At 38.0% G+C, this 288358-nt stretch overlaps 6 protein-coding genes across 11 annotated transcripts in view; 3 read left to right on the top strand and 3 right to left on the bottom strand.

Moving 5' to 3' along the window:
- MYOZ2 (myozenin 2) overlaps positions 1-13900 on the top strand; it is a 22446-nt gene extending 8546 nt beyond the window's left edge. For both annotated transcript variants that reach the window (XM_074154502.1, XM_074154501.1), the window contains 3 exons: positions 483-612; positions 1973-2156; positions 9457-13900. In XM_074154502.1, coding sequence (XP_074010603.1) covers positions 483-612; positions 1973-2156; positions 9457-9688 — 546 coding nt within the window. In that variant the 3' untranslated portion in view covers positions 9689-13900. The remainder of the gene's footprint in view (positions 1-482; positions 613-1972; positions 2157-9456) is intronic.
- A 20537-nt stretch (positions 13901-34437) lies between these two features.
- USP53 (ubiquitin specific peptidase 53) lies at positions 34438-65313 on the top strand. Of its 2 annotated transcripts, none has more exons than XM_074154608.1 (15): positions 34438-35137; positions 37512-37604; positions 41683-41817; positions 43470-43583; positions 43669-43751; positions 44068-44173; positions 44871-45017; positions 45501-45650; positions 46135-46306; positions 47264-47413; positions 48612-48755; positions 49017-49749; positions 53117-53190; positions 60639-60738; positions 61561-65313. In XM_074154608.1, exons 1-15 carry the CDS (start codon positions 34994-34996, stop codon positions 62543-62545), a joined length of 3330 nt encoding a protein of 1109 aa, XP_074010709.1. In that variant the 5' UTR covers positions 34438-34993; the 3' UTR covers positions 62546-65313. The 2 variants fall into 2 exon arrangements, with proteins under 2 accessions (XP_074010709.1, XP_074010708.1); XM_074154607.1 differs by having other exon boundaries at positions 60633-60738.
- A 6204-nt stretch (positions 65314-71517) lies between these two features.
- Positions 71518-74127, bottom strand: FABP2 (fatty acid binding protein 2). The gene is made up of 4 exons (XM_074155054.1): positions 74061-74127; positions 73220-73392; positions 72510-72617; positions 71518-71568 (listed from the first exon to the last, which is right to left on the bottom strand). Exons 1-4 carry the CDS (start codon positions 74125-74127, stop codon positions 71518-71520), a joined length of 399 nt encoding a protein of 132 aa, XP_074011155.1.
- Positions 74128-87329: 13202 nt separating this feature from the next.
- Positions 87330-217868, bottom strand: PDE5A (phosphodiesterase 5A). Of its 4 annotated transcripts, XM_074154392.1 has the most exons (24): positions 217776-217868; positions 216196-216223; positions 215600-215648; positions 196961-196981; positions 134982-135564; positions 133047-133136; positions 123273-123344; positions 122087-122176; positions 119552-119689; positions 118426-118493; positions 116369-116477; positions 112402-112486; positions 108068-108243; positions 106553-106612; positions 100916-101062; positions 100200-100325; positions 98022-98116; positions 94504-94591; positions 93268-93368; positions 93097-93174; positions 92154-92217; positions 91512-91586; positions 90916-90999; positions 87330-87467 (listed from the first exon to the last, which is right to left on the bottom strand). In XM_074154392.1, exons 5-24 carry the CDS (start codon positions 135558-135560, stop codon positions 87330-87332), a joined length of 2463 nt encoding a protein of 820 aa, XP_074010493.1. In that variant the 5' UTR covers positions 135561-135564; positions 196961-196981; positions 215600-215648; positions 216196-216223; positions 217776-217868. The 4 variants fall into 4 exon arrangements, with proteins under 4 accessions (XP_074010493.1, XP_074010496.1, XP_074010494.1 ...); XM_074154395.1 differs by lacking the exons at positions 196961-196981; positions 215600-215648; positions 216196-216223; positions 217776-217868 and adding exons at positions 149161-149234; positions 149267-149299; XM_074154393.1 differs by lacking the exons at positions 196961-196981; positions 215600-215648; positions 216196-216223; positions 217776-217868 and adding an exon at positions 149161-149264.
- A 34706-nt stretch (positions 217869-252574) lies between these two features.
- On the top strand, positions 252575-257222 carry RPL7L1 (ribosomal protein L7 like 1). Its single transcript, XM_074154597.1, has 7 exons — positions 252575-252619; positions 252776-252884; positions 254202-254365; positions 254547-254684; positions 254949-255058; positions 255294-255506; positions 255757-257222. The coding sequence occupies exons 1-6, from the start codon at positions 252585-252587 to the stop codon at positions 255500-255502; spliced, it is 765 nt and encodes a 254-aa protein (XP_074010698.1). The 5' UTR covers positions 252575-252584; the 3' UTR covers positions 255503-255506; positions 255757-257222.
- Positions 256826-259911, bottom strand: MAD2L1 (mitotic arrest deficient 2 like 1). Its single transcript, XM_074154596.1, has 5 exons — positions 259758-259911; positions 259472-259618; positions 259248-259368; positions 258555-258658; positions 256826-257781 (listed from the first exon to the last, which is right to left on the bottom strand). The coding sequence occupies exons 1-5, from the start codon at positions 259831-259833 to the stop codon at positions 257609-257611; spliced, it is 621 nt and encodes a 206-aa protein (XP_074010697.1). The 5' UTR covers positions 259834-259911; the 3' UTR covers positions 256826-257608.
- Between the last annotated feature and the right edge of the window lie 28447 nt (positions 259912-288358).

Raw genomic sequence — 288358 nt, 5'->3', positions numbered from 1 at the left:
GTTTTGGGGATTGCTGTAAGCAGTAGATGGGATGAAATCTCTATGTAGAACTGCATATCGATATTTAAATAACCCAAACTTAGGAAAAGGTCAGACAACTCAGCTGGACGGTTATAAGCCTTCAGGAAGCTTGTTGACTTAGCTCACAACACCTCCAATCCTTTCAATGAAGCATTCACACACTTGTAATACAGACATTTAAAATTGTGCTGGGATATCATTCTTAACACTGAAAAAATATTCTTTTTTGCTTAGATAGCCAACGCGAGAGAGTTGTGAAACTGTTTTGCCTTCTGGCTAACAGCCAGAAAATCCTGTAGAGTGCCATCTAGCAAACAGGGTACCAAACAGCAGGACAGTATGCCTTCAGGTAGCATACCCTGGGTCTCAGATCTGGGCTGCAAACTGGAGTATCACTCCAACCCTCGACAGAGAATCACAGAGGTGTGCTGTCAATCATATTGATTTGTATCCAAATGCAGCGTGGAGAGCCCATACAGAGTGTTAAAATGGACGGCCTCAGTGTGGAAGGAATTCCCCAGCACGCCCCAATGACACCTCCTAATACACCTGATCCCCGGAGCCCACCACATCCTGACAACATCGCCCCAGGTAATATATGAGTTTACAAACATTAAATATATTTAGTTCTCATTTCACAGCAGAGAAGGATCTCTTTATAAAACAGTATCTTCAAAAAGAATTTCTTAATGGACTTACTATTAGAAATTGATAAATCTGACTCAAATAACTAATCAGAATCTCCTGCAGAAATGCAAAATGGTGCTCTTCAGTCACTTATGTTCATTTTTAAAGATTTGATATGCCTCTTCTATTACTTGTCCCTAAACTGAAAACATAAATTAATATCAAGAGAAACTGCTCCTATATTTACTGGTCTTATTAACATTGAGAAACAGATCCTCAGATTTAAAACCAGACTAATACAGTGATTTTTCTTTGCCAAACCTTTGTTTCTAGTATGCAACACACTGCTCAACAGTTTGAAAATTATCCATTGTAGTTTAATTACCTATAAATGTAAATCCGAAATCACTGCAAGTTTTGCTAGAAACCTTTACAGAGGAGTAACTTTAAAAGGGATTTGCCTCTGGCTGTATAAACTCTTCTTTTTTAAGTGCTTAACTGAGAGGGTACTGTTGCCTTTATTTAAAGCAGTGAGGTACAAGGCGGCATTATTTTGTACTCTTTAAAAACTAGAGAATGCTAATTTGTTTTAATTAATTTATTCAGTGATATAGCCCTTCTTCCTGTTTATGAATTATCCATGAGCAGACTGTGGTTTTTACAAATTCATTCTTTGTTCAGAATTACTCAATGCATGTTTTGTGCAGACCTTTTCCAGTCTATGTAAACTAGGTCAATGCTACTCTGTTAGTGACTGCTAAAACTCTGTGCATCAATTGGTCAAATACAATGCCAACAGAGATAATTTCCATTGCTAAGACATGATACAAATCTTCAAGCTTTTCTTTAAGCAAAAAAGGTCTGGCAAAAGTTTTCTTAAGCTTATAGAAGGAAACAACATTAAGTTAAAGAGCAAGATATAGTCAGAGGGTAAAAGGGTAGAATAGATTTTCTTGTTGAATTATCTTAGTTTTGACCAAAAGTCTGTTTTTAAAATCTTTTTGTTAAGTCAGCCCAAGGGCTGTGTAGCTATAGTCTAATTTCAAACAAATGCTTATAAAGACAAAAACAAATTCACATAAAACTAAAATAATCTTAGCCTCAAGAGAGGGTGGAATTCTTTGCAACAGTTATCTAAAAGGCTACAGATTCTCCCTGCCACCTTTCTGTTTCTGTGTAGCTTTGGCCAGGTGACTTGATCCAATTGTTCATTTTACCTAATTGTGAAATGATGGTATGTTACTGCCTAGTTACATAGGATGGCAGTAAGGAAGCAGAAAAGGCAAAGTAGTGTTACAATGGTTTTGCTTTGATTGCCTTGTAGGATATTCTGGACCACTGAAAGAAATTCCTCCTGAAAAGTTCAACACTACTTCTGTACCAAAGTATTATCAGTCTCCCTGGATAGAGGCCATTAGGGATGATCCAGAGCTGCTGGAAGCCTTATATCCTAAACTTTTTAAACCTGAAGCAAAGCCAGAACTGCCTGACTACAGGAGCTTTAACAGGTAATTCTGAATGGACATTGAATTTTACAGCACAGAGAAAAAATACTATGAAATGAAACATTTCCACCAGCTGTAAAAAACCCTGCTGCCTGTGTTTGCAAGTATATGCATATACATGAACACAGATTACAAGTGGCAAACAAAAGCATTAAGGAGGAAACTAGTCCCTCTCTAAAGTATGGACCCCAAATTAAATTGTAGAACCAGGAATGTAAGATGAATTGTTGAAAATACTGAAAGAGAGAAAGAAAGTATCAGATCCAGTGCACTTAATAAATGGAAACACAGGCTGTAGCAATGCTTCCAACTCCTTTCAGTATTTCTGTTGTTGACTTCAGTAGGTAAGGATCCCAAGACCCACCAGGAAGACTCTCAGTCAAAAGTTTGTTTGTAAGCTGTATAAAGCAAAGCACTCTTTTTTTTTAATACAACTCACATGGCTTGTTTCTTAGGCAATGATAGTATAATGAACTTTATCCTTCAACCAATCCCTCACACCAAATAGTTAGCAGACTGCATATTTTATTGCATTTTAAATTTTTTATATCTTTGACAACCTTCAGTAACAAATTAACAGATAAAACATTACAGGCAGACTTAAAAAACATTCAAAGTAGAATGGGATCTAAGAGTGAAGTTATTTATGTAGTAACTAGTATACTGAGGCTATCGGTAGAACTTCTAGATATATGGACAACATTGGCTTTCAAACTATTTCGAAAGTTTTAAAACACATTCTTACTTAAGTCTTTTGCCGTCATTCATACCATTCACATTATCTTTGTTTATTGAAGTTATGGACAATTTTTCTCTAAATAACCCCTGCTGAGTTCCACACAGCTGAGCCAAACCAAAACCCTTCCTCAAAACTCCAGACAGCAATCTATTGAAAAAGAAAATAGCTCATGGCAGTATAAACTTAGAGAAAAATACCACAAACGTCACTTATGTTCCTGCTGTTGAAGTGGGCCTCAACTATGAGTGCAAGGACTAAAAAATTACACAATTCAACATCAAAACTGGCACTGCAGACACTACACTAATTCTGATTTCCTAAGAGCAATATACATTATGTTAATAATTAAGTCTGTGTAGCACACTCTTCTCAGCAGACAAAATCGCAAATAGAGTCAGAGAGATGTGCCACAGCTGCTAACACTGGAACAGTAGCACCACAGTTTACATACTATGGTTATTGTAACTGAAAAAACCCCACCCCAAACAACAAAAAAATGCCAAAGATACATACATAGAACAGAGACAGAATCAGTTCTCCGTCTCATAAGAGAGATTCTGAGTCCAGCACGCCAGTTATTACTGTGAAAGACAGGATCAGACAGGGCACAGAGGCCCCATTAATAGGGATATGTGTGTCTTGAGATGGTATCTGATGGCTTCTTTGTGGATTTTTAGCTGTTCTGTGGTCCCATATTCTGTTAGTTGTCCTCTTTACAACACTAACTGTTTGAATTTCTTTCTATGGGGGTTTTCTCTATGTATGACATGGCAAAACTGTGGATCACCACAGTCCAAATTTCTTGAACACATGTGCATTCATACAAGGGAAAGGTCAATATTCTCCCTTGTAACTGCCATAAAAACCTAAAATCTGTCACGTAAATCCAGATCTAGAGTGTGAAATTAGTAAATTCAAAACACAAGGCATACAAATATAATCCACCAGAACTCTCCTTGTCATGGAAAAAAATCCGCATGCAGAAGAAAATGAAAGGATGTCTGGTGGACCTATAAAAGCCGTTACATACAGTACACTCAGATTAATGTTTTCTAGCAAGAAGGTGTAGATCCAAAAAGAAATTGAGAATTTGTGAAATTGAAATTCAAGATAATAGCCTCTTGGAGAAGATTATACAGCCATGACTTAGGTGTGTACACTCCTGAAAATGCACAGGGGAGTAGGGTGTCTGATTATGGGATACAAAACAGCCAGCACACCGCATGCCAAGCTAACCAACAGAAAACAATACAGAGAAGCTAAATGTGACTTAAATTTCTCTTTGCTAAAGCCATCAGCAGCTAATTCTATCTTCAGGTCAGAGCTAGATTAAGGTCTTCCTTTCCAAAACCAGAGCAGGGGTCATAAATATTCTTTTAAAACTTGTATAGACAATAAGGTTCATTTCTTTGGAAAGAGCAATTTCCTAGAATGTGGCCAGCCTGGATTTATTTCTACAAGAATGTCAAACCCTGAGAAGAGGTATAACAACATGGTTTTGGGCGGAAGAGGTGGGAACACACTTCACTTCCCTGTTTAAGACCTGTGCAGAAAATAATAAATCTCTTTGCGCTAGAGGAAGTAAACATCTTTCTCTAGCTGAATAAGAAACTCACTTGGGGAAAGAGAAACTTGGGCCTACATCTCAGTTCCCAGATCTTTCAATGCACTTTTTAAATTACTACTTACAGTAAATTAAGCAAGCAGATTCAGGAGCAGAAAACAGGTCCTACATTTCTCTGGTATTAGTTGTGTGGCTTGTGTCTAGGCCTACCCTGTGTCTAGAGTCCTACTCTGTCCAATTCAAGTAAGTTTTTATTTCTGGGTAGTATTTTTGCTGGAATACTGCATGTGAGCAGTGAGGTCCACTTTACAAAACGATACTCTCAGACTAAAGAGAAACCAAATCTCTTGGAGAAGAGATCTGGTCACAGACATACTATTATTTGACGCAGAGGTTCAACACTAACAGCCATGATTTTGAGTGAAAGTGCCTTGATGTGCTATTTTGCTCAAAGCTTGCTGCTGTGGTATATTATCTGTGTTTTCAAGCATGAAAGTTCAGGCAAAAGATTATTAATTAGAGAATCACAGATAAGCTTTGGTGTAAGCTAGCTGTAGCTGCCAGTATAGCTAAGATAAAGGCACATCTGAGCATTTGTATAAGGAAAACATTAGGCATCTCAGGAATTAGTAGCCTATCAGCTTTGCACAGAAGGTGAGGTATCTCTGGACTTCTGTGGGTCCCACTAAGTCATTCTGTGCATCTAGGTCACAGTATCCTTGACTTCTTTAATTGCCGTCTTGGAGAGAAAGCAAATGATACTGTATTAAACAATTAAAGTGCAATATAATGGCACCACTTTGTTATCAGTGAGGGTATCAGCAAGGCTTTCTGTCATGCTTCATCATTCAATAAAGTGTCATTATGTTTGTTCTCCTGCAAAACACTGGTACAGTCATCAGTAGTCAGGAGGGGATGTGGGTAACATTAAGTGCAATGCATAGGACTCCCAAAGGAAACGGGCCTGAGATTCTCCCCAGTTCATTCAGTGGTATCTGTTAAAATGGCACTTAGACTTTACAGGCTACTCTCAGCTTTCCTTGTTACACAACAAACTGTGAAACCAGCACAACTTTAGCAGCTAGGGATGTCTGATGTGTTGGAATAGATGCACACACGCATAGTTTACAAGTATATTCAGCACTAAACAGCATTCAGAATTTTGTTTTCCACTGACAGCAATGAAGAGGCAACTCTGGACCCTGTAGCAGTGCAATTTTTATAACAGTAGCAGAATCAGAACTAAGGAATTCATAGATGTATTACCTGGGGTCTAGTATGCATTTTGTACTGCAGGGGTCTTGCAATGCTGGCAGGTCAATGAAGGAAGAAGCGGTGGCAGCCAATGTCAAGCACATTTACCTTCTGAGGTAGAGCTCTCTGTAAGACAGCCAGTAATGCTTTAACAGAACATAGCACTGGACAAAATGCATGATCAGAGAAATTTGTTTCTGAGGATCTCTGAATAGATTGTTCAGACCAGGCTACTCTTCCTTCTCCTAGATGAAAATGAGTCTGTGCTAGCAGAGAAATGCTGCAGAACAGAGCCATCCCATCTGATTTCTCTTGGAGATTAACTCCTATTAGGACTTGTATTAGGACAAGTCCTAATTGTAACTAGTATAGTATAATATACTAATAGTATTAGGACTATCCTATTAGGACACAAGTAAAAGAAGTACTTACTTGTGAAAAATTTTCTTGCCTCTTTTACCAGTGTGGAAGCACCCAGTAACCATCTGTGGTAAAGACAGCATGAATCTACATTCGTTGAGGAGTTTGTAATATCAGTTAAATTAGTATCTTTATTCTATCTGCTTCTTGGAGCTGGATAAAATGTCAAAGGTAGGATTATGAGTAACATACAAAGCACCACATCTTACTCACATAGGACAAGCAAGTCTGACTAGTTCTGCCTCTCCTACCAGACAAATTCTTGCTCAGCTTTCTCAATTCCCAAAGACTACTGTTTCAAAAACAGTACAGGAATCCAGTCCATCTGGACTGGGCTCTGATTTTATTAATTAATGGATTCTGAGTTCTATTGTAAAAATGCTGAGATCCAGAGCATCAAAGGAATTTTAGGTGCTAACTTGAAGTGATGTGAGATTAGTGAAAGCTGAGTGTTTAGCCAGTTCCTTAGCACCTGAATACCTCCGTGAAATTGGCATTAGTTCTTGCACTCAGCTACACCGAAGATCTGAGCATTTGGCAGGGTCAAGTTCTTTGCTCCTATGTCTCCTTTTTGCACAGAATTAACAAGAAGCAGAACGCTCTAAGGATGACAGTCCCATTTTAAAATGTGAAACTCACTTTTTTTGTACTTATGTAATTGAAGGTGCTAATCCAATACAGTTAAAACATTTATTCAGACTTTCCCAAATAATCAACTACAAGCAGTCTCCTATGTTGAGACAATGTAATGTTCAATAAGCAAGATTGCAGGTAAAAAAAAAAGCCCTGCTAAAACAACAACTAAAAATAAACATGGTTGTGCCTGCTATTGTTGAAGCATGCACCTACTTTTTAGGAATATGCAAAGCGAATATTAAAACAATCTCGTACACTTCCTGAAGCCACTTCCTATGGCTCTGAATCAGCATTTCCACCCCTATTATGAGCAATGACTACTGGAATTTTTTACACATGAGTTTTAGGCTTCTATACAATGAATCAGAGCTCAAGTGACACAGTTGATGTGCACACAACACAGGTCATTACACCACCACGTTGTCAGAAAAGTTACTAGTCACAAAAATATACTGGTTCTGTAAAGGAAAATTAACACCTATTACCCAATTACTGTACTCTCTTTTATGTTGATCATTGTGCTTCTGCCTAGAATGCAGGAATGCTTAATTCTCAGAGGCCAGACTTTGTATAGGAACTACATGGTGGGGTTTTTTTCCCCACAAAAGATATTTGAATTTCCATAAAATGTCCTTCCGTTACCTACAGAAACATGATGTATTTAAAATCCAAAAATACTACAAAGAGGAAGTTCTACACTATAGAATAGTTTTGCATTTTATATAGCTATTATTGTTCTGTTCATATTGATTATCCCCTTAATTTACATATTGATGAGAATTAAATATTACAACAATGTGAGAATGTGTATCTTAATTAGAGCAGCAGTTAAAACAATCTTTATTATCCTGTAAGATCTAGATCACTACATTCACTCTGTGCCAATTACCAAGCAATTATTTTTAATCAGTATCATACAGTATCCAAATTGACATTGTGACCTAGAAGACAGTTTCACAAGAAAAGCTTGATACCACAGGCACTTTGCATAAAGAATTTCCTTTGACCTCAAGAGAATTTAATGCCTGAACTGGCTGCTGCTGCTGCAAAATCTTGTCTTATCTTCATCTGAGAAACAGTTTTAGAGCTTAATCCAAAGCAGTGTTCTTCTCTCAGTAAGTGTGCGTGCCCAGCACTTTCATGATTTTTTATATCTTACTGACCCTTTAGCATTAACACCATCCCCTTCAACAAATGCTACTTATACTGAAATTCAGTGAATTCTCTGTGTAATGACACAGCAGTGCCATTTCTTTTAGGTCATGGATTCATTTGTCTGAATGAATCTTTTTTTTTTTTTTTTTTTTTGAGTACTTAATGCTCCCTAGGTTTTTTTTCATCTATAGTTATCTTGCTGAAAATTCTAGTCAGACCTTCAAATCATCTCTTTTCATTCCTGTTGGTATTAATTTCTCTGGGCTTCTGCTATAGTACCTGGAGCCACTGGAAATACATACCTACAGTTCTGTTGTTTTGTAGCAAACACACAAAACCTACCAAGGCTGGTGAAATGCCATTGCAACAATAATTAACTTTCACATGCCAGTATGTATCTAGCTTTGCAGAAATCAGGTGCTCAAGTATAGCTTAAAAATCTGACACTCTTAACTGGACAGAATATATTCCAGCAAAGTTATGCAACTGATCAAAATGCAGAGCACATATAATAGTCTGTTTGGTCGCATTTACTTATACAATGGAGTCTGGAAAAAGTGACACAAAAACTCAGGGTGGTTTTTTTTCAGCCTAGAAACCTGCAAATATAGAAGAATCATGGGAGTTATTTAGAAACACTGTTGTTTTATAATATTTGCAAATGAATGTAACAGTCACTTCCTGCTTAGTTTTTCTTATCTTTTAGTTTCTTGGGCTTATCACCTGAGGGAACACTTACATTTAAATAACATGAAAAATACTGGCTTAAGACTAGGGGTCAATTTTAGCCAGTGTTTCAAGCTTTTAGTTACATAAACGTTTTCTTCAGAAACAAAGCTGGTGTCCTCACCCATTCCCCTTCTTTCCAGAGCCTGTTGTCTTTGCCTGTTCCTTTCTGCTTCACATTAGGCTTTACTGCCTCCTCATTTGTATTGCTACAATTATTTGAGCATGACGATATAAACTAGATTGCTGAAATAATTTGGATTTTAAAATGCTCCTTTGTTTTGAAAGGTCTTTGTTTAACCCAGATCACTTAAGTGACCCAAGTTTATAGCACAACCCACATACATTCTAACTGGTATAACAATATGGTGCTGAAATACAGTGTAGTGGGAGGAACAACTGGGGATAAGAGAAAATGGGGTGAGAACTTCCTAAACTAATTACCTGCTAGAGAGAATGTGTTGAACTTATGTTTTCAGGCCTATCAACTTATCACCACAAAATAAGTTTAGTAACTGTGACTCACCAATGACAAGGTTTTCTTGCGACATCTTTTTCCCTCAGCTTTTCCATTTAGTTGGATTTTGAAGAAGTCTGAATGTTTTATCTAAGGGAAAATAAACTGGATCTTAAATGAGAATTTTCCAGAAAAACAATGGGAATACTTTTCCCAAAAGCTTGAAAATGTAAACAAGAAATTGTGCAAATCTATATTATTAAAATAGCGTCTGCTCTTTTCAGCTCCTTGGAGGAAAACAAAACAGGTTTTTTAAAATCACATTTTACTTTTATTTCTCCAATACCTACAGAGTTGCCACTCCCTTTGGTGGTTTTGAGAGAGCATCAAAGCTGGTTAAATTCAAGGTACCAGATTTTAATCTACTGATGCTAAATGATCCCAGATTCATGATCCTTGCAAACCCTCTTGCTACCAGAAGATCCTTCAATAGGACTCCTAAAGGATGGACATCCGAGAATATTCCTGTAGTGTTCATTCAGCCTTCGGAGTCTGACACTGTTCCAGAAACAGAGGACCTGTGAGAGAAGCTGCACTCTACATCATACAAAATGCAAAGCTGCACATCCGTCTATTTTTGGTCCAAATATTACTAAAGGCTACTGACAAAATTTTTCCTTGGCAGCTGGAGTATAAGTGATAATGTCTGATGCAGTGTCTCTTTTCTGGCACCTAGTTTCATCTGTAAACATAAATAAAGTAATTTTGCAAATGTAACAAACATTTTCTATTTGTGCTTACATGTTCTTCTTTTACCTTCTAAAATCCTTGCTTGTCGTTTAAGAACAAGTGTATTAAGAAAAAAAGTGACACTATTATTAAGGGGTTTGATTTAATAGGTATACTAAGAAAAAAAGTGACACACTATTAAAGGGTTTGATTTAATAGGTATACTGATTACAGCAAAACAACCGAGCAATACCACAACAGTGCACTCAGTGCACTCTGAGTACTGGCTGCTCAAGACAAGCTCTGACAAATCAACCCTTTTCTCCAACCCTGCTTTCTACCAAAGTTAAGAATCTTGTCATTACTTCAGTGACAGCAAGTTTAGGCCATTTCCTCCTTTCTGACTCTTACTCAGTTTTAATTATAGACGTCAATATCCATGTCACCTGGATTTGTTTACAGAAAATACAGTAAATTTGGCAATGACAAAGATTACACTGTGGTATGAAAAAGTACAGAGGCATTTCCTGGCTAAGTCTAGAATGTTTTTGTTAATCACAACTAAAAAACTCATCGATGACTGGTTATGTTGAACACACCAAATTAGTATAACTGAGCTATGTAACCACTTGCTTACCAGAATGCTTTTGTTACTAGAAAGAAATTTCATAGACCTTTTCCCCTACAGCCATAGTATATACTGGGACTTAAAAGCATGCAAGTTTTCTTGCTCTTGATACGCTGACAAGCTCTGACACTTTAGAAATACAAGTATCAGACTCTTATTAACTACACAGGGGGCAGGCAAAAAATCAGTAAAAGGGTGCTGCTTTTCAGTGTCTTTTTTTCAGGTTACAACTACATTCTAGTAAGAGGCAAGCATCTGTTTAATAATTGCTTGTTTCTATATGCTTTCATGTTTGAGAAGTATCCGACATCTGCAGGTTGGACATTCTAATATACAATTTATTTTGTATGTGTTTTGAAATGGGAAACCTAGTTTCAACCAATAGGCCACTCTCATATATCCTGGGTGCTTCTCCGGGGCATTACGGTCTCTAAGCATGCCTGCAATATCCAATAGGTTTCAGGGTATCTCAGATACTAATTTTTTCTCTAAAACAGAGTATCCATAAAATTTTGCAAGCTCTATGGTAACACGTTAATCAAATTTTATCTCAAAATGAAACCCACAGAAGATGATGATGGTAAGCAAATAAAATAATGCTTTTCCAGATAGTTTCCTAATTAATGGTTTTGGTGGTGCTGAGGTACAAATATAAGTATTTCAGAAAGAATCTCAACATCTGAAGAAAAGAATGATAGAATGAGATTTAAAGTGGAAACAGTGACAATAAGTTTGGCCTATATTTTTTGTGGCTGAAATCTGTGTCCGTAAGAATGATTTCCATGTTTCAAATCTGGTTTCAAGGCAGGTAGTTCGCAAAGGAAATTGTGTCACCTATTATATTTCATTTACTTTGTCACACAAACTGCATAAACAAATGTACAGGCCCTGAACAAATTTATGAAAGAAAAAAAAAATCAGCCTCATAGACTGAGGACACTTCCCTAGCAAGGGGTTTGTTTGGGGACCTTAACTGTGCACATTGTACAAGAATTACATGGACAATGACAAAAAATATGAATTATTCAAGTCTAAAAACGCAGAGGCTTCAGAAAAAAACTACAGTGAGGAGCAACGCAAATAAGTTCTGGAGGAATTCCTTTTCATCAACCAACATAAGCAGTCATAAGCCTATTTGAACAGAAATACAAGAAAATTGGTGCACAGCATATACACAGTGAGAAATGTGAAAATACATCATTTTTATTGTATACTCTGTAAAGATAACCTATACATGCAGAGCATGCCACCTTGTTTCTTGCAGAACACACATAATGGTAACTTTAGTTTCCTATACATCTATGGATCTACCGGCGCAGAATGGGCTCAGGAGGCTTAAGATGTTAGAGAAGTACTGAGCCTGCTATGCATGTGTTCAGTTGATGGTCTAAATAATAGCATCAGATGTGGCTGGAAATTCCTGACACTCCTTATGTCCTCAAATTCTGTCTGAGACTTCTGAAATGAGCTGTGTCACAGCAAAACTAGTGACTCTAATTCAACACTCAGTTACAGTTACCAACTGCAGCAGAAGAATAAGAACTCTGTGCCTCCTGCTTTCCTAGCTCTGCTACTATAGAGCTACATATATAGTAGTAAATCAGATGTGCCCGTATCACTCTTTTTAAAACTGAGGCAAGCTGTCAGAGAAGAGTCTGCAGCTATTTATTTTTCCCATACTGGATGGCTTTTGCCAAATCACCTGTTGGGAACATGCCCTTGACCATGCTAAACTCTTGAACCACGCTTGGAAACTGTTTGGGAGAGCGTTAATTGGCAGAAGCTAGGACTGCGCAATGTGTTAAGTATTCAACAGCACAGAGGATCAACTGCCAGCGTCCAGGAATGTTCCCTGGCTTCATCAGCCTAGATGTAGCCTTATTGTGTAAGTCTCACTGCAATAAACAAATCTCTCTGCCAAAACCCAATTCCTTTGCCACAAAGGAGATTTCTTGTTAAGGTTAGGAATTCAGATATTCTCTGTTAACTTCAATGGGTTTTAGCACCTGCATTGATTTTTGTGAGACACTTATATGGTACTTGAAATGTATCCTATAACTTGAGAAAAGACTCTTTTTGAGTAACTAATGACAAAGAACTTCAGAGGTCAAGATTCGTATTATTTTTTGTAGACAAAGAGATGGCTCTGAAGTGAGAGAATACAAGTCTCTAATTATAGGTCTGCAAAGATCAACAAATACATATTTTTAAATTTTCAGTGCTGTTTCTAAAAGCTCCTTTTAGCTATAAGGAATACAGTTGAAAGGATAGATTAAACGGAAAAACACAAGCAACAGCTTTACACAAACATAAACGATCACAGGTATATAAATATTTCAGAAAATGTCCTTTAACATCACTTATACTTTATCACAAGACACTACTCACATTTGCTTCCAAAAGAGAAAGGGACTAAAGGGTATGATAAAAAGGCAGAAATGTGGTGGGAGTAAAAATATAGTTTAAAATGTCTAGAAGTCTTTATTCCCGAAGTTTTTTGGCCTCATTTTATTTACATTAAGGTACCCATTGCAGTAGTAGAAAGGAACTTAAAAATTAATTTAAATATCTTCTCTAAAATGTGGTTCATTAAGAAAATAGATCTGCTATTTCCCAATCTATACAAAATACTCTGTGATTACAGTATGTAAAAAAGAAATGAGAGATGTACACTTCTGAGCAGCTCCATGAATACAAGGGTTTTTTTTAAGACACAGGCACCTTAAAGCTCTTTTGACATGAAAAGCCAGGGGGTTCATGGCCTGTACTGTCTGCACCATTGAGGATAAATCGATATTAGCAATAATAGTCATCAGGAGTTCATATTTTAACCTTATATAGCTATGGCCTGAAACTATGGTTATTGATGTCACTTATGACTACATTTCTATTTCATATACTTTGGTGAGACTTATAAAAATTATATATTCATATTTCACTTTACTTAACTAAGCTAATAGGCCAAATTACCCTAATATTTAAGTCCTTCACTGGCAGCACTGAAATAATTTCAGACATACAGCAGATGATCTGAAATTTGTTTTCAAATCCAGCAGGCCACAGTCTTTCTGAAGTTGATTTCTGATGACATACTATTTGCTTATGTCTGCTATAAGGTATGTTTGTATGAATGGGGTAATAACCTATATGGTCTCTTTCCCAGTTTCAACAAAGAAACTGCAGCTGATTAGTTTTCTGGTTGTTGTTCAATAGAGATTACATATCAGTACCAGGAAATGAACAATTCATGTTGTTTCTTTATTACTGTCCAGAAACAGTTTGTTTATACCTGATCTTGTTCTTTGGATGTATATTTTTAACTGTTCGCGCCCTTCTTAGATGTCTTGAATAAGTCAGCATGTCTTGACTGCTTTCCCTCCTGCATAATCCATACAACTGACAATTGTGGAAATAAATTATTATCCTATTGTCTCAAAGTATCTCTGTGTTTTAATTAATTTAATACACACTGTCTCAATCAGGAGGAGGAAAACCATATCAGAGAGAGAATTCTGATCCTAGTGAAATCAAACAAGGGTTTTGGCACTGACCTCTCTGCAGATATAATTTCACCATTCATGGCATTTACGTACATTTGTAATTGAAATTTATGCCACTATCAAAGCTACCATGCATTCAGCATCAGAATGGATGTTTCAGATTATAGAGCTGAGCCTAACTACATATGTAGTTCGTTTTGCATTGTACATATGAAGTGCAAACAGCCCTAATAATGCCTCAGAAATACTCTGGGAAACTGCATGGAACTGTAGGAAAAAGCAAATTAGCACATATCTACCAAGATCTTTTAAAAGTTATTTTCAGAACAGCCATGAATAACCTGCACTCTGCTTCAGTCTTAGATGGCCTTACTAATGAGCACAAAACATTCTTGGTTATGCCTAAGAAAACAGGATAAAATATACTTCTTGAAATACAGTAATACTGTGGAGCATAAAATCCTATATATGTTAGATTACAATTTCTCAATGTGAGGTCCATAAATTATTAACAGTCTACACAGAAATACCAGAAGACCCCCATAGGGCTGAAAAGTCATATAGGGCTGGCTCCTTCATTATTCTCAGAGGCTACATGCTGTTCAGAAACAAATAAAGTACTCAATTTTAAATATGTTTGCCACAGAGCTGTTACGTAATTGAGTGTGAGAATATATATGATAAAAATAGTTATAAAATGCAGTCAGCATACTGATATAGTTTAAGAAAATTGCATATAAAATACTCTTATTAAAGGGAAATTAAAAAGCAACTGAAAGGGTAAAATCTTTTCAAGGAAATAATATATTACTTTAAACAGCCTGCAGGCTAAGTGTTCAGAGTAAGTTAAAACCATTACAGAGCTCTAACCCTTCCCTCCAAAAAAGTTAACATGGTTTAAGAGTAGAATAGAGGAGACTCAGAAAACAAAAAGACCAATAAAACTTCTCTGCAAGGAAACGGTAATTAAACTATCTAAACACAAATAAAGGAAGTTATGACAGAACTCTCCATGAATGGTACGGAGAAGATGAGGGAACAATAACACAGGAACAAACTGATTCTTAATAAAATTATAAGGAACCAACTTTAAAATTAACAGAATAAATACTTTTCCAAGAAATGTCTAGTTGTAGAAGCTGGTGCTATAGGATGTTGTGGGTCAAAAGCTATTAATAGCTTCAAAAAAAGATTAAGTCATAGTGGTAACTATGCTTATGGATAATGGCTACTAGTGATCTGAATCTGGAGCTTATCACTCGAAAACAAAGTTGTGTGAGAAAGAACACCCCACACTTAGCTGATTTCTTTGTATAAATATCTTCTACTGGGCACCATCAAAGATGGATAAAAGAAGGATCTAGTATTCCTGTGAAATACTTTGTCTTCCAAAAATCATGTGTTAAAGTACCACAACAATTCTAGCAGGTGCCATTAGTATAGATGTTTATTAACTTACATCAAAATACCCATTATGGGAGCAGTTTTAGGAAAACCAATTTCCACATGTGAATGAGAATATTTAAAATATAAGTCAGAACCAAAGAGCACCAGGGTTAACTTAAAACCTCCCACGCAGAGTACGGGCACTGCAGGGAACACAAAAGCCTGGCCTCAGCTACATCTTTGGCAAGACTCCTGATCCTATGCAGCGAGACCTCACCCTCCCATGTCCACACTCACCATGTTCCACATGTTAAGTATACATCAGCTCACAGTATACCAAAGGAATTTTGCAGTAAGTTATGATTGCTACACAAAGTTTAAGGAAAATAGATAAAAGAGAAAGTTTCACTTCACTGATCAGAACAGAAGAAGAGTCCTGGGGAACAAAAGTCTGAAAAATCCAAACTTTGTACCTGAGTCCATTGCAGACTGGTTTTGGACAAAACACAGAAAATTTGTTCCTCGGTTTTCCCATTAATAAAATAGAAATATTAATGTAGGCTGTATAAGTGCTTTTTTAGAGTTAGTTTGCTTGGTTTTTTTCATTTAAAACAAGAAATTGCATGGAAAAAATACAGAAAGTAAAAAACAGGTTTACATGAGTACATACATAATATGCCAGGCTATGGTGCATAATGAATACAAGAACCATTACTAGTGGAACAACATTCTACTTTCATTTTACTTGAAATAACAGATTTCATTCTACAATGGGCAGATTTTAACTGATAAAAGTATCAACAAATCACTATTTGATGTTTGTAAACAGAAAGATTAACTTTAGTTTTTAAAAAGTCCAAATAACTTCTTTCTTACAGTTATTTTTGGCCAAAAGTATGCACCACATTCAAGATGAATTCACGAATATTTTGTTTTCAGATGGAAACTGCATTTCTTGTGAACAAACTATTCATCCAAAACACCTACCCCACTATTTGCAATACTTTCCTACTTCACAGAGACATTGTGAGACACAGCTAAATAACACTTGCAAGAGGCAGAGGATTTATAATTCACTGGAAGAGTAAAAATAAGCCTGAATATTTTGAGCCAACTATTCTTTCAAAAGCAAATGGAGATTAAAATATTTGATGGAGTTTGTACAAAGAACAGCCTGAACTTTGCCAGTTCAGAGCTGGCTGTACTCATTAACGCAAGAATGCCCTCAGGTTGCTTTGTGAGGAAGGTATAACTGGATTTCTCTGTAGTTCTGAAGGATATCTGGACAGTCATCTTCCAAAAAAAACCCCAAAAGACAAAGTTTCAAATCTTCTCATAACACCACAGGACCCTTCTACAAGAAAATACATCCAGTTCCTCTGATGCAGGAGAGGGAAAAGAACGGAGAAGGATTTAAAAGGCCAATTTAAGGAACGAGGAAATCTTGGGTGGCACATAGAGCAGCAGGCTAAAAATCCCTACGATGGGAAGTCTAGCAGCCATGCAGCAGCATAGAGAGCATCACTCTACTTCCTTTCCCTTTGTAAAGTTTCTCTGCAGAGCCAAGTTGCTCAAGCTAGGCAAAATATTAACTTTAAACAGTAGTTACTGTAGTCATTACACTCAAGATTACTGAAAGATGACTATGCAAGATAACTACAAATGATTATAAACAAACATTTGAGGCATGACAGGCTCTTCCTAGGCTGGCTTACTGTACGTCAAGAGGCCAAGTAAGGCTTAATTCTGGCAGCTGAATTCTAGCAATATGTCATTCCTCAAGTTCTTAATGAGAACATTTCGACTATTTGCTGGCAAGGAAAAAAGTGAGAACATGCTGTTCAAATAGGAAGGAGAAAAGCAAGCATTACTGACCTAAAAAGGAATGTACTTTTTTTCTACCAGGGTTTGCAGTGATACAAATACATTTCATTAATTTCACTGCTGAAAAGAAAGATACTACACACATTTCAAAATAAAACCAAAAAAGTCTCCATATACTTAATGATACTACTTTATCATTCATTCAGATATGGCTTATAAAATAGGCACAAAGAACAGAAAATGTGGAAATCAGAAGCATCAATGGGAAGTGGTAAAGCAGACCTGCAACTTCACAGTTCCATGAGGTGAAGACAGGAGGCATTTGCCCCAACCCTGCCATCTTTCTCTGCTAAGAAACAAGAGAACCCCCTTACAGCACACTCTTTGGCACAACGCTCATATCTGTCACTTGCAGCACAGTGGAGAAACTTAGCAATTCTCTGTATCAGTCCAGTTTAACCTACGGTTGCTTTGAGCTAGTATATGAGAGACAGTTCAGACCTGAGTGTGCTCTAAGTACAGCTTAATGAAGCACAGGACAAATCAAGTTTCATTCTATAATGTGTCCCTTGCACATTATACGTCACTGTATTATACAATGATCACTTTTTCTCTTAGCAATGTTTAGAGGCTTAGATAGTTAATAAGACCTCCTTTAACTTCCAATATAAATTTATTCGTAACCAGCCTAGAGTAATTTCTTAACAAAAGTTTTTGGGTTTTTTTTTGTTTGTTTGTTTGGGTATTTTTAATTAAAAGAAGCTTCTTCTCCTGTTACATTTGGTTCGACTTGTATATTCAAAGACTGTATGGTCTTTTATGCTTCACTTGTCTAAAGTAAACAATCCAAGTTCTTTTAGTCTCTTGTCTATTCCTCTCTTTTAGGGGTGTTTTAAATTATTTTTTTTTTAAACTCTTCTAAGTCCTATTTCTTGCATGTGGATTTCCAGATCTGTTCTCAGTTTTAGAGATAAAGTTTCATAAGCCATGTGTATCACACATGGCATTAGTACTTCCTTATCGGTACAAGGAATATAGGGCTGAATTTACTTAGGACTGAATTTACATTTTCCACAGTAACATCAAATCAGTGGCTCACAGCCACCCTTTCTTTGGCTTATACATGCAGTTCTTTCAAATTCTCTCCTCTTCCATCCAACAAGCTCTGAGCTTGTATCAGAGAGCCTTTCCTATTAGTCGCGAAGCACATGACCTTGTACTTTATATTATTTGATTTTATCCCATTTTATTTCTCTACTCAAGGTCACCCAATTATTCCGGTACAACACCACCCTACAGAGACTGTTTCCCAACTTTATGATGTCAACAAATTTCATTAGCAAGTGGCTGTTTTTGTGCCAAGATTGCTAATGAAAATGTTAAACAATACCAGTTTCAATATAAAGTTTTGGACAGAGCTCTAACAATTTCCCTCTGCCATTCAGCAAGCATAACCTATTGCCACCTTTCCCTCTGAGGTATTTCTTTGCCCATCTGACAATTAAACTGAAGAAGAGGGGAATTGGATTAACAGTTTCATTTGTCTAGAAAAGCAGTTATCACAGAATGGAAAGCAGGCAAGTCTGGTATGTTCTGTCTATTGAAAAAAAGATGGTTTAGTCTATTTACTTCCACGTCCTTATTTTTTTTTCCTCCTCCAGAATTTCTTTTTTTTTAATCTGTATGAGGAGAAATTATAAAGTGCCCATCTTCTACAAAAAGCCAATGTGCCTTTTTTTTTTTTTGTTTGAAATCAACCTAGTTTATAACACAATCTTGTTAAATTTTGCTCATATGTTTTAAATCGAATAAAGTTCAGTTTCTCATACAGGACAAAATCAGTTTTTTAAATACTTGCTAACACTTTTGCATTCTATTATCTGAGGTATTTCATGTCTTTTCAGCATTTAGTGATAGAGAATATATATTATGCATTGTTAACCACTGTAATACTCCTAATTCTGTATTCATTGAATACTATTCTTTTGTCCTAGTTTTACTTCATGTTGGGTTTCACCCAAAAAGCTCAATTTAGCCACAGAAACTGGCTATGTGAATCCAAAGAATGAGCTTTCTAAGGTAACCTCTCTCATTCTTTTTCTGCTGCAGACATCCATTCTTATTGGCTTATATCCTAAGAGAAAGCAATAAACCAGACCTGCAAATTTGAAAGGATTGTGCAAGACTGATGCAACACAAAGGTCATCATTAAAAGTATGTTTTCAAGAGCACCCAGATGAAGGCAGTTTCAAAAAAGTGCCTGATATATACAGCATGCATAAAACTTTCTCATACTTCCACTGTTCCAGGAACTAACTTTAAAAACAGAACAGCCTAAAGTAGGAGAGGATTTCAGTTGCATTGTTGTTCCACAGAAGTGTATTATTGGACTGAAAACTGGATTATCCAAGAGAAAAAGTAGTAATTTGCAAGATTTACGCAACCCCCACCCTTTTCCTTGTTCCTAAAGAATGAACAAAATCATGCACACACAGATCTTGTCCCAGGCCCATTATCATCAAAAAGTCTGGAGAAGAATGAAAACCAATGATTCTTTTTCTCAGGGTGAAATTCTAGATTACTTCAATGAAATTGCCTTTGCTACCCCATTGAACATTTTAGCACTTGAAAAAAAATATACAGTCAGCATAATGTAGAATGAATAAGTAAGAGCAAAATATACTGTGTTTATTCCTGCACCTAAAGGAAGAAAACTTTAAAAACAGTGGTTGTACTCTATGAAAGTGTGTCTACAGCTAACTGAGAGGAGGAGGAAGGAGAAGAAACTTGAACAGAAATGATAGGAAGTTTAGAATCTCAGCCCAGGAGACAGCATGCAGCAGGGTCCTCCCTGTAAGTCTGTAACTCCCTTTTATTTAAACTCTTCTGTGGTCTCCTGTGTTCTGTATTATTTTTTTAAACCCAACTAAAATAAAGCAACACTTCTTAACACTCTCACTGCTTCTGAAGCTTAACTTAGAGCTTTTTAAGATGAAAAAAACTGATGCTTTTCCAGACAGGACCAATTTTTCTCTTTCTTTCATTCATGTCTTCCTGTGACCTCAATTTCTTTTTCCTTCCTTCTCCTCTTCTTACTGCTGATACTAACCCTTGTTTCATTACTGCATTCTTATTTTTCGCCTTTACTTTTGTCATCACTATTCCACATCTTCCTCCTAAATTGTACTTCTCCTCATTCTATTCTCAACTCCCTGTGTTTTGCTCTTGCTTAGCCCTTTCTCCTAGCCCTGTATGCATAGAGCACACCTGCAGCCGGTCCACAAGCTGAAGCATAGCCAGAAAGGCTATGAAGAGGAAAATACCTTTTAAACATAGTGCACCAGATAGGATGAAAAAAGGAGTGGGAAACTAGCTGACTGAACACGTCTGCCTGAATGAGTCTTTAAAGAAATGATCCACTAGCCTATTTTGAAGGAGAAAATGGATGTGTGTATAAATTTTAGACTCTATACAGGATGTGGGAATGAGAGCAATCAGATGACTAAGCTTCATGTGACTGCTTGCTACAGGCTACATAAGGAAATCTTTGCTAGAGTATGTTTAAAAGGAAAGGTTGTGGGAACAGGTACACACAGTAGAGGAGACGTGAGGACTGGAATATAGGTAGGTAAAGTTACCCATGAAATAATGCGACCTCACTTAACTTACTACAAGCTAAAGAGATTTTTTATTTGTTCTGCTCTTGGTTTTGATCTTTTTGTGATAATACAGCTGAGCATACAACCTAGAGAATTTTGACTAAAACATTGTTAGGGCTTCCTTTCAGCCCCTCCCGAAAATGCATACAATTATTATTTTATGTTGCAAATAATAAAAATACTATTTACTTTTTTTCTGGTTCTTTTACTCCATTATGGCTTTCCTTTCTACCAATCTGTTTTCCTTATTATCAGTAACTCTTGCAGTATTAAGGGCACTGAGCTAGGCGCTCAGTGAAAAACAACTGCTCCTGAAGACAACCACAAGAGAGTCTTGGAATTTGAAAGATTTTTTTTTCCTCTCTGGGTAGAAAAGTTTAAATATATGACCTGACAATACCCCAAAGGCTTAGAGACCATGGAAAATCACGTGTTCTTAAGTAGTTTAGCAATACATCTTAAGTAACCCTTATTTTACTCAATCAAACTTCATCCTGCTATTGTCTATGGAGAATGGGGTCCAATTTCCCTGATATCTTTCAAATTGCAGATTCTTCTACAAGAATTATTTTCTTCATTCTTTTTATTCTGAGCAGAGTAGCACAGCTTCTTAGTAGACAGTCTCTTAAGAGCTCAATAATTACTTCACAAAAACACAATGGCAGTTCCCAGACACTGGAATTAAACATACTTTTCAATTATAATAGGAATGTCCCACAAGTGTCTCAATGACAAATGGCACTTGATCCCGTAACATTCTTCATGATAGGCCAGTAAAACAGACTGAACTATAACAAGCAGTATAATGTCTAGTGCTGAATTACATTCAGTTAAAATATTTTAAAAAAAGATTTAACTAATAAACCACACCTTAAGTTCTGCATTAGCTTCTGGAATTTTCTGCCTCAGACCCTACACAGAATTTGCTAATTTATTTTTTGCAAAATCCCTCAGTAAGTAAACAGTTCCTGTAAAGTATATGAAGTTGATTTCACATGATTATCAGCTTATAAGGAGGAAGAAAGATCAGTGCAGAAGAACAAGAGTAACAATGACAAAATCAATTTGCTACTCAATAGAACATTACTTAAATAATTTTTCAAAACCCACAAAATTTAGCCTTCTACCCCTTCAATCTGAGATTTGAAGGAGACATAATTTCTTCATGAAAAATTTGAACATGAAGAGAACAGTAACTTTGAAAAGGAAGGAATCAGAATTTATTTACAGATCAGCCAGTCGCAACAATAGTATAACTGACACTGGAACAGAAAAGTTCTAACACAAAAATAAACCCTTTTGTGTGCAGCTGTGAAACATAGATTTGCAGCTCATTCATAAATGAAAATTATGTATGATGACCTCAGCTTTGAGAAAAAAAATATTTAATGCAATTACTTTTAAACCTTTTGATGTCTCCTAACTATGTTATGATTTTTCTTTTGGTAAATAACTTTCCATAAATGTGTTTTAACCTGGATTGGACATGTGCAAAAACCTAACCCCCTGGCTATGCTGAAGGATCTGGATATGGTCCACCCCCATTCTCTTGCAAGGCAGTGTTTCGTGTCACACCCTGTCCCCCACCCCCACCAACCACTCTGCCACATTGTCCTTTCTTCCTTTTGAAAATCTTAATACTAGCACATTAGCCTGGAGCCAAGCTGAATGGTTGGATTACTGAGTAGAACTGTAAAAGCCTATTTTACTTTATTCTGGATCCCTCTCCTCCAAGTTTAACACCTTTTCAACTCTCCAGTCAACTCTCCACTTTAGCAATCTGTGTTACTAATACTACCAAACTACATAAACATCAGTACTAAAACCACATAAACATTATTCTACATCCCTGCATCGCACATATCCTGTACTGACAATAACTGCAACAGGAAATCATTTGCCCTTGTAGCATTGTTTTGTACTTGCACCATTTATTCTAATTTTAAAATTCTTCTTTTAGCTCATTTAGGGCTTCCTGTGCCACACCTGTGTCATTCTCTGTCTGAACTGTGGAAGACTCTATTAAGATTCACTGGTATAAAATCTTAAAATATACCATAATTACAGCTCACAGACTACACTTACTCTGAGAAAAAAGGAATAGAAGAAACTGATATAAATCCTGAGGGACTTCTAAAACATTAGCAGTGAAAAACAAATCTGTGCTGAAGAAAGGGCAGAGGCAAACAAGCAAGCAGAGTTCATGGAGAAGCAAAAATATCGAAACGAGATCATAATCAGAATGAGGTCATAATCCTACTTTGGGATTCACAGATGCCTTTGCTTGACTGGCTTTGCAAAGAAGTAATGCAAGGATCAAGGACTAAACTGATACTAACCAAAACGATAAGCAGAATGTTTGTTATAAAAATACAATAACAAGAGGCACCAACACAAAACTGGATTTTTAATGGAAATGTTAAAATACTGACTTGGGACAATGAGAGAACCAGATATTAAATTCCTTTCAAAAATCACAAAATCTAAGAAACTTTTCAGAAAAGAAGAGGCAAACAAACAAGATATCTGTTAAAAAAATTAAAAAGTATATACATGTCAATTACTGGCCATAGCATCTGAAAGTCTCAAGAAAAAGCACTTTACACAAACCTTGTATTAAGTAACTCCTATTTGTGAATATGACTATCCAAATGACTGAAAAGTGTGGCCATTTTCCAACAAAAGCCTGGAAAATTTAATGAAAATCCCCAAAGAATTTTGGGGTTTTTTTGAAGTAAAAAGTTGGCTACTTGATGAAAAATGTTGGAGAGTGAAACTGAGAAAACTGCCTTTGCCATTGGGCTTATATACTAGCAATATAATGGAAGAAATACTACCCAAAAATACCTGATCAAGATGTATTGAAATTGATTTTTTAAGGAAAATGGACACAAGAACAACAAAAGTGCAGTATTTAAGTACGGCAGCAAACTTACTTTATGCAGTACCTTGTGTTCCAGAGTTCTGGAAAGGAACGTTACTGCAATCTGTATTACCTAAAGGAGGTGCGGGAAGGGAGCTTTACAGGGAAATCATTTACTACTGCAGAAGATGCTATTGGAAAAGTGAATGTACTTGTATACACATAAGCAATTTTCTAATCCTGAAAGACCTTGAAAAAGGCAACTGGAAGAAAGACTACAAAAAGTTGTATTCAGCAGCATACACGCTAAGGACTGATGTTGGGTGTGGTAAAGTATCACTACTAATCTAGAAGTGAAATGAGTTAATGAAATCTACGTGTTTATCCAGGAAAATGATAATAATAGTTAAATACAGAAGGCACTTGAGCAACTAGAAATATGAGTATTCATCAACATGCAATTCCTTCTGCAAATAACAAAAGGAAGCACCCCTCCCTCCCCAAAATAATAGACCAGATAAAAATCATAGGGAACATGACTTTGGGGCAATGACCCTTGGGCAGGCACTATGTAATACAGGATCCTTCTGGGAAACATGGAACTCAAATGCAATACCACTTTGAGATGTACGTACACTTGTTCATAGTTTGGCTTCAAAGCTGCCCTCGCTCCATCAGCCACCCACATGGCTGTGCCAGGTCATGGGCATCTTAAGTGAAGCCAATGTGCATAGACAGACACCCTGAAGTGAGCACTGGAAAAAAATCGCTAGAAAAACAACCGCTGCCTCGTGCACTTAACGGGTTATTAACTCCAAAACCCAGTGGCTTGGAATAGCCCCAACCGAGGCTTCCTGGGCTGCGACCGGACAACGTTGAGAGATTGCCCCCAGTTACCTCAGACGCAGCCACAGCGGCTTTCACACTTGGGACAACCGCACCCTCCACCAGCAATAAAGCGGCGAGGGAGGAGACGGGGGAAGTTTGTGGCAGTCGCTTACCTTGCCACGGCTCCCCCAGCCCTCCGCCTCCGGCAGGCGGCGGAGAACCCCCGCCTCGCCTCACCCCCCCCCCCCCAGCCCCACCGCCTGAAGGTCGCCAACCCCACGCCTGGACCGTTGGAAGGGACCCCGCCCGCGCCCATCCTGCGCACGCGCAACCCTCACTGCACGCGGCGCCCACCCACTGTGTTTTTCTCCGGCCAGAGCGGGAGGCGGCGGCGCTGCGATTGGCCCGGCCCCACCAATCGCTTCTCCCCTCTCCTTCAGCGCTCCCGCCCTCTTCCTGGCACCGGGCACGCTCGGGAACATCCGGGCTAGTGGCGGCGGCCACGGCTGTCCCGCTGCGCAGGCGCGCCGCCGGCGGGAGAGGGCGGGGGGGGAGAGGGAAGGAGGAGCGCGGCGTCCCGGAGCGCCAGAGTCGGGGAGGAGGAGGAGGAGGAAGAAGAGGAGGAGGAGGAAGAGGAGGAAGAGGAGGAAGAAGACAAGGGGGCGGGAGCAAAAGTTGTCGTGAGGGCGGGGCCGCGGCCGGAGTCGCCGCCGGGAGGGGGCGAGAGAGGAGCCGCGTAAGGGAGGCGCCGGGGACGGGAGGTGAGGCGGGGGTCGCGGTTCCCGGTGGGGCGCGGGGTTGGGGGGGGAGGCGCCCGGTGAGGGGTGTTCGCCGCGCGCTCGGCTGTTGGGGTGCGAATTGTCGTCTCCTGGCGGCGCTGAGGCGGTGAGGGGCCGGTCCCTGCTCGCCGAGCGGCGCCCACCGGCGGACGGGGCTGGCGTGGATGCGGTGCGGGGGTGAAATCCCTCCCGGGGATGGCGTGGGTGGGGGTCTAAAGCAGGCGGCGGGGCGAGCCGCCGGCCCGGTCCCCGTCGGTTGTGTAAGCGGAGGAGCCGGCTGCCCCTGAGACGGGCGCGGGTCTGGTGTGGGGACGGGGCGAGCTCCTGTGTGGGCTCGGAGGGAGCCCGAATGTAAAGTTAATGTTTAACGCGGTAGTCACATGCCCACCAGCGAGTTTTTCTGGAGTGTTTTCAAAGACTGTCTGGAACAGGAAATGCCAGTACAGGTAGTGTAGGACTGTTTGAAATTTAATCAGTTTACAGCATTCAGAGGCTGTGTTATTTGCTGTATTCATACAGCTGGAGTTTCAGAGGCATGTAGGTAGATGTATGCAAATTGTTTGCTTAGCCTCTGCTCTGAGCTTAAATTTATCCCTTACTTTGATTTTCAGTGCAAATATTTTAAAATCAGCCTTTCAGAGGAAATACAGCTTGTTCTCCTGACATATATTTTTCCCTTCCCAAAATAAGTGAGTTTTACATATCTCTTCTTAATGCTTTATTTTGCACATGCAAAAAAATCCCCCTTGCTTAACTTTGAAGCTACTAGGATTATTTTAAGAGTAAAAACTTAATCATGTGAATAATACTGTGTCCGATTCATGATGCAATATCCCCTTTCCCCTCAAGGCAATGGAAATTGCCTTGACTGACTTTATTATTAACTGTCCTGTTCTCGTAGAATGAAAGGGTGATTTTTAGGTATCAAAATAGTGAGAGCTCGCGTTATAATCTGAATATAAATTAGCTTCATCAGATGATACATAATCCTTTATTCCCTTAACAAATTGTTGCAGAGTTAGATGTATTTACTGGTTGTTTTTTTTAAATATCAAATTACCGGTGTAAAAAGTTATTATCCAGTGGGATGTTGACAGTAAAAACACCTAAAATATGCACTTGACTTTCATATCAAAGCTTGATAGTGCAGAATCTTTTTCAGTCACACGGTGTGCCTGATGTACTACTGACAGAATTGTTTGGGTATGAGACCCATAGGACTTCAGGGTCAGGGTATTGGCACTATCACATGTTTCAGTTACATTGCTTTCCCAGATCTTGATAGCAACACTTTGTCATCTTTCCTTGGTTAATGCCTCTTAAAACAGTTTAGTCACTTGAAGGACACCGTGATGGGAATGAGGCCCATTCAAAGAGTTCTTCAAAAACATCCTCGTGGTTTAAGTGGAAGCAAGTTGGAGTTTGTCAGGGCCAGGTTAAATGATGATGGGTTGAGGGTGAAACAGGGAGACGGACTGGATCAGAATTTTAGATGTGCAGACTGAGTGAAATGTTTTTAGATAGATTTTTTTTTGTGAAGGAATGTGTGAAATGTAAAGATTCAGAATATTCTTTTTTTGTCAAGCCTATAAAATATGGGTGGTCTTAAAGATGATGTTCATATTACCAATCCCCGTAACTCAGTTATGTAGTTTTTCCTGGCAACTTAAGAAATCGGAAAGCTTTTTGGGAACATTGGTATTTTGCACTTCTGTTAATGATCAAACATCTACACAGAAAACTTAAAAGCAAGGTTACAGTTTGGACAGGCAGTTAATCTAGAATAAAAAGGCAAGTGTGAGAATTATTCAAAGATACCTTCTATCTTTTTGAGGCTCAGGAAAGAGTGCATGGTAATCTTTGAACAAAGCACTTTGTAAAGGAGTAGGAAGATGGAGAAACAAAAATCTTCTCTGTAATTTCTGTGTGATGATTCACTGTAAACACTGGCCCAAGTCATGGGTTCAGAATTTGTATTCTTTAAGATCTTTACTCAGAGTTGCCATTGTAGCTATTTCTAAAGTTGGTTTCTAGTTGTAACAGCCCAGAGATGCTGAGCTATGAACCTGTTGTTTTGTTTTTGATGCAAACAGGAAATTTTTTTTGGAACCGCTTAAAGAAAAAATTGTATGCTTACACAAAAGCCATCTAGGATAGCATCTATGCTTCTGGTTCCCCCATCTTGAAAGGATACAGAGAAGTATGACGTGCCTAAGCAGTGGTTTGGCATATGAGGGACAGGTAAATACATAAGGGCTGGAGAAAAGACAATAGAGATCTTTAAAATAGAAAAAGACTGTGTTTGAAATCTTCTGAAGATTTTAAAGAAAATTGGTTGGAAGACTTTCTAGAATAGATAACTATCAACCATCCCTTTTTCTCTTGGGACTCCTTGATTTGGTGGCTGAAGGCAGAAAGAATGTGTTGGACTAATACTACTGTCTGGCATACTTGCAGATGGCCCGCAAAATCAAGGCTAATGGGCACTGCTGGGAATGTGATTTTTTTTTTTTTTTTTGGTCTTGTTTTTATAGTGGTGTTCATGTTTCATGTTATGTATGTTGCAAGTAAATGCTATCAATGAAGTGGGTTTTTTTGTCCTCTATCTGATGTTTCAAATAGTGAGAACTTGTATTGTTGTAAACATACTTCTTTGACAGCTTTTGAAGTGAGTGGTATCATTTTCAAAGACAGACTAGTGACTACTAAAAGCATCAGGTGTATCTTAAAGCAAATGAGATCTGTTGACATATACAGTTCAACAGAACGATAAAGGTGGAAGGGGACACGATTTGTGCAGCGACAAAAAAAATTATGAGTCAGCCCCATTGAGATGGATGGTAGGAGTTTATTAGTTTCAAATTTCAGTCTTTCTCTATGTTTTTAAAGCAACTTCACTGTTGTTGGGTGTTTGTTTGTTTTCAAATGTGGGAAAAAAACATCGCAACCTCCAATATTGTCACAGTACAAATCAGATTTTTATTTTGTTGACAAAGCTTGGCAAATTTAAATGACAAGCTTTTGAGGTGTGGAAAACACTCAAATTCTCGCAGTTGGAAGTTGTTGAATTTTTGATGAGTTTCATTCTGTTGAGGAGGAGAAAGTAACCACAGTCCTAATAATGTTGTCTGACTGCAGAAGACTCTAATGGTTTCCCATCATAAGTTTATTCCTTTGCAATACATTTAATCACTCTTCCTTCCAATTTTTGTTGTCTTGTATCTAAATTCCTAAGTTATAACGTGTGTAAGTTCAGAAATCGATTTACTGGAGTTGTCAGACCATTGGATTGGTTGCCAGGCTCAGCACAGAGGTGAGAACTGCCAGCAGAAGCAAAAAGCTGTGTTGCTTAAAAGTAATCTCAGCATTGGGCATGAGAAGGGTTTGTCATTAGTCATTTATGCAACACACTGAGAGTAGTTGAAAAATTAAGCTGAGAAGATGTAAATAATGATTCTTTAGCCAAATTTCAGAGACACACACTGTCAACAACTTTGGCAGGTTTCCACCCAATTTGACAGAAGGGATGGAGGTCTTGAAGGTGACTATATCCTTACAAAGTGCATGAAAACAGGCAGCTGGCTGGAAGAGAGAGACCTTGTAAGAAGACGTAAGGAACAGAGTTGGCATATTCCCCAACTAGGGAGAAAACTGTGAAGAGCTCAACCATGAGACATAAAACTATCAGAAGCCAGGGATTGATGGTTCCAGTATTCACAGAACCAACTGTTTGTCTAAATGGGTATCAAAGATGCCTGAACACAAATATGCTTGTAGAAAGTGATCTGTTTTGGTAAAACAGTAACTGCACTGATTTCTAACCTAATTTAGTTCTTCCATTGAAAAGACTGTACTAGCTGCAGTTACTTATATGCTGGGGTATACCAGCAGAAGAGGTAATAACATGTGTTTTTGCCAATTAGTGTATTTGTTGTTCTGGAAGCTATAAAGGCAAGTGCCAGAAATTTGTGACAGGCGTATATTTTGTCCTGTAAAGCTGCACAATTAAGGATAGCCAGGTGCTTGATGAGATCATTGATGACAGAAGAAGAGTGACTGAAATTAGGTAAGGTAGAAGAACCTAGGGTGATAAAAAGGTGTTGGTTTGAGAGTTCATAGCCCTTGTTTAGTGTCCCTGGTTGAGAACAGTCACCCAAAACTGATCCCATCAGTCTGAAGGGCAAGAATATTTCTTTAACTCTCAGCTGCTAAAAATCTTAGGTAGCATGTCAATAACACTATGTGAAATAGCTGGTTTGCTTAAAGATTGCACCTGTTGAAGACTCTGTATGTTTCAATGACTTACAATCTATCCTCAGTCACCCACACCTTTGTCAAACCAAGAATTTAGAAAGAACTGGTAAATCCCAGTGGCTAATACACGCTACTGTGCTCTTAGCAATGCTGGCTCACCACAGATATGTAAGAACAGTCTTCAGTTCCTAATTACTGTCCAATAAAGTGTTGAATTTAGGTTAAGGGAGTCAGTGGTCTGAGTCCCAGTCGTCTAAAAGCTTAACCAAGCATTATGGGAGGTGGAAGGAACTAAGGTTGATCAGCAGCATCACTTCTCTGATTTAGGGAACAATCTACAATGAGGGTAGGCTTGTCAGCAGAGGAATAATACTCTTGGGGGCCGATCCAAATCCAGAAAAATTTGCTGTGACTAAAGAGCATACGTCCTTGCCAGCATCTTCCACAATAGCTTTCTTTGATCTTGCCTTTTTTCTTTCTTCTTTTTTTTTTTTTTAAACAAAACCAAACTTTGAGATATTTGAACAATGTAAATCTCAAAACAAGATGGTACTATAAACTTTCTCTCCTGTGATGACAAATGGATGACAGAAGCTAATCCCATTGCTTATGGCACCATTGGGTGACTTGTCTACAGTGCCCCTCTTACTAGTGAGTTAGTGAGTAAGAAGCTATGCACCGTAGTATTTGATACAGGGTATTAATGGAGAAAGAAAGGGTAGTGCAACTTCCTATTCCAGGCTAGGACTTACTAGTCAAGTTGGCAAGAGAATTGTATGTCAAGATAGTATTATTTCACAGCTACTCTCTGTTCCTTGGGTTGACTGTGACCGTTTCGGGGGAGAAAGAGTAGTAGATAAAACAAAGGGACTAGAAGGCTCATTTAGTGCAAAGTTCTAGTTGAAAAGTATAAGGACAGAGAGATCTTTTAAATGGAATACCTTTCTGATGTACGAGTCTTGTTTTTTCTTAAATATTTGATACATCTTTGAATTGCTGTGCGGGTTATGTTTAGTTTGACATATGCAGTTTAAAGAATGCATTTATAAAAAGAGTAATTTGTTAAGGTTGCCAGTATAATTTTTAAGTCCTCACTTCTGATCTTTCTAGGTTTGTATCTAAATTTTCAGGAAGAAGTGTACTAATGTTGTGGGTAGTTAACAGGGGCCATATGAATATAATATCACAGTGCTTTGGAAAAATAATATCTGGCCCACATATGAAAACTGTACAATGAATATATTCTGTAATTTATTAGAATAAGATTGTGTATGCTTACCTGGTGTGAGAGTTGAAACTGTATTTACAGCTTTGTGTATGTGAAATTGAACAGCAAGCATCTTAATGTAGTGTAACAGTAACATAGAGCTGATCCAGAACCACTTTTTATTAAATTCTTGCAGTGAATCATTTTACTTTTCTGAAACCCAGCCCAACAGCTAAATGTTTAGTGCACGGGATGTTTGTTCCCCGGCGTCCCTGAAATGCAAGACAAAATTACTTTCTAGAAGTTCTTAGTGAATGGATGTTCTTTGTCTTAAATTGTTCTGGAAAAACTAGTTTCCAAAGCAGCGTGTATTTTTCTTAGCAGTTAAAACACAGACTAGGTAAATTCAGAGATTCTTCTCCCCCATATCCATGCATAAATCTGTTGTTCAGAAACATGGGGAAATTGTGCTTGAAAGTATGATAAGAAAGAGACAAAAAGGAATCTCTTCTACCCTTGTGACTTAATATAAGTAAGTCCCAAGGCTAAAAATAAGAACTACAGGTAAAATTTTTCTGAATGGTTTGTAATTTTTGCCTGTTGGTCTTAGGGGTCAGATGAGTTTCTAGTAGCTGTTTTCCATTTAAAGAAAAAAACGAACACAAATGTTTCCCAAATTTAACTTGACTTTGAGTCTATCATTACACTTTTCTTCAGATGAGAAAATAACTTGCTTATGAAGCAAGGATTCAACTTTTCTTTTTTTTTTTTGGGGGGGGGGGGGAGGCTGGAAATGAATCCTGCCGTTCTTGCCTGTCCTTGGATTTCTTTTAACAACCAACTGTACTCCAGCATCACAGTTGAAGATGTGTGATCTGTTTTCAAATGAAATTTAGATACCAGAAACTTGTCTTTTCCCAGTAACTTCTGTATTTTATCATTGGCATGCAGTCTACCTTACTTTTCCTCTATTTCCTTCCCTTATTTTGTCTGCTATACTCTGAGCAATCTTTCCATTGAAATGCAGACAGCAGGGGACAGGCTAGCTGAATTGCCATTGTTGGTGGGGTACCACTGTATGAGCAGTTTTGGAGATTACAGGTATAGTGTATTCAGTAGGGAATTTATTTTACATTAGGAGACCACAACAGCAAGTCTGGTGTTTCTGGGTCAGAACTGTATAGATCCTGTTGCTCCTGTCTACTCAAAGGTAGGAACACAGTGAGGGACATCTTAAGCATGCATTGGAGTGCAAATACACTTAGCACCTTTAAGGCTACCACAGGCCACCTGGACTGTTCCTGATCCGGTCTCTTTCCTGATTTTTCCCCTTCAGTGTACCCAGTTTGATATTGCTGATTACCAAAAATCATTCATCTTCGCTTCAGTTTTATCTTCTGGGACAGCAGCAGGAGGGTGGAGAAAACCATACATAATTCTCCATATGGGAAATTATATAAAGTGCAATTAAGAATTCTGTATGGCCGGGGAAATTTGCATGCTCAAGAAGGTCTTTTTGTGACAAAAATGTATTACCAGTATGGATCTAGAAATATTAAATCAGAAATCGGTAGAAAGTATTTGATGGTTGAAAGAGTTGAATTTAAGATTCTTCTGGGTTTTTGTTTTTAAATCATAGTTATAATTTTAGGAATTAAAAGTTATGGTTCTACTGTGATAGTAGAAGACTTCGGGCCAAATGATGCTTCATATTACTAAGTGCTTTTAATGTGTGATACTGGCTTCCTGAATATATATATATGTGTGCATATATATGTATCTGATAATAAATAGCTATACACCTTAGATTTTTTTCCTTGGCTCCTCTTTATTTGTCTTTACTGTAGTGATTCATTATTTTCTATTTATGTACTGTACTGAACCTGTCTAATGAAAACACTTGTTAAAAATAGTTTCTTTCCTTTAATTGCTCTGTACAGATCATGTCATCACTTCTGCATAACTGGCTTCAGAGAATCTTTAATCTTTCTGTGTTAATTTTGGTTTTACCTTCACCTCTGTCCCTGTTTCCTTAAGAGTTCGGTCCTTTGTAGAAGAGTAGTTGTTATGCTGTGGAGCACTTTAACTTTTATGTGGAAAAAAACCAAACTTTGAAGTTGATATTCTGTTTAAATAATTTAAGATCTAGTAAAATCTTAAACTGATCTGCATTTCCAGTTACTTGCTACATATTTTTCTTTTTTTTTCCCCTTTTTGTGTTTATTGAAGCGAACATAAAGAAAACAAAGTTATCACATGATATTCTGTCAAGGTCAGTTTCCAGTTAGATTTCAGATTCCTTGCTCAGTGCTGTCACAAATCACACTTACTATTTCCAGTATTATTAAATCAAATTACTTACGGGTGAGATACAGTAACATCAGTAAACAAACAAAAAACATCTGCTTATGCATGGGGCAAAAGGGACTTTTGGTTAGGTTCCAGTTATTGATTTTTTTTGATAATGCATGCAAATACCAGTGTTTCTTTTAAATAAAGCGGAATAGTTTTAGGGGTGCAAGGCTGTCTGCAGGTATTTTTGAAAGTGGTGTGATTTGTTTCCGTGGTATCCCGGCAGAACAGTATTTGAGCTGTAGAACTGTTTGATGTGAATATGTTGTTCGTTGTTCTGAGCTGGGGAAAGTTACCTTCAATTTATACAGTTTTCCAACTACAAAATTTATTTTTGTTTTTTAATGCTGGTCACCAATGAAAGGCTTGAACAGTGGAAAAACTGTAGTGAGAAAGCTGCAAGTTTTGAAGTATACCAGTACCTCTTTAGTATCTCACATACTTGTAAAATATAATATTTTTTTTTTTTTTGTCTTTTCCAAATATGCAGCCTTAATTGCTTTGGTTTATTTAAGTTTATTCTGTTCTGCCATTGCATCAAATGTTGATGTGGATGATGTAGTAATGCCAAACTGATTGAATAATCCACTGTTGTGAGATGATCACATCATGGGCTTTACTTGTGTCTGTGGTGATGTTCTGGATAATGAGTCATTTAACAGTAAATATGTACCTTCAACAATGAGAGAAACAACTTTTATTGTTGGAATTTGAAATCTTGGAATCAGTTACTGGGGCAGCTACCAGAATGTTCTTGCTCTGCTATTAGCTATGTTTTTCTGGATGCTTTAAGAATGCAATTAAGTTAATGGTGTATTTATGCAGCGTATGCTAGGTAGTACAAAATTTTGAAAGCTGAGTTCTACCTGAGTATCTATAACATCTTATTAATCTTAAGGCATAGAAATACATACCAGTTCATGTGACATGCTGGGGTGTTGAAACCAAAACCATCTCAGGCTTTCAAGTGCTGAATAAAAATATTTATTTCTTAGTAATCTTTTTATTAGACTTCAGGATTGAAAGTTAGAATAACTTGTGTTACATGATCTTTTTATAAGCTGTTGCATATTGTTACAGAACCTTTACAATAATTTTATTGTGGTCTTAAGAGGTGTAAGTTAGAAGATAATTGATTATGACATAATTTAATTTTTCTGCCTTAAAGCCAACTTTTAGGTGGCAATCATTTCTTCCTCTTCCCTGATTATTGCATCTGCTGTTAGATCAGGAGGTTTTTTTGGCTGTGATCTCTTTTCTGATTTAGGTCTTTAACATTTTGGAAAACTCTATTTTTATATCTTCTGTTTTTTTCCTATTTCAGATTCACTGGAAAGAGAATGAAATAAACATGGAGTCTTCTAAGCTGGAATATATTTTATGGGTCACAGCTAGAAATAAAAAGAAGATCGAACGAAATGAGAGAACAGGAGTATAACGCCTGTCAAGAACTTTCCATTTTTGTGATATATATAAACTTGAGATATAATACAACTAATGATTTATAGTAATACTTTACTGATACCCCTGGAAGGAGAAGTCAGTTACTGTGTGACTTGCTTAATAAGAACTTTTATTCTAATAGCTTTTAACATGCTCTAACCTTAAGTGGACCTTTTTTTTTTTTATTTTTTTTTTTTTAAGTCTGAGAGTTAAAAGCTTTGTATAGCTCTATTTTAACTGAGAGACTGGTCCTGATAGATGGCTGAGAGCTGCTTATGGAAAAGGGACTTATGGCCATGAATGGTTCCTGTTGAATAGAGTTGAATGGAACGCCATGGCTTTTGAGCAGTTCTCTTAGGACCTTCTTCTTTGCCTTGCACCCATCATATCCTTAAATATTTAAGTGTAAATATTGCAATTATAAAGTCTGAAAAATAATGGCATGGGTGAAATTCTTAAGAAAACCTGGGGGTAACCTTGGAAAAGTTTATCAGCCTGGAAGTATATTGTCCCTGGCCCCTACAAAAGGCTTATTAAATGAACCCGGACAAAACAGCTGCTTTCTTAATAGTGCTGTTCAGGTAAGAAAAAACTTGATTTATTAAACAGTTCTGGTTTTGTAGCAACTTAGATGGTCATAGTAGGGAAAGTGTTCTCTTAGCAATGCTGTTTCTACTGTTTGTGTTGCAGTACGTGTATTTACAGAAAAATACAGCACGTTTTTGAACAGTGTTAAATTCAGTTCTCAGTTAAACTTCTTAATGATTCCAAGTAAGACAGACTAGCAGGTCTTTTTAGAATGGGCTTTCCTAAAAAAGAAAAAAAAGTGGCAATCGTAGAAAAAAGACAACTGTGTGAAAGTAATTTTATTTAGGATTTAATTTTAAGGAATTGATTGAGAGTATTAAATACTTGGTTTTGCAAAAAAATGACAGCATATTATTTTGTTTGCAAGCATTAAGAATATCAGAAAATCTTTCCTTTTGTATTTGGAAACATGACACACAACATTAAAACTTGCTGCTTGAATTTAAAAGTAAGTTTTCTGCCAAATAACAGTTTTATTGCTTGGCAAAATTTACAAAACACTTTTTATGCAGGACAACCAGTATTACTACTTGTATTGAATAGGATGCTATTTTTATTAAAATACCATTTTCTCAGAATTAGCACGAGTCTGTGGTACTGGGGCATATCAGAAGGTGCATGTTTAGTCAAAAGCTTTGATTCTAATCATAGGAAAGATACACTTAATACCAAAGAAATATGACTTATATTTCTTTTTACTGTTTATACACATGCTTATTACAACCAGCTTCTTGCATGTGTTTACCTACACACTGTTCTGTTTTCATATGGGCTGTAATTGGAAAAAATATTGGCTCTTTAGATCTCTCAGGTATAGTTTAATAGTATAGTGACATTAGCATAATGAAAAATTGAGCTTTTAAAAGCCTATTTATGACGGGTAATATGGGGATCTACTTAATTCTGCTAGAGCAGTGCTAGCCTTTCCACATTGTCTGCAATTCAGAATACCAGGTGCAGTTTATACTATAGTCTTTTTAAATCTAGAAATTAACAACAACAACAAATTCCTAGGCTGTACAAATAAAGAGCAGAACAATATATTTTTTAATGCTTATATTTTGGAACTGATCATTTTCAAATTGTACAGAATTGTTCACCAAACTGAGAGAGCTTAATAGATGCATAGACTTCCTAAAAAAACCTGTAAGTCTTAAAAATGATATGGATATAAATATAGGAGATATAGGAGAGTTATCTACGTGGTGTGTATGTCTGTGGTATCGAAATACTTTTAAAATAAAAATGTAGAATAGATTTAGTAGAATGAGTTTGCTGTTTTATATTCAATAGGAACAGCATGACCTATATTCTCTTGCAGTTTTGCTAATTTCCCTGAGGGTACCCTAAAATTAAACCCTAAGTCATTTTTAGTTACAGTTTCAGACAATCCTACTACTTCACAACCTACCACTGTTTATCAAATGGTGGCTGATGATTGGCGACTGCTCTTTTACAAGGAGTGTGTTCCTTTCTTTTCTTTTAACCTCTCTTCAACCTTCAGAACTGAGGTTCAGACACTCATTTTCAAATGCATCCTAATTAATTTTAGCTTCTATATTTATAGATAGGAATTTTTTTTTTTGATTTGCAGCTGTTGTGTTACTGTGCCACTTGAGAACTCATTTTTGTTTCGTTTTTTTAAATTTCTTTTTTAAACAGGCAACTTTTTGAACTACTGCACTGATTGTGTACCTAGGACATTAGATAATGAGTAGCTAAGCTGACATTACCTTTACATAGAGTACTTACATAAGTTAGAAACCTACTGATTAAGCATCAGGATTATTTTGATCTGTGGAAAACCAAATGTATTTCAGCAATCATTTTAGTAAAAGACTGGAAGAATGTAGTATAGACTTAACCTGAAATGATGCTTGCATTTTACATAGCAATTCAGTTTTTATGTTTTCTTCTAGTTTCTTTTTTTTTAAATTATTTTATTTTATTTGAAAGAAGGCATGGAAGGAGGGCGAGGGAAAGAGAGAAATGAAGTAAACCCCATAGCTGCCATCCTCTTATGTAAAGCTGTAAGAAGGCTATTACAGTCTTTTTGCACAGTTTAGCTTGCTGCTTTTTTCCTTAAGAGTACTTCAGCTCTTTTTCCGTACAAAGTAAATTGTTTGCCATTGTTTCCAAAAGCTTAAAAAGGAGATCTAAGTTTTATGAGTGGTGGTGGTGAATGCGAACATTGCACAAGTTATCAAACTAATAGGAAAGGAACATAATTCTTGTAGCAATGTTTGTGCTCAAGTTGTAGATGTTATGTGAAATTAAAAAAAAACGAAAATCTACTCTATGTTGCTGTGTTAAATGTAGAACCTTCAGAACTCATTACTTATTTTCTGTGAAACTTTGTTTTTGTAGGTATTATGGCAACTTGACATATTTCGGCGAAGTTTAAGAGGTTTAACTGGACATGTGTGTCAGGGAGATGCGTGCATATTTTGTGCTTTAAAGGTAAATAATAATTTTTGGAAGAATCATCTTTCAAAATGAGGGAATAATAATTTAACTAATTTTTACTAATTTATATCCCCATCATACATATGTCTGGGTGATTACAAGTCATGCGTGTTTAAAGAAACAATTTAGATTTAAGGACATTTGTAACATGTTTGTTACAGAAATATTTTCTTGTGTTTAAAGAAGAAATATTACTGTACACAAATTTTACAGTCTGCTTAAACATAAGACTTTTGTCTATTAAAAGACAGTGTAACTTACTTGAAAATTTCTAGCTAGCCTCTCAGCAATTTTTTTCTTTTCTTCTATTTGTATGCATATGCTTTTGTTCTTTCCTGTAGTGTTTGAATACGGTTCTTTTACAATAACTATATTACTGTCTGATAAGGTTTTAAGATTCTTTTTTTACTCAGTAGTTGCTGGTAGTGGTGCACAACTTAATTGTTCAATTTGTCAGTAACGACAGACAGGTAGTGGAACTGGAAAGCTAATGAAAGCTGGTAACTTTTTAGTGTTTGAAAATAAGTCAGATCTACATATCTTAACTAGCGCATGAAACTTGTGCTTCAAACAGTTTTGTAATTCGTCTGAAGTCTGGAAACAGATGTCGAATTCTGTTAGGTTCTTATTACTTTTACTGCGCTGGTATTTGGCTGCCTGCAGTTACTAGGGAAAGAGCTGTTAAGCATGATACCCCTGTTTCATTGAGTTAAAAATCCCAATGAAAAATGTATGGGGTATTTTCTGGTTTTTTTGGTAGTGTAGATTCTCTGCTCTTACTGCAATTTACAGTAAAGACACTTTTGACATACTGATACTGGGCCATAGAATGTATAGTCAAATACAGTAGTAGATATCGTGGTATACAGAACTGGGAATCGCTCATCTGGAGGGAGCTGAAAGGAACAACACTATTGGAAAATGTAGTTAGTTGTGGAAGTGGTTTTTGACGATGGTAAATTGTAGGGAAGGAAAAGCCAAGTATTTTAGAGTTTATTCTCAGGAAGTTTCACAGACCAAACCTTGTTACTGAAAAAGCGTTTTAGGCAAGAATTGTTTGCAGTGACATTTATTTAATCTTTCAGGAGGTGTATAATCTGTGTACTGTGTAGTTTTTTTCAGCCGTTCTTAGTGTTTATCATGATTGCAGTATGGTACGGATGGCTTTGAATGTGTCTCTCTCTTTTTTCCAAACATTTTTTTTTTAAAAAGGTGTAATTTTATTTTTTTGGTTAAAATGGTTAATTTTAAGAGGCCAACAAGTTGAAGTGGGTTGAGACTACGCAAATTCAGCCTAACTTCCTGAGACTTTTATTCCAATCTTTTTACAAGCTCTTGACTCTTCAGAACTTGTTGGGCTTTTTCTTTCACTGTTGTTTTGATGCACATTGTGTTCTTTGGTGTGCTGGCCACTTGATCTTGTTAGTACCTAAAGTCCAGACTATAACTCAGGCATACCTATGGTTTCAGATAAAATCTTTTGTCTGTCTTGGGATGACAGCTTTAGTTTCCTGGAGTTTTGTGTGTATAATGATTCATGTTCATATCTGATGCCATAATACAGAGTGAAGTTCCTGGCTTTTCCTTTTGATTTGACCCATATTACATGTGTAATTCTGGTCACATACAGTCTTGTTCAGTGCTGCACTGGAAACACCTTTAAGAAATGAAGAGAAATTGAAGGGTGACAATTGCTGGAATGTGTGTGTTATACTACATACTCTTAAAGACTAATCATATCACTGAAATTGTAGTAAAAAATAATGTAGCAGCTTCATTATGCTCAGAGGCATGAAGAAGGTAGCGCTCGTGGTGTGTTGCAGTTGAGCCTGTAACTATTGCACCATTCTAATGGTGCACTTGAGAAGACCAGGTGCTTCTTTTTTTTCAAGCTAAACATACCACTGGCTGTACCTTAAAACCCTTTCTCTTCCGTTAGTTTTTGGGGCTCCAGTACAAAGTAAGGTAGGTTTTGCATCACTTTAAGTCACCTTCTAAAGTAGTACACAAGCTTCAGCTGCTACATAAGGGTGCTGTAATTTAGGACTTGAAATTTTCTTTATTCTTTCAAGTATCTGTTCTTGAAGGATTGATTACTCCCATGATGCATCTTCTTGTGCGATTTACCTAAATGGCTTACTCTACCTGAATGTTTTGCATGGCCTGGACTGTCATATCTTCCTATTTTGATATATTCCCAAGAATACTGATAAGAAGTGGTTAGAATGGATTTAGTTATTGTTTTAACAGTGTAGTTGTGATCTTTATAACTCTATGGCCAGTAACCTAGGTATTGAAGGCAAAACATTGCGGTTAACTCATTTGGAAGCATGTGTCCTCGGTCATTATGTACACAACTAGGTTTGCTTTCTTGGCTTTTTAGAGATACTGGTTGAGTGATTCTGTTTGTTCTGTGTTCAGAACCTGGGACACTTTGATTTTCATGCACTGTATATGCTGGATGAGGAAGCATTTCAGTGACTTGTTTGTGACTTGGGTTGTTTTTTTGGGGGTGTGGTTTTGGGAACTTCCATTGTTTTGTTTGGTTTTTTTGGTGGTGGTCTTGGGCTATTGTAACCCTTCTTGTTCACCGATAAAGAAGGACATTTTTATCTATATCAGCCTCTCCTATAAACTAAAATCATAGCCAATAAATTCTGGGTTATTTCAGCTCAATCCATTATCTTTTTCTTTTGGTGGTGTTTTGAGAGTTAAATATGCTCTTTTTTCTGGATATCACTGGGGTGGGGCTCTGACTGTGCAGGCCACTAAAATGAGCATACATATCTACATAACTGCTTATCTGTACTTTTTTTTTTAGCTGGATATGTAAGGCTCTGTTGCATACCAAAAATGACCTGGCAGCCAAAATGAGAAATGATAAATCTTTTCGAAGCAGAGTTAACGTGTGTTACCAGATCTGTTAAAAACTTAATTTTGAATGCTTACATTGAGATATTTACTGTAATTTTTATCAGTAGTCCATGCGTTTTGTTATGAGAGGGAAGTTTAAATATTTGACAGACGCTTACCCTGGAATGCGTCATGGTTAAAACACTACATTCTGTTAGCACTGGAAACTTGCTTATCTGTTGTATCTTTTCCTTCTGCCCCAGTAGATTATTTTTTTTTTAACTGTAGGAGACCTATGTGAAGAATGCTTACCCTTATTTATATTTTATGTGGCTTCTCCTCATTTGTTTTGCCTTTATTATCTTCATTTTTTTTCTAAAGTTTGACTTGGAATTCTTGAGCAGTGGAATACACCCTTTAATATCTGCAAATGTTTTCTCATTCATTTAATAGCTTTTAACTGTCAGTTCTTTGAAAATCAGCTTCCCTTACTTGCTAAATGATGAGGTCACTTGCATACACATCTCTGCCAGAAAGAAAAGTAGTAGTCAACTATGTCTTCCGGGAAATAAAGAAAAATCAAGTGCAACTTATTCTCATGTTCTGGAACCGCAGATACTGAGCTGTTCCCTTGTATCGTGTGCACTGGTTCAGTAGAGAGCTGATTTAATAGCAAGGATTTATCAGCATTCTGTCTAATTTATGGGAGTTTCTTGCATATCCATAATTTAACAAAGATATGCTCCAGTCTGAAGTAGTAATGTAAATGTTACGTTATTTAATAAATGATGGGTGTTAGACTAACCCAAGTGGTATTACATTATGCCCTAAGAAATACACACCATCTGTAAAGATGAGATATGTATGCATGAACCACTATTCCAGGGATCAAATTTTAAAAGTTGCATAATTACAGACTAGGGCTTGTGTTGCTTCTGGGAGCTAAAGTCAATCCCCTGCATTTTTATGAACTTCTATGGTGTTTTTCTGCTGGACCAAAGTTCAGTTTGGTAGCATAACTTCTCATAATGGAATGAGTAACAGAACACAGAACCTAAGTAACTTCAAGAGAAAACAGTAATTTCTGAAGCTGTATAGATTTATAAAATTTTTGTATATTTGCTGTTTAGGTATGCTGTGTAAGACCTGATGTAGTTGTGTAGAACCACAGTGTCTATTCAGGTGGCTAAGGAAGCTAAGTAATTGTATTTCTTTCTAGGCAATATTTTCACAATTTCAACACAGTCGAGAAAAAGCACTCCCGTCAGATAATATGAGACATGCTCTGGCAGAAAGTTTTAAGGATGAACAGCGTTTCCAGCTTGGATTAATGGATGATGCAGCAGAATGCTTTGTAAGTATTCTTTTGTGCTAGTTGTGTAGAATTACATTAATTTTGTGGATGCTAAGCTGGTTTGTTGTGATAGCTTCAGGCTCACAGGTGGGATACAAGTGACATAATACTACTGACCTTCTTTATGCCAGTTTAGGGGAACAGACACACAGAGTAAGTGTCCGGTAACGTGGGGTGGCGTAATCTTGCATTTGCTCTGTGCTTTCTTCCCTAACTCTGTAGCTCAGACAGGAGGATATGTGAAACATGGTTATTGCAGGAGGTCAGTGAGGAGGATGAACTCTCAATCACTCCTAAAACTTTTTGGATGGAGAAAAGGGTTTATGTCCACAGGAGAAGAGGCACCTACAGATTTGAATATATAGTCTGTTTCTCTGGGCATTCTCTCATCACCTTTTGAAATATGTTCCATTGCAACTAGCCAGGTCATTACTGAAGTCTTCTGCAGAAGAGATTTCCATTTCCTTATCCAAGAGTGAATGAACACCTGAAGATCTTGACTCTTGCTGCAATTATTTTCTGCTTTTATGAAGTGTCTCACTGAAAAACAGGAGCCATTACTGTGACCGTAAAAGATGACTGAAGATAACATAGAAGACTAATAAAGAAGCCTTTCTAAGAAGTCCTGTATTAGGCAAGGAAAATTGTTCACTGTAAAAAACAAACAAACAAACAAAAAACCCCAAAAAACCCCACCAAAAAAACCAACCAAAAAACCCCTCAAAACACAAAACTGAACAACAAAACTCCCCAGAATAACAAACCAATATTAATCTTCAGACAGATTTGAAGGACAGAAAGTAGGTTGCTACTTTGACTACTTTCAGCTTTGGAAGTATCCACAAACAAATACCCGCCGGATGCATTTTTGCATACATAGGAGTTTTCCACTGGATTTTCCTGAAAGTTGGAGATCTTACTATCAGGTTAATGGACTGCAGTCATGAAAGAGAATTTCTCATTAGTGCTCCATCTAATCAAAATGCATTTGAACCCATGAAGTAATCAGCTGTCTGAATGATCTACCTGAATAGATTCACTTCTTCCCATTACCTCTGGGTTTTTTTGACAAAAGAGGAAAAAAAGGCCATGCTGATTCAGGGGCCAAACTGATGACAATGATAGTACTTTTATTTATTTATTTTAAGGTTAAAAAGTAAGACTCGGGATGGATCAGGCATGTGCTATTTACGAACTTTTTCCACGCTTCTGTCAGTGGTATTTGTGATGGCACATGTGCTAAACATAATCAGATGATCAGATTGATATGCAGAGAAAAACATAAAAGTGTGAAGAACAACTGAGACAGAGGCCTGATCCAAAAAATATTTCACTCATTGCGTGCAATGACATGAATATTGTGTTTTACAATATAATTCTTCTTGAAGATTCAGTTCCTTCAAAGGTGAATGCACTCTGGAAGAACAGTGGGTAACTATTATCTAATGCTGTTTTGTTAATGTTTGGAATCCTTAAGATGATGAGAATTCCCATCCACTGGGTTGTAAATAGGGACAGAATTAAATACATATTAATTTTGTAGGTGGACTGTTTGGAGCCAAGAGTGGTAGTTGGAGTATTAAACTGTAATGTTGCTCATATATTCTGACTTTATCAGTTCCGTTTATATTTACATTATTATTTCTATTTAGGAAAATATCCTTGAACGGATTCATTTTCACCTAGTGCCAAACAGTGAAACAGATATGTGCACTTCAAAATCCTGTATTTCTCATCAGAAGTTTGCTATGACACTGTACGAACAGGTTAGACCTTTATTTGATTGCTTAACAAATACTTTTGTTTTTATGCACTCAGGACTATGGAAACAAATAATTTTTCTTTTTGTAGTGTGTATGTCGCAGTTGTGGGGCATCATCAGACCCATTGCCTTTTACGGAATTTGTGCGTTACATTTCTACCACAGCCCTGTGGTAAGAGCTTTTATTGTATCTCACTTTTCTATATACACCCTTCCAATAATAAACTAAGTATGCCAGAGAAATGCTGTAAGTGTTAAAAATGAATGTGTATTCCTTTGTTAAAACATATTTTTGAGATACTGTCCAAAAGTAACACTTGAATTTCAAAAGCAAGATGTGGGGAGAGCTTGACAGAAAGTATGCATTGCTACTGTTTTACCTCTATATCTTCTTTTTAGTCATAAGATACAGTTAATTGAGAGTTGACTGAAATCTGTTAACCCTTAAGAAGGGAAATCCACAGTTGTTTCCATTTATTTTTTTACAGTAATGAAGTAGAAAAAATGATGGAGAGGCATGAACGTCTCAAGCCAGAAATGTTTGCAGAATTGCTGCAGGCAGCAAATACTGCTGATGACTACAGAAAATGTCCTGTAAGTAAACAAAGATGTTGGATTACTTTAAGATACAAAGGAGAACTTCTTAGAAAGTTGCTTAAAAGCAACATTGCCTGTGGCAACTTCAGCACAGTCTAGCTTAAGAGTAAAAAAGCCCTTAAATTTATATTTTATTGCCCTGGTTATAGATAAACACGGTATTGTAGTTGCAAGTGGCCTGTTTAGAAGGTCAAGGAATTAGGTCTGTGTTTTACTCTTCACTTTATGTTGAACATAGAGGTTTTTTGATTAGTTGGAACAAGTGTATTTTTGGAATGAAGCTGCTTTAGTTCATATTCCTCTCTTCCTTAAATGGTTCTGTATAAATACTGTTAATTTAGGAACCATAGAAAAGTGTACAAGAACATACAGACCTAAGCCTAAATGATGAAATGGAGAGGGGATAAAAGAGAGATTGTGGTGGTGACTTGGATGTTTTCAGAAATTTTCTGTTTTAAGGTGGTGATTAGATGTAGAAGGTTAGCTGTGGTGTTCATCAGAGTGTTTTTATGATGAAGAATTTTATCCTTAAGTTGTTAGAAACAAGCACCATAATTAAAATTGAGAATTGGAAGAAGTTGCTGAGTTGTTTTCTTGCGCTATTTCTTGTCTAGTAACTCAACTTTGGACATCCTTTTTTTTTTTTTAAACGTCTTTGTTTTCCCTCTCATCACATTTTTTTCCCTTTTTCTAGAGTAACTGTGGTCAAAAAATAAAAATTCGTCGTGTTCTTATGAATTGTCCCGAGATTGTGACGATTGGTTTAGTCTGGGATTCAGAACACTCTGACCTGACAGAAGAGGTTATGCGGAATCTGGCAACACAACTTTATCTTCCTGGGGTATCTGACCTGAAACTTACTATTGCTTATTCATTTTACATGTATCTTATCTATATGTAAATATATACAAAATAGAAATATATATATATAAAGTACAATTTAACTTTGAAGTTTATGTCTACTTTTACCATTCTTTATAATGTGCTGCTTGATGTAGCTTCTGTGAGAAGAAGAAGTTTTATTAGAAGTGTTGGTCTTATCCCTAAGTACAAAGAAAAATGTAGAGGAATTCCTAGTTGAAAATCTAGGAATATCATTTCAGTTTGGAATTATTCCAGAGCATTATTGTTTTACTGTTTCAGCTATGCAAAAATAAATGTTAAAATGGACCTAATAAATGCAAAAATCATTTATACTCATGAAAAACTGTATGGTGCAGCAAGATATTTAATACCAGTTGCCTCGGTGACATGCCAGCAGGAAGTCTGGAAATCGAAGCTAAATATTTTACACATATTTTAAAATATGTAACCATTTTTACAGCTGTTCTATAGGGTTACAGATGAAAATGCCAAAAATAGTGAACTTTTTCTTGTGGGAATGATTTGCTACACAAGCCGTCATTACTGTGCCTTTGCCTTTCACACCAAGAGTTGCAAATGGGTGCTGTTTGATGATGCTAATGTAAAAGAGGTAAATATTGTTTTTACTGCTATCAAATATAGTTATCTTTACTTTTCTAGATTGCGTTCTTCTGACACCAAACTTAGAACAAGACAAACAAATGTCTTTATTTTAAGGAACCTTAAGTTTTATAAATAAGTTTTCATAAATTAATTTTAGAATTGACTTCTCTACTTTACAGTTCTGCCTTCCAAATGATGAATGTTTCAGAAAGTTAATGGACTTGTCTACTGTTGAACTTTTTCTTCTTTTAATGAAAAAGACTTAATTACTGGCAGCTGTATTCATAGTGTTCATGTTCTGATTGTTAGCCCATGTAATGCTAGCTCTGGCTTTTTGCATATTTACATAAACTCATGTGACACAATGTTGAATTTTAGTGTACCTCTGGAATTAGGCATTTGATACCTATTTCTTAATAAGTTATTCTTTCCATAATTGAATTCAGTGATATTGATCAAAGTTTTGGGATTGTTCTTTTTTTTTTTCTTAGATTGGAACAAAATGGAAAGATGTGGTCTCCAGGTGCATTCGATGTCACTTTCAGCCATTGCTGCTATTTTATGCTAACCCAGATGGCACAGCCGTATCTCCAGAAGATGCTCCCAAGCAGATTATTCATTGGTCTCAATGCAAAGCAGCAGGAGGAAATGGGGAGGACTTGGGTAATTAAGACTACTTCTTTAATAACAGTATCAACTATATTTCTGAAATGAGAATTAAAAGCAGAAGATAATGGATTAGCTGCTTTGTTCTTACATACTATGATCAATAATTATCTACAGGGCCTCAAAAGAAAAGAGATTATTATATATATTCAGTATTAGAGCTGTTTGGTTTTTGTCTGATATGGGAATACAAATTGAGATTCATGGATAATGGGAAAAAAAGATTTTCAGTTGTAGATTGTTTGGTCATAACTACACATACCATCTGTAAATTTAGAAGAAAAATGTAGTATATTTGTATATCCGAATGTTCTTATGTGTGTATTGATACATTTTAAATGTCTTTAAAAATGTTATAAAAAGATACTTTAAGTAAAACTTCATACGAATACAGAAATGTATTTGGAGTGTGTGTGTTTGTATATATATGTGTACATATATACACACACACAGATCACCAATTCAGGACTTTGAGGAAAATCAGAAGGAGCTGCAGGAAGCTTCTTTTCTCAGAAATTTGTATAGCACAGGCCTCAATATATAAAAATCCAGTCTTTTGATCTTGTAGCTTGTACTGCTGTCTTGGGGTTGGGTTTTTTTGTTTGTTTTAATGTTAAACATAACTTACAAGTAAATTAAATAAAAGGCCAATTGAATTTGACGTGTTCCTCTTTACATAATGATTTAGCAATATGACATAGGCTGCTTCAGGGAAGAAAGGATTGAAGACTGTATTCCACTACAGTCTACCACTATAAATATGGCAGTATATATAGAAAATACTACAGAATCTTATTGCCTAGCATATTGAAATGGGATGTTGTTTTCTCCAAGGTTTTTCGTTTTATTTTTTTAATCTGCAATTAAAAAGCTTTCTTATTTTTTTAATTTAGATATTGGAAACTTTAAATTAGGAAGCCTTTCATTTCTAAAGATAGATATGTTATTTGATAGGATTTGAAAAGCATTCTGCTCCTAAATCAGACCACATGAAAGAGAATGGAATTGGAGACCCTGCTAATCAAAGGAGTAATAAAAAACTTCAGCCGGATAATTCAGCATTCAGTAGAAGCCATATTCAAGCTAGTGGTGGTAGAGGTCCAGGTGTGTATTCCCCACCCCCAAAAAAACCCAAACGTGTCGTATTACGAAATATTAAAGCTGATAGCGTTTCAGGTATGCGCTAACCTCTGAACTAGAACTGCTTCTAAAGGAAGAATTCCATCATTGACTTGAAGGAATACTTGAATAACAACTAATGTTTAAGTAATATCAGCCATGGAATGTTAACTTTTCTGGAGAACTGTAAATGTAAATTTTTTTTTTTTAATACCCTTTATTATTCCTGCACTGAAGTGGCTCTTAAGGGCTCGATCCATCTCAGACATCTTTTATGCCTTCCAATCATGTTGTCAGTTAAAAGGCACATTAGAAAATTGAAGCTGATTTGATCTTTCGGAGCATGTAGTGTGGCTCTATGGATTACTGGCTATTTAAGGAACACTGTTCCCTAACAGTATCGTGATATGCAGCATTATTTGTAGTCCTTTATACTAATGGACTTTATCTTATGTTTGGAAAGAGTAGTAAAAAAGTTGTCTTATCTCTTTAAAAATCCCTTCTGTCTGTACATTAAGCTTCCAAGCACATCAAGCTGTATGAAGCCATGAGGCAGTGACTTCTGCATTACTTCTCAGTGCCTTTGCTCCGAATTCCCTATACTTCTCAGGCAGAGAGATGCTACCTTCTCTTGAGATGTTTCTCCTCTGTCTTTATTGTTGAATTCCTAGGCTTTTTAAAACTGAGAACACTGGGCTTGATTAACTCTGTTTTTTTTTTTCATGGAGTGATGACTCAAAAACGGTCAGTATTTACCTTTTCATAAATAGAAGGATTTGTTTTCGTAAACAGTGACTCCACTGTTTTATTAAAAGTAAATCTTCACATTTAGACAAGATTAAACTTAGATTCATTTTTTCAGTATAATTCACAACATTTGGTGTATCTAGTATATGCTTTCAGAATGGTTTGAGCATTCAGCTTTAAAAAGTAAGAGGTGTAAGACGTGCTTGACATAATGCTTCTTTGGTTACTTTCGTAAGCTCCGTTTAGTGGACTCCTTGGAGACACCCATACATTTGTATCTATACCTCTCACTTTCTTAATCTGTGTTTTGTAATTCATTAGTCTTTTTAAGTAGTACTAATATGAAGAACTAAATGTTGTGGTACATAAATATATATGTGTGTTTTGATGATGAATGACTTTAGTAATGATCTCTGACAAAAAGTATGTTTTGCAGCTAAGTTAGGCTACAGCGATCAAAAGGACAGGCTAAAGGACATATCCAGAGAGTGTGCTCAGAAAGCTGCTGATATGAAAAACTTCTCATCTTTAAGGAAAGATGCAGACAAAGGACCAAGAAGAGAGTCTGGGAGACAAAGAGGTACATCTTAAAAATATGACCAGAGAATCAATGCTTTTAAATACCTTTTAGCATCAATACTATCTGTGCAGATTTTTTCTCCTTTTAACACACTGTAAGATTAGGGGATTGGACTAGATGATCTCCGAAGGTCCCTGTGATTCTGTGATTTCCCATTTTTCAGTATTCTGAAATATGTACTGAATTCGTTGACATAACATAAAAGATCAGTTAAATATTAATGAGAACTTTAATGGAGCTTTTTTATTTTCCTTCTTTCAGATTTGATTGGGGAAGATCGTTCCAGTGTTAAGTCAGGGTCTCCTCCAGTTGGAAACGGACTTAGACACTGTGCTGATCAGCGCATATACAGCAGCCAGGGAAAAGGCTCCTATAAACATGACAATGCACCTCACCAAGCAAAGCTTTCTGCACAGGTGCTTGGATCAAATAAACCAGAAGCTTTTCCTGCTGGGGAGAAACTGACGGTCAGGACCCGGACTGATGGTGTCACTGGCTACGATACAGACACAAGTCAAGATTCTAGGGACAAAGGAAGTATTATCAGCAGCAGAAGCAGAAGTAAAGGTTGGAAGCCTATGCGAGAGACACTAAACGTAGACAGCATTTTCAGTGAGACAGAGAAAAAACAGCATAGCCCAAAGCACAAGGCAAATCCAAACGGTAAATCTAAGCATGAAAAGGAGCGAAGCTTTAACCATTGGCCAAAAGAGAACCAAATCCAGAAAGGTTTAATGACTATATATGAAGATGAAACGAAACAGGATACAGGAAGTCGAAGTTCACTGGATTCGGAGGGGAAAGGGAATGCTGAAAAAAGCAAAGGATTTACAGAGAGAAAAATCCTCGGTGACAACTGGCAAATTCAGAGGACAGAATCTGGGTATGAAAGCAGTGATCATATCAGCAATGGATCTGCTAATCCGGACTCGCCTGTTATTGAAGGAATCAATTCAGCAGATGTCAAGAATGTTAAAGAAAGTGCTTCCTGCAGGTAATGCTCTTAGAACTTGCACAGATTGTATTTCCAGAAAAATAAGTTGTTCTAATGTTCAAGTGTTGTTTAAAAAAAAAAAAGTCAAGGAAACATGTTTTGGAACTTTATACACTTGAGGTCAGGTATGTAGAAAGCTAGCAAGGTATCTAGAAATGAGGGTGCGGGCAATTAAGTGTTAAGGTTACCTTCACTCTGAGGCTGCAACACTAGTTCTGTTTGCAAGGCACTGAACCATATTGTTATGGCTTTGAGCCAGAAATGCTACGCCCTGCCAGGGCGTGTTAATTTCACATAATTGCTACACTGACTTAGTTACAAGTTTTTCAGACTGTGGGTACCTTGCCATCTGTAATGGAATACAAGTGTCTATATAAATCATACCTCCCCAATTGTAGCAATTGTACAGACAAGGAGATGGGAATGGCAGTAGGTAAATCTTGTGCTCTGTTACATTCATTGTTCTGAAATTCAGTTTTCTAGAACAGCTCAGATATATATCGATCACTTGATAAGTGATTGACCTGTTTGAAAGAAATCTTTGCTGAAAAGTGTAGAATTAGTAAAACTGGCCAAAAGTGTCATTAGTAGCAAAATTTTATTAAACTTACTAAGAATTGATGTATGCTAGTTAGTAACAAGAATGTTGCCCAGAGACCTTGTGGAGTCTCTGTCTGTGGAGCTACTGGTAACCCAACTGGAGGCGGTCCTAGGCATCCTGCTGTGGCTCATCCTGCTTGAGTGGGAGGGGTTGGACTACATCATCTGAAGAGGTCCCTTCCAACTTAAATGACTATGTGGTGCTGTGAAATATAAAGTTATCAACCTTCCACATGCGGTTTTCTGTATTGTCTGTCTTAAACTGTATGTGGAACGTAGTTCCTACTAGAACCCATTCTTTCCTCTTTTGAATCTCGTTTATATCCACAGAATGGAAGAGCACACTTGTGAGACCAAGCCTACTCACACGTTTGCTAGATTTGAGCAAATTTTTGGACATAGGAAAATTTATTTTACAGGGGAAGAGAATAGCAAATACAAGGAAATGAAAAGGCTCTGATGTCTCTAAGCAGAGATGCAAAATTTTAAAACTCGTCTTATAAATTATTGTAACAAGTTATTAAAGCAATTTTTTAAAATAAAAACATACAAAATACAGCTTCTGTATGAGTTAAAATTTCTTTGATTATTTTGGAAACTTCAAGAAAGCAAAATCAGTCACTTCTTAGTTCTTAGTTTCCTAGGGAATTATTTTGCATATAGAAGCATAAATAAGGCCATAAAAACAGCCATGTCAGGATAGGGCGAAAGGTTCATCTAACATGCGTTCAGTCTATACCAGTAGCCGGTAGGAGATGCTTATGAAAGATGACAGAAGATACAGTGGTATTTCATAAGTGTATTCTTCTGGCCTGATGTATTTAGCTGCTTTATGGTCTTTCTGAACTGGAGATTATGACTCTGGTGTCCGCTTTCCATTAAAAACACTTCTTACCCCATGCCTTCATCTGTTCCCTTCTTTTCCTCCCCCTCCCTCCCGTCTTTCCCCTCCCAACAATCTGCACAAAACCCCACTATACAAAATCCTTATGGGCTTTCTATTGGATAATGATATAAATATGTGTTAAGCTACTCCAGGCTTTTAAAACATGCCCAAGAGGTAATGGGATGCCTGAATCCTGACTGTATCTTTTTATGAGAGAGGTTATGATAAATTTAGAATAACTTCATTAAGAATCTGCTTTCACTGTTGTTTAAATATTTGTCAAATAAAGAAAAAAACATAGTTTATCTAAATACAGATGTCTTCTTGGGACTTTCAGAAGGATATTTTCTATGACTGGTAATTCGAATTCACAGGCAATACCCACTAGTTCCCTTCTAACCATTCAGACTTTGTCTCATAAAAACAAAGAAACACGAAATAATTACTTGAAAGTTCTTTTAGAAGGTGGAAAAAATTTACTTAGCATTTTGTTTTCTGTTAGGTTCTTTTTCCATTCTTCTTGTTTTTTTCAGTATTTTTCCTGTTTTCCTGTCCTTTCAATAACAGGAGTGTTTTGGTTTTGGTTTGTTTTTTTTTTCAATTGAAATATTGCCACTGTGTATCTTCTTCCCTACCTTACTCTTGGAGGAGGAAGGAGTCGGCAGGGTGTTTGTCAGCTCCCTGTCTGGATTGGTAAGGCATCGTTTTTGCTCAACTAAACCAGCAGTACTTACTAAATCTGCTGATTTTTATTTTAATTATTATTTTCTCCTCTTGGGTTTGCTGCTGTAATCTTCCAGTTTTCTTCTAGTTTGAGAAAAAGTTTTAAAATGAAAATCCGTATGAATGAAAGACCAAGTGGCAATCACAACTTAGAATAATGGTTTGTTGTCACAACAAAGTATTAATGAGTAGCAAAATGTCAAACTAGGGAAACAGGCAGGACAGAATATTAGCTAACAGGTTACATGTACTGATATTAATACTGATGAGATTTTTGCACTTTTAGAAGACTTAAGCTTGTCATAGTCTGCTATGCGTTTATAGTGCTAAGCTGCTATGCGTTTAGCTTCAAAATATTCAGGGTGTAAACACTTTAACACTGAAAAATGTATTTGTTTCAGACATGAGTGATACTGATGATAAACTGGAAACCATATAGTACCACATGAATAGTAGTGTTCTGAAGCACTAAAGTACTGTTTTAGGTAAAACCTACAAATAAATCGAATTAAGTGTCCAGTAGCGTCTTCGATTTGAAAATCACTACAGTAAACGAGTATTCAAAACTGTCATGCTTTCTGGATGATCTCTGTTAATAAGTACTTCTTAAAATTTTTATATTTTTTAGTTTACAATGAGAAGAGTACAGATGGTAGTTCTTTCTTACAGATGACACATTGTTTTGCTATTGTTGATAACTTTGGGAACCAGCTGTCTTTATTAAGCAGGCTGATGTGATATTAGGATCAAGAAAATTTCCTTTTTATGTGCTGCATGTTAGGCATCCTGCTGTTGTACTCTAGAGTCGGGCTGGGATGATTGGGCATCCAGTCTCCAGAACAAACTGGGAACAGCAACCTCGCAAAGTGTATGATTTTTACCTGTCCATATTAAAGGATTCAGGTCATCCTAAATTTCTCTGCATCAGCCCAGCCTTTCACATGGGGGAGCAGTGTTAAAAGTTATTAAAGGCCACCCCTACTATCTTAGGTATCTTCTGTAAAGTGTGTGAGATACTAAAAAATGTGACAGTGATGATAACAAGACTCACTTTCACAAAGGCAAAGTTTTTACGCTTGTATGCACTCAAGGCAATAAAGTTTGTGATCATACGTCAGTAGTTTAAGCCTTCACATTACATGTATGCTTCTTTTACAGCGAACAGAACTTGTCAACCAGAAAAGCTGACAATGTGTTACACTCAGTATCCCCGCAGAACAGAAACTTTTACGGTAAGAACTTCAACTTGTATAAAGAATAAGAACTTTTCTAAAAATAATTTAGATGTACCAAAAGTTTATACTAACTTCTTAATATTACACAAGAGATGGACAGATTTCTGATTAGCCTTTTGTATTTTATAATTTTGCTGTGTAAATTAATGTCATGATATTTCATAAAAATGAAAAATGTGTATACAACTTACAATTGTGTGTTTGGGGGTTTTTTGGGGGTGTAGTTTGGTTTTTTCTTTTTTTTCTTTTTTTACAAACCATTACCAAATATTTCAAAGTTAGACAGTTATTGAGTTGGCTGTTTTGAGGTGGATTAGAAGAAAATTGGTGTGGAATTTGTGGCTGTTCCGCCTGTGATATTAAGGGGGTTTTATATACTTTTTTCAGTAGAGAGCGCTCTTGCTGGCTCATCATAGTCTGTGTCTTTTAAAAAGGCAAAAGAAATCTGTTTTGTGGGTTTTTTTCCCTCCATAGTCAATTCCAAATTTTGTTCTTGTTCACATTTTTAACCTTTTCAGTGAGTTGATGGCTAAGGATGGAAAGTGTTAATATCCCTTCTTGGTACATTTTGATGGAAATGTGATGGAGCAGCAGTTCAGTTACAGTATCACTTTTTTCAGGGGCATTTAAAGCCTTTTATTCCACAAAGCACCTTCATTTATTCAGTTTCTTGGCCTTCTTGTAGAGCAAATGAACAGTATAAAAAAAATTCCTAGCTATCTGCCATGATATATAGGTTCCCAAATAGATGGGTTGGGTTTTTTCCAGTGCTCCACCATCATGTTGAAGAAAATTGTTTGTGCTATGATGGTAGCAGCAGTAGTAGTTCCCTAATTCTGTGCTAGGTCATGAATATGGGTGGTGGGAGTGTACCTGTTCTTAGCACCTCAGCTGTGTGCTGAGTCAAGTAAAAGCATGACACGTCTCCCAAACACTTGTTTCGTACAAGTATCATCCAAGTAACAGGCTAGAAGATGGGTCTTTTTGTAGCGCTTGGATCTGTTCCAAATACAGTATTTTGGTGCAGAAAATGTGTTGTTTTGGGAAGCCACAGCTTCCCAAATGTTAGATAATCAGGATGCAACGATTCTTCTTGCAGCAGACGTCCTCTTCTAGTGTGTTCTGTTACAAAGCATTTTCTTTATAGGCTGATAGAACAGCTTGTCCTTTCTTGTGCATGTCATATACAGCTGCCTCTTCAGGAAGTGGCCAATGTATAACTGCTTCTGACTGGTGTAGGTCCTCTGTGCAAGAACTGATAACACTATTGTTCACCAGTGTTAGTGTAGTGGCATGACAAGGGGAAACGGTTTTAAACTGGAAGAGGGTAGATTTAGATTGGACATAAGTAAGGAATTTTTTACTCTGAGGGTGGTGAGACACTGGCACAAGTTGCCCAGGGAAGTTGTGGGTGCCCCATCCCTGGAGGTGTCCAAGACCAGGTTGGACGATGCTTTTAAGCAACCTGGTCTAGTGGGAGGTGTCCCTGCCTATGGCAGGGAAGCTGGCCGTGGGTGATCTTTAAAGGTACCTTCCAGCCCAAACCATTCCATCATTCGATGACTGTGATTTTTGGATGACTCTATGCTGGCATAAAACATGCAGTGTAATTCATTTGCACTGGCCTTAATCAATGCTTTCTTTTTTCTGTTGCTTATATTCTACTTTGAGAATGTATTTCTCAGTTTAATGTGTGTTTTGGGTTTTGGTTTGGTGTTTTTTTGTTTTGTTTTGTTTTTTTAACAACCATGCATGTTCCTTCCCTGCCCCTCCCAGCCCCCCCAAAATAAAGAAAAAGAAAAACCCAGGGTAATTTTGTTCACTCCCTGTGTTTTCTCCAAAAGCATTTCCATGAGCTTTCTTGGTGAATACTAAGGAAGATTTTTCTTTTTAAATGTCTGAGTGGACTTTGGTACCACTTGTTTTCCTTCAAGATATGAAGCAATATCAGGAAGAAGCACTTGTAATAAGGAAATCTACTTCCTTTAACATAGTAATATGTCTGTTGGGTTTTTATAAAGTTGATAAATGCTTTGGTATATAAATATTATAGGTCAGCGTGAGGCCAGCCAAAATCATTATCTGCTGTTGCTGGAACAATGGAGCGGTGCTTGTACAGAGTTGCAATAAATATTAGGCCACTTCCCCAGGAAATGTTTGACTTTTATAGATATCATACTTCTTTTCAAATAATGTATAGTACGGTTTCTTCTAAGACTTAAATTGAGGGGTGGGGGTGTGCCATAACACTTTTATCTTTTCTGTCATTATTTTTTGGTTGTAGAAAGAGAACTAATTTGGTACTTGTTTTATTTTGGCAACAACAAAACAAACAAACAAAAAAAAAAAACGCAAAATTGATGTTCCATGGAATGCAGAGATCTGTTTTTGTGTGACACTTATTCTGCTTAAGTTCTGGACTGATACAAATGGAAAACCACCCACACTTGGATGGCAAAAAGACAAAACGCACCAGTGGCAAATACATGAAGCATTCTGTCGGAATGAAAAATAGGTGGGCTCAAACAATGTTTGAGCTTAGTAACGAGTATTCTCCAGAGACAACCCTGTACCCCTCAGTATACTTAAAGCTTTCAACATGCATCGTACATTTTCTTTAAAAAAGTGTAGTGATTCCAGGTGATCCTTAGAGTTATCATAAATCACTGATTATAAGATCCCATCTATTCAGTTATTTGAATTCATTAACTAACTTTTGAATAGTTTCCTAAGAAAAATGTTTGTATTCTAAATCAAATGTGAAGTTCTCACATGAGTGCGTGTTTTGGAAAAGAATACTTTTAGTGGAAGTGATTAATGGACTCAAAAGATACCTGAAGAATTTGATCAGTTCACACGTATATGGAGTTAGAGATTTATTGAAACTCAGTTTTTTGGTTGTCTAAAAAGTGTGTCAGGACACCTTTAGCAAGGACAATAGTAGTCATTTACAGGTATCAGTTTTATTACCTTATGTTACATCTCTAAATATTATGAACAAGACATGGATTGGTAAGTAAATACTAAACAAACTCCTAGAAAGTAGTACTTTAAGAAAAAAAAAATGCCCCATCTTTTCTGACAGAGGAGTGGTATGTAAGAAATCTTTATTAGCCTCTCATGGCAACTTGAAAAAAAAATCTCTGGGTGGTTTTTTGGTGTGGTAAACATCTTATGGAAATAATGTTGGACTTCTAATTACGCCCACCATTTGTATAACTATGCCTTACCAGTTCCTCATTTTTAAGTGTAGCTGAATAAGGCTACTGTTCAGCAGTTGAGGAATTCTGTCCCTGACTTACAAAAATAAACTTATTGTTAGAGCATTTTAAAGATAGTAACATTGGATCATACAGTGGTTATGCAGATCAAATGGCTGCTTCTTTCACTGGTGTAATAAGCAGTAGATAACTGTAGTGCTGAAGCCACTGTCCCAAAAGGCAAATTCCTAGTTTGCATGATCAAATTTTGGCAGGAAAACATGGATATTAAGTAAGCAGATATAATATTCTTGATTTATGTTAATGAGTTAGTGTTTTTGAAGTTTGAACTTGATGAACTGTGGAGGCTAATTTTTTTTTTGTTTATAAAGAACATGTGACATGAACGGTGGGAGGGCAGAATTTCCAACCTCACATTCTTCAAGTTGAAGAAAAATGACTGTAATTCTTGGAAGTTGGAAAGGGCTATAAAATTTTTTTAATGGGTTTTCAGAGCAGACTGGATAAACAACCCTGCTTTGGGACACCACATGTGCCAGCTACTGGTAATTACTTCAATCATAAAGGGGTTTTAGTGGCTTTCATGACAGCCCTCCCTGATTCCTAAGGCTTCCTGATTCATGTCTTCATGAAATTGCCACTCCTGACAATTTAAATAAAAGGCATTACTGTTAGGAGGGTTAAGGAAGGCGAGGGGGGGGGGGAGAAAAAAAAATTTAATCCTAGAAGCCCTGTTTTCTAGATTCCTCCCCTGCTGCCCCCCGAAGCTCTGAGCACTTCATTCTTGAACTAACCTGTCAGTAGAGTAAGGATTAAAATTGGCCAAGTGCTTGATGGCCTCCTGTTTAAGATGTAGTATTAAAAGCTGCCTATTCAGTGATCTCAGAAAAGGATGTACTTGGAATCAATGCCTTAAATTAATAATTGCTTCCCTTTGAAAATAAATAAAAAGCAGTATTTGTACAAATGCAGAGGTTTTCTCATTAATAATTACTCAGCTCAATAGCATGAGACAACACAAACTGAAATCTAGAGTCATTCTGAAGCTCTGGTGAGTATGTAAAGAAGAATCCAAATTGCCTCTGCTTAATTGTCACTTCAGAAAATCCCACAAAAAAACCCCTGTAATTCTGAAAAAGAAAACTCATCATCTTAGGAAAACCATACATTTATAGTAAGAATTTAAAATATGCAACTGTACTGAAAATCCAGTTGTTACCCTTGTGGTGCAGTTAACGTGTATGACTGTCATCTTTGAAGAACTGAGTAGTGAATTAAAGCGTGGAGCTACTTTATTTACTTAATATTAAACAGAAACAAATAAATGCTTTTCTGGAGTGTCTTTAAATGCTAGATTAAAGATTTTAGTTTAAAAAAAAAAAAAAAAAACAAAACAAAAAACAACCAACAACCACCCCAAAACAAACCCTAAACTTTAAAGATTTCCAGATACAATCAAACAGTTTGTGAAGATTGAAATGTAAAGTAGTCCTGCATTTGTAATTCAGTTTATTGATGTAAGAAGTTTACAATTTAAAATAGATGATGCAAAGGTTCAGGATTGGGTTTTAAAACAAAGATCTCTTAAGCTTCTTGAGACAGGCAGATCAGAATGAAGACAGGGTAGTAGTTGGTGTTCTTCATTGACTGTTACTTCACTTCAAAACACTTAAACTCTCACACATATGCAAGTACGTGCCACTCCACCCCCAAAAAAACAAGTGTGGCATTTCTTTTTCATTTTTTCCAGATGTTTAAGCTGTGGCTATAAAATCCACTAATGAATGTAAGAATGTTTTGCAGAGGAATGTTGCTCCAAAAAGACAATTTATTGAATATAAGGAAAGTTTTTTCTGAAGATGGTAACTTTTTAAAAAAAAAAATATTCTATTTTTGACAAGTTATAATGTGTTTACCTTCTTGACTGGGACGACATGTTTTTTCCACATTTCTAAAGCTTCCAGTAAGTTTTTCTGTCATTTCAGTTGAATACAGAAAAATGTCTGGGTTCAGGGAGAGGAATTTGCCACAGTACTTGTTACAAAAAGTATCTTGGTTTTTTATTGGCAACTTAAAAAAAAAAATAAAAATAATCAGGTAGACAAAAGTGTAGGAAACATGCATCTAAAACACATTAAAAGGAAATTGAATTAAATGTGGTTTTTTAGGGTGGGCTTTTTTTGTTTTTTGTTTTTTCCCCAGAAATTGGGCTTTGCAGATTTTTGCAAATGGTGTGTATGTATAAATGGAGGTATTAGAGGAGAACTTGTCTGTCCTACCTGTTGGCTATAGAATGGCTGTTAATCTTCTGAAAATCTAGATTAGCTATTCAGATATGAAAACAGATATTCGTAAATCTTAAAAGCAGACTGGTTTGTACTTGAGAAACCGGTTACATCATGTTTATTGGTAAGCTTCTTATGCCCCATTGATAAGGATGTCTGTCTCCAGCTGAGCACAGTGCTTATGTGTCCCATATTTAGGTTTGCAAAGAACGTAGAGCCAAAATTCCCAATCGAGTCTGCGTCTGGTTTTAACCATGCATGGATATCCTGTCAGCAGAAGAGAAAATAACACATCTATTTTTAAGTTAGCTGGAATTCTGAAGGCACAAACCACCTGGTATCGCTGAGCAGCTTTGGCTGAATGCATGCCATGGTCACCCCAAGGAAACAGCTTATTAACCTTTGCTGCCACCTCCTGACCTGTGTGTGATACTGCCTCTCGGAAGGGCTGAACAGGCTAAATTCCTTGGGAGTAAAAATAAAAAAAAATTAAGATCTGTAGTCTTCACATCAGGCACTTTGGGAAATTAAAGAGCAGATGTATGGGCAATTTATTTGCGGTTTTTAAGTAGATGTGCACTTATATAAAAGTCAATATATTCTAGCTTCAGACACTGTTAATCTAGCAAATTAATTTCTAGGACTCTATCCTGATGTTGGGACTGAGATTAAATAAAGAATTGGAAATATTCACAGGAAATAAGCATCAGAGCCTGTGCTTTTTTTTTAAGTGATTTACAGTTCATTAAAATTGGTAGCAGAACCAAACAATTTCTGTTTGAAATATTACATCACCGTTAGTTAGCTCTGATGCCATCGCCCACTGGAACAGTTTAAAACTTTCTTTCAGGTTAATTACTTGTGTGTTGCCAGCGTCACACACGGGCTCATTCAGTAATAATATTTTCCCTGTATTCTTTCTAATGTTGTGGTATTGCTTATTTTATTTTTTTCCTCTCCATTTTGCGGCTCAAAGGAAAACCATAGGGGGGCTTTGTCTCTTGTGCTATGTGCCTTTTTAGTCTCTACAACCTGTGTTCTTTGTCCAAGATTTAGTGTCTTTAGTCTTTCATCGATTACAGGAAGAGCAGATATTGACCCTCAAAACAAGTATCACCCAACAGCATCGTCCAGGGTTTTTAGTTTAGTTCTTTTCTGTTGTTGAGTTTTTAACTCGTGTTCATGAGTCAAAAGTTCCAAGACTTCGTTTAAACTTGGGGAAATAACAAGTGAATAAAAAAATATTTTATCCTGGTAAGATTGCATCATTTAAGAATAGATACAAAACTTTTGTAGCTTTTGTTGATTAAAGTATGGCACAGCCTATATTATCCCATTGGAAATTGGCTAAGTACTGTCTATGGAACACAAGATTATTCCACTAGAAATCAGGCATTTCCTGCCTTTTTAGAATTTAATTTCTGTTTTTCTGAAATAGGCATAGTAGTTGTATGAATCTGCCTACACATAAATAGTTTCTATTTTGTAATTTAAATGACTTTGGATGATTGAATAAACATACTTTCCTAAAAAGCGGCTTTTGAAAATGTGCTTTTAATTAGATGAAACGTTAAAATGATCTCGAAAACGTATCTGTAGAGCTTCAAAATTGTGGTAATTATCTATTTTCTGGTAACACCACCTCCCCACCTCACACCCCCTCCCCCCCAACCTTTCCCCCTTCCCCCCCCCCCCCCCCCCCAAACCCCAAAACAACCCACAACCATTTCCTCCAGATTATTTTGGATGAATATAAGATCTGACCTGTGACAGATGGTCTTCAAAATGGTTGTTTTGGTCAATGTCAAATCTTCAAAAGAATTGATTGTCCTGTTGTCTTGTGTGTTGCTTCGGGTTTTTTTTGGTAACCTCTGAGGAATTACAAAGAAGGAATTAGACTATATTTCTGCTTATTTGAAATATTTTTTTCTACCCCCAGACTTGAGGAAAGACCAGATCAATTCAGAAGTTAACTACAAACCTCATGTTAATTTCCCAACAGAATTACATTTGCAAGTGCCGAGTCCTCCAGTAAAGAGGTAACTAATACTGGCATTAATTTACTATGTAATAATTTAAGAAATACTGAATTCTGTTATGTGATAGTAATCAATATTAAGCATGCAGAAGTTTAGGTATTGAATATTTTTGACAGACAATGCCTTTTGTGTTACATAATTCATAGGTTTAAGTGCCTCTATTTTTAATTTTGATGCTGTCAGTGGAACCAAATAGCTTGTGTTGTTTTAAACCATCTTACCAGAACAAAGCGTTTTAATATTTTTCTGTTTTGAATTTATATATTACAACAGGTAGTGATTAAGCAGTTTGTGGTTAGTGCAATAGCCCCATAAAGTTTTGAAAAATTTGGCTGGAAGGGGAGGAAAAGGTAATTTCTGTTTAGTAGCTGCTGCTATATGGCTGTTGCTCCTAATGTGAACTCTAAGTGCGCATTACCTCTGAAAAAAATCAAAGATCTAAATTAAAATCCATCACCCAAAAGTAACATCTAATATTTAAAAAGTAGGTGTATCAGGCTGAGTCACAGGGATGCTTCCAAGAGAGCAGAGGTCATGTTTGACATAATCCTGGATGTTGAAGAAATTTATCTTACCTTACAGATATTCAGTCTCTTGCAGAGATTTTTTGGGGCACTTTATATTTCAAATGAAAGAAACATTGGAGTGATTTAATATGAATTTTAATCAAATGGCTATATGTTAAGCAGATCCCAATTCTCTAGTCAGTTTGAATATTTAAGCAGTGTTACCAAGGCTGTCTTTGAAAAAAATCCTTGGGTTATTTGAGCTTTTTCTTATGTTTTTATGAATACTTACATCCTGTGTGGTTTTGTATTTTAGAGCTGAAATGCCTGAGACCAACAGGAAATTTTTCCCATCATCAGCTCTACAGCCAGTTCTTAAAGACGTTGTTAAGTCAGAAAGTAGGAATAAGGCAAACGAACAGAATTCTTCAGAGTGGCTCAATCCAGACAAGTTTGAGAAGATGAATGTGTCAGTTTATTGTCCTGATGGCATAACCCACCCTTATACAGAAAACGTCAGTGGAAGGAAGCTGATCAACAATGACTTTCACTCCTCTTCCCAGCTGCAGTCTCATCATGCAAGAACGTTTGTTCCCAAGGTGGGGATGTCACCTTCTGTACCACAGAACCTGTCAGAAAGGCCCGTGGTGCTTCCCCCTCCCGGTGAGCATGCCGGGCATCCACTCCGAAGGGTGGATGCTCTTTGGGTGCCTGAAGCAGTGTACCAGAATCTTCCTCCCCCTTTACCACCCAAGAAATACGCTCTGTATACTTTGCCAGGATCCGAAAATAACTTGGCAGCTGATGTAAAATCAGCAGAAGTGTTGCAAAATAATCCACTAAGGCAAACAGGTACGCCTTTAAAATCTGGATCAGAAGCAAGTGTATTTGCAAATGAACAAAGGCTTAAAGAGCCATTTCAAGGGAATGAACTGTTTGTTCATAAACCAGATTCTCCACCTCGCTTATCAGTTAATGACTTTTGGACTGTGTCTGAAAACTTCTTAAAGAAAGGATCTCGTCACATGGGACCAAGTGCTGGCTATGTGGATGGAAATGATAGTGTATCCCTAACGACTTATTTTTCGGTAGATAGTTGTATGACTGACACGTACAGGATGAAATACCATCAGAGACCCAAGCTGTATTTTACAGATAGCGGAAGCTTTCACAAAGAAAAGCATCCTCCATCAGCAGGAGTAGAACTGAATACTACATACCATGCTACTATTGAGCCCAGGCATCCCACATCCGAGCAAAGGTACAAGGCAAATGTAGAAGGCATACACTGCAGCAGATAGATTCTTAAAGTAAATCTGGATCTGACTTCAGCATTTCATGTAGTCTGTAAACGGGCACAAACCTTGAATCTGCGTGTGTGTGATAACTAGGTACCCAGTTGACTGTACTTTGTTTAGGAGATATGACTGTTTAAATGAATATGCAAATAGAGGTAAGCAGAGGAGAAGAGGTGCTAAACTTCTGGTTTTTTGATTTGTTACTCTAGTTGCCTTAATGCTTACCACTGTTACTCAGCTGGTCTTCTACAGTTTATATAAAAAATGGTCCCTTTGGGTGTACGCATCTTACAGGAGTGGGATCAACTCGATGTTACTAATTTTGTAATAAGATTTAATTAGTTTCAGTTTTAAAAGTGTTCCTTCAGGCTGGGGTCACTACATGCTTACACTAACAGAAGGGATAAACATATTACCATATATAATGTAGTAAATACAGTTAAAATAGAGCAGTATTTGTCCTGGTAGGTAGGAGGAGGAGGTGACATGGTGTTTTAGTTTTTTTTCAACCAACTTCTCTGCGAATCTGTGCTTTTACAAACCTTCAAGTGTCTTTAATAAAAGTTTACCCAGAGAATTTCTAACTTTTTATTTGAAAAGCCTTAATAATAATAATAATTCTTTAAAAATGGTTCTTGTTCGCAAGTGTTAACTAAGATTTTCAAAGGGAATCCAAGTAAAGTGCAGTAATAGACTGTCCTCTTAATATACCTGCTCTAGGTTAGTGTGTAATTTTAAACACATTTATCCATTTGTTCACTCTGTAAGCTATATACTTTAACTTATTAGAATGAAACTTAACCACATAAGCTACGCTGATATAGCAGAATAGGATGCTAATTTTAAAATACAGAGTTATCATGCAACTATGAAAGATTGATTTTTTTTTTTAAGATTTTAGATAAATTTACTACTTATGTTTAGTTCTGATTTATTCAGTTCTGATTTATTTTACAATCGCATGCCAAGTCATTGCTGCTATTTATTGAACTTCCTATCTTTTTTTCAGCTTGATATTTTGAGCAATGTTTAATGGGGGATCACACATTTGATTTTACTGACCTTTTTTCCTATTTGGAACAGTCCTACGCAGGGCTACGTTCTGTATTAGCAGATCAGGCAGACCGCTGTGGCTGAGGGGGCATGAGGAGAAGAGGTTCCTCTCTTTCTCTGCTCTGCAATTTTGGCAGCTCTGACATTTACCACGTTTTGTTAACCTGACTTATTTCAGTAACAAAGGGGAGGATTTATTTGGCTTTATTTGGTTAGTTAAATCAGTGCATGGAACTATCTAGCAAGTGCTGAGGCTCAGCACGTGGCCCAGGGAGGAAAGGAGGATTTTGCCATCACGGCAGCCCTGAGTGTTTAAAATGACCCACTGTGTCTTGTGGTGTTAGAGGCAGGGGCTTAGACATCTGTTTTCATCTTATCCTAACACTGAACAACGTATAATTGAGAATTAATGTCAGCAAAGCCTGACACCATCCCAAAAGGCTAAATTTTGCCATTATTCCTGTTAAAGTGTTAACTTGGGATGCTGCTGATTACATCTAAACATCAATGCCTTTTAGTTATGAAAATAATGCAAGAAGGTTAAGTATGCATAATAAACACTCCTGCTTGTACTTGCACTGTTAGTCAGAAAGGCTTTTTTATGTTTATAAACCTTATATGAATTTTAGTGCTTTAACCAAATGTTGGCGATTGTTTAGTGTGATTACCCATGGTATACATTTAAATAGTAGTTTTGGTTATTCTGTGTCAAGGTCAGTTTTTTTCTAGACTACACGTAACTTACAGTAGAACTGGAACATGATATATGCAACAAACCAGGTATCTCAGATTAGTTTTCTTATTCCTACCTTCTTGATCAAAATTTGTTGTAGCACTTGGGAAAAAATGAATTCTAGAATTTGTAGTGCAAATAATTATGCATGTTTAGGTATGGCTGCTGGTAATCAGCAACTTAAAAAAAGTATCCTTTTGTAAGAACCCTGAAAATGTAAGAACTTGAAAGATGCCTAATTGTAATATTTTTGAGAGAGATTCAGAACCTGTAAATTAAATGTTTCTAGTTCATATAGCAATGTTACATAGTATGCATAGGCAGTTAAGTAAAACTGTCTTCTAATACTTGTGTAAAAACAGATTATTGGAATTTGTAAATAATGTATAATTTGTAAAATGTTTTGCAAAAATCTTGTATTTGAAATGACAGTATTTTTATGTATGAATAGCACAGCAACAACTGTGAATGATGTTAGAACACTTATTTTTAAACATGCATAGCATTGTTCATACTTCTGTACAATGAGCAATATGAATGCCTATTACTGATACCAATGAATTTGGCTTCCAGTAAGCACAACTAGTAAAGTTATTTTTAAAGTAGCTTCAGTAATTTAGATGTACTTCAGTCTCCTTGCTTTGCTTGAAACAATCTTACCAGACGACTTTCTATGTGACCTATGTTTACCAGGTATTTAATTATAGTAAATAGCTAATCGAGGCACCTTTGTTTTTATATTTGACTCTGCACTCCATGTATGTATGTACGTAATATTTGCTAACTAATATGTGATAACTTGTTTTAACTTACCTAGGGTGCCTATTTATTTTTTTATAAATGTCTCCTCCTGGCTATAGATTTGTATAAGAGCCTAGACAATTTTTGTAACAGTAAAGACATTAACGAGTCTTGTAATTAATATATTTTTCAGTCTTTAGAATTATTTTCTTGCAAAGTTCTGCTTGTTCAAACTATCAGATAAATATTTAAAATATCTTTGTCTTATGTTCTTTTTGTACTCCATATTTCAAAAAAACAAAACCAAAACCAGCCTGGCTTTCCAGAACTACATTTTTAAACAGTAACAGATACTACTGCTATGAATGGTTGAAAGTTTTGCAGAGATGTTTGTTCAGTTACCTTTTATGAATAGTAAAATTCATCTTCTGAAGAATTTGTTTATAAGGTGGCTAAATCTGTTTAGCTTTCTAGATACCTATGAAGTGCATAAAGCAATTTTAATACCATAATCCCACAGACTTGGTGACAACTGATTGTGTGATTGATCAGTCACACAAGTTGTCTTGCTACCTTACTACTTTTGCTCTATTAGGGATAGGTGAAATTTGCCTTGATATATGTATTCATGTGCTCCAGGAGCGTATGAAATAGCTTGAGTGCATCACACGCCTGCGCTTCGTTAGCTTTAAGTTTTCTGAGCTAAGTAAAACCTTGTATGTCAGATCTGGCTGAAAGAGAAAACTAAATTACTAGAAGACGCATTGAAATTTCTGTTAAGTTTCTAAAGGCTATTAAGACTTACTCTCACCTGTCTTCCGTACCAAAAGAGAAATGGAACAACATTACAGTGCTTCCCTAGTAAGTTGTTCACTTGAGACTTCCCTGGTGAAATCATGTGGGGGGAGGGGGTGGGGAAGAGTAGTGAACTTGTCTTTAATAGCTTCATTTTAAAAACTGGAAAACCTATTTTTCTATTTTTGAGAATGCAGTTACAGTTGAGCTCTGAAACTGGTGACTTATTTTGTAGGTACCAGCAGCCAAAATCATAAATGCTAGCAGGTAAAGGCATCTCAGTTCTTAAAGCGTAGGTCTTATACGTTAAGAAAGCCACTGTCAATGGAAGAACTGTCTGACAATGAAGGAAAAATAAAGGGAAAGAGCGTATATGATGGGAAGGGAAAGAGCGAAAAGATGCTCACTTTTGCATCCTGAATCCCCTTTACCCTGGTAATAGTCTGTTTTCATTTAATGTGTTAGAAGACACTGAAACACTCTACACTTCAGTCTCTGAAATCTAGTTGTTTTATTGTATTTATTCCTGAAAATGCCATGAATTATATTTCTAATAATTAGAAACTAGTATTCACAAGGGAATAATACTCAAGAAAACTAAACCCCCTTCATAGTTGAAGGCTGTTGTCCCCAAAACCTGAACGCATAAAAAGCCTACTCCATGTTCTTGGCTTTCTTTTCTTTCTCCTGAGAATGCAACATTTAACACTTTGAAAATCTCCCTGTAGTGAGACAGGAAATTTTGATGTGGCATGTGGAAGTTGAAACCTATTACTGTCTACTTAGTCATCCATGGAAGGTATACGCAAGACAGTCCTTTACATGTAACCTGCCAGCTACTCAAGAAGGCTGCTCTTGGTCACTCTGTATAGCTAAGGAAATCAGAGCCTGTTTTATCTAAATCAGTAAGCGAGGACAGTTGGCTGCTACTGCTCCTAAACACTGGCAAGTTTCAGAAATCACAGGAACTGCTGGAGCTAGAATCTCATATAGTATGTGGTATGTCATATACACTGTAGTACAAAGAGAGAAAGGTATAAGAGAAAATGGAACAGCATCAAACCCTCATGATTAACTTTTTGAAAGTAAAACAGCTGAATATACTTCATCTATTGAGGGAAAAGGTCTGAGTTACAACTTTGGTCTACATAAGAGCTGGATTTTTATTCAACCAATACAGAGTTTCGTTTATCCTTAAGAAACCTTGAGGCACTAATTACAAAAGCACAGTCAAGCTGTCTTACATGACCTCTAAGGCACAGTTTAGAACACACGAACAGGACACAGGCAAAATCCTGGACAGTAACACTTGTGATACAGCCAGAGATAGATTATGACATAATGTAAATATATGCCTCTTGCATTCAGTGGCAGGTGGAGTGGGTTCCCAGTTGCCCGCACTGCACAAATGGTCCTCCTCTTCCACTGCCTGTTTTCTTAAGGTGCATCCTGTGATGAGATAGCGGCTCTGCAGAGAACAGAGAGTCTGGTTACCTTTGCAGTGCTACACAGGCCTTTGGAGGACACAGTAAACATGAAAGCATCATCAAGCGTACTTTCTAATCCCAAGAACTTTTTTTTTTTTTTTTTGACACAAAACCCAAACTGCTGGTTCTTTGGAATTAGCTTTATATTTTTTTTCAGAGGTATCCGTGCTTTCCAGGCCTTTTGAGGCCAGGCTGCCTTGGGCACCCCAGCGAGGAACAGGCCGTCCAGCTGCCGGGGGCACGAGCTCTCTTCCCTCCTTCCGGGCACCCCGAGGCCGCCCCTTCTCCCTCCCAGAGCCGGTGCCTCGGCGGCGGCTGACCTGGGCCGCGGGCCCGGCGCCCTCAGGGCAGCAGGTAGATGACTACGAAGAGCGCCAGATCGAAGAGGACGAAGAGCCACAGGTCCAGCCAGTAGGACTGTCCCGATAGCGACCGGCCGCCATTCGCCGCCGCGTCCCGCTGCCGGTCCGGCTGCTCCCGCCGCGCCGCCGCCTCCATCTCCTCAGGGGTCCCGGGACGGCGGCACCCACTGCGCAGGCACCGGCTGCTCTTCCGGGTGGACAGCCAATGAGAGCGGAGCGCACGTACTGTCGCCACGCCCCTCCCTGGGCGGCACCGCCCCAGCCGCCTCACAGAGCGCCCCGCCCTCCCGGGGGCGGTGGCTGGCGGCGGTTAGTGACCGTTGGGGCGCGAGCGGCGCTGTGGCGGCCTCTGGCACCACCCGGTGATGGTGCCGGTGCTTTGCCGCCTGCTCCTTCGCTGCTGTCCCGGCAGGCTGCCGCCGCAGTGGCCCCTTTCCCTCGCTGCTGAGGGGCTAATGACGATGCCAGGCCATGCGGTAAAGATGTTGGACATAGAGAGAGCCCTGCTTCTCCTCCTGGTGCTCCTAGCCAGTCCTCAGGGTACTTGGCCAGGTGAGACAGGGTCGTGGGGAAAAGCAGGTGGTCAGTCCTGTCACACCGGGTTGGCCTGGTTCTGTTAAGCTGTACTGGGACTTGTGCAGAGGTAAACCGTCGGGAGTTCTTCCTGATACGGTTTATTGGATAGCAGATGGTGCCCTGGAAGAAGCTGAAAGTTCTTTCGGGAAATGCTGTTGTGAAGAAGTTTAGGAAAATTGAAATTGTTTTTAAGATATGCTCCTATCCTTGAAGGTTAGTTGATAGACACTAACAAACATAGAAAAGTTCATGTAGATAGTGTCTACTGTGTGCTTTATTTACACAACACACAGCTGCGTAAGAGATTAAACTGCACAATCTGATGGCATACTCAAGAGTTGTTTTCATTGTTTCTAGAAATGACCAGAAATTAGGAGTATGCCAAACAAAAACTTCCTCATTGTAGGTATTAACCCTTTTTAGCCTCATATTAAGAGAAAATGCAGTACTTGCTGCAGAATGCAGAGAAGGTGTATCTGATAAGTTTAACTTCTCATAAGCATGCACTTAGGGGTAGCTATTTTCCTTAATGAGTTCTGTCATTAGAAATGACGATGGACATAAATTTGTGTTTATATAACAAGTATCAGTTAAGTATATGTGTGTTAGGTGAAGAATAATAGAGACTTTTGAGAGAAATTATGTCAGTAATTCCTATTTAAGTCTTATAAGCATATATATTACCTTATTTAAGCAAAAGGAATTGTGGATTGTAGGTTTTCCCAAAGCAAACAATTTCCTATTAGGTTGCAAAGTAATGTAATTTTGAAATTTCTGCCTAGGAAACAAAAGTCTCCTAGTCGAATTTACTAGGCGCTCTCATTCACATTCTAATATAGTGATCTTATTTGTTAGTTTACTGAAGCTCTCCTCCATCCCTTTAATTGATGATCTTATCTCAAGTATTGGAGACTGAGTCTTTAAAGATTTTTCCTTATTTTCTAAGTACATCTGCTGACCACATATGTCTGCAGTATTTGGAGTTGGTAAATACTTTTGAGCTGTCATTTTTTTTAATTTTTTTTTTTAAATAGGTATCAGATTACTTTTCTTTTTTTGTGGCCTTGTATGTAATTCAGAATTAACTAAAAGAATTTCTCAAAATTTGACCAGAAAACATAAGCTACTGATTATTGTGGCCAATCAATCAAATGAATCTGGTAATCTAGATCAAAATAACCATGAATCAGGGTGTTACTGGGCTGGGTGTGGCAGAGGTGTGATTTTGGTTTCAGGTGATATCAGGTATGGGCTAGAGTTTGGCTTTCTGAACCAGAAGGGTGCAATATTTAAAGGGTCAGCCTACTCAGGGGAGAAAGAAAGAACACATCCAGAAACTTAATACAGCTTTCATTCCAGCCAGTAAAGTCTCTAAAAAAAAATAAAATGGCTTTCTCCAGAGTCCTGAAACCTTTGACATGTAATTGTTAATATACTTCTGTGCAATTTAGAAACAATAAGGACATGCAGCTGATAACGAAGGTCAAACTCTGTAACAGCACTTTGATGATTAGGGCTTCTCTCTTACAGTTTAATCTGATTTTTCAGTGTGCATAGCTTAACTGAAAGAATCTGTCATACAGCTTATTGCAAGCCATTATTCTTTATCCCCCTCTCTTTTAAAGACTGTATTAACTATAAAAAGTAGCCTAGACATAGACATAATTTTTTAATAGTGTTGTTTCTAGATTTTAGGCCCTTTTTTTTTTTTGGTGGAGTTTTTTTAGCTTTTCGTAGCTTTGTTTTTCAGTTTTTCACCTCTTTGTAGTTGCAAATTGAAGGACTGTTTAAAATGGTATTCTCTTAATTGCGATATATGTAACATATCTCCCCACTGAAAGATGATTATGTAAAAGATATCTACACTGGAAGGTGCATACAATCAGTATCCGGGGCTGGAAATCCAAATTCATAAAGAAGAGTGATCTGTCCTTCTAACTCAAATACTGTTTGCATCATGAGAGCATTTTGGCAGTAGAGGGAGCTATGAGACCCTGAAGACCACAAAAATATAGGCTAAGAGAGGATTCAGTTATTAAAAATAACTGAAGGAAAAGATGTTTTCATTCATTTATGGCGAGCAAAAAGAATGTCAAGGAGAGCCAAGAAAACAGGGGAGTAAATTTTTCAAGGTATTTTAGCAGCCCATTAAAATCATAATGTAAATGTACCTGCTCAGAAATTATATTTGAAATTGGACCTGTAACAGCACCTGAATAAGCACATGACAGAAGATTATATAGCTGTTTACCATCAGCAGGGAATTCTGTCATAAAGTGCTGTGAGACTTTACAGATATGGCTGCCTCAAGAGGCAGTTTTTCTATGACCCTTAAGAAACAGCACGACTCAAGGGAGGTGAGGCTGGGTTGAAATTAGCACTTACAGACTGAACAACACGAGCAAAACAGGGCGCATATTTGTCGTCCATCAGAAGCAAGTGTTTGAAGTCAACAGAGGCTGAAATCCTTTTATGTCTTGTCAAGACAACTTCAATATTTTTATTCATGTCCTAAAAGAAACTCACTCAGAGCCTGCTGGCACTCTTCCTGAAACAGAATGATTTGAACCCCTAATCAATTGGAACAACTCAAAATCTGCAAGTTTAAAAGCACTGTCATGCTTTTAGAAACAAATGCAATGAAATTTCTGTATGCGAGATACCTGCATATCATCAGTATGTGCTTTATAGTATTCCTACTGATATGAGCAAGATATAAATGTATCTTATCTAAGTCCTCCAAGTGAGCTGTATTATGACACCATATTTTATGTTTATTCCATATTTATATTTACATAGAATAGTCTCAGAGACCTGGGTGTTGTCAGGTTTATTTTAGGTTTTGCTATCCTTATTACACAATATTCAGTACACAGAGAAACTCTTATTATCGTAAGGAAACTAAGTTGCCCATTGAGAACCAATGCAAAAAGATATTTAAGTTCTGCTTATAGGAAATAGTTTCTAGAGCCTTTTACAGTATGGCACTCAGGTAGAACTTGGTACAAATAACATTTTAGCTTTTGTATCAAATTGTAATTGGATTTTTTTTTTTTTTTTATTCAGGACAAAGCAGTAAACATAAGAAACTAGCCTGTGTTTTCAACAGAGCTAAGTATTTGTAGCTTAGGATGTGCTATGAGGGGATAAAAGAAAAAAAAAAGCAGAGCATATGTGGAAAAATGGTCTTTCTTCATTGGTTTTTGATTCTGGTGTGGTTCTGGGTACTCAGCCACTCTTGAAGATTCTCTTGGCTTCAACTCCTTCATATATGTAGGTCTGTTAAGAAATTAAGAAGAAAAATCAGTGGCTGCTATTACAAAGTTTAATTTCACAAATGCTATTGAGAGATGGTCAATGGTGATTTAATTAATTGTGACTGGTAGCCATGTGGGACCTACAGTCCCTTGTGCAGGCTCTGAGGAAAGGAATGTAAGGAAAGCAGCATGTTGCAATATGCATAAATTCACTATGCAAATATGTGAACCTCCATGGGACAGCTTTTGGGGGCTTCAGAAAAAACCCGAAGTGTTGAAGTTCCATATTTCCAGTATCACTACTTAACAAGTTTCATCTGTGTGACTGCTTTTATTAGAAGTATGAAAAAGCATTGAAGGGTTGGACTTGCATGTTTTGATATCTCAAATCTCACATCTGTCCATAAGGTTGGTGGGTTTTTTATTCTTTTAAGAAGCTGGTGACACTCTTGCAGAGAGGATCTTAAAGCATTACAGTTCAGTTTAGTTTCTGGCTTTACTGCAGAGCTGTGAAATGTTTCCCCTTTGTCTCAGATTTACCCTCTGTGCCGTCATTCCTTGCCCCAACCCCAAACTTTGTTTTAAAAGGGCATTTATCAGCCATTGACAGCATTACCCTGTAGTAAGCGCCTGTCGTGAGGAGGCTTTTGCAAGGCAGACACTTGGAAAAGGGCCTTCGGTCAGAACACATCTATATTGTGTATATATATATCTTCTAGATACAGCTTGTATTCACAGGCTTCAGAATGCATTAGTAAGATACAGTTCACATCGGTAGAAGAATGTAAAAATCACAGATTGCAAGTTTTATTTTAAAGTGCTAAATTTTGATAGATTACTTGAGAATTTTAACTGAATGAGGTTATTTGGCTTGAAGAAAATATTCCTACTTTCAGAAAAGTTTTTGAAATTTTTTAAATTCATTTTATTGTAAAGTTATATGTAAGCAACTGCTTAACTCACCTGAACAAGTTCATCACCTACGATTTCTCTGTATGCTGTGAGTAGTTTTCCATTATCTTTTCTGGTAAATTTTCCTACAAGTTTGTTTCCTTCCATGTTCCAAGAACCCTATAATGGGAAAAAAAACCCCTCAAATATTTTGCAATAGATATGACACTGATTTGATTTAAAGACTGCAGGAATGCTTGAAAGTAAGAAGAGATTAAAACAGTGTAATAATGCTTTTTTGGACACTTATGGAAAGGCTGTAAAAATGAAATTATAATAAAACCCTTAGTTTATTTAATGGCATAATAGTCAAGCTAGATTTTTTTAGTGCTCAATACACCTTATTTTAAGTAATTGTATCAACAGAGAAAAAGTAATTTCTTATAAATACCCATTCTGCACTCTAGGTGGTGTACTTGAGTATTATAAGAAGTAAAATTGCAATTGCCTGGATTTCATTGTGTTAAAATTGCTACCTGCTCTGCTTTTTGGGAACTCTGTGAAACCCTGAGTTTCATAGTTCAGTGTTGAACAATTAACAGTTAAGACTACCTTGTGTTTTTGTATATAAGCTGCAAGCATTTCTGAAGCATTTCTAAAGTCAAACTTTAAAAGTAAAATTTAAATTAAAAACTAGGAAGACAAATAACTCATCTTGAACCTGTACTTCATAAACTTGTTATCATATAAAAATATATATAATTATTTAGAAAGTCTCTTACAGTAAGTTCAGTCCCGTCAGCCAGACTGTAATCAAAATCGACTCCCAGAGTGAATTCAATATCTATGGTACGGAAGTTGCTGGATTCTTTGACAGTAAATTTGTTTCCATCTTGTTGAATAGTGATCTTCAGATTATCATGGGCTCCTAATTTTCTTTTCATCATGTTAATACCTAGAAAAATCAATTAACATTAATCAGGGAAAAAAGACCCTAGAGCATCATGTTTGTCTCACTTCAGTGATTTTTATGTGGTCAAGTGAGTTTATTCCAGCATTCTAACACAGGTTTTTCTTTTTTATTCATCACTTTTTATTGAGGCCATATTCACCAGTACAGATATATTACAAAACACTATCCAACTGGAATGGTTGTGTTTATATCTGTATAATGCACAGTTTATACAAACTTAAAGTAAGTATCAGGTTGTTAAAATTACTTGAATTGTGTTTCTATAAAATTGAAGAATGATGGTTTCCTCTCTGTGTAATTTTTAAACTAGTTTCATGTTATCAAATTAATATTCCTGCTATAGAATTCTGCTTAAAGTTTATCATTCAAATTCTCTGAGTCTTTTCCTCAAATACAGATTTAGAGGTTCTTTCCTCTGCTGGAATTAGTTAAGTTGCTTATGATTAATATAATATAATTAAAATCAGAACATTTTTCAGTGTCTTTTCCACCCCCTTTGGAGTTTTTGAAAATAAATGCCGTACGCTATGCAAGGGCAGAGCAGCAAACAACAAAAGGGCTAGCAGGAAGGTAGTTCACAGACAGCTTGAGTTTGTGTTCAGTCCTAGTGGTATTATTTTTGTAGAAGTCATTGGAAAAGTAAGACTTACCCATCGCCTCCATGAACTTTTCATAGTTCTCATTTCTGTCTATTTTCCAAGTACCGTTAAGTGCCATGTTTCTGTTTGTAGGAGGACTGTTCTGAAGTAACAGATCTTTGCAAAGAGAATTTATGTACTGGCTTATCTTGAAAGCAATTTACAGGATGATGTGGCTGACTAAAGCTCAACTGACACATTGATCTTTTCAAGGAGAAGTTTACTGTAATTTAATCAAATTTCCAATCGTGACCACACTGCTGCTGAATCTCTCTGTTATTGCCCCCAAATCATGACAGTATCTTTATTGCTCATCTTAATAAAGAATTGCTAATCCATTCATTTTATTCACCATGTTTGAGTTGTAGTAAATACCAGCTATCTAGTGAAAGCAATACTTAGACTAAGAAAATTTCTTGATGTTTTCTGTCTCTGTTGTATCTTCATGCTTGTGGGAGAGTCTTTATGCAACTGGAGTAAATGTATTTACCAACAAACCAAACACAAATCTGTACTTTGTTATAATTTGGTAGAGATCTGTTCTGCTCAACATAATAAGCATAGGGCAAAGGATTTACTGAATATCTACATGATGTTTCAGAAACCTATCCGCTTGCTTCTTGTCTAGTGCTGAGCTAGGTACAGGTTGAAAATTGGGATGATATTCTGTATTCATGTGCTCGCTTTAATATATAGTTTAAATTCTGAGCAGTTTCTACGTTCTTAATATTTTCATTATAACACATTCAGTGGGTGCTATGTGCATCTGACCCATTCCTACAACAGAAAAAGATGTGCAGCCAAGTCAATTTACTTAATATGGTGGATTTCCATAGGTCCCAGATTTTTTCCTGTTCAAGGATAATGCAGAACACGAGTCTTCCCTGGCTTAGCTGCTTCTTCCCCCACTCCCTTTTGCCTCTGATTGGTGTTACTTGAAACTGAGCAAAACTATTGACCCAGCTTTTGTCTTTACCAAGTTTAAGCTTATAATTCTTCTGTTCACATGGATGGCATCACCTTTGCTATCTGTTATTTTCAAAATGTAAATCCTGAATGCCCAATTAGATTTGGCTTACGACACAGGTGATGATGGGTTGTGCTCTACTTACTAAATTTTAACATCTTAGAAATGATGTCTAGGAAGAAGGAGAGCCTGCCACTCTTCTTGTACAAGCTACCTGTTCTTTCCTCTTCCTACTTCTTATATTCCTATCTTGCAGGGTAAAGAAGCCTGCCAGATGGAAGGTGTTCAGGCTGTTTACTCTTAACGGCAGCTATTTAACACCACCGTTTAAGTTTCATTATGTAGTTTTTACATGCAGTTTCTTCCTACATTTTCATGCAGTTTTTTATCACCTTGACTTACATGCAAGTTCTAAAATAAAATTTGCACAGAAGTTGGCCTAATTTTTGTAGAAAAAAAATAGTCCTGCCTCTATATAAATATTAGAATTATGGAATTAACTTCTTTTGTGAAGGACAAAATTGAAATGCTGTGTCTCACTGTGAACATTGTCAGGTACAGGCAAGACATTTGACTTAGGGATGTATAGATGTGCTAGCCCCTGTAACTGGAATTGGGTAAAAATCAGCCAACTAGAAAATAGAAGATGAGTAGTTGTGTTAGCATGGTACTGATTCCAAACTCAATGTCTCAAAAAGTGTCATAGCCCATGCCAAGTGCTGTCCCAGTCATGGATGCCCATCTTACCCTTCAGCCAACTAAGAAAATGGGCAAAATGAGTTTCTATTAGAATCAGATTATCTTTTTATTGCATTGGAGTGTGGCTTGACCTTTGTAGTTGTCCTTGTCAATCTATGTTAGTTATTTAGTATGTATACTTAGTCAAAAATACCTGGTGTCTGATTATAGTTCATGCAATTTATTGTTGCTTAACAAAATTATTAACTCTCTTTACAGTCTCTGCGGAAGGGTTCTTTCTGACACTGGTGTAGTGCAACTTTTAAACCACTTCTGTTGTATCCAGTAGAAAATTGATGCATGAAATAATGTGAACAGTTCACATTATTTCAGGCATATATGAGAACTAATGAATAGGAAATGACCTTTTATTTTGAGCATTTCAAGAAAGCTTTTTTTACTTTTTACATGGGTTCTGCATTCTCTCCAAGAAGCTGCTGATTAATTTCATTTAAGAAATGCTAAGATATCTGAAGTAAACAAAACTAATTTTATTGATTACTTTCCTCATTTGAATCCAATCTATCTTCTTGACTTCTGAAAAAATAACTCAAAATATTGACATTCTGCAGGTTAAATATGAATTTCTACATCAAAGTTACTTCAGCAGTTTTTCTGAACCTTAAAAAAAGGGGGAGGATCTTCTGGAGGAAGTCCTCAACTAATAGGAAGATCTCTCAGATGTGCTTTTCCAGCCAGTTATCTCACAACTTGCCTTTCTCCCCTTGTGATTCTTTGGTCTCCCTCAGAAGTCAGGCTAACCAGCTAACTCCAAACCTTTTCACCAAGGGAGCAGCATGTAGCTGGGTCCTGAATTCTACATCAAAGCTTGTTGTTCCATCTCTGTTCAGTTTTTGCCTTGCTTAACATTTCTTTTCCCTAGGCATGAATCCTTAGGATTCTGTTCAGATCAGCCCCACAGATCTGTCAGTTAAGTAAGAGTCTCCAAAGGTGGTCAATATTTATGAGTTTCATGGTGTCTCTACATTGGTGTAGTGCTGGCAGCATAAAGAACTGTTCTTCTCTGAGGTCTGATGGAATGTTGCTGCTAGAACAAGCAGCCACCTTTTTAATCTCTCACAATTTACATGAGTTACTTAAGACTGTTAATGCACTAAAATCTGACTTCGGTTTTCTTACATTAGAAACTAGGTTTTGTACTAGAATGATACGATGTACACTTTATTCAGAGTTTGAGTTCCTATAAAAGCTGTGTTTCCTTCTAAAATTAGAATTAAAATTGGTTTTATAGATATGTAATGTTGGAATATTCCATGACATTTTCCCTTTTTCTGTCTACCTCTTCCTTGTGTGGTTTTCAAAACTACTATTTTTGCTTAGATGGTGCATTGAAAAACTTGGTTTTCAGTATTGCTGGTTGCATTAAAGTCATGAAAGCTAAGGGTGTATATTCTTGGCTTCATGGCTTTCTTCAATGTGTCAGCTTCAGAACACTGAAAATGGAAAAACTTACTAACTTTGAAGTTTGATCTTTAAATGAGGTGGATAGATCTAAATTATTAACTTATATGGTCATGCCAATCTCATCATGCTGATCTGTGATAATCATACCAAGCTGTATTATGGTGGTAATGAGGTTCCAAAGATCAGGGTGACAAAAATGCTTTTGCAGTGGGTTATATTCATCTATCCTACTTACTGGTTTGTGGCTTGATTTCAAGTTCTTCTGCCTAAAATTAGCTAGAACAGTAGAACTCAGCTTTACCACAGAGTGTTAATGGCTTGGTGCCAGCATAAACATAATATACTTCAGTAAATATTATATTATATATTATGAAAGACATGAATCCCTGTTAAAGCCATGCAGATTAACTGGCTTCTGTCAGGTAGTTGTGAACTGATTTGGCAGGGTTTATACATGTTTTCTATTGCATGATTCTCCTACATGCCTTGGCATAGATTGCAAAGATCGTTGGGCACTTAAATCATTTAAGGGCCCCTGGGTCCCTTATTGTGAAGTTTTATTAACCATTTAAACCACAATACTCAAATTCATGTTGATATGGTAAATATATAACTCTGTGCCAGTAAAGCCAACTTTAGGATAACTATGGGTGGCCTAGCAACAAGATGTTTGATGGAGCCTAACTAATGCCATCTCTTGGATAAATAATTTCAAAGTAGATACTGCAATTGGATGTTGTATTGCAGCAGGATTAGATCATACTTCAGATAGATTTTGTCCTAAGTTTCCAGTTTTATTTTTGTCCAAGGAGAATCTCCTGGATGCTGCTAATATGCAATCTGTTCAACATGAAGATTCAACATTTGCAGATTACTTAGAAATTTCCAGTGAGTATAGATCCGTTTGTCTGATTGGTTAGTAGTGGCTGTGGATCTTAAAACTTACTCTTTAGTGTCTGTAGATGTTCCATCTTAAGTTCTGTGTAATGTCTCTGATCCGTGAAGTGCTGCATGTTTTTGAGAGTTGATTATTGGAGAGAACTGAAGTGCATGAGCTAATAACCTCCAGGTTAAAAAAATCTAGAAGAAAATGCAGAATTTTCTTAAAGCAGTAGCAGCTCTGATCTTTACTTCATCCATTACTGCATGCTACAGTGAATTTTAGGATTACCTAGAATAGTCGAATCCAGCCTAATTTCAATGAAAAGAGGGTGACAGTGAACAATTGCCAATAAAAATGAGTGTGCTTTTCCAACAGAGGTTATATGTATCTCTGAGTATTAGTGCCATTTGTCACTTGTCACATAGAAACTGATGTGTCAGTTGACCCGTAGGGCTTTGTGTCAGGCTTATCTAAGGTATTTAAATGTACATATTAATAATGTTTTCCTGTACTTTTCAGGCAAATACTTAGTAGCAGGCAAATTTAGGGAAGTACTTTCTTTTTGTTCAGAATATGAAATATGGTCAAGAGGTGGGGCTGAATTATAGTCCAGTGAGCTAACATTGTACAGTATTGAACGTCTGCATCAGTCTTTTCAGTTTCTCCAGAACTTGAACTGGACTTTTAATTTATTTCAATATAGCTATTTGCTGATCATACACTTTTGCTCTTGATAATGATATAGCTCCAAACTCCACCAAAGACTATTGTGATTATCTGGATTAGTGACTCGAATCTAATCTCATCTGTAAAATAGTGAGCTTCAGATTTCTTCTGAGCTCAGCATAATAGCAAGAGAGCACCCTATACAGCTCAGAAATTAAGTATTTGTATCTATAAAAAGAAAAGATGGCTTCAAGACAAAGCGTTCTTTTCTCCATGTCTCTTGTGAAAACAGAATGTATAGCCTGATACTGGTTCTATTTCCAGCTCAGAAATGGACTATGTGACCTTGATCAAATTAGCTGCTCTACTTATCAGTAAAATGAACTTCCCTTCCACTAAAAAGCCATATATATGATAAAATAATGTGCCAGTGACTTGATTAACTGCTACAAAAAAGAATTCTAAAGAAATGCCCATATGCGGTTGTGTCATGTATAAACTAGTGGTATGATTTAACTATTGATTTTACTCTAGTTTTTGTTAAAGACCTTTGACTTTGTTAAGCAAAAGAAACCTACGTAAAGTACAGATCTGTTTATCAGCTGTTATGAACCACTGGGTGGGCAGTAGCAGGCTATGGCTGAAAATCATGGAAATCGTGCCTGAGTAACCTAATAGCCTTCTACGATGGCATGACTGGATGGATAGATGAGGGGAGGGCGGTGGATGTTGTCTTCCTTGACTTCAGCTAGTCTTTTGACACTCTCTCCCACAGCATCCTCATAGGTAAGCTTAGGAATTGTGGGTTAGATGAATGGACAGTGAGGTGGATTGAAAACTGGCTGAAAGACAGAGCTCAAAGAGTTGTGATTAGTGGCACAGAATCTAGTTGGAGGTCCGTAACAAGTGGTGTTCCCCAGGGGTCAGTACTGGGTCCATCCTCTTCAATATATTCATCAATGACCTGGATGAAGGAATGGAATGTACCCTCAGCAAGTTTGCTGACAATACAAAACTGTGAGGGGTGGCTGACCCACCAGAAGGCTGTGCCGCCATACAGGGAGACCTGAACAGGCTAGAGAGTTGGGCAGAGAGGAACCTTGTGAAATTCAACAAGGGCAAGTGTAGGGTGCTGCACCTGGGGAGGAATAACCCCATGCACCAGTACAGGTTGGGGGCTGACCTGCTGGAGGGCAGCTCTGAGGAAAAAGACCTGGGAGTCCTGGTGGACAACAGGATGACCGTGAGCCAGCAACGTGCCCTTGTGGCCAAGAAGGCCAATGGCATCCTGGGGTGCATCAGGAAGAGTGTGACCAGCAGGTCGAGGGAGGTTATCCTACCCCTCTACTCTGCCCTGGTGAGGCCCCGTCTGGAGTACTGTGACCAGTTCTGGGCTCCCCAGTTCAAGCAGGACAGGAAACTGCTGGAGAGGGTACAGCAGAGAACTATAAAGATGATTAGGGGACTAGAACATCTCTCTTATGAGGAAAGGCTGAGGGACTTGGGTCTTTTTAGTCTGGAGAAGAGAAGACTGAGGGGGGATCTGATCAACACCTATAAATACTTAAAGGGTAGGTGTCAAGAGGATGAGGCCAGTCTTTTTTTAGTGGTGCCCAGTGACAGGACAAGAGGAAATGGGCACAAACTGGAACATAAGAAGTTCCTCCTAAACATCAGGAGGAACTTCTTTACTTTGAGGGTGGCAAACCACTGATATAGGCTGCCCAGAGAGGCGGCGGAGTCTCCATCTCTGGAGACATTCAAGACCTGCCTGGACATGTTCCTGTGCAACCTGCTCTAGGTGGACCTGCTTTGGCAGGGGGGTTGGACTAGATGATCTCCAGAGGTCCCTTCCAACCCCATATCATTCTGTGATTCTGTGAATTGATTATCCTCACATTTCAGCAGGAATGAGGATTTTATCTTTACTTGATAGTACAGATTCAAAACCGAAAATAATACAGCTGTTTGGAGAACAATTGAATTTCAGGAAATGTAAAAATAAATTTGTGTGTTGAATAAGAGCTTTGGAATAATGGGGGTAAACCATGCAGCCAGGTATTTCAAGAAATTCTGAATTCTAAATACTGAAGCGAAAACTTACTTTGTTTATAACTTGTGATATTTTTCAACTGAAATAGAAGTTCCAAAGTTCTGTATGTGCTAAGAAATGCTGCTCTCCCCTGAAGGGCTGAAAAACTCAATGGCTGTCAGATTCCATAAGTTTAGATCCTAAAGTTTACTACTGTACTCACACTTGAATTATTTCCAAGAAATCTTAATGGGTGAGATTTCATGGCAATGTGAAATGCATGCCAGCAATAGCTGTCACCACAGTTACTAAAAACACAGCTGGCGGAAGGACCTATTGTCTTTTCCATTTGTTAAAAAGTCATCCTAGTTGTGCAAGATGTGAAAGACTGAGTATAATATTCTTTTTCACCTCTTCAATAAAAATGCCCTTGAACACGGGCATATTTCTTCCTGGGTAAGAAATGTATTCCAGTACTCCTGTTGAAAACTGCGCTGCTTCTCAGAGATGAATTCAAACACTGAGTAGGCCAGTGAAGACTAAGCAGGAGCATGACTAGGTTGGTGAGTGGGCTGGAAAGGCTGTAGTCCCAACAGCAAATGGTTACTTGATATATGTAGATATACATAGACTGTTGTTCGGTTGCACTCATAAATTGCCGTTGGTTCAAGCAAACAGAGCTTGTGTTTTGTGCTGAACTAAATCTGGCCCTTCATAACTTTTTGAATGAGACTGTTGTTTGTCAAGGATGTACATACTTTTTGGTTTTGCCTAGAGCTAAAAAATGTCAAGCCAGAAGTGTTGCTGTGGAGAACCTAATAGGCAAAGAACAGAAATTGCCAAGACGCCCATTGGTTAGAATTGCATCTAGGATCAGCAGTTCACACATGGTATTTTTTTGTTTTGTCTGAAGTTACGGGGTTGACTATTACCATCTCTCTTACATGCTAACCTAGGAATTTATATTTTGGGGCAGAGGATGAAGATGTATAACAGTTGTCTTTGCTGGTTGTATTTATTCAATAAGTAAAACTGGTTTCTGACAGCTGCTAGTAAGTGCAGCTGCAGTGCTCTCTAGTGGTTAGTAGCAGTGATTTAGAAGTACTTTAATAGTGGCTCATCTTAGTAGTACTTATGTTGTAATTATCTTGATATTAATAGTGAAGTTTTTCTCTTCAGGATTTCTAGGACCTAGAGAAGTTATTATAAAACATAAATTTACAGAAGCAATGATTTGAATCAGGGAACAATGAGGTGTTGAAAATTCCACCTTAATAATATTAATTAACAAACAGTAAAATTTGACATCGTCCTTTTTATTTTAAAAAGCATGAAAACAGTACAAAGAGAGGAGTGAGGAAGGCAGTTTGACCATAGAAAATAAGCTATATTCTCTATCAGTTGTACTGTAAGTAGGACTAATGATTCTCTTAAGTAATGTAACTAGTTTTACTAAGTAGTCATAGGACAGAAGCAAGCGTGACCACGTAACATTCAGAAGACTTTAATACTGCTTAAAGGCAAAACATAATATACAGAGTAACCCCCTTAACCTAGTACAAAAATACGGTGCCCAGAAACTATATCTTTGTTCAAATATTTTTAAAAGATAAAAGAATACAAATGGACAAACTTAGTGGCTAGTGACTGTGATTAAGCTTTTTTATTAAACTATAATAGGAATGTATATTAAAACTATTTACAGTGCATTTCACACTACATTCTTTCAAAGACACATGCAAATGTCTTGCCATATGAATACCTAGAGGGCTCAAATTCTAACTTCAGTTACATCTGTAAGGTAGGTACCTTGGGCATCAGCAGGAATAGCTGAATACAGCAAAGAGCAGGTGAGGCAGGTGTTACCAATGGTAAGAGTTTGGTCCCTCTTTATAGGTAAAAAGGTGGATTTGACCCATTCTTTCACTTTCTTTACAGCTCGATCCAACTCCCACTGAGGTAAATGGGAATCACATACTTGACTTGAAATGGGCATTTGAGCGTGCCTTAGGCCCTGGCATGACAAGTTCATGCTGTGAAAGTTAGTGGAAACTAGCTATTATATAGCATTGTCACATAAATATACATTTACAAACAGTGGTACTTAGATATGAGTTTCTCTACGGAAACAAACTTGTTTATGTAAAAAATAAACTTTCCCATGCAATTTCCATTCATCTAGCAATGACAAAGATAAAATATCTTGCTGTCACAATTTGCTGTATTTAGCAAGTGTCACTAATTACCAGCCCAGATTCTGTGATGTTTCTTGTTCCTGTGAAAGTTCCTCATTATTTATGATACTCTGGCCAAACTAATTTTTTTATTCAAGATCTAATGTTCAGGCTTATCTTTCCAATTAGTGCAAATCCCTGAAGAAGTACAACAGGGAATTGTGAAATAAAGCTGAAACCTTGTGGAATGTAAACTGCACGTGATTTGACATGAAGAAGAAACTGCAGTATCACAGAGACAAGACTCCTAACTAAAGCTAAAGTATAAATTTGCCTGAAATACCAAGTCTCTATAAAACCTTTAAAAATGTATTAATTTATTACAAGTGAGGCATTTTTTCCATCAAAACTCTCTGCTATCTTCTCATGCATAACTGAAAGGGGCACCAACTGCATCACTCAGGAAACATCCCCTAATTTTAAGGGGCTAGGTACAACTCTTTGTAATCTTTCTGTACAGTGGCTTGGAAAATCAGTTACCTAGTAATTTTGAAAAATCTTATATATGAATTAGATGGTGTTCTGATTTTGTCAGTTCATGCCACTGCCAGATAAAATGCACTGAACTGGAATTCAAAAGTTTATCTTTACATGCATGCAATTGTCAGAGGGTGATGCATAAAATCAGGCTTCACTCCTCTCTTCTAAAGAGAGATCAGCTGGTCATCAATAGAATAGATTACTCACTTCTATCACTAGCCCACTTGTATTCTATGAAGATATGAGAGTAATCTGCTCTTAACTTTAAACTGCTAATTAAAAATCAATACCATCTCCAAAATCGACTTTACATTATTTTCCCCTCCTTTCTTTTATTGTCTGAGATAATGGAAAACCTAGACATTCTACAGCTAATATTGGAATTGTGATTAACTTGTTGGAAAAGAAGTACTACCTACAGCTTAAAAGTCTCACTGTTATTTTTAATTAGAAGATGGAAGGTTAATCAGTAATTTCGTGTATGTTAATACATATGACAAATAGTTGTTTCAGAAGGGGAACAAAACCAGAAAGAACAGTGAACTTTAAGCATTAAACTGTGCTGTAGAGTGACTTTAAAAGAAAATATGTCCATGTCTGAGAAGTAAGATACTAACTTAGATATCTTCATTGAGACAAGTATTAAAAATTAGTGGGGCAAATTCTGTACCCGAAGACTTAAATACCAAATTTCACAATGGCTTTAATGGACTTAAAACTGAACTGACTAAGTGATAAACTCCATTTCAGTTTGTGTCTTGAATAATCTACACTGATTGCTTGAGCTACACAATAGGTGGGAGACTATGTTTGCGACCTGACTAAAATAATTAGATACACAACTCATGATGAAATAATGGCAGCTGCATGGCTGTAATCTGCTAGCTGGGTTTGAAAATGTTGAATTCTGAAGGTGGTGAATTTCAGGCAGAAAGCAGCCTGCCTGCTTTTTTTTTTTTGTATTGTCATCTATCTACATTATGGAAGAAATGAGCAATTTCTGCTAACAGTTCACACAAAGCTATGACACAAAAAAACCAGCACACTGACTTTGCCTTCAGGCAGAGTAAAGCACCGTATAAACAATTTGATCACTCTCTGAAATTTCATGAAGTACAGTAAACTATGCTTTTAAAGTTCTTAAGGATAGTTTAAAGGGTTTGGTTTTGTAGAATTATATACAGATACAGGTGTATTATGACACTTAAATGGTTTATTTACTAGGAACTGTATGTATGTTCCAATCTTTACAGTGGATGAGATTCTGTGGGATACATGTGTACAGGTATGTAATTCAATATATGCTTATACTGTATAACTGTTCATTTTAAGTGAACCTTTGAATAAATGCAAGAACATGTCCATTTTTTTTCATCAAAGGTATGAATCCAAAGGTATGAACTCCTTTCTAGTAGTTATAAATTTATATCATAGTAAAGCTTTGCTGAACACACAATATAGTAAAGAAATACTGGGATCTTAATGTAAATGATATGTCACTACACTGTAATATGACCATAGTTGATTTGCTATTTTTTCACCATGAATTACTAGCTCAACCATACTAGCAAGAATACACCTTTATATAAATATATTTTATTCATATTTATATTAAATATGTATCTCATCAGTTAGTGTAATAATTGTATTTCCATATCTCAAGCATTCAAGGAAAAGAATATATAAGACTGTGTAAATCTTGAAGCAAAGTTTCCTATTTATCAAAAAGTACCTAAAAACTTTTTTTTTTTGGGGGGGTGTATGCCAGGTGGGCAGGCTACTGTCATTTTTCTGCATAGCTACAACATACTAACATACATATATTGTACTGTGTATGCATATAAATACACATATGATGCACTGCACTGGATGCACTGGAATTCTTAATTATTATTGAATTCCATACTTTTTTGAAAATCTGGAGAAAAAAAATCAGGATAAATACTTTTGCAGGAAAATATTTTCAAATTCAGCTGCAATAATATATTATTGGTAGTCATTAGAGAAATTTAAGGTAGATTTAATCAGTAACAAATAATTTAGGTTGGCAGAAATGCTGCAGACTATCAGAATACCTTATTCTACATTTTAAAAAAAAAATCAACTATGAAACTTAGTATCGTCAAACATTTTGAAACATTTGCTTCATCTTTTGTTAGCTTCTAGTATAGCTTATGTAAATGCAGAGACTGATAAAAAGAAGTTGTTTTCACTGTCTTTCTGACCAGCTTTTACAAGGAAGCATTGATAACCTACTGGGAAAAAGAATTTGTTGCAGTTCCAACTAGAATTTTCTGGATTACTGTGATAGAAATAAATTCCCACACTTCAAAGTACAATCCCAAATGTATTACTTTTGCCTAATACTATTGCTGATTATAACTGAAAAATCATTACTACAGATTAAAAAGAACCCAACGTTTTCTGTGTCTCTGTGCAGCCAAAGTTACACCTGCTGCTAACCAATCTTAGATTGCTGACATTAATCTTGTAATACTGTCTACCCAAAGAGTAGTACTTTCTTTGTATTACTCTTTTGGGGTTTGTCTAATGTGTATATTTTCCTGAATTGGTTCCCAATTAAAAGCAATTTTTATTAGTCATCTTCATTTAAATAAATTATCAATGTTGCTTTTTTTACTAGTGCAAGTTATTTGATTTCTTTCTTTTCCGAATGTTAATGCCTCATATACAAATGGCAAATTCCTGTAGCATTCTCGGCTATTTTTGCTTTCAGTATTCTTTTTTTCCTAACCCTTTAAGAAATTGTGATTAGTCATTGTTAACATTAACTAATACTAAAAAATATTTTTAAAGGAAGTTAACATAAAATTCTCTTCAAAGTGGTCATAGCCATTTCATAATAGCACTGGCCTAAAGAATCGGTGATTGATAGTCACCAGAAGTGTGCCATTCCTGCATCACTCTGATTCAGATTTTCATCTCTTGCTTTTGCAGTCACATTCTCTTCTATTCTTCCTCCCCATGATTCAGTCTGTTGGTTGTGATGATGTTAAATTCAACTTCCAAATGAAGTTAAAACGAGCATATAAAAATGATCCTGTTTAGTTTACATTTCTCTGTGTGCTTCTTGTAGCTTTCTACGGGAGCCATTCTTCCACAGCAGCCTGTCATTACGTTGTGACATTTCATCAATCTTGAAGTAGTTTCCATTATTCATGGATAATTATGACACTTCTGCCACAAAACTCCTAAGATCCCAATAGCCTAGTACTTCACAGGGTTTTTAAAAATTTCTCCAAATGTAAGACATCTGCTAAGACATTCCTCTAATATTAAAAAGGACTACTGGGTGCACAGACTGCAGGGCTTTTTCACTTTGAAGCCCAGTTCTGTCTCCTGAAAGAGGTTGGCATAGTATATGCTGGATTAGATTCCCCAGAGTTAGTCCCAATCTTTCCTCTGAACCTCTGGGAAGAGAACAGGCAAGAATGCTCATTACTTTTATAACATAACAGAGCAAGACTGGAAGAGGAACAAAGGTGCGAAATGCAGTAGTCTTTAAGATACTGGCCACAACATGATCACTAAACAACTATATACATCTATAAAGTAATAGGCTCTCAGGGACAATTGAGTAACTGCACTCGTACCTTCTTGTGGAACAGGGTAGCAAAAACTACCCTTGCAGATCTTTTTTCAATCAGATGTAATAAAAGAAACAGACTATATAACCTTGGCATATACATGGTCATGCTATATCTTGAAATGTGGAAAAACAATACAGCAGTGGCAAAACATAAGCCAAATTCATACAGTGTTTAGCAAAATGCAGTACTCCTCTATTACTATGTCTTCTATGTGAACTTAAGCTTGTGGTTATTAAATCAGCATCTCAGTTCCGTTTGGCTTGATTGCTTTCTCCATTAATCAGATTCTTCTCTTGTTGTTCAGCTAAGGATTGCCATTTCTGCCTATTTTTCCTACAGCCATCCAGTAAAGGGTAGCAGGCCTCTGACACATGCGTTAGGGCCTGAAATAAATTAAGAACATGTAAACCAGGTTATATTTAACAACAAAATAAGTGTTCTTAACGATGATCTTGAGAGTGACCAGAATGATGGAAATATGAGGTCTATCTATAATTGAAATTGAACTTGTATTTTGAACTTCAAGGAAGGCTTCCTGCTGCACACCAAACACGAACACAATTACCTGGAGCTACTGCAGATTGGAATGAGCTGCAGTGTCCATACAGGACTTGATACGTAAGTGCAGAAGGAACCACGATAAATTTGCTGTATTGTGCACAAGTGACCTGTTCAGTATTCCTAGTGAAGTGCTTTGCATGGACTTTGTTTGCAAGCCAGTCCTTTGAATGTATGGCAAGGTTGATCATAAGGATGACCTTAGAATGATAATCAGACACCAAGTAGGTATAGTCAATGTGACCATATTCACTGACGGTGTATCAGCTGATTCAGAGGAGTTCTCCCAGAAATATTTCAATTAAAGATGGCACATGATAGATAAATTACACTTGACAGTTAGTGCCTTTTAGGAATAACTGTAACTGAAGTCAATCAAATATTTTTCATGATGTGACTGTGTTACTATATCAGAGTGAAGGAAAACTAGATTCTGATATCTAAATATAGAATTAAAAAAATAAATAAAAGAACAATTCATAAGCATTTTTTGTATGTTTTTCTTTCCTGATGGAAGTGATGAAAATGTATCCTCATGCTATGACAGTCAGTCCTTGCTTGCGTAAAGGGTTATTTTGGCTTGTGAAATGAAGTCACACTATTCAGAAATGTAAGCTGGGAGTTTAATAGTTCAGGTGGTGCAGGACAACAAGGTATGGGAAAGAATGCCTGAGCCCACTGATTCTGTAATTACTATGACCCACTGCAAAGTACACAGAGAAGAATCCTGGCCCCTCTGCTGGTCACTATACAAAATCAGTCAGAGTTTTGCATGGAATTCGGGTCTCATTCAAATGACATGAGGTAGCAATGTCTAATTCTCCTGTAACTTTAGATAGGGACCCTATGGAATTATCAGCTTGTATAAATCTTCATAGTTCTTTTTGGCCTTGTAGTCTGCTTCATTAGTTCCAGTAGACTTAATTGAATTACTCTTGATTTACACCACTATAAGAAGAATGGGGCTGTCAAGTATCTTTGCGTTTTCCTGCTTTATTTATCTGAATATATCTAAACAGCATTTAAAATTGCTACATGGTACTTTTTTCAACTAAAAATTAAGACAATGAAACACATTTCTCTTATTTTTTCAGATTCCTGAACTTGAGAGGAGGACTTGTAGATTGTTTAACTGCACTGGTTATGTAGCTAACACAAGCCACAAAACTTCAGTTCATTGGGATCTGACCTACTCTGAATAACATGGTAAGTCACATACTTGCACTGCTGTATTGGAAACTCTTGTCTGTTTTCATTGTGTGTCAAATTCCTACCGACTGGATGAAAGCTAAGAAAGCAGTGAAAAGGCTGTCATTACAAACCTGTTTATTGCTTGATTTCATAGCATAAGAACATTGGAGAGTGAACTGTGTGCTTGTTCATTTTCAAAGTAAAATTGAAGTTGTTGTATGTTTTACCATCTACCATTACCATGTTTTACTCATTGAAGGATGCAAAAATCTCTAAGCAGGTAATATCCCCTACTTTTACTCCAGTCAAAATAAACACTGTATCAGCTCAAACCGTATTTACCAGGACTTAGGGGTTTTGTCACTTCCCCATAGGCTCCTCATTCTCTTTAGCGCTCTCTGCCCCTGCAGGTAAGTCACTCTCAATTATCTGTCAGGTTAGGACACATGCTGGCATACTCTGAGTCTGTATAAAGTCCCAGACACTGACAGCCTGCTACATGCTGTTCCAGGTCAGACTTTGAGACAAGATGACAGGTAGGAGTGATACACTGAAAGCCGTAAGAGGCAACATGTTCTGAACAAAAAGATGCTGCTTAGACCTCCTCCTGTGGATGTAGCACCTCCTTTTTTCTTCCCCAGCTGAAGAGAGGGGAGAAGATTCCAAACTTTTGTAGGTGCTTTTGACTGCTAACCAGGAATGGCTTTGTATTCACTGTGGCATAACAAAGCTGCAGTTACAATGCAGGGGCACAGTAGCTAAAAATTACTCATGCACCTCATTTCCTTGCAGAAACTGTACAGGAGCTGGGTACTGTTTGGACCAGTATCACTTGGTAACTGTTGATGTAATCTGCAGCTAATATTTCAGAGTAAATACATTTTCTGGTCTTCTCATTAAACGGAAAGGTAAAGCCCTTCCCTAACAAGGAAAACTATAGAAGTTCAGGCTCTGGAGCTGTTTGCATACAGACTATATACTAATATAGTATATACTATATGCATATATATATATACTGTATACTATACTATATACTATACTGTAGCTTTCCACAGATACTCAGTCTTCTTTCAATGGCCTACCTCCTACTGGAGACAGTTTTCTGAAACTTCCCAGCCAAGGCTGCCTTATTTTCCTGACAAACAGTTTCTGCAACACAGAAACATGTGAGTTTCAGGGGCAGCAGATAGTGGCTCCCTTCTTCTTCCTCTATCTTTGCTTCGTTCCAACTGGTAGATGTGGATTCTTATTAGAAAAGTTTACTGTGTAAGAGGGAAAAATCTGAGTAAGCGCCGTGTTCCTCCCTTTGAAATATTCTTAAGAGTGAAGTTATCTGTCCCTCACCTTTTCTTTTTCTCACCTCATTTCCTGTAAAATACCTCCTATAGTCCCAACAAACAGGCTTTCACTCTAGTGCTTTACTGGTTTTGAAAAATCAGAAATCTTTATGTTTTGTTTCATACTATATCTGATCAAGTATCTGCTTATACAGTTTGTGACCAGGATGAAAAACACTTCAATGAATTCTCTCATGCACTGCTTTTTTGTGTGATGAAAGAGAAATTAAAAAATGGGACTGGAAATGCTAAACTTGAGTAAAATGCTTATACATAGCATATCGCCTTTTGCATGAATAATTCTGATTTCTCACTGAACATTCTGAACTCTTAAGCACTTTTTGTAAATGCACTACATGGATACCATTCTTTTCCTAGATAGCAAAGGATTAGTTTTGTGACTTTCCCTGATGATCATTGCAGCTCACTTGAGTTGCTGGAATCCAGAATATAACCCAAGGGTCTAACACCAAGGACATAGAGCACAGCAATTTTAACTAGGTTTTAAAAAATTGTAACAAAATACATTAATCAGACAAACATACCATTAATGATAAATACTAAACTAATAATTTCCTCAAATGAATAATGAACCATATGTAATATATAACAAAAAAAAATCTTCTTTAACTAAGGGAGTAGTTTTTTATTTGATTGTTATTCTGATTTTAAATCTGCATCTATTAGAGGCTACAGTGAGCAGTTCCAGTTTTAGATATTTGTAATTCTTTGTTAGGCACCATACCTCATACAGCTGCAAGCAAACAGCATCTATGAATCCAACCTGCATGCTGGGAATTTTATTTTTCTTCTCTCTGTTCATTAGATCCTGCAGATAAGAAATAAACAAGCTCTGTATTTAAATGCATTAAATAAAAAAACCAAACCAAATCCAAAGAGAGGCTGGAATTAAAAAGCAGCACCTTAAAAAGCACGCAAGCTCAGCACAGCAAGGTATCAGTACATGTGTTACAATGCAGGTAATTTTACTGTATGACTTGCCTTAGGAGATTGTCTTTGGACTGACAGAGCCCAAATAGGTAGATGAATAGACAAGCTTACTGGTTTTGGACAGGCTACAAATAGGTACCAATTTAGGAATGTATTTTCTAGACAATTTAGTAATACTGATTTAGAAGAAATAATGCTGTTTGTTCTTCTGGCTCAGAGATAATGTTGGTGTTTGGGAACCGCAGAAGAAAACTGACACTGGGAAGACAGGGAAGGAGTTGGTCCTATGTTCTGGTCAGTGGGAGGAATTGTGGCTTTTGCAAGGAATGTGAAGTGCTGTTTGTAGAAGCCATTTTGAAAGAGGTGATTCTGCATGATTCGGCTACTTACTGTTGGTTCTATGTTGAGTTCCTTCCGCTCTTTATCTCCTTGATCAAAGAACTCAGTAGCTACAAGCTCAGCAATCTGTAAGAGATTTCACACATTGAGAGCTCTAAAAGTTTGCTTGCTACCTACAATCAAGACTGTTTCCTGTGTTTCCTGTCTCTCCTTAGGACATACTGAATTGGGACCCCCCTATAATGAGATTCTCCAGCTTAACAGCTAGCCTTTAGAACTCTTCATGCACACATCTGTGCACAAACAAAATATTTGCATGTGCTGATATTTAGCCAAGTGAATGAAATGGCACATAGGCATCTTACCACTGATAGCAGTTGGAATGATCAACACATAGGAAAAGGTCAGCTGATACTCCTGTGTTGTATCAATTGACTGCCTTGTAGTTACACAGAAATGTTGGAAAGAACAAAGATTCCTGATTTACCTTCAGATTACTGCTAACATGGAGACATAGCTAAATGCACAGATATTGCTACAAAGACCTGAGAAAGTCTTCACATACAGCACTTTGAAGGACTGTTTCCTAAGGCTCTGCATTCCACCACTGTCTTTACAAAAAGGACTGGATGGAGGAAGCAGAAAATGTTACGTGGAGTTTGTACTTAGCAAATCTTAAAATTAAGCATATACCCGTTGCTGAACTGGCCATGGTTTGCTTATGGCTGATAAATCACAAGCAGTCATCAGCATTGCTCTGTAAAAAAAATAGGAAGAAATCTATGAATTACTGTATTGTGAAATGTACGTAGCAACCAACTCAAGTGATGAGTAAAATAGAATATAAAATTTCAAGGAACATCAGTGTCAGAGAAAGAAGTGAAATTAAAGCAAAGTTATAAAGGTCTCCAGGGCTCAATGATATGGTAGGCTTCCACCTGTGTAAAATGAGCACACAGAAGTGAGCAAATCTGGACTGGCTCATTTGATGGATTCCTGTCAAATGAACTGTTTCATTCTATTTGCTACTGGATGGACAACACATTTATTTATTTATTTCAGATATTAGCAGTGACTTCCTATCTTTATTGACAGCATGAGGGCCAAGGACTGAAATAGAAATAGACAGAACATGACTAAATTAGACTAATTTTTAAAGGCACTGAATTTGAAATATGGCATCCTTCCTTTCTGAGACAGCCTATGTAAGCCTGCTTTTCTGTATTTGTGCATTACAATATGTGTCTTTATTCTTAATCTTCTGTTTCCTTCACTGCCAGTAAGGAATCAGCTTCAAAACAAACTGACTGTCCTGAATCTTTAGTTACTGGCAATTCAATATTTGAGTATAAAGTATCAACAGCAAAAGGATATGCTCCCTAGACAGGAACCCTACGTTCTTTAGAAAGAACAGAAATGCTCATGTAACTCCACATGCTACTTAACAAAGTTTATTATACAGGTTGCAGACTTAGTAATTCAGACCCAGAGAGTCATTCAGTGACCTATGTACCAGTCTGTACAGGCTGAGAGCACACAGGTCTGCTGGCTTTAATGAAATTCACAGTAACATGGCATGGAAAATTGGGTACCTAATAATATTAACTGACTTCTTAATCATTCTGCTTTTACTTACAAAAATAGTTCCTTCTGTGTAGGATCTTCCCAATTAAATTGCTTCTTCCTTATAAGTTCAAAAAATTCTCCTCTCCTCCTTTAAGAGAAGTTGAAACAAAAGATTTTGCACCATACTGACACAATCCAAACATCAGCAATGACTATCCAGCCAAACTAGCCTCTCACTTACTTTATGTATAGTGCTAGGTCCGTGGCAAGAATGGCTTGTTTTATCATTTTCAGTGTGGCCTTGTATTCTTCAATGGAAAGGCTGCTGAGAATCTGATTTCCCTTTACAAAAAAACAAAACCAGTGTTATCAGTAAAATGGGCAACAGCACACCAGTTTGCTGAAATGTCTCTTAGATACTAAATCATTATGAGTTGCTTGCTGATATCTGATGTCATTCTTTTACCCTGCTTCCTTTTGTAGAATCCCCAATTTAAAAATAAAAATTCCAGTCTTCTTGAGTAATGGCAGAAAGCCGCACAGCAACAGCATCATAATCAACTATTACAAAATGAAACTGAAAGTAGAGCAATATCAAAGCCTTTAAATCCATTTCATTCATCAAAATTAAATTTACCACTAACTGTATTGTAGCATTTCTTTTTCCTCTTCCCTCCTCCCTGAAACAGAGGAACTATAATAGATTCCACTACCTCCCTATACACCTCACATAAATGAAAACATTTTCCTTTTATGAGGCAACATAAACAACAAGCTATTACATAGAAATATAAGCTCAGCAGCCCACTGTTAAACCAAAGCACTATGGAGCTAGTGAGATGGCAACTTGACTCCACTTTTTTTTCCACATTTTCCTGTCTGAATAGGAAAGAATCATTACAGTACAAAGGATGTCAGAAGTATCATACCTGTGATATGAAATGAGCAGTGAAAATATACTGCTTTAAAATGATTGTGCATGCGGAATAACTGGTCTTAGAATTAGTTAATAATATAAACCAAGAAGAATGTAGTTTTATTTGCATATTTACTTAACTTAGGTTTGGCTTCACTTTGGAATGTCAACATTAGCAGTGTTTGGTTTGGTCTCATCAGGACTGCTTTGTGTATGTGGAGGCCGGAATTTTTTTTGAAATGAGAGCAAGGACTTGGGTTGTTTGGTCGTTCATAAGAGGTCATGAAAATGGCAACAAAGCCTTTTGTTTCCTTTGGTCCAAGGAAGCAGGTACTCAAAAGGATATTAGCAAGGCTTCCCTTATCAGGCAACACTTGGAAAGGTTTGGTGGCACTCAGCAAGGGAACTGTAATTTCAAAACTGCTGCATTTGCTTTCTTTACCCAAAAAGGAATAAAGATCACTTAGGAATGTATAAGGATGGGAATCTATCCAAAAGCTAAAAATAAAAAGTAAAACAGGGAATAGTTTCCTTCTGCATACACGAAAATGTGGCACTCACTGGACTATTCAGGATCATTAGGCATTGATCAAAATGATGATGCTCCATGATTGAGTGGCAATACAGTTGAGCCAGTGGATGTTCGCTTCTGAGGAGTAAAAAGACCCATCAGATGGAGATATCAAATTAAACATATTACTAATCCAGGAATAACTTCCCTTCTAATGTCCTTTTCTCATCATCAGTTTACCCCCACCCGCCCATGCTTGCTCTTCCCCCTTCTGTGTTGACTGGCCAAACAAAATGAATACATTTGGAAGGATGCAGGGGGAGTACAGATAAAAAAGACAATGCTGTTACTTTGTCAGAGCACTGATAACTCTAGTTTTCTGCCTTCTGTTACTTGTAGAGACCAGCTGCACACAAGGAGCGAGAATGTAATACAAGGTTTAATAAAGAGTGAAAGTTCTTTTATGAAAATGAAAGGAAACAAGAAGGGTTCATTTACAAGCAAAATTTAATTGACAGTTTGCGATTTTGTAACATTTTAAACACCTACCAGGCCTATTTAGTCAGCTTAACTACTGAGCTTGTAAGTAATAATAATAAATAAGACCTAATCAGAAGCCCACTGATACCAATGGAAAAATTCCTGCTGACCTCAGTGGACTCTGGTGCAGGGCCCAAAAGGTTGATCAAGTAATTACCCAGTGTTAGTAACTATATTGATATTTCATTCATCACCACTCTCTTCAAGGCCAAACTACTGTAATATCATTATCTCCCCATTGCCCAGGGTAAAATCCAAAAGGGAAACAAGATATTGGTAGTAGTACAGGCAGTGAAAAAAAGCATGAAACCAACTGTGTGGATGCAGAATTTAAAGCTATCTTAATCTAGAAAAGATAATTTACTGTTTGAGTAGCTTTAGACAAAATACAGAAACTCCTCCTCTCTGAGGATTTCTAATTTCCCCTTGTTCCTCATTGCATAATACGGTTCTTAGCTTTTGCTACTCTCTCATTTTCAGCCCCTGAAAATGAGAATCCTACATTTCAGTCCTACATTGCTTATGTCATCTCTTCAACTAAATCGGAATTCTTTTGGAAGTCTGTTTTGCTGTTTATCCTGAATCTATTACTCTAGTTATAATCTGACCTACAAATGTTCAATCATGTAAGAAATTCTTTTTTAGCATATAGTTCCAGGGGACTTTTTGTATGGTTAAGGATCATTCACATGAATTAGTGGTTGCAGGACTGGGCCCCTCTGTAAGTGAGTGCACACAGACACTTAACTAAAAGTCTTAAGAGGAGACTCCGGGGATTTAAGAAGCACAAAAATGTTGAGAGAAAGATGGAAAGACAAACAAAAACGCAAAAAGGGAGATTAAAGGATGCGAGCCCCTGAGGATTATGGGCTGGCTGCCCAGCACCTCCTCTGAGACCACTGCAAAAAGAGTATAGAGCAAATATGCTGTGTGTTCTGTAAGGAAACAAATTGTAGGATGGTGCCAACACATGCTGGGTGAAATTCCCATTGAGTTAAGTTGGATGCATACTGAGTCCCCTAAAGTTCATCCTGACTGAAGAGAGAAATATGTGAGAAATATCTTAGGTTATCTTCCCAAGTACTGCACCAAACTAGAGCTTGCTCAGTACTTACAGACCCTGGCTGTCTGGGAAGACAGAAGTGCTGGAAATAAACTCAGGTCCTACTTCTGTAGTACACAGCATTTCTGTTAAACCACCATGCTGGGCCAAAGGACACCATTGCTTTCTCAACACAGTGGTTTGGTTATGCAGTTTTCATGCTCTGTGCTTGCCTACTTTACATGTGGGTTAAGAAGAAAAAGAAAATAAAACCCCTGCATATCTACCAAAAGAACTCTAAATAGTAAACAATTCATTTCCTGTATTTTCTACTACCAGAAACGTTTTAATTTTTGAAACCCTGTTGCTTAAGAAAAGAATCATATGCTAAGTATCCATTCTCTCTGCTTCCAAGGATAAAACAAAAGAGATCTGTTCCTGGAAAAAATAACTTTTCATTTAGATTTAAACAAGGGATTTAAAAACAAAATTCATGGAACTTCCTATTGAAAAAGAATTATTAAGCTGTAATCATCACTGCTTTACAGCATGTGCGAATGTTAGATTTTGCTGTCTATGACACTTTCCCAGGACATTTTTGAGAGGAGATGACGCATCTCCAGATGTCTTCCAGGAAATTTATTTTTAAATAAATAAAGCAAAAAATAGCTAGCCAGTTCCAATCACTGCAAGGCTACAGTTACTGCTGGAATCCCCTATTAGGGAACTAGAAAAAGGTTACTCTTTCAATTTTGTGGGGTTTTGGGGTTTGTTTTTTTTTTTTTTCTTCTTCTTTACACATCAGTCTTAGTGTTATTCTGAACAACTATCTGAAAGGCAGGAATTCTGCTTCAGCTTACTTATTTTCTTCTTTTCAGTATTCTCTGCCTCAAACAACCTTTTCCTCTCCTGGTATCATACTTTACACACAGCGAGAACAGCAGACCTCTTCTAAAGGTAGCTTCAAAACCACCCTCCAACTCTGCCCAGAAAAGATACAAGTATACATTTCTGCATATCTTTTCCCCATCTCTGGTCAGATCAAGTCACATTGCCATATCACAGTAATCGCATTATGCCACTTTTTAAGTCAAGCTATTTATTTAACAAAGACTCATATACTGTTATTTGAAGTAAATACTAAATTCACTGAAAAACACATTTTGTGCAGATCTGAAACTATTAATAGAGTCTAAAAAAACAAGTATTTTTATTAAAAAATTAAAATATGGAGAAAATTTTAGGAGAGTTCAGATGCTTCATTTTGATAACTTCAAAGTAAAATATTTTGTTTAGTTTAGTTTTTTGTTTAGTTTTGTTTAGTAAAAATATTTTGTTTCAAGGTTTTAAAACATATTTTGACTTTTTGCGTTGTAAAGTTTTTTCTGTAATTCCAGAATTGATCAAAGTTAAAGAATACAGATAACCTAAAATTAATGAAAAAGTCATACATTTTTAATGTGATTTTTAATACGTATCTTATCCAAAGCAACATAGAATTCTTGAAAAACATGGTGAAATCCTGAGTAAAATAATCAGAGTTCAAAATGGTAGAGAGACACCTTTGTATCAGCTGGCTGCAGATCTCAGCTCTCTGCTGGCCTGGACTAAGAGGAAGGGAAGAGCTGGCTGGGCAGGGAGCAGTCTGAAAAGCTGCACATTTCCTCCATGCTGTCCCTGAGAAGCTGGGACCTTTTGCTGTCACTGTATGGGAGCTGGGGGATGGGACATCCGGAACAGGAGCAGGAAGATGCTGCCCCTGCAGAGTCTACAAGGAGTTCACTCTGTCTTCTGTCGTAGTTAGTCAACAACTAAGTTGGTGCATCTTTGCTTTGGATTCTTGAATGTTTTTGGCTGTTCTCACACTGCTTTGTAAAAATCCGCTCCTTTGCACAGCCACACATCATCAAGTCAATTAGGTTGTACTTAAGTTAGCTCTGGGGTTTTGATACTCATTTGTTTATACTTAACTTCTCTCAGACTTACCTTTGTATGTAAGAGTTGTTCACTCCCCTATGATCCAAATCATGGCTTAGAGTTGCTATCAGCAAAGCCAGTGTTTCTAAGTCAGTCAGTTTGCTCTATATGTAAAGAGTAATACAAGAAATGAGTTAGCTTTGTGATGGGGATTTATTTTGCACAATGTATTTTATATCTATCTGCTGTCTTGTCTTTACCCACATAGCAGATAGAGTTCTGGCCCAAGGAGGACAAGGACATACAATGGTATGCTGAGGGCAGGGGTTCTCTCTCAAGTTGTGGTGCACAGTAATAATCATTCTCCATGGGCCTCAGTGCAGTTTTCGGAGGGAACATCATCTAGCCCTATATATACTGATGAGAAAACTGATACAGAAGAAGATGAAGCGACTTACATAATGTCACCCGGCAGCGAAGACAGAGCATGAGGAATTTTTTTAAATTCTGGCCCCATGACTTTTAGCTCAGCTCCTCTATTATCTCAAGGGAGTTAGGCTACATTCCCTAGATAGGTATAAAAATTCATTATACAAATGTCCTTGGAATAATCAGAAGGGAAAAATGTTATGTTTTTCATCGATCACTGGACAAATAAATTAACAGAAATTGAAAACCCATGGAAAACAAAATTAACCAATATCTGATTCATTATTAAAGAGTTTTTTCTGGACCTCCAACAAGGGTTAGTGGAGAGGTTACAGCTTCTCTTTTGTGACTATTTTGTATCTTTAATATTGTTCAATAGAATTGGATAGAAAATTTATTTAAATCTGTCCAGTGAGAAACAGAGGCTGGATAAAGCTACAGTATTCATGCAGCATTTTGTAATGGGACAAGAATAGCAGGCACAACAGTCAGGACAGGAATCAAAGAACTGCTGGTGACAGCACTGCCACTGTGGGGCTGTACCCTCTGTACAATCAAATCCATTTTTTCTTTAAGCAGTTACAGCTTCTGTAGATTTGCATCTGCTTTCTAGATAATGCAACCTGTCCTTAGTCTAGTCAAAAGACAAATCAGTTTGGAAATTACTGATTTTATATTTCTCCTAGGAAGAGGTGTCCCCCAATGCTTGTTTTCCCCCTCAAACTAGAGAAAATTGAGAGACACATGTTCTGACTCCAGAATCTAGGACATGAAAATCACTGTGGAATGAATCCAATGTAGTTAGGAATAAGACAATTTATGGAAATTGCAGTGGAGACTGACAGGATTCCAAAAATAGCAAAAGCAAGCTATCAGGATCATCAGAGATTGCTAGATCATGCAGAGACCCGCACACAGAGCAAAACTACCATGTCAATTTCTGTACAGAAGAGATATGAAAGTCCTTGCCTTTGTCTCTTCCAGCACCTTTTGTCTTTTTTATTTTTAAGTGAGACAAAGTTTGTAGGCAAAGGGAGTGCTTCTTCACTATTGGTATTGGGTTTTGGTTTTCAAATAGAATCTATTTATTCTCTCAGAAGTGCTTACTGTAAAATAGTATAAACCAACTAATAACAATTGTCTGTAATCAAACTGAAGAAGTATGTTAATTGAGAATGAACACAAACATTTTGTTTTCTTCAAGAATATAAAAGCATATTTTGGAAAAAAGTTGAATCAATATCTTATTTTGGGGATCATCTAGCCCTTCAGTATTTGTAATAACAAATTATTAGGTTGTTGTGTAAATTATTATGTGTCTTTTAAGTGCAAGGTTGAAACATTGTTCAAAAGCATTAAAATGAGCATTTAAATCCTTATCTCCAAAAAATGTTCTATTGTTTGTCTCAAGCTGTACTTAGCTCCATGTTTGAACTTAAAAAATTTCCTGTTGAATATTATAAGGAAACATCCTGAAACAGGGTCAGTCCTTTCCTTCTCCGCCTTTTTGACTTGCTTGTAGCATAAGCATTAACTTAAAAAAGGACATAATCATGTACGTGCCTTATTTGAGATACTCCCATTGGGAACATCCACATGATTATTTCCAGAGGATTCAACTGAAACTTGGTACATAAAAACAGACAACAATTTCACAAACCAAGCCCTTAAAGCCAGAAGTCTTCAGCAGAAAAATTTTGATTTCACTAGCAATACCACAGGATGATGAACATCTTACTGACATGACAATCAGAACTAAGCATCATTACAGAATTTGTTTAGCCAGAAGATTCTTGATATAGAAACAACAAAATGTACCTGAATTTTACCAGATTTTAAAGCAGCAAACATGCACTGCGCTGTATTAAAGGCATGTCTCCAATTGTGATAAGCAACATTTTTCCGGTAATTTTTCTTTACGCTTAAAATCCATCTGCAAAGAACCTTTAGGAAACAGCATCACATAATTAACTGTAAATGTTATTAGAAATCTGTTCTTTTTATGAAAAAAAATCTTTGTCTAATCCTGCTTGAAAACTGTCTCTCTTACAGAAAAAAAATCTCCTTCTAACTCAATTAAGTTCAAATATAACATACTTGTAACTGTGAACATAGATAAGAATACGCTTACAGCCACTAGTTCAGCCTCTCATTGAATACATAATAGTTGTGGGTTTGGGGTTTTAGTACTAATGGCTAAATGTTAGTGTCAGATGCACTGCTGTTAATTCAGAAACTGAGTTACATTCAGCTAACTGGGAGAAAAAAATCCTTGTTTGTAAGAACATATCTCAAAGAGAAAATTTGATTTTTTTAATCATAGAATGATTAGACTTGGAAGGGACCTTAAAGATCATCGAGTTCCAACCCCCCTGGTCATGGGCAGGGACACCTGCCACTAGACCAGCTTGCTCAAAGCCCCATCCAGCCTGGCCTTGAAATTATATTTATGGCAGGCTTGTTTCACTATTCTCCTGATTTTCTAATAATTAAGTTGTCTCTTTTTGTGAAGCAGCATTTGACAGCATTCATACCTCATGTTTCATTTGGAAATTTTGCACCAGGTTGAGGTCTGTGAACATCCGAATTGTACACAGTGTTGTTTCAAAATCTGATAGCTCAAAATCACTGAAGTTGAAGTCAGTTAGGTTGAGAGATTGTGCCGATGGTACTACAGCAGCCTAGAGAAGAATAAGAGAACACTATTTAGTACTAGGAAAGAGAAAGCGTAACATAAATACCTGCCTTTTCAGCAGAGAAGTAGTGAGATACTAAATTTTACCTTCACATATACTGAAACCCGATGATTACTTCTCATTTATCTTTCCTTAGCTTTTCTTGTTCAATACTATCTTATTTGCTTAGATTTAACACACGCTTTTCCACAGATCAAGAGAATAAGGAAAGGATTACCTGGCCAGTTTTACTTAAATCACCTACGGCAAATTGTAACCAAAGGTATGTATGAACTTGTGAGACTGAGAAAATAAGGCAGTTATATGTTTGTTTTTATGGATGTGCAGACATCAAAATCTGTAACTGTTGACAATTTTCTAAAAATGGTGAGGAAAGAGATGCCAGTAGAACAGAATTCCTAACAGAATCCACATTCAGCGCTATGGTAGTCAGAACATGTCCACAGACAGAGCTTTCTAAGGGCTAGAAATCTGAAAAATTAGTGTTCATCTGTATCAACAATCTTATAAACCGTAGATGTATTACAACTCTTTATGTATTACATTTCCACTTTTTCTAGTTATAAAATTCAGAGTAAAGGTACTAGTTGCCCCATACAGATGTTAAGGTTGCTAACAATTGAAATGGTAAGTCTTACACTATAGAACAAAAATCAGTATAATTTTTTTCAGTAAAATAACAGGTGGAATTCTCAGTGCTACTTCTTTACAGTTGTTTCACCGCAGTATGAGTGTGGTTTAAAAGAAAATCAGGTAAAGTGAAATGGTTAAATAAATCAATCTATGTGTTTATCTTCCTCTTTCTAATTCTAGCATGCATATCAGCTCTCCCCGTAACTATGTCTACCAACCTCTGTTCCATGTAAGTTTGCTATTATCTTTCCTGTGTGTCAGAATCAGAAAGTCATGAAAGATTATGAAAAACAGTATTTACACAGGAAAATAATTCCAACATTCTTACATATTTCTCATACTGGTAATTTTATGTCTATATATGCTATTTCATCTATAAGCATGTGAAAGAACCAGCAGGCCTGTATGTTCAGTGGAAAATAATGCAACCATTCAGGAACTCTAATGACATAATTTTGAAAAACTGCAACTGCAGCCTGGTATTTCATGAGGAAAGGGGCTGGAAGGACACAGTAGGAGCTCAACAGAAGGCCTCATGCTTGTGTTCTGACTTCATTCATAATTTATGATTATGAATCTTGATCCTCCTGCCTTTGACAGCCACAACAATAAGTTTCATTTCAGCTGAGACATAAAAAACTGCACTCTATAGCTATTCTAGTGTTATTTAACTGGATCAGATATTTCCATTTACACTACTGAAGCCAGTAGAGTTATCTGCCCCCTATTTTACAGCATGAAAGTTCATCAGCTATTTTAATTTCAATTTATTGAGCTATGGTCAATAGCATTGACCAAACTACAAGCTCTTGCTCGATTTCTCCACCTCATGAATATTATAAAGAGCATGAAATAGCCAAGAAAAGAAGAAAATGTGCCGATTATTTTCCCTCTTTGCATAATTACTATTTTTTAATTACTATTGCTTACTATAGGCATTGTATGAATAGTAATTAGTAGTGAATAATTAATTAGTGACTCCATTTATTACCAGGTTCAGTATAGAAAATAATTTTTAAAACTTGTGTTCTATGATGATTGAAAAACCTACAGATAAAGCTTATAACTTCATTTCACACAACAAGGCGTTACCTTCAAGGAAAGCCTCAAGCACAAGAATAGTCCGTTCTGGCATGCAGGAAGTCAAGCAAGCATGGTAAAAGGCCAGTAGGGGTGAACAGGGAATTCCTGAGTGAGCTCAAATGAAAAAATGAAGTACACAGAAGGAAGAAGTGGGGATGGGCTACCTGGGAAGAATATAGAGACATTACCAAAGTGTGCAGGGATGAAAATGGGAAAAGCAAGCTCAGCTTGAGTTGGAACTGGTGAGGGATGGAAAGGGCAACAAAAATGGTTTGTATAAATACCCTGGCAGCAAAAAGGCGGCTAAGGAAAACATGGGTCCAGTGTGGTAACTAAATGGCAACTATAAACAGTTTTGCTTTGTTTCATTTATTTTGTATGATAAAACACAGGTTGCAAATAGGACCCAGGCTGAAAGGAGGTGACTGATGCAATATGAGATTCTGTAATATATAATATGGAAATGATGATGAAAGTGAAATATTTGACCACAGCCTATTACACAAGGCAGATAATGAATAGAATAGAATAGAATAGAATAGAATAGAATAGAATAGAATAGTTCCAGTTGGAAGGGACCTAAAACGATCATCGAGTCCAACTGCCTGATGAAGCATCTATCTTCTGTGCTATCAGATTATTTGGAAGCAAAACAAAGCAAATTGCAAAAAGGTATATCCAGAAACATCATTTTAATCTATTTTGTCTGGCTTGATACGATGATATGAGTGCAAAATAAAAATTTATAAAATTCTGAAGCCAAGTAAATTGCCATTCATCAGCTGACCTGCAGTAGTGGAACAAAAATTGTATTATGCAATGTGTTAGCTTTAGCCACCAGGGAGGGTCCAATTCATACATAGTGACTTGCTACATCACTGTAATTGAGGCACTTGGATCACATCTCACATTTAATCAAAATTCTACAATCTGAAACGTGGAATAAACTATGAGTAATATCCGTCTGTCGCTTCAGGCAAACTTTGTGTTAGTGGTTCCACATGCTGATTTCAAAACTGAAGTCTTTCTATGATGTGTTAGTGGGAAGATAGTCAACACAAAAATATCCCAGTAATGTCATAGAGGTTATTCTTAATTAGGGGAAAACACTAGCAGAAGTACTTCATAGGAAGTTTTTGGAAGGCACACCAGAAAAGAAAAAATAAGTTCTCTACACCTTTCTGACAGTTTAAGTTAGATTGCAAGGAAATAATCATTTGCATTAGAACTGCCACACTTACATATTTCCCTGAGTCGGTACTTAAAATAATAACTTGCTCTGAGCTGCTTTCTAGAATCACCTGTCTCTCTCCCAGGACTAAGAGGACAAGCTAAGGAAGTAAATTAGCTTTCTCAACTTGGGTAGCAGGTACTCCCTTTGTCAGTACTTACCCAGGACTTAGGTTAAGACTAGGAATAGGAGAACTGATGTTGTAACATGAATCGCTTGATCTTGAAACTCAGTTGGCCCTATCTCTTTTCAAGTACTGCTACCTTTATCAAAGCACAGAAACAGCAAATAGTTTCAGAAAAAAAATGACAGAGGTTGATAGTTGCAACATTTAATTGTGTTCTACTTCCTGAGTAGACGACAAAGGAAAAAAGGCAGGAATGATCCTGTATCTCAAAGGGTACATCCTAACAACAGATACTTAAAGAGCAAGATTTGTCTCTTTTCCTTGTTTTAGGAGTAAGGTTTTAATTGATTCAACTGAAAGACTGCAGTGTAGGAGTATTGACCATGTGACTGTACCACATGGATTTTTAGGGTAAGGGTCTGTAATCATATCTCATCATAGGATAATTAAGAAGAAAACCAAGGCTATTGTAAGTAGCTTGAAAATCTGTCTGTAAGGTTTTGCTGCTCCAATCTAACCCTTTCAGGAGTCGACAAATTAAATGTATTTGAAAGCTACAGTTTTAAATTAGAGAAACCACTTGCTGACAATTCTGTTGTCACAAATTTCACTTGCGACGCACTGTAGCAATTTATGTTGCCAATGCCATATCTCCCTAATAAAGTATATATTAACTATAATAATTCAAAGATAGTAAGTACAAGTATCGATTTCAATATTATGCTATAAAGCTCAAGTCCTGTACCTATTTTGATATACCATTGATTCTGCTGAGGAACTGTGTGACAGCATGTGTCCTAGCTAGGGGAAAGCTCTTATACTAAATCTTACATTGTGTTTAGTTACAAAATAACAGAAAGAACTACATTTTTTGTTTTGTACTACAAAGCTGTACATCTGAAAAGACAAGAGCTTCTTTAAATTTTTAGAAAAGAAGAACGTAAACTTTTAAGGGTTAAGCAGTGCTCTATCCTCAAGGGTCAAGAGCAGCTTCCAAAACTAAACTGAGTTCTGTGATATTCACTGGAATACTTGAGGGTAATTTTTGCCTCATTCTGAATTTATGGTCTTCATTGCCCCTAAAACCAATGGGAGCTGCCATTAATACAGGTTCTGTCTCTCAGGGAAGATGTATGTGCTTGATTTCCTTTTTCAGCTCAAATTATCTGAACTAATCTGATTGCTCAGTTAAAATTCAGAGTGATGGCTTCATAGCATGAAAGTAAGGATATTTGTTTCATGCCATGGGATGTGACATGAGGATATGTGGTATATCTGAGGGTGCAAAACCTGTCTGAATAGTGCTAGGGGAAGCCAAATCTGGTGCCCTTATCCACACTGCCTATTGGAGATGGCCTGTGCTGTGCACTCTGGTACTATGTGCTCTGGTATTGCCTTAGAAAGCGCTGGTTGACATGGGCCAAGATTGTGCTAGGGGGCACATGGACAGTTAAACAGTAGGGATGAACACTGATTCAGTGATAGGTTTATTGTGGTTCTGTTTTATTTAGCAGTAAAGATGTAGCCACAGAGATTACAACACAAGCCCTGAAGAGAAACCATAGGAGATGTGTTGCATGCTGGTCTTGTCAGTGCCTCTTTATCAATGAGCAACAGCGTGGTAGGACTGAGGTTCAAAATCTATCTGTGTGACACTAGTCATTCTAGAACTATCCTTAGTCTTGTGTCAGTTCAGTCCCATACTACCAGCTTGTGGTCTACTATGTCTACCTTGGTCTCCATCCCTCCCATTTTTTTTCGTACAGCAGAGGTGATGCTATGTCCCCAGAACCGAGAGAACTAGAGACTAAACACAGGCTGTGCTTGGAACTACACTTGAAATCATAGCTGTCGCTATTCCCTAGGCAGTGGTTTCTAAACACAGAATTAAACATGAGGACACTGCAAAGAAAAATAACCATAAAAATAAAAAAAAATTGGTGCATTAACAATTACAGAATTTCTGTGTAAGGGAATAAAGCTGCATCCATCCTTGGGATGCTTGAAAGGTACCAAAGATATAAAATATACAACATTCAGACTTAGCTGCAGAAAGAAGAGTTCTCAACATTTTGCTTCTGAAATACTCATCATTGTGAGTTGATACTAACATTGCTTCAGTTGTTACTGTCACTTAAAATCATGAGAAAGGTGCTCAGTATTCTTCTGGTTCTCCTGTAATTGCAGCTCTCTGGCCAGCCTGTATCTCACATTGCAGGCATTGTAACATTTCCCTTTTATGTGATGTATTGATTCAACTCAGGAACCGATCAGTTGAAGCTTCGCTATAATTTTTATTTCTGTGTTTCTTCATGTTTAGGAATCACATCTGTGTAAAGGACTGTCCTTTGTTGTTCTATTAATGGAATGTTTCTAAAGTAATAGTAAAAAATTCAATTACCGCTGTTACCTGCAGCTCCCTCGTTTCCTCTTCAGCAGCAGAAGCATGGTATGAGAGAACCTACAGAAAGAGAAAAGCGTCCCTTAGTACAAGTAAAAGAGCAATATGATTTAAAAGTATTTTTCCTAAAGCAGAATTTTCAGCTTGCAGCTGCTCTGCATCGCATTGTATTTGCTGATGAAGTCTAGTGTCCATGCAGGGCCCACACTGGTTTTAAGGGAGCTCTCTGAAAGCATATGGGGAGGTATCTGTAGTGTTCACAAATCTCCCACAGCACAGAATCTTCTTGAGGTAATTAGGCCAAGAAAATGTAAATAGTTTCTATAAAAAAGCAAAGAACTCTGATTTTCTCTTTGGAAAGTTTTCATGCCCCACTTTCAAAGACAAATAATACATGAAACAGCTATAATTATGATTCTGACATTGTTGCCATAATAATCCTTTCAGGAGTTTATTCAGACATAAAAGAAAGGTTTGCCCTAACTGAAACTTGGCAAAAAAGTCTGAAAGACAGTATGTTTGTTTTAAATTAACAAAATAAGCTCGTTTTTTTAAGCTGTTGAGAACACAGGACATGAAAATATTACGGAGGTTTTTTTAGCAACTAGAGACTGACTATTTTTGTGTAAAGAACCCATCTTATATACTAATCTATAATCCTTCTGGCCGGCCTATAGTATCTATGAAGTTATAGTATCTATAAAGAGAATTGCTAATTTGCCATATAAAAAAAAATCACTTTTTTAAAGCACTGAAATTATTTTGAGAATAATTTTACCACCTTTTTATTTAACATGACTTAATACGGGTTTATTTGAGAGTTTTAATGCTTCTTTTAGAGGCTACAGGGTACATAATCCCCATTTAGGAATTCTGCAAACACTCTGTTTATATAATGAATGTTAGGAGATCCAAAGTCTACAAACTTTTCACTTTCAGCTTCAAGTTATCACCTGAGTAATTCAACTTCTCAGACTAAAGCCCTCTTTAGCTATTAAACTTAACAGTAACCAATTCAAAGGCTGAGACCAGATGACATTAATCTTGATGGTTTGATGGAGTCTGAGGAAATTGCTGAAAACCTACAATAATGCTGCCGTTACTCCAAAAACCGGTTTGTCTAAAGGACTGAGCCAAAATCATCACAGAAAACCTCAGACAAGAAAAGGAAGCCCCTAATCCTCCAAACCATTTCCTCTTCCTGCGCAACAGAACAAACCCGCTACGTGGCCAATGTGTAGCCTCATGTAGAGGAAAAGATGCATTCAGCTTACCACTAAATCTCATGAGTAAAGTTAAAATACAATACTAGATGAAATAATCTGCTGGCAGATAGGGAAACAAGCAGAAAAATTCCTATGCAACTCAACAGGCCAAATGCTGTTCTCCTAGGGGAGAACAATTTCTGTTCAGTATCCATGTGAGTAGCTGCACTTAGGTGTAGACCAGACAGGGTCTGCAGAAAATGAGGATCTGTTTTGGGCTAATTAAGGACCACCTAGATTTTGAGCTCACCTCTAATGTCACCATCTGTTTGGCCATGGCTCTTTCCACAGCTTCGTACATCTGTGTATTCTGGATCCCCAAGCCACAAAAGATGACAAATGCTTCCAGGAACTCTTCATCATTTCTGTTGAAAGCCTTGATTTTGCCTGAGTTTTCTTCCATCTTATTCACAAGCTGGCAAACCCCTATGCCAGGATACAGAAATTAAAAGAAGTAATACAGAGAACTGCCATCATTTCACCTATTGTGTGGAACATCAAGAGAAAAATTTGTCTAGCGCAGTTTAGCCTACGGTATAAACCACCACTACACATAAAAGTGACACACAAGGAGTGCTGTAGGATTTTCCCTGAAGTTGCATTGTTTTATAGAAATTGCATTGTATTATAGAATAAATGCTAAAACATTATATATTACTTAGTAGACTCAAAAGTATTTATCAGGATTTGTAAAACAAAAATTTAGGGCTTTACAGACTTCAGCATCTTGTGAAATTCTAGGGTCATTTTCATCCTAGCTTTTATTATTAATAGTATTCTAGATTGATTTAATCCCTAAAGACAATTTGTCCTTTGGAGGCTAATTAAATTTTTGTAACCATGCCAAAAGAACATTTCTGAAAGTCAGAACAGTAGTACACAGAGTTTTCACTTCCTTATTTGAGTCAGTACTAGAAATTTTTTAACATAAATGAACTAAACAGAGAATACCCAAGTTGAGGCTCAAAGCTTAAGTATACTCCCTGATTCTGTGAGGATGTGATTGAACTACAGCTTCAAAAATGACCAAACTCATTGCAAAGAATCTTACTGAATTCAGCTTGTTAGGTTCAAACTTGTTGATAGTTGCATCTGTTTACTTTTTGTTAAGAATTTCTGGCCTTTTTTCTGCACATGCTATTGAAAGGTCTGACAGGTAACTTCTACCAAACCTTGCTGCAGCTTATATCCCTGACACCTTTTTAAGCAGAGGGAAATTTACACATATGCCGCACTTTATTTTTACCTAGTGGATGGCAGTATCTGTTAAGAAATCAGAATATTAATTAAAGCAGCTGCATTTTAAGTATATCTTGTCTTTGGCCAAAACTGCTTTGGGGGTGATTATTGTCTTAAGTGAGTCCAAATGTTTTCTTACTCTTGAGTGTGAGTACTAACAGTTTCAGGCTTTTTCCTGGCCAACTGCAAGTAATCATCCCAGTGAAAGTATTAGCTGCAAATTAGAAATTCTGAAGAAAATTACTAAATGAAAAAGTCTTCATTTTCTATAAATGGCTATTGTGTACCAGTTTGTATACTTTAGGTATTTTATGAAGAGCATTTTGCAGCAGAAAGAATAAAATATTAAATATGTATTTAACCAGCAAAAGAGAAGATAACTATTTAGCATGGTGTTTCCAGAACACTCTTAACAATTTTTAGGTTTTCTTGCATCAGTAGAGCTACTCCTAATTTACACAGGATATATTTACAGAATCTGAATGTCTTACACTTTGCCACTGTAAGGACAGGGAGGCCAGATTTGCTCTTTGCTTATGGGTAGGGAAGAAATTATAATCAATACTATTTTACAGCAGTACCAACAGTGAACATAATCAGCAGCTACTGGCAGGTCTTGTCAGTGCTAATAATTTTTACATTAAAGTATTTCCACCATTTTAGTACTCCATATTTACAGACTAAAAAAGTTCATTGAGGTTTTTAATTAACAGGGTAAAAAGTCTTTGAGGGAGCAAGTGCGCATCTTGCGGCAGGTAGAAAAACTGAGGAAAAGAATGTAGCGCACACATGCAAACTGTATTTTTAGAAGAACATTGGTCTTGCATGTACAAGTTTTAATGTCTGGTGACAATGTAACACTGTCCTGTTTCCAAATTACATATGTTTGGGGAACTTATTTTAGTATCAGAATCTCCTCTAAAGAGATCAGTTAGAATATTACAACTGTAGCTGTAAACTGTTGTGGCAGGGCTTGTGGTATCTGAATATTGCAAACAGGATTCTGAACCTTAATAGAATAAGATGACTAGATACTTGAATGACAGTAAAAATATACAATCCCAGCAAATAAGGATTCACTAAGAACAAGATTAACTTTCCCTGGGAAAAAGAAGCTGACTTATAAAAGTCTATAGGAAAATCTCATGAAACTCACTTTCAGATCTCTGTTTAGTACTGTTTATGAAATTATAATTATTTCCATAGCAACCGTGATCTAATGAACACAAGATTAAGACTCAACAGTGAATGAGCCACAAAAGCAAATGAATTCTTAAAAGACACAGCATTTTGATACACATAAATGTCTCTTAAAAAATGAGAGAACTGCAGTAAGTATACTATGTAGTACATAAGACTTTTTACCCTATCCTTTTTCAAAAGCTTCCCCAAAGCATTGAGGGTCCATACATTACAATTAAAGGAACTCAAAAGTCTTTTATTGGGACACAGTTATAAAACCACGGAAAGATTCTGTAAAGCTTTCACCACATACCTGAAAAATGTACAAGTCAGGAAAATAAAAAAGCTCTTTTCATCTTTCTTGCCAGTAAGATTTGCTTGGTTTTGCTGTGGACAGTTTTTCCTACCCACGCCCATCTGCACACCGTACTTCCCAAATTTTGGGTTTGGGTATACTAATCTTAATTATAATAATAGTCTTACATAGTATATAGTATGCTAAAGGAACTTCTGGGTCCCAAAGCCAACTTCTTGACCTTGCCCTATTAAAGATATGAATATTAGGCAGGCTGTGAAACCTTAAAAGACTTGAAAGAACATTTCCCAATGAAAATTACTCAGATTTGAAAAACCCACCTAAATGGATTGCCTGACTGAAACTTTCAGTTCGAACTTTCACGGAAAGTAATAATAGTAAGAAAAACCTATACAAGATCAAATGTAATTGTTTTATCAATAGCTAACAGCATAGTGAAATCACTCTAATTAAAGCTCAACAGTTCAATCTTCATCTTGGTCTTCTAGGGTCTGGTAGAATATTTAAAACATAGTAGTAAAAGAATTCATTAATGAAGCTGATATCAAAAGAAATTTCAGAGAACTCCATTAGGTAAAGATGATATTTTTCTTTGTGCTTCAGGAATTAAAAAAAAAAATCTGTCTTCATGGAAAAAGGGACCTCATATTTACTCTGTACATTGGGTTGTGCAGTTTTGCCATAATTCTCAAGAAAAATTATTTGAAGACCATTAAAAAAATGCATTCTTGGAACTCTTAATATTTACTTGCCAAATTTTGTAAAGCTGAGGAAGTTGGATTCATGCTGCTGTCCTGGAATCAGTATATTTTATGTTCTGTTTGCTGGTGGAACTTACTGATGCCAGGAAAGCAGGTTGACACTCATACTCACTCTTCAGGGAACAGAGAAGTCCTGGTAATTTCAAAAAGCATCATCATCCCTTTGTTTAAGATGAATCTGAAACTCACTGAAAGACTTAAAGCTCATTAAGCTTATTCCCTGACCAGATCCTCCAAACTATTCAGGTGTATAGTCATTTTTGAGGACCCAGATGACAGCCACCTAAGTATTTTTAGGGAACTAGAGATAACTAGGCTTCTAAGTTTTCATAAGCATCTAGGCCTATGTGAACCTAAGTGATGTCAAATTACTTCTGAAAACATTACCCCAGGAAACCAGTGGTACTGTGGCCACTCTTAAATAGCAGAAAAGTAGTTCTAGAAAAAGCAAAGGGGATGCTGCAAAGATATTTACACTGGGTAGCTTCAGACACCTATAGATAGGACTGTAGGCTCTCTATGTAATCCACAGATAGAAGCAGGGACCTCCAAAGAGCAATTCGTAGCACCAAAACAGCACAGCAGCTAGCCTTCTAGTGTATGAATCTTTCTGTACCTGAGTCTCATTTGAGGAAACTGTCACTGTCTGTGCAGTTCAGCTTGCCTTTCCACATGTCACCACTGTTCCCTGAAAGCCCAGCACTACAGACAGCTCAGGCCTGAAGACTTTATTTACTAATTTACTTCTCTTATCACTGCCTTGTAAAAGATCTACACAAGCAAGAGCAGTAACTGACTCTCTGAACAGGAAGCAATGAAAAGAATTTTACTTACAGAAAATTTTTGAATGCAAAGAAGCTATTATAAATGGTGAAGTATCATAAGAGTGTTTTAGATACTTGGTAACTTATTAGGTAAGAGATTTACAGTCAATTTACAGAAATTTGCAGTGGACTTATTAGTTGAAAACATGATAATCAAGGATCTCTACTCCTGGGTTGAGATTCCATGTTGCTGAGATTTTACTGTGGAGCACAGAAATATTTCTATGAAATGTATAAAAATATTTGTTGTAAAGATACTTACCTATCACTTTATTCTTTTTTCCATTTTTTATTGGTGTACACAGCAAACTCTTTATGTGTTGATTTACATTTTCTGCATTGTCATTCTGTTAAACAAACAAAAAAATACAGTTACAATTTTGAAGACTAAGGTTCAAGTGGCTGAAATGAAAAAGCTGTAGAGCTGGGATCTACAACTGTTCTTGGTTTACATACTCCTTCAAAAAGCAACCACATCTTCAAAGAGTTTCCACATCTTTGTCTAGACAGTATCATAAACATATCTGATACAAACTTTGGTGAATAATAATACAGGTAATGATGATAACCTTCATTCAGTAGGAGTTTACAGTGACTTGTGCAATTGTGCTAAAACTGCGCTAATTTTAGAATAGGTTCTTTCATTAGAAGGTGCCACTTCCATGAAAATGACAACTTTGCACCAAGACAGTGTTCCACTCAGTGAAGCTGAAGAAGAGATCAGATGAGCTTCAGGACACATTTATACTCTCACCAGGTGATGAGCTGTGAAAGGAATTGACCTCTCCCCTTTCCAGCATATCTCCTCACTTGCAATATGGCAATGTAAGGAACAGATGTCATAAAACAAGAGTAACTACCCGACATTAAGCTAGCTGTGCATTCTGTGGCACTAACATTTTCATAAACTCTTCTGGTTTGTTTGAGATGCCTTGATTAATCAATCAATGCAATGAAAGAGGGTTTAATGGAGATCAAATTATGATGCAAAGAAAAACAGGGAGGAAAATTACCACCAACTAAGTCAACATTCTGCAGTCTTCCAAAGACCTTTTATCATGTCTCATGCTCCAAGAGAAGGAAACTTAATTTATTTGGGGGGTGAAAGGGTAGAAGATGTAACAAAAAAACAATGCATCTTTTTCAAATACTTGGTGAGAAAAAGACGTCGTCATGCTCTGACTGCTCCTGAGATAATGTAGTAGTTGCTGAGAAGTACATTTGGTCCAATCTCTAATTGTATATGACACCAAAAAAAAAAAAAGGGTACATACTAATATTGTGGATCAAAAGGTTATTTTTGCTTGTTTTTTACTATTATTATTCTGCTCTCTGGTGCTGTGCAAGGACTGTGGACAGTTTCATTGCAGGCAAATGCACAAACACTATAATGCTTACAAGTGGCAATAGGAAATGTGATTCTTTAAAGAAAACATTGAAGGATTACATCATGCGAGAGACTTTACATGACCCAGGAACTTAAGTACTACTACTTAATAGTAGCTGTCCTGGTTTGAGGTAAAACAGAACCAATTTTCTGCTCAGTAATTTTACTTTTTAGCTGGGCCTCTTCTAACTAACTCAACTCTGAAATTAACAGCATATTGTTCAGAAACTGTTCACTCTCACAGTGATAAGACCTCATCATGCCAAGGAATGGTATGGAGAGAGGCCCTTGCTTATACTTATTGCTATAACAACCAAGGTCAGGTAACTTCGGTATTTGCCCCATTAGAGGGTCAGAAGCAAAAAATCATAGAGGGGTCGCACCTGTGGGGAGGAGCAGACAGGACAGGTGACCCAAAACTGACCAACAGGGTATTCCATCCCATCTGCATCACTCTCAGTATAAAAGCTGAGGGGTCAAAGGGTCAACTCTTTTTCTTCAATGGCTAATGTCCGAGGAGGACCCTGTCTGTTCGTCTGCCTTTGATCCCGATCCGAGCATTCCTGACTCCAGATCTGGAATCCAGTCCTGAGTCCAGTCTGGGACTTTTTCCTGTGCCTGCTGGTGATGTGATCATCATCCTGGGAGCTTGATACAGTTTAATATATATTGTATACATATTTTTATTGCTATTATTATTATTTATTATTTCATTAATTTATTAATATTTTCATTAAAGTAGCCTAGGTTTTTTTCTAAACTCATAAATCTCTATCTCCTCCTCTCCTCTCTTTGGAGGCGGGGCATCTGTCATTGTGGTTGGCCAATCTGGCCAAAACCATGACAGTAGCCCATTATCAATAGGGTATATGGAATAACTTAAGAGTGGGATTTGCTCTTTTCTGAACTGCAACATACGTGTGAAATCAGCTATAAAAAAGGATATAAGATCATCATCTCTCCCTAGACCTCTCTAGCAAGGCCAGCTGAGAAACACAAAGTCAAGCTTGCGTGAAAATTGGTTTATGGCTACCCTGAGAAGAACCTGCTGTTTCATGGTAAAGTTCAGATGCATTGAAAACCAAATCTGACTGGGTTGGAGATCAGACCATACTGCTTAATTAAAATGCCTGATCCAGTATTAACAAACAAGAAAGAGATTAAGCAAAACCAGGTTTAAATGCCTTTATGGTGTCTTGTAGATATTTGAACATTGTCTCCACTGCACTAACTTTGTTGGTTCAGGGAAGAACACATATGCATGACTACTGAACCTTAGCATTTGGCTTCTGTATTGTTCTTTTAAGTGGCATGAACCTGAGGCAGGCAATGTCATGGCTCTTCCACAAACGAACCCAAGCTGTTGTTCTGCTTCATGTCACTACCTAGGTAGTTGAGGTCACCAAAGCATTTAGAAAGCACAAAGTTATTTTCATAAGGTGAGTAAGCATGCTGTTGAATATCCTCCAAAGAAAGAGGAAAGCCAGGATTTCCCTGTCAGGGTTCACCAGATTTCAAAACATTTAGCCTACAGCTCTGCCTTGAGACTGCTCCTACACAGTGGTGGAGATGCGGCCACTGTGTGTTGAAACAAATTATCCAAAATTCCTTCTAGCAGTACTATTTTTATGAGTTTCTTTTACACGCATAAGGTGCAAATCATCTGGATTCCAGAGAAAAATGCAAAAGAACTCTAACCCTACTGACAAATTGAAAGGCCTGTTTCAGACAAACAGTTGTTTGGATAACTCTCAAGGTATTAATTTTATTTTAAAATGCCTTCAAATAATCACCTCTTTCTTTATTGATCTAATACAGTATATCCATCCAATTCTGGTTTTACTTCCACTTCTGGGCCCTGTACTGCAAAGTGGTGAGCGCTCAATTCCTGTGTTGCTCAATCCCTCATAGAAACCCACCCCAGAACATTCATGAAACCTTGCACAAAGAAAAAGGGAAGCAACACAGCTCCCCACTGTGAGCCTGCCCCTTCTTTCCACCTACTGGAACAATCACATTGAACACTGTATTTTCTGACATTTTTGTTGTGCATCTCAGAAAAAAGAGTTTGGTTAAAAGCTATCTGCTGATCATAATAACTCCTCTCCCTCTTATTACCCTCTCTCTTAGTCCTTCTAGCCAACAGGCTTAAATATAATAAGAAAATCTTTCAAATTTCTGCATTGACAGGAAAATACAGAATTACAAGTTTGCTTTTTGTTGATGATGACTTTGAAGGCAGCCTGACTGTAATCTGAGTCTTGCTAAGTGACCTTCCCTCCTAACTCTCCACCATCTCCAGTAGTACACCATACCACAAGCTCACACTTGATGAAGTGTGAAGTAAAAGCTTCCAAAGAAGAGCAAAGTTGTTCCCTCTCCAAAACTTGCATCTATAACATTAATCTTTGCCAGAAAAAGAAGGGAAAGGAGAGGATAAAAGGGAAGGAACTTCTGAGAGCCTCCCAAGGCTCAGTAAAATACCAAGGGATTACTGTGAAAACCCCTAACTGTTCTTCACCTAAATATTTTCCATAGATGGTGTTGCATGCTCTCCACATCACATTGACTATTTATTGACAAATTAACATTAGGCTTTTTGAGTAATAGCTGTAGGGATAAATCCCTCCCCTGGCCACCTGGCTCACTGTATGAGTATTGTACCATTTCTTCACTGATAATGAATTTTTTCAAGCAAATGTACCTTCCTTTGTGTTTGCATAATTCTAACTGTGACCATTAAATTAATAGAAATAATAAGGGGAAAACTAAAAACGCTTGAAAGGTAAACAGAAAAACATTTTCCATTTCTGAATTTCAAATCTAAACTTATTTTACTTACTGTCCAGGGAAATCTTCTGTCTTTGCAGACATCTGGGATGTTGAGGGGTTCCATTGTATTCTTGACATACTGAGCATACATATAATTGATTTTGTTTGTATCATAGTCCCTGAAGGATACAACATTATTATTGTTATGTGCATAGTATGAAAATGGATCATTTCATTATGCAAAGCAGGTAATTTTAATATCTTTCCTGTATGAGGAAAGGATATAACCAATAGATATATAATGGAGTTGGGTTCAAATCCTGTATCCTAATCCAGCTGTCATCACAAAACTACAGAGTGGATTTATACGTTCCAACATTTCTTTAATATTCAACAATGTTAACACTGAACACCAAACTTAAGAAGTAACCAAATCAGTACAGTTTATGCAGATGAAGGAGAAAGAATGAACAACTGTGTTTATATTGAAATAAACAGAACTTTTTGAAAACAAACTCCATTCACAAATCTGACACAATTGAAAAATCAATACTGGATGAAATTCACATATTATTTAAACAGAGTGCAGCAGGTAACATTTGTGAATTCTCTGCTTCCAAGTTAATTTCAAATCACAATCAGTTGCATGGGGATTCTGTTACTGCAATAGAACTGTTTATTCCAAATCAGGACAAAAAATACCTTTACAGAATCAATTATTTATTTATATTTATATAATATATATTATAATTATATAATATTTTATATTTTAATTATTATTTCACAAACTTGGTTATAAAAGTCAGTGCCCCACAAGTCTGAAAACTGGTCTGATCTGGGGTTTGATTCAGGGTCCTTGATTACATAGTAAGTTTGAAATTTTATTATGTAAAGTAATACTTCCCATATAATCCATGTCATTATATTTCTGCCATTGCCCAAAATTGTGCTTTTCAAGCATAGCAGAAGTTCTTACTTCAGTGGTTGACTCAGTTCCTGGCATATAATTGTGCCGCCTCATGAACAAGATTCCGATATGCAATTAAATCTCCAAGATTGCTTCCCTATCGGTTATGAGAAATAATTTACTGATGGCCCATGTGAGCAGTAAATTACATTTTGAGTCCATTAACTAGTAACCATGAAAGAGATAATTACCAGGAAGGGTAAATTCTCTTTACCATTCCCATAGTGTAGAAGAGGAAGTAAACAGGAACTTTCTTTTTCACCCTGTGATCTTACTAGCCTGTTGTACCTCTGTACATTGTCTATAATCATAATGCAGCTCAAAAGTTTTTAGTTGCTTAAGCCACATACTTTGGGCATAATTTTCTAATATATGGAATTAATTTTAGTATGTAAAATGCTCACTGCAAAAGAGATCAAAGGCTTACAGAAATCTCCATTTTCTCTCCGCACACTGTATCTGTAGTAGTACATTTTATAACAACTGTCTCACTCTTGACTGAGAAAGGTAGTGGAGACATTAATTTTCAAACTTCAGTACAGAGATTCAGACTAAATTTGGAAACTATTTAATCTGAGTATTTAAATTCAACTATTTCTACATCTTTCCCTTCCTCCCAGTTGAACTTCTTAATGGTTTCTTGAAGATGAATAAAAGTTAGAACTTTAGGATTTTATTCTTGATTTAGTCAGTGAAGTTCTTTGAGTCAGCATCCCTATCTATGAAACAAGAATAATGATTAAAATAATTGATTAAAATCATAAATAGGATTAGTATCTACTAATGTGGGTATGTCTACTCTACAACATAGTCACTATACAGATTGCTTACAGATCAGTTTTAGAGCATCCCACCAACTTAGATTCTTACTCCTCACATTTTGTACATTTCCATAGCATAGCCTTGTGATACAACTACATACTTAGACCTGCCAAAGTGAAGAGATCAGGCCCTACTCTCCTGTTCAGCTCAGTGTGACCTTTTTAAAGCAATAGAGTTTGTCTATGTACATTTCAGTGCAAAACCTGCTCTAGAAAAATAGCAGTAATACATGGTACCCAGTGGAAACAAGGTCTGTTAATTGTGAAACAAAAATATTAAAAGCATAGTTTCTTCAGCATTCTCTTGGGATGAACAAAAGTTTGAACTAATTGTTTTACCTCTTCAGATTTTCAGCTGAATCTTCTAATTCCTCAGATTCCATATGAAACACACTAGAAAATGAATCCTGGAATACCAAGAGGATATTTTAATATATGTGTCTGTAAGATTGTCATAAGTTACAATAGTAGTATTCATGAAAAGCTTGTTGCAGTTATCAAAACATATTCTGTAATAAAGACAAGCGTAAAATGATTTAACTTCATTTCATATCTAGCAGCAAGTGTATAGAGTCCTACCACAAAAATATCTTTTGATACAACTAAATATCATTGAAGTGTCTTGAATCTCTACTGATCGCTCTGAGAAGAAATGCCAGTATTTACAAGCTATGCCAAATTTATCTGTCAGCACAGAATTTCTTTATTTTAACATTCATCCAATTCTGGACCTGCATTGCTTGGACAGGAGAGGACATCAAAACCTTTTAAACATACTGACTGATCTCTGTGTTGCTTTTCATGCAGCTTTTTTTAACAGTTGAGAAGTCTAAATGTAGAGAGAAATTAGATTCTCTCTGTGCTAAAGATTCAATCTGCAGACTGCAAACTAGCAGCTAGAGTTTATCTAACTTGCAAAGACAATGTGAATTTGTGAATACAAAATTAATGTAAATTCCTCTTCTGTATTATTGTGTGCTTTGCTTCAGTGAGGCAGGATCTTGGGACAGACCATGATTCTGTTCAGATACCTTGTTTGGATACTCCCTGCTTAGATATACTCAAGAAATAAAAACTGCCATCAAAACTGCTTCTGCACAGGAAGCAAAGGCCATGTTGTTTTTCTCCAAGCCTTTTACTTTTTTCCATCCTATCTCAGTAGCCAAGAAAATGAGTTATGAAAGAGTTCAACATTCAAGACCTATGCCACAGGAGAGAGCTTAGAGCCGTAGTTTACAACAGGCAATGCAAAATGGCTGCATAAAATGGCAGTCTGGCCTACACAAAGACTGAAGCCTCCCAAGTCAACAGCTGACTTGAGTAGATGCCATAAAAAGAAAAGGCAGAGGTTGAAAAGGCGACTGAACATACAATGGGTTTGAAATACTATGAAGTCAGAATGGAGGGAAGCCCACACTGCTCCCAAGCAATAAGCACTTCTGCCTTAGAGAAGAAACATACTCACAGTACAGTCTTCATCCACTATGAAGATGGTACATCTCTGCACTTGCATGAAGGATATTATAGTGGCAGCTATCTTCTTCAGAATTACTTCCAAAGACTGCTGCTCTTCAAAAATCAGGCTAGCAAGATCGAGAAGCACCTGGGGAAAAGGTCTTTTGTGAAATTTTGACTAATTGAGACTTAAGCAATCATTATCATTACTACTGTCTTTGATTCTTCTCTTCCCTGAATCAAGGAAGTCAACACATGTGTCTGTGACCGAAATTAAGTTTCGGCTCTCACACAGACTGCAAGGTAACAGTAAATAATAGCCAGTTTGACACTTTTCATGGAAGAAATAAATAGCATACTTAGCAGTCTGATGTTTTCAGTCAGAGAGACAGAATAGATTTAGGCATTAGCAGTTCATCAAATGAAACCTGAGAAATCCAGACAACACAGTTATTTGTCCTTAGGAAACCTAATAGTTTCCTAGGGCTTATGTGTGCATTCTAAAAATAGCAATATTTACATTTCTTAACACTGTTGAACACAAGTTTTATCTGTTGTAATTCTAACACTCTAATGAGCTCAATTGGGGAAAACATCATTTAGATACAGTCTGCTGTATTTCAAAGCTGCTGCTGCAGGACTTAGCTGCACAGATGTCCTCCTATTATATTCCTTTTTTTCTCACAAGAAGCATGGCGCCAATTTGAAAAGATTATCCAAATTTGTACCAATTTACAAACACTGATAGTCACTTGGAAACTCAGACGTACCAGAAAATTTTTAAAACAACTGCTGCTTACTTGTTTCTCCAAAACCTTTTCATATTGTATATGGCAGACATATTCACCTGTAAAGGCCACAGCATTAATAACCCATCAGTTAAAAATATGGCTGCAAAATACAGTTAACATTAATCAGAAGGAAATTCAGTTTTCATAGAATCATAGAATGGTTAGAGTTGGAAGGGACCTTAAAGATCATCAAGTTCCAACTCCCCTGCCATGGGCAGAGACACCTCCCACTAGACCAGGTTGCTAAAAGCCGCATCCAGCCTGGTCTTGAACACTTCCAGGGCTGGGGCATCCACTTCTCTGGGCAACCTGTTCCAGTGTCTCACCACCCTCACAGTAAAGAATTTCTTCCTGATATCTAATCTAAATCTTCCCTCTTTCAGTTTAAAACCATTACCACTCATCCTATTGCTACACTCCCTGATAACGAGCCCCTCCCCATCTCTCCTGTAGGCCCCCTTTAGGTACTGGAAGGGGCTATAAGGTCTCCCTGGAGCATTCTCTTCTCCAGGCTGAACAACCCCAGCTCTCTCAGCCTGTCTTCACAGGAGAGGTGCTCCAGCCCTCTGATCATTTTCGTGGTCCTCCTCTGGGCCCATTCCAACAGGTCCATGTCCTTCCTGTGTTGAGGACTCCAGAGTGGATGCAGAACTCCATGTGGGATCTCACAAGAGCAGAGTCGAGGGGCAGGATCACCTCCCTCAACCTGCTGGCCATGCTTCTTTTAATGTGGCCCAGGATGCGGTTGGCTTTCTGGGCTGCCAGCGCACATTGCCGGCTCATGCCGAGCTTCTCATCCATCAACAACCCCAAGTCCTTCTCCTCAGGGCTGCTCGCAATCCGTTCTCTGCCCAACTTGTATTTCTGCTTGGGATTGCTGTAACTCGTGTACAGGACCTTGCACTTGGCTTGGCTGAACTTCATGATGTTTGTACGAGCCCAAGTCTCAAGCCTGTCAAGGTCCCTCCCTCCCTTCCCTCCAGCGTGTCAACCATGCCGCACAGCTTGGTGTCGTCAGCCAACTTGCTGAGGTGCACTCTATCCCACTGTCCATGTCACCGACAAAGTTGTTAAACAGCACCAGTCCCAGTACCAACCCCTGAGGAACACCACTCGTCACTGGCTTCCACTTGGACATTGAGCTGTTGACCACAACCCTTTGAGTGCGGCCATACAGCCAGTTCCTTATCCACCGAGTGGTCCATCCATCAAATTTTGACTTTCCAATTTTGAGACCAGGATGTCATGTGGGACACTGTCAAACGCTTTGCATAAGTCCAGGTAGATCTAATTATTACTGGACTTGTATGGATCCATCTGACCATTACTGAAAATACGGTTAGTGACTGTTTATAGTTGTAGTACTTTAAAAGAGCAATCTCTATAACCTCTACAATTCTGCAGGGATAATTCTATCTGAAATTTCTGGAGTATGTACACCTCTGGTTGTATAATATATACAGTGAGCCACAGGATAACTTCAGGCAGTATTGAGTACATTGACAAAGAATGAATTTTCTGACATGTAGCTTTACCTTCTTCCCCTACATGGTCCACTTCGCAGCCTAAGCTGGAATGTGCCCAGATACTTCCCAGTACAGTTAGTTAGAGCTTTATCAGAGATACGCAGCATTCAATCAGAGCAATTAAAAATAGCCAAGGAATAACAACCATATGAGAAATATCAGGAGTAGGCATTGATTACTAATTACACCGTAATTTCTGTGTTCTTGCGATAAACCTGTTGACCATACCTGATTACGCCTGTTCTCAAGCAAAGATGTCTCATACAATTGAGCGTTGTGAAGAACAATTCCACAAAATGCCAAATACGCTGCAAAATCCTGAGGACAAATGAACATCAACACCTCATGAAGATAATGTCTCACAGCATCTTAATTCTATTCAAAGATAAGGTACTGCAACTTCTTATTCTCACTTTGGAGTATTAGTTAATATTTTAAAGTTATTTTTGGCAACCACACATTCAGGGTGTTTTTTTTTTTTTTTTCAGTTACTCATGATTTGTTATTTCCTCAAGAATCTTCTCCCTTTTTTAAACTAACAATCTTCACAGTTTGCCCTGGTAAAAGTAGAATTGATGTAAGAAGCAGCTCAGAGGAATCAACTCATTTTGCAGCAATGCATATTTTATCTAGAAAAACTGAGTGCAAACAATCAGCCTCTCTTTTTTGGGGGAATTCAATCCCTTGGAAAGTGGAAATAAAATCTGCTAACATAGCAAAACCACAATTTTTTTTCCCTTTCAGAATGGGATTAATTCTGATATCCTGCAAATACTCAATATGCATATTGTTTTAAAGGGGAACTTTTCAAAGGGAAAGGATGAATTCTGATTTTTTATTGCTGAGGGTTAAGTCAGCTTCTTCAGTCTGAGTGCAGCCTGTTTTTTGATATACCGATCTGATTGTGAAGTCTGGAAATGTTTGGAAAGCAACTGCAGTGTGAGAATTAGGAATCAAGGTGCTTGCTATCTGCTCTACTGATTATCTCATATATTGTTCACAATTTTCCTAAGGCCTTTTCTCGTCCTGCAATTGTTATATTGAGAAGTGATAAAATATTTAAAAAAGAATCACTACACAAATTTCTGTATTCAAAATATGTTTGTTGGGGATGCCAGGAGAGTCAGAACCAATTAATAAAAAATGATATCTATTAAAAGTTATGAAACTGTATTAGAGTAAGCCTGTGCTTGACAGATATATGAGAGATACCATGCTGATCCAGAAATTAAAGTATCTCACATCCACATTTCTCATGGCCTCAGAAAAAAGAAATTTGCAGTATTACCAGGAATTTTTACTTTTTCAGAGGCATTTAATTTTTAATAACTTTAATCCTTATCAGCATGAAAAATAATAACATATCCATCCCCCATTCCCCTATGAAAATAGAAGAGACATAAATGCCTTATACCTTTTCATCTTGTTCAGTGAAAGTGCCACCAATTCCAGATTTCTTATTGATTGCTTGAGCCACACCAACCACCTAGTGTATTCAAAATGCAGTAATTAGATAATTTTTAGGAGTCTGTCATTGGATTCTATTTCTAGACATATTTACGGAAGACAATAAATGATCACTACAGGTATTCATTTGGTTGACCTTTGGGTAACAGAAGATATTTAAGCCTGTTTTTTCCTAATTCATTCCTATTACAAATAGCTGAGCATGAAGCTGAAACATAAAAAAAAAATAAGTAGCATGAGTCCTAGATGCTCTTATGAAGAGGGGTTGATTTAATCCAAAATTGAGTCTATAAATTGGAACAATCATTTCCCAGAAAGACAACAACGGTTTATGCTTCTGCCATCATAAGCCAGACCACGCAACAACTCCCTCTAAAGTTCATCTGCCTATTTGTGTAGAAAATACCCTTTCTGCTAGCTCTGACAAAATTTCCAAAACATACCCTTCCTTAGTAGATCTAGAATTTGGTTACAGTGATCTTTTTGCATTTTGTATCTCTCTGACCCGATTAATTTTCATCTGCTGAAAAATAGTATACAAAGGTTGTGTTCCTTCCAGATGCAAGTTTGTTACTCAACCTTAGTACATTTTTAAAGGTAGGCTTTTACTAAGACCACACCAAACCAGCGCTGAGAAGAGAGATTTTGCTACGCTTCAGCTGATAGTTAGACTATCCTTCTTACCAAGATATGTTGATATCTCGCATTTTTAATTATTTTCCCTGTGCAGCAACTCAGAAGGTAGGGAAGAATCCTGGTTTACAGATAAAGAAGCTAAGCAAAGGATAAAAAGTCATTCACAGATCCTGCAGGACACCAAAGAAGCAAACCCATATGCCCTGATCAACATTAAAGGCTTTCCATTTAGTTCTTTCTTCTCTGGTAACTTGGATCTGTTTTTCAGAGCCCAAGGAAAACAAGAGAATTTAAAGAGACCTTCATACAAGTCAGTACGAAGAGAAAGTGAGCGTTGTTAAAAAGATTAATTCACTGGGATGGTATTTCTGTAGATTCCTCACTGAGGTTATTCAAGATGTGTACTGGCAGTGACCATTCTGTCCTGTAAACTAGTTTAAACTTCTTCCGGATTCTGCGCTTACGCTTGTAGCTCCATGCTTCAGCTCGTCTGAGTCATAAATTAACCACATAATTTCACAACACACTAAAATTGGAAGGCTTTCAGAAGGAGAGACAGGTAAATTTCTGTTGAGGTACTTCTGACTTTCACTGTCGATAAGGTGAAGATGAGAGGTTTTCTAACTCAAATATTTCGTCATTCCATTAAAAAAAGGTTATTTATTATTATACTACACATTACTAAAGCACACTCCTGTTCTCTATTACATCAAATCATTACTATAATAAATGTTTCTCTCTGATGCATAAACATTTCCTAGATTATAGGATTTCAAGGCCTTAGCCTTTCCCTAATATAACTCAATCTTTCCACTCCTTTTGAGACTGCAAATTATTATTAATCTGACTTTAGGCTTAAAAGAATTGGAGAAAGTATAGTTTCTTTGATTTGTGAAGTAAAAAAAATTAATATTCTGACTGTTAGTGAGTAATCACAGGTTTCTGTAATTGATATCAAGAGTGGCAGCTATAAGGTGGTTGAACCCAATGCTATTTATCAGGGTGGAGGAGAAAGGTACCAAAGTAGATGACCTTCTGAGGAGGTGCCAAGTGGAGGGTGGGGACAATTATGTCTGAGCCATTACTTATATTGGTACCCAGCAATGAAGCCCAAGGTTTATGGTATCAAGCTGAATCGCCACTAGCAGCACCTGGAAGGGATTTAGGTTAAGGCAGAGCTGAAAGAGGAGTAGTGCCAGAGCAAGAGGGAGGTTGGAAACTGGGAGAGCTGGAAGACACTCACTAAGACTCTGCACATGCTTATAATTAGACCTTCCATCTATTTAACTGGCTGGATCTCATCTTCTGCTAAACTCAAAAAATCTATTGTGCAGTAAACTCAAAGGCTAGAATCTGCTAGCATAGATGAAGGCCACCTTGCTGAGTACAATAACATGAAAGAGTACATGGTAAGAAGCCATAAAGTATATGCAAAGCTTTTGATTCTTTTCAGATTTTTTGGCATACTTAAAACAAATGATTGACAAAGCTGCAAAGAACTTCCTTTGTTTGAGATCCAGGTAGTGTAAGACCAGTGCAAGGTGTTAATGATGGTATTTTTTTTTCATCTTGCTTTTTTGGGATAAACAATATCAGAAGAAAACTGTGTGGCGTGCGTATTAAAAAAGTTGAATTTAACTGTTAATCATTAAATTTATAATTGCTAAACTGATGGAAGGCATACAGTTTCATTTTTGTAATGGAAAAGAAGACAATTTACTATCTCTCTGCCTAGCCTTCCCAAAATACTGATGTTACAAATAAGGTCATTGTTCTGCAGCATGAATCACTGCCAACTGTGGGCTCAAAAATGTCTGTCTGAAGTAAAGCTTAACTGTCAGCTCCATTCCATACAACCCAGTTTTTCCCACAGTCAACTTCTCATTTACTTCAGTGCAGAATATTTCTTATCCGGTGAACTCTCTTGCTGTAGTAAGAATGTACAACTAGCCTTATATACTTCTATAACAGACTTTGAATAGTAAGCAAATCCTTTAACTAGTCAATATGCTTTTATGTTAACCTACATGTGCAGAGATTAATGGTTAGTCCTTTTCTCATACAGTCTTCTGTGGGTATTTATTTAATTTTATTTTTTTCAGTTTTGATCCAGCATGAGCTAAGACAACTTTAATGAGGTCAGAGGCTTTTTAAGGCATCCAGAAGGTGAGTACTTTCATCTTGTGTAAACATATCCCCTCCATGAAAGGAAAGTCTGTGGTGCTTAAAAAAAGCTATAAGAAACCAGTAAGAGGACCATATTAATATACCAAAAAAGACTATTTAAGCACCCTTTATTAGCACTTCAGGTTTCTGACACACTAACAAAGGCATGTGTTCCAGGAGAAATGGTCATTTTTAGATCTTTCCTAAGGCCTTTCAATTAAAAAGGTTTTAACTGAAGAGGGAGAGAGTAAATGAGGAGAATAAACCTGCTGAAAAATCATGGTTGTCTTGATGACGATAAAAATTTTGTGCAGATGCAAACCTTTTTCTTTTCTGGTAGTTGTTTCAGTGGCATTTAAGTTTTTAAAGACAACTTTGTAATATGTGCCATTTTTTCATACAAAATAAACAGTTTTAAAAATGAAACCAGTTGAAATTCTGGCCTCATTTATATCAGTACAAATTGCAGTGAACTTCCCTAAATTCTGTAGAATGTGGTGTAGAGACAGTAATGAGAAAAACCTCAGATGGATATTATTTAGCCATTGGAGTCTTGCCTGCAACCAGGTAATTAGGAGGAGATGTAGGAAACTCAAGAGGACCTGTTCCTGTTACTAAAGTAATTATGTAACTAGGACAAAACTCAATCATGTGGTAGCATTTTAGGCCATGAAGAACATATGCCTGCGTTTTAGAGAATACTAAGCACAGTATGAAACACAAATCCTCATTTTTAAAACTTACTATAAACAAATCTGAAATAACAATAGGCCTGATCTGTGATCTCCAGCTAGGAGTTATGTTTGCACCAGCACAAAAAAAAAAAAGAATCAAAGATGACTAACTGCTCTGAGCTCAGCTACACAGAAAACTTATTCAAATAACAGGTACATGAAAAGTGTGAAATCTTTGTGGCAATAAAAAAGACATATCTGAGATAAAGCTAATTCTCTGTAAAGCTTGGAGAATATCATTAAAAAATGACAGTCCACTCAAACACTTGCTCATGGAAGCACTGTTCCAGTCGAACAAAAAGGTGGTTTTTAAGTTACTTAGGTGCAATATTTTATGTGTCTTTAATTCTCAAACAGGCAGGCACCAAGTGAACTTTTTGAAAGTTGAGTCCTGTAGCAATAAAGCGACAATATATAGGTTTGATTTCTTGTTGTTCTCCTCCTATGCTTACAGAATTACCCTGTATATTTCTTGGTCACCCAAGACAAAACCAGTAGGAAAGGGGCTGGTTAAAAACAGCTATGAGAGGGAATGACCACTAGAAAAGCTTAAGGTAGTACTCTGGACTGAAGAAAACCAAGACCAGGGAGAAGAAAGACTGAAGTAATTAGTATCTGCTTTTACTTTGATACCTGTGAGCTTATGGCCTAATTACTAAGTAATCAGTGAGCTCTTAAGTGCTACAAACTGGTTTCCATTAACTTTACCCCAGTCTGACTAGGTAGATGGGACTATAGAACAAGGAACATCTATAGTAGTCATGCAGTTCCTAACAAGAGCCTTCATCCAGGTTTGCTGTACTGAAAGCACATAAGGGGTGGGCAGAAAGGAAGAAGCTGTATGTAAAGTAGTGTAGTGGTCTAGCTTTCTTTAAAGTCAGTTGGAAAATTTCCCCTTGGATCAGAAACCAAGTATTTTGCTATTTTCCATTCAGATCACATAAAATAGACATACACCATTAAGACAAAAAGCAGTTTTGATGATGGAATTGTTCTCTTACTTTCAGTCCCAAAAAGGGGGTATAAAAAAACCCTTCAACAATTACTGAGTCAATATCCATACTTGTTTTACCACATCTGAACACAGCCTTCCTAATTGAATTCTTGCTGGCAACACAGGTAATCTTCCAGTACTGCTACTTTTTCTGTAATCTTTCTTCTCAATCTATACCAGTTATCCCATTTAATAAAGCCTGATCCACATTACAAGGAGAGATTTCTTGTAATTATCAGAGCTTTATTTTTACTATTTTCTTGGCAATAGCTGACTCCTGCCTCTAAAAGTAGCAGGCTACCTAGAGTATTTCCCAGTAGTTGATGACTTTAGTGCCGATGACTGTGCTCTGACTGTTATCTGGATTGTTTCATGCTGCAATTTTTGCGCATTAAGATTACGGGCCTAACTGTGAAAGCTGTTCCAGCTCTGCAGGCAGCTAGTGCCCTGTTTAGTTGGTTCTTACTTCAGCTGACTTAAAAATACAATTAATATCATTTTGCTTCCCAAGAAGATACATTTTTATTCACTTGGCTGGCATCTGAAGAAAAATTACATTAATTTTTTATTTTTAAATTATTTTTTATTTTAAACTCAACTTTTATCTCATTTTAAAGGTGGGAACACAGCCACCTGAGAAGACAGACTAAGTGGTTTTAACCTTACTTTGCTCTTCTGGACTTGTAGAGGTTTGATTCAGGCTTATAAAATTATCCTGCAAGGACAGAACTGTATTTACAGGCTTTCATTTTTAATCAACAAAACTTTCACATCCTCTTCTATCACTGATGCCAGCAGTAGCGTGCATGATTTCCAGCAGTCTAGCTACAATAACATACGTCTCAGCATTAGCTGAAAATCCAACCAAGATGCATATTACTGATCTCCATAATCCTGCAGCAAGACTGCTACTGGAACTTGAGTTAGTTTGTTTAAAATTAGCTTGGCTAGATCTACACTATACTGCAGTGACTGTGATGTATTATAGCTGAAGTGTTCACTGTGGGAGAAAATAACTTAGCTGGCTAACAGTAATATGCCTGGTCACATCCTATACAACAAAAATCAACAGGCTGCTGTAAGTAGAGTAGCACCCCTGATTTGCTGGGAAGAGCTTCCCAGTGACAGGAGACAGGGCAAAGTAAACAAAAAACTAAACAATTGGAGTGAGCATTGCCAGAATAAAAGATTTCCCTAGCCAATTAGGAGGAAGTTCAACCTTACATACTCAGAGCCTGGGAGACAGGTCTCAGTTAATTCAGCTAAAAGTTCCCGTATGAGAAAATTCTACAGCTTTTAGTAGAAATTAAACTGAAATAGAATTTTATGGAAATCATCTTGCACAGCTGAAAGAAAAAAAAAGCAGAAATAACAGAAAATGATGTAATTTCTGTAGATGTCCTATGGCAGCTGTGATGACTCTGATGTGCATCAGAGACCATCCATTCTACAGATATTCCAAACCAGTCAGAAAGCTGTACTGAGTCTTGTATCAGCTCTGGGTAACTCTGCAAGTTGGTTTAAGATAAGGACCTATTCAGTTCTGTCAAATTTTGTAAAAATGTCTATTTACAAATGTCTACAAAACCAGATGGAGAAATTCGAGGTGATAATTATTTGCAACTTCTGTAGTTCTGTTTCTGGGTCTCTGAATCCAAGACGAAAAGAAATCAGAAGAAAGTGACACTGTATTCACTGACTTTATTAAAGCAGCTCTAGAAAGCAAATCAGTACCATTTGAAGCTTCTGAAAAATTAAAGGTTTAAGGACACATCAGGAATGAAAAGCTGCTTTTTGAGATACACTATGCTGAACTGCCACAACCTTAGGTCTTGTGCCAGTAGTGGTAAAACCCTGATTTCTGTGTAAGCACTGTAGCACTGAAACTGTTAGCATGAATAGCTCAAGCTAAAGCCTATGGCCAGCAATACCAGTTTCCTCTTGCAAAAGAAATAACCATGGTGACTCTGTGGTACAAGCTGGCTAATACTAACTTTTCATTAGTGGCTTTTGTACTACAGAGGGTATAATTCCAGTCTGTTTTGAAGGTTTTGATGTGTTCTCTGATATACATCGATAATCCAAGTAGCAAGTCTTACTGATGTCTAGATAACTGTATACAGTTATCTGCTCTTACAGAAGAATCACCAGAAGAGAATATCTTTCAGGATCAAAATGGAATCTTTGCTGTGGTTTCACATTCACCTTATGACAAATTTAAATACAGGAATAGATGTTATAATGATTTGACTTAGAACCATTTCATTTTTCTTTTTAAGTAGAACACAATTCACATTACCCAAGGCCTGCCTTCCTTCTTGTTTTCTTCAGCAGTGATAACCAGCAAATGATACAGCTTTGCATGCCAGAAAGCACCATGTGGCAATACGTTTGTCATATGATGGGATGGAAAGAATTTCTGTTTCCTTATTAGAGATTGTGAAGCGGGGGTTTACAGATATCAGAACTTTGTTCAAAGCCCCTGAAGTCAGATGCAAAGCTCAGTCAGTTTGCATTTGTAATTTTTCATGGGAAAATGAGAACTCCTCATAAAGCCAGCACTATACAAGCCTCTATGAGCTGATCAGCAGAAGTTTCTACGTCTGAAATGCAATGTTTCTGTGGCATTTCTGTCTGCAAGCATAGGTTGAGTAGGGGATTGAGAAAAGTTCTTTTACTATTAAGTGCACACAATTCCATTCTTCATGTGCATCTGTACAGAAGTCCTCTTATTGCACTGCTTTTTTCTCATTCTTACTAGTTCCTGTGTCCTTTTTATGAGCTCTTCAGTGAATCAAACTGTTTTCTTCTTTTCATCTACGGAATTTCTTACTAGCTGTTATTTTTAAATGAGACTTTGGTTTCTCACATGCCTCATGGAAATATAGGCAAATGTGAAAAACATCTACTGGAAAAATCTCCATACTTCAGATGGCCCAGAGGACTTAATAATCAGCATGAGATTTTCTTCCTCTCAATCACTGACTCTTTTGTTTTAAAAAAATAGTACTAATACTAAACAAACAAACAGAAAACTCCAGTTCCTTCTCTTTCTCAGTGTTTATTTTTGGATGTCTTCCGGAACTGTCTTTTGACTGTGGTTGCTGACATCCTGGGCTGAGGCAGCATTCACTAGCCTCAATATTATTAGAGGGGCTTTTGGAATTTTTTTTATGTAATTTTTTGTTGTTTTTTTTTTTTTTTTTTTTTTAACAGGGAGGAGCCAGTATTCTGGTTTTGTTGTTTTGGGTTTTTTTTTAAACAGAAAAAGCAGCAGAATGCAAATGGCAAATTAAGGACTGATTCACTGGCTCCAACATCTCTCCAGAAACATGTCAGCCATGTGTAACGGTGAGAGGGAAAAAAACCTTCTGGTAGAGACTTTAAAATCAGAAAAAAGTAAAAAGTGCCATCCTTTCCTATAAGAAATCGCATAGTTTAGCCCCTTCAAATTACTGCATATGAGTAGAGTGCAACACTCTCTTCAAACTTCAGGTTGGCTGAACTTTTCAAAATAAACAAATTCCTGCTTCATTTCCACTGGCTGATGCACTTCGGAGTAGAAAACTAGCTGAAGATACGGCCAATTGCAGGTTTATTCATCCTGTAAGTCATGGTGTATTGGACCAACAGACTTATTCCTTCCCCCACCTACTGTCAGGACTCGGTAAGAAGTAAGCACTTTAACTCTCCCTGGCCAGCAAGATTTCGTAATTCATTTCTGATCCCAATTACATAGACCATAGCATTTTTTCCATTCAACAAAAAGAAAATGGGATGGCTTGGGTGAAATTTAAAGCCTTGCATCAGCCTGACATGGACCACTGGTCCCTGACAGCTCTCCATACAACATCTGCTTTGCTCATCAGCTGGCCCAGGGCCAGCAGTGGCTGCTGCCGGTTAGAAAGGGGAAGACTTTTAAGCGGGAGTAGGAGTAGGAGAGGATGAAGTGCTGTCCTTGGAAGAACTGAAAAAAATGTTTTAAACCGAAATTAGCAGTAGCTGAAGAAAGGAAATCCTGGTTGCTTATCTAGGTCAGCTAGAGTAAGATTCAACAAACAAGTTAAATCAAAAGTTTAATCAGTTTATTTAATGAAAAAAAGGTTCAGTGCAGGAAGAGTCAAGGTGACACATTCCATAAGAGGAGTAAAAGGTGAAAGAACAAGGAAAAGAAGGTATGCTGTCTTCACACCAATCCTGGCAGCTTTTCTTTTTGGAGTTAGAGATTTCTGGAAGCAAACTATAAGTACTCAGAAAAATAAAGGAATTACAGGAGAGAAAATCTCCATCTTAAAGCTCTGACACACTCTATAGAGAGCCTTACACTTTGTGAGTATTCTAAGAACCCGTGATGCGGCTGAAGGCTACTACATTTAGGATCAAAAAACCACCAAACTTACTTTACTTACTCCCTAAGTAAAACAATGGACTTCACTATTTCTATTCATTGGCTTTCATTGCCTCTACTGAATTCACTCTTCAACTATTCAGTGCAAGAAGACATCGTTAGTCCATAATAAGAATTCTCCCTACTGCAGTAGCATCAGTCAGGAAGAGAGAACTGTGAGAAATAGCATGGACAGAAAATACGTACAAGAGTTCAATGAGCAGATTCACATTGTTTTAAATTAGGAGTGATTTAAGTTTTTCGACTTGTGGATGACTTTTCTGAATTACATTGACACCCTGTGTTTTTTCAGTGCCTGATGTTAAGCACTTAACGTGTTTCTTAATTTATTACTTATGAGCTGAGTTACTAGAATGTAAAAAACAGCCTTTTAGGCAATGCTAAAACCCAATTTGTTTCCTCTGAAGAAAATAACGTAGATACAAGCTGAACTGCAGTACAGTAACTCTGTAATCAGCAATCTGAGTGTCCACTGAGATAGACCAATTAGTGTGCAGAGAACTTTAATGCTGACAGATACTTGGTACAGGAAGCAGGAACAGCACTTCTAGAGTTAAATACATATATTCTGCTTCTACATCTGGGATTAAACTCTTCTTGACAATACCATTTGGCTTGCATTACTGAGCTAGATAAGATAAAGTCCAAGCAAACATCAGAAGTCTTTTTTTAAAAAGAGGTGGTTTTATACTGTAAGATAATGACTGCTAGCTAATGGAAGGTTAAAATATTAGCATATCTGGAAACGGTATTACATGAAACTATCCCAATACTGCAACTTACCTCTTCCCTATGGTTCTTTATCGGCATACAGAGAATACTCTGAGTCTTATACCCTGTGATCTGGTCAACTTCTGCATTGAATCTTGGATCCTGATACAAGAAAAATATACAATTATTTGACTACTTGCCTAAAGACCAGTTCTTTTTCTTCCCAGGTTTAAAGGTTAAGAAACTTACAATATTTGACTTAACTATTACCTAGGATAACAAGGGTTCCATTACCAGGTAATAATTATATAAAGTTGTTAACATCAGTGTGTTAAAACAACAACAAAAAAGCATTTATGGGGAACATGAGTGCCTGTGGATAAATACAACTGCCAGAAAGAACATAAAACCCCCAAACCCCAGGAGAAGCCTTTCTTGAGCCCACACCATCATTGTAATAAATACATAAATGGACTGACCATCCCCCATATAGCTTTTACTATCAAGAAGAAATTATAGAAATATACTAAAAGACACGTGTCCTCAGAGGAACAAAGTTTCATGAATGTGGTTAGTGGTTTTGCTTTTACCAGAGATTGCTTGTTTCATTTTTTCAGATGAGTGTTGTTATAAAACTCTGATTTTTTTTTTTAAAATCTTACTAAAATGAATCAGACTATTTTTAAAGGCTGCTGTTCTTTCTCTAGTAATTGATTGAGCATGATGGACCCAATTCAAGAGTGAACTTTTAAACTATAAGGACAGATGATGTCCCACTGAAAACATGTACTTAGCAAATGTTTAGACAGTTTCTGAGGCAGCAAACAAGTGTTTGTTGAAAATGAAACCACACTTTTTTGCTTCTGAAAAAAAAAATCTACTTAGTAATGTTAACTAATTCCGTAAACGTGCTCATATTGACCAAGAGATGATCAATCAGAAACCATAATTTTCAGCTCTGTATGCCTGTATTGATTAGTTAATCAATTAAGTAATTCGTTAAAATTTCCATCATCCCTAAATTCAAAGCACAAAATCAGCATATCCAGAGAGCCTGGAATGAAGAGATGTTAAGCTGAGATGTAAGAGATGTCTCTCCCAGTGCTGGATTCTCTTCATTTTTATATCTGGCCTTGTATTAAATAACTCAAATCACAGAGTATCATTTCATTTGTGAGACCTCGATACAGTTCAAAGCCTCATACCATTCTTGTTCATTCAGCTCCTACTCTTTGTGCCTCGGGTATAATAAAATTCTCCAAAATATTTTTAGTCATAGGACCCCAGTTTTGCAGACAATTATATTCACAATTTAATTCATTTTGGTGCAGAAGTATCTTACATCCTTATACCACCAGAAATGTAAACATTTAAGTATCCATTTGCAAGGAACTGGTGTGCACATCACTGGTTAAGACGCGACTGATACCTGACTGCTAACATCAAACTTGTGTAATTTATTTTGATGTTAGCATTCCTCTAGCATTAGTTGTAGCTACGTGTTTCTGTATATGCCTGTAACCATAACACATATATTACAGAATCATAGAATTGTCTAGGTTGGAAGGGACCTGTCAGATTATTAAGTCCAACCGTCAACCTAATACTGACAAAAACCGTCACTAAACCATATTGTTAAGCGCTATGTCTACCTGTCTTTTAAATACCTCCAGGAATGGTACCTTAACCACTCCCCTGGGCAGCCTGTTCCAATGCTTGATAACCCTTTCACTGTAAAAAATTTTCCTAATATCTAATCTAAACCTCCCCTGGTGCAACTTGAGGCCATTTCCTCTCATCCTATCGCTTGTTATTTGGGAGAAGAGACCGACTCCCGTCTCTCTACAACCTTTCAGGTACCAAAACCATGGAGACAGGTTTGCATCTTGACTGGTTTAAATCAATATAGCTCCAAATACATATAGTAAAATGGCAATATCATAACAACTGATACTATGGCTTTTTCTTTTTTCAAGAATTGCTCAAGATAAATTTTCTTGGGTTTACCTCATACGCATTCTTGATGTTCAGAGGCTGGCCTATAGCTGCTACGTGACCCACAATGCCCTTGTTCCACTCCAGGCGAATGCAGTTGTTGGAAGCTTCTTCCAAGGTGGAGCCTTCTGCCACATCAAAGAGCCTGCTTACAAGAAACTTCTCATTAGAGCTATCCTCACAGACCAAAAACAGGGAATAGCGATCAGCTGCTATGAGCTCATGGATATGTAGGAAAATTTTATGGCAAAGCGCTGTGACGTCTAAGTGACTAGAAATATCTTTCACAAGTTCTAATAGTCTTGAGCACTGATCCCCTGCACTGGTCTCAATCCTTGGAGATTGCAGAGGCATCTGTTCCTTCTTTTCAGAGCCAGAGAGGAAGCTCACTGCTCCTACTGAGTCCTTGACAAAAATAGGCCTTAAGGGTCTGTCAAATTCAGAAGCAGAGATTTTCCTCGCTGGTGTCCCAGAGTTGGTGGTCTCAGCACAGGCAGGCTGGTGACAAGCACAGGATTCACTGTGAGACTTGGTTCCCTCCTTGCAGACTGGGATGGTGTGAACTCTCTCAGCAAACCATGCATTAACCATTTCTCTGTAAAATAAAAATACAGTGAATGATGCAAGTTAAAAATCCTCAGGAAATAATACATATTTGAAGAGGACACCACAAAGAGGATAACTTTAAACCTTTTCATACAGTGGACGTGAGTGCACCTTTAGTGCTCCTCTGTATGAATATTCTTCAATTTTACACAGCCCTTAGTCTAGATTAAGCAGTAATGTTTTATGCCCCATAAAAAGAAAGCTATTTCTGCCTAAAGGAAACCTGAATAAGGCAGAGGAAGACTGCTTATGCTGTGGCTTTCAGAATATAGAAGATCAGAAGTTTATACTGTAATTTGAAAAGTTCTGGCCCTTCCCATTCCTAAGATTTGAATTTCAGTATAAGATGTACATATATGCACATAAAGACAAAACTTTCTGTTTTAATTCTGTTTTTCTAGACCATTTCTAACTTTTAAAAAGATAATTTTGAACTTTAATTCTCTCTGTTAAATCACCTGCAGCCCCTCCTATTTTTACATTGCCTATACACTGTTTTAAAGTTAACTGCTCCTGCGCTCTCAGAGTTAATGAAAAATGCTGTTTTGACTCAAAACACAAAAGCTTTGCTTAAAAACTGTCAGAAAGAAACATGAATATTTTTAATTCAAGCCCATTCAAAATAATGAAAAGACAGACTGTTTTCATGCATCTCGCCTATTTCCTTTCCGTGCAGATGAAACTTGTCTAACTCAACCCAAAATACTGAATACCCCTGAAGTTATATTTTTGAAAAGTTTACCATTAATTTAAAAATGTTACACATCTCTAGTATTTAACTGTTTCTCAAATTAACTTAGTGCAAGAATGCCAACCTTAATATTATCCATAAGCACACATATCATCAATAACATGAGTATACTTTTACTTATCACTATAATATTTTCTTCTCCAAAATCTATTAGGCTTTTTTTTTTTTTTTTTTTTTAAACACAGGGCTTTTTATTTCATTTACTCAGTGTTGAGGATTCCTCACGGCACATGAACTACTCTCAGAAGAAATGTTTTTTTTTCTGAATTACATAATGTATAGCCCTATGAACAGCAAAAATCCTATTAAAAAGTCTGATCTTTTGGAAACCTTTCATGGTGGTCATGTTTTAAATTTGGGATATTTTTTATTTGCTCAGCAGACCACAGGAATTTCAAGAGTGAAGCTGAATGAAACCATGGAAATTAGTCAGGTTAGTCAGCCGCTGATCGGTTACATGCATCAGTATATGTTAAATACGAAAAGCACTGTACATGGCCTTTTTTTCCTTACAGAATGGCTTCATCTATGTTGTAGAATGCAATACTGCAAGCGTAATTAACCATTAATTCAAAGTAAACGATTATAATCTAAAGTCCATCATTATTAATTTTGTTAGCAAGCAATCCACATTATTTGCCTTCTATTAGGAAAGTTTGAAAGAGTTTTTCAGATTTTGCAATTACATATCATTTGGAGACCTCAACTGTAGGCACACATGCTATGAAAAATTGAATTGATGTAGGAAGTAGAGTGAGTGTAAAGGAAGCACCTGGGCAAAACAAAGTAATTATGTTACTGTACTCATTCCACTTCACAGAATCATAGAATGGTTGAGGTCAGAAGGGACCTTAAAGATTATCTAGTTCCAACCTCCTTGCCATGAGCAGGGACACCTTCCACTAGAGCTTTAGTGTGAGCTCCCTGGTAATTTTTTTCCCCTCAAAGAAATATATTTGCCTGAGGTAAATATCATTCAGTGTAGCATTGTAAAACCAAATTCTTCTCTTATTCACACTAGTCCAACTCCAAATAAACGAATGATAGGCTATTCTTTATTTTGGCTTCTGTCAGTGTACTGTGGTCCTCATCATGCAAAACCTATGTACATGGTTAACATAATTTATAGCCCCAGTGATCTTCAAGGGTGAATGGTCAGTGTGGTCACACAGGACACTTGTGAATTTTCTGACAATGAGAGTCCAAAACCACTGAATGAAAAGTTGGACACAATTGAGGCAGTGAGAGTTTTGCCTCCGAGTTCCATAGAGCTAGAATTTCATTCCATGTTTTTATATTTTCCATGAAGCTGCTGGAACAGTGCGGGCTGTAGCAATAATATACCTCAATCAACATCTATTATAAATTTCCCAGCAATCGAAAGCTGGTCCGATTACTGGAAACATGGTGCCAGAGAACACAATGAAATTCCATTGTTATTCTGAAAGAGTTTTGGTTCATTGCTTAGCTACTTATTTTGAAAGGAAGTAAGTTCTGCTTTTTATGTATATTAATAAAGACTACCAATGATCCTTCTTTATTACAGCAGTAATACGTTTTGGAGTTTTCTGTGGAGCCATCTCACCCAAATGTTTCTTTCAGAGAAGCATAAAGAACATTTAATATATTATTAGAACTTTGACTTTAACAAGATTACTTTATTGTACTTAAACAGCATAAATATTAAATGTGGGTGCTGGGACTATGTATTACCGAAATGCGTAATATAATTTACAAAGGGCAATATCACATTTGCAAAAGCTGTTTCAATGAGAGTCAAAATAAGAAGCTAGCATTTGATAACAATTGGACTTTCATTTATTAAACTGAATGAGAAAACAGAATAAAAATTTGTGATGAAAATGACCAGAAGTATCCTTAAGAAAAATAAAAAACTTAAAATGCAAAAATTTGTAAGTAAACACAGTACAACCTCTAAAATCCGTGCTAATAACTCTTGTCATCATATATGTTATGTTTTATGTCGTTCTTTTTGTTTTACTCTAATCTCTTCAAGAAAAGAAATTACTTGGAAATGTTAGCTTTTTCTAAACAAAATGTAGCATTTAGCAGTAAGGCTGCAGAAAAGAACCTCAAAATGCAAGCTGGGTGCATTTAAAGCCTCAGGCACAAGAAAGTAGATATAGAATAATCGATAGTTTTAAAAGAAGGCTTGTGACTTGACCCAGTTTCATGATTGCGTGTGCTGACTTGATTTTTGAACATCGAGGATGGGCATTAATGTAAAGTAAGATTTAGAAGTAACAGTAATAACCTAGTATCGGATGGAGAGTGTTCTTAAACTAGCAAGTGATTAGGCATAGGAACCCATGTACTTTGTCTAGGCATGTTTGAAAATGCCCAGACGTGAACCTGTACTATTGCTGAGTGACAGCACTTTGTAGAGCAATCCCATTCACTGTTCACTTACACCTGAGGAAAGGAGAATATAAAATGCTGTCATTTCACCTAGCTCTGCTTTACACTGAATTGACATACGTGAATGTGTTGATATAAGATAGAAGGCAGAGAAAGAATCAGGTGCCCTGTGTGGACAAAGCAAAAGCTAAAGCAGAAATTTGGTTTATCAGTTAAAACCTGCCATTTTATTTATTCTGGAATGTTGTGTAATGATTGTCCCCTGGCCTTAATGGTGTAGTAATAGCAATCAGGAAGAACAACGTATTCTGAATTCTAATACCAGTTCTCAAACTGTGGATAATTTAGTTTTTACCTTCTTGCCTTTTTACTATGTAAAATAAGCATTTATTTATATAAGCTCATCTTGTGGTTATTAAGGGATACTGTAAAATCTTGCACATGAAAGTAATTACATTTCTTTAATAAGAACTGACTGCTTGTTAGGTATCTGCGCTATTTATGAAGCACTTTGACACTGAACAGAACTATATGTGGAGCTGCATAATTATGAGTAACATGTTCCTGTTCCCTTTAACGTGTCTTAGATGATGGTCCAATAACTTGCCAACATAGTGTGAGATTCTCAAAAAGCTCTGTAGGTTAACAACAACAACAAATCCTTAACTACTGTTTAAAGCATAGTTTTCAACTTCAAACAATTTAGGCATTTTTATTTGGGCAACAGGAAAGCTGTTCAAATTCAGCTGGAATAAGAACAGCGTTCACTGACCTTTACTGAATGCCTCTTCTAACAAGGAAACTATTTAGCTCCTTTTACTCACAGTTATACACATGGGTGGAAGAACTAGCATTTCACATTAACTGATGTATTCTAACTATTTCACATCTATCAGATAAAGTCTTGGCATACATTTGCTTGTTGACACTCAATTCTAATTAACAATGTAAGAGTATTATTACTAACACAACTACTTTCTCAGCACAGTATTAGCTCAACGGATATCCGATATTAGACACATTCTGAACTACAAATGAGGTTACTGGAAATTAGTAACAAGTGCTATGTATGACTGAAATGTCGTTTTGAAAAGGAAGAAACAAATGCCTGTGACTATTCAAATAAATAGTCTTCAGTAAGCATCAAGAGCTGATTGTAAGGACAAGACCCTTGCTGTAGAAATAAGTTTAGATGTTGCAGGAGTGTATTAAACAGGAGCAGATACTGATGTGATCTACACAGATAGTTAAACCAATGCAATGTCTCCATCCCAGCATAGCAATCACTGCATGCTGAGGAGTTACAGGCATCAGCATCCATTCCTTGTGAGCTGCGTGCATCCTTTACTGCAGTATGAGCCTCTACTTGAGAAAGCTATAATTTATCCCAGAGTTCATAAACAGGAATAGTTGAATATGAAGTATCCATTTTTTTAGTCACTTCTATCAGCCAAATCCAGTCTTTCCTCTATAAAACACAATTTTAAAGGAGCATGACAATAGTGACTGCTGAATTTGGCTGGTGACCTCATCAGCAGATGACAAAACTGGAGAAGAATTTTGAAGAGATAGGGATGAGAAAGGGATGAAAATACAATGGCAGGTAAAAGATTTGAAGAAAAAAAAAATGATTGTGTGATCATCCCCTCTATAATCACTTGTATACAAGCATGCATTTTCTGCATTACAGGAGATCTCAGGAACTTCAGAAGAATTAAGACTCTTTTGCCCTGATTTGTTAAACACTGTACAGAAAGTAGACCTGTCCCTAAAGCAAGAAGTTTTCGATAGGAATAGGCAACAGAAATAGAAAATCACTGGGTGAGAAAACACAGACACAAGGAAGCAATATGGCTTTAGCCAGGTCCTGCAGAAGGGCACAAGTAGACCTGAAGACAACCTCAGGTATAAGACCTGAAGAGAAACTTGCTTTATTTCCTGTGCTGTATGTATCAGACCATGCTGACCTAACACTGATTACTACTATTCATACACCGGGAATATTAAATAATTTATTCTACTCAGCTTTGCTTCGTTGTGCTCACCTTCAAAATAGACAGCTTACTTCTCAAAAAAACCCAAACCCCGGTGAAGATGTTTAAAGAGTAACAGCCAGATTGTAATTGTCTTGCTCACACATGTAACCATGCTACATATGTAAGATTATACCGATGTGACCATTCAGCAAGCACTTGGTATCTTTGGACAAAATGAGCAAAAACAGAGCACAAAAGTAATACTGAGATGCAACAATGATAGTATAGTGCATCTTAATTACCTTGCACAAAGAATGCATAATTATTACTGTACCATAAGGGCACTGAGTAATGAGTAACTTTCAGTAAAACAACAAATAATTCCCCGTTTTCTCTGTGGCTTATAAATCTTTCATATATACAACGTGTAATGTTTCAGTAATTGTGTGTTTTAGCAAAAAAAAATAATTAGCAAAACAGTCTGTTTTGCTAATTTTTCATTCAAACCAGCAGCTTCAGAACGCACTTCAGAACAGGGATTCAACCCAAATTTGCCTACTAGAGAATGCCAGCTTTCAGGTATCTGAACTTCTGTGGCCTAATGCTGCTAGTGTTAAACCAAAAGTATTTCAAGCCAAGCTTCCTATTTTCTCAATTGATTTCCTTAAAATAACCACTAGGTGTCTTCAAATTTCTCTCCCGCATCTTGACATAATTTAGACATAGAAATCATTTCCAGCATTAGCAACAACTTGAAAACTGTTCAGTTTTAACAAATGAGTTTGAAAGTCAGAGTCACTTGGATATTATACTTGCCTGCCCATTTTCTTTCCAGTACTTCCTGTTTCATAATCATGTTCTAAGTTGTTCTGTCACCTTTCTGGCCATGGAATGATTTAAATAAACTGTATAAGGCCTCATTAGAGGGGAACAGTAAATTGACTGTAAAATAAATGTTTTCAAACTAACTAAAAAAGTAGATTGACAAAGACAATGGCTGTTTTTCCTTAAACCCTCTCCAATTATAGTTACTAGAGTTTCTATTTCTAACAGTGGTAAGCAAACCGTTTTTGAAGACAAAGTATCACTTAAAGTCAATGCCAATTTTTTGGCACAACTCAGTCAAATATATAAGCATACATTTAACTTTAAACTTGTTAAGTGGTCCGACTGGTTTCTGTTTGAATACAGATCTAAATTAAGAACTCTAATTCTTGATTCAAACCATGCTCATGAAAGAGTGAAGTAACAACTTTTTAGAACAATGGAATAATGTAAATCTTGTCTAATGCTCATATTATTTTTTAAAATAGGAGGCAGAGGTTGCTTTATCATTTGAAGCAAAAGTATTTGAAATGGGGGACTAACACTAATAGGCTATTCTTGGCTATTTTCAAGTTTTCTTTAACAACCACTATGTACCTAATGATTTTGTTGTGGAAAGCAATAGGGCAATGCCAGTGACTTTAGTGAAAGACAGATTAAAAATTAAATTCACACCTGCCTGGAGACATCACATAAGTCTTAGGTAGTACTTCAGTTCCACTTAAATTCCTAAAATAGGGGTTAAGTAGGACTTAAGTGGTGCAGAGGCTTTGGGATGGCTCTATGTGCTGGGGTGAGTTCACCATGATGCACAAATAAATGGTAAAATATATATCTTTTACTAAGCAAATATATTTTGTGGCTATATTTTCAGTGCCAGACCTAATGTGAAATTACAACCATTGAGTTATTCACAAGGGCCATTTGAGTAGGGGTTCTTCTCTGACACTTTGTAAATAGTTCCTTTTGTATTTGATGCCTTCTTTTTTTTTTTTTTTCCCCCCCTTTTCTTCAAGTAAATCATATAAATATAAATTTATGTATGTTTCTTGGCCAGTAAGGAAGAGAAAGACTTGTATTCTGTTGTTTTATTAATTATATTTATTCATGAAAAAAGCAAAATGCTTCCTTTTTAATGATGAAAATAGGTGGTAGCATTAGTTCAAGTCAAAAATGTATTGTCTAAAATTGCTTTGTTTGTAATTCTTGATCTGGGTCATATATTCCTACACAATACAGCTTTAGTCTACCATTCAAATAAGCATGAACATAGGCTATGATGTACTTTTTTTTGGATCTGAAGACATCAGAGGTGATATATCATGAATTTTATCCTTGTGCAGAGAGCTAGCACAATGTCTACACACTAGGGAAGTCTCACTTCAGCTTCAAAATTAGACTGATCGGTATTTTTGTTTTATATATGTAGCCTTTCTCCTAATCTGGTAGAAAGACATGAATTTCCTCCTCCTGTGATGACTCTTCAACAGATGCCCAGCACAAAACTTCCATGAACTTCTACAGTTTAGAAATAAAAGAAAGGTGTCTTTCTTGTCTCCCACAGAGGCAATGTATGCCTCAGCTCCACCTTTCTTCCTAGTTGCCAGAAATTTGACCCTGTTTTCTAAAGTCTTCCAAGTAAGAGCAAAAAAATGGAAATGAGATTTCCATTGGCACTATCAAAAGTACTGTAACATGATAATAAAATTACCCTGAAACAAAAGAAGGCAAAAATAGACGTTAACTATTAAAGTAGTTCACCCCACCTTATTTTCTGCCTGTCCTCTAAGGCTTACCAGTTGTATTTTAATGATTGTGTTGTGCATGTTCGTTTGTTTCTTTATTACCTAGGGTAAATGGTACATAGTAAAAGCACATTCTCCCTGTAGCTGCTCAGTAATACCTGCTGATTAGTTTATTGTCCCACCAAAGATGCTGTGTAGGTCTTCAGCTTGTAGTTTTTTGGGAATTAAAGATGTAAATTTCTAGTAAGTGTTTTCTTAGTGTTTCTCAAATGACAGTTTCTTCAGTCTACAGTAATTGGTATTTTAGACATTGTTTCCAAAATACTCCCGCACACACCTAGCTTTATTTCCAAGAATAAATGCCAAAAATACTTAATCACATTTACAACTTCATGAATGTGGGTAACATTCCTTACCTTCCTGAGTGCTGTTTGAATCCAGAGATTAAAATATTTTGGGATAATCTTAATACTTTGCCGTTATCAAGAAAGGCACAGAGGTATGGATATATTGTTTATAAGTGGGACAACTACAGAGATCATTAGACCAACAAGAAAACTTTCCAAGATTTCATAGAAATAGATTTTTTTTCTGTACTTCATTCTCAGAAAAGCTCTGTAAACATCTAATAAAACCAAGTAAGTGGTAGAAAATATCCTGATCCCTGCATTAACACCACTACTTCCTGTGGTTTTCAAGCCATGGCCCAAAGAATCAGTGGGTCTGCAGTCCTCTTGTACATGTTTTGCATGGGGTAACTTAGAAAGCAAGTCCCCTTTCAGCATAATCGAACAACTTGCATAGAATTTTGTGCCTCCACTGGAAAACTGTTGGGGGTCCTTCAGTCACAGAAGTTAAAAAACCCACTGCCTACTTACCAAGGTCGTGTTAGGGATGAATATGGCTCATACCTGTATATTTTTAGGATTATTGTTTTTCTGTATGTCAGTAATATCTTTTAAAGAAAAAACACAGGCCAAAGCACATTTCAGTGCACATTTGGAAAATGTTCACTAGCTCTGCCTTTGAAAATCGGATTTTTCATACACTTGTCCAAAATTTAATTTCCTTTCAATTAGAAAAAATTAAGCACACATACATTACCAAACAAAACAATGACATAATCCATATGACATATAATATTTATAAGATTAAACACCAAATAGCCATCTCAAAATAAAAGACATTTTTTAAAAGCCCTCTAGACACTTCTAGATTAGAAGGCAAATGTCCTAAGTAATTTAGTACCACAGGCAGCATGTTACAAACTGATTGTCCACCAGCCATCAAGAAGAAAAAACCCCAAACAACTGTACTTGAGTTTTATCAAAGTAATAAATGTAATTTATGTATTCAAGTTGTACAGTCTCTGAATTCCAGCAAAGTACAGTTTCCCATTAAATGCTACTTCTGGAATCGTCAGTGAAGCACTATGAAGTACGATGCTGTTAAGGACATTTATTTTTCCAAATACAACCCCACCTTAATTCATTTGTAAATATTTCCCAACCCTGCTAATAAGCCAAGATGTATTTATAACAAAATAATTTTATTCCCAGTGAAAGGCATACAAGTCTTGGGTTAATAATTTGTATCTGTCATGCCATACAGTTCGGAAACCAGACAAAACCTGCCTGGAACAGTGCAGTTGCCTCTAATTGAGAGGAGAACTCTTACTTTGGCTGTTTTGGCAGTCTCTTCTCTTCTGATTGCAAAGAGCACTAAGAGAGAATCACTCCCATATTTTTAAGAGTAGGGACAAACAGGGAGTCAGAAATACAGAAGTATTCCATAGGGGCTTAAAATAAGTTTGATGTTTGAACATGACAATGTATGGACTTTTTTTTTTTTTTAAGGAACATAAAAAGATAAGACTTCAGAAAGACAAAAAGGCTAACAAATTCAGGGACAAATGCAGTAGAATTTCTTGACAGGAGTGGCTGCAGATTACACCTTTATGATGTCTAGTTAGAACAATTACATTTGTAACAGCAGCTACAAAGAGCCTTTAACAACAGTATGGGTAAACCTAAGACAATCTAAAAGAAGAATAATTTTACTTCAAAACGTTTCTGCTTTCTGGGAAGCCAGAATATGATAGGCAATTCTAAAACTTTGAAAGGGGAAAAGTAACAAGAGGAGCTAAAAAAAAGAAATAAAATTAATAGCTTAAACTTAGCTGGAGCTAGGCATTTAGAAACACTTGAACCCGTAAGCGTAAAGTAAAAAACTCTCCAGCCAGAAGGTTCGTCAGCCAGCACACTGCATCACTAAGTGAACCAAACTCATCTCGTCACTGAGCGTGCTGGTGGCACACTTCCCCTTTGCTGTTCTGCACTTTGATCATACTGTGACAACACTTCATCGATAATAGCTACTTATATTATCTCTGTATACCACTTGTCTCCCCAGTACAAAATAAAGTAATAAATAACTGATTCTGCAGCTTTCTACTCATGGGATCACAGTTTATTCACATACTCGAAGGAGGCAGCAATTTGAAGCTATTCACCTGGATTACATGCTTGTAGGTTTGCAACCTTGCACTACACAGGTGGAAGTCAATAACCTAGCTTTATCGCCGAGTATCAGTCCACCTACCCATCAAAGACTTGAGAAAGGCAGTAATGAGGCCTGCCTGGAGACGCTATCAGCGTCGAGGCATTGCAGGATCAAAATACAAGGTGTGAACCATTTGTATATACTTACTTTCTACATTACATTTTAGGGGAGAGGAGGAAAGCGGGTGCAAATTTGTTACATAGATGACCTGCATCCCTTTTCCCCAAGAATCCAGAATGAGGACTGGGGAGCCTAGCGACTCTTAACAGTTACCTTGTTATGAACAACAGTTAATGCAAACTAATTGTGGATAAAAAGACGTTTTCTTTTAAAGCACCACCTTGCCAGAAAATATAAATTTTATTTAAACCATGAAAACAGATACTAATATCAAACTGACCTATGCAAGGTGGAACAAGAGGCAGCTATTCAATGACTATATGAGATGATGCGACTTCCATACTTTAAAAAAAAAAACACCAAACCGAATCTGCAGGCGTAAGACCATGCAAAGTATTTATTTTATAAGTACTATTTAGACACCTAATTAAAACATTTTTGTGGGAATTACCAAAAGAGCTACTGTATAAAACACTATGGGAATTAAGTAATTGCCCAGAAAAAAAAAAGTTATTTAATACCTATCATAAAATTGCTAAATTAGGTTCTGATTCAAAGTTCATTACTGTCAGTGGAGAGGGCTTGTATTACTCTGTAATAAATGGTTGAGCTGGTGATCTTTTCCTATTCCTGTGTATAAATATTTGAGAAACAGATACAGAAACTATCTTTATCCGTTAGCAATTGTGCCTTGCAATGTGAAGTAGAATATGCCTCTGTGCTCTGCAAGATACCACATTAACTACCTTCCTGGTCTATTGCTTTTATGATCTGTGAATACTTTGGCATATTATGAAGCAAAACAAGAAATGAGAGGCAGTAAATTAAGATTAGAAAACAGTTGAAACTAGTTCAAGGAACACTGCTTTACTTGACAGAGTAAATGTAATGCTAAGTAACGAAACATTAACAGCATAGTCTTTGTTCAACGTATTGCTGTTGTACAAAGACTCAGCTAAAAAGAGCATGGCGTTAGATTTTAGGGGTTTTCTCTTTTCAAGCTCTAAATGACACTACAGCATAGAACATTAAGCCTTTTTACAAAGTATATCAATTCTTTCAAGCTGCTCAGCTTTATCCCAACAGGATATCATTTTAGTGAATAAAATTTGAAGCAACATACAATCAAATAACTTGTAATTTGTCTTTTCAAATACAAATTTACATATAGAAGAGGTATTCCTTATGATGTAGTTATAGTTTTCTACTTATACAGTAAGGACAAAAAACCCCTCCATTCTCTGCAAGACTGGGGAGAAGAGAGTTTTGAGACAAATGCAATGTTTCCATCACTTCAAAAACATCACAGAATTGTTGCCAAGCAAGAACTCAAAGTCAACAGTTTTTCTGCAAAACCCTCTCTTAAGACAGAGGCATCGCCGTCATGCAGACATGACTGAATTGTGTTTTGAGAACTACTGCCTCTTTCAGTCCTGCACAAACACAAAACTGTGTCTCAGCATTAAAAAAAAAAAAACAAAACCAACACAAAAAAAACCACAAAAAACAAAACCCCCAAAAAACCAACTAACCAAACGTCTCCTCAGGGAAAACAAATCTGACGCAGCGGTTACTATTAATTAGCATTCCTATTTGTTCAATATTACTTCCAGTTTCCAAAGGAAGTGTGAGAGGCTGAACTAATAAAATGCTACTTCTCAAAGCTGCTAACACCCTATTTCCTGGGCAAACAAGCTATCCTTCAGTTCCAGACCATGCACTAGTGTTCTGGAGAATATCAAGGTTAACTACTTCCATCTATGCATCCTACATCTATGCACAACCTTTTTAAAAAAATAAACATTTAAAAGACTTTTTTAAAGGCCTTTTCATTATATTTTCCTGTTAAACGAATCTAAGGAAGAGGCAGCAGAAGAAAGGGGACCGCACGACAGATGGTCGCAAGCAAGCAGGTGACCCCTGAAGCTTTCTAGCTCGCCACGAATCAATTATTAATGGGGATTTCTTTTCTTACCGCCCCATCCCATGCAGAGAGGAGCAGCAGCAAAGCCTCAGTCAGAAGGCATCCATCCCTGCCCCGGGACTCGGGAAAGAGGAGCGTATCGGCGGTGGGGAGATGGTGCGGAGCGGGAACGTCCGAGGACCAGACCGCAGGACTTACTAACCCGAGCTCTCTCTCCACCAAGATATACCGTGGGAGTTGCAGATCGCCTGTGCTCTGCATCCCCGCTGCTTTGTTTATCGGAAAATATTCAACATGGAAACCTGACTCCACTTCTAAAAATAGCCGAATTTCCTCGGTTTCAACTTGAAGTCCCACTGCTGAAGTGTGACAACGGTGAGCAAATACCTCGTCTTATCTCCAAAAGGCAGCATGTCCAGCCGGGAGGGGTGCGGATAAAGCCCAGAGGAGCTCTTCAGGTCTTCACATGGGGTGCCTCGCAAGAGCCCACTCCCCGCAGAGCCCAGCGCCCGCGCGCCGGCCGGGGAGGCTGCCCCCTGCTGGGGGGGCGGCCACGCTCCCCGCGGACCCCCCCCGCCCCGCTCCCGTCGGGGCACCCCGAGGTGCTCGCCCCACCGGCCGGGACCCCGCGGCCCCTCCTCGGGCGGAGCTCCGGCCTCACACGCACCACCTACGGCTTCAGCTCCCGGTGCCTCAGCTCCCGCGGCACTTAACCCAGCCGGTGGCCGCCGAGATGTCAAAAAAGTGATAAGCCCCCGGGGGGCGACTGAGCTCTTCAAGAGCAGCGCTTTGTTTTGAGGTTACCGAGTAATGACACGACCCGCCCTCCCGAAGAGGTTAGATGCTATCCGGGGCTTCCACATATTTCTGTCTAGTTCGCTGGGCAGGGAAAAACACGTCGCCTGCTACTCGGGAGAAGTTGACTATGTCTGTTTTAAACCGAGGAGAACAGAAAAATCAAGAAATAAAAGCTCTGGGCTGGGACAGCTTCATCCACCAGCGAGCGCCGGGCTGGCGCTGCCGGGCGGCAAAGCGGCCGCGGGCCGGGGGGGGCGGCGAAAGCCCCCGGTGCTCGGCGGAGCGGCGCCCGCATGTGCGCTGCGGGGCAGCCGGAGGGAGCTGCTGCTTCTTGGTTTCAGTTTGCGCTCTTTCGGGGGTAAAGCCAGGGGAGGAAAAGGGGGTCGTTTTTTTAAAATACATATTTTTTTTTTTATTTTCTTTGGAGACAGCAAAGGGAAATGGAAGAGCGACCTTTCGCTGGGAAGAAAGGATCTGCCTCTATCCGCCGCCGCTCCCGTCTTACCTTGTAGCTTTCCTAACAAAGTAAGAGCGGGCAAAGTCGCCGTGATCGTCCAGCCACGCTTCCACCGCTTCCTGCTCCGGCGGGGGGGGGCAGCTGCGCTCCATGCTTCGCGCCGCCGCTCCTGCCGCTGCTCTTGTTGCCGCTGATTTCCCCCCTCCTGCTGCCGGTGGCCCCGGCTCCCGGCCCCGGCTCCCGCCCCCCACCTTCCCGCTCCCAGGTGTGCGGGCAGCGGGATCCGGCGCCAGCGCCGCGCCGGCGGCACCTCAGCGCATCCCCGGCCCGTCCCGCAGCGGGCAGCCGGCTCCACCTCCGCCCCGGCCCCGCAGCGCCACAGGGGGTGCCGCGCCCCGGCCCCGCCTCGCCCCGCCCCGCCCGGCACCGGCGGGAGCCCCCGGCACCGACGATGCTCGGGGAGGCAGAAGGAGGCGTTTGTATCCGCCGCCCGGGGCTGGCGGCTCTCTGCGCCGAGGCTGAGCTGGAGCCGTTAAGCCCAGGAGGTCCCCACGGGGCCGGGGAAAAAACCAGAAGCGATGAAAAAGTAAATTGTTATCCCGGAGTCTGGCAAAGGGATTTTTCTCCCCTGCACCCGTTTCACAGTTATTTTCTTTTCAAGGTATGGCCTGTTTCAGCCTGCTTCGAAAAAGCGGTAAATTGGATGTCACTTTGGAGTATTTCACTGCTGGGTGTCAATATATGCTCTTTCATAGACCTCAGCCAGGATATGAGTACTAAAGCCCTGGCTTTTCAATCTTTTATGCCTACGGTGAGGCTTTCAGGTCTGTTTTAGACATTTAATAAGCACAGCCTAGCTTTGAAGACGCTCCAGACTCACAGCTCCTACCTTCTCTAATATCAGACAGCTAGGATCGAAATTTTGGTTAATGCTGAGTATCCGTTTCATGTATTATAGTTCCATTCTAAGATGTGCATGTGCACACGTTTATAATCTGCATTTACAACAGACCTTACACAAAGTATGATGCACATGGATGGTTTCCTGTGTTGTCACATACAGTGTCTTTGAAGGTAAGATAAGAATAAAAAATAGCAGCATGTTTCTGGGGAAAGGGATACACAGGGTCTTTAAAATTACTCTCCTGTGCTATCCGTTGAGAAATATCATATAAAACGTTTTCTGCTACCCTTTCAGTGGATGCAACGCAGCGTGCTGCAGATAGAGTAGACATCCTTGCACACCTTAACAATTTTTTTTGCAGTGCTTATAAAGACTTGACTTACAGAGACTTGTCTTATAGAGAGGTGGGATTCTGCAGCCTGAGAAGGGGCAGCAGCAGGAACTTCACAGCAAAGGGATTAAGAGCCTGTCTGTGAGCCTGGGGAAACATTTTCTCTTCTGTATCTTTGTGTCACATCTGTGCATAGCACTCACTTGGACATATGTGTCCTTTGGCTATAAGAGTCTGTGTGTAATATGAGACACACAGAAAGTGAAGTTTTACATGAGCATTACTCTGTTATAAAACGAACCTCAGGAGAAATGTGTATGGTGACCAAAGAGTAAATGTGAATATAAAAGTATAAACCAGTGAAGACATGCTGCAAGAGTCAAGCTGCTATTCAAAGCAAAGAGAAATCTTTCAGCAGGGAAATACAGAATTACCAAGCAAACTGCATAAACAGACAACATAGCAATAAATAAAGCTGATGTTTAGTGTCAGAACCTGGAAAATGTCGTATGTTAAAAAAAAATAGAAAATAAGCCTGTCATGTAACTCATAGATTTCTAAATTAACCATTTCATTTCAGGAAAGGGGTTTTGAGGTTACAGTAGACATGGCAATAAAAGCTTCTAAGCTAGGCAAAGCTTTTGGAAAATAACACTATGTTAGAATGCTATAGAAGTATAACAGAAATGTAAACCATACAATTATCAAATGCAGATTTTATAAATATCTGAAATGCCATTCCCTGAACGGTTTCATATGGCATATTGATCGTAGTATTTCTCATCCCACCTCAAAAAGCAGTTGCAGACTTATCAGACGTGATCTAGACAGGAAAAACAAGAATGACCAAACGCATGGAAATATCTTTTCTGTAAAGAAGCAGGAGGAGTTTGTTTACAAAAGGATTAATAGAAATATATAGTTTAATTACAGGTATTTAAAAAGTAAGACGGGATTTTCTCTCTGTCTCATAGGAGAATAACAAGGTAATGGTCAATGAAATTATGTCAGCTGCAATACATAGCATCTCATTTCATGTAATTAGGAGTAGCACTAATAGAAATAAGCATTTATGTTGTAGTAACATCCAGTAAGCCCCAGTCAAGAACAGATACTGTACTGAGCGCAAGCAAGTAATATTAAACACTAGGCTAGCTGAGAGGCATACAGCATCCCTGTACTTCATGCCACAAGATACTGGGACCCTTGGGTGAAGCTGCCTCTGCTGTGGACAGCTGCCCAGGCTGGGCCAGTGTATGTATAAGCATGTATCAAAGGAGGGGGAAGTTGGGCAGTGCTTTGCTCGGGGTTGACAGCAATGCCATTATTTAGCCTACAGATAAGAATCAGTAAAGCCAATGCAAATTATTATCTTCCTGCAAATTCAATGGCAAAGCAGCAGTTCAAAAAATTGCTACTCAAGCAATGAATAGCATAGTCTTTCCCAAAAGAAATAGACATGGAACAGTTAGGGGAAAAAAGGGATACTTTCTCTGTATCCGATGAATTTCCATGAATAATAATGAACATGCTGTTTTCATTTTTAAGGTGACAGGAGGGGATGAAGGCCAAGCATAACAAAGAAGTGAATGGTAAAAGTGGAAAAAGTCTTCCATAATTCTGGCTTCCAAAGTGCTCTGAAAAAGCTCCGTGTATCTTAGCTCACGCCCAGCTTTTCAGTTTGTCTCCTGAACTCAGACGACAGAATTGATGCGCAGTAGCTATAAACCTGAAAAGGATTTGTAGTAATGACATACAAATAAATATGTCCAGTTCAAGTGTAAAAGCTGCTTGTGGCAAAGCAGTATGCTTGAGAGCTCAGTATAGAAGCCAGGATGCTTTTCCAGCAGTGGGCCATTCTATAGCAGGACTGGTTGATGGAAAAGCTTTTTAGCTGAAGTATTTCATATGTAAGTTTTGCAAATACTGTCATGTGATAAGATAAGAAAGGTGGGGGGTTTTTGTATGTCCAAGGCACATAAAGTATAAATGCTGCTAACTCATGATAATTAGTAAGAACAAATATGGAAGTACGTCATCAGAGAAGTATTTATGTGTTATTTTATGTTCAAATAACTCTATATTTATTTAAACTTATTGGAAAGTAATTTATTTGAATATCATTTCCTGTTAAAAGAGAAGAAAATAAGGTTTCAAATGTCACCACAGTTGACTTATTTTTCTGACTTACTCATTAGATGAAATGGAGCAGCATTCAGCTTTGCTAAGAAGTGGGAATTGGCTGTCTGTCTACCATCGCTTAAATCTGGAAAACAGTTGGTCCATTTTGGCTCCTAAAATAAGTTTAGGGCTGTACTATATTGCCAGTGAGGCTAGAATATGATAAGGTAGAGGAAACTATTCCACTTCTTTATTAGCCAGCACTTTTACACACAAACGCAAACACACACGCAGTGGAAGAATCCTAGTATTAGTAAAGCAAGTTTCCATTCCCCTTCCATTATTTAAGTTGCATAAAGAGAGTGAAACAGCAACAGAAATCCAATTCATTTAAAATCTAATTGTTACTTAAGTGATGAAAATACTAAATCATGAGAATGTCTTATCAGTTCATTCTCTCAGTCCTTTCCAAATAATTACTGGAAATGCTTCCCAAATACACATAGCTATGCTGAGCTGCTCACTCATTGCATAACCTGCCTTCTCCTCTGGGATAAAATTGCATATGTCCTTACAGGAAGCCATGTAAAATAGTAGCTTCCTCCTATTTTGATTTGAATGTGATTGAGCATTTGCGTCAATCAAAGTACCATGCGAAATTATTGTTAACCACAGGAAAGCATCGGCTTCTCAAAGTTGTTTGTAATTCACAGACATTTGTCTGGAAAATACTGTCTAACTTCATCTCCTGTAAAATGTAATTTAGAATTTGAGTTTAGCATATTAGCGTTTAATATGTCAGCTGACCAGTATGCTCAAATTTTAACCTTTTCTACTTTCTACTGGAAGTCTCAGGATAAATTTGAAGACTGTTACCAAGTCTCTCTCTCTCTTTCTCAGCCTTCTCTCCATTAAGCTAAGTAGTGCCACATCTTTCAATCCTTCCTTGAACGTCATGTTTTCCAGCCCTCTCATCATTCTTTTTCAATTTGGATGTTTCCCATATTGTTTCTACCATTCCTGCCGTGTCTCACCAAGCTAGGATCAAGTAATCCAGTTGAACACATAACAATACTAAATGAAGCAGAAGGGATATTTTGGGTACCTCGAAGGCTATGTTCCTGCTAATACAGTCACCCTTGGATATGCCTTCTTGGCAACAGCCTGATATTGTTGACCTGTGGTGACCGACTGTAGTCTCTATTCCCTTTTTCTAAATACCTGCCATGTAGTCAGATGTTGCCTGTGCAGCTGTTTACTTCTGCCTAACTCTGTTTTCTTGCTCTTGAATATTTTAATTTCATCCTGTACTTGCAATCAATTTCTCCAATTTATCAAGATTATTTTGAATTCTATGCCTGCCCTCCAATGTGTAGTTGGCCTCACCAAGCTTAGTGCAAATTTGCTGAAGGGCATGTGTCTGAGCAGTGTTTGGGTATGATGCAAGTAGGTGAAACCGTAGGTGGACTTCTCAGCATCATTACTGGTTTAGCTAGTTAGAACTTCTGGTGCCTGCGTGCCAGAAGCACATCGTCAGTGCTTCTGAGCATTCAGACACAGCCCTGATCTAGAGTAGGGAGGTGATGCCATGGTTGTATCATGTGGGTTAAAAACAAATGCAATACATTGATTTGTTCAAGTGGGCTACAACCTCCAGTAACTGTGCACCCACATAGTCCATTTCCACTTGCATCCGGCAGACTTTTCTGGGCTTCTGACATGTTGAAAATTGAAGCTGTGATCAACCTGTTCTTTCTTTTAATGTATACATAAAGTTTGGCAGCGTTTGAATAGGAGGTAGTAGGTAAGGTGGAAACTTGTGTAGGCCAGATTTCATTCCCTTCTCAGGGGCGTAACAAATCCTTTTTTCATTTACATGATACATAGCTTATTTTTAAAGAGATTTTTAGCACCTACTGGCTAGATAGTTGTTTTCAATTAGCAGTTGCTCTTATTAGTTCTTTTACTAGTAATTGTGATTTTGAATTGGGGTGTTGGTTTTGTACTTATAGATGATTATAAAGTCAAATTATAAGGAGGTTTTTTTCCTAATTGTGGTTGTTGGGAGAATGAGACTGAGTGATGAAGTGTATAAATCAAAGATTAGTCAGATGTTTTTCGAGTACCTGTTCTTGCAATTTGGACCATGCTGTTTAGGACTGTATGGACTGCTTAAGTATGTGTGAGAAGGAGAACCCTGACTCTGCTGGAGTAGTGCGATAGCTTTCACCCATGTCAGTGGATCCAGAATTTAATTCAGTTCACAGCTTCACTCTCTCTCCGCATTCTCAATCAACAGGTAGAAAGAGTTGCCCCAATGCCCATTAGCTAAAGGCATCTTTCTCACCACCATGCAGCTCTATGCTATTCTCTTTCTTTCATGTTTCTTAAACATAATGCTGCTTCACTCAAGGCTTTGGAGCAGATAAATTATGTAACTGCAGAAGACAGAAAGATATGTATCAAAACATGTTGAGCATCTGACCAGCATTGGGAGAGTGGGCAGCAGGGTGTACAGCTCAATGTTTTCTGCTCTGAGTATTTGTGTAATATGGCATGCCAGAAATGGAACATGGGGGAATACTCTCAGAGGGGAAAACAAGAGGTAAATCCACAGCAGTTTGAAATACATTACTCTTGTGATGATCTCCTCATGTTTTCCAAATAAAAGGCTATGGAACCTTACCCAGCAATCCAGCATTAATGCAAGGTTTTAGAAAGATTATTGGTTTTATGCAGGGATTCAAATCCAACATGTCCCCGAGTATGTTGTTTACACAGTTTTCCTTGTTGCTGAACATTTCTACTGGTTTTCCTTTGAATTTATCTGTCTTCAATAGCATGTATGGAGCCTATTATGTTTTTTCCAATAGATTAAAACGTTATCTACTCTCCCATTTCTGTATGCATAGACGGTAATTCTCTGTTAAAATTCTCACATATTGACCTAACAATTGGAGTTTCTAGAGTCTTCCTATCATCACAAATTATTAGTATCATTTCTCTCAGTAAAGCCCTTGTTTTTCTGGAGATGTTTTTTTCAGCACATTTTCTCTCTGAAACCACAGTGAGGTGTAATAGCACCTATAACTCCTACCAGCTATCCCACATCTTGTACAATAAGAATAACTTTTGCCTACACTTTGCTCTGAGAATGCGTGTCTTCTTGGGTCTATTGTTACTGTTTCTTTCTTTCATAGTCACTGCTTTTCACAAAATCATTTTCCATCTTGGACACAGTTTTCTTTGTTCTTTTAATGAACAACTTTGTCTTTTCTGTGTTAAAATATAGTCCAGACCTTACTAAGTGATCTTAGTTAGTCTATATTAATGGCCTGCCCTTCCCATTATTTATCAGTCTATAACTTTTTGTTATTTGCAGCTTTTTCCAGAATAATTTTATATTTCTGTTCAGATCATTCAGTATGGTTTGGGTCCATTTAGTATGGACGACCCCGATATTATACATTGCTGGGGTTTTTACCAAAAATGCTGTAAAGTTGTGAGCCAAAGCCCTACAGAAATCTTACAGAAGTTTCCTTTATCAAACTAATTCATAATCTCATGGGAAAATAGGAAGTTTGGGGTTTTTTTTCCTGACAAAACTCATTTTCTATGTTGACTGAAGTTAATTGTACTATCATCCTTTAATTGTACGCTGATTGCTTCCTGTACCAGCCTTTCCATCAGTTTTCCTGACATTGATGTCAGGCAAAATGATCTGCAATTTCCTTATTAAATAATGAAACAATGCTTGCTTCTCCTCTGTCTTCGGGAACTCATGTGGAATTTCAAGACATGTTTTTCTTAGTTTGGTTCTTTTTAATTTTATCTTACTGAAGTTTAGGGTTAATACCTGTTAAACAGGTAGTATTTTACTTCCTGATATTTTGGAATCTTAGTAGTGAACATACGAATTTCTGCTTTGATAGCTCACATGAGGAATATTTTAGCAGCACAGAGCTGGTTAATCTTTCTGTTATTGTTTGTTACTATCATTATGAAATCTTCGTAATCCAGGCTATAACATTCACAAAGTGTATATGCAGTTAATTTCATTGTTTTCTCTTACATAAACATATGTAAGATATACATATAATGAGTAAAACTGCTGTTTAGTTATTGCTTTGGAAACTCTATGAAGCATCTGCTGTATACTGTCTAAGGTGCTCAGAAAACTTGTATCACAATACAGTCCTGCTACAAATAGGTAAAAGTAATAAATTTGGCTAATGCCAAAGTTCTAAAGCATTTTGTGAATCTAAAATTTTGCTCTCTCACTGACATTATTTACTTAGAGTAATAGAAGACTTGATCTTGTCCAGACCCCAAAGTAATTAAACTGTTGAACATTTCCTATTGATCTATGTGGAAGACATTTTTTGACAGATGAGGTGTTCCTTTGACCCATCTTGCACTCTACTTAACTGAATAAATTAACTTCTTGACCCATTAGGAGGAAACATACTTTAGTAAAACTGTCATCTGATTTACTCATGAGAGCAAGCATCATTGGTATTCTATATGCGTCACTGATACTGTAAAAATAATTATGAATGAAAATCATCACTATACTTTCTAAAGACAACATCTGGAGGCAGGACTTCTTTGTACTGGAAGCTGTACCACAAATATATCTCTTTCTTGGGTGGGTATGTCATCAAATATTCACATATTTTTTAATTTATAGAAGGAGGAGGGGGATGGAGTTTTGTACCTAGTCCAATACAGAGCCTACAAGTAAACACAGAATATATCATTGAAGCATTATGCAGTGGGCGTAAAAATTGTTTTAAGGGCATAAATTAATCTGTGATTGTGAAAGATCAACAAAAAATTAAACAGTAAACAAGATGAATAGAGAGATTACTTATGTATATATAATGTTGATATTATAACCTAAAGGTATAACCACAAAATCATCACTGGTCTGAACAGGCAAGGAAAATGTGTAAGAGATTAGTTTGTAACTAAGGCTAACTGCAGCACTGCTAAATGAATATATTGGGCTTGTATGACGTTTTAATTATACTCAAAAAAATGTATGAGCACCGTCAGATTGAAAAGAGGTTATTATACACAAGTCTGCATCTAATTCTGGATCCCATTTGATTTTTTTTGGAGGGGTATGGCACACTCAGAATCCTTCCAGTTTCTCCTTCAGCTTTCATGCCTATCCCTCAAGAAATCTGTGGTGTAGACATTTGTTCAGCCAAGGGAGTCGGAATGAGTGTATTGACAGTGCACCATTGCTGATTCCAAATCAGCTGCAATCTGCTGAAGAGGTGTTCCCCACAGTGCCTGTTCATCCTGCCTCATCTCTATTTTTTAAAAAGTTGTGGCTGACCTGAAGACTTAGAGCCTAGTATCAAAACCTTTTGATACCAGGTAACTAGTTTCTGCCTGGTAAATAAAAGAAGAAAACTGTTAGAGCAAATCAGTGAAGTGGATCTTCAGACTCTCCCATCAAATTGCTTGGGGTCAGCACCACCCTGCCTTCCTGAAGAAGTGAAGCTGTATTTCTCAGGAAAATAGTGAGTGATCCAAGAGTTACCAGGTCCAAATTGTCACGGGTACATATCTTTTCACACTTGGTGCTCTGTTTCTGAAATTACTACTTACATTTCATCACCGTCAGGTTGCACGTTAGGTTTCTGAGGCAAGGGTTGTCCATGGCCACGCGTTTCTGCAGAATTTAGCATAGTTGGTACTTCATGAGCTACTGTAAAACCAATACAAATGACAAAGTAAGACAATTTTTTTTGGAGCCCAAATACCATTTGCACCCCTTAAAAGCTTTTCCATTAATCAGTGTCCCCTCATTAGATCAGTGAGGACAGCAATAGTTGTCACTGGTCCTATACTACAGATGGCTATAGCAAAGTGGAAAGAATATGTGATCTGACCTAGGCTATAGAAAAAGTTTCTGCTATAGCTAAAATTACATCAGACAAATCACTTGGTTTTGGTACTGTGTTTAGTCTTAAGCCACTGGGGAGCTGATTTTTAATCTATTTGTGCCTTCTGTAGCCATGGGGGTTACACAGCTGCTTCTGGCAGCTTATACCATGTCCTAGGAGAGACAGAAAGAGTTATGTCAACAGCGTGTTGTGGGCTGCAAGCAATCCCGCCCAGTTCTCAGATGTAGCAGACCTGATTTGGCGTTTTTGCTCCCAAATGGATAATGTGAGCATCCGAAAACAGCACGTGTCTCACTGGTGACCACCTGTGGGCTCATGAAGGAGAAACTTAGCCACTGAGCCCTGAAAGCAGGTAGCTGGTTCATCCCTGAGTGTGGCCAGGCTCTTAGGGGTACTCAGAAGGAGCTCAACATAGGCAGTTCTGGAGTATAACAGGGATTTAGTCCCTGAATGGGACACCAGTATGGATGTGGGTGGCTCTGTTCATATCCTTAAGCAGTTGGTTAGGTACCTTGGGATTTAAAATGCCAGCAGTGCCATATGTCAGTACTCCTGGAAGCCACAGCCAAGCATCAGTGACCAGCTACCTGGGATTTTTTCCTTTAAAAATGTAGGCATAAATTTATTTTGGTGGAATACGAAAATGTGAACTGTGGCTATCATTCTTCAGAAGCAAAAAGTCTCATGTCACAGAATCACAGAATTGTAGGGGTTGGAAGGAACCTTTGAAGATCATCTAGTCCAACCCCCCTGCCAAAGCAGGTTCACCTAGAGTGGGCTGGACAGGAACGCATCCAAGCGGGTTTTGAGTATCTCCAGAGAAGGAGACTCTGCAGCCTCTCTGGGCAGCCTGTTCCAGTGCTCTGACACTCTCAAAGGAAAGAAGTTTTCCCACACGTTCAGACAGAACTTACTGTGTTCCAGCTTGTGTCCATTGACCCTTGTCCTGTCACCAGGCACCACTGAGAAGAGCCTGACCCCATCATTTTGACACCCGCCCTTTTGATATTTATAAGCATTGATGAGCTTCCCTCTCAGTCGTCTCTTCTCCAGGCTAAACAGACCCAGGTGTCTCAATCTTTCCTCTTAAGAGAGGTGCTCTATTCCCTTGATCATCTTTGTAGCCCTCTGCTGGACTCCTTCCAGTAGTTCCCCATTCTTCTTGAACTGGACACAGTACTCCAGATGTGGCCTCACCAGGGCAGAGTAAAGGGCTATCTATCCAATAAAGGAGGCAAGTACCTGCATGTTAGTTCCTGTGGTACCCCACTTTTAAGGACTTCAGTGTAGATTTTAGACCAGGGGAGAATCAAACTGTGTGAGAACAAAGCTGCCAGAAGAGCTAGGTATACAGTGATACAGGGACAGTCATATGGAAATAAACACAGAATTTTGCTAAACAGTTCCAGTTTGGAACAATAATATTAAGGAAACTTTTGATGAGCCTGAAACTCCTTCCAACTGCTTGTGAGCTGCTGGCTGCTCCTGACGTTCCTGCTTTCCGGCTGCAAAGTCTGGTCTCTTTTTACATACCCAGAGAAAAATAATTTAATTTTTATTTGAGCTTATTGAATTAATTTTATTTATTTTCCAAGTAAAATGGTTATGTGGAAACAGAAGTTTGTGTGGTGTTCTCATAGCTTAAATAATAATCTGAGCACCCATGAGGGAATTAAATGTGACGGCATGGGCCAGCCTGCAAAGACAGCTGAGCTCTTGCTGGCCATGGCCTGGCTTCTCAGTTCGTCCTGCACCCAACACGTACACATCGCTTGCTATTTTCCTCCTTTCCATATGAGACCAGATGACCGATGTGCAAAATGGACTGAAAGGCAGGATTTTTATGTGTGTGATACATGGCCTTTATCCGTCACTTTGTTTTCCTCTGTTAGTGATCTAGAAGAGGGAGTTTTATGCTACCTATAGTGCATGGTAAACACTGCCAGTAGAGTGATATTAACAGAGAAAAGCATATGCAGAAAAGTATTGCAGTACTGGACTTCAATACTTTCATACAAACTTCAGATTCATTTATACTGTGTAATCTGAGTTTGCAGTGTATGCATTTTGATTATAACTGCCAAAATCTATTTTACCTTTGACAGCTGACTTTATGGATTTTGCGAGGAAAAAACACTGATGATTAAATGGGTATTGACAGGATTGGAATCTGTGTTTACAGGAAAACAGCTACTGCAGGTCCCTCTGAACCACACATCTTCCTCTGTTCTTACTTTAAGGTCCTGAAAACCCAGGATAAATCAGGAAACATTTGCCACTGTATGTTCTTTCAGTGTAAAGGAAATGCAATGTATTATTGCTTATTGGCCAGAATACTTTTTTAGATAAATTTATGTCTCCTATCAATCTGCTGTTTAGTGTCTTTCAGATGTGGATTGATTTATCCTTCCAGCATTTCTGTTTTAGGCAAAATCTTTTTGTCAGTTTATAGGAGATAAATCACAGCTATTTGCTTTAGTTACTTAGTGGCTAACTCTTAATTTCTTGATCTCTGCCTGTGTGCGAATAAAAATATGACCTTGTTTGGTTACTTAGAAGTAGTTTGGGGAGATAAGAGAATACAGAGTTGCATGGAAAGAAAACTAGCAAAAGCAAAAAAACCCCGCAAATCAGTCTTTTGATGGTTTTGAATTTTTAGTGAGGTTGAAAGATGTTCATTTTATATGGACTAATATTCAGTTTATCTGATGCATGGAGTTTAATATTACTTCTAGGAAAAACAAATTTTGCCTTTGCTATAATCTTGTAATTCTATTGCTTGCTATAGTATGAATTATTTAGAATGGAAAATGTATAACAAAAAGGATATAGGTATATGTACATAAACAAAAGGAACAGGAATTGGAATTCTATAGTGCTTATAGTTTATAATAAGGGAAGAAAATAAAGAAATATAAGTTGTTCTTAAACTAGTCAGTAAAACTGAAAGTGAATGCTGCAAGTTCTCCCAAGTGCTTTCCAGCCATAAAAACTTGTAGAATGTAGATTTTAACACAGATATAACCCTGCTGAGCATTGAGCTGAAACATGCATAATACTATTGTTTTAATTTGCTTACAGTTTTTACTTGCTGCAGTGGTCCCTGAAGGTTCAAGTTGTTCTTCTTTCAGAGTGGCTCAAAGCACTAGGACAGTTTGGTCACTTTACATCTCAGTAGGAAAGCTTCAGATTTGAAACAACCTCCCTCGTTCAAAAATAGAGCTTCTTTCTTTTTTCTTTTTTTTTTCTTTTTTCTCCAAGATTCTTGCTGTTTCTGAAGAGCTATGCTCACAAACAGTAATATACAATAATTTCTGAAGCTCTTACTACAAGTTAATAAAAAAAAAAACAACAGTGAAATGTCTTTCGGCTTGTGTGTTTATCTGTGTCTTTGAATATCTGTCAGTTCCTTTAACTCCAGGATCCTTCAAGTCCACTAGCCAGCGTCAGGTAAATCTGGTGGAAAGATAAAGATAACAAAATAGCGTGAATATCTCGAAAAAGCGAGCGCCACTGAAAAGAGACACAGTGTTAACGCCCTCATTGAAAGTCAGGGTGTCACTGAACATCTCAGGGGAGGACAGTACAAATGCAGCCAAGAGCTTTACAGCCTGCTAGTGCTGGAGCTTCTGCTGGAGCTTTGCACCGTCCCAGATAGGTGTCAGGCAGTGAGGTCTCCCCTGCGCAGTGTTAGTTAGCCAGAACAAATGGCTCTCCTGCTTCAGGCTGGATTCTGCCTGCTCTCTTGCTTCTTTCCCTCTGCTAAGGTTGAGCTTAAACATTTCTTACCCACTCCTTCAGAAAACAGTGTGGAGATGCCTTAACTTTTCATTTGCCCTCCTATTTTTACTTTCTTTTTGGAAGCAATCATAGAAATGTCCCTCTGCAGATTGCCCATCACCCTATAAATACCCTTCCAGCTTCCACATCAAGAGTAAAGTTCTTTTCTGGTATCTCTAGTGTTCTCACCATATTTCACCATATTCCTTTTCATTTGCACTCTTACCAGCACCAGTGCTTGAAAATAAATACCTCTAGTGCAAAAGCACAATATCCTCTCCTATTCAAATCCCTCAGAAAACTGTTGTAGCATTTAGAAAGACAAGTTAATAGTAATAGAGAGCCACGACCTGACCATGCGCACTGGTGGTTCTGGTTTATTGCTGTCCTTTTGATCTCGCTGGGTACTGCTCACAGCTCTGGGCTGCTTAGCAAAGGTCCTTGGGACATGGACCAGGCCTTTGTGTTTTGTACATAGTGTTGCTTCTTTTCTCTGGCTGAATGTCTTGACCTTTAAAAGGCAACTCTGAGCCTGTCAAAATGTGTTTTATTTAATCAAGAATGTAATTCAGAGATAGCAAATCTCTGTTACAGGCCTGAAATTCGCTCTGCGTACTGTTCGTGCCAACCCAGCTTTGCTCACACAGATGTTCATGGAGCTCAAATAAAAAGAGCTATAAACACAAAAGAAAAGGCCTTCAAAAGGATGAGAAAAGCTTTTCTTAGTACTACTTTCTTCCTTGTTAACAAAATGGGTAATTTGGGTTCAGGTTAACCTGTTTTTATTCCAAAAATCTGAAAAATATAACTGGTACTTTATTCCGCAGCAGAGTAGATTAGACAGCGAGCTAAGCACAACACAATGAAATGAAACAATTTAAAGAAAGCTATTAAAGGTAAAAACATTTGTGTAATCAACAACAATGTTCCTTCAGTACAGGACATTACAAGAGAGCTGGTTGTGCTGCAGGCCTTGTTGATTTTTCACTGACTACAGAGTAGAATAGAAACTTTCTACGTAAATCCTTGGGTGCTAAAGTGGCTGTGTAATCTGAGTTTTCTGACCCTGGCAAAGCAGCAGACTCTAAACTCACTGCCTAAAGAAATTATTTAAAAAATCAGCCCTGGGAGGAGAACTTGCTGTTTTATTAATGTTTATCAGATTAAAGAAGTGAAATAACTGAAGCAATACGCACAGTGCATAAAAGCAGGGGAGTGAAAGGGAAAAATGCTTTTGAAGTGTGCCATGGCCTCTCTCAGAGAGCCTCTCTCATCGATCTCCTGTCCAATTCATCCTGTCAAACAGCTGGCATGGTGTGTGCTCTGCAGGCAGATGAGCTGCATCATTCATACAGCTGTGCTATCTGGAGCACAGATGCTTTCACTTGGTAGCTCCTAGCCAGCTTCCAGAGTCTTGGCGGGATCACTCACAGATGTTTGACACACAGAGATGAGACAGAAATTCATTGAAAAGGGATATGAAGTTAATACATAGACTCATCTTACTGTTGTCTTTGTCAAAGTCTATAAAGTCCATCTCTGTGGATCTGGTAGGAAATGATATTTGCACATAGCATTAAAATTCCTTATTGAAAGTTGTATATCCCACAAATTAAGGAAGGAAGCCCCTTCTGCTTTCTTTGTAGGTAAGAACTTTGACATACTTGTGAAGTGCACTGATCTGTCACTGCTGAGGCCGAAGTCCTTATCCACAGAGCATGGTGCATGGCTCACTCTTCAAAGAGCCTTTTAATGTGCCTGAAAAGCGACTTCGATTTCCTTGTCCTAGATGAGTCTCTGCCTGTTCACATCCCTTGGCTCCCTTAGGTCACTGCAGTTTTGCCAATAGTGAAAGTAGTAATGACTTTCTTATGTTAACACGGTCTGCTGGAAAGTGACTGGAATGACAAAACCTCGCTTCTCACACGCTGCCAAACAGCCTCCAGATGGGTGGTGGGCTTTGTTCCTACTAACTAGAAGTTTTCATAGAAAGAAAGCTTGAGGCAGCACATACATGCCATTTACTCAAGTGCATGTTCCCCTATGAGTTGTGGTTTAACTCATTCACTACGCCTGCCTGCTCTGCAGCCTCTGATTCTCTGATTCATTGCTGCTGCTGGGCAGCTCAGCAACCTAGCAGAGGTGTGAGGCTGAAGTAGCACCCTTCCCTTCTTCTCAAGACCGCACATGTGCTGTGGTTGACTAAACCTCCACATCAAGAGATTTTACCCTCAGGGCAGTTCCACTGAATACTGCCATCTCCCTCATCCTCCTCAGTGTTGCTGTCAGGGTGGTCGGAAGGTTGCTTGGGATTAATGCCAGTACACAAGAACGCAGGATTTAGACCAAAGACCTTTCTCATTATTCCTAAGGACTAAACCTGTCCCTACAGAAGCCAGTGGAAACTGAAGTGGCCCTAAGTGTACATTTACAGGCAAAGAGAAAACAAACTAATGACAGAGAAGAAGTGTTTTAACAAGAGAATCTAATTTTTCCCTTTTCACCATGTGTTATTCAATGTACGGTGAGCACTGTATTTGCTGGCAAAGGAGGGAAGTCTGGGGAATCTATTCATTTTCCTCCACATTTAAACAAACACTTTCTCATAACCATGACCAAGAAAGGAAGCAAAAGTACTTAGCAAACTTATATTAAGTGTTCTAACTCAATGTTTATATTTTGTTCCTGAAAAATATACTGACTGTATTGATAGCATAGTAGCATTCAGCTCCTGCAGTCTGATGTGGGAGAGGGCTCAGTGAATATTTTTAACCTTGTATGGAAACTTAATTTTGTTTTCAAAATACCTGCAGCTCAGAACAGTCTGAGCCATTCTGAAGCAAAAACTGTGGCCTTCAAAGAAAGTTCCTACGACTCCTCCAGGGAAATCATGTCTGGGAGAAAAAAGCTAGCAGTGTCCAGAGATAGGTCTCCCTCTGAGGAAATCTGTCGCTTCCCCTAACTTTCCAGTATTTTAATAATGTGATTTTCCTGTAGGAAGATGATTTCTTTCAACCAGATAGCTCTTAGATTAATTCCAAATCGCTACATAATGCCTTACTAGCTAAGGTTTTATAGATTTGCATTTGGTGGATAAACCTGTGATTTCACTAATCTGGAAGCTTCTGGAGATAAACACCAATATTTATGAAATTGTACTCTGTTCCCCTAAGTCTGTATTTTCCGGTATCGTGCCAGAAGTTCTTACTTTGGGAAATGTAAATCAGATTTAAAATATGTGATTGAAAAGATAATTTGGTCTTGGGAAGCAAAAATATTTAAATTTTGTTTACTATTTAGAACTTCTCATTCATTTTGAACATTTCATGCTACAGTTCCCTTGTGTGTAAGTGAACTTCTACAGGTTAAGGATGAGCTGCAGCTTCCAAATACGATCTCCGAAGCAAAAGGAAAAATAATGAGTAACTATTGTATTTTAAGAATACATCTGGAAGATTTGGATAAAAGATTTTTATTTCTTTCCAGAGCTTATCATCCCAATTATGAAAATAATGGCCCTCCTGCCACAGAATGGATAAATCATAAACTGCATTGCATGGCAGGTTTTGTGTTTTAAACGAACGGTGTTGTCATTGTGTGGCTTGGTTTTCCTCAGGAAAGTCCCACATCTTTTGCGGAGCTGAAACAAAATATTTTGCTTTTACTTATTAGCTGCCTTGAAATAAATTAAATTAATTGTAATGATGAAAAAAGGAGGAACTGTGAAAGATGGGTATTTTATAGCAAGGAGTGGCTCATTGTTTCATATTTCCGTGATAATGACAGGATATGATGCATAGATTCCTGCCCATCATTAACCTTGCCAAATGCAGTAATGCAGTAGACACATCACAGGCTTAGGATGAGAAATGACTGAAGTGATACCTGGATTCATCTTTGCCATTCCACTTCACCGTCATATTCTCATCACTACTCCAAAACTAAATAAATTTAAGAAGTACAGTCAATCTTCATGCCATTGGTCAAATTCTTCTCTTTACCCTGTACTGTATGTTTTGAGTGACTCATTTCCCTAGGGTTTATCTAGATTTATGCCAATGTAGTGAAAAGTAGAAGCTTATTGAAAATGACATTTTGTCTTCTTTGGGAGATTTGCAGCTGAAGTGGTATTGCTATCAATCAATCAATAAGGAAGTGCCAAATCTGGATGATGGTAATGTGTTTATTTCACCTTGGTAATTTTGCTTTAAAAGCTGTTACTGTTTTTCTTTACACAAGCAGATTCAGCTTTTTCTAAAATAACATTTTTACTGCTTGTGTACCACAATAGTTTATAGAAATGGTCTTGTCTCTGTCTCCAGTGCTGTCATGGGAATACTTAGTACTGTCCATCAGTCTGAATTTCTCTGAGTGACTAAGACAGTGGATGAGCCACATCAGCCCTATGAACTTTGCTACCACACAGGAAGTACAGTGATATTCAGTAAGAGCTAAGGGTAGACATAGGTTATCTGTACGACCAAACAAAGTAAATAGATATCCTCTGGATTCAAAATTATTTGTTCTGATGCTTTAAGGACCTTATCCTCCGTAACTCTGTGAGCTTAATTCAGATTTACATTGGTAAGGAGAGGAGATTCAGGTCATTTTTGCTGTGAAATAACAGGTATAAAAAGGAAAACAACAAAAGGTCTCGACAATTATTTCTTGGCAATTCCAACTTCCCGTTAGAAGCAAACACACATGCTTTTTTCAAAATGACGCAGATGTCTCCGCACATCCATAGCTTGGGAAGACACAGATGGACTCATGTTTTGAGAAAAAACAACAGGCAGTCAGTTTGGAGAGGAAAAACAGTCTTTGATATTTTGTGGCTGTTACTTTTTGATAGAGGCACGCACACGCAGCCAGTCCTGTTGCAGCAGGGGAGAGCTGGGTAGCCCTGCACAAGTGCTTTCCCTGAATCTCCCAGCTGCCAGTGCTGGTCTCAGAGCCAGAGTGTGCTCTGCTGTGCACGTGTGGGATGGAGGGAGTGTGCAGCGGACACGGGCAGGTTGCGGTGGGACCTGGCCACCAGCTCTGTCTCCACCATAGTTGTGTTGCAGGGATGGTGGGAGGCGATGCTCAGGCATGGCCAGAGGTATGCTATGGGGGGAGGGGGAGCTTAGCATGTGCCAGGAGCACACCAGTCTCGTTTAGCATGCTCTTCTGTTTGAATTGGCTTCTTCATGGAAATGAAGAATTTCCATCTCACAAATTAATCTATGGCCAGCAATAAAAGACCTGTGGAAAAATGTGTGGAAAGCTGGAGCTATGAACCAGAGAAAGACACTGAGTACCTTAGCGGCTCGAGTTCTCAGTTTCATGAGCAGGGTTTCCAGCAGTGTGATTTCTTCCCATATACAAGTAGGGGTTTAGTTATGCTTCCTTCTGATTTTCTGCCATTTCGGTCTAATTGGCTAATTTTTAGTGGCTTGATATAGCAGAGTAAGAAATCCTTACCTCCATTTCTACCACTGCATCATCTAGGACTATTTTTGTTATAACTGATTATTTGTTATAACTAATTATTAACTTATTTCTGGACATAAATAAATAAAAAAAAAATTCCTCACCAAAATAGTTCATAATTTAACATGAGCAATAATTTACATTATTTAATTATCTTTGTCTCAGATTACTTCAGTTGCAAACCAGGCATAGAATATTTAATTTACAAAGGCATTGAAAGCCTTCCTTCATTAACACTTAGAAAAATGTTTACGTAAGAGAAATAATAGGTGCTGTATCATGTCAAAGTACTCCTGAGGAGAAAGATGTGTTCAATTCACAATAAATATGCAGAATCCCATATGGAGAAGTGTGCCGAACATAGGCTTGAAACACCAGCCTGCCATTGACATCTAACTGAATTTGGCCAGAAGGCACACTATAAATACATGGGATCTAATTTGACATAGGTTACATTTCAGTTGCCTTCTACACTAGAGCATTGATCTTTGATTTTGAATCATTATTTTTCCACATATCAAGTCATTTGATATATGAAAGTATGTTAGTGGAGACTGGAAGTGGAGGAAGTTGCCAATTTGTCTTTTCTAAGAAATCAGCTAGGAATCAGCAAACTGTCAAGCAAGGGTTTATTCCTGTTGCTGAAGTAAGACGGATTGCCCTGCCTGCTTTGACATTTACAGCCAGGGCAATTAAAAGTCTGCCATCCATCTGCAGCTTATAAAGGAAAGAATTTTGTCTCCTTTTGAAATTTCCTGTACTGTAGGTGACACGGGGCAGTGCTCTGAGTTGATCAGTGAAAAAGGGTATAAGGGAGATCAGAGAAAGAGAGAAATGGGTTTTGTCTGTGTCAGTTATAAACAGCAGGAGAAGAGGCTTTTATTTCAGGAGTCTCTACCAGTAAATGGATACTATTGCATGTTATCCCTGAAAGACTCCTTAAGTCTTTTTTCCAACCAGACTGGAAAAACTCATATATATATCAGGAGGTTTCGCATACTACCATAAAGTACTTGGTTATTAGGGAAACTTCAAATTCCTTTTACCACTGCAAGAATAAAATTGTCACTTTGGAACTTGCCTTCTATTAAAAGGCAAAAAACTGTAATTCTTTCCGGGAACTTAATCAGAAAAAGTTTTCAGGGAAAATTTTCTTTTTAGCAGAAAACGCCCACTTACAAGCTCCACGTGGCACAGATTCAGCATATGATTACATAGCAGGGGCTGTGCAGCAGTGGAGAGTGCTGGTGGGGACTCATAGGTCCATTGCTTGGCAAGGTAGAGCAGACATTGTTTAGCTTTGGTTATATCAACTCAAGCCAATAAAATAATTGCTAGTGTTTAATACTCTTAATATGTGATTAAGACTATGGGGAATTGCTGGGAAATAGCTACAGCGGCCAGACATTTGCCAAATGATAGTCTCTTGGAACAAATTGTGGCCGTCTTGTGCGTCAACTAGGTTTCTGCTCTTTGAAAAGGGAGATGGTAAACTCCACTAATACCTTATCAGATAACAAAATGGATCATAGTACCTTAGTGCTCCTTCCTTCAGTGTCCTAAGGGCTTCCTATAGTATGGCAGGTCATAGAATCATAGAATCATAGAATCGTCCAGGTTGGAAGAGACCCTTGGGATCATCGAGTCCAACCATCTACCCTACTCTACAAAGTTCTCCCCTATACCATATCCCCCAACACCACATCTAAACGTCTCTTAAACACATCCAGGGATGGTGACTCAACCACCTCCCTGGGCAGCCTATTCCAATGCCTGACCACTCTTTCTGTGAAAAATTCTTTCCTAATGTTCAGTCTAAACCTACCCTGTTGGAGCTTGAAGCCATTCCCTCTCGTTCTGTCATTCATTACCTGTGCGAAGAGACCAGCACCAACCTCTCTACAGTGTCCTTTCAAGTAGTTGTAGAGAGTGATGGGGTCTCCCCTCAGCCTCCTCTTCCTCATACTAAACAGTCCCAGCTCCTTCTACCGCTCTTCATGTGATTTGTTTTCCAGGCCCTTCACCAGCTTCGTTGCCCTCCTCTGCACTCGCTCCAGCACCTCGATATCTCTCTTGTATTGAGGTGCCCAAAACTGGACACAATACTCGAGATGTGGCCTCACCAGCGCTGAGTACAGGGGCACAATCACCTCCGTACTTCTGCTGGTCACGCTATTTCTAATACAAGCCAGGATGCTGTTGGCTTTCTTGGCCACCTGGGCACACTGCCGGCTCATATTCAGCCGCTTGTCAATTAAAACCCCCAGGTCTCTTTCTTCCAGGCAGCTTTCCAGCCACATTTCCCCAAGCCTGTAGCGCTGCTTGGGGTTATTGTGGCCCAAGTGCAGAACCTGGCACTTGCCCTTGTTGAAACTCATACCATTGATGTTGGCCCAATGATCCAATCTATCTAGGTCTCTCTGTAGAGCTTCCATATCCTCCTGGGAATCAACACTCCATATTCCATAGGAATATGACTCCTAGGTCATATTCCTAGTGGAAAAGATGACTTGTTATACCTTTGCTTGTCACAAGGCTTTCATTGTCCTGAGGAATGACTTTACATTGAAATGATTTCCCCTGAAAAATGGGCAGATAATTCACAGCAAAAAGTGTGGGGGGGTGAACTGCAGTGTTCAATACTAATGAAATGGTTAATGATCTGAAATTATTCAGGGGAATAGACCTTATTACATGCAGTGTTGTAGAGAGGGCACTTTCCTGACTTGTTTCACATCCCAAGTGCAGAACTTGTTTCTGGCAGCCAGTCGTTTAGGGAGGCTGCTGAGCTGGGTCCTGTTCAACCTCCAGCTAACTGGACTCATAAGGTTAATGCCTCCCAGTGCAAATTTGTTAAAGTTTCTCATCAAGACTTACTTTTCCTCTAGCAGAAGTTACTGGTCCCTAAAATTTGGTGCCACAACTATTCATGAAATTTGTGCTAAACACTATTCATTTAGAGGAAAGGAAAGAAAAAAAAAGCAATTCAAACCACTCTGAGTAATACTTAAACTAACCTGGATTATTTTATTAATGTCTGTTTTAAGGACTTAACTACCTGTGAATTATGTCAACACATTTTAGGAGACGCTAATCTAGAAGTGTGATTATGACAGAAGCCTTTTCATCCAGTTGATTTGCAGTCAAAAGAAGACAAGTGTCTTCTCCCTATGTCTTCTTCTCCAAGGCCTTATGGTACTGCTTGTTTGAGAAGTAAGGCTCCTCTGAAACTAAAGATAGCCAGAAAAAAAGAACAATTTAATTTACAATATAATTTACAATTTAATTTAATGCTGAGAAGGCATTCTGAGAAGCATGTTAGTAATATAGCTGAGGGAGAGTAAGATGAATAGGCTTGCACTAATGTCAGCACTAATAAAGAACCTGTTTGCAGCAGCTGAGATAGCGTGGTCAGAACTAGCTCCATTATGTCTGTGCTGTACTACAGCGTGCAGTGCAGATAAAACCAGAAAAACATTGCAGTGCCTGTGTTTGAAGGCTAGCTCTCATGGCAGCAAAATATCTGAGGCTATTCCAGACGTGCTCATGGGGAATTTTCACAAATTCTTATTTTCAACTTGCAAGGAGATACAAAGCTTTCTCTTAGGGCCTTAAAAGAGAGTTTTAAAGAATGACACACAAGTAGATGAGTCTCACTTCAAAGACTGCTACAGTTTTCATGATAATTTAAGAGTCGGCATATTCTGTTGTGTAATGCACTGGATGGGAAGTCAATAGAGCTGGTTTCTAACCTTTTGTCTCTCGGAGCTTATTTCTCCTCCTACCTCTAGTCTGTTAGGAGTGAACAATCTAAATTTACAAGACAGCCTCATATTACAGATATTACACAGTTCTAAATACAGTGGGAACATGTAATTCAGGTTCTCAAGTGCTACTGTAAGACATACAACAAATAATATTAAATATTACCTTGAGAGGTAATTTTTCAGTTTTATGGTGAGAATAGAGATGCAAGTGTGGAATTCAGCTGTGTGGATGAAGACTTTGGGGGCTTTAGAAATGCTCGTAATTTTAAAGCTGGAACTTCATCTGTGAGCTTGTGGGCATTTCAAATAAAGTGCTTTATTCTTTGAAGGTATGTGTGCATGGATATAATTGGTCAAGTATGTAGAAAAAACTACTGACAGAACTTGCCTCTGTACATATTTTGGGAAGCAGAGAGATTGTTTTTATTAGTGTGATCATAAATTATAATAAAAAGCATAAACTGTATAGAAAATGACAAACATTGTAATATGCTGACCGAAAAGTTCAACCAAGCGCTAGATACAAATTGACTTTCAATTCTAAGGTTCCAAATAAACATATTTTTTCCTCTCTAGGTTTATATAAGCTGTTCTAGTTCTCCACTAGTTTCCTCTTAGTTCTCAGAGCTGTGTTTATATTTGGTTCATTTGGCCTACTTGAGCATCCTTTTCTACTGCTAGTCCCTAAGTTTGATTTTCAAGTCAAGCACTCTTCTGGGGGTGCTCAGCACATCAGTCCCTCGAGGGCTAAATTTGGAAAGCATATCATCAATTGTTAGGATTAACTGCCTTTAGAATATGTTGTGGCAATGAGCTAAATTATGGATTTCCCAGAGCTTCCTAAAGAACTATTTCCTACTTCAGACCAGGGCACATGCTCTGCTATCTGTTTAATCAAGTGACAGAAGGAACAGCTGTAGCCAAAAGCCAGAAAAGGAACAATTATCTAGTCAGATAATTTGAACATCCTTAAAAATTGACTCCACAGTGCAGTAAAATATAATTTCATTTTCCTCCAGACATTAAAAATATTAATAAGAAGTCAGTATGAATTATGAACGGTACAAAGTGTTCAAACTAACTCAACTGTAAATTTCTTTTGGCGAAGTTCCAGAGGTCTAGTTTAGTCTTACAGAAAAGATTTTTGGCTTAACACTGTGCTGCTTTTGCAGTTCCTTTGTTTTAGTACCAGCAAAGAGAAGCAGAAGGCTGGACCAAGCCATTCTTCTCTGGGACAGAAGCTGAAAAGATCAAGGACTCTTGATATTATCTTTAAAGAAGAAATAGGCTACTGACTAAGGTCAGGAGTAATGGGAGGGAGTTATTTCATAACTAGTTCGGAGATCTTCTATGAGTTGGTTAGAGAAAAATGATATAATTCTGAAATGATAGCAGAGAAAGCACAAACAGCAGATTATTCTAATGGAGGCTTTTGTAGGCAAAGCCTTTCATTATAGCTGTTCAAAATGTGCAAAAGGGCAAAGTAACAAGTGTAAGTACATTTTGTTTTTTCTTTGAAGCAATGCCCAGTGTCACTTGAGCTTCATTTGTTCAAGTAAGTAGGAATATAGTGGTACAAAAACAGATGGTGTTTGCTGTTATTGGATGACAGATGTTCTCTTATCCTTGAGATTATGCAGTTAAGTGTAATGCATTTATAGCTGGGTTATGCAAAATTCTGAGCATCCTCAGCTCCCATTATCTGCCAGGGCAGCTGGAGGGTCTCAGTACCTCCCAGGAGGTGCATAGCACTTAGGAGTCAGGGACCTTATTAGCTGAACTCTTCACCTGAACACTTGCTTTTGATATGTCCTGATCACCAGTTCCATTGAAATCAGTGTTCAGCCTCTTTGGGATCATCTTCCAGTGACCCTCTTTAGGCCTGAAATCAAAGACCTTTCCTTCTTTTCAGGAAATTGATCAAATGCCAAAGAACCGTGTCTAAAATGATCGATTGATTGCTGCAATTATGTGAATGATAACCTTATTGAAACATACATACATACATTGTGTAGAGGTAATAAAGAGAGATAAGATAATCTTAGTGCTCAGTGGAAAATGCTCAGTGAAAACTAAACAGTTCCAGATGCTGGAAAACCTCCCCTTGAACTTAACACTGCTGCAGTACAAAAGCGTTGGGCGAGCCCTGCATCCAGCCTGGATCCTGCATGCCTCTTGAACACACCCATCCTAGAATTATCAAAGAGATTTTTCTCTCCTTCAAAGGAGGTTTCTTTTGAAATGGCATTTTTGGATTTATTAATATAGACCCTGAGTTGAGGCTGGCAAAAGTATAAAAGTCAAAGTCAGATTTCAAGAGCCACTGTACGAATTTATGAAAAGGAAATACAAACAGAGAATGTACATAATGCACAAAGAAATGCACAGTGCAAAGTGGGGCTCTGGCGATATGCATTTATTAAACACAAGCATTGAAAATCAGGATCATATTGTGAGAAGTATCTGTTGAAGTTACTGTTCCCAGATTTTGTGATCTTGGTTTGAGGTAAATGGTTTCTTGTTTTCAGGAATGCTGGAGATCTACACCTTATTTTGACAACGGTTAGAGTATTGATGGCTTTGGCATTCTGGGTGTTGATCATTCTAATCTGAGTTGGGCACTCCAAAGGGAAGCACACAATTTTAGTGAATGCTCCTGAAGGTGCTGGTTCTTTTGTATTGTATTATAGCACAAAGGCACATTCCAGAGTTATGGAATAATTCAGTTGTGGGTTTGTTTTTTTTTTTAAATTAGCAAGAAAGACAATATCATGAGCTAAATATTGTTTTGGGCCAATGTGTATAAAATGTTTTGGAGGTAACCTAGGAGCAAGTGAATCTTAAATTATTTATGATATATTGAATTAAATGAAGTAGTAAAATGCCAAAATTACCATATGGTGGGTTCTACTAACCTATTTAGGTTAGTCAGGACTAAAGAGGACAATAAGGACGATCAGAGACATGTAAGAAAACTCAGTAAGTTGATAATGCAACAGCAAATTATATTAATTTGTTGATTAATATGAATAATGCATGTTAAAAAGTGACTTCTAGAGTCAGGAATATTATTTCATTTTACATTTCAGTGCTCCAAAGATGAGGATTCCTTCATATAAAAGTGTAAATTTGATTTCACTTGATGATTCTCTGGTTTTGGAAAAGCAGATTTTACTTTGTAGCCTATGATATACTGTCATTTGAAAAAAATTAATTTGCAAGGAATTGCTGCTTTTAAAAAAGTGGATATCTTATATCAGCTCCCTCTAAATTTTTATCTTTTTTAAACAATGCTGTATTTTTATGTAAGCAATACACATGCCAGACACTTGCATGAAAAATACGATGTGTATAGTGCACTTAATTTATTTCTTGACATAACAACATAAGTTGAAAAAACACAGTGGTTTGTAGGAATTAAGTTATGACATAAAGCAGACTATTTATGTAAAGAAAATGAGACAATTTGCAATTAAAAACAGAGAAGTGAGGACTGGCTACATAGTTTGTGCAAATCTTATGTGGATTGTATAAAAGTATGAAAGCGACTCGCTGCATCCATATGACAAAGTGCAGGGCATTGTCACTCCGGGACAGATTACACTAACAGTACGGAGTAGTGTTTCATTATGGAGGAACCTAAATACTAAATCTAGTAATTGTAAAAACCCCATTGCTTATGGAAGTCCTGGATGAGCCAATGCCTGATCACCTCCTGTGACCTGGAAGGGTCCACGGCCGTACTCGCTGCCAGCATGCAGTCTCTTGCCCACTATCTGCAAAGGAAGGACATCTTTGGGACTTCAGCAGGCAGTGGTAGGAGTTATAGCATCATGTTAAACAAACATATTGTCTGCCTGAAATTACAACATAATTTCAGGAGGAGCAGACCAGCATGAAATAAGCATTTGAGGTTCAGTCCACTTTAGGCAATTTGCCCAAAATAATAGATGATGGTTAAAAATTGTATTTGGTTTCCAAATACCCATCCAAATGCATTCCACTTGGCAGCTTGACAGAATAGTCAGTTTTTACAATTATATGCCATTAAAATCAGAGGTCACAGAAAGTGTAACTATCCAAACATTAAACTAATTATTACTACCCTGTGCCTATAAAGGGCTTTGTTCCCTGTCAAGATGCCTTGACACTTTAGCATAAATACCTTCATTCTCCTCCCTTTCCACCCCTCTCTTCCTCCACCCCAACCCACACACAAAGCGGCATTTAAATAAGAGTCTTCACACTATGTCATAAATATTAATGACATGAAACTTAGGGCTTGGCATTTTTCATTAATGGCCCTCTTCATCACTGTTTCACACCTGGACTGCAGCCAGCCACTATGCAATGGGCTGACATTTTTTTAAAACAATGTTAATAATGAACTGAAACAAAATACTGAGATAATTTTTCACAAATTTAAATTGTTGGCAAACCCTCTCTCCACATTGTGTGCTTGGGATGTCATTTGGCGTGGTTTCTTGAACAATGCCCTTGTTGGCTTGGCATGGTTTGACTTGTAATTACAGTTTATGCCTTTCAGCTACAATACCTCCAAACAAGCTGTGGATGGGAATTTGATGTAACACTTGGGCTGTTTTTGAAAAAAAAATAAAATACTTTTTTTCCCCTACACTCCTGCTTTTCCAGTCATTTCCACAGAAGGATTAATGCCATTGTTGGTAATACAAGAAAATGTCTTTCCTAGTTCCTGTGGTCACTTGCATGATTCTGTCCTTTCAGTTTGAGCTGTACCAATTGCTTGAAGTTGTAAATTAAAAAACAAACAATGTTTTGGAGATATTTGTGACATCATTCAAGATTTAATTTTCTGCTTTCTGTCTGCCTGAGTGAAATAACATGCAGATCATTCTCCTGAACAACATTGACGACTCAATCCTACATGATAATGAGCCTTCTGAACAAGCTGCCAGATATTGTCACCCTTGCTTAAGCAGCAAGTATGTGTTTGGCTCTTCTTGCTCTTCATTGTTTATCTGAATAAGAACCACAATGTTCATGTCTCATAGGCTTGAGCTTTGAAGTTTCTAGATCGTCACTGAGAAGCTGGTGTTTCAGGGAAGCAATTGGTTCAAATGAGAGCAATAATGTGCTCTTTTGCCTTCAGTAGAAAGTGAAAGTAGAAGGTGGAGAAGCAGAAACATTTACTTGGCTCATTGCAATAAAATGTATTTTGCAGTCTGGTGTATGTCACGACCTTTAGTGCTTTGAATTAAGCAAAGTAAAGAGCAAACAGAAACTATAGGGTCATGGGTTTAGCAGGAACAGGAAATCACCTAATCCAAGGCAAAAGCAACAACCTTTGGCTCCTTCATGACAGGCACTTGTCAGCCTGCCTTGAAATCTTCAGTAGGGATTCACAAAACCTCAGTCAAACTCTTCTCCTTTTCATGGCCCTTTCATTATAAAATGTTTCCGAAGATGTAATCTGAATCTTCTTGCTTGAATTTTAGCCTGTTACTTCTGTAGACACATAAAGTAGCGTTCTACATGTCTACAAGACTGTTGTCAAGCTGTCCCTTAGTCTTTTAGGCTAAAAATCCAACTTTTCCAATATTTTATCATAATTCATATTTTATAGACCATTTATCATTTTTATTGCTATCTTTGGGAATGTCTCTGACTGGTTCATAAATTTCTCAAAGTGTGGTCCCTGACCTAGGCATAACAATCCAGTTAAAGCCTTATCAGTGCTGAGTAGAGCAAAAAGGTTGCTCCGCAAACTTGCATGCTAGCTGCATTCCAGAATGACATTTCTGTGTTAGCAGCAGCGTCGTTGTTAACTCATGTCCAGTTTCTGAGCAACTATAATTTCTGTTACCTTTTCTGTCTGAATTTCTTCCTCCTCAGCTCTTCCCTGTTTTGTTCTCTGTGCAGGTTATTATTCCTGAGTGTTGTACTTGCAGTTGTACAAGTTAAAAAATATCTGAAGTTTTCCATTCATATCTCCAGTTTATCACAACATAGTCTTGTCCTCCAAACTACTTACAATGTGCTAGACTTCATTTGTCTCTAAATCTAATGAGCCTGTTCTGTGATCTGCCATTTGGGTCAGCAGCGAAAATACTGAATAGCACTGAAACCAGGACAGACCCCAGTGGAAAATCCATTTGATGCATCCTTCCATTTTGATATAGAACCCAACTATTCAGCTTTGCACTCACACTTGAGATCCTTTTTCCCTAACTGACTTATGATGAGCGATGTGGTCACATGAGAGAGTATTACAGACATAACACTAATGAATGCTAAATATTTAAGATTCATACTTTTACTTTCCTCTTTTCAGGGATAAAAAAAATCTTCTGCAAAGCATTCAAATCTGTTCTGACTTATTTTTCAGAATTTTTTTAAACCGAACACGGCAACTGTAGCTTTACAGGCTATGTATCTCCTCAAGAGCTTTATTTCTCAAGAATATGATTCTGCAAAATTTGGCTTGACATGCAGTTTACAGATTAATCTTTGAAAACACACATTAAAAATGGCATATTTTGTATTGCTTTGTTTCTTCTTCAACATATCGAATTAAAAGATCAAGAAATATTGTTTCGATCTGAATACTCTTGATGTACTTAGTGTAAGCCTGCACATTTCAAAAGTTTGTATGATTTAATGGATGTGTACCAAATACAACATAAATATCTCTACCGTGCAAAGAGAAACTTGGGATGTATTTCAAATTCAGATAAGTATTTGAGGTTTAGACACTTTGAGCATTTGGTGACTGGATTTCATCCACTCTGAAGTCTCCAGCCATCCATAAACTCAAAATCGGTGTGAGAATGCTTGGATCCAGGTTGTAAGTTTTGTTAAGATCTCAAAGTTCTGAAAATTTACAGGTGTTTGCATTGGTGTTTTGGTTTGCCTCAGGTTATTTACATCTTTGTTTTAATATGCAAAGTGTTTTTTTTAAAAGTGGTGCTATGGAGGGGTGTTCATCAGATGTATACCCAACTGTATATAAAATTTTAACGGACCAGTCCAAAACTGATTGCGGAATGGGCTATGATGTCCGGCTCTTGTTCAAGGGCTTGAAGTATTTTATAAATGCTTACTTTTAATTTATACTTGTACTCTGAAATATGGAATGCTTTGATTCTTTATTTAGAACATTCATACCATGTTTTGACTCCAGCAAACAAAGGCAGATCACCTAGGAGTTTACAACTCGGAAAGGCTGTTTCCTTTCATCGCTGTCACCATTAGTATATTTTCTATACAACGGTAGCCGAAGTGTGAACTGTAAAACTCAGTAGTTGGAAAGCAGAACCATTGCTGTACTCAAGTCTTTCTAAGCAGAGGGCGTGGAGGATTGCCGAGCTGAAATTAAAAATGCAAGGAAAACACTATGCTATCTATTTTTAGGATGTTGTGGAATAACAGTGAAACAAAGTTTGACTTTTAAGGAAATTGCCACTTTTGGATGATAAAAGTAACTGTTCTCTGGAAATGGTATATAGATGTGAGCGTAGAGAACAAAATGTTGGTAAGGATGCATAACACTTCAGAGATGCTAAGGCACAGGCTAAAAGCCAGAGTTCTCAACTGCTTGCCAAATGCAAGTATTCCACTCTGAAGGGATCACAGCACCCTCCATTTCCATGGCGCTTAGTTTCCTGAAACCCTAAACCCTTTTAAGTGTTAATTGGTTCACTTCATAATGCTCCCTTTAGGGGAAAATAGTACTTTCAAACCATTTTTTACAGCTGTTGAAACTTTCTCACTGAAGGATTAAGTTGTTTACTCCAATTCAAAGTAGAAACACGGATTTGAGCTCCAGGTTGTCTCCTATATGAATATCAGGTTTAATCCTACAAGTTGGCAAGCACTTTGAACAGCCAAGAAGTGAAGGAGTCCCAGACTTTGTACAATACTTGTAGCCCTTTTACAAGTAATGCTTGTCTTTCTGTCCTTGAAGTGATATTAGGTGACCTGAACTGTATACCCATTGAAATCTGTGTAGAACTTGATCTACTGTCTTCACAACATATTTTCCTGCTGCTCACCCAGGAAAACCCTTATGCAACTGTATAGAATAATAGTACTGTTCACGTTACACAGGTCTCACAAGCTGAACTGGTGAGTTTTGTGCTTCAAGCAGAAGTGAACTCTATGTGTTACCATCCTTCTTTTGATGCCCTTGCAAGGATAAACTCTTTTAATCTGGACTTTTTTTTCAAAGCTGTTTGTCCAAACAACTTCAAAACCATTCTGGTGTGGAAGGGTAGGCTGTCAGCATCAAGTCCTGGTACCTCTGGAAATACATGTCTTCCCTATGAGTGTCTTGAGGGCCAGGGTGTTCCAGTGAAATTCAGACCTGAAGCCAGTAAGACTTATTTCTGTCAGCTTTCAGCTAATTGCAGTTTGTTGAGAATGAGCTGAAATCGGTGGGCTTCCAATATGGCTGGAGTGTACTTAGTTCTTGATAAGCATATGTGGAGTTTTGCTGTTTGGGCTTGGTTCTAGTGATTGCTGTTACAGCCCAAGAGCCCCACAACATAACTGTAAGCCTAAACCCACTGCTTTGAGGTCCACATAGATCTGGTTTCGGAGAAAGGTATACGTGTAAGGAGCTATGGCTTGGTATCATGCTCAATTTGCTTTCACAAGTAGAAACTAAAGATGAGATATTCTTGTGTGGCTAGATAAAAAACATCCTCTCGTACAACTGAGGCCATATGCAAAGTCTTAGTCTCAAATCTTCTTCAAGAAACTGTTTCTAAATACATGGATATGTGTTGGTCAATTGTTCATTACTTTTTTACTGCTAGTATATTTTACAGAAGACTGTATGACAGGACCAAAGCAACAAAAACGTTACCAGAAAATATTCACTGTTCTTCCCGCAAATGCTTGCACTCATTTTTATTTGCTTGTTGTGACAATATGTTTGCAGAAAGTGAATGTTGGACTTTAAATTGAGATTAATTTAATGATGAGCGAGAGTTTGTTTCAAACAAATTTAGTCTGGAAGGCTATCCAGTTGGGAAGAGGAAACAATGTCAAGGAACTAAGTTGAACAAACAGCTCAGATACTGAATGTTGAATATTGAGCACTCAGAAAAATTTCAGAAGGGTTGATGTTGGTTATCTTGTCGAAATGAATAGTGAGTAACTTTTTCAATGGAAAAGGCTGGCTGGTATGTTGACCAACAATTTCTCAACATGAAATTCAGCTGACTCCACTGCCTCTTTGTTCTGTTCTTCTCACTCAGGTTTACTAATGTTATATTTCAGAGTATTGCATTGAAACCAATTGTGGGGTTTTTTTTAAACAAATTACTACCTAGCTAAGTAAAGAATAAAGAACATGGTTTTGACACTACTTTAATTCTTCATTGTCTGTGTCTAGCTCTAACTAACTGTAGAAGCATCCTATTTTCTTATTTTTATGTAAATGAAACAAGTAAGCAATGTTCATGTTGCATATTGCCTTGGTCTATCTTGCAAAAATCATTAGGGCCTGACTTTTCCACGAAAAGGAATGCAGAATGCTGTCTGCTTGTAAGTTTGTGATTCATGCCTCCTGTCAAGGCTACCAAACCAGTAAAAACACTGGAATGTAAAAAAAATAAGCATGATTATGTATTTCAGGAAAACAATTTTCTCAAGAATGTTTCTGGAACAAATCTTCAGTGTTTAGCTATTTCTAGTTGATATTTCAGTGATGGAATGCCTACTGGCACCAATTTGTACTATGGAATTGTCCCACAGGACAATGCTTTGCTTTAGTGTGTTTAAGGTGTCTTTTTTCGGATTCTTGTAGCAGCAAATCCTTTAGCAGCTCATTACTTAATGGAAACTAAACAAAGCTTCTTCCAGGAAAAAAATGTTGATCTCTATCACCCCACAGTGAACTTCTTTTCTTAAATACATAACACATGCTTTTGGAAAATATCTTCAGTTTAATCTGGACACTGTAAACTCCAAAGACAAGGCTATGCCCTCATTCATCCATCTTGCATAGCTCAAAACTCAAAACTTTCTGTTGAAAAGGAAATACAGAAGATATTTTTTGTGTATAGAAGTCTACCTGCATGCTGTGACCAGACTTTTGTCTGTCATTCCCATTAAAAATAGCACCCTACATAACTAAGAACTCAAGGGTAGGCTATTATACATAGATCTCCTAAAGGCACTGACAGACCTGCTTTTCTTTCTGCTAGCAGGTATTTCTTTAGGTGTTTTTCCTTATGGAAACTCATTCTGCTTTTTATTGTTCAGGAAGGTCAGTGCTAGCTGATCCCTCCATATCTGGTGACCTTATTCTGGTGGAGGAGCTTTGTCACAGCTTTTCCTTTCCACTAGAACCACTACTGAAACACCAGTACTGATTGAGCAAAAAGTAGTATAGTGTGTAATTGAGATGCAAAAGCCATGACTTTAGCAGCCGATAACTTAATCATAGATTTTGAAAAATATAATAATGACACTGATCTTTGATCATGAATATCATATACTTCATGTACAATTTTAATTCATTTGGAGCAACACTGGATCAGGAAGAAAGGTCTGTATCAAATTTTACTGCTGTTGTTATTTGCAAAGACACAGTGCACTGTTTCAGTGGATCCACGCTGGAGGTGTGCTTCCACATTGGCTTTTGCTTATGCTTTTGCAAAAAAAATTACCCTTCTTTCTGCAGGAAAATGGTTCTGCAGAGTTGAGCAACCATAAAGCATAATGCTCTGAGTCTCATGAAAGCAATGAATAAAAGAAAATTACTAGCTATTTTGCAGATTTATTTTGGAAACATGGTTTCAAAAATGTTTGTCATTTCAAAGCAATAAATTACAAGATTTTATATCTAGTCATTACTGTTCTGACTTTACACTGTAGGAAGACATCTTGCTCAATTTGTCCTCACTGTATCAGTGAGCAATTCCCACTGGGAAGTCTCAGTATGTGGAAAAGAAACTATTCCTGAAATCAATATTCTGTGCTGCCAAAGCAAGTTGCTCCTGTTTCTCCTCCCACTTCACCCATAATTCCTGAAAATATACATTTCCCACATATAAAGGTAGAAAACCTAAAATTAAAAACAGATCACTTGCCTTCTCTTTTGAGGATTGTGAAATTGCATACTTTGTGTTTATAGAATAGCTACTGTCTAAATGTAGAATACATGGCAAAATACTGCTGAGTCCTTTTGCCAGGTTTATATTTGTGACTATTTTACTTTAAAGTAATCACTTCTGATTTATAGCAATATTATAATAAAATAGGACACAATATTGTCTACTCTAAAGAATCTATGCTTTGAAGTAAGCGAATAAATCAAGCAGATAATGCAGAAGATCTGCTATCCGAAGTCTGCTGCATTCAATTCTGAAGTTCTGTACCAGTTCTTGGATTACATTCAGATAACTGGAGGACAATTTCCTCAGTACCTCTAGCAACTGTTTGTTTTTGTAGAGGAGGCAGTTTTCTTTTTTAAGCATTACCACCATATAAGTCTAGGTTTCTCTAGAGGTTATCTAAATAACTGATGCTATTTTTGATTACACTTCGTTCATTGGTTTAACATCGATAGGTTTTGCGTTCATTAAATTTAAATACAATTTTAAAATTCATGCTATGATTATTTTTAACTTGTGAGATGCAAAGAAAGTGAACTAGTGCTCATTTTGGTTATATAGAATTATAAGGTTTCATGAACATATGAAAGCCATAGTGGTATGGATAGGATGACAAGCATTCGGCACATAAGCACAAAGTCATAAAATATCCCCCCAAACTCAGAGGATCTGATCTCTTTTCCATAATTTGTCTGCAACATCATTCATGAAGGTCTTACTACTGCTTATGCCATATTATCATTGGAAAAATCCTATGGATAAAGGGCCAGAAATAAACTCTTTTAGCTGAGTAGCTCTACTTTATAACTTTATAACTGCATAGTTGTTTTCTTTTTAATTCATATTCCTTCCTTATTTTCTCATCCCCTCACATTGCTTCTTTGGCCCTCTTACCTATTTACTACACCAAAGCAAATATCTATGTGTATGGTCTTTGATAGTAGGACTATGTATAGTTCACCAATGCAAGATCACTCTTACTGCCTTATTTTTCAAAAGAAGAATCTTCCACAGGGCACATTTGCACTAAAAAGCAAAGACAGCCTTTTCAACCCAGCTGGAAATACCTAGCAAAAAAGAATATTACACAGAAAACGCTAGCTTGGCTGGCGATAACAAGGTTGTAGTCATCTGCTAGGAGTATGAGAACTGAGTGTCCGCTTTGCATGTCTAATCTGACAGAATGTAACTTAATAGTAACTGATTGCTTTTTTCATAACTTGCAATAATAGAAGGTACTGAAAACTATACTAAATTTGGTGCATTTCACTTAGGTTTCCTGCCTGGTCCTGTCCACTAACAAGACCTGGATTCATTATTTCATACTCACTTTTATGGCCTTAGGCACAGATTTAATGCCATACTTATGTGGAATAGTGAGGCAAGAAAACATGGAAAAATACCATGAAAAAATATCAAATGGTCCATAAGATCAACTCTGTTTTAGAATTTTTGTAGCTGTTTCGTATTTTATGTACCTGGCTTGCCAGAAATCTTAGGATCATTCCATAATTTATGATATAGGATATCAGGTTGGGGTTATAGACTTCTTAGTATTATGGTGAACTATTTTGGATCTGTTTCAAAAATGACTTTGTGTGCTCATCGGGTGCAAGTCTTGTCACTTAATCTCGTCTTAGTCTTACGAATCTCAATATGATTACACAAAGTTCAGGGAGTTCAATACAGAGGCCTTACAAAAAGAAAGAGCCAGAGGTAGCCCCAACAGAATAATAACTATTCAAAGAATCCAAAAGGAAAGGCATTTTTCATGGATATTTCAATAATTTTTCCAGATCTCTATATTGCTTTTATACCATTTCTCATATTTTCTTTTAAAATAATACCACTAATCAAACTCCATGACAATAATGCATCTTGGTAAAATCAGGGCATACACTGCTTTTTACTACCACAAATAGCTTTTTTTTAATTGTGAAGTTAGGTTGCTGAATGCTCCCTGACAGCTGATGATAAAGGACAAACTGACAGGAATGCGTGCTTAAAAGGTAACATCAAATCTAGGTCTAATTAGTTGGTGGCCTAAAATATAAAGAAAAATTATTAAACAAAAAAAAAAAAATAAATAGAAACATCTGATATTTCAAAAAGTGTAAAAAATTAGTATTACTACAGAATGAAGTCCTTGTCTATTCTTCAACATCATTCATTCAAACCCATTCTTAAAAAAAGGTCATCAAGCTGCTCATATTTCAGTGCTTCGTCATCTTCATAAAAATTCCAGATGCTGTTGTTTCTTAAAATACATAAACAATTTGTTGTATAGCATCTGCACTCTTCTGCAGCACTCACAATTTTGCTAGTCACGCTTAAAGTGCACGATTACCTCATTACTAAGCTTTGGGAAATATGTTGCTAATTCTACAAGAGTTCCCCACTGGGCAGGCAATAACACAGTGCATAAAGAGACTAAGATAGATTAATAAATAAATAGCTAAAGAATTATTACTTTTCTGTTGGTGATGAATGTCTTTTGTTTTTCCCAATACCATCCTTCCATAATATTGGGGTTTTTTTCCAAATACAATTAAGGTGGGTATAGAAACAATGCCATTCAGGTATCATTCTAAAGAAAAGCAAAAGCTGTAATGCTGCTTAGAGCTCTTATCTAAATGCTCCAATTACCCAACAGGCATTGAGCTGAAAAAAATGTCAGACTAGTCCCAGGAAAATAATGTGAGGAGAATATGATAAGTGTTTTGTACTATGAAGATGAAGATGCACTTCAGCCTTTGTTATGTTGTCTGACTCTGAGGGACTGTGCAGCATGTCCTGCCCCATTGCCACAATGCATGGCTGTGCCTCAAGTCAGGTAAGGACTGCAGAAACTCAGGTGATCTCTCTCTATTCCGTCACACTTCCAGGAAACAGCCAAATTTGGAGAGATTTAATTAAATCTCTGGAATGTGAGGGGAAAGTTCTTTTTCAGGTCTTTCCCAGATCTTAAAACTACTGATCACTCAGACCCATCAGTAGCAAAGACAGAGAAACTACATTAAGGGTAGGGAGAGGAAGGTTTGATAAGGAAAGCCAGGACAACAGGTAGCAAACCATATTGCTCTCCTACATGCTCTTCAGTCCCTAAGGGGGCACCAGTCACCTGTCCTCAGGACCAGTCCCACTTTTTGCGAATGGCAATAAATACAGAAGACAAGTCTTATGATTTAAGCCCCAGCTTATCTCTTTTCCCTTCTTATATCCTGATAAAAAGAAGGAAGGAAGCAGAAGGGGGAAGAAAACACAGCAGAAGAACTGGAGGAGTTAGAGGGGAAAAGAGACTGATGCATAAGCTATTTCTCTCTAAGAACTTGCTTAACTCAAGCCTTGGTCCCCAAAGTATCTTCAACAACCCGTGATTCATAAAAGCCTAGTGTGGTTAATGGTGAATATTTCTATTCTCATGTTCCCTGATTTTCAGGGTTTATGACTTCTTAAGAGGATTGTAATGTACCGAAATTCATCTCTACATAAATAGTTCATGTATGTGGCTGGCTGCGGGTATGTCTATCTTTTGTATAAAAGCAGGGAAGAAACCTAAGGTGCTAGGTCACTCGTCTCACTGTGTTTAACCGTGTCACTCATCCACTTTAATAATAAGTACATTTAGGGTAAGTGTCATGAAATTGACACTGCATTAGTAGGAAAAATGTTGATACAAATTACTTGCAATTTTCTGTTTGCTGTAAAAATAGGCCATCTTTAGTAGATAATCAAAGTAGTAACTAATCCTTTACCTGAATTTAATTTTATTGCAGAATTCTGTAGGTTTGTACTAGTTTAAATATTAAATTCCCACCTCAACTGCTTCTTTGCACAGGCTGGGCCAGATGTGCATCTGGTATAAATTAAGATTACTCTGTTGATGCTACAAGAGACAGGAAGATTTCTGTCAAGCAGTGGTCAGTTCCTGTATGATTAAACATATATTATGTCATGCATTTGGGCATAAAATGCTTTTGAATCAGGATTGCTTTGCAACCAATCTGCACTTTATTTGCCCTGCATGTAGTAATGGCTATAGAAGGGGTAAAGCACTGACCTCTCAGGCCTGTATGACCTTAGTGATACGTACCTGGAATGAGGGAAATAAAAAGAGGGTGGCTCTAAAGGCAACTCGATGGGGAAGGGACATTAGGAAGGCAAAGAGGTTGCTAAGAAAGTCAGGGACCAGTTATTTACTGCGTATGATGAGAACTAGCAAGGAGTCAATGAAAGTATCAAATATTTAACTGGTTATAAATATATAAAAAGGAGCTGTTTTTCACACAGCTGTGGGAGTCATCGCCACTGCATATCGTGGAAGTCAGAAATAGGAAGGGGCTCATAAAGCGTTAACAAATGTCATGAGAGTAGGACTATCGGTGGGTACAAAGTACCCAGACCTGGATGCAAACTGTGCCTCAAGAGGTCACTAATTCATTAATTGCTCCCTGTAAAGCTGGAACCCTACAAGATAAAGCGCACATGATGCATTCACAGTTTCTTATGCTTCTCTCCTGAAAAAGTACCCACGACTGGCCAAGGTTGGGGATGTTCTGCTACTGGGCCAGCTGTCCCCGCGACTCTTCTCGGGCTATGTTTTTAGTGCCATTCATGATGCATGCTGTATTGCTAGAGGTATATACATGGATGCAAATATATCAGAATATGATCGAGTAGAACAGATCATTGGCTGATGTTCATGTAATTGCACTGGTTTCAACAAAGCTGTGCTGGCACATTGCAGCTGGGGAACTGGCTCATGACAAGGTTGTCTGTTCCAGCACTTAGCCACCAATGTGCCATTTAATTACATGCTGGTGTAGTACTCTTAAAGTTAATGCAATTATAGAAATATAATATTGGAACAATACAGTCATGAATTGCAATCTTTATGGATTATACTTTGTTCTTTATAGTACGCTCAACTGAAATATGCCTTATTTAGCTTTAAATATTCTCTTACTAATGCTATTGAAGCATCTAAAAGTAAAGTGAAACTAAACAGTTTGCTTGAAAAAGAGGGAAAATTGAGATTCAAGCTGATTCCTACCTGGAACAAGTCATACATAATAAGAAATAAACAATGTTGTTTTCTTCCCCTCTTCTATAACACTTTTAAAACACACATTTATTGCAAATGTCTAGTAGACATCAAACAGTAGTACGAAAAGTCTGATGCATCGGGCTACATAACTGAAAGCAGAGTTAAACATTAAAGCCACAGCCTTATGTATGATAAATTATTATGAGTTAATTCATGTGTATTAATGCAAGCATGCTACTCTCAAAAGATATGATGTATCATAAAGTTTGTCCCTATGGAAGTTTCTTTATGACATTATATTCTTCCTAAGTGTCTGATGCAAAGAAGAAAAGGTCAAATAATTAATATTATTGTCTTAAGATAAGTAGTCTTTTCAGTGTTATTATTTCCCATTTTTATTAGTTTTTATTTCCAATTTAGGTCTTTTAATATGTTACTGTCGACATCTGTAATATTCCAAACCGTCAGAAGAAGAAGCTAAAGTTGTTAATGCAATAATTATCTATTAGATCTGAGCTCTGCACATAGAAATGTTACTCTGGAATTAGGACTGATAAATTAATTTGTATTTTCATATTTTATGGGTTCTGTGGACAATCCAACTACAGATGTTGTTTGTTTGTAATACTTTTCACAATTTTGTTAGTTCTTCAGTGTAGGATTCATTGACAATTAAGCTCATGTGAAGTACACAGAGTAGAGAAACACATCCAAATCATCAAATATGTTTATAGACGTTTCACCCACTTTCAGACTTTACAGTTAAGAATTTATAGTTTCTGTAATGGGTTTGGGAATTCTTAAGCAATAGCCTATCTACAAATAATTTTCCTACTCTATCAACTTTCCTTGCATTCTCTTTTTAGAACTACAATAGAAATATGTATTAAATAAATATTTTTACCTACTCATGAAGATTATTTCACAGCAATACTTATGATTTTGCCAGACAAATTCCCAAGTATGTTTACTAAACATATTTATAAAAAAGACCTTGTCAGAATGTAATTCTATCATTAAAAAAATCCGCAGCAAGCTAATAATGTCTGATTAGTCCCTCGTTTCCCTTCAGTCGGTGAAAACGATTTCTGTTTTCAGACAAATTTTTTCAAGATAAAAGAAGAATTTCTTATGCTACTTAATGGAGCTATTTACTAATAGTGAAGAAAAAGAATTTCTTCATGGATTGGCTATGATGTCTGTGCTAGGTGCCCTTACATGAGGCACTGCTAAATGTAATAAAATAAGCTTCCTATAACTAATAGAAGATTATATACATCTTTTTTCTCCTTCTTTTGTGACCAGTAGAACTACATTTTACTTTGGCTTATCCAAAGTATTGGATTGCAACCAATCACAATTCACTTGAAAGGCAGCAGAAGGAAAAATGAAGAGCAAACGCTGTATTTATGATCCCTATTGTGTAGTTTTTCTTTGTAGAAGGTGCACATCTAGGGCTTTAGAGTAATCAGAAGTAAAGGTTTGGAAATATTTTCAAAAAATATACTTTGTGCACCAAAAAACCTCAGTGCAGGGCAGTGAAACTGTTAAATACTTCAGGCTGTTTTTTCAAATAGTTTTCACCTGAGAAAGTAGATTTCTCTGAGACCAGTCAAAATGTTTTGTTTCAAAATTTAGAAAGTGTATTTTTGAATTTGAAACTATGCTTGAGATTAACTATATTCACTTAATATGTCAGTGTCACTAAGTGACATAAATTGTGATCAGTTGGCCAAAAATTCAATTATGTATACACTTCTATTCATGCTTTTTTAAAACTTATTTACTTGATATTAATTTCTACACCTTTTATAGATTATCTGCTCAGTAGATATAAATGGGCATTGCACAGCTGAGACCCTGACCCCATAACTGTTCGTTCTGATCTAGAGCAGCGATTTCAATCCACAGCAGACAGAGAAAGTCTTTCTTTAGGGCTCAGTTCACAAGGATTTTCATATTACCCTGGGAACAGAGAAGATTACTGTAAAATATGGCACAACTGTGCATGTAAGATTGACAGATTTGTTGAGATCTGATTTATAACAAATTCTGAAGTGAAGAAAGTTTCACCTGACTTCTGGATTTGTAAGAAAATATTGTGGAAGGTCTACAGTCCCCACCGTTCCACTGGTTTCACATCAGACTTTTGAGGTTCCTTCAGAGCATCGTTAGTCCTTTTCATTAAGCTACCTGTGGCCATGGTTCAGGTCTAAACTTTTCCTCTAAAGTAACTAAATATAATTTAAATAAATAAATATTATAAATAAACATGAAAGCACTCTCCTAAAATACTCTTTAAAATGTTGTGTCTCTCCCTCTTTTTTATGCTTAATGGTCTTCTAGACCTTGATGTAATCTTTTCATGTTTTTCATTAAACAGTACCTACTTTTGCTTCATTTCTTGTTTTTCAAAATGTGACTGGTGCCATAGCACATTAAGGGTTCCCCTAGCAACACAAAACCACACTTTTTCTTGGAGCTGCATCTCTCTAGTCTAAAGCAGTTAAATCATGACCTTTTAGCTACAGCAGCTTGTTCTGAGATTAATTAAGAGCATTTAAAAACAATAATGATAAAGTTTAGCACATTCTTTGATCTGCAGAAAACAGAAGTAAATGCTTGTATTTACTCTCAAGTAAGGGGGACGGATCTGGAGCTTTCTACAGCCAGATTAGCAATGAAATATTTGCATCCTGGGTTTGTATAATATACATTTGAATGGAATTAGAGGTCTGTTTTGGACTTTACATTCAGTTTTGTTAAATCCTGCCTTTACTGAGATGGGCACTATGTGAATACATGCAAGTTTTATCTAAGGGCTACCAATTGCAATGAAATCTGTTTATACAGTTTTGTATTTGTTCTGTGTCACAATACTTCAGCTCTCCAGATTTATTACACTCTCCATAAACAGCAGGATGTGTGTATGCACACACTTCAATTTGCTGAAGTTTACTCAAGCCTAACTGCAACGAAACATAACAAAGAAAATGACTTGACATTCAAGATATATTTAGCTTGCTACTAACCCTTTCCAACAGCAGAGCTTGAAAGCCTGCACAAAATCCTTTTCGGGACATTTGTCTCTTTCCCCCTTAATGGAAAAAAAATTCATAAGAAAAATATCTAATCTGAATCATTTTACCTTAAAATATTAAAACCACAATGACAGAGTGCAAATAGGGAAATGTAGTTTTTCTTATGATGATAATTTCCTGAAAAGTACCTTCTCAAAACCTTTTCAGCACAAAATAAAAGTTTTGCTTCTTGCAGCTTTGCTCGAGCTCGTAACAGGAGAACTTCACTGTGCTTGTGCCAATCTGTGATGGGACTCTCTAAATCCTGGTAGAATACTTGTCTTTCATTACTTCCTTTATCATTTTTCTTGACATATCATACTATTTATTGACAATAATCTGTGCATATCCTACCCTTTCATTAGTTTTGCACTGTTAGAGCTTAAGTACCAGATTTGGCAAACTTCTTCAAACCAAATTTCAAACCACTCATTTCAGAATGAGGTCTCAAACCCATAATGTAATAAGCAGTTGTTTGTGAAACTTTCCAGGATGGGGAAAAAGCACCAACCATCAGATAGCTATGAACTGCTCTCTCCTTTTTTCGCTCCTTAGTCTTGTCCTGTGTTACTAGGCAGCAGATATTCAAAGCTCTGGATATAAATAGTCTCTAATTTACTCCAATGATAAGGCAGATAGATTTGTGGTGATCTCATTGTTTGAGGTGGGTAAATGTAGCTGAAAGATAAGTTTTCTTACACAAAAAATGTAAAACCTCCCAATATCGTTAACTTTTATCTTTGTTCCCTTTCTGCAGGTAAGCCTAGTTCATTCAAGGCCACCTGACAAAAATGGTTCCTAATTTTACAAATTTGGGAGCTTTCAAATTTAGGAGGGTTATGTATGTCCAAGTGCCTATGCATATAGGTCCAGATGTAGAAAAGCACTCTGATTTGTGAATTTTGGCAATCAAGGGTTTTATTTGCAAGCTTTGTGTGCTAAAAGCAAAAGAACTCTGGATTCCAGTTTGAACGGATGTGCAGGGAGGATATCTGCAAGCAAATGTTACCCTTACTTGAAATGCTGTTTTATTTACACAATCGATTAATTGAACAGACATAGAGCTGCTGCTGAAGGATTTATGAACAACCTATGGAAATGCTTTATGTAAGAAAACTCAGTCCATTCTTTTAGAAAAGCGATGAGATATATAACTAAGAAACATAACAGGAAAAATTACAAAATTAAGTTCTATGGGTAAATGTTAAATGATTTTAAATAAAAAAAATAAATAAAGACCACATACAGGCCACTGAAAGTTATAGGTGATAATTAGATTTTATCTTTCTGGTAGCATTTAGCTTGTAAATAGCAATAGCCCTTGTGTTTCTGCTGTATATGGTTTAATTTCAGAATAATCAATTACAATCACAGAGAATTTTTTCTTTAAAAAAATAGATAATATTTGTTTTTGTTTTACCTTTCTGTAACAGTTTTTTCTACATGAAGTTTTTCAACATAACTAACTGAATTTTGAGAAAATTCCTTCATTTTGGAATAAATCTCTTTGAGAACTCTGTCTGGACATAGATTTAGGATTAGAGGAGTCAGTAGAAATAACTGAATGTACCTACTCATCTATGACAAATATGACAAATATTACTATTAAATTTTACATCTATTCCTGCTTACCATTCTCCAGACACCCCAGTGAATGTTGCAATATTGTTAAAAAAAGGATGAATGACTACACTCTGAATAACTTCAGAGAAGAGTAAACTAAAATTTTTGTTGTACTTAAAAATAAATACTCAACTATATATGATGCTATGGAGACAGAAAAAAATAAAGTGAAGGTTTCTAATATTAATTTACCAAGTCTCTTCAACATGCAAACAGCATTTCCAGTTTGATTCAATTTGTTACGGATATTCCCCCAAACACTTTCATTATCACACAGGGTGCTTTAATCATTAAAAGACCAATGACAAGTGGTAAAAAGCACGAGGGTTCCCATCGGCTCATGGTGAAAGCAGTTCTATACATTTGTGAGGTGGATGGTGAATAAATCTGGACATTTGTAGCTGGTCCTAATATATTGTAATCTGTAGACTTGATCCAACGTCCACCTAAGTCAGGGAAAGTGCTCCAGTGACTCGTGATTTGTGATACAGTTCCTATCATGACTTTTTATGTTGGTTAGACTCCTTTCAGCTGGTTGGTGCCTAGTGCCATTTTGGTGTTGTGAAATTGGCTTTCTTGCATTTGCTTTTGCTAACATTCCTATTATTTGTGGGAAAGCACAGTTCTGGCCCTATGCCTGAAAGCTAGCTGCTCCTGCCCTTCCAAAACACTGCCAGTGCTGCAGGTGTGCAAAGCAAGTTGTCCATGGGATCACCCGGCCATTTGTAGTGTGGTTTTAACTCAGCTTCCATAGTGTCTCACCCATAGTGCCTCACCCCCATTAATATTCGCTTTCTATATGTAGAACTGATTATATGAATAAGATTCTTTGCGGCTTACCAGCTGTAAAAATTAGTTCTACTTTTGCTCCAGTACACTTTAAGTCTTCTATGATGCCCAAATCTGAGGATGCTTTAAAATGTTATGCAAGTACCAAAGCAGGCCGTTTCATCTCTAAAAGAATAAACTGAGGTAGAACACAAGTCAAGAAAGTTTCCAGGAGAGGAAGCAAAAAACTGGCTGTTTATTCATAACCAGATGTACTTGTCTCTGTCTGTTTGTATTAGTCCTGGCTCAGCTTTCTCCTTGGTTGTGGTTTGCAAGTATGAATGAATATTATGACATGCTGTCTCCCGGTGGTTCCATGTAAATAATTATGAGGAAGGGAGAAGTAGATGGAGTTACGCACCCATTTTGCATTTTAGCAGATATTCTGAAATTTCATACCTAGACAAAACATGGCATACTGCTTAATATGTGTCACTGCCTTCATTCATCCTGCTAAATTTCTGGCGTGTATAATTTTTTTGCGGCAAGCAGTTCCCAGCTGGAAAGGAGAGATTATATCCTGGTTGCCAGTATGAATGAATGACTTGTTTAGAAAAACACAGAAGGTGCAATTCCAGTTGCTCATTGTGAAAAGGAGTGAAAGGCTATGATTAAGAAAAGACCAAGTTATGCAGAAGTTCATAGTTAGACAATAAATATTTTAACAAATTAGTAGAGAATGTCAAGCGTTCAATTAGGAACTCTAAAAGATACTTAAAAGAGAAATGGCCAAGCAGCACCGAACTTTGAACAGCAACAGGTTCTTTACCTTCCTATCGTATTCTGGAGTAGAAGCAGCTCCAATCATAAGTGAAATGCGATTATGGCCACATTGCATGGCAGGGACTTTCAGTGGGGGCAAAAGGGAGGATAACACCTGCACGCACCTGGTGAATTTGTGCAGGTAGCCCTTACGTACACCTTTCTTCAAAATCTCTGACTGGCTGGGAAGTATTTGAATTCATGCTTCTCACACTTCTGAGATGTATATAAACACCATTTTGCAGATGAGAAATCTGAGTACAGCAAGTTCACAGCCTGGCCTTCAGAGTTAGTGGAAGAGTCCAGCCTCATCTGTAGGGATTAAGGCCCAGGAACATTCAGGAATTTTGCAGAGAGCCTGGGAGCGAGGAGCAATCCTCACATGCTGGTCTGGGAATGAGATGTCACTCTGGTAATACCCAGTGTTTTAATCACAAAGCATTTCCACTTAAACAAAATGAGACCCAGGGGGTCATTAGGAAAAAGACTGGCTCCTTTATTCAGCAGATTTCAAAACTGATTATGTTTATGTTGGACTGAATTATTTATCCACCTCAGGAAAGTCAGGGAAAACTGAAGAAGAGCTCAGAGTAGAGAGTGTGGCTGAGTGAATCCAGTGAATTTTTCATTGAACTTGGGAACATTTGGGTCATGTTCTCACAATCAAGTTTCCTCAAAAATTGCTTCTTAGGCCTAACGTCCCTGAAACTGAAACTGTTGAATGACAGGAAGATGAGCTAACATCTCTTAGCAGATCTCAGAATTTCACCTAACAGTATTGGCGGGGACTGGACCAGCTGCAAATGAAGGACGAATTGAAGTCAGGGGAAGAAATACTTCTTGGACTTGCCAGTTTCATTGTGAAACTTTGAAACTGCAGAGGCCTCAGTGCCACTGAGGTGGTGTTACTGTACCCTTAGGAGCCCAGAACTTTGGTCAAGTGATACGGAGCTTTGGCTGTAGTGCTGAATTTAACCAACTGTGTATCAAGTGCCTATAAACACAAAGACCATCTGGCTTTGATTACAGATACTTAGCAATTTTGAATAGTGGGACCAAACTCTGACAGCAAGCTAAACATTAGACAGGGGTGCCCAGAGCTTCAAAAGAGGACATGTAGAAACTATGGTCCCCTGTCTATTATGTCTTTTCCGCTGGAATGAGGTGAAAGACCCCTCTAATTACTCAGCGAGATCAACTGTGCTTCCTGCCCCTTCTCTCTGGGTGGCCCTGCTGCTGCAGATGCCATCTCTTCAGCTGATGTAAATGAATGAAGTAATGATATTAGAAGGGTCTTGGCTGGTTTCACAATGTAAGAATATAGTCCCCAATTGCTCAAAGTCTTCTTATTGTTTTACAGAACTGTGCTCTTTACACATTAGTACTTCATATCTGATGAACTATAAAATGTTTTTTCCCAGAAGATTCAAGCTCAATTTTGCACATTTGGAACAATAATAATTAAAAATATCACACACTTATTGCATTGCGGCATCATGAAAAACATATTACGGGAAGCAGCTGTGCATATTATTACGAGAATTTTTCACTTTCAGTTCAGGGTAGCTGGATAATGTTAAACAGAGTGTATTTTGATGAAAACCTGTGCTGATTTTACCTTGTAACTGATTCGTCGGGTGAAATTTTTTAAATTAATTTTTAAAGCTTGATTATAGGAACTCAAGCACATTTGAATAACTCTGAGATAAAATACTTCTGTACACAAAAGGAACAAAAATATCCCTAGAGCATACCCAGACTTCATTTACTATGCCTCCAAACAAAACTTTCCCTCTGTGCACTGCTATGTAGCTCCACATACTCATGTTAATGGTGTCATTAATCTTTCCTGCAGTAATCTCTACCTCTCAGCTTTTACACATTCAGCACCTGGGTCAAATTTGACCTGACAAGTTTGTCCTTGAATACTATAATTTACAAAGTCCATGTTAAAAGTCTATGTATCATCAGAGCTGCTGCATTTTATCAAATAACTGCCACCAGCTCTTGCCTGAAATAGTTCATTTGCAAAGCTGTTGCCACCAAACTGTGGAAACCAACTATCAGTCAAAGGCTTGTTTTGCTCTTTATTTTATAGCAATAGCAAATGAACTGCAGATGGAGCACTGTTTATACTTTCCCATCATCTCTGGAGCGCCTGGAACTGTTGCTGTGATGTCATTACGTTTCGGCAGGATATAGAGAAAGTAGCAACGCTGGAAATATTTATTTACTGGGTTAGGACCAGTTTGACTTGTACTATAGGAAGAACATCAAGGTGCTTGAAATGGAAGGCTACAAGACCTCACTTTTTATGTAGACCTATAGTGGAAACACCACACAGAAAAAAAAGTTTGATACGTCTACTGATCAAATAGAAAATAGAAAAAATTGTTATTAAATTTTATGTAGCTTCGTTTCAGAAGGAACTTTTGTTTGGGGTGTATATCTGAAATCTCTGTCACTGAAATATTGGCCTTTCTGGCTGTGATGGATGAGTTCTGTTGGATTAAAGCATGTGATTTATTATGTTCCCACTCTCAGGTGTCTACCTCATCTGTCTGCACAAGTTACCTTGCAGGAGTTACAGAAGTGAATGATTGCAATTAAATTTGCCAAACTGCAAATCACAGAAGCTGCCGGACTGGCATGTGTTCGCCATGGGGCGATCACCTCTGGAAAGAGGTGAGTGGACAGCTGAGAGTAATAATGCCTTAAAACTTTATAGCCAAATCTACCAGTGCCCATCCCAGACAGAGATGGAGAGAGCATAGGTAGATTCAAACATATGATCTTGTATTATAATTACAATGCATTTCTGGAGTACAAATGTCCAACAAACCAGTGTGATTGGCCTGTTCAGGGGAGTAGACAGTGAGGATAAAGCAGAACTAAACGGGCTGGTGCAGCAAACCAAACTGTCCAACCAGCCAGAATTGTTCTCATCAGCACAGCGTCTCTCTTGACCTCACGGCAGAAGTTCCAGGAAGGCAGTGCAATGGCTTTGGCTTTTGGTGGATTGTTTCTCAGCATTGTATTGATAAAATGTAATTGGTTTTATGTCTTATCATAAAGTTTGATTCTTGGTACTGCACATATAGCAAAACAGTTTTGTCTTGCACACGGTGCTGCAGCACCTCTACTACCTCGTTTGTTCTCTAGCACTGTACAGGGCATCGCTAACTTACACTTATTTGAACACATACTTGCATATATGAAGTGGTGATCTTGCTTGATAGAAAATATTGCGATAGGTTCACCTGGCTTGTTTGCAAGTTTTACAATTCATAGTACAAAGCTCTTGCTAGACAATGAGGAAGTAATATTGTAAAGAAACCCTGTTTTCTGGCCAAGCAGACAAAGTTCTTTTTGTGATACCATAACCTTGATTTGTTTCCTTTATCACTGCTTGTGCGCTTTCCAACTCTGTTATCAGGCTTTCACAATGACTGTCTCAGTCACTGATGTGACTTATGGAGTTTCTGCTGCGAGTACAGATTAATGGATAAAGCCTGATGTAGAAAGCGAGCAAGTCTATGATTAATTTTCTGAATTAATGTTGCTTTGCTTTATGCACAGCAAATACCAGCTGGCTTAAATGACTACTTCCACATTCTCCAAAGAGGGAAGAGTCTCCTCACGATATAGATGCAGGATGGCCAGTTCCACACAAGCCCATTTGTGCAGTCCTGGCTTAAAGTGCTCTGCCTCAGCCTAGGGCAGGGTGCTGATAGAGGGATCAGTGCTGGCTGTGAGGACACCTAGCAGGTGCCTGTAATTTACATTAACTATAAAGCTGATTTCTCTTCAGTCCCAAGGTTAGCACCTCTGTGGGGATGCAGCCCGGTTAGCTGGCCTGATTAGGAGGTGCTGGTTGTTTTGCTTCTGAGCTACTGCAGCCAATCCTACGTGGCAGGGATGTGACTTCTGATGACAGCAAGGATTGTGGAAAGGCCTAATCCCAAGTAAGAAGTTCAGACTGGTCTAGTACGCACTGGTGAAGTAGTGAAAGTTTGGGTAGATTTCATTCCCTTCTCTCTAGCAACTTACAAGAAGCTTTACATCTAATTCTGCTTTCCTAAGCATAGAGTTCCTTTCAGCTCAATTAAGCCAGTCTATAGTAGAAATGTGGGAATGAATTTTTCATGTGGCAATCTACGTATGGTGGACAAATGTCCTTTGTTTTTATTTTAATAATGAGATTTCAAAGCATCTATGCAAAATTATTTTATTCTGACTGTAGTGTTTAGTACTCAATTTCATTGCTGCCTGTAGGAAGGTGCATTATTATGTGTTTAATAGTCACTTAAGACTCACTTAAAGGTTTTATTACAGCATGCTTTTTAATAGTGCACAGCTTATTTCTGGAGAGGTTCTGTTCCTGTATTTGTGTTTAACTGATGTTTTTTAAAAAAGGGTGAAACTTTAAAGATGTTAGTAGTATCTCTTAATATTTATGTTGGAAGGATTTCAGGAAGTCATTTAGTCCAATTCCTCTGCTCCGAGCAGGGCTAATGTCGACATTAGAGCAGGATGCATGTGGCCTTTTGCAGTCATGCTCTTGGTGTCTGAGACCTGAGGTTTCACAGCCTGTTCCGTCCTCTCAGTAGGAGCCACAGTGAAATGTGCTCCATGCAGCCACTCAGTTCAGCTCCCAGGCAGCCTCGGAAAAAGCTTGCTAGAGATTGCTGTGACCAGTGACTGTGCATCTGCCAGCCTATTTCTGAAAAACTTTTTCAGCTTGTTTGGCCTTCCTGTATTGAACTTGTGCTGTAAGGCAGAGGAAAGTAAATGTTCAGTAAAGCTTCACAGGGATACAGAACAGTGTGGGATATAATTTACTAAAGGTCAGGAGAGGGAGAAATGGGAAGATATTTTGGCAGCCAAATGCAATCATGAACTTGCTTTCTGTTCACTTGATCTAGTTTCTTCTGCTCTTACTTCCTCATCACCCTTTTTTGTCACTAATATAGTGTTTCCTTCTCTGAATAGTTTGACTGTCAGTCCCTCTGGCCTGGGGAGGGGAATCCTGTTTTTAAAGAATGCCAATGTATATACAACTCATATTTTCTTCTCATATATATTTTTTTTTTACCTCAGAACTACTCATTGACTTTGCAGACTCAGAGAAAATGTAGGTTAGCCTGCCCAGTAGGTTTCTCTGGTTCTGCCCAGCTGTAGATGTATGCAATTAGGAGAGAATGCAGCTAAATGAGATCTTATGAGAAGGCTGGGAGAAAAGTTCCTGTTCACTGAGCAAAGTCCCATGATTAACTATGACCCTGAGAATCTCTCCTACACTGTGGTTAGAAGGAAACAATTAAATACTCCAAGTCACAGGAATGGGTGATATGACGAGAACAGCCGCTGTGGTGCAGCTACAGACCTGCACAAGGGGAGGACTAATCTGGGTAATTTAAAAGATGTTTTTACCCTTGGGCTAGATTCTAATTCTGGTTATGCTAGGGTAAATTAAGCATGACTTTACTGACATCAAAGGCTCTGGTCAAGATGATCTAGCTTCACGCTCTTGAAACTGAGGTCAAGCCCACTTGCTTTTCTAGGCAAGTTCTGCCCAAAATAAATGGGTGGAGCAAGGTCAAACCTATGATTTTATTCTTTCCTGTGGGCACTTCCACAACTTGGTATTTACAGCTGGTTTTGTCTTTTAAAGGGCATTTTTGTTTGGCATTTGAACTGGCAATTGTCTGGCTGCAACTATTCAACTGCCTGGTTCTGATGGGATGAGTTGGGGCAGGCAAGTTTGCAAAATAGAGATGCAAAGGGGTATGAAGTGATTTTTTTTTTTTTTTTTATGGTACTGTAAGAAAGTAGTACTGGATTTTAGGCATTGAGGTCAGGCTATTATAAAAATGGAGCTTGTTCTTTAGCCTGTACCAATTTTCTTCTTGCACTTTAAGTTAGTGAGCCATATGCAGAGCAGAGATGAAAGTCTGAAAGTAAATGCCTGTGATCTTATTTTGAGTAATTTCTAGCATTTTTCTTTATAATAAAACATAAGCATCAGGCAACTGCTGAGACACAGATCTGACTTCAGGTTGTGCTTAGCTCCATGTCATTCTTAAGTTGGAAACTTATACATGCACCAAGGACGCCTTTTCTTGAACTAACATTCACTGGTTTAACTTTCAGTATTTCTGTTCATGATTGTATCACATCTTGCAGCCAGAAGAGAAGAACTAAGTGTCTTGCCTCAAGGCAAAATCCGTATCAGTGCAAGTAGCAACTTTCTATCTACATGCACTTTAATCGTTCCGTACCGCACATCTTTCTCGTGTCTCTCAGTCTGCCTGACTGCTGTGAGGAACTGTGCTAAAATCAGGGGTTTCCTCATAGGAGTAATGCCCTCTGGCATTTCTTATTTATGAGTGATTTCATATTGCTTTAGAATCAGCAATATGCTATGTAAGACGTTTCTAAAAAATAGAAATCTAGCGGCTGGCTTTGCTGTTTTTCTTTCTTATAGCTTTTTTGACTTTGCGAGAGAGTATATTTTCAGTCATGTTCACAATCCAATGAAAGTTAAAGTTTCTAGTGTGGGTGTTTACTGCATTCATGTGCAATGTTATGCTAGTGTTAGCTACTCATTGTTATGCAATGTTAGCTACTCAAAATAGTGAATAAATTAGAAATAAAAAACCACCTCCTGAAACTATTTACACCCCACGACTTAAGGTTGAAAATACATTTCTTAGCCGCTAGGTGGCAATGAGATGTGGCCTTGTAGCAGGAGACATGTGGGGACCATCTGAGGTAATATTGGGAATTGAATGTGAGAAGCCATGTTCCTATGAAGTGACCAGCACCATGCCCTGGGGCTTCCGACGTCTCTCTGCTCACTTACAGTGACTGCAGCTTCATTTAAGAGCCAGTCAGTATGAATCAGTTTTCAGTCCCTTGGTTGTCTTTTGTCACTTGCCACTTAGCAATGCCATCTGTAGTATGTTTTAACATTCTCTGTGTCCTTTGGCAAGTGACCATGTTCTGTTATGTTATTGTTATTTCATGTTATTATATATGTTATGTTCATGTTATTTCAGCTGTGAGCCTGATAATCTACTGAAATGATGATGGCTTTTTTTTAAGAAAATGCCAGTTATCTTGTCAAGTTATGCTGAGTTTGAAATCTGCTCGAGTCGGTGTTCACTGGTTCCAGCAATAAGAAATAAGAGCAGGTGGGGTATTCTGCTTACCTAGTAAAGAGCTCACAATAATTTAAGAACGAGTTCTGAGAGAAATATTTTCTCCTGGCCTATCCTGTGGTTGAAACATTTACAAAGAAAAGGGGTAAAAATATTCTATCGGGATTTTTTTCCTATTGAGGCAAGGAGATAACTCTGAGGAACATCAGCAGAGCTTAGCAGCAATTGTCCCAAATTGCAGTAAAGGCAGACATTAGGAAATCTTCATTTTAATGGATGATCTGGGAACCCTTTATCTGTTTGTAGTTAGGCATTGCTCTGTAGGTATCACGCTTAAACTGAAGGAGTTCCATTAGTAGTAGGATACTACTTCAACAGCAATAAGGGCTTCATAGGCATTTCCTTAACATCTAAGAAGGAACTGCTTTTGAAACAGCCACAGGTTGTCGTCTTCACTTCATTCACCACTTCTAGTTCCCAATGGCACAGTCTGAGTCAACAGAATTGACAACCATGTTCTGTATGAGGCATAGTGTTTGGTAGCATGTGCTGCAAATGCTTGTTACAAAAATTATACTAAAAAGGAAGTTGCTGTAGCAAGGTTAAACACTACAGATATAAAGCAGCAGTATTGTAGATGTTTATGCAAATTTAATTTCTTCTATGTCCATTTTGGTATCAGTCTTTAGTTATATGATCAGTCCTATAGCTTTCTCCCACTTTCTGCTTATTTCTTTGTGCAGAGAACAAGTGTATTCAGCTAAAACTCTTGACTGAAACAGTTTGAGGTAATGACACAGTTATGAGCATATTTTCTTGTGTGCTCAGGTTCAGTTCCAGTCATCATTTTGTATGTACGTACAAAAAATATATACTTTCTTTAGTAAAGTAATGTGATCTTAACATGTAAAACTGAGAACTCCGTATAAAGCTCAAAAAGGGAAGTGAGTTAGAAGCCAGAAAAAGGACATGGTAACAGTGAAAAGATTGAATTTCATGTAATAAGAAGCAGTCTCAGCATGCGCATTGCTTAGCCAAGGTAAACCACACAATAAGTTACTATATAAACAGAATCATAAAGTATATAATCCTTTAATCTTGAGATGGCATCAGTGCAGTTCTGTTGTAATTACCTTTATTATGGATAGGAGAACCCAATGTGGTTCCAATTCCTGAAGAGGTATGGTAACTTCTAATTGTTGGAAAATAGATAAAGACAATTCTACAGTTTCACGTGCATGCTTAAAATTCAGCTGTCAGACGTATTTCTATTTAGCTATGCTTTGGAAGGTGTTTAAGGAGAACAGGAGTTTAATAAAGCATCTGGATCTTATTGAAGACCTGCTTTTTGGTTTTGTGTTTCTTAATTTACTACTATACTTTCCAGCTGGGCTGACAGAGGCACAAAGAGGACAAGACATTGCTCAATGTCACAAAACAAATTTGTATCTCAGCTTAAATTTGAAAGTTTTCTTTTGCCTTTTCCTTTAAACATTAAATTTAAGAGCTTCCAATATGTCTTGATGGTATTTTTGCTCATCACTTGCAGTTTGCCTCTTAAAATGTTTCCTTATTTTGGAAATGATTTTTTTAAAAGATGTTATAGAAGGCTTTACTTTTTACACTTTGTTTTGGTCCACTGGTGCTGTTTTGTAGAAATAGTCATCATCCATTTTCTTATTCAAGACCACAGGGGGTTGGGTGTGTGTGTCTGTGATTTGATAAGACTCCTGGCTGTATGCAGCACTGCTTATGTGTGTCTACATGCTGGTGCCCCACTTCCTTACAGATGACCTTGTCCTGGAAATAAAAAAACCAAAACCAATACAAAACAAACCTTGAGCTACTCTGTAAAATGTGCTGTATGTTAGATGTAATCAATACTTGATTCTTAATACAGATAGTTGGCATGTTCCACTATTTCTCTATTGTGTTTATCCTAGTTAGGGGTCTTCCCGCTGGCTGTTCATCCTCTCAGCATCCATTCTCCAATTATTTCCAACTGAAACTTTTGCTTTCAAAACAAAGAGCTGCAGTTGCATCCATGTTCTGATTGTTGCCTGCTGTATTCCTCCCTCACAGGACCATTTACATATTTAACAAGTTTGTTGTCCTCCCACTCTGTTAAACTATGCCAAAATGCAGAATGTAATTGAGAAATAATGTACGAGTCCTCTTGTAAGGAAATAAGGAAATCCAAAAGGAAATTCCACTTCTTAAGCCTCTTCAATTCTGTTAAGGCAAACAATATTTTTGGTTGTCTGCTTGAAGGGGAAGCCCCAACCCTAGCTATTTCATTGAAGATGTCTGTAATCTTGGCCATGCTGGCTGTCTACCACTTAGGTAAGTTAATGCCATTTCTGACATCTGTAGATCATATCCTTTGGACTGTTGCATAACCCAGCCAAATCATTTCAACGGGCATGAAGTGAAAAGACAGGAAACGTATCCTAGGGTATAATCTGAATGCAATACATCGTTTCACAAGAGATATGAAGAGGGCTCTTGAGACAGTAAATAGAAATACATCTAGAAGCAGCCATTTGGATCTCAGATCTTTAGATTTATATTCATACTCACAGATCTAATTACTACTAGTGAACTGGAAAGATCCATATTGGCTCAGCTCTTCTTTAATGCGCTGCTGATCACAGCTATATAAGCCAGTAAGCGAAAAAACAGAGCTTGGCAAAATTAAAACACTGTTTGGTCCAACTTTTTTGTTCATGATCCATGCAGAAAAAGGCACGGGCGATTCCAATTTACTTTTTATCACATAGATGAGATCATCTCTCTGACTTTTGTGGAACAAGCTATTTCCTAATGCAAATTACAGCAGCCACATGGATGTTTTATCAGAGGAGCCATTCTTCTAGCTGGGATCATTGGAGTACTTTCTGCTCCCTTTCCTCCTGCGTTACTTTTGAAGTGCTCCTGTTCTCAAGTGGTGTGGAGGTAGAACCACAAACCTGCAGGAGCACAAAGGACCTGTGGATCTTATTCACTGAATTGGTAACAAACCCTGAAACATAGATAGTACTTTATTGTAAATGTGGTACATAACCTGTGATTCTCCTAAGTGCAGCTGCAAGTGTGACGATTCCTCCTTAAATCCCTGTGTTTATTCAGAGGTGTATCTATTACTGCAGCTCTGAAAGCATCACAATATAATACCTTTTGCCTGTATATCTTTACTCTGTTGACTAAAATTCTTATCCCCTAACCGAAAATTCATGTGTTTCTCACTCATCTGGCAATGCTTAAAGCATTGTCAGGATTTGAAACTCTCCAAGTCATTGGACAACCATCAATACATGTACAAGTTCTCACTTTGGAGAACTCCTTGAACATGGTTGAGATGGATGTCAGCAATTCTACATGTACCAGCCAAAAAAGCAGTAGAAAAATACAGAGGTAAGAGTGTGCTAACTAGTATTGGAAAACAGGCTTGGCAAATGAGAGCATGCAGAGCATAGTGCTTTATAGGGTGGTGAAATTTGTTGCTTTATTCTAATTTGCTGTGTTTTGAAGGGTTTTGTGAAGCTGTAGTGGCCCTGGAGACAGTAGGGATGGGGAGCCAGAGAGAAACATTCAGTTTGCATTCAGTCCCCAATCTCAGAAAATTTTGAAACCTGAATGGTTTTCTTCTGGGACAACTTTTAGTGCCAGTTATGTTACAACAGAATTTCTGAAGCAGCATGCCCATCCAATTTCTCTCTTTTCAAGCTTATAGAATAGCAAACTGATAGCATGCATCCATCCTTTTGGCCCTGTAGAGCATAAGGCAATTGAAAAGTCATTGGGCTGCCCCTGGAAGCTGGATTATGGATTCTAGCCAAAAGCATGGAAGCTGTAATTGGTGTGGAAGACTTTTCTTCTCTTAATCATGACTTCATATTTGATCTCTTTCCAGTCTTCTCAAAGAACAAGTCATTAGCCACTCCTTTGGAAGAAGAAAGGCTTGAGGCAGCATAGCTTGAGATTTGTTTGACCTTTCAGCTCTGCTTTCCTTTGAAATCAGGATTACTTCTGCTGTATGCAATTTGGATTACATAGGGAGTCCAGACATCTGAGAGAGTGAGGCAAACGACAATTTAGGGTCAGATTTTCAAAGGAGCCTCACTCCAGTGACTGAAACAAGGAATGAGACTTTTGGGGAACCCCTATATATTGGCTTGTACATTTTTTCAGAAGATTTGATAAGTGTTATCAGAGTAGTTGCTGAAGCTACTTGCATAAAAATCTGAATGGGAGGTGAAACTTAAAATTGTAGCCGCTAAGAACAGTTCTTACCCTGTGTTGCATGTTGAAAGCCTGCTCACACCAGGAAAACATTTAAGCAAGAATTCAGTATGTAAAAGGAGAGTTAAATGATAAAAAAAACCCTCAAGAAATGCATTATAGTTATCTGCTTTGACTGTCCAACAGAAAGAGCATGCTGCTTTCCCCAGGCCCCAAATGGGTTTGCAAGGCTGACCTTCAAGAGAAACTGATCCAGTATGTCTAGAAACAAAAGATTGCTGAAGGAATTGCCTTTGCTGGATGAGCAGCTGCAGAGATGTTCCTCTTAAATGAAATTAACACCATACCAGACAAATCCAATAAAACAGAAACCCTAGTAATCATATTACAGAATGGTTAACATTTTGAATATTCAACCCATTTGTAACCTATAATTAATATAGCTAATCCATCATTTATATAAGCATGTTGCATCAGTTATATGTTTTTATTTGTTTAGTGGTGGCAATAAACTCAACCGTTGTGCTTCTTATTGAAGACTTAGGGCCTGTTATGGTATGCTCACAACTCCCTTTGTCCTCAGTAACATCTCCTGTAGGCATGAAAATCTGTGACTCAAATTACTATATACTATTATGGAAAATATGCCAAAACCTATCTTGTTGTTTGTTCTGCATGTAGTTGTTTCAAAATATCCGAGAGACCAGATGCACATCCAGAACAAAATGCTGCAACTTAAGGCCAACAATACTAATTTGATAGGCGTATAATGTCATCCAGTGTATGGAAACAGAAGTCAGGACAGCTGATTTAATCAACAGAAAATACTGGATGTGGTTAATAGCTTTTAGTGATTGGTTGTTTTACTGATGGTGGGATTTGATAATATCCAAACGTAAATACTGTTTGTACGATGTAACCCTAAGTTACTGTGATTTTTTTTTTTTTCTCCCCTCCCCTTGGGCAGGGGGAATTTGGGTTTTATCTTGAGTAACTGAGACAAAAGTATCAAAGTACAGTAAATCCAACATAATACTTTCTTACCCCAAAATACACATTCCAAAACACTGGAAGAACATGGCTTTTTTTCTGAATTATTTACTTAAGAAAACAGATGAAAAATAATAGCTTTTCCTGTGGCAGGGAAAATATAGTTCAGGAAGCTCATGACTGATTAAATGAATGTACTGTGTGTACATCTTTTTATGCAATATACACATAGTTCCATCTTGCTTCTGTATTAGTGCATGGAGTCAGAGAAGAGATCTCTAAAGGCAAAGCAGGAGTTACTCTAGTAGCTCAGAAACCAAAAGGAAGATAGCTTGAAAAATGACTTTACTTGGATTTTCTTTCTACTTCACATACATGGTTATAGTATGTTGGAATCTCATATACGTACATGTAAAATTTGTCTTTTAAGCACAATTAACGTTCTGAGGAGGGGGTTTAATATGCAGTTGGAGCTTAAAGAGCTACTCGGAGCTTAGGGATCCAGTTCTGTAGTGTATGCTCAACCCTGGAGCCAGGATAACTTTTTTCTCATGTGTAGGCAAGGAGAGTGAGGCTTGAGCCGAGCTGGTGGCTGAGGGGATGTAACAGCTCTCGGTGTAGAGCAGGCAAGTGACACTGCCTGTGTGTCCCTCCCAGAGCTGCCAGACTGTGCTGATGTAATTTGCTCTGAATATGCTGCTCTTCTCTACTTTCTAATCAATCTGAAGGGATCAATAGCAATGCTAAGCATCTGTGTAACTGCTATGGTGAATAACTTCTTTGAATTACCTGTTTTCAGCTTGCATTACCAGGTTATTTTTCTTCCAGTCAGAGGCTTGTATAAGAGAACATGTCTCTTCATAGGGAATTTAAATCTGTTGTATAAAGCCTATTACTAGAGCCAATTATAAGTGCAAAGAATAGCCTTTTTTTGTTTGATGTGTATCTAAAGGAAGCATGCAAACCACATTTCTAGTTTATCTGACCTCTCTGTAGTAAGTTCCAATCAGATTTATTTTTCAATTAGCTATAAAAAGGGCAGGATTTTAAAAGCTGTAATTCCACAGCTTTTCCCACCACAACCTCAAACAGCTGCACTTTGTGCTGGGAAATGCCTTGCAGGCTGAAGGAGGGATCCTTCTCTCCAGGCCATGTAGATGTTTTACAGCTGCGAATATGGCCTTGAGGTTACAGTAACTTCCTTGGAGAGCCCATCTATACATGGGACTGGCCAAGCAATTTTGCAGTTATGAGGCGTGACCTTGGTCTGTTCTTCCAAATGCCTGCTGTGGTGGGAAGAATGTGATGATTGGAGATCTGCACATCTTCACCTTCTGAAGCTCTGCTTTTATCCCTCTGAAACCTCACTTTGTGTATACCTACTCCATTTTGGAGCTCTGCTAACACATATGGACGAGTTTGGCGAAGCCCAAAGTGAGTGTGCCTGTATGTGGCAAGCAGCGAGTGCTTGCCTGGATGTGAGGTGCTGAGTGGGGAAGCAGAGAAGTCCTGGGGTGGAAACTGCGCTGACGCAAATGCCTTGTTCCTGGTAATTCAAGTAGTGTTTGTTTTATGTACCCTAAACTTTCTCAAGCAACTCTGAAAGCCCCAGCTCTAATGTCTGCTTTACAATTATCTGACAACTAATTTAATGAAAACTCTCTAATTAAGTGGAATTAATGCAGCTCATGTTCTTCAGGGCCTCATCTGAAGGCTTTGCAATTACTAATGGGCAGAACTTTGCAGACGCTGCACTGATCAACTAAGATCTGCCTTAATGTTGTTTAAAAAAAAAAAAAAACAAACACCATAATTGCCCTCACCATGTTGTTTCTGCTTTGCTATTTCTAAGCTATGCAAATTCAGGAAGTTGCCTCTTGTACATGATTATAAATTACTGGTTGGGGTAAGGTATCTAACAGGCAGCTTAAATACAATAAAATATTAAATGCATTTTCATATTGTATGCATTCTGTTTACTTATTATTCACCAATTCACCAGAGACTCTGCATTTGACTCAGAATAATAAGCATGAAGGGGACAAGTTGTTTTCTCAGTAACAAGAGCAGATACAGCAGAAGGTATTTGGCCTATAGTTTTTCCCTTGAAGAACTTTGCGTGAAAAAGATATGAAGAAAATCTCAATAAAATATCAAGATTTGACCTATTTCTGATTATATGAGAAATGAACAGGAGAAAGTCAAGCCAGGAATTTAATAAGGGGGAGAAGAAAAGTAGCGTGCGAAGTGTATCCCTAAAAATTAGAATTTTCTTACAATTTGTAAGAACAACAGCAGGTTTTATTAGTGGCTTATAAACAACATTGAAACCTGGAAGTGACAATTAACAGCAGCCCACGGCTTGTTAAGTCTATGATAGAAGGTTATAATTCATATGCCATCTGGAGGTGGAAATTTTGTTGAAAGCAGCTCTTAACATGAGCTCATCACTTGGTGCTGAATACTCTTTTGCAGGACTATCTCAAAGAACAGCAATAGAAATGGGGGGCAATGATTTCCAGAGTAAGAAATGATAAATTCTGTGAGGGGAGGAGGGCAACTATATTTTTGACTTATTGATATTATTCTGATTTCAAGGGTTTCAGTTAGATCCAGAAGTCTGGGTGCTCCATGGCAGTAAAGGACCTATTTGGCTAAGAAGGCATAGGGAAGGTAGATAGCAAATGAAGAACTACTAGAATCCAACAACCAGACGGATGCATTTAGTTAGTATGGAGAGACAAATGAAGTTTGAGGACATAGCTGCAAAAGTTGTTGTTCTCCTGGAAAAATATAAAATCCTCATCTTTCTCTGTGGACTTGTGTGGCTTTTCAGTGGTCTGAGGAGAATGGAGAACCCTAGAAGCCAAGCAGGATGGTGGTTCAGTAAATAAGGCATGCTACAATAAATATGTAAATGAGCTGACCAGTCTAACAAGTATTAAATATATGTTATCGCATGGCTTGCCTTAGACTTGTGGATTAAACCATAGGGAATGTGTGCTTTGCAATGGTGTGTGGTTCTTGTGTCTTCCTAGGTGAGACTGGTGATCTGGTTACACTGTGCCATGTACCGTAGAAAAAAGGCCTGCCACAGACTTTCCTACAAAACTTTTCCTGAATATCTGGCAGGGAATTGAAAATGGGAGAAAAATATAAAAATAAAATAATAAAGATAGCTTGATTGAATCTATCAGCTGATCTGACACGTAAGAAAAGATGGGGAAACTTGTTTTATTTAGGCTAGCAAAATAGAAGACAGGCAGTATGTCATACATACTATATAAGAAGGTAAATGCTAGTGAGAAGACATTAATTAACGTAAGCGATAACATCGATGCCCCAAAAAAATCACGGTGACAAAGCCATTTTAGACTGCAAATTAGAAGAGGCTTTTAATTTTTAAAGCAGGGAAAGCCTGGAGCAGATTTTTTTCATTTGACTCAAGGATGTCAAAAAAGCGAGCTACTTCTCTGGTGCAGTTTGAGCTCTCTGAGAGGTTAGATGATATGGTGCCTGTCATAGCAGAGATCGGGTCTAATGGCTCATGAATTTACCTCTCGTCTGTTTTCTGTTCCCCAAAATGGTTTGGGGGGAGTGTTTTCTGCTCCAGTTATGTGCATCATCAGAATAGTAATTAAATTCATTGCAATTAACACTGTATAATTGCCTAAATCAAAGTGGGAGCATAGGATTCTGCCTTTAAAGTCCCCATGCTCTAGAACCTAGTGCAGTTCCTAGGCAGTGGGATTAGTAATAAATTGAACAAAGATCCTAAAATAGATTTCCAGAAATCTAGCCCGAGGAACTGTCTGAGGCAAAACAGTTTTATTTATTATTTAACACAGAGGAAAAAAATATACAAGTGGCACCAGTAATTAAACTTCCAAGAGTGATTACAACTAAAACTGAAATCACATATGACAAACTCAGTTTGTTAAACAACGCACCATTTAAAGAAATATTATGATACACATCATGGACTCCAAGCAATCCGATGTGGATGTTAATTATTTTTAGCAGTTAAGTTCTGTGACTAAAATCAGACTTTTCTAATAGCTGTGGGTGTCTCCATGTTCCTTTAAGTGTTTGACCTTGAATAATATTTGCTGAACTAAATGACTGCAGCTACAATTGGCACACTACATATTTTGGAGCTGTGGAAAGATGAGCTCATAAAGAGCGCACACGACCCACGGCCTGATCCATGGGCAGTGACTGCTGTAAGCCCAGACAACCAATTTCATTTTCGTGTGCATTGGATACTCTCTGCTTCCATTTACATTCAAAGATCCTTTTGACAGAATAGGTGATCAGTTTTCCTACCCTGACCAGTCATCTTTAGTGATGCTTTGCAAAGATGTGCTGTCAGCTGAAATTCATACCATTAGTCATATTGTTGATTGGTATAGTCATTCCAAAGTCTGGGCTGTCTCCTATCAGTTTCTTCCTTACGTATTCTTTTCTTTGAATTATTGCTGATCTGGCACTGCATTAAAATAGTTCTGTGTATATAGAATATATTTTATAGTAATATATGTATTTGCTTATTTTGCTAAGGACTTTCAGGAATAATCTTTAATTTTTAAAAACGCTGTCCTTATTTAAATTGTACTTGTTTCCAAAAACACTGGGACTTTGCTAACAGACCATTCAATTCTATGAGATTAAGGTACTATAGGAACATTCTCATCACATGGGAAAGATACAAGAGAAACCTTAATCATTTCGGTCTAAGCCCAGTTCAAAATGAGACTCACTACTACACCCAAACCATACTACTGTTGTTTATAGAATCAAAAGCTATTAAAATCAGAGTTATGAGGACCTCAAAGTCAATTAAACCATTCTTGAAGATTTTGCAGAGCATTTATTCGGGAACGCTGATCTTATTAGACCTATGAGGATTTCCTGTGAGAATGGTAACTTCAGTCAAGGCTAAAACCAAACCTTAGAGAAAAATTCTTTACAAATTTAAAGCCATGAAGCAAATGGATTTCTTTGGAGTTGGGAAGGTATAATTCTGTTTGGGATTGCATTTTTTTTTTTTTAAAAGGGTCATCTCAGAAACAAGTCTTCCTCTTAAATTTGACAAGAATATGACCAAAAAAAAGTTTATTAAAAATACTATTCTGTTTAGTATTTTAATCTGCTTTATTTTGTATTATATTCTGGTTTATATGGTACATGGTAAAGCACAGTCTGCTCAAAGAAATTCAGTTGCTGAAATAATACTCTTAAGGGGTAAGCTGAGAATTTCTGATAAATTGAAAATAGCTAACTTGGAAAAGTGATATCTGGTATCTTCTGAATGAAAAACAGCATGTCTTTTTGACGTGCATTCGTGCTCTCTGCTGATCTTAGCATTTAAGAATGTTTCAGAATAGGACAGGACTGAATTAAGAAAACTTGGATGAGTAAATTCTCTTGTGGCTATTTAGGAAGTTATAATCTGCAAAAGAACTTCAGTTGCAAGGAATCTCTTCTACTTAGAAGGCAAAAAGGGAAAACTAAAAGCCCCTATTGCATGCAGCTTGCTATTTGATTGCATTCTCGCCACCCCCACTATGGAGCCAGGTTTCTCTCAGAGAAAAAAAAAAATTAAATGGTGATTGTTTTTTTTTTTCATAGTGGTGTAAGAATATTGTGAACAGAGGCTGACTGATTCCGTTCTGTGCCATTGGACTGGTGGCTCTCAGTGTTTGTTCAGGGCTGCCAAGTTATGAAATGTTTGACGTACAACCTGAGTGTGAATAAAGGTTTTATTACTTAGGACAAGACATCTTGGCTCAAAATTTCCTTGCTTACATTTCCACGGGTATTAATGACCTGTTAGTTAAACGTGGATGTATAAATATCAGATGGACTAAGACAGATCAAATAATATTTCTTCTTAGTTTTGCCCTTTAAATGTTTTATGGTTAATATCACTGGGCTTCCCTCCTCTTCTCTTGATGTGTGTTTACTGGTTGTTAGTCACCTTTTTAAATACAAGATAAACTCACAAATCATCTGCCTGCTTTTATTGTAATTTATATGAACAGAGTTGTCTCTACTTTCATACATGAAGGAATAGTTTCTAAATGGGGCGTGTGCAGAACTCCTTTTTACATTTGTCTTTATTTAAAGTATCTCTGAAAAATGGCAAGCTTTGCAGGGTGTAATATCTTTCAGATATGCTAGGAGAAGCTTGACTCAATCCTCTTTAGGTCTGTCTCAAGTCTTCAAATACTAATGTTGGTGTATTTTTAAAATTCTAGATTATACATGTACTCTTGCCTTTCACTTTTGTAAAGAAAGATTTATCATTTAATCTCATAATGATTAAAAAAGGAGTGATATGATCAGTTTTTTAGTTATGTACTTTTTCTGCTCTCTAAATGTATTTTGAAAGTGAAGACAAATAGGAAATGCAAATATGAAGAATTGTGCGTTTCAGAAAGGAAAATGATCTGTTTAAGGATAGTGAAAGAGAAAATGAAGTTTCAATGTTTTATATTAAATGTTTTTATCATTTTTGACAAGATCTACTTGCTAATACTTAATCATATTACTTAAGTAATTACATAGTATTTCAGAAATAATAACTAATGCTACAAATTACATAGTAAATTCAAAGATTACGATTACTTTCTTTCAAAAGGGATACTTCAGTTGTGCTCCTGGGGTGCTGCAGTACAAATCCGATCTGGACAAATGTCCTTACATCTGCAGGAGAATTTCAAAAAGTGCTTCTGGAGGAAACTGGCACTAGACTATAGTAAAACCATAACGATGCCCAGAGTTATTTAAATTCACTAATATCTCATTTAGCTGCCACACCAGAGTCAAGTGGCATTTAGGGAAGAGCTCCAGGAACCTCTATGCATAGAAGTAGTTTTGCAGTTACCCAAAGCCTATATACCTTTTTGTTCTCCTCACGTGTGAGAAAACTAATAAAGTGAGAACCAATATGACTGACTGTTGATCTAAAAGGCTTCAAAGACTAGTACCCAAGGCTTGCTGGCTCCTAGGCAGCAATGCTGAACAAGTAAAGTGTTACAAGCAACATTGTATTTTGTTCCTCTTGTCAGCCAAGGTTTCCAAATGCTGTAAAATTCTTCTGTGTTTCTGATCCTCTCATAATATTGCTTTATGATACTATAATTGTACAACAGTTGTGTCAGCACCCTATGAGCCAACATCTGGAAACTATTAAAATTCTTCATAGAGCATAGGATGGCACAGGAACAACTGATGCATCTGGAAAGATCAAAACCTTTCTGTTGTGCCCTGGTAGGGTAAATGATTGCCAGGCGAAGGCTGGGAATCTCTCTGGATTCTTCAGACAGACTTCTGGTATACGGACGGTATGATACAGGGCTGCACATATAGTATGACCACAACTGAAACAAACTGAAACACAGGAGGTTTCCTGTGAACATCAGAAACTTTTTTACTGTGAGGGTGACCGAGCACTGGCAGAGGTTGCCCAGAAAGGTTGTGGAGACTCCATCCTTGGAGATATTCATAAGCCAGCTGGACATTGTCCTGGGCAACTGGCTTTAGGTGGCCCTGATTGAGCAGGGAGGCTGGACCAGATGACTTCCAGAGGTTCCTTCCAACCTCAGCTGTTCTGTGAAGTTACACTGAAATGAAGCTGCTGCATATGCTTAGCTTTTAAGAAGCAAGTGCTTTTAATGCTTTTCTGCTATGAAACTACCATTAAAAATGCATCTGATTATCAAAATCCCTTGCAGGCTAAATAAGAGCTCATTGGCACTGAATATTAGAGTTCAGAGATGTCACTTTAACAGCTTCGGCACAACAATAGGAAAGTCACACCTGAAACTAACAACTCTAAACAGGCAGGCTGTCTTTCTTTGGCTTTAGTAAGGAAGATAAAGGCCTGTTCCTAAAGTCTGTTTATGGATTGCTGGGTTTAATAAAAAAAAAAAAAATCTGACTTTGCATAACTGCTCTTCTTTAACATGCAGAGTTAGAACTGGTTTGTGCTCTATGTTTAAAACAAAGTGCAGAAGACAATAGTAGAAGTGATACTGGCTTTTTTTTGGGGGGGGTGGAGGGGAGAATGCCTCCAGCTATGACTTCCCACTCAGTAAAGATTTTGACCTGAAGGAATGAAGAGCAGGCAGATGCTCAGAGAGCAAGTGATGAGGATCTAGAAAGAACATGACAAACTAAAATCCTTTACAAACAGATTTGCAATTAGCTGCTTAGCTATGTTCTGATGAGATTTCCAAGGACTCAAGGAATTCTTGCTGGTTCGGAAAGAGAACTTAACCTTCTCCTACTATGCCTCATGTTCTGTCAGCTATGCAGAGGCAATGGAAAACATTTGTCAAAACAGATGGCAGTGCTAGCCCCCTGCCATTGAATACAAATGGTAAGTTCAAGGTCCAGTTAATGGTGGGTGAGCCAAGAAACATTTGGAGATTTAGTTTAACATTGAATATACCCCAAAGAATACACTATTACAATTCCAGGACTTCTTGGCTATAGCCAAACTCTGAATACTGCAAGAACAGTCATTTCACAGTTTACACTTCCAGCCAGAATGAAGAACTGCTGAGGTGCACGAAAACTAAGATGTAGCAGTTAACATGGTTTTCAAGATTTTTGAAAAGATGTTCGACAGCTGGGTCAGTCCAGCAGAACATTTTTTGCCCAGCACTTCATGATAGTCTACTATGCCATTCAATTGCTTTTCATATACTAAAATTCATATTATATTAAAAGCAATTATGTGTATAGAATATACTAAGAGACTAAACGTGAAAATATCTGGTTTTTCTATTAAAAAAATGCTGGCATGTTACATTAAAGTGAGTTTCATGGAACAGTTAGGTAAAATGTGGAAACTGATTTGCGTAGCTGAAGTGTTTGTAATCGCTGGTGGCATGACTACTAAAAGCAAAACAAAGTTGCGGTGGAGATGTTGTCTTACATGCATCCAGTGAAATAGATACTGGGGTCATTTGTGCTGATTAAGTTAATAATGAAAAAAGCTCTTGCTACGATTTAAACAAGTCACTGTTATATAAGCAGATGTTACTTGCCTGAGTTTAAAATACGCATATCGAAAAAGCTCCTATGAAGTGTTTGCAATAGAGACATCAGTGCTTTATATTGACCCTTGTCAAAATCCCAGTTATTTAATGGTGTATTATTCTGTAAAGGTAGGTTTTTCTATGGAATGGATACAGTGCTACTCACTGCAATGCAGGAAGTACAATTTTATACTGCACCACATATGTCTACCTATGTATCCTTTGCCTGTATGTTAGGAATTAGGCATCGAAGATGGGAAGTGTAGCACTGTTGAAAGCATAAATAACTACTTAGTCTTACACACAAGTGCCTCTCAGCAGGTTCAGAATGCTTCTTCCCAGTATCTTCCCTCGCTGCACTGCCTCCTTCTGCACGCTGCAGGGGATATACAGCCTCAACTAAAGAGCAAGGGCAGAAAGATAACTAACATGCCTGACAGTTGTCAGACTACCCATATTTGCTTTCCTCAGTTTAATGTTAATGACTTCATAAGGATTAGTTAAGGCCACCAGACCTACTCTGATTTTTTTTCTTCTGGAATTTCTTGAACCTGTGGGGTAGACTTTTAAACCCATGAGTGAAAGCCAAGTTACTGTTAACTGTACATTAAGGTAAGCTGGTAAACACCCAGTGGTATTACTTTAGAGTTGTAAAGAAGCATTCACACGCACTATACCCTGTATAACTTGCATGTGAGTATGGAATGATGGCAAGTACTTAATTTCTATACCTGTGGTTTCAGACTGGACCTAGAGACCATACTTAAAATCCAACTAATTTTATAAAGATGTGAAACTCTTCCTCCTCAAAACCCTTGTGATCTTTATGCAACAAGTTTGGCCAATATGTCACCATTACTTCCTGCAAAGCAGCATTGGGAGATATGTGAAAAAAGCTTTAAAGTTTTCTCTTAGAAATTAGACACTGAAGATCAGTTCAAGAGCAATATGCAGATGTAAACACACCTCAGTTGGCAGTAACATTCAACTTTCAAAAAACTGTATGTTCCAAATAACTGTGGTAAATGTACGATAAAGTACATAGACATATGGGAGGTAATCACTACTAAGAAACCTTAGGATCTTCTTGACAGATCACAGTTTGCTGGTGTGGCTGTCTCAGGAGGATTGCTGTTTCTTAGAAGCAGCACATTTCTACACCTTTTTTCTTGACAGTACCTGGGATGAATGAAGCCTGCTGTTATCTAAATATTTTTATAGACAAGAGTCTATCTTGAAGGAAATGGCTGCAGAGATCCAAATTGAATGGCAAAGAATTATGGTTGCCAAATTTGTTTACGTAATTTTTTTTCACTTTTTGAGTGAGAAAAACAATACTTTTCACTGTGTAGTTCGACACTAATAAAAGTAATTCCTGGATTGAAGCATTTGGAAACAGTATAAGGGAATGAAGATGGATGTATAAAACTAGAAAACCACTCCTTTAAGTATATCTATCATTTAAAAAAGAAAAATCCATAAGTGAACTGAGTTTTCAGAAGTCTGGCTAATGAACGAGGTATTTTTTGTTTCTTGTGAATGCGTTCAGTACTGTTCAAACAAAAGAAATGTTATTTTCCCTTAGTAACTCTATAAAGCTAGGTTCTTCCACTTGAACCTTCCAGTGACAATAATACAACACTTTATTACATGCCTTGCTGTGGCTATTAATCCTATGAGCTTAGATCATTTTGTTAAAACACAGTTGAAATGTAGTAACCTGCCTATTTTATCCTCCTACTCAAATTTGTCCTCGTTTCAATAGGGATCCTTTGTAATTTTGACTTATTAAATTCTGTGAGGAAGAACAATAGTGGTCTCCTGATTCTTATCACATGGGGTCAATGAATCAGATAAGTCAAGGTCTGATAAAATGCTGCAGTGAAATCAGCTGTATGCAGGAAGCACTACTGTTATTAGGCCATGTTAAAGTAAGTGCAATTACCCATTCTTTCGTAAACAGCATCAATATGCTACGCTTAGCAAGTACCTCTTTCTCCTGTAGAACATGGGTTTGGTTTTCTTCTGACTTTTAAAATGTACCATGTCATTTTAAGTAGCTAAATTGTGTGATTTACTACCTGTTCTTGATAAATTGAGTTGGCATCATGAAGACTGCATTCTAGCTTTCTTCCCTTAAAATACAGTCAGTTCTAAGAAAGCAGAATTATTCTTGTGAAAACAGCATTTTTATATTCCTCTTGCATGTTTACCCTCAGCATCATCTTACTGGGAACATGTTTAATCTGCCAAAAGATCTTCTGAACTCTGACTGAAAAATCATTCTGTAGTCCACATTTCTCATGCAAATGCCATATGACTTCAGGTAGGTAGAGAACTTCAGGTTCTCTAAGCATGTTGTCTGCAACCAACTTTACAGTTTTGTAAGCCTTATGACTGCTGCATATTCAAAGCACTGTTCCCTTATTAGTTAGACTTGTATAACTTCTATCTAGGCAGTTTGCTTTCAATCTTACCTCGGTGTTCACAACCTCATCTTGCTGAGAAGTCTTACCCAGGCTCCTTATCCTGAAAACTTGGGGCTTTTTATTTGTTTGATTAACTTCCATGGCTTGCAAGCAATCCAGCTTTTGTTCAGTCGGTGTTCGGTAGGCTGGTGCATGCCTCTGCACTGCTTGGGTTTTCTTTAATCAACATATGGACTATAATATATTGTTTGTTTTGAATCTGATGTCATGGGAAAAAGTGTTGCTTGAGTCAGTATGGAAACTTGCCCAGATACGTTCAAGTTGTTTCTTCCTTGACTGTAGTATCTGCTTGAAACTTTTCACTTGCCTCCTAATGGTTATTCCTGCTCATCCACAGGCTGTTTCCAGTCCAAATATAGTGTTACTTGATTGAAAAAATCCAAGAAGCTGTTCTCTTTTTGGCATGTGTTTAACAATCCGACCAAATCTCTTCTGAAATGCCATGGTCCATTTTGTCATAGAAGGTCACAGGCTCGCTAAGGCTGTCCCTCCGGACATTGCAGTGAATTCTGTGTCTGCACAGCTAGAAAAACTCTGCTGAAATGTGGAATGTTTTTCCAAACCCGCTTTCCCCTCCCTCTGAAGTCGCTGTGAGGAAGGAGTGACCTTGGGTACCCTTGTGAAACTCCTATTGACCTGCAGTTTGGAATGTGTGGCCAGTTCAGGGCTGTGCCGTGGGTGCTGTGTTTGGGGGTTTTATTGCGCTGAAGGAGCCTTTCAGATGACATTTAGGAATGACCTAAAAAGCACAGCTAAAGTGATTTTATTTGCTTGACTGCTTAAATAAAGAATATTAGTCAGGGTAAACTAATGTAACTCCACTGATATTAATAGAGCTGAGTTACAACAACTGAAGAACAAGCCCTTAAATTCTAGGGAAATTATTACACAGGCTGAGCTTAAAAGGCTCTAGTGCTGTCTTACAGCATATAAATAGCGTTGAGTGTTTAATACCCAACTAATCTCTAATCAGTTTTACCTTTCTTGTAAACTTTTCTGTTATACTTTTTTATGTTGATGTCATGGTTTTGCTGTAAGAAAAAACCAGAGCTCTGTTCAAGATAAGCTATCCTGAGCTGTACCTTCAGATCTGTAGCACCTGCTCAGCACAAGGGGCTCTGCAGGCTTCAGGGCTTGCATGTTCCTGTTGAAACATTTGGAAAATCAAAATGTACCCATTTCTGTTTTGTGAATACCAACTGGGATTTTTCTGTAACTCTTAACCCAGCTGATTAAGAATGGATTTTCCTGGGGACAAAAAAGATACCATTCTAACTTGAGGGTTGTCTCACTGCCAGATTTCAAGCTCCTGTTATAAATCATTATGGCTCTTCAGAAAACAGATGAAAAATATGAATGTTGGCAAAACCATCCTTCATTAAGCTTGTTCCAAAAATGGCTGAACTATTTTCTATCAAACTTTAAAAAAAAAAAAACATATTCCGGGATTTAAAACTGGCTGTTTGAAGTTTGACATGTTTGAAAACTGAAGTGTGTAATGAAATAATTAGTCAGACTTAACTGTCAGTATCACAATGTGCTCACCTTTTAAAAATCATTTAAATAACTCAATGGGAAGGGTCAAGATACTTCCATTCTGTTTCTTTCTAACAAAAGATACCTTGGTAGACAGACAAGTTCCTTGAATAGAACTGGATGCTATAGGACTTCATAAGTGGGTTCCAGTGGTGGAACTGAATATAGTGTGTGTAGTGCTTACTTATTAATTACCTGGATGCTAATGGAAGATGGGAAACAATGTTTGTAGATCATACGTATATATATTTTTACAGACACAGAAAAGAAATTCTGGAATGTGTAATCAACACTTTTAAAGCTGTTAATTTTGCTTAACTTTTCCCAGGACATTTCCCAGCGTGTGGCCAATTTGTCTGGCAGTTAAACTATTAAAAAATGTCCTTCCATTTCACTAAACAAAAAAACCACCATCCATTACAGAATAGTGGTCATGTTTTGCAAGTGCTGCAAAATATTTTCTAGCATTCTAGGTTGTGTTGTATGCTTTCTTAGTTTCATGTAAAATGACTTTGTTCATACGCTCAGAAGTGATGTTGGTAATAATTTTTTAACACATTATGGAGTTAGGTCTACCTCAACGTCATCTGACAAACCACTCTTATTTTTTCAGCAATAGAAATAATTTAGAAATGAATTTATTTTTTATTATTATCTATTATAAGTCAATGAGGAAATACTTATAGGGAGATCTCTGGATGCTTTTAGCTACCTTTGGTGGAACTGCTGAGGCTGTAAAACCTGAAAACCCTCTCATCAGAGAGGGCACGTGTGTAACTTCACCAAAGAAAACATGCTTATGTGTTGCTGAAATACTGCATATTCTAATATCTAAAGCACTTTAGATTTGAACTCGGCGGGGAACTAAGTTATAAAACAAACACAGAGACCTTTGTGAAGTCAGCCTCTTCCGGACATCCTTAAGTTGCAATGAAGATGATGACAAAATTTCATTCATCTACAAATAGACTCAAAATAAACAGCTATTTGAATGCAATCTTCCTTTTATTCAGAAGTTACGATACTGCTTTCTGTTAGCTCGTCTCAACTACTGTATTTCCAGGTCATCTATCAACACAGTTATAGTTACCCCTTTAGCTGCTCCTACCTATTAAATGATGAGAGAGAAACTAGGAGCTGGGCAGAGAATATATGGACTATCGTTACACCTTTGTCTGTTGCATTCAATGATTTTTTGCTCAGAAAAAAGTATCTGGCCCTTAGGAACACCACTTGGCAATGACAAATGTGTACGCATTCTGACATTCAAACTGAGGGATCGTGTCCTTGAGATTTCTTCTTAGTTACTAGTCTGTATGACCAGTGTTTTTAAAATAGTGGAGGCGATATCCAGGATATTTTTGCTATTTATAATTCCCATTGTTGTAACTCTCTGGGGATGATTAGATCGGATGACTTCAGTGGTGTGATAGCTATTGATATAAATAACTTTCCAGAAGATTTCCTTAGGACTTCAGAACAAATTAGCCAGTAAGAAAAACATTTCTGAAGGAGTTTAGTTCCCTAGCTATTTTCTGAAACCCACTCCAGGCACTGATCTGCATACAGAAGAGCTAAAAATCTTTAAAAGATAATCTTTGAATGCCTAGGCTTTTCATCAAAAAAACCATCCCAGTTTTCAAACACCTAGGTCCCACATTAAGGACTCTCAGGCTTCTCAGTTTCTTAAGCATTTCTGAATACTGTGTTTTCTGAGAAGTTTAGAGAAAATGGAAGAAATGCTCACCTAGATGAAAGCCAAAATAAACTGTATGTATTAATCATTGATCAGAAACAGATACTGTGGTTCCATGAATAGCTAGGGAAATCTGGTCAAGGGACAGATAATTATCCAAAACTCTCTGCTTGCTTGAAGCATACCTAAAGGTCTGTGTTGGAAAAGGTCTTTCCTGTGAGACTTCCAGGGTTTCCTGGTTTCAGCCAGGAAAGAAATAGTGGAAGAAGTGCCTCTCACTCCATTGTGGGGCTTCTGATCCCTGAAGAAGGCAAAGGGAGGCATGGTATGTGTTTGAAAAGAAATTAATAAACTTCTGATTTCTCTTTCATTGAGGGTCTATTTCATTCCATATTTTGGCTGCAATTGTAAATCACGTTTTTGTGCGCTAATGCTGATGAATTGTTTTGCTCTTCCCTATAGGACCAAAGATTTCAGGCAGCCCAGAGGTCTAAATAACCAAAAGGTGAACCTGTTTGTCATTCTTTTCCTTTATAAATCTGAATTCATTCACCCAAATGTTCAAACTTTGTGTGCTTGCACTTGCACATGTGTATACAAGTGCAATTTGGATAATCTCCTTAGATCACCATGAAAACTGGAATTCTTAGACCTGATTGTCATTCTGGACATTCTGCAATTCTTAGACCTTGGACCTCATCTATTCCTATAATTCAATGGTTTCATCAGAAAAGGTGTCCTTTAGTTAGCAACAGAAAATGCTGGAAGTCTTTGATGTGTTCTCACGCTTGCATTTTTCAATTAAGTGACTTGTCATGGGCTAGAAACAGCTTTCCACATGTGTGCAGCCAGCACCCTATAGTTATGCTTGATTTATTGAAAAGACAGATATTGCTATGGCAGTAAAGTGTTCAAGGTGTTGTTTGAGGTAACCGCAGCTCTTTACCTTAGCAGAATGAAGGTAGCTAAACTTTATTCCAATAAGAAATGCTTGCCGTACTGTGGCATGCTGTTTGCTACGTGGAAACACAGATGTTGCTCAGCTCAGTAGTGCTCCACACACCTTGAAATTTCCTCTCTGAGTGACAGCCCTGCTTTTCTTGGAGAATATTTTAGAAGTGTTTCAGAGCCATCTAAAATTGGAAACCTCCAGACAATGAGTCTGGAGCGCACTCAATCTCACTGTCTATGTTGCTGAAAAAGATGTTAAACAGCACTGGTCCCCTGGTCCCAGTACTGACCCCTGAGGAATTCCAATTGTCACTGGTTTCCACTTGGACATTGAGCAGTTGACCGCAACCCTTTGAGTGCGGCCATCCAGCCAGTTCTTTATCCACCAAGTGGTCCGTCCATCAAATCCATGTCTTTCCAGTTTAGAGACCAGAATGTCATGTGGGAAAGTGTCAAATGCTTTGCGTAAGTCCAGGTGATTGATGTCTGTTGCTTTCCCCTTATCTACCAATGGTGTAACACCATCATAAAAGGCCACCAAATTTGTCAGGCATGACTTGCCCCTGGTGAAGTCAAGTTGGCTGTCACCAATCACCTTCTTAGCAGAGATTCCAGGAGGATCTGCTCCATGATCTTGCCGGGCACAGAGGTGAGACTGACTGGCCTGTAGTTCCCCAGGTCTTCCTTTTTTCCCTTTTTGAAAATGGGGGTTATGTTTCCCCTTTTCCAGTCAGCAGGAACTTCACCAGACTGCAATGATTTTTCAAATATAATGGAAAGCAGTTTAGCAACTTCATCTGCCAGCTCCCTCAGAACCCGTGGATGGATCTCATCAGGTCCCATGGACTTACATACCTTCAGGTTCCTCAGATGGTCTTGAACCTGATCTTCTCCTACAGTGGGCAGTTCTTCATTCTTATAGCCCCTGTTTTTGCCTTCTGCAACTTCGGCAGTGTGGTTAGAGCCCTTGCCAGTGAAGTCAGAGGTGAAAAAGTCATTCAGTACCTTCAGCCTTCTCCATATCCTGAGTGACCAGGTCTCCTGTTTCCTTCCGGAGAGGGCTCCCATCTTCTCCAGTCTTCCCTTTATCTCTGACATACTTATGGAAGTTTTTCTTTTGGTCATTATACCAATGATTGTTATGCACTGGGGGTTGTTTCTGAAATTCTAGTTTGATTGCTATGAGATGCCTAATTTCTTAACTGGGTCTTCTGCCAGGGCTTCTCTAAGGACTTCTCCCTTTTGCCCATCAAGCCAGGTACTGGACTAGGGAATTATTCACCTGAGACCATCGTGTATTGCTGTGAGCTAAAGCTCTCCAGCAGATCTGCAAAAAGATGAGAGGAGAGACTTGGCCAGTGCATCATGTTCCCAGTCAAGTGCTGGGCATACTTGACTAGGATTTCTCCACTGGAAATAAAGGAGATACTACTCAAAAGATACATTATCTGAAGATACCGGGGAGGAATTTTGTTGCTTCCTCTGGTATTTTTTGAGTGTTAGCAAGCTGATGAGCTGAGACTACCAAGACAGTTCTTTGCTGCAGAAAACTGGCACTGAGGAAGCTGCCACCTGGCAGAGTGGTGTGTTACTGCCTCCTTTACTGCGCTGCTGCTGCTCCCTGGCGCAAGGGAGAGGTTATGGTAAAAATCCGTAATTCATTAGCCACGTTAGGGACTCTATTTCTAATGTTTGCTCTAGATTGACTATGATAATGGCAGAGAAAGAATTGCTCTAATCTCTGTCCTTGTAACTTTGAGATTTTTAGTCTTCTATATGAAATTTCATACAGACTTATTTTTAGAGACTTGTTCTGTGAAACCGTCAAGTTTCCTAAAAAATAAATTAAATAAAATCCTACTTTTTAAAGAACAAATCTAAAGTTAGCCAATCATTGTTGCCGTGCTCGATCTGGATTTCCTCCTTCCAAGAAATAAATGCTTCTACAATCTCTATGACTCTACATGGGGTACTAATTCCCTGTAGCAGTAAGGCAATGTATTTGTTCAAACTAAGTTAATTTTCAACAGTGAAAGCTAATCAGAAGCAAAATATAGTAGAAGAAAGAATGAAAAAACTAACACTATTTTCCTGCTCTAGCTCCCACAAAAATTTTCACACTTTCATGTCCTGGCTTCTAACACAAGAGACTTTCAGATTCAATAGAGTAAGTTGATTATATTGAGTCTAAGCTTCAGAAGAAAGTATTTTTTGTTCTCTGTTTTTGATCAGAGATACCTTTCTAATTAAGGAAAAATGAATCAGCAAATAAATCCCTCGTGGTCAATTTCTAGGAAAAAAAATAAAGCTTTGAAAAGATGTTTGAATTGCAAATAAACACCTTTGCAAATGCATTCATAGTGCTGCCAGGCTTTAATTGCAGATGGCCACTGTTTGAAAGCTTATCAAGTTACGGTTTCATCCCATTAACAGGCAGTGAAGTAGCAAAAGACAGGTGTCACTTTTCAGGGATCTGTCCTCTGTACTGTCTTGACCACAGGTTAAGAGAATGAACGTCTCCTGTGGAAACTCAGCAGAGGTTTACACTTCAGTATCTGGGTGTAACTGTGCTGGCTCTGATATTTGGAGAGAAATCACAAGAGGCTTGTGGTAAAGGTCCAGTATGCTGGTTTTGGAGGGTCTGGAAAGATTGTCCCTCATCTGAGCTTACCACTCTTTCTTCAAAAACTGACCCTTTAGCAGAAGACTGTTTGTCTTAGAAAGATACTTCTGAAGGAAAAACAGTCTTTGTCGTGCGTATCTCCAATCACATGTACCCCTCTAGAAGGTCTTAGTCCATCACTTCAAATGATGGTGAACAACAGATCTCACCACAGTACTTGTAACATACCTGTCTGTGATGTGTCCTTTCCTTGCTTCCAGTAGGCAATTTTATTGTTAATTAGCAAGAAAATTAATTGATGTCAAAGTTCCTCATTGTGTCTTTTCTATGAGCCCTTTATGCTGTGGTGTGTGGGTTTGATTTTCAGGCTTTTTCTAGGAGACCTTACTAAAGCATTTATAAGATATCACAAACACTTCAATGGCTTCTAGGCTTTGATATTTATATTGGGTCCCGACAAACTTCTGATAATGAGGCTTCTCTGCATCATTATAAGTTGTCATATAATTTAGTCTACAAAGAAAATCTGCAAGAGAACATATGAAAGCAAAGTGAAAGCTCTTGGGCTTTTGTGATGGACTGAAATAGCAATATAGCCATAGTGGTGGCTTTGTGTAACAGTGCCACTCTGGAGCGGTCATGGGCATGGATGAAGAGATGAGGTTAGAAAGGAGACTCATTACTAAGATTACTAAGATTTCATATACTAAGAGTATATGAAAACTGCATCACCAGTGTGGAGAAATGTAGACCTCTGGCACTTCTGTTTGTAGCTCTCCACACTGGTGTGATCAAACAAATGTGGATGGGGTAAGATTAGTGGCTTGCCATCTAGTTGCCTTTGAGACTATATTTACCTTCATGACCACAGAGATTCACCTGTGTTTGAGTACGTCAATTATCCTCAGCCGTTATATTTCTTTAGAATAGCTGGGGAAACGTTTTCTTCTAAAATAATGTCCATTATAGACCTGAGTTTTCCTCTTGCTTGACAACTAGGAGGTCTGAATAGCTATGGTATGTATTCTCCTTCTTTCATATGTAGTTGCTATTAAATTTTGTGTTATTCTGTGTCAAGAGATTGGATAGTATCTACTAATCTGTTTAAAAACTTGGGGTGAGGGAGGTGTGCTCTTCCAGCTGGTTTATGTATTGCAGAAACCCTACATTGTATAAAGGTGACGTAGAAAATAATTCAGTTGCCTTTTGAGGTCAGTAATGTTGATAGCTTGGGGATTTGCTGGGTACTTGAGCCTGACTTCTTTAATCTGTCTCTGATGGCTCTTGCTCTGGATTGAATATGGAGTGAAAGAGAGAACTGGGTCTAAGCAGGGACACCGGCGATGTGGCTCATAATTCAGCTCAGTCATTGCAAAGGGTATGGATGCAAAGAGCTGAGCCACCTGGCTCTGTGCACTCAAGATGAAATCTGAGTGTTGCTCCTAGAGGTGGTACAGGTAGTGTGACTTCTCTGCTCAAGACCTGTTGCTCTCTGAAAGTGGGGGCCCAGCGATTCTTCCCGTTTGTCCAAATGAGCCCCTTGAGGCTCTGTACCCTGATAGGAAACAAATAGTTTAAGATAATGAAAAGAACTGAAGACCCTTGAGGTTAGGAAGACCCTCCTTCTGACATGAGTACAGGCAGTTGATTCAAATTTTCTAAGTGCAAATTTCCAGGCTACAGCTGAGCAACTTCATCATTTACCTTTTGAGCCATGGCAAACTGTCTTCCTCTGGGAGAACTGCATGCAAAAACCAGTGTGATGCTAGTTTGCTGTAGAGAAACTGGGGGGCAGGAATTACCACTTGAGGGGCTAAGCCTGATTTTAAGGGTGTTATTGCTGTGAGGGAGACCTAAAAGCAGAACTAATAAATTCAAGAATCTTTCCTTCAGTGCTTGTTGTCTTGTTCATGTTGCAGATCTGCAGCTGATACGTGATCACTAGTTCTTTGTTCATACGATCTTGCATAACAAAACAGCTGAATTCAAATGTATTTTTCATCGCTTCCTCTCCTGTTCACACTGCAGTCTTCTCTCGCTGGAAGGAGCTGGCATGTCATTGCATTTTTTGAAAAAGTAATGAGTTCCTCTTGAAGGGGTATATCAGAAAGTCATAACAAAGCACAACAACCTAGGCAGCTGACAACATGGTTTAGAAGCAGCTGAAAATGAAATTAAAAACCCTTCAAGCTTGTTGTTCTCAAACTGCTTGTGTTAAATCTGTTCTGTAATTGCTGCCTGCACAAACTTAGTAGGAATTAACCTTTCCTTATGTTACTCTAAGACAAACACCACTCTCTGGAAGTGGTTTACAATATGTGTAGTGCGCCACATGTATGTGTTTGAAATGCTGATCTTCAGACCCCAGTACACACCACAAACTATTTTACACCGTATTCCTTACAACAGTTTAACACTTTTTCAAGCTCAGTTGTGAATTCATTTCATACCTTCTTGGACTTTTTTCCGTTTTCTTTTAAAAGAGTATATTAGTTTATAATATATATACATAATTCTTTCAGAAATTATGGAGCTTATAAAAGCTCTTCAAATAAATAGAAAACGTTTGAAAATGAAATGAATGCAACAAAGTCTGTTATCCAGAATTCAAATACGTGCAAGTGCTTTAGGCTTTAATGAGGTAATGGATCATCTGCAGCTCTTTATGAAAAATTTTAGCGTACCTTTTAATTTCAAGCTTATGAATAGCGGCCTTGGAACATCTTTTGATTACAATACAACTTCAAGTTATCTGCTGCCCTACTTTGATTCCCATGGCAATAGCTTTCAGGAGTTCTCTTAGTTAAAAAAAAAAAAAAGGCTTTGATATATGACTAAATGCCTTAGGGTACAGAAGACAGACGCTTCTGTCCTTGCATACATGGGGAATGACAGCAGCAGACAGAAGGAGAAAACTTCAGGAATAGTTGTGGGAAATCCCTAGATGCATTCTTCTTTTCAAGATTGGATAACGAATTGATAGGAGTGGAATTCAAGGTGGAATCTTTTTCAAGTTATTTCTAAAAGTGAGGAGCTATGGTGCTTACATAAACCACATAAAATGCTTTTGCTTAGGTGCTTTAATGAAAGTTGTTGAATACCAGGCTCTTCTCAAAATATGGCCCTAAGTCACTGTAGCTCTGAAGTAAGATTGAATCAATCAGGTGAATACAGACACCATTCATTCTGGTAATAAAATAACAATGTGTATCTGTGAGCAATCTGAACAGGAGTAACTTCAAAAATATGAATTTTACAAAATAAATACTATAGAGTTGGTAGTTTTTGTCACAGGATAGAGACCTGTGTCAACCCCTGTGACCTCTCTGGAAATTAGAAAGCAGATAGAGAGTAGTTCCTGTAAATGCTCTACCTCTGGTGCTCAAGCATAACCTCAGCATTCACTTCATCTTAATGATCCAAACATATAAAAATGGCAGAAAATAACTAGTTACACATTTGATAAATTACCGCTGTGACCTTGATCATACCCTGAAGTATCAGCTTCATGTGATACCAGCTAAGGCTTTGTGACATGATTTGTCACTTGTGCAGCTTCCAGATGCTCACAAATTTGTTGCCAATGAAATTTGACAATAAAAGTATTGTGGGAACTTATTAAAGACTTGATTTTTTTGTTGATCATGATCTTATACATAACCTTAACTTTTAATCTTATTTTTATACATGGCACTTTAGAAGTCATTGAGCAAAAAGTGAGGATACCCATAAGTAATTATTCAATGGCTAACCATTCCTAAATGTCATGTAAAAACCTGAATGACAAAGTTAAATTGCCAAATATAAGCACAGTGTGCAAGGATTAATTATTATATTTGTTAGGAAACCATAGTAAATTGATATTAACTTTTACAGAAGGCTAATGAATAGCTTCAATGCACTAGTAACCTAATGCTTGGAAGAAAACATCTCAGCAGTACCTCTATAATTAAGACTTCAGTTCCCAGTGTCAGGCTGCCTTTGGGGAGTGTGCTGTCATAAGTCTAGACACATTTTTGTGATACCTGATATTGTTGTTTCAAGGCAACTTCACATTCAGCTGGAGCAGTGCAAATGATAATATTATGGCATGACAATGTTATTCTTTTAATGGATTGTTTGTACCTTTAACAAAGAAAGTTTTATGAAATTTGTATTGGCTTGATTTACAGAAAGCATACCCATTTAATGGTTCATTTTGACATAACTTTTCTATTTTACATTACTGCTCAGTGCATAGGGACAGAATTGCTTAAATTTTTTTCCTTTCCTTTATTTTTCTTGCTTTTGTCTTTAAAAAGCTCCAAAGAATTTCTGTGTACAATGTGGTTTGAAATAGAAAAATATATTAATTTTGAACAGGCATTTTGTTTTAGTAAGTATCCATTTCAGGACTCTTGTGTATTTATTGGTGTGAATGGCACAACTTCAAAGAATAAAGATAAATACTTCATTCTTAGTGTTGAAAACAACCTACTGTCAGCAGAAAAGCTTTTTGAACTGGTTGGAGCCTAGATCTGAGAAGTTATTAATTTCTGACATCTCTTGGGCTATCTCTTTTCTTTTAGCTTGCTTTACTGAACAGCATTTGCTACAGCCAAAATAAATGTCACTGTCTTGTCCTGAGAGGGAGGCGTGGGGCAGGGGAGCATCGGCAGAGGCACCCAGAGAAGTAACCCGCCTTTCAGTGATGTCAGTATCTTCTGTTTGTGGTTACTTGCAAATCCTTGAAATCTGGTGTAGGGGCCTAATATCTCATTTATGAGTTTAGGAACTCAGGTCTGGAAATTTTGACTTAACCTTTTTTAATAGTGGGAGTGCCCATCTGCACACAAATGTGAAACCTAACGTTTCTCAAATGATCTTTTTCTAAAAGTGAGTTGTAGAAGGAATTTGACCTGTAAAGGTGCCCCCTATTTTATTAAAATGCTTTTTGTTTTTTTTAAAACCTTTTGATTTTACCAAGGTTAGGCTAGGATGTGAAAATCAATCTATGCTCTCTCTGCCTATTACACCTATTACACCTATTACACCTGCTTGTGGCAGTCACGCAGTCCCCACAGGTGACGGTGTTGGAGGAAAGCTGTCAACTGGGTGAGTGACTGCAGTGCCCTGGCAGGGAAGGGACCCTTCCTGGTGCTTCTCTGATTCTATGGCAAAGACCAGACTCTGTCCTCCACTTGGGTTATCTCACTGAGAGTCCAGCAAGGGTGCCATGTGTCCAGCACAACACACAGTGAAACGGTGCTTTCTGTAAAGACCCCAAAAATACTCTTGCGCTTTGAAATTCTCCAGTATTTCAGTAATATGGACTATATCTTAGAGAAGCTGTTTTGTCTTGTTTGCTGCTGTGATGCTTCCCACCTTTCACTTCCCAGGTGAAACAACAGGAATGGTTTATGCGTAGAGGTAATGTTAAAAAGTACTTGTATGGTCTAAATTGGCAATTTAGGGGAGGGGAAAAAGAAAGCAGGGCATTTTATTTTGCTGCTGGTTTCCTCTCTCCTTTCCATTGGCTCCATGCCTCTTCTGAGGGCAAGGAGGAACTGCACAGCACCATGTGAACTTGGCTTGGCTGTGAAGAATCAACAAGAGCTGTATGGATCAGTACTTAGAAATGGACTTAAAAAATAATATTTATGTATCGGGAAAGGTTTTAGAGATTTTCTTTCTGCCCAGGTCAAATTTAAACTCTTTGAGCAGGATCCACAAAAGACTGTGCTTGAAATCAAGCTCCTATATAAGATTTGACACAATGACAGTTTGTCCAAATTAATGGACTTGAAATCTATTTTTCTCTGGGAAATGTTTAATATTATTCCTTATGTTAGAATGAGTTGACAGATCACAGAAATGAGTAACACTTTCTCTAACATTATGTTCTCTGCTTCTGAAGAAATACTGAAGACAAAATGTTCAGGATATTTATCCTCAGAATCCCTACTGGACTCCAAAGACTTCCACAGCTGAGGAGACAGGAAAAACAACCATGGAAAGTTAAAGTTCAGACTCCTCAATAAGAAAAAGCAGGAGTCTTCAGCTCACTACTTAATAGATTCTTAATCCTTAGCAACACTTTTTTTTTTTTTTTTAATATTTCAAAATACCTTTCACTGCAATGTAGTATCTTATTTAGGTAGCTTACAAAAATGAAATATCACTTTTTTTTTTATTTTACTTGATTTTATTTGAGCTGAAGCAGTGATAAAAATAAGCAGGTTCATATTCCTGGTTTTAACAGCGAGTGCCTAAACATACCCCTTGAAAAAGTTTTTATAAAGCCGAATTACTTCTATAGGTGAAACTTAAGTGGAAAAAATATTTAGCATGAAATATACTTTTGTACCTCCACTGAGCCTCCATTTTTCATGGGTTTGGTGCTGGTTGGAACCCAAATACCTTTCTTTCCCATGTGGAATGTTTCCAGCAGGTCAGAAGACAACAGGCTCAGGTCTTACCCCAAGACCTCAGACAAAGGTTGCCTTTACTGCAGTTAGGTTCTTTCTTCCTTAGCCCTGCTTTTCTTTGAATCTGAAATAATTTTCAGTTTCATTGCAAAGAATTAAATTAACCCTTGTGAAACAGAGCTTGAAACATGTATTGATTTCATATCTCATTTCTTTCTGAGAAATAGGTGCATGTGCAGTATCCTTTAATCAGGCATCAACCAAATTATTTTTAATGAGCAACTAATAAATGGCACATTTCTCTGAATTCTTCATTATTATGGCAGTTAAGGCAGTTTATTTGTAGATATATACACAATAGAGAGACAAAGAAAGAATTTTTTGTGACTTGCTGAGTGTGTCGTATGTAACGTATCTGAGCAGCAACCATAAGGAAAGGTCAGTTAAGAAAGACACTGTCTTTCACAGAGTTGCAATCAGGAAGAAAAGAAGCTGTTAATGGCAAAAGAATAATAAATGTTTAATCTGAGGAATGGCATTTTTGCCATTTTTGTGACCTTACAGAAGGTAGCCTTCATTAAATGCACACTGAAGAAATCATTAAACAGCATTGATACGCTAATGCCAGTGAGTTCCTGTGTTTTGGAAGACAGATGCATTATTTAGTTCATTTTTTTAATAAGAGGAAGTGGATCTATTTAGGAAAGGTGAGGTGCAGTCCAAACTTGCTCCCATATCAGCGACAATACTAGATTAATTTACGGCAAATGCAAGGGGCAGAGATAATGAAGAATGATGGGGACAGGGGGACAAGATAGACAGTACTGACTGTATGTAGGTCAAAGGCTTCCGGCCAAGAACGCTTTTATTCCTCTCTTGAAGGCTGCAGCTGCTCTTCCCACTCATCAGTAGACTGAGGGTTTAAACACTTCAACACTCTTCCCCCATCATCTACTATACTTTTGTCACCAATGCACAGATTATTTTGGTGTAGCTGAAATATTTAATGGAGATATTAACAAAATATTTAATTGGAAGGATCTAGGACAGAGTCCCTGGTCATACCCTAACTGAGAGAGAGAGAGAGAGTAATAAAAAGTGTCTTCAGCTAGAAAACAGATGTTTCAACACAATTCTGTTTCATAGAAATGTTTGAAAGGGTTTGTTGTAATTCCTCAGTGAAACAAAACCAGATTTTGAAACCTTGAATGCAATCAGAAGATGGATTTGTTCCCTGGCCAGCTCTGCACTTCAGCCTGAGGCCAGGTGTTTCGGCTGCCCCCAGCTTGGGTTTCCCTGTCCATCACCTCCTTTGCTCAGCAGCCCTGGAGCAGTATGGGGGAGCAGTGCTCCCCAACCGCAGGGAGGAAAGGGAAGAGAGCTGTTCTTGTGTTCGTAGTAGAATTGTGGAACAATTATCCTTACACCTTTAACTGTGGATTTTTCAGCCTACGAAAGAGGGATGGTAAGGAAAAGAAATGTGCAGGTAAAGGTATCCACTAAAGAAATGGAGAGACCACAGTCCTGTGGAAAACAGGGAAGCCAATGCCAGAGTAAATTGGGAGTAGCAGTGCAAATTAGCAGTTCTAGTATCTGTAAAAGGACGAGACTGTATCATTCCCAATGGAAATAATCTGTGAAGCATGCTGTGCCCAGGTATGAATCACTGTGTGTCACCTCCTAGCTGAGACCCTGTCCCGAGTCCTGACACATTCTACTTCATCAGTCTTTCTGTATGGAGACACTGACACATGTGGTCAGTAAAAGCTAACGTAAGGCACGGGTGGGTGAAAATGAGCCTGGGCAGGCCTTTGGTTTGACTAGATTAAGACTTGATCTTGAGAGGTCATACGGGCCCACTTTCTAGCATAGCGCTGCAAAAAACCAGCCTGGTCTTTGATCTTTTTCTCCTTTCCAATTCCTTTTTCTTTTCTCCTATTTATGCTCACCCACCTACTTTATTCCCCCCTTTTCCTTACTTTTTTCTTCCCTATTTCACATTCTCTCTTCTCCTCCTGTGTTTTCCATATGCTTTCTTTCCTGCTCCTTTTTTTCCTACATTCTTCCCTCAAGCCATGACAGCTTTTAGTTACAATGAGAAATGACATATTGTGAAGGTGCTGTATTTTCCAACCTCTTCCCATACTCACTCCGAGTTGGGAGCAAAATGTTCCTGGTGTGCTGCCAGCTGAACCTCTTGCAGTGCTACAAAGCTGGCTCCCTCCCATGCATGTACTCCAGGGATGCACTCCCACAGCATGGGCTTTTTGTCGGCTATTTCCTACGTGGCTGGCCGTCTCTTCCTTTCCGGCACAGGACCGAGCAATTATAAATCAAACTATTTAGAACAACTGTCCTTAAAGACTAGAGGTAGCAGATCTATTTATTATAACACACGTCTTTCTGGAGAAAATTGCAAAAACTTTGTAACGTTCAAAACATACGTGCAGTCATCTTATATTTAGCATGGCAGTTAAACCTATTTGAGACAGCAACATAATTACTGTATCCAGTTTTCTGGATGGGTTGGGATGAAGCGTCACTTTATTTGCATTTTCTTTCAACTTGAGGATTATATGGGGATCTATCTATCATCTACCCATGTTAACCAGGCAAACCCAGACTGTCCTCCTTACAATATATTAAGAAAAGGCTTAAGATTCTATTCCACTGTAACTTCTGGGCTCTTTGTTTAGCAGCTGTTCACATCTTTTATTTAAAGCTCGTAAGCTTGTTACTTGACATTTATTTGCAAAGAACAACAGATGCCATCTATTACCCCGCCTATCTTTAATAAGTACTTAAGTCTTTTAGTGTATTCCTCCAATTAGTGCATTTTTAAAAGATAAATTTTGCTCTGAAGTGTATTCTGAAGTTGTGGAAATACTACTGCTTTCAGCATTACTCTGCAAACAGAAAAAAATGCATATTATTGAGGGGGGAAAAGGTATGGTAGAAACAGCAAATAGAACACAATGAAAAGCAAATGTTTTGCTCATGTGAATGCAAATTTGTAGTTTTAAATCATGAAATATTGGCCCAGTTTCTGTCTTCAAAATTAGATTCCTTTTAATATAAAAAGAGGCAGTAAGATAAAACATTTCACGGTGTTTGTCAGCAAAGGGGAAGGCACGAAGCTCGAGGAGAAGTGTTATATAACCTGTCCTATAAACACTGCTGTATTTATAGTACTTTATTAGTACGTCTTCCTCCTTTTGCTGAGATTGCAAGCCTGAAGATCTATTCCTTATATAGCAGGCAAGCATTGCTTTACCTCTCCTGTGCTGTCAGTGTTTAGGCTCTCCCGATATGTCCTGTTCTTGCCTGTGAGCTCAGAGAAGAGAGTTCAGTACGCAGAAGAATTGAGTCCCACATCTTTACTGAACTTTCTGTCACAAAAGCAGCTTTGTCTTTGGTGTTCAGATATTTTGAGATGAGTTCAACTGTTTACCTTGGAATAAAAGGACATACTAACAGTAAACACCTTATCTCTGTTTTTAATTTGGTTTATTTCTTCAGGTGTGTTGTTTCTAGATGTACAATAAGATGAAAGAAAATGCAAGCCTGTAAGAAGCAGCTCTACTCTCCTCTTTTAGGCCAGGCTGTGAACAGCCCTGGTGTGTCTGGGCACAACCTGGAAGTTTCCTCTCCCATGACTCCACTCACGTATTCTCAGAGTGTAATAATACAGCAGGCGCTTACTGTCGCACACCAAGTCTGTGGTAAGCCAGCAACGCTGCCCTAACAAGACCATCTTGCCATTTCCTATGGGACCCTAAAAGCTGAGCTGACAGGGGCTCCTCGCAGTGCTGCCCACAGCACTCCCTGCTCCGCTGCAACAGCGACAGAGTGGGATACGTCTTCATTGTCGACACTCCAGTTAAAAGTCCTTGTTTTAGCACAAAACCCACGGAAGTGGAGTGTTTTTGCTTAAAACTGGGCTGCAGACAGTGGTGGCCAAGGCAGAGGAACAATTCCTGATCTGTCCCCAGCCACTCACAGCTGGATTTGCAGAAATGTCTTGAACAGATGCGGCAAAACCCTCTAGGAATCATCTGTCCGGATCCTTCATTGAGTAACGCCCATGTCCTACATATAGCTACTCTTTTTAATTTGAGATTTATTCTCTTGGCTTCTGGAGATATCAGCACCTCTGACCTTTTCTGGCCTTGCGCTGAGCTAGAAATCTCTGCATACTCTGTACTGCCTGTGGCTAGATCCAGATTGCGAGCATATGGTACTCCCAGTTAATCCTTTCAATTATTCTTTCACAAGCTTCTGGCTGCCTGGTTGGACGATGCCTTCCCACAGCCATGTGTCAGCTCTAGAACGGCTACTTACAGTCATTAGGAAATTCTGCGTCACAAACCATCTAGTTTTAATTGTCCATTTTCTCTCAGGAAATTCAAACCAGAGGACACAAATACACAAAGCAAGAGGGTTTTAATTTGTTCACATTTCCAATATGCCTGTAATTAATTTGCTCTTAAACAGAGGCAACAGTCCACATGAGTGTGCTCAGACTTGAAATTTGGAAGAGAAGGAGGAAGGAGCTGAAGCTGGGTCCTACTCATACTCCCTTTAACTCCAGGCAGACTGGGCATGTTCTGGCCTGTTTCAAATGGGATGGGTTACCCCTCTAAGAAGAGCACATGAAGCAAAGCGGGTCTCCCTACATTTTTATTTTATCATAGCGGTATTTTTGAGGTATTTTTATTATATCATAGTGGGTGGATGACCACGGGCACTTTGTCTGCGTCATGCACAGTATTTCCAGCACCCCTGATGGGTGTTGCGAACATCAGTACCATCTCCCACCAAGAGGCACGGTCTGAAGTTAGAGCATTACCCTCGAGTCCCTGATTATAAAACAAAACAAAACCAAACCAAACCCTGGATAAGTAGAAAGGAATTCCCCTTTTGTTCTGTAAGCTCCTTGGGTCAAAGGCCCTGTAGAAATCCCAATTATTGTTTATTACTGTTCTTGGTAGGAGATGTGGGCAAAATCCTTTCAAACAGGCAGTTCTTTTATGGCTATCTTCTGAGCAACTCTAATTGCATTACATTTTCCTCCTCTTCAAAGATCCCAGAAATATCTCTGTTCATATTTAATGTCTGGATGTGTTTGTTATGTTGATGGTAATTTACTTGCAAAGCATAATTATGGGAAATTCCTACAGCTTGTGATAAAGCACACAGAACTGGTCGCCACAGCAGGTTTTTCCTCACTTTCAAGTGACCCTTGACTCACTCAGAGAAGTCAAGACCTTTTCTGGGGAAACAGAGCCCTTTGTCAGTGATTATTTTGTTGCAAAGATTTTTTTCTCTTACTGCAGTAAGATTTGGAAAGTGAAGATCCATTTCTGGGGCTGCTGCTTCTGTGCTTTCTTGGTCCCTTTTTGATTTTTAAACTGTCATGTAGCACTTATTTTTAACTGGCGGAACAATAACTCTCAGCTATTTTTCTGAAACCAATTGTGTAGTACCTCTACAAATACGAAATAGTTGTATGAGAGTTCAGAAGAGTTAAAGCATGTTACAGTTTACAGCCCACACCTGTTTGTTACGGATGTACCTGATTCTACTGTGGAATCCAGGGGATCATTTTCATCAGCTGAGATGCTGGCTCTGCATCTTTGCCAGGTTTCTGTGGGCATCTATTCCTTCTCTTGTTCTCCCTCCACATGAATTTAGGGTCTCTACCAAATGAAGAGTCATTTCAGCTCTGTGAGTGTGAAAGTTTCAAAACATTAAGTAACAGTCTCCCTGCACTACTGTGTAGGCAAAGTCGAGACAATAAAAGCAAGATTAAGCCATAATCCAGTTTTAATATGATTATGGAAAAAATAATAGAGGAGCAACTACGAGACTGGTCTCTCACAACAAGCTACCTCTTGCAAGGCTGTGCGTGCCAGAAAGAACGCAGAGGGTTTACCGCCAAGACCCGGACCTTATCTTGGTATCATGAACCTTAGCCTTATCTGCACTGCATCTTTTGCTAGTCCCTTAAAACCATTTCATAAACTATTATTTCCCTGCAGACCAGACGTGCCTTCTTGCTTTTTGGATGAAATCTCTTAAAATTCCAGTAAGAATGCTCTATAGCATTTGGCCTTCTTTTTGAACCTTTCTGGATTTTACACTAGGATTGTCTATAGTTACATATGTAAGTTCATACATGTAGCTATATATCTATCTATATACACTTTCATTTATGTGTCCATTATATTCATAAATGCCTTTGTGTTGTAGTTTACTCTAGTTAATTTTCTTGCTTTTGTCACTTTTATTTACAAATTTGTTTGTGGAAAACAAAAATAATATAAGAAATTTTCAGTTTATTTTTGATGTTGTAATGTGCCAAAGGTGGCCTTTGAAGCTGTATTTTCAAGCATAGAATTTCTTTCATAAGGAAGGTGCTATCAAAAGATAGTAGGTGATGGTTTCTTTGTATCTAAAAGTCATGTTGATCATGAGATCACCTGTGTTATTTACACTTAATTTAACACAAACTAGAGCACCTATTGCATTGTAAATTCTCTCCCAAGAAACCGCCTAACTCAGATTTCAGTAAAGTCAAGAGACTAAATTTCTGAGAAGTAGCATGTATTAAAACAAACAAAATGACAAAAATCACAAAGAATTATGACTATCCTGATAACTAACAGCTTTTCAAGGGTGAATAATTTTCAAGGCAAGTTTAACTGCAGTAATATCTGGGGGAATGTTTTTTGCTTTAAAGATTTAAGCTTAAACTTCACTTTTTTTTGTCAGTCATAATGAAAATACTACTAATAAGTAAGTGTAACTTAAGGAGTTTATTTTTACAGCATTACCATGGGCCTCCTGTTATGTTGGAAAGAGCACAAGATCAGATGAAATTAAATTTTGGGCTAAAGGGTATGTTTCTATTTTAGATGTCCTTTAATAGCTCCCTATTAAATTAGTGTTATATAAACTAAGCTTTAGCATAGTTCTATTTTTTATCCCTTTTTACAGTCGGTATAATAAAGATACAGCACTTGAGGACAGAAAGTAACAAAATACAAGCTGTCAGAATATGTGGCCAAATCGCCGTTTTCAGCTTGAAGTGCATTTGTGAAAAGAAGGGCAGCTCTCAGGGGGTCGATGGAATTTCTGATTCAGTGGCTCTGTCTGGAGAATGAAATAGGGAATCTCTATAAAGTGCCCAGACACAACCAGCATAAAAACAATACAAAAATATGAAGAGCCCAACAACCACCAGACCTTTCTGAATGAGTAATTTTGTAATTCTATCACATCAGACTTGGAGAGAGGGGAAAGCTTGAACCCAAGGGTCTGAGAGGAAGTGCTTCTGAGAGAGGTGCCAGCGCCCTGGGGGAAAGAGGCCATGGCCGTCTCCCTGCTCAGCTGAAGAGACTGAAAAGGTAGAAGCGACCACTTTCTTACAACACCTGGGGACACGTTCAAAGAAGGTTTAAACCAGATGGTGTCCAGCCAAACATTTTGGTTAGAAGTCTTGCATAAGCTGTAAAATACTCGGGAACAATCTTCCTCATCTTGGTCAGAGAACAGTGCACCGACTCTTGCCTACTAAGTGACGCGTGTCACTGTTAAACATCCTTATGACTTAACGCATGGATGAGCTTACTCTGCTAACAGGCATTCACTGATATTTTTTAGGTACAAAAATAGGCTGGCTTACTATAGACTAATACTCTCATTTTTGTCATGTATAAGCCTTCCACTACAGACGGTGTGTTTAATTTCTGCCTGACATCTACAGAAAGCTGCAGGCATAAAATGGACAGCCACCGAAGCAACACTCCCCTTGGTTTCTTACCTATGCACTATCTTCTCCAGGAAGTGAATTGGCATTGGCATGTGCTTTGTATTTCAAAATGCAAAGCATTTGCACTTATTTAATTTAATGCCTTTAAACTGCTATACTTGCACCAATGATAATTATTATTCTTAATATATTCTGGACATGTGTCTTCCAAAGGGTATACTAAAGCAAGGAAAGAGATTTATGAGAGAAGTGAGATAAATTATAGAAACAAAATAAGCATCTAAAACTTATTGAATGAATTAAGCTCAGGGGACAGGTAACTTAAGGCCTAGATTTTAAAATAATTTGGAAGTGATGGAAGCGAATATTTCACACCTTATCAGCAATAGCTTTAGAACCTATCAAGCAAGCAAACAACAAAAAAGATACTTCTATTCAAAATCAAGTTTAAAAAAAGAACAGGAAGAATGCTTCTTGTGAAAGATGCTTAACGACCACTTAGGGAGTAATGTGAAGAAAATTTTCTTACTGGCAGGTAGTGCACTTTCCCAAAGGACTGCATGGTATGACTGGTTATTAATGCCACTGATGTAGTAAGAATATGATATATTTGGAGAAGACTGGTAAAGATGCATGGTTCTCAGTCATGCTGCTTTTGTATAATAGGACTTTTGTCACTAAAAGAGGGCTGTAAGAAAGGGCTGATGAATTACATTTGATTTGAAGGAGCTGATAAGAAAAGCACAAGTCAAGAAACCACGTTTTGTGTATTTGGATTGAATTTTGCAAGAATATCTGGGTGTCTTCATTTGCAAGCAATGCAGCAAGGAAGGAACACTCCAGTTAAAATAGTGAAGAGTGACAGCAGCGTTTCTTCTTGTGTAAGCTGGTGGCCCAGGGCTGCTGGCTCCCACTGCCAGGAGCCATGTCCCCTCCCTAGCTGCTCACTCAGTCACTGCCCAGAAGACACAGTTCAGCTACGAGTTGTGCTGGCTCAGCCCGATGGTCCCTGTGGCCTAGTGTCTTGTCTCCACTTTGGAGATCGGCACTTGTGTGGCCCTGCATGTGCAGGCTCAAGTGCCAGGCAGCACACCAAACCTGCACCACAACACAGACACAGGTCTTCCCTTTGCTATTCCTCAAACCAAGGCTGGATATGGGCTGTTCTTCTAGAAGTCTTTGCTGAGCTGAGCTATCCGTCCCATGCTCAGCCAGAAGTATGTTTTGACTTCAAATGGACACAGTATGTTGAGTGATCTTGTATCGTTACGCCTGCAGGCATACCTCCAGCACTGTCCCCTAGCTCCTGGCTCATCCTGGCTGCTTCCCTCCCGCTGCCCGTGCCACAGCTAGGTCCAGGTCTGATGGCAGCTCACGCCTCTGCTGGATGCTTTTTAGTAGTTCGGCTTTGTTCAGTCAGAACAAACTTTAAATTTCTGTTTGTAAAATACCATTGTACTGCAGGCCTGCCGGCTTGCCAGCACGGTGCAGTGGAAGGGGGGCACTGCTGACAGTGGTGCAAATCCAGGTTATAAAGGCAAAATGACCTGAGTGGTGGTTACTAGAGGAGCTGTGATGACTGTGAGAAGAGACTATGCCTAAGGGGAAAATAGATGTTAAAGAGCCAATATCTCTTACTTAAAAGTAGAGTGAAATTGAGAAACAAGTTAGTAACAACAAGAAGTGAGGCTAAAGCATCACTGTCTTTGTGGCATAGTTGTTATAGCCCAGATGGGCTTTTATCAGGAACAGATAGTGATCACGCATAGCATATGTGCAGCAGCATCTAGCTTAGCAAGCTGGAAGTTTGAACTACAAATTTTCTTACTGCTAGTGGTGTTAGTATGAGCCAGTGATATTAATTTTAATTAGAGCTGAATGAAGAAAAAAAAAATTTAACTTGTTCCACCAAAACCCCCAAATTTCCCTTTTGGTGCCATATGGAAAACCTTACATTAATTTTCCAGTGAATTTCTGTTTGTACAAAGATAAAGCACAGGAAATGTCCATGTGTTCTGGCAGGAGTATTCACACTCCACAGGTAGATGTGATTATTCTGAAAACAGCTTGTAGATTTGGTGGTTTGTAAATTAAAGAGAATCAGCAACAAAAAGCATAGACAAGGTACCACTTGCACGATGCAAATTCTGAAAAGCAAACTTTTAAAGTGACATGAAGAATTCACGAGCTATTCATCACTTGATGTATTTTTATTTAAACCATCTGGTAGGTGATCTGCAATAATAATAAAACACCACTAAATCCAGGTGTCTATTAAAATCATTTGTATATATATATACAAACAGGTAACAGGGTTGCATTCCAGTAGTGCCTTCCAGGTTTTGAAGTATCTCTGAAGAAGTGAGCTCTCCAAGTTAAATCCTTATCTAGATAAAAATGAAATATGGGTGCTATAGCATATACCTGGGCTATACAGGTATATGCTGCAATGTAGTCTGTGGTCCTTTGGCCTCACTAGGATGTGACAAGAATGTTTCGTGGCTCTTTCCTCACCTGTATGTGCACCTTTTTTCACGTAGAAACCAGGGTGCAAAGGGAAGGAAGGGAGGGGACTCCTGCCCTAGTAGGAGTTGAGCACAGCTACAGCATGTCCCCTGAGCTGGGGAGCTCCTCCAGGCAGCCCCAGGCTCAGCACGGGCACCTCTTCACTGACCCACGTTCCTTCTGACACAAGAAGAAAGATCACACTGGAGCAGCACGTTTTGATAATTCATTACGCTTTGCCTCGTTATCTCTATGCTGAATCCTGCAGATAACGTGTTATTCATTCAAGCTTATCTTCTAAAAAGGTAGCCAGTCTGGATTTGAAGAGAATGAGAGATCAAGAAGACACCATTCCCCATTCTTCCTTCACATTAGATTTTAAAGTGTTTCTGAATAAAGATTTTAAGATTTTGGAATTGGGTGAGTCTGAAGGTATTTTTTTCCATTTCCTGATGACTGTCTAAAAGACTGTGAGAAATTATTTTGGTTTGAGAGGGAGATACTGAAACTTAAGTTGAAGCATTAAATTAAGCAGTATGAAAATACACAAAGTCTTTCTCCGTTGGTTATATATGGAATTTGGCCACTGCCTTTAGGAAGACTGAAAACACCTAAAATGAAAGCACCAGTATATGCATAAAGTAGGTCAGATTCTTCCCTCTCCCACAAATTTAAAAGCCTTCTCTTCCTTGATAAAATCTACCCGGCTAATTAGCTTTGCCTCCTCTCATAGCACTAACTCTTACATTAGGCAGTGACTTGACAAAACTGGTTTTTTAAACAGTGTGTTTGTGTGTGTGTCTGTGTGTGCATTTCTCTCATATAACTGTAGTGTGTCAGACGCTGAGAAGGAAGATTCTGCTTTGAGAACAAACATTTGTTTGAAGCACACCTGCATCCGAATGATTTCTTTCACTGCTGAGCTTGTGAACTGGCAGGAAGGAGCTTATTCTGATTATTAAAAAATAGGAAAAAAAGATGATAAATCTTTTCTGTTGTCTATATAACATATAAAAAAAAATACAGTATCATTAGTATTGGTGTGGAGAAAATTGAAACTAGCAAGACACACTTGTTACCCTGCTGACTGGTTTAAAAACAGTACCAAGTTTTTCTTTATTAGCTCTTCCTCAGTATAGTCTCTTGAGTCAGAAACTCTCCTAGATGTGAGAATATAGCATTTGCTATAGAAAGGCCTTGATCCTGCTGGGGGTTGTGGAAAACTGTCAGGGAAGAAGTAAGTCTTGCCGAGCACAGCGCAGAGAAGCAGCAGAGCTGCTTTGAATTTTTGTGTTTTATTCCTGTTGAGGCATGCCCCTCATCTTATATTCCCATAACACTATGCTGAGTGATGTGAAAGCTGTTTTCTTTCAAGATGAGTGAGTACCCTCGCAGTCTCTGGCAGCTGATTGATCAATGTTACAACTGGAAAGATGATGCTCCAAGATGCTGGAACCAAGCAATTGGGCATTGCTTGCTGCAAGTGCTCTCCACAGCTGTGGTCCAGACAGTGGTACCTGGAGCTAAACCAGCACCTTAATCCTCTTCTCACTAATTCCATCTGTTCTCAGGTCTTCAGCAAATTTTCTCATCTTTTTAGCTTTCAGACACTAGTGATAATAGAACATTGCAAGAATGGATTTATTTATCCAAGGCTGTTTGAAGACCTGAAAAGGATGCACTTCAAAGGCAGGAAAATGGGATGCAGTGAGGGTGAACAGAGGAGAAGGATGTGCAGTCAGATTAAATTAGCTCTTCTTCTATACGCAAGCAAAGAAACCAGTTTCTGTCTTCCTTTTCAAATGTTTTGCTATGATAGCAAGGGGGAATATGAAATGGGATAGATCTCAGTTGAAACGGAAAGTTTAAAGCTGAGCTAGTAGAAAGGCCACTGGGCAGGGGAGGAGGAGGACGGGGATGCATGGTTGCAAGGTGTCACTCCTCGGCTTGGCAAAACCAGCTTATAGAGACAGGGGGCTACCAATGCCGAGCGTGCATGCTTCTGCAGCAGATAGCTAACCTAACGTATGCTTTGCATGCCATGAAAAATGTTTCAGTTGCATATGCAAGCATTGTTGCAAAAAATGTGGAGGTCAGCACAGAATCCCAGTCTGCTGCAAGAACAAAATAAAAATGCAGTGTCTTAGGAAGCAGGAGCAGTCACTGTGACTTCCTCTGCCATGCGAAGAGAGAGTAGGCAGAAAGCCTGGAACAGAACTGCCTCAGGTTTATTTACAGGTGTTACTGGTTTTGCTGAGAGATTAGACAGACAAGATGGTGTGGCTTATGCAATGGGATTTTCAGTGGAGCTTGAGACCTGATATAAAGCACAACCAAACCTGAGGTGTACATACAAATACTGATATCCTTTTAATATCCCAAATCAATATAGCAGGGAAAAGTCAGGTAGCAGTACAGTTAAAAGATAATTTGACATTTTTTGGACAAACAACACGTGGACCTACAACTGTCTGTCTTTCCTCATTCCCACCCAAATTTAAATACTGGAGGAGAAAGCAGCATCGTTTGCCCCCTCTGTGACAACACTGATTTTGTTCAGTTTGGTTTTCCGTTTTTTGCTATAGTCTTGTACATTGTTGGAGGATAGGGTTTTGGCATAGAATTGGTATTTTTCTTACCTCTGGTTCATCCCCACGGCTTTAATTTGTTAATTTTCAGCAACCTTCTTCATTGGCTTATATGTATTGGGATCAGTATGTGAAAGGTTTAGGACAAAAATGGACTGAATGTTGTGAAAGAAACATCTGCACCCTTTGTAGGAAAACAGGGAGTGCATGCGTATTATCAGAAATGGAAGAATAACTGGGAGTCTCGCTGACTGTAGAGAAAGAAAGAATACTGCAAAAGTTAACCTGCTCAGGAATTGAACTGGATAAATTTCATGATATAGCCTAAACACACAAAGAAAAGGTAGGTGTGAAGACAGTCAGAAGTGCTACAAAACTTAGGTTATGAATGCTGTAGGTTGGGTAAAACACTTAAAATGTGTTGCATGTTAGGTGGTATTTTAAAATGAAGTTTTGCATTCATATGATAGGTGCCCACTGGAAAGGTATTTTGCCAAGATGACCAAAGGAGGAAATATGAGTCGTTGAGAATCCAATTATTTAATGCTCTATCTGCAGGACCAGCTCAATATTGTGAACAGATCACCAGTCTTTTGCAGGGAATCTTCACAGAAAATGGCATGTAAACTTGCGTCTTCGATATATATAAATGGCTGGCAGATGTGCCAAGTCAATGCTCTTCTAAGACTCACGACTCTATGATACGGTCAAGTTCCTCTCCTAATTTTTCGTTCATCTGACCTTTCCCAGGATCCAGTTGCTAAGAGGCCTGTGTCTTAACCACAAGCAGACATACTGGAAAACCCCATTATTTGTTGTGAACCTGCCTCCTACCTTCATCTGAGGTTCCCTACCTCTTGTGCTGGAAGAAAAAGGGAGCAGCTATCACACCATTTATGATTTTACAGACTGTTTTATCTTCCCTCAGACACCTTTCTTCCAGCCCAAGGGTCTAGTCCATTTAACTGCTCCACAGATGGAAACTATTCCGTACCTTTGATCTTGTTTCTTTGAACTTTTTCCAAGTCTATCTGGGGGCAAGTAGGTGGAGGTATGGGATGGACAGACAGAAGAGGATTGACCAAAGCTGTAGCATTCAAAATGTGGGTGTAAAGGGTTATAGTATGTAATGATGATCTCTGCTTTGTTCTTTATCCCTTTTCTAATAATTCTCAATCACTATTCTGTTTGTTATCCTAAGCATTGAGCTGTTATTTTTATTTACCTACAGTAACTCCAAAATCCTACTCCCAAGTTTAGTAATTAGTCTAGAAGCGATCATTTCATACATAAATTTGTGAATCATTGCTGCATTTTTATTTACTGATTTTTGTCTGCCATCTTATTGCCTCAGCACTCAGCCTTATAAGGTCTTCTGCTGTGCCATGAGGGGAACCCTGCAAGCACCTCCTTCCTTCCCTTGCTCCTGTCACGCGTAGGCAGCTCGGAGTAGCTGGGGAACAGCCCCTATCTTGGGATAAAGCTATGGGCGACGACTTACATTCTTCAGGCTCTGTGCTTCCCTGCCTGATATTTCCTGGTCAAATACAAATGCTCTGTCTCTTTATCTTAACTAGGCAGTTGTCACAAATAATTTTAGGCAAAATAAAATGTTCCAGCCAAAGCCTTCCCTGCATAAATTAACAGGGGAAAAAAGTGAGAGGATCTTTATAGCCCTATTGCCATGCACTGTTACAGCACTCGAAACAACAGCTTTGTTTAAAGCTCAGCAGTGCAATCTACAAACCAGTAAAACTATTCTGCTGTGATTTCACATAAATTACTGCAGATGACTTCTCACTTATGATGTTTTAATTCTCTTTTGATTGCTATTTCTGCTTGAAACAACAGCTCACTTCCCTAGTCTCCAAAACTGTACTTGTTAAAGGATTTTATGTAATTTGGCAACAGTAACCAGAGCCATAAATGAAAAACAATTATTTCTTTTTGTCAAAGATAAAACTAATTATTTACCACCTACCACCATTGTATCAGAATGATTGGCATTTAGGACAGAAAGCTATCTGGGTATACAATACATTTCCTATTAAGTTGTCTATGTTAAAATTATAAACTTCCTAATTAGGTTATTCCATTCCATCTCTTTTTACGGCTCCCTAGTCTGTAGTATTTTTATGAATAGTTCATGCTGTGGTGTACTTATTAATATGCTTCCACAACCTAAATGGCATAATTAGTTGCATTTTTATCTCAAAGGTTCAATTAAAAAGTAATCTAGTAGGAGGTAGGATTCCCAATTACTGAGTGTGGGAAAGACACCTATTTTTTTCTCACTGTCTTTCATCTCAGATGGAATTCGGTTGGGTTTTTTTCCCAAATAAACTGTAGCTTTTCATCCCTGTGGAGGAAGGAGAGAGGTCATAGAGACCTGTGGAGACCATACATAATGATGTCTATTTTTATCTCCACTTTTCTTTAAAGATACAATTAAATTTGTAGTACACTCAAATTGTAGACACTGTACGCTCTGTCTTGTAGAAAAGACAGAAAAAGTAATTATTTTTATTGCTGTTTACTGTAATTGAAAAATATTAATTTTTCTATTCCAGGTTCATTAATCAAGCCTTTACAAGTACTTTAGAAGCAAAATGCAATTAATTTACATTTTATTTCTTACAAGTGTTCCAGTTTGGAAACTTGTAAATAGATACCACCACTCTTTTAGAAAATGTCAGAACATTTTAACAGATGTAAATCTGTAATTTAATATTCATAACATAAAAGCATTTAAAACTCCAGATATAATTTCCAAGGACAATAATTGGGAATCATGTGAGGGGTTTATTAGTAGTCTGCTTTTTTCCTAGTGAAGTATTCACAATAGTTATTGCAAAATTGAGCTTTCAGTTAGAATATTTCCCATTGATACTTGTAAATGAATTGTACTAAAGAAAGAAAAAGAGTAATGGCACTAGCATTTACTAAAGAAACTTGGCCGGTCTCTCCACCGGGGCAGTGCTAGAGGACTTAGTCTTGTGTACATGGGAAATTCTCCACATTAAAAAGTATTTTATAGGTGCCAAGTCTTTGCTTCTCACAAAGAAGGCAGCTTGAAGATGACAATGAAGCCATAAAATCATCTAGAGCATTGAGCAATAATTTCATGTTCAGTCCTACCAAGTAGGAATGCAAGCCTCTTGAGAAATGCAGCGCGCCTATCTCCCACAGAGAGTCAGTTCTGGCCCAGCACGGCAAATATCGCAGAGCGGGAAAGGTTTGGAGTTGTCTGTGGGGCCATGGAAACCAGGGGGATTTCTCACAGAAACAGGTGCTTGGGGTCATTGTTATAGCACAATGAGGGAGGCAAGCAATGTGATCTCGTCACAATGGGTGTGTTATCATCACCCTGACATAGTCAATGGAAAGTTATTTTATTTACATACTTACTTGAATCTATTTATAAGATTGCACAATATTTAATGTTTTAAATGATACTGCGTTCTGGCTGATCCTATTTCCTTTGAATTCAGTGAAATTGTAAGAATAATGCTAAGGTATTCTGAGAAGTTTTGGTGATGGTGGCTTTTTTTAACTAATTATAAATCTATAGCCCCTTTTTGTATCCAATTTGTGCTCATGTATTAGGAGGCCATATCTAGGGTCAAACCCTGAAAATTCTTGTGACTGTACCTTGGTTACACCCAGCAGGCTGGACTCATCGTGGATGCAGATATAGTAAATCCCATTCCATGGGGGCTGTATCTAGGAGGTGTGTACCCTGTGGCTGGGCTGGACTCAATCGCTAGCATTGTTTTATATGGTTATCTGCAGCTCAGTATGCAGATGATGGAGTCAGTTGTAGTTTTTCAACTAATTTTAAGGTCACAAAGTAGAGTTTTGAGGGGTTACTCTTAAAGTCTGAATAAAGCAAATCCCTTCAGTGAAAAGACAGGAGCAGAAATCTAAAATGTTAAACTCTTTTTAACTGAATTGGTTTTCCTCACTCATTTATTCCAGGAAGACACAAAGCCAAAAACTTCAGGTCTTTAGCCCTTCCAATTTGACATATTAGGTGGCCACTAGCTGAGGGTACACACCTACCTTAGTCTCATCCACATCTCTGCATTATATCCAAATTACCCCTTTGGCAGCATGACACTGATTTGCAGGATTACTGACAAAAATGCCTACGTTAAGGAACCTTATTTTTAAAAGAATAAAAATATGCATCTATCTACAGCTTTTCACAAAAATGTTTTTATTAAATGTTAATCTATCTCCATATGACTGTTATCTTCATATAAGAAAGTCTTGGACCACCCAACATTTTTCTCTGTTAAACATTGGTTTGAGTGTGTGTATAGAGTAGTTCTTGGGCCTCTTTCCAATTCATATAAACTTTTTCCTTAAAAGATATGAAAATGGGCATAATTTAAGATCAGAAGGGATCTCATCCATTAAAATGTTCCCAAGATTAGATAATGGTTTGGCAAAATAAACAGAATTTAATTCTCTGGCTCTTTTTATAGGAAATTCATTACAGACAGATTTCAGATTGGGGCATGGTTCACTGGCGAGAGTGACAGACTTCAAGCGTGGCTTTTTGCTCTTTTGAGACTGCACACAGTGTCAATTGAGATTTTGTGGGATTTGAAATTAATTTAATGGGGTTTTATACTTATCTCTTACACTGAGGCGATAAAATAAGGCAAGAAGTTCATGGACAAGATGCTTCTAACATCCCATCTCAAATCCTGACCTTGCTTTTGGAATCGTTGTCCCTGTGTTGTTATCCACCCTCTGTTTCCTCACCCAGCTGTCCTCTCAAAAATGCAGGCGCTGATTCTGCAGTCAGGTCAGCATCATCCCTCCTCTTACTTTGCGCAATAGATTGCATCACAGGAGCCCTAGAAGTTTGCATGCAAAAGTGAGTCAGTTTTTGATATGCTCTTAACTATATTTACATTTTGTTTACATTTGTTTACACAAGTTCACATATACGCATTCTATATATTTTTCTATACCTTTGTGTGCTCAACTAGCGATGCATTTTTGTTACTTTTTCAAGCTGCGTATGTGGCACTTTGAAACTGCAGATCAAATACCAGTCTGAATACTGTGACAGCTTCACAGACACACTGTTTTGCTTTATATTTATAGAGGTATATGGCTTAATACAGTTATGGAACTATGGCAATGTATCATATTACTACCAACTATCCCCTCATTATAGAAATATTAAGAAAAGCTGTAACACAAGAAGGATAACTGGCAGTATCTAAACTGGCAGTATCTAAACAAGGATTGGAAATTTCTGTCCATGTAGGCACGTCATTAAAAATTCTTTTGGGGACATAAGCTGTTGTCTAGGATTAAAAACTTCAGAAATGTAGAGTCCATGATTGCCATCACTGCATTACTGTAGAAACAGCCTGGCAATGCAGCTGACTAGAACTTTGCATAAAACTTATTCCTTCCACATCTGTGTGCTCACTGTCAAAACCAATGCATCCAAACCCAATGGTCTGCACACCAAATAGCAAATGTCTCAGCTGATGGAAAGAGAGGGACATTCAGGTACTTTCAGAAAGCTAGGCCTTTGGTATAATGAAAGTGAAATTTAAGCTGTGGCTAAAGTCCACACTATTTATTCCAACTGCAGTGAGAAAATAGCCTTAAATGTTTAATCCAAACAAGAGCTGTGGTCACTTAGTCGAAGAGCACAACACCCATACAATGAAACAAAGCAACAGCATTTCCTTTTGTGAGATTCACACCCACCAGCATGAGTTTGCTATTTTTGTATTTTCTAATGTCTTTGCATTGTATCCCTGAATAAGGTAATAAAAATAAACATTAAAATACATGACACAAAATACCAGTCTAAAGTATCACAATAAAATGAAAGCTGGCAAGACACAACGCTAGAGAACATGAATCATGGAAGGCTTGCAGGAGAACAAAAGGGAGCAGATCTGTCTTCGTTGGCTTTCATTTGCTCTAATGTTCTAACAAAGTCCCAAGCATAATGAAGGGACCTGCTTTTGGCTAGCTCTGCAGGACCTAATGGTACTGTAGATGCACTATGGAGAGTTTCAAGACAAGGTAGGCAGAAACTATGGCAGTGATTTGTGAGTGTGCTGCAGCAGCACTCCAATATGGACCAGTGTGATTACAGCAGAGTCACTTTGTCATCTGTAAAATATTCCAGGTTTTATTTATAAAGGCAAGCAGCTCAGACAAAGCAGGACCTAGTTTTTTGAGAGACACCTTTTTTTAAAACTCTTCTCTCCCAGGGTGAAGAAAAAAACCCCTGCCTGTTCTGGAAAGATATCTGCAGGTTTGGATTTTGATCTCTCTATTCAACCTTTCAGACACCATCCCCTCAAAACAGTGTAGAAGACCTGCTGCAGCTAGTATCAAAAGGTAACATGCTTTGCTAAAAAATATATTCCGATTAGTTGTTTTGTTTTTTTTTTTTTAAATGAAAGTGCAAAAAGCCTCCATGCAATACAGGGGAAAAAAGGGTTATATTCTATTCTGGTGATGAAAAGATACATGTTTCCTGGCTTGCTTTATGAATGATATTTCTGATACAACACATTCAATTTTCGTCCTTACAGGTGATCTCTGCCTTCCCCTCTCACCCTCCCCAAACAGACAGGCTTTTTTGAATTATATGAAACCTTGTTCTCAAAAATAATTTCCTTGGGTGGGTTCTGAGCCTTATCTGAGATATGCTGGAGAAGAATGGAGAAAATGTACTTACAATGGAGCTTCATCAAAAATAATGATGGGAAGCAGTAGCTGGTTTGTGACATATAAACTAGGAGAAATCATTTAATCCATCACTGACGGATGGTGACCATCGTAAGCACGTAGTCATTGCATTTATCTCTAACAGTTCATGGAAATCTCAAAAAATGTAAGGCCTTATCAAGAAAAAAGAAGAAAACAGGAGTTCAGAATGCTGAAGGTCAGTTTATAACAGCTTACTGTCTAGGAAAGTGAGAATATTTTTCTTGAGTAACCCTGCAAACAGGGGCATTTGAATAGTAGCTTATTAATGCAATATAAGTATTAGTTAAAGTTTAACAAGTCAGCCTAGGTATGCTGCTATGCTGTTTGACATTTCATAGCAACAGCACTTGAAGTATTTACTTATTGTTTCCTTACCATTAATAATGAAATAGCTGAGATCGCGTTTGCATTTCTCTTCTATTAAACAAAGCACACTCGTTTGTAGATTTAAATGGCCCACATTTTCTGTCACGAGTGACCAGAGATTTTGGCTATTTTTATACGGAACAGCTTACCCTAATGTCAGAGTAAAATTTATGTGGTTATGAATTTTCTTCTAGTTTCTTCAGTGAAAGTTTCATATGATTTATTTCATAAGCTTGTTGCTTTCTGTCTCATAATCCAACAGACTGCACCAGAGAATAGTTCATAGGAAGCTGGGTTTGCCCACCAAGGGGTGTGTTCTTTGCATACGCCTGAGCAGGAACTGGAATGTGGGACCAGTTTTAAATACAGATATTCAAGTATTACGTGTCAAAATAAAATGGCCTAATTTACAGTGTTGTAAAGGTTTGCAGCTTTGTTGAGGTGAGCAGTGAAGCCCTGACATCACTGAGCTTTCTAGCGACAGGCTCAAGCTCTCAAATGTTAAGTTGAAGAGGAAACTATGGTTGGTGTAAATCAAATTGATCAGAGACGCAATGAAAGTCACAAGTCCAGTGTACAGGCACACATCTCTCTTCTACCCTACATGATGAAGAGGAGGCGCAGAATGTGAATACAATCTCATCAGATGCAACTCCCCTTAGCGTGAGGCTATGGCACCATCTACGGGTGAGAGTGCTGTCCGAACCACTTGCGTCCATTTCCCCTTCTCTCCAAGGTTTACAGTTCTGCAGGGCAATTCCCCATCCTTAGTCCCTTGCTCCGTACCACCCTGCTCTCCAGCACAGCAGGACACGGTGTGCTGTGTGCTGTCCCAGAGGTGAGCTCCTCTTTTCCCACTCCACAGGACCCTGGCCACGTCTTAAGATCCTCTCCTCAAAAGTGGCTGTGACCAGCTGCCCACCTACACTTCAGGCGTCCTGTGTGGCACATGACCACAGGGTCTCCTCAGGCCTTCAGGCTCTTTTGGGGGCAGGACCACTGCGCTTGGAAGCCACCAGGGAGGGAAAATGGCCTGTTCCTCCTGGTGACGCTCAGGGGCGAGCGGCTGAAAGACAAGCTCTTTCTTGAAAGGCTTTTTTCTCTGCTGCAGGCCTCTGGCGTGGTGAGACGTCCCTCTTGCACAAGGAGAACTGGGACATGTTGCAGGCCGAGAGTTCTGGTCATGGCCGCACAAACTGCTGGGGCAGCAGTTTGATCCGGGGGTCACAGCCCTGCAAGCCCATTATTTCCATTCCTTGGCACTCACAGCAGGGCTAACGCTGGCCTTCACACCTGGTAAGTAGGGTGCAGCAGCAGAGCAGAAGGGGGCTGAAGCCTCACAGCGCTGCCAAACGTGGATCCTGCCCCACTCTCCCACAGCACTAAGGTGGGGCCGAGCCTGAGGTAAAACCTGCGGCCCGGCCACCCGGACAGCTCGCTGCGCAGCGGCCTCTGTTTCTACAGAGACGGCATGGCCTGGGCAACAAAGAGTTGTCCTTCCCTTTCGTGCGCTTCAGAGTCATTGGCGAACGAGGGTAAAAGCTGATGACCCCTCGCGCGGCGGCCATGACAGCGTCCCGCCCCGGCGCATGCGCGACAGCCCCGGCAAGATGGCGGAGCAGGAGTGAGTGTGGCGGAGCGGCGGGTCGGGCATCTGCCGCCATCCGCGGCGCCTGTGTGGTCGTCGTGCTCGGGGTGGCGGCGGGGGCGTCCTGGGGAGAGTGGGGGGGTCGGGGTGCGGTGCTGTTGTTGGATGTGACCGGCTTCTCTCGCCCCGCAGGCCGAGGCGGCGGATCCCGCTGGTGCCGGAGAACTTGCTGAAGAAGAGGAAGGCCTACCAGGCCATCAAGGCCACCCAGGCCAAGCAGGCCCTCCTCAACAAGCGGAAGGTAGGCGCTGGCCGCGGGGATGGGGGCCCGGGGCAGCGGCCACCGGCCCGGGGGTACAGGGGGGAGCTGACGGGGCAGAGGGGTTGGCGTTGTCCGGCGGTGGCGGCTGGCTGCGAGGGGGGGGAGCCAGGGTGGATCTGCAGAGACTCCCTGCGCGGGGAGTGGGGTTTGCAGAGCGGCGCCGCACAGCAAACCTTTCTGTCTCAGGATTTGAGACCTATTCTGCTGCATCTCGGCTAATGCAGCAGGCGCCTGTCCTGGTAGTGGCTTAAGGCTTTCCCAGTGAATCTGTGGGGTTGGTGGAATTATGTACAAAACTCCTGCCATTTTTGTTAAATACTGTATTTACGTTCCTAAATACGTGAATGCTTTGTTGTATTTCCAAGGCGAAGTAGAAGCATAAGCAATAATGTTAAATAGCCACCTTTTAAGATTCTCATTAGAAAAATGACCCTAGTGATGAGGTTTTGATCAGGTCTACCTGCTTTGAAAATTCAGACCAATATTATGGGTGATTGGCAAGGTGAAATAGGACAGAAGAGACATAATGTTAGATACTTTAATTTTAAAATGGCCTAATAATTTATTCAGTAGTTTATTTAAAATATTGTTGGGTAACTGCTATGCACATTCAGCTCCTGTTTTGTGAGAGAAAGCACTATGATTTAGGTAGATGTACTTGTTCCTGAGCCAAGGATAGGCATTTAAATGTCTCTTTAATGTAAAAAAAGCTTTACATTTTCCCATGATTTTGAAAATACGTTGGTTTTTTTTTTCAAGTGAGCTGGCTGTTCTGTCTTTAGATTAGTAATAGTTAATTTCAGTGCTTGACTTCTTTTTTTTTTTCCCTTTTGCACATGTGTGCTTTTATAGAAGAGGACTCTCAACCCAGTTATTTTCTGTTGGATGGTGATTTTATGTCATGGTAGAGTATTGCTGTAGCAGCTGTTTTACCCAGACACATATGTTGTTTCTGGCTGAGCTGCGTATGCAGGTGTGAAGATCTCTCTGTGGCCACAAAGGCTTCCATTTCATTTCTTCTGTGCCTAGAAGTATCCTGGGTCTTGCTCTGTTTTTGCTAATTTATTTATTTTTCTGGGGAAAATCTTTGTTCACTGTTCACAAATTATAGCTAGGTGCTTGTGGAGTCATATGTTGTCCCTTAGTTCTGTCTCCTTTGGGCTTAGATCATGACATTTATTTTCTTCTTACTGCCTTCAAAACTGAAAGAGCATAGCTCATCAAGTTCTGAATTTCACTTGGCCTTTGAGAGGCTCTGTTGGGAAGGCTGATGATTTCTTACCCTTTTGTCTTTAGCACCAGAAGGGGAAACAAATCCAGTTTAAACGCCTTGAGGCTTTTGTTCGAGATTCATGGCGCAAACACCGAGACAATGTCCGGCTGAGGCGCATGGAGCAGAGACCTGGACAGACGGCTGCACCTCAGGAGCACAAACTAGCCTTTGTTGTGCGGATTGTAGAGTAAGAAACTTTGGTTACTCCTTACCTTTATTGCTACCATTTGTAGCTGTTGTATTGTTTCTAAGCAGAGGAAGGGTGATAGACCCGGACATGTCTCCTTGCAGGTAATCTGAGGTCTTCTGGTGCTCTGTTAGAGAAATGTGGTAACTAATAGTGTTTTGTTTTTTTTTTTCTGATTCAGTATTAAGGGAGTGAGTAGGAGGGTAAAAAGAGTGATTGAGTTGCTGCGGCTGAAAAGAAATTTCACTGGAACATTTGTTAAACTGACTCCGTTATTGCTGAAGATGCTGCGAATAGTGGAACCTTATGTGGCGTGGGGGTAAGTACCAGTCCTGTGACTTGATAGTAGTTTGTATGTAAATATCATAGCTCTTTGATTCTCCATCAGGTATCACAAATTCATAGCTGGCTTTTCCAGTAATGGTCAAAACTTCGTCAGCTTTGTATGTAAAACTTGTTATTGTCCTCATTGTTCTAAATGCAACTTGTTTATTTTCCCACCTTTATGCAAAGAAATAGGATGGGACTTGGCGCTGCATCATATATCTCTCTGTTACAGAATCTGATTTTTGTTTTTGTACAGACACCCTAACCTGAAATCTGTACGAGAGCTCATCCTGAAACGGGGCCAAGCCAAGATCAAGAAGAAGAGGATACCTCTGACAGACAATATGCTGATAGAGGAACATTTAGGTGAGGAAGAGGATAAGAAAATGAATCAAGGAAAGAGGCGGATGTTGAGAGTTTGCAATTTCACCTAAGAGGGAGGGAAGGGAGAAAAATCTTGCAAGACTTGATATGGAGGACTAGCAATTCTGGAGTAGCATAAGAAGAGATAATACGGTTGGGTATCTCATGTGTATGTTGTTTAGGGGGTGGCTTTCTGTTGTTTTGTTGGGGTTTTTTAATTTTTATTTTTTTTCTGCAGGGAACTGTGGTATTATTTGCCTGGAAGACCTTATTCATGAAATCTACTCAGCTGGGAAATATTTCAAGAAAGTCACAAACTTTCTATGGCCATTCCGTCTGTCAGTGGCTCGCCATGCTTCACGTAACAAAGTGGGTTTCCTCAAGGAAATGGGTAAGCCTGGCTGGAGAGGCGACACAATCAACCAGCTTATACGACAGCTCAACTAGTCAGGTGAGGAATGCCTGTTAACTTGTAATGGTTTCCTAAGAATTCCTGTGGTGCTAGTGGAGATGAGGGGTGTTCTTTTGTTTTTCATTCTTCATGCTACAGAAGGGACCTTTAAGGTAGGGGAAACTAATCAAGAGTGTGGGTCATGTTAGGTATCAGCAAATCCTATTGGATGCCTCCATAAGGACTTGACTTCTGGGAGATTGCATTAATGTGACTACTGTTTCTTTTTTTTTTTTTTCTTGTTCTACAGGGTCCAGGATTTATAACCTGTTCCTTTTCACATGTAGTTTTCATGGACATTATCTCTATGCAATGATATACTATGTCTCTTGACTGTTGTTGCCTCTATAAAACAAGAAAAAAATATACAGATGATGGAAAGGGACTTTGGGCTGGTCCTCCTTGAAGAAGATGAATAATTGTATGTGGTACAAGAAAGAAGCAACTTTCTGGAGAAATCTGGCTTCTGCATCTCTCTAAAACAAGCTGGTTTTTTATACCTGTTGCTGCTGGTGCTGTACCAGTCACCTCCTGATTTCACGTTTGGTATAAAGCAGTGGCTGTCAGTTCCCGATTGAAATTCCTGTTACAGTTGACTCACTGCATTGATCCAGTCCTCCCCAGGGGAAGTGCTTGAAGTTGCACTCCTTGAAGTGCACCTCCCTCTAGGTGTAAAGGGGTAGTGCAGTCACCTGTTTAAGAATGTTGCTGACGGGCAGAAGACGACACTAGGTATTCCTCTGTAACTGCCGTGCAAGCTCCAGTAGTGGATAATATTTTTTGATGTACCTAGATTGTATTTATTTTAAAAAATCGTGATTTTATGCTACTGATTTACAAAAGGGTGCCTCTTCACCTCTGCTCGATTGTTCTCTCAGAGAGAACTATTTCAGAAACTTTGTAATGGACAGGTGGAGTACATATAGTCAATGTTTTTTAAATAAACTTTTGAAATTATACTGTTTTAACAGGAAGAGTTGTATATCACTCTAGAAAAGTGGGAGAAGTTAAATATTCTAGCTGAAATGAATTTGATGAAGGAAATAATAGATAAAAACATGGAAGAGCTTTAAAGTTCTAACACAGTTTTCAAATCCCTAATTTCTTCTAGTAAAAAAACTAGTGAAGAATGCAGAAGGAATCCTGTGCTATTTAACAAATATGGAAGGCAACAGTGTGCTTAATCATGAGGTCACTGTGACCTATTTATACTGGCATTTGAAGACATAAGTGGGGGCAAACTATTAATCCATTAATGGATTTCATATCAAATCCACAGTACTTGTTTTGAGACTCAGAAGAAACAGAGTAACAATATTGGATGGGTTAAGTAGGATGGCTTTGTGGTATTCTGCCATTGGTTCTATGACAGTTACTAAAAACAGTTACATGAAAACATTTAAAATATGAAGTGTTACAGAGTCTGAATTACAGAATGCTATACAGTTTCAAGCTTTATTCTGTAAAACAAGAATACAAAGATAAAAAAATGCTTGACGGACACTAGAGACACACACCAACTTGGAACACCACCATCCCCAGAACTAGAGTCCAGCAGTTGCTAATATACAAGGCTTCATATATTTTAAGATTTTCCTGATAAAAAGCTGCTTTCATTGTAAAGAGGTACAAGTAGCTTCAGAATTGTTCTGTTGATTCATTTTAGGATTGTTTCTGGTAATAACCGATGCTTTTAACATGAAGAACTGGCCTGTCATGAGTGAGTGGTTTGGGGTTGTTTTTGTGGCAGAGATTTAGGCCTGCCAATAGAAGGCAGTTTATAATCTTAAAATACTAAATTACAGGATCTGAATACAATTCTAGCAATTAATCCTAGATTTCAGCAGTTTTTCTAGTGAATGCAGTGGTTTAGCATACCGTTAGTTTAGCTCATAGTTAGGTATGAGCTGAACTATCATTATGAATATTTTATTTATACCTCTTTCAAAAAAAAACGCCAGCCTAGTTTAGTATTATATCACATTATCACAGAGAAATATGTTGCGGTTTTTCTGTATCATACTTCAGCAAGAGCAACAGTAATGATGTGTTCATGACTTAGCTGCACTATGAACAGAAACTATATACACACACACCCCATCTTACGGAAAGGAATCCTTTTTGTAAGCCACCATACTGTTCACTTTGTGGATTGTAGTAGTGAAGGAACGAAGACGAACCTCTTCCGAATTGGCTATGAATTGCGGTCCTGATTCTTCCCACTTCTCTGGCACTGCCAAGTCTTTATCTGTGTATATCAGCAAGTCAAAGGCACCTGTAAGCACGTGAGAACAAGTTAATGGTAATACACGCCTAAGAAGTTGCCATGTTAAAGCGCATCTTTTAGAAATTGAGACACGTACCAAGGCTCTCAGAAATTACACTGATACTAGTTGCATGAAAAGAAATAGTAGTTAGAAAACCTGAAAACAAGTCCTGGTTATATTAACATGTAGCCATTTTAGTTCTCTCAAGTGTGATGTGAATTATTTTTTTAAAAATACGTTAAAATGCTGTGGAGCTGAGCACTATGTAACACTAAATAGGAACTCAGTGGTTATTTATATAAGCCTGTCCACGGCTAGAGTTTATTATTTATGAAAACTGACATTCCTCAGAGTACACATACTCATTTCACAAAGCTAGTTAAGCCACCCTGAATTCTGTCCTTTCGACAAAAAAAGCTTTTAAGTATTTTGGGGAGGAAGTACTACTAGTCCCTTTAAATGAAATTGCTCCAAGTTCTTTAATGAGAGATGGTGCACAGCATTTACATTTACAATTATTTTTACTGTTTGTTGTGCAAGAAACACTATAGAATAATTCTTAAAAGTGTATTTGATCTAACATACTGTTTTCCATACTGTATACAATTGCAAGAGACATGATCTCAGTCTAACAAAATGCTGTCTCAGAAATGTGATAGTATGTGATGTAATAATTAGAAAGCCCCAGAAAGTTAGCAGAAAATATTTTCTAAAGTGAAAAAGTTGTTGAGATTTTCCAAAAGCAATGTTTGATTTCTTTAGTGAAGTTGGGAATACTCACAGGCAGTTTCCAGCAGTGGCAGGAAAGTTACTGTGGCAGTTATTTGTCTGATAACAGATCGAATTTCATCCTGAATAGCTTTCTGAGATTTTTCTCGTGGTGCACTGCAGAAATAAGAAAACTCTGTTAAGAAAGCTTCCACTATACTGAGTTTTCTTTAAATACAGTTCTCTCCATTAAGCTTTGTTGGTCTATTTGCTATATGATTTTTTTATAGCAGTGACACTCCTTCAAGCCCTAGCTAGACAAGCTTAGAAAAGTTAAGTGATAGTTGGTTTCTGTTTATTGATGTTTGTGAAGCTTCACAGTATTTGAGAATAAATGTAACATTCCTTGCAATCTGGAAAGAATGAGAACATTTTGGCATAACAAGAGGAAAGCAGTAGTTCTTTAGGGCGTATACCCAATACAGGATTTTATATACTTCATCAAAGATTAAATTAATCAAGTTCTGTCCTGATGCTTTAAAAAACAAAACAAACCAAGAAAAACAAAAAGCCCCCACACCTGAAGATCATGTATGCTTCAACCATAAGGTAGTAGGTTTGGTAAGGTTTGATGCTCATACTGAGAAAAGGCTCTCTCATCTGCTCTGAGGAACCAGAGCAGCGCTGATGCACACAGCGTTTAGCTTGTACCTGCACAGCTACCAGGTACAGGGAAGAGCAGACGCAGAGGAACACTGTCACTCACCTCTCATCCTTCACAGTTTTGTCGCACTCTATATCAAACTGCCACCGCTCCAGAACCTCGTTGTTCTCGATACTGGAGATGACCACCACCAGGCGCTGCACGATGCACTTGTACAGCCACTCTGAAAGAAGCCACAGCAGTTATTCGCACGAGAAAGACCGGAACCGGGAGGGCACAGCAGCCTCCCACCAGCCGTTTGTAGGGTCCCCCCCGCGCCCCGCCACCTTTCATTTGTTCCACCACGTTGTTGAGGTAGTTCTTCAGCTCGGGGTCGGTGGTGACGAGGAGGGTAAGCCCATACTTCTGAACACGGGTGAAGGTCTCGGGGGGGTAGATGCCCCGCTGGTAGAGGATGCTGTTGATCCCGTAGGCTGAAGCGAGAAGAAGGGGTGGGTAGGTGGGGGCGGGAGGCAGCCGGGCCGCCCAGCCGGCGGCCATGCCGCCCCGCATGCAGGCCTACAAGTCCGTTCTCCCTCCCCCTAAGGCTCCCCTACCGCCACAGCTCCTTACAGAAAAACTCGGCGACGATCTCAGCACTGCCCCGCAGGGTAATACCCTGCTGGTCCCGACCGAGCTGCTTGGCCATGGGGGCTACGCGGCCACCGCTTCCCCGCCGCCCGGTTCAAATCCAGCCCCGCCCCTTCCCAGCCCCCTCAGCCCGCCCGCCCGCCGCGCAGGCGCGCTCGTGAGGCCGCGCTCGCCTGCGCGCGCATGCGCGGGGCGCGGCGAGTGGCCGTTAGCGGCTGAGGTGAGGGAAGGGGAGGGCTCGGCCCGGGCGTGAGGGCTGCCGTTGGTGGAAAGGCTTGTCGGGTCCAGGTTGGGCTGCTCCCTGTTGGAAAGAAAAGGCCCTTCCGCCTTAAGCGTCCCGCCAACTGTCGGTGGCGTTGCGTGGGGCCCGGCCGTTACCTGTGGTGGCAGGGCTGAGGGGAGCGCAGGCTCTGGGTGGAGTGAGTCCTCCCCGTGGAAATGCTGTTAAAAGTTCGGTTTCAGAGTTTGTTTAGACGCACTCGTCCCGTGAAATTACGCTTCCCAGGTATGAATGAAATGAAGCGAGTACCTCATATGGGTGATTTTTGGTGTCATTCAGTATGTCAATCACGTAGTAGCTGTATACAATAAACCCGGTCTATTCTGTAAGCAGTGCATGTAGGGAGAACCTGGGAAAGCAGGATGAAACAGGCACTTTCTCCTTAAATCCGTAGGGTAGCAAGTAATACAAAAAGAAAGGGATTAAGAGTCAGGCAGGGAACCGCCAAGCTCACCACTCTGTTCATACCCACTCCTGTTGGCTGAAGGGGAGTTGCTCGTTGGTCAAAGCACTTAAATCCTATTATTTAGGGATTATTTATTACAGGGACAGCAGGAAAGACACTAGCAGTGACTATCAAATGGAGGAAACTGGCAGAGGTTAACAGGTAAGAGAGATTGAGTGAAACAGCAAGTCAATGTTAAGTGTTGAAATATTTAAATAGTATCATGGAGAAGCCATAGTCTAGTGGGATAGTAACTAGGTAGCCAGCTAGTCAGCTGATAAAATCAATCACTAGGCAAGGAAGTGCAAAGTGAACAGATTTGTTAGGCAGAAAAGAGCTGCAAGTGAAATCCTTGCCTGAATATGATTTTTCTGAAGTGTCTGTAATGAATAGACATTATCATCTAAGACATTCTTGTATTATGGCTATATTGACCTTGAAAGAAACTGATCAGAACAGCTTTAAAATGAAGTGACGATTGAAATAGAAGTATTTTAAACCTAGGATAAAAAGCTTATGGTCATTACACAGTGCAGTAGGCCAGCTGCTAGAAGAGTGAATCAGTGGTGTGATTACTTATTCTGTCATAATAAAATACATTTTCTCAAAAGCTAAGAAGCTGGTTCCAATTTTTGCTCCAAGATAAAGTACAGTTTGCTGTGATTAAAACAAACAGTATAGTCGTGAAATCATATGCTGAAGTTCTGAAAGGGTCTGAATAATTTAGTTATTAACCTGGAGAACTTTATTCTGGGTCTTGATCACTAGTGATTGTGTTAGACATTAGTCTTCTGAATAAAATATTTTCTGAGTAAGAGTGGTGTATTTTAGAGCCTATGGTAATGGAAGCATTTTTCATCTGAAGCCCAGCTTTTAGAAGCTAGATAGCTGTGAATATCAGCTGTTTTGCTTCAAACTTTATGTAATATCATGCACTTACTCATCTGTCCCAAAATAGTTTCAACCTCCTTTTTTTTTTCCCACTTGGCTTTTCATCCGTTTTGCTTTCTCTGAGGTTTTTGGAGGGCTGCTGATTTTTCTGATAAATATAAGAGCTTAGAAGTCCTGTTGCATGAGGCCAGGCAAGAATAGTAGAGCTTTTGATTAAGATTTACATGTTTATCCTCCAGCTGTTTTAGTTAAAACCAAATGGAAGAAAAAAATCCAAATGCTGCTTGGTTTACCAAATTATTTTTACTGTATTTCAGTATAGATGGCTTGAAGAACTGATGTTGATATGACCAGGCAGATATGCGTATCAACAACAGACTTAATTGCATCTTCTTTATTTCTTCCAAGATTCATCTGGAAGGTGTTGAGAGGTGGTGGTGATCCCCAGGACCTCTGTTAAAACTCTTAAGCTTCTTTCAGTGAACATGGTACGCGGTATTTCACAGAGTTTTAGATCACTTCTCTACCCCCAGTTCTGTATTGCAGTTAACACTGATTTCTGCTCTGATGTCCTCCCCCCACAAAAACCCAAATCCCTTTGCATTTTGGAATTTTATTTTTTCTCTCTTTTGGGAAATACATTTCCCTTTTACAATGTGTCACTACTTTTCTTTACATTTCTTATATATGCTGTAATGTAATCTAATGGTAAGAGCTACATAATTTCAATACTTCTGAAATTTTTTTTGTGGTATAAAGCTCCTAATACTTTCTTTTGTCTTTTCAAACATTATTTTTTCTTGGCTGATTCATTAGTTTTGAAAAGTTCAGTCTTTTAAGTCCATGAATTAGTGTCTTCCTTTTTCTTAACCATGTATTTCTTCTACTAGAATGTTCTTCATCTTCTCTTTTTCTTCGCGTGTCATCAAGATGTTCCTCTCCTTCCTCCCCCCAAATAATTCACTTGCGTGAAGGTCTAGTTATTTGATGAGGTATGTTTGCCGCTTTTCTTTTAACATTCTCCAATTATCTCATCTTTGTTTCTCTGTTACAAGTCCTAAGCTCTGTAGCCCTTGTCTTCATTTTCTTCACTTCATTTAGGCTGGTGTCACTCAGCTTTTCTGCCAGGTCAATCCAATATCCCACAACTGAGGCACCCAGGGAATATATGCGTATCTGTCACGTAACTAATCTGCAGTCATCACTTGACCATAGCCCAGTCAAGTGTACATAAGTCCTTTTGTCATGTTACTGAACGGGCATGTGCCTTGTGATGACGATGCCTATATTTTGTGGGTAGGGCACATCCAGCTACATGACAGGAGGAAGGCGGCAGGGCTCTTGTGAGGGAGAACAGCAGGGGGACCGCTGTGGGTTAGTGAATGATTTGTGTAGCTGACAGCCTGCTTCCTGACCAAGTCTAAGGGACTCTCAGGAACGAAGATGACAGGCTGAGTTATATGTTCTGGCACACCACGAGCTGGCTATCCTTGCTTTAATTATCTCATGCTAAAACCTTAATTTTCATAAGGAATGTGAAATCCCAGTTGTATTTAATTTAGGTCTCTTACGATTCTTTAGTCATTTATCTGTTTCCCAATTACAGTTCAACGTTATGACAGAATTTTTTTGCTTCTCTTTCGGTGGAAGGAAATGTCCCCTATTTAGCTTGGCTTTTCTGCAACATGTAATGATTGTTTCCCCATGGCAATTGTCAATGAACCTGGGACAGTTCAAATCACTGGTATGTCTTCACTTTTTTTAAGGCAACCAAGGTCATATTCCCATAGTCATTCAGGAGACTAGAAAACATAATCCACTTGTAGAGCTCATTCCCAATTTTTTTCTTTTTTTATTAGTATTTTTTCCCCTCAGGGTGATGTGGACAGGTCTCTCTTTCCAGCATAGCAAAATAATCTATAAAGTGAAAGTTCTGTTTGCTACAAAAGCCCTCATATCACATTAACAAATTGTCATATTAAGCCTCAGTAAAACCAATTTTTCCTGTGCAGAGAAAGGAAGTCTTACCCCAGCCAAAAAGCCTTAGCGCTTTGCCTTTTCTGGGAGATCTCAAGCTCTTTTGAGTCATTTCTTCCCACACTTTAGGAGGAGATTCTGTACTTATGAGCCCATAGAAATAGCTAGCCCTTTTGCCTTCTTACCTCTTATTTTCTGTGCATTGCTTTGATTCTCGTTATCGTTTTAGAATGCTGCCCATCCCTATAGTTGCCAGCACTCAAAATTCATGGCAGATGTTGAGCTCACTCTTGTTCTGCAGGTTAGACTTTTTGCTCCCTTCTTTCCTCGGCCCAGCTTGTGGGATTTGTGGATCACATGCTGGGTGAGGCAGTTCTCAGTTGGCTGAGCTTCCTTGACTTTTGGTGAAACTGTTAATTTTCTTTATCAGCTGTTTAGTTTCTGTGCTATCCAAGGGTGTGACATTTGGGTAGTTCCCAGGAAGAGCTTTTCCTGGACACAGGGTAGACCACCAGCGCAGCCAAGTACCCTCACTGTTCCTTTATGTAAGAGTTATTTTTAAATCTTCTAAATCTTAAAATCACTTTGCTATCTTTAAATCACTTTGCTATGTGTGAGCTTCTTTACTGCCTTCCTTTGTGTCTTCACAGCTCTCATCCAGGATTCCTTTGGTGATTTATTATTATCTGGAATTAACCCTAAAATTAACGTAAAATACTGCACTTTTTTGACAGGCATTTTATTACCGAGCTCATTTTGTTTTCTTTTTTGTTGTTGGTCAAGTTTGTTTTCAATAGTCTTCACAGGACAAGTACAGGTACCTCCTGTCAGTGGTCAAAATACTATAACATTTCTTTTCAAGTTGGATAATGCTATGTTTTAAAACATAACCCATGATGTTATTACAAATAGCGATGCTGTATTCTTTCACCAACAGCAATTAGAGTGGTGCAACTGGGAAAGATTGTCTTCAATTTTAAGTATTAATTAAAAAAATAGATTTGAAATGAGTCTGTATGGGCTAATAAACCACACTACAACTTCTAATATAATGAGTAGACTTCTCAAAGGGACTTCCTCATTTTGGTTTTGAACACTGTAGAAATTTTTAAAATTAATTTTAATTTTAAATGTTATCAGTAGTACTGAGTGTATTTTGAAATTAGACTTACTCAGGTGATCACTTATTTCTTCTAGAAAATGAAAGAGATTTGATGTTTCCTTTTTTAAGCCAATGTAAGAACACCATTTATCTTGAAAGTAGCTACATCCAGATACTGGCTGTCTTGTACAGTGAAATAACTTTTAGTAGATTTTGAGAGTTTTGAAAGCTACTTCTGTAGAAAACCATTCAGTTCTCTTTCTCCCCCTTCTCCTCCCCTCCCCTTTCTCTAAAGACCTGACATTTTTCTAAAAGATATGTAGGAGAAAAATTAATGAGATATTTGTGATGGTTTTACCTCTAAACTACCAGGAGATGGCACCAGGCACATATGTTATCTGTGTCCTTTCAGTTTAGTCTTGAATTTCAGCAAGTTTCATTTACTGTTGCGTACTTCAGTTTAGACTTTTAGTTCTAGATGCATTTCTTTTGTTAGTTTTTAAAACAGTGTTCCAGAATAAAGGAAATACTTCATTTGATGCCCAGTTTTGATGTTTACCTTTGGTTGCTGTTGCGCTAAAGGAAATTTAACTGACAAACTTTTTTTTTTTAGAGGTTTCAAGTGAATAGGGGAGTCCTGTTTCAAAATCAGAAAGAACAGAACTTGAACAAGCTTTCTGTGCCTTCAAAACTTCATAGTGCTTGATGATGTCATGTTACAGTGGTATCAGATAATGTGAAATCCACTGAACCCAGCTGTTTACAACTTAATCATCTTTACTACTTAATCCCCAACCAAAGGTTGATAATTTGAAAGATGAATGTTAATCCAGTTCATATTAGCTCCTGTCACTTCTGAAGTTTTCATATTAATAAATTAATGGAAAACTAAGGAGTTCTCAGGTCGTTTAGACTTACTAAGATGGTATACTGCAGTTTAGCTTTAAATTCAAAACAGATCTTCTAAAAAGGCTAGAACAGATTTATCAGCAGACTTAGACTGTCAATGGGTCATCAGATACTGAGGAGTAAAAGGGTCCAGAAGATTGGTAACACCATAAATATATCTTGATACCATAAAGACTTTTGATAGGATCCTGTTGTATGATTACAATGTGTAGGATGACAATTGGTATTTTGTGATTGCTTAGAAAGCAATTAGAAATTGTGTCACTTCTGATGTATAACCACGATGGCATTGTTCAATTAATTGTGTTGCATGCAATACAGTACAGCTTAGATAACGCCTAAGAATTATGATGACTAAAGAGGTAAATATATTGTGATAAGCATATTATTAGCATTAGAAATATTTGAAGCAAAAATATGAATAATTCCTTAATTTCCTCTTGAAAATTAGAGTGTTTATGCATTTTTTTCTAAAGTTAGGTCCCCAGGCAAGTTAGGTGCCCTGTTGTCAGAATGATAATCATTACTGAAAACAGGCAGGCAAAATACTCAATTTTTTCTCTTAAGTATTGGACAGCTTAAGAAAATGGTAAAGGATGGCTTTCTAAGTAAGATATGTAGTCTGGTATGGAAGAAGGAATTCTTTAAAGAACATAATTTATTTCAAGAAAAACATGCTTTTTCACATGTTTTGAGAAAGAACAAATGGCCATCAATGTGTCATGACAGTGAGATGAGCTAAAATATTTTATGATGCACCCAGGCCACATGTGCTGGGACTATACCGAGCCCTTCTCCACCTCACTACCTGCACCTCTCACTGCACATTGCTACCTTGGGAAGTGTAATCCTCTAGCACGCAGACAAATGCCCGACTTCTCAACTTTCTGTGATGTCTTGGTCAGAATTCATCTGCTCTGCTGCTTAATAGCAGAAGAAACTCAAGCAGCCTAGGAGTGACATAGATTGTTAAAAATACCTTTACCTGAAAATCAGGGCAATATTTGTTTACTAACATTCATAGCTTCAAAGCAATTAAAAAAGATTTCTTTGCACAAGAACAGCATTGAGCTAGGTATGGGAAGTATCAGGCACAAAACAAAGCTTATACAATTCCGCTTTAAGTGTAAAGAAGTTTCTCTCCATTCATCGCACAGGTCAAACAGAAGGTGAAATGTCCTACTTAATTATTTTTTAATGACACTCACCAAGTAATAAATAAGTACTTACGTGCTTCTTAGAATTTAGTCATTTATTCATTTTCAGTCTGGCAGCTACTTAAGAAATCAGGGAAGACTATTTTGGATTCTATTTGCCCTTTAAAAAAATCACTTAAGGGCGGACAGTGGGACTGTTTTCAAAGTAGTTAGGAGAACAGATGAAGAAAGGGTTTGCTAGTACAGTTTGAATAAAAACACTTTTTTTTTTTTTTAAATAAAATCACTGCCTGTTGTATTAGTCAGCACTGGCAAATTTTTGATGAGAAAAACTAGATAAGAGTGGAACAATATTTGAAAGTTCACGCTAGTTATCTGCATCTCCTGCACAATGGATGGCCTCATCCAAACCTCATGATCTGATGTTGCTAGGAGTGTAAAAATGGAAACCAGATGGCTTGGTAATGTGAGTAGCAGTTTGACGCTAATTGTTCCTTACGGTCTCCCTTCCTTGAAATCTGATTTGAGTGGAAACATGGCATTATTGCTCAAGGTAAGCTATTCCTTGGTTATAATCTGACAGTTAGTGAACAGGTAGACTAAGAGTAGATACTTACTTTAAGGTTCAGGTCACTCTTGCTACCGAGGAAAATTCACTGAGCTAAAACAAAGTTGTACTTCATTTGTGTTAGCCAAATGATTTGTCACATCTTTGATGCGATAAGTTTCTTTAAGCCTTTAAAGATGTTATTGAAGAAGTCCATGAAAGTAGACTTACATGTAATGAACCAGCAACCTAAGCAATGATCTGACGTTTGTCAGAGAGATCAAAAAAAGGTCATAGATATAAATAAATATTTTTTATTAAATGCAGTGTTACTGCAGTTTTTTCAGAAATGCAGTATAATATGTTAAAACAGGAGAGAAAGTTTACACAGACCTTCTGCTTGATGAGAAGAAATCACTGGGTAATAACTGATTACCCAGTTATATCGAGGGGTGGCATCATTGCTTTGCTGTGTTCTTTACTTAAGCTACATATTGGTCCAGGGTTTCTTTTTTTTTTTTTTTTTGACAAGCTTTCTGCAGGTACCATGCAGTGTGACTATACAATGTTTTGCAAGGTGACGCTGTCCCTTGTGGCTACTGCAGTTGGGAGTCTGCACTCTTTAATTTCCACCCTTGCTTGCCAGGGACTTTGTATAAAATTGGGCTAATCAGTTTAGATTGAAGTTTCCAATGAAGGATTTACACATCCTGCAAGCTTAGTTACATTGCGTTTCTGCAAATTCTACCTTGCTCACTGCCATCCTTTTTTTTTAAAGAACAGAGAAGTTCTGCTTTTTTTTTTTTTTTTTGTAGAGGTGTGACAGTGATGATGCCCACACTCAATTATTTAATACTGTCATATGAGAACAGTCATTTAGCATTGAGAAGATTGAGGTTCTTTTTGCATCCAGAAGATATCCAAACCCTCATCTCCCATGCCCAGGGAAGTGTTCTTGTCACCAAGCTTTAGGCTAGTTTGGCTGGCAACATTCTTTATCCCATCTGTTGAAGCTGTGCCACAGAACAAGAGGGAATTTAAATCCATTTAAGGACAGAAGGGAAAAGAAAGAGATTGAGTTTTAATGGTCAGACCTGGAAAAGAGAGTCCAGAACTGCAGTCCAGCTGCCAAGTTATTTTGTGTTTCACATACTTTATTTTCCATATAATTTCACTTTGCATAAGCTTTTTAGTACTGGTGAAATCTAAAATTGCTGAGATCTCCTGCTCTGAATTAAACTCATGTCAGAGAATCTCTTTTAATAGTTCTTTTTAATGACTGATGCATTTGTTTGTACTACATTTTCATTGTAAACAATGTTTACAAAACTGTATTAGTGGGAAACGACAATGAAGACATGCTGCCCTAGTGATCATAGTAAACTTCAGGGGTATGTCTTCTGTTGTTATTACCTAAATAATCTCCTAAAATGCTTCAGGATGATTCACCATCTCTGCTTTCTGGCTGTGCTAATTTGCTAGGTAAAATCCCTGCATCTTTTTGTGTTCTGTTCAACGTGCCTGAAGTTGCATGTAGCTCTTTCCACTCAACAGCATGACCAGATTGCTGAGCTCTCTCTGCCTAAAGCTTTATCTCACTGTGAATGGCTGTCTCTCGTTACTGCCACACACACATTTTACATCACACTGATGATGTTTATATTTCATCTCTATAGCAGCCTTGACCTTGCTCTGTCCTTGGGCACATTTTGGCCAACTAGAAGTCGTAATAATCTGTGCTGACTTGGAGGTTTTTACACATTACTCTTGCTGACTTAGCAAGCAAATGGTGCTGTTACTCATAAAGAGGGAAAAAGAATCTACCTAAATTCTTTGCAGACAGTAGAGGACATGCACATGATTACTCCATCTCCAGTGACAGCTGCACTGATATTTCATAAAAAATATGAAAAAATGCTGATAGTAACAGATCTGGACCTAGACTTAAACAAAAACCTAGAAGAAAGAAGCAGTAGCAGTCACGTTACATAGATATCCTCCAACATTAAACAGGATGCTGTAGAGCCAAAGGGCATGCTCTAATGGTGGGTAAGTGTTGTAAACAAAAGCTTTGTGTAACACCTTAAAACATGCAGTAACAAAAATAGTTTGACAGAGATCTCCTCCATGTGGGTGCATTCTTAAGAGTAAGCAAGAAACTAGAGCCCAGGAAGCATAGTGTTTACTCTCACATTCTCATTTACCCACGACTTGCTGTGTCATGTTACCTCTTTTTTACCCCTGACCCCATTCTTCAATTTCACCTACTTCAAGACAGGGTTGCAGTAATCTTGGTACCATAAATAACAGGTTTGTAAAAGGTTCTGTGATGTTTGTCTGGGCACTGCCCATCAGCCACCTTTGCTTGAGAGAATTGTTCCGGTATATGTAGTTAGTATAAACTGAATTTTACATCTGCTGAGCACAACTAGAACTGGAAAATTATTTGCTTTAAATTTGCATGGAGAAATCACATGAGAAACTACTGGCTGCACTGTATTTTGAGACTTCCTGAAGATTTAAGCGAACAATTTAGATACTAAAAAATGGGCCTCATTTCTTGAGATGATGAATTGTGATTAAGCATGATTTAGCCAACTTTCACTATGTTAAAAGCTCATAAAAATCAACTGTACCTACTTTACTAGATACAGAGCAGCTCATGTCTGAGCTGCTGTGACAAGGGAATAACTTTTGTTTGTGTGCAAATGACAATGCTTGGCTTTGTAGACCTTCTGAGAAGGCAGCGACACACTTTTCACCTTCACAATTCTGTCCTTGATGTGATTTTAAAAGCATTTTGGAAAACTTGATTAAGTTCTAATTCACAAACAGCTCCTGACCCATGTATTAATGAATAATGACCACAAGTTACTATGGCCAGATGTGCGTAACAGCTAGTATGTGTTGGTCTGAAACAAAATACTGACCTATCTAGTGCACCCTCAGCTTTGCTTTATACAGAGTATTTCTATTATGTTAAATAACTCTTGGTCTTCTTTAAAACAGGCAGTATCAGTCCCTGCTGAACCCTGTCATGACCCTTTTTTCCCTTTTTTCTGATTGCAGCCCTATTCTCATTGTCGTTATGGAGGAGAAGGACATGGTCTGGGAGTGCGACAGTAGAACTGCATGTCTCCCCTATTTCCTCTTGAGATTTGTGGCCTGGAATTATCAGTATCTTTAACAGCATTAAGGTGAGATTTTATGGAGCCAGTCTTTTCTTGTAGTTGATAAAGGTGCTGTTACTTATTTATATGCTTGAGAATGAATTTTCTTATATTTGGTTTACTATATTATTAAGTGGAACACTAGAAACCATGCTTATGTTAGAATAGGACTGCCATTTATAAGCGGACTTGGTTTTGTGAAGCAAAATAATTGTTCCCAGAAATACATGTTCTTTTCCCATCAAACCTCCATTCTATTTGACACACTGACTGTTCATTCTCTGGGAATGTAAAATCATTTTTAGTGATTTGTGGTCTGCTGTTGCTAATATTTCCGTGATCCTGTAAAAGTGAGTTTTTTTTCCTCGGTGGTCAGTTTTTGCGTTTTAAATAAGCAAAATGTCAATTAAACTAAAAACAGGACTAAATCATGTATAAACTAAAATTGGCAACAGCTTGCTGGCAGATTTTATAAATCATCCAAATCTGTCTATATCTGAAGAAAATGAAAAACAAAGTTCTGAATATGTAAGGAACGAGGAAAGGCATAAATTTACATGGTGTGTGGCAGTGCAATAGTCACAAGTAAGTAAAATTTCAAATATTCCTCATTTGTATTTACTGTGTTATATGCTTTTTTATTATTCTATCTTAGACACAGTTTTATATATATAAATATATATACTTGCTTTGGTGGATTTGGTTTCCTTTTTCTGTGATGCGTTTTTCAGGTAATAGAAGTGAAAAGGTTACACATGTAATTCAACATGTACTTATTTGAATAACATGTTATTTCTAGCACTTTGAAGGAGATACAGAACCACAGAATGGTTGAGGTTGAAAGGGACCTCTGGAGGTCATCTTGTCCAATCCCCCTGCTCAAGCAGGGTCACCTAGAGCAGATTTCCCAGGACCATGTCCTGATGGCTTCTGAATATCTCCAAGGATGGAGATCTTCTCTCTGTCCCAGCTCTGTCAGCCTTTCGTCATAGGAGAGATGCTCCAGTCCCTTAGTTATCTTAGTGGCCTTTTGCTGGACTCTCTCCAGTAGCTCCATATCTGTCTTGTTCTTGGGAGCTTAGAACTGGACACAGTACTCTAGGTGTGGCTTCACCAGTGCCGAGTAGAGGTGAAGGATCATGTTCTTCAACTTGCTGCAACACTCCTAGTGCAGCCCAGGATACTGTTAGCCTTCTTTGTGGCAAGGGCACATTGCTGCCTCATGTTCAACCTGGTGCCCAGATCTATTTCTGCAAAGCTGCTTTCTAGCTAGTTGATCCCCATCATGTCCTGGTGCATGGAGGTTATTTTATCCTTCCGTAAGTGCAGGATTTAGCAAGTTCTCGTGTTGAACTTCATGCGGTTCCCATCAGCCCATTTCTCCAGCCTGTTGAGGTCCCTCTGGATTCCAGCACAGCCTTCTGGTGCACCAGCCACTCCTCCCAGTTCAGTATCATCAGCAAAGTTGTTGAGAGTATGCCCTGTCCCATTATCCAGACCATTAATGAAAATGTTACAGTAATGCTTTGGATAAAGATCTTTACCAAACAGTTTTTTCTCTAGGGAGGAGACTTCAAAATCGTGGTAAATCAGTTGGGTCTTCTAAATTTTGTGTCTCCTCTTTTCGACGAGCCTTGCAGTTTCTTTCTTTGGGCAATTTGTACCATAGGCATCTTACGGGCTTTGGACACAAAAGCTAAGCAATTGCCTTTGTCTCTTGGCAGTATTAAAGACTTCATAGCCCCAGCCATCTTCTACGCATCATAAAAAGACTTGGAGTTTCTTCATTTTCTCAAAAAAATTGGCAGAACGGGAAACCTCAGGAATCTACAGAACATTTAAGTCTGCCAGATGCATCTGTTTTACCTTTTTCTTCAGAGAGAGGCTCAGTGACCTCTTCTCTGTCTGTGACAGCACAGTGGTTCTGCTCCTTTCAGCACCTGGTGATGGGAAGGTTGGCAGCAAAGTTTGGCACCTTTTTAAAGTGAAGACACCTTTGGTTGCTTCTGTCCAAGAAAACAAAACACCAAACAGAACTCTTCACCTTTGGTGTCTCAGTAGTGGCTAGAATCCTAACTGGTTGTATAATGGAGTATGTGACTGGGTGTCTGATAGTGGGGTATTGGGCTTGACCATCTTCTGTCTCTAAGTCTCTTCTTTCTCCTGAATACCTGGGTGAGTTAACACAGCCAATATAACATCGCATGTGATTATGAAGGAGTGAAAGCCTTCAGCCCTAGTCATGCCATGACAAAATCCACAGCAGAATACCTTCAGGAATGATGTTTAATACCTCTTTTCTGCCTTATGGGAATGTTCATCAAGGCAAACTCAGTTAAACAATGAAACTGGTATAGTTACACCACGTTTACATTCATGTAAGTGGGAACAGGCTTTGGCGCAATACCTATGAAGCCAGATGTCTCTCAGAAACTTACAAGAAGCAACAAGAATTGAGGATATTTGAAACATGATACTTCTCTTACTTTTTAATGAGTTATCCAAACTTGTTGCTTTAGTAAACGTATTTATTTTTCAATAAATTATTCTGGTGCTCATGTAGTTTCTGTTTACAAATGTTTGAAATGGCAGCTTTTTCTCAGTAACCAAGCCTAGCACATCGGCCTGCTTGTTTACAGTGAATGCTATAAAAGCTGCATTATGTATTTCCTGCAGAGAAGAGTTTTTCTTCCCCCTTTATGTTCAGCTGGTCTCAATGTATTTGATCCTAGAGGAGATCAGCTCATTGATAAATTGATTTGGCTATTAATGCTGAAAGGGGGAACAGGAATCGAGGCATTCAGATAGGAAGAGCCCTAAGCTTCGCTTTTATTCATGCAGAGCACAGTTGTACAGAATAAGTGTTGAGACTGGAATATTCCTTGCCATAATGAATGTTAAGGAAGTTACCTACATGCACAAGGATAAGAGTCTAATTGTTTAATTCTCTGTGAGTTACTGTTTTAAAATTACCGTTTAAAAATATTTTGGTGCAGTGCAAACACTGTTTTGTGAAAAAACATTGTTTCATGTGCCATTCTGAGTGATGTCCCATATTGAATTTCTTTGCTGCTTGATTATACAAGCAGGGCACAGCTTTCATTTCATTGCTATATATTCCATAAATTCCGGGTTGCAAAATTTAATTTTTTTTAATCCATGTTTACATGAAATTAGCACTTTTGAAGTGACAGTTTTATGGAAAATATTCTGATATGTTTCCTTAAAATTACAAAAATTCATATCCACCGAGCATTTATTTGCACATTGGAATATGACAGGTGGCATCATGTGCCACTTTCATTAAAGCACCAGCTGATCTTGCCATTGCTAACTGAAGACTAACATTGTAAGTTAAATCATGATTAGCAGTATTTTGGGTTTGCATTTGATAGAAATAGTTACAACTGACAGTTCTTAAAAACCCACGCATTCCATGAGTGTTTGAGGGAGGTCTGCACTGTCTAGTAAATGCTATGATGCTGGTATTTCTAGAAGCCCACAGGGAGTGTTCGATGTCAATATTATTAAAACAGAGGTCACACAATTGAAGTGTATGATTCTGGCTCAAGAGTGCAGTCAAAGGAAAGTACAATATTATAATGCACAGACATAATCAACAGTGTGAGTTTGTTCTTATATGTCCTGTGAAAAGTTACAGGAAGTTAGGTCTATCAGGAGGTACTTCATCAAGCAGGGAGTGGGGAGAATCAGAAGATTATGAACTTCTAATACAAAAGTTTGTACAAATGTCTGGATTTATCCAGACGTGCTAACCAGAATAAAAGCAGTATTCTTGTTCTGTAGGAGGTTCTACTTAAGCTATTCTTGACTTCTGATCTACATGAAGTTAAATTAAAGCACACTTTTTGAGATGTGTATCTTTTGAAAAGTTTTTACTGGATGGATTGCAAGTCCATCAAGTACAAGGTATCTGTAGTGTTGGGTGGTCCCAGCTCAGCACTAACCTCGTTCCAGTCCTGCTCCTGCCAGTGTTACTCAAGTAACACTTGAGTTAATAACTCTTATTAATAAAAGAATAACTCTTATTCCTAGCCCCATCCTAGCTGCCCACAGTGTGCATGGCCTCTTTTCCTTGCATAACATAGACCTGGGAATCTCTTCTGGATCCAGTTGCAGCTGTGTTTCAGAGGTAATAGTGCTGCATGACCTTTTGCTGAAGCACAGGAATGTGTCAGACTCGGTTCAAGGATCTCTTCACTGCTCTCTGCTGGGCAGTGTAGCCCTTCTTTTGTGATCAAAGTGCTGTACTATTTGGAAATCTAATTATATCCTTTGGTTTATGGCTGCTACATAATTTCTGCTCCTTCTAGTTCAGTTGTTCAATGGATCTCCTGAGTGTGTGTATTTGTCTTCAAAGGGAGACTGTTGCTGTTCCCTCGCTATTGGGTGTGCTTGAGGAAGGCACTCCACGAGGGTCTTTTTCACACATGTTTTAAGTCAGTGTACTCCACAAAGGAGGTCTCCTTTCCCCGTGTGAATGATGTGCTTGGTAAATGTTAGCAAGTTCTGTAGTTCTGTTGTGTCCATATGTTCAGTATATCTTTCTTACGCTGTTTAATTAATCCCCAGTGCCTTCACAGCTCCTTACACAAGGGGTAAGTTTGCTGTAAGAAAACTAAATTCCGGCAAGTGGGATTCTTTCACTGTTCAGTCACTTTTAATGTCCATTTTGCTGTTTTGCTATGAAAAACTGAATTATACCAGTAATCATATCAAACAGATCTGAATGAGAATTGTTTGAATTCCCATTAACTCTAATTGGCTTTTTAAAACTCAATATAAAAACCAGATTGTCTCTAATTAACTTCCAAAGTACCCCTTTTTACACAAAGGCTATCCCAGGGGATACTTGGCAGACCTCCCTGTTGAGCTTTTTAGCAGATACTTGTATGCAGAAATCTAGTAGATAGTAGATTAGTGTAGAGCCACACCATTTGTTGCTGTGATACTTCCTTAAATGCAAGCATTTTCATAACGATGCCACTGAGGGAGTGGAACTTCTGGTCATGCACTGAATCCCAGAGTACAGTTTGGACCACAACAGAAATACAGTTGTGAATGTTTATTGAGGCAAGCACCGAGGAATGCAGAATACATAAAGAGACGCCAGTACCTTGGTATTTGAAGTAACTGCAAGTGAAAAATAGATTAGTACAAAGTATTGCATCCATCAGATAACTATAAAAACAAACAAACAAACAAACAAAAAAAACCACACAGAAAAAACCAACCAAACCAACAAAAAAAAAGTTTTTTGCTGTCTTATTTCTGAGGAGGGCAGAGAAAAGCCTGGGATCACATTTGCCTCTCCACCTTCTGCCTGTGCGTGTTTCCTCCTGTTTATCCCATTTCTGTCCATTTCACTTTCAATATTGTTTTTCAGGTAGGCCACATGTCATGTAGGCATAAATTGCCTGAATATGTTTTTTTGAGTTTGGAAGCTGATTAAAGGGCCCACACAAACATAACTTTACAGCATTAGATATGTGACCTACAGGAACAAAAGCTGTTGTTGAATTTGCACAGTGGGAAGTTTTAAGATGCTATATGTTGCTATACCTTATGATTATTAAAATTAAAGTCACTGTGAAAGCGATGATACTGAAGTAGTAAGAACTGCAGTCTTGGAAGCATTGCCAAATAGTCTGAACAGAGAAAAGGAAAGACAAGTAAGATGTGGAATTGAAGAGGATTCTAGAAAATCCACAGGACAAAGAGAAAGGCTTGGAAATAGATTCACTGAGGTCTACTAAGCTGCAAACCTTGTTCAACCTTTTTCTGCATTTAGGACATTCATAATACCTCCCTGTGTGAATTATTTGATGTCTGCTAAGGACTGAAAGACCTCATTAGTAAGTTTTCTTCCCATTCCTGAAAACTGTAGAAATTTAACATCTTTTGAGACTTCTACTGTTTTGATAGATCTGTTTGAAGGGGGCTGGCAGACCTGTAAAGCTATTGAGAGGGATGGCTCAGACAGATGAATACACCATGATACGTCAAGTCTTGCTTCCTAAGAAAGCAGCTCTTCTAAATTCTGATTTAGGTCTTCAGACTATTTATTTTATGACCATAGCCCTAAACTCTGCTAGGAGCTGCTTCTGCTACTGATTGATAGGATCAGGGAGGAAGATAATCTGAAATAAAAGGATAAGAAAGTGCAACTGTTTGACATAAGGAATGTTGATGATTTCTAAGGCTTGCTGTCCATAGGTGGAATACACTATTGGAGAAAAGTAGAATTGTCTGAACCAAGTATCCCCTATTTATCTATTTTTTTCCCAATTCCCTGCAGTTTTTTCTTTCTGTAAAGAAAAAAATGAAGAAAGCCAGGCTATCTTCAAAGTACAGGGAAAACAGAGGTGCTTTCCCCCCGCCCCACCCCAAGATCTCTAGAGAAGAAGAGTATGTAGAAATAGGAATGGGAATTGCAAGATTTTTTTCAACAAAATTCTCCATCATATGCTTTTAATTGTGTACCTGCACACTCAGTTAGTTGGCTGTTGGCTGGTCAGGAGACAAGGCCTCTTTTTAGACACGTTTGTTTCTTTGTCTGTGGTTGTGTTTCACAGTTCTTTTGGCACAGCATTGACCCATGACGTTATCGAGGTTGGCATAAAAACATGAGAAGCAGTAAGCCTACCAATTCTTTATTTTTACTTTTTATACTTTATTTAGTGATGCTAAACCAGTATACTCAGGAAGACCAGTTAGGGTTTTTTTTTCTCATCAGTCTTAGGAGTGCTGATTGATTATATTAAATGGATCTGAGCCTTGATGTCTGACCAGCCTGTTCATCTTAGCCAGCTAAGTTAGGAAGGAAATATAAACTTACTGGTGAACAGGACTTAAGTTGAAAAAGGGTAACACTAGTCACATTGGTGTTTCTGGTACAGTTCTCAAGACATAGCAAATGCTTAAGAATGTCTTTGCTTTCCAACCCAAAGTATGCAAGCTGTTGTTCTTCCATTACTTACCATATCCCAGACATGCAACTGGTACCAGTGAAGTCTTCTGCATGTTGTTTGTGTTCTCCTATTTAGCATGCCTGACAAAGCAGAAATATGCAGATGATACTGCTCAGCACTTCTTTACAAACAGATTGTTTGTATCTTTTTTTTTCAGTTTAAGTCAGATGTCATTTTTACTTAGATGCATTTTGATACCTCTCTTGAATCTGCATATGTTCGCTTTTGTAGATTTGAATATTTTGTTTTCCATAGAGAAAATTGTTTTAGAAACACAATGTATTTGTTTACATGGGGGATAGACTATATGATTCTAAAGCTTTCTGTATCTTTCCTAAGGAGACAAAAATGTCAGATTTTGTGCGTTTTCTTATACATGATTTTCTTCTGATGTCTTCTTGTCTTGAGGGAAGCCATGCTTCAGTAAAACACTATGTTAAAATATAGTTAAAAGAAAATTGATCTTAAACTAATCCTTTGAGTCAATTAAATAATACTGATCTCAGTAGAACATCTATTAGTGTACATGTGATGTTACTACTAATACAGCATGAATTCATTACAGCCAGGGGTAGCCCAATGAATTCCAGATGAATTCACAATAGCTGGATTCTTAAAATGCTACCAGGTTTACTTCAGGTTTTCTGTTTCCATGTGTAATTAATACCAGAACCCAGCACTGCTACCTGCTCCTATTTAAAAAATAAAAATATAATAATCATATACATGAAATCAAACTGAAAACTTGAAAAGGTGTGCCTGAGTTTTGGCATTGATAATCTAAAATAACAGTTTTGAAGCCATCTGAAGACATTGATTTTATATAATCAAAAGTTGTTATTGGTTTATCTCCTTCAGCACAAATTCAAGCAGCCAAAATACTCCAAACTATTTTAATATAACTATCTAGATTAGTAGCTTACTTGAAAAATTATTCGTATCACATTTAAAGATACTTAAGTGTAAAACTGGCTACAAAGCTATACTTCAAAGATATTTATGAAAATAAAATGTATTTTCAAAGATTTGTTAGTCATCCTAATCCCAGGTAGAAAGCTTCTTTTCCTAAGGCTGGCAAAATCTGTTTAAATTGGTATGTTTTGTAAAAAGACATGTGGAAACTTACAGAGTCTCACGCTGTCATGGGTTGTATTGATAAGCTGGTTTTTTTTTTAGAAGTGTCATAGACTTGTTAGAAGCTTCACCTAATGAAGTTCAGCATTTCATGTAGAATGTTAGGTTTCAGACTAGAATCTCTTGCCATGTTTGGACCCATGTGACACCACACATTTTAAATTACATTATCCCAGCTTGGTACTGGCTGTTACCAGAATCAGACCCTCAACTCCGGCAAATGTATTTAGGTTTGAAGATTTCACTGGTCTCTTTTTTCATCAACCCTTACCATATGGTTCACACAGTATTTCCATAGTTTAATAGACCAGATGTGTGTTTTGTGCACACTTCATCAGAAAGCACTGCACCAAGGATGTGGCAAAAATAATCTCCAATAACTATTTAATGTATTGGTTATGTGATGATATAAATCAAATCATAGTCCCATAAGGGCTGTCTCTTTTTCTGTAACATAGAGGACATGCACTGATAATGCAGAGCAAGGGAGCAAGTTGGGACAGCTTTTTTGTTGCTTTCTGTTTATGGTAGGAGGATACTTGTATCATAATTGTGAAACTAGCCATTTTTTACTTCCAGCTGTCTTCCCAGCTGAAGTCAGATGTGTCTTTACACCAGCATTGTTTTCTCAAAGTTTGCTTAACCCTGACAGTGAAGAAAATTTACTAAGGTCCCCCCATCTCTGAGATTCATAGTCCAGTGACAGCTTAGGGAAGAGGAGGGTGAATATAAGATGTACGTAAGGTATCATGAATCATATTATCATGAATTAGTACGTAAGGTATCACTGAATAAGAACACACTTACCACAAATATTTAACAATTAGTTTGCAACTCACAAGCAGGGAAAGGACAGGACACACTTTTTGCTTATGCATAGTGTGAGAAGAAAGGCCATATCAAGGTCTGGGAGGTAGTGCTGGATGACAAAGACTTTGTATTAGCATTCTTATCCCTGGGACTCCCAAATAGGCATGAAAAGAGAGTTCTCAGCTTTCCTCCACTCTTGGTTGGATCTAGCTACCTCCTATGTGAAAGCTCAGGACAAAGCTGGGTGATGGGCAGGGCTGTCAAACACCAAGAGCATTGCACTGGGATGTGGTACTCACAGGCCCCCGTCAGTAACCATGATGTTCTCTTAACATCTATTTAAACACCTTCTGTATGCAAATGTTTCTTTGATTCCTCTGAGAAAAAAGGCAATGCATTGACTGGTTTAGAAGAAATTTTTGTGGCTAATGAATTTTGGTGTGGACAGAACAAATACTTGATGATCTTTTTCTTCACTAAGGCCATGCACTTTATACCTTCTCCATCAAGAGTGCTGTGGTCTCCACCTTCACAGCCAGAGGATCTTTTCAGACTGGTAAAGTAGTGAACATTTTTTTAGAAGAAAAAAAATATCAACTGCAATGTTTTCTAGATACAGTCTGGTTTCTTTCAAAAGACTAGGTTCCTCATGAGACTCAGTCCTACTTTCCTTGTTTTAACATGCTTAGAAATTATTTTTGGAAGTCTTATGAAAAAGGGGCAATTAAGAAGTGCTGAATGGAGATAGAAATGCTGACAAAAGAGAAGAATGTAAAAGGAGAGCATGAAGGAGGCAAAGAGAGAAGGGAATAAAGATGGAAAGTAAAATTCAAAAAAGAAAATCCACACAACTACCTCAAAAGAAAAAGACAGCATTGAAAATAAGTTTCAATTCAAGGTTTTACATGGTCTTGGTGAAACTTAGACCTGATATTGCTGGGAATAAGTCCAATTGGACTAGTGGATTTGTATCTGATTAGAACATGACAAAACTGTAGCTCTTTTTTTAGACAAAATGTTCAGTGATTTATGAATTAGGCTGTTTTCAGAAAGGAGTTGAGAGTATCAGGGTTTCACTGAGACTTCGGCTCCTAAGTGCCTATAGCATTTCAGGACTTAAGCTTAGGCTAAATTTTAGAGATGTTTGTCAATGAGGAGCTTAAGTTCCATGAAACATTTGAACATTAATGCTTTTGAGAACAGGATCCATTAAATTTTCTAGGGACAATGAAATAACCAGGAAAGGATAATAATTGTTGGCTTGAACAAGAGGCACTTCAGGTTACCACGCCTGGCTGGGACGCTAAAGGGAGAGGATGCATTCACATTTTTGTTTAATGCAGCTATTCAGTAAAGTCATTCTTATTCCACAGATTTTTTTAAGGATAGTCTTTGCTGTGTTCTGCAAAGAATAATTTTATCACATTTACAATAGCAAAATGTCAGGAGTCTTAACTAAGCTCTCTCCTTGTTCAGGACAGTACAGAGAGTAAAACTCTGTAAAAGACCTCAAGAGTAACATAATGTAAAAGACTACAGAATATCCTTCCCTCAAGATGAAGTAGTCTGATGGCAGGAGTCTGTGGCTGTCTCTATAGAGGTGTTCCAGAGTGTCCATTTGCCAGAAAAGAGAAATATTCTTAGTTACAGACTGCCCAACACATTCCTTCACAACACTGCTGAAAATGTTTCTCGTTTTAGTGTAGAAGCCCCTCAGAATTAACTACTGAATGTATCACTTGAAAAGGTTGTGAGCTAATGATATTCTGGCTTGGGACTTTTTCAGTCAAAACCACATGCACGTTAAATTTTCGTGTGAACGTTGGGCCACAGAGAGGATTAAACACTCACCAAAATCGCTCCAGCAAACATAAAGATAGAAGAAAGCAAAGGCATCTGGGTTTTGCGCCTTTTTTCCTGTCACGCTGGAGAAATGAGCTACAGCCTGTTGATTTAATTGTGCTAAGTGCTGTGGGCCTTCAGCTATGTTAATCATGCTGGATGCAGAGCAGCTGTGCCACGCTGGCTGGGAGGCCAGCCCTGCTGCAGCCTCCCTGGGGCTGGGGCTGCGGGGGTCAGGCTAGAGGGCATTTCAAAGCACAGACTCTTTGCTGCCTAAAGAAACAGCCTCATTTTCTTTAATTTTATACCCGCTGTAAAATCAATTCCAAATAATAATATCTAACCTATTATTGACACTTTATCCTATGGGGAATAGCTGGTTTTGACTATTATAAGCAACCACTGATTTTCCCCAGGCCCTCAGGGCCTCCTGTTGTGACTGAGGCAAATGTTGCTAATAAACGCCTCCTTCAAAGTGACTTTTCCAGCTGAATCGGAGGGATTCCAGTCACCCATTTGATGGAACTTTAACCAGAAACGTGTTGGACAAATTAAATATGGGTTAGCCTCTTGCTCTGGACTATATCAAGAGCCTATAAATGCAAAATGTTTGAGTCACAGAAGACCATGCTCTGTAATTAACTATTGTAACTCTCCTCACAAATCAAAAGCAGCCTAACCTGCAGAGTTCAATATGTCAAGACATGGGCACTGAAATGGTTTAGAGAAAGAAGAAGAGGAAAGAAGAATAGGAGGGAAAGGTAAACAAGATTATATATACATGTCTATTATTGTTAGCTATTATCAGGGGCCTTGAACTTCTCTCCTTCTTATGGACAAGCAAAGAGCTGAAGTGCTTTAATGATTGGACTCACATTTGAGTTCATATATCATTTATCCTACTGGAGAAAAAAATAAAGATCTTCAGACTTACCCACTTGTAAAATAATGATGAGCTGGAAAGGTTTTGCAAACTAGATATTTCGTTTTTTCTTTCTGTTGGGCTGCTCCTGGAATATTTACAATTTGGTTTAAAATAGCTAGTCAGTGGGATGTTTGACACGTTGAAAATGACATGGCTGATGTTAGCAAGTATGACAGAGTAAAATAGGCAGAGGTTGGCTCTGGTTTTGGATTCCAGTGCGGAAGGAAGGATTTTTTGGAGTGGACATCAGGTAGCGCTTTTTTGTCTCTACTCAGGAGTTTAGTGTGTCAAAATGTGGGCTCTTGAGTAATTTAAAAGAGACAAAAAGGCTTTGATGAACAAATACTGAGCCTTATAATTTAATGTGGACCAAAATATCATTTTAATCCAAGTACAATGACATATTTTTAAACATGTTTATTGAAGAACTTCTGTCTTAAATTCTGTCTGAACATTATTTGCAAGTGTGCTATAATTCTGCATCCCTCTCTTACCAGCCATCTTCTGGCAAGCATTTGATGTTGTTGATCTTAAGATTAATCTTAAATCATTAGTTACAACCAGGTTTCTTGGAAAACTTGCGAAAGTGCAGTTTTCAGCATTGCTCATAGGTATATATTTCATCAGCGATAAATTTGAAAGAAGTGAGGCTTAAATTTAGGCTGGTATGCTACAATAATGTTTGTGCAGAAAAAGCTATTTATCAAAGATGATACCTGTTTGCTTATCTGTCTTAATTTTCAACTAAAAGTAGCTGCCAAAATAGCAAAGAGAGAATGACAGAATAATTTGCTTTTTTAATAAATGTGCTTTGTAAGCTAACTTTGACTTCCTTTATTGGGATATCTGTGACAATGTTGTATTGCATCCAGTAAGAAATGAAGAGCTGCTTGGTTACTTGTAGTTCATACATAGCTATAACTCAGAATAATCTCTGCCTCTCTCACTTCGCTGTAGTGCTTGTATCAGATACTCCTCTGTGATTGCATAAGACCTTGTATAATGTGGTGCTCATTCACGACTGGAGCTACAGAATGTAATTACCTTATCAAGAGCAATAATATCTTCACCATTTCTATCATGTGCTCTATTAGTCCTCAAACCTTCTCGCTTCCTAAGCTGGAGAATAAAAAAAAAAAATCTCTCTGTTTTTCAAGCTCCAATCTTTCTGATATTATTTTAATTAACATTATTCACACAGTTGTTAGGCCAAAGGAATCAGCTAGCTCTCTTGACTTTGTAAACTCAAGATGACCATGAGGATAGCAATCCAAAGGGTTAGAGAGGAAGTCTTTGTTCTTAGAAATATGGAAGAATAACTTGATATTCATTTCATCTTGCCCCTTCCACTTAGAGTGTATAGAGAGCAGTCAAGTGGAAGGCTCAGTGAGTAGATAAAGCTGAATAGCTTTCTCCTCCTTCCCAGTCTAAAACTGCTTCTTAGTGCTTATGGTATGATACAACACCAGGACATTGGTAAAGGGCTTCCATATCTCTGGCCAGAAAATCATCGGCAGTAAATATGAATGTATGCATGATGTGTGCAAGTGAATCTGGTATATACATACAGGGGCCAGAAGGATTCTCAAAGGCCTTTTTTCTGTTAGGCAAAATTTAGGTTTATAATACCACAGCTTTTTCATTTGGGAATACATCTAGGAGTTATAAATGTGAAACCAAGCTGGTTTTACCTAAGTTCTGTGGATTGCACGGCAGGACTTCTGCTGAAAACACTCAGTTTTCAGCTCCTTTCCATCATGGTTTTTAGACATCATCTTTGTCAGCATTGGTATCTCCTGTGTACAGAGCTGGGAGAAAAAGAAAGACAATTACTGTGACAGACTTATCTGAATCTTTCTAAATCTTCCTGGAAAGAGACTGGGACCTTGATGCGGATCAGGTACTGGACTGGTAGCTCTTGCAGGGCAGGGAGCAATGATGTACTGCGTTCTTCCATCTGCTCTCTTCACATCACAGGCTCACAGCTAATTGATCAATTGTAATTTCCAGATGGCCTTCCAAATCAGCCTAAGGCAATGCAAACTTCAGCAAGGAAGCATGACAGAGCTCCATTGTCAACGTCTCTGGTGAAAGAAACACAATATAGTGTTTCCTACTGTACTTAGAAGGCTGAAAAGCTAGGAACTATAGCTTCAGAGAGAACACATTGTTCAAACGTGAGTAAACCAAGTCTTTCAGCAGTGATACTTGTCATGAAACACTATTTTCTTGCATACTTTCATAAATAAGCTCTTGTAAAGCACTTGTAACAAAGGAAAAGGACCTTTCAATTTCATAATAATAGTGGAAAAGTTTTCATCTTTTTTTTTTTTCTTTTCCTCCTCTGTGCCTTACTAAGGATAATTTTGAAAGAGTGAGCTACTCATAGTTCTCAGATTACTTTGGTAATTGATTACTTTGGTTGGATCACAAGTGTGATAGCATGTTGTTAACAAGCGAAAATGCTAAACCTTAAGCTTCAGCTTCAGTACAGTTATAATTATTTGAAAACTGAACGTTAGCGCCTATAACCAGTATCTAAAGGGGGCCTACAGGAGAGATAGAGAGGGACTCTTTATCCTGGAGTGGAGCAGTAGGATGAAGCATAGTGGTTTTAAACTGAAAGAGGGAAGATTTAGATTAGATATTAGGAAGAAATTATTTACTGTGAGGGTGGTGAGACACTGGAACAGGGTGCCCAGAGAAGTTGTGGATGCCCAATCCCTGGAAGTGTTCAAGGCCAGGCTGGATGGGGCTTTGAGCAACCTGGCCTAGTGGGAGGTGTCCTTGCCCATGGCACGGGGGTTGGAACTCATTGATCATTAAGGTCCCTTCCAACCCGAACCATTCTATGATTCTGTGATAACCTTTGGCTTCATTCAAGTGTTTGAAGAATATCTGCTGCTGTAAGAAAAACTGTCAAACATGGCACAGTACCAATGGGTGGACATTGCAGATAAATTTGTTTTGATGTATATTGGCCAGAAACTAGAATTTGTTCATGGAAACAAAATCTTTTTGAACATTCTATTGTATTTTACCATAACTGTTCGTTTGATACAACACGTAGAAGACATCAGTGTGAACAGGGTTTTTTTTTCTGCCTTGCAAAAGATTGTGTTTATATGCTGGAATCACTAAAGCTAATCTTCAAGTTATCTTTTTTTAGAGCTATTGTAATGTGAAGTGTCATAAGACACTAAATTCTATACCTCTCTTAGTGCAGATGAAAAAAACAATTTTATTATCAGAAATCTGTTAACAAGTCATGTCCAAATAATGGTGCTAAATCCAGCTTTTATTAAACTCGGCACCGTGGAAAATGTAGATGACATGTAGCTGGGGATGTTTATTATGAGAATAAGGGTTTGTGTGAGTTTGTATCTGAAAATTAGAAGGGGGATGCAAACTCCCACAGATATGAAATTGAACAGAATGTTTGCACAAGCTCTTGCAAAGGAAAACCACCAGCTCTGAACAGCTCTGCTGCATAGTCTGAATATTTCTATGATCTTCCTGTGTTTGCTGTTTTTTTCATGCCATGACTGTTAGGGGCCTTCATTTGCTGCATAATATAGTTATGAGAAGACGGGAGACTGGACAGGATCTGGAAAGTAGCTTTTCCTTCAGCCATGACATCATGAGTGATAATAAGCACTTTAAGTTGAGTTTATCTGGTTGGAAACCCAAAACTCTTTTAAAAAGTCTGATTTTCAGGGCAAAAGTAACTAGGACTTCTGAAAATTATTTTTTGTAAGACACCATAAAAATGAGCTTCTCTAAACCGCTTTTAAACATTAAAACTGTAATGCTAAACAAGCACAGCAACATGATTCACAAAAGTGAGCATTTAGCTTGCATAATATATAGTACTGAGTGTGTGGTCTTCTTTTGATCCTTATGTAGTAACAAGGAGTTACCACACAAATAGTATCAATAGCTAGTGCACAGGTACCATATGGATACCACTGGTGTGGTGTGGATCCCTAAAGAAAAGTATTTGTGCTGATGTTTTAGTTCTGACATAGTGGCAAACTTGAGGGGAAAATATAGGATGTGAAAAAAGGATGAATTGTATTCTTCTGTCCTAGATTTAACTTTAGAAGATCAGTGCATGACGAATAGATAATGTGAAATTGCAGAGTTGGTGGTGAAGTTTTGCAACCTCACTATGTAGCAAAGAGTAACTGCCAGGGGACTGTGGATTGCCATTCCCACTCCCGAAAGTGTGCTATATGGGATCCTGGGAATTATAGACCATTGAGTCTGACTCTCTTCCCTAGTAAGATGGGAGACTGTAATAAAAAAAAAAAGAGATTTCTGAATGCATGGAAAGAATTCTGTTTGGCTAAGGTTAGCATGGCATCTTTAAAGGGAAATTGTGACTTTTTAGGTTGCTGGAGCTCTACAAGGGTGTGAAAAAGCATGTGGTTGAAGTGGATCTAGTGGACATACTGGATTTTCATACAGGATTTTACATAAGCTTTTGACCACCTTTCAAGTCTGCAGCTGCCACTGGTTGCTTAGGTAGAAAAATGCCATGCTTGCATTGCAGAAATATATAGGGGCCTCACAAAACTGAATGAATTGGAAAAAAGTGACAGAAAAGTGTCAGTGTAGATTACAGCAAGATTATGCATCTAGGAAGAAGTAAACTGTACTTAGATAATCCTGTCTTGGAACTGGAGGTTATAACTCAGGAAAGAGTGATTTTACCATCATTGGTGGTTCCACAAAACCGTTAGCTTAATGTGCCGTGGCAGCTAAAACAATCAAAACCATGGTGGGCATCCCTGAGAGAATATTGATAACAAGACAAAAGGTGTCATTATGCTACTGTACAAAACCTCAATGGGTCCACATCTTCACACAAAGTCAAACAGATAATCACACGGTTGATGTATCAGAGGGCTTTGCTGCCATTCAGAGGGACCTTGACAGGCTAGAGAACCTGGCAGAGAGAAACCTCATGAAGTTCAACAAAGGTAAGTGCAAAGAACTGCACCTGGGGAGGAATAACCCCAGACACCGGTACAAACTATGGGCCAACTGGTTGGAAAGCAGACTTGCAGGGAAGGACCTGGGTGTTCTGGTGGACCGTAAGCCTAAATTGAGCCAGTGATGTGACCTCGCAGCAAAGACCTCAACAGCCTCCTGGACTGCATTAGGCAGAGTATTGCCAGCAGATGAGGTCCCTTCTACTGAGCACTGGTGAGACACATCTGAAGTGCTGGGTCCCCTTCTGGGTTCCCCAGTCCATGTATCTACACATCCAGTGAGGGGCTACAAAGATGATTAAGGGACTGGAGCATTTCTTACATGCAGAGAGGATGAAAGAGCTGCAACTGTTTAGCTTGGAGAAGAAAAGGATCAAGGGTCTTACAAATGTTTATGAATATCTGATAGGAAGAAATAAAGAAGATACAGCCAGACTCTTCTCAGCAGTGCCTACTGACAGCGCAAGAGAATCATAGAATCATGGAACTCTAGAATATGTTACCAGGATGTTGTGGAGTCTACCTCCTTGGAGATACTCAAAGACCATCTGGAGATGGTCCTAGGTAGCCTGCTCTAGGTGGCCCTACTTGAGCAGGGTGGTTGAACAGGATGATCTCAAGAGGTCCCTTCCGACCTTTGCCATTTTGTATGGTTCTGTGTGGGCCATAAAAACTGGCCAGGTTTACCTGCTGTCTTTTAGTGACTGTCCAGGTTAGCATACTGGACAGCATGGGCCCTTTGTTCTGAGTCAGTAGGGCAGTCCTTATATCCTTCTGTAGCTTCCATAGGTTGAAACCTGACTTGTTTTTGCACTTTCTGCTGAATTTAAGTTCTGATCCATTTTCTTGTGGATCCATGCCCTTATGGAGCAGTAGACTTTGCCAAACTGGTACACCTTTTCTCACTTTGAGTTAATCCCCTGTTTAGTAAGAATGACAAGTTGTGAAGGGGCTCAGGACTAGATCCTTATCTAGTGAAGTCAACTGACCTAGTTTAATTTCACAAATTAAACTGCAAAACTGATCTACTTCATTTACACTAGGCCCATGTATCTTATAACAGTTGCTACGTTTTAGGACAAGATGCCCAGAATTAACTGGCTGGGCTACTCCACAAAACCGTTTAATTTAACTGAGAAATTTACTTTTTCCTCGGTGTTTTTGGCATATAGTTTCTGAAATAGCTGTACATTTTGGAACTAAATAACATGTTTCTTGAAGGCTTTTGAGGAAGAAAAGTTGGTTTCTTATGGTCTTGCAGCTGTCTAAGGAACTATTACACATTATGAACTGTTTATGCATTTTGTGACAGCTGGCAACACTGCTCCTCAAAACCAACAATAATAACCAAGTTCTGGTTTATATAAATTGATGTGTTCATGTATTTCACTGTTGTGCTGGCCTG

This window comes from Numenius arquata, chromosome 10 (assembly GCF_964106895.1).
Source record: "Numenius arquata chromosome 10, bNumArq3.hap1.1, whole genome shotgun sequence".
Taxonomy (NCBI): domain Eukaryota; kingdom Metazoa; phylum Chordata; class Aves; order Charadriiformes; family Scolopacidae; genus Numenius; species Numenius arquata.
The sequence above is the reverse complement of the archived record's forward strand: the minus strand, read 5'-3'. Positions and strand labels throughout refer to the sequence as shown.

Excerpts from the sequence above, each read along its gene's own strand:
- USP53 (XM_074154607.1), top strand. The coding sequence starts at position 34,994 with ATGGCATGGGTGAAATTCTTAAGAAAACCTGGGGGTAACCTTGGAAAA. Across the intron at positions 43,752-44,067 it reads ATTTCTACCACAGCCCTGTG|TAATGAAGTAGAAAAAATGA; the intron begins GTAAGAGCTTTT and ends ATTTTTTTACAG. Across the intron at positions 45,018-45,500 it reads CACAACTTTATCTTCCTGGG|CTGTTCTATAGGGTTACAGA; the intron begins GTATCTGACCTG and ends CCATTTTTACAG.
- FABP2 (XM_074155054.1), bottom strand. The coding sequence starts at position 74,127 with ATGGCACTTAACGGTACTTGGAAAATAGACAGAAATGAGAACTATGAA. Across the intron at positions 73,393-74,060 it reads AAAGTTCATGGAGGCGATGG|GTATTAACATGATGAAAAGA; the intron begins GTAAGTCTTACT and ends TGATTTTTCTAG. Across the intron at positions 72,618-73,219 it reads CTGACGGGACTGAACTTACT|GGTTCTTGGAACATGGAAGG; the intron begins GTAAGAGACTTT and ends TTCCCATTATAG.
- PDE5A (XM_074154393.1), bottom strand. The coding sequence starts at position 149,264 with ATGGAGCGCAGCTGCCCCCCCCCGCCGGAGCAGGAAGCGGTGGAAGCG. Across the intron at positions 101,063-106,552 it reads GGGAGCTGCAGGTAACAGCG|GCTGCTGTAGTACCATCGGC; the intron begins GTAATTGAATTT and ends ATTCTTCTCTAG. Across the intron at positions 92,218-93,096 it reads ACACAGAAGGAACTATTTTT|AGCAATGCTGATGACTGCTT; the intron begins GTAAGTAAAAGC and ends TTTTTTTTACAG.
- RPL7L1 (XM_074154597.1), top strand. The coding sequence starts at position 252,585 with ATGCGCGACAGCCCCGGCAAGATGGCGGAGCAGGA. Across the intron at positions 252,885-254,201 it reads CCCTCCTCAACAAGCGGAAG|CACCAGAAGGGGAAACAAAT; the intron begins GTAGGCGCTGGC and ends TTTTGTCTTTAG. Across the intron at positions 255,059-255,293 it reads GCTGATAGAGGAACATTTAG|GGAACTGTGGTATTATTTGC; the intron begins GTGAGGAAGAGG and ends TTTTTTCTGCAG.
- MAD2L1 (XM_074154596.1), bottom strand. The coding sequence starts at position 259,833 with ATGGCCAAGCAGCTCGGTCGGGACCAGCAGGGTATTACCCTGCGGGGC. Across the intron at positions 259,619-259,757 it reads GATCGTCGCCGAGTTTTTCT|CCTACGGGATCAACAGCATC; the intron begins GTAAGGAGCTGT and ends TTCTCGCTTCAG. Across the intron at positions 259,369-259,471 it reads CGTGGTGGAACAAATGAAAG|AGTGGCTGTACAAGTGCATC; the intron begins GTGGCGGGGCGC and ends GGCTTCTTTCAG.